Here is a 288,358-nt window from a genome sequence, read left to right on the forward strand (position 1 = left end):
TTAACGTTGGACCGCCCCAGGGACTGGTCCTTGATTTTCTACCTTTACTCACTTCTTTGGTGATCTCATTATGACCTGAAATACAAATCTATATGCAGTCATATCCAAATGTGTATTTCCAGCCCAGACTCCTTTCCTGAACTCCAGGTTTGTGTACCCAAGGCTTATTTGACATCTCTACTTGGATGTCTAATAGACATCCAGAAATCTACATTTCCCCAAAAAAGCTCCTGATCTGTCCCCCATCCATAGTCATCTCAATTGATGGCAGCTTCATCCTTACAGTTTCTCAGGCCAAACTGTGAAATCATTTTTGATTTTCCTCTTTCTCTTATGCCCCATCTGAATCCAGCAGGAAGTTCTGTTAGCTTTACCTTGGAAAGATGTTCAGAACCCAAGCCCTTACACCACCTCCACTGCTATTGCCCTAGTCTGACACCATCACCTCTGTATAGGTCACTGCAGTAAGCATCCTGACTGCTCTGCCCTTTTCCCCTGAAGTCAGTTCCTGATGGAGTAACCATCATGAGTGTTCTAAATATAAGTCAGACGATGTTGTCACTCTGAACCCTGCAATGGCTGCTTACATCCCCACAATATCCTCCAGGCCCTCTATAATCTGTCCTCTCCATCCTCCCTTTACCTCTCCAGCCTCATCGTCTCTGACTGTCCTCATCACCCCTTCTCCAGAAGCTACCATGGGCCTTGGCTCTTCCTTCAAAACACCAGGTGTGGTCTCCTTGTAAGCCTTTGCATTAATTGTTGCCTCTGTCTGGAACACTCCTCCCACATGACAGCCACATGGCTGACTTCCTCACCTCCTCTGAGTCTGTGATACCCTGACCACCTGCAACAGCTTGAATTTTCCAAATACGGCCATGACAATATCTCATCCTGAGACTCTTTTTACAATGTCACCTTTCCACTCTCCCAACTAAGATATGACGTCTGTGTTCCTTCCCCTTTGAACCTGGATGAGGCTTTGTGACTCTCTCAGCTAGCAGAGAGATTTTACGTGACTTGAGGCTCGGTCATAAAAGGCAATGCAATACCATTCCCCAGTGAAAGGACCAAGGTTTCTTATAGAAATTAGAGTGTATGGTAGGGAAAATACAAGTGATCCTGGAAACATCTTATAGCACTAGAATGTAAAGAAGTGCTAAAAAACATTAAAGAATGGGAGCATGTCAAAGGGACACAAGAGCCAAACTAAAGGACCCCCAAGGCCCAAAGCTGGAGCAATGTGGGCAATAAAATAATGTAGTATTGTAGTATTATAACCCAAAGTATAAAATAAATATATGTGAGTTCACACTGATATAAATAAATAAGTGAGGGAGGAGAGACAGACATTCCAAACAGAAGAATTCCAAATGATCCATGTAGATACTACCCCTCCAGGAGATGGAGTTTAGCCTCACTCTCCCTTTTGAGCGTGGGTTAGACTTAGTGACTTGCTTCTTAAGAATCCAATATGGGGGAAAAATAGCAACTCTACAGTGGAAAAACATGGCAAACATGACCTTAACCAGGTGATCAAAATTAATATCACTAGTGATATCACATGGATATCTTGTACCTCCACGTGGGAAAGGCACTCCCTTTGTGGTATTCTTTCCAAAAATCCATCCCCCTCAGTCTAGTTATGAGAAAAACATCGGATGAATCCAACTTGAGGGGCATTCTACAAAATAACTGACTGGTACCCCTCAAAACTGTCATAGACCCGAGGAAACTAAGGAGACATGAAAATAAATGCAAAGTGGGATCATGGATTAGATCCTGGAACAGAAAAATAAGAGGACATTAATGAAAAAACTAATGAAATCCTAATAGAGAGAGTTTAATGAATAGTTATGAGTGAATGTTAATTTCTTAATTTTGACAAATGTACCATGAGGGAAGATGGTTAACAGCAGAAACTGAACCTGGGTTAGGGATGTACAGAAACTCTGTACTCTGTGTGCAACTTTTGTGTAAGTCTAAAATTATTCTGAAATAAATTTTATTTAAAAATAAAGAGGCAGGACTTCCCTGGTGGCGCAGTGGTTAAGAATCCACCTGCCAGTGCAGGGGACAAGGGTTTGATCCCTGCTCCGGGAAGATCCCACATGCTCGGAGCAACTAAGCCTGTGCGCCACAACTACTGAGCCTGCACTCTGGAGCCTGCATGCCGCAACTACTGAGGCCATGTGCTGCAACTACTGAAGCCCGAGCGCCTAGAGCCCGTGCTCCACAACAAGAGAAGCCACCGCAATGAGAATCCCGCGCACTACATTGAAGAGTAGCCTCCTCTCGGCGCACCTAGAGAAAGCCCACGTGCAGCAACGAAGACCCAACACAGGCAAAAAATAAATAAAATAAATAAATAAAAATTAAAAAAAAATAAAAGTAAAGAGGCAATATAGCCTCACCTAGGCCTCTTTTTCCCCTTCTCTCTGTCTGTCTCCCTACCCTCACACCCCTTGCTCTTCATTCCAGAAGTCAAGCTGTGAGAACATCCAGTGTACATGGAGGCACCTGGTGCAGACGTTCCAGCCGACAGTCCTAGGGGCAGTTTCAAATGCTGGCCAACATTAAACACCAGACAGAAGTTTGAGGAAGCCACTGAGAGGATCTCAGCTCCAGCCACCACCTGACTGCACCTGTGTGAGATGCTGTGAATGAGAATGCCTAGGTGAGCTGCATCTCCCTCAGAACCATGGGAGACAATGGTCATGAGAGACTGTGACTGTTTATGCCAGTAAGTTTGGGGTGCTTTGTTATCATCATCCTCCTTCCTGGGTGAGTTATGCCCTGTTCTCTCTCCTTCTCCATGTAGCAGAAGAGGCAAGCAGACTCAGAAAATTGGGGGGGACCTGATCCCCCTTTACAGGCACACCTACATGTGCATTTCCAGAAGGAGACAGGAGATCTGACTTCTGCTTCACGCCTTAACCTCATGCAAAGGTGGTTATTACCAGGCAGCCTTGGCTTGGGAAAATAGTGAGTGGTTGAGCATCTATTAATCAAGCAGAAATATGAGTCCCATTCTGCTATTATTCTCTGTGTATACAGGGTCCTGAAGAATGAGCTCCAAGACAGTGCGTATTGAGAAGGTAGGATCCCAGCATACCTGAGTGGTTGTATAATACACAAAAAATCCTCACCCTTTACAACGTAGAGGAAAATGTCTCCCTGGTGTCTTTTTTTTTTTTTTCTTAACATCTTTATTGGAGTATAATTGCCTTACAATGTTGTGCTAGTTTCTGCTGTATAACAAAGTGAATCAGCTATATGTATACATATATCCCCTTATCCCATCCCTCTTGCGTCTCTCTCCCACCCTCCCAATCCCACCATTCCAGGTGGTTACAAAGCACCGAGTTGATCTCCCTGTGCTATGCAGCAGCTTCCCACTAGCTATTTTACATTTGGTAGTGTATATATGTCCATGCCACTCTCTCACTTCGTCCCAGCTTCACCTTCCCCCTACCCATGTCCTCAAGTCCATTCTCTATGTCTGTGTCTTTATTCCTGTCTGGCCCCTAGGTTCTTCAGAACCATTTTTTTTAGATTCCATATATATGTGTTAGCATATGGTATTTGTTTTTCTCTTTCTGGCTTACTTCACTCTGTATGACAGACTCTAGTTCCATCCACCTCACTACAAATAACTCAATTTTGTTTCTTTTTATGCCTGAGTAATATTCCAATGTATATATGTGCCACATCTTCTTTATCCATTCATCTATTGATGGACACTTACATTGCTTCCATGTCCTAGCTATTGTAAATAGAGCTGCAGTGAACATTGTGATACATGACTCTTTTTGAATTATGGTTTTCTCAGGGTATATGCCCAGTAGTGGGATTGCTGGGTCATATGGTAGTTCTATTTTTAGGTTTTTAAGGAAACTCCATACTGTTCTCCATAATGGCTGTATCAATTTACATTCCCACCAACAGTGCAAGAGGAATCCCTTTTCTCCACATCCTCTCCAGCATTTACTGTTTGTAGATTTTTTGATGATGGCCATTTTGCCCGGTGTGAGATGATACCTCATTGTGGTTTTGATTTGCACTTCTCTAATGATTAGTGATGTTGAGCATCCTTTCATGTGTTTGTTGGCCATCTGTATATATTCTTTGGAGAAATGTCTATTTACATCTTCTGCCCATTTTTGGATTGGGCTGTTTTTTTGATATTGAGCTGCATGAGCTGCTTGTCAATTTTTGAGATTAATCCTTGTCAGTTCCTTCGTTTGAAAATATTTTCTCCCTTTCTGAAGGTTGTCTTTTCGTCTTATTTATGGTTTCCTTTGCTGTGCAAAAGCTTTTAAGTTTCATTAGTTCCCATTTGTTTATTTTTGTTTTTATTTCCATTTCTCTAGGAGGTGGGTCAAAAAGGATCTTGCTGTGATTTATGTCATAGAGCGTTCTGCCTATGTTTTCCTCTAAGAGTTTTATAGTGTCTGGCCTTATGTTTAGGTCTTTAATCCATTTTGAGTTTATCTTTGTGTATGGTGTTAGGGAGTATTCTAATTTCATTCTTTTACAGGTAGCTGTCCAGTTTTCCCAGCACCACTTATTAAAGAGGCTGCCTTTTCTCCATTGTATATTCTTGCCTCCTTTATCAAAGATAAGGTGACCATATGTGCGTGGGTATACCAGTGGGCTTTCTGTCCTGTTCCATTGATCTGTATTTCTGTCTTTGTGCCAGTACCATCCTGTCTTGATTACTGTAGCTTTGTAGTATAGTCTGAAGTCAGGGAGCCTGATTCTTCCAGCTCCATTTTTCTTTCTCAAGATTGCTGTGGCTATTCGGGGTCTTTTGTGTTTCCATACAAATTGTGAATTTTTTTTCTTCTAGTTCTGTGAAAAATGCCATTGGTAGTTTGATAGGGATTGCACTGAATCTGTAGATTGCTTTGGGTAGTAGAGTGATTTTCACAATGTTGATTCTTCCAATCCAAGAACATGGTATATCTCTCCATCTGTTTGTATCATTTTTAATTTCTTTCCTCAGTGTCTTGTAGTTTTCTGCATACAGGTCTTTTGTCTCCTTAGGTAGGTTTATTCCTAGGTATTTTATTCTTTTTGTTGCAATAGTGAATGGGATTGTTTCCTTAACTTCTCTTTCTGATCTTTTGTTGTTAGTGTATAGGAATGCAATAGATTTCTGTGCATTAATTTTGTGTCCTGCTACTTTACCAAATTTGTTGACTAGCTCTAGTATTTTTCTGGTAACATCTTTAGGATTCTCTATGTATAATATCATGTCATCTGCATATAGTGATGGTTTTACTTCTTCTTTTCTGATTTGGATTCCTTTTATTTCTTTTTCTTCTGTGATAGCCGTGGCTAAAACTTCCAAAACTATGTTGAATAATAGTGGTGAGAGTGGGCAACCTTGTTTTGTTCCTGATCTTAGAGGAAATGGTTTCAGTTTTTCACTATTGAGAATGATGTTGGCTGTGGGTTTGTCATATATGGCCTTTATTATGTTGAGGTAGGTTCCCTCTATGCCCACTTTATGAAGGGGTTTTTTTCATAAATGGGTGTTGAATTTTGTCAAAAGGGTTTTCTGCATCTATTGAGATGATCATATGATTTTTATCCTTCAATTTATTAATATGGTGTATCACATCGACTGATTTGCATATACTGAAGAATCCTTGCCTTCCTAGGATAAACACCACTTGATCATGATGTATGATCCTTTTAATGTGCTGTTGGATTCTGTTTGCTAGTATTTTGTTGAGGATTTTTGCATCTATGTTCATCAGTGATATTGGCCTGTAGTTTTCTTTCTTTGTGACACCTTTGTCTGGTTTGCGTATCAGAGTGATGGTGGCCTCGTAGAATGAGTTTGGGAGTGTTCCTCCCTCTGCTATATTTTGGAAGAGTTTGAGACGGATTGGTGTTGGCTCTTCTCTAAATGTTTGAAAGAATTCGCCTGTGAAGCCATCTGGTCCTGGGCTTTTGTTTGTTGGAAGATTTGTAATCACAGTTTCAATTTCAGTGCTTGTGATTGGTCTGTTCATATTTTCTATTTCTTCCTGGTTCAGTCTCGGAAGGTTGTGCTTTTCTAAGAGTTTGTCCATTTCTTCCAGGTTGTCCATTTTATTGGCATAGAGTTGCTTATAGTAATCTCCCATGATCCTTTGTATTTCTACAGTGTCAGTTGTTACTTCTCCTTTTTCATTTCTAATTCTATTGAGTTAAGTCCTCTCCCTTTTTTTCTTCATGAGTCTGGCTAATGGTTTATCAATTTAGTTTATCTCGTCAAAGAACCAGGCTTTAGTTTTATTGATCTTTGCTATTGTTTCCTTCATTTCTTTTTCATTTATTTCTGATCTGATCTTTATAATTTCCTTCCTTCTGCTAACTTTGGGGGTTTTTTGTTCTTCTTTCTCTAATTGCTTTAGGTGTAAGGTTAGGTTGTTTATTTGAGATTTTTCTTGTTTCTTGAGGTAGGATTGTATTGCTATAAACTTCCCTCTTTGAACTGCTTTTGCTGCATCCCATAGGTTTTGGGTCGTCATGTTTTCATTGTCACTTGTTTCACGCTATTTTTTGATTTCCTCTTTGACTTATTCAGTGATCTCTTGGTTATTTAGCAGTGTATTGTTTAGCCTCCATGTGTTTGTATTTTTTACAGATTTTTTCCTGTAATTGATATCTAGTCTCATAGTGTTGTCATCAGAAAAGATACTTGATACAGTTTCAATTTTCTTAAATTTACCAAGGCTTGATTTGTGACCCAAGATATGATCTGTCCTGGAGAATGTTCCATGAGCAGTTGAGAAGAAAGTGTATTCTGTTGTTTTTGGATGGGATGTCCTATAAATATCAATTAAGTCTATCTTGTTTAATGTATCATTTAAAGCTTGTGTTTCTTTATTTATTTTCATTTTGGATGATCTGTCCATTGGAGAAAGTGGGGTGTTAAAAGTCCCCTAGTATGATTGTGTTACTGTCGATTTCCCCTTTTATGGCTGTTTAACATTTGCCTTATGTATTGAGGTGCTCCTATGTTGAGCGCATAAATATTGACAATTCTTATATCTTCTTCTTGGATTGCTCCCTTCATCATTATGTAGTGTCCTTCTTTGTCTGTTGTAATAGTCTTTATTTTACAGTCTATTTTGTCTGATATGAGAATTGCTACTCCAGCTTTCTTTTGATTTCCATTTGCATGGAATACCTTTTTCCATTCCCTCACTTTCAGTCTGTATGTGTCCCTAGGTCTGAAGTGGGTCTCTTGTAGACAGCATATATATGGGTCTTGTTTTTGTATCCATTCAGCCAGTCTTTTGGTTGGAGCATTTAATCCATTTACATTTAAGGCAGTCATCGATATGTATGTTCCTACTACCATTTTCTTAATTGTTTTGGGTTTATTATCGTAGGTCTTTTCCTTCTCTTGTGCTTCCTGCCTAGAGAAGTTCCTTTAGCATTTGTTGTAAAGCTGCTTTGGTGGTGCTGAATTCTCTTAGCTTTTGCTTGTCTGTAAACGTTTTAATTTCTTCATCGAATCTGAATGAGATCCTTGCTGGGTAGAGTAATCTTGGTTGTAGGTTTTTCCCTTTCATCCCTTTAAATATGTCCTACCACTCCCTTCTGGCTTGCAAAGTTTCTGCTGAAAGATCAGCTGTTAACCTTATACGTATGTAACCTTGTATGTTATTTTTTGCTGCTTGCTGCTTTTAATATTTTTTCTTTATATTTAATTTTCTTTATATTTAATTTCTGATAGTTTGATTAATATATGTCTTGGCATGCTTCTCCTTGGATTTATCCTGTATGGGACTCTCTGCCCTTCCTGGACTTGGTTGACTGTTTCCTTTCCCATATTAGGGAAGTTTTCAACTGTAATCTCTCCAAATATTTTCTCATTCCCTTTCTTTTTCTCTTCTTCTTCTGGTACCCCTATAATTTGAATGTTGGTGTGTTTAATGCTGTCCCAGAGGTCTGAGACTGTCCTCAATTCTTTTCATTCTTTTTTCTTTATTCTACTCTGCGGTAGTTATTTCCACTATTTTATCTTCCAGATCACTTATCTGTTCTTCTGCCTCAGTTATTCTGGTATTGATTCCTTCTAGAGAATTTTTAATTTCGTTTATTGTGTTATTCATCATTGTTTGTTTGCTCTTTAGTTCTTCTAGGTACTTGTTAAACGTTTCTTGTATATTCTGTATTTATTTCCAAGATTTTGGATCGTCTTTACTGTCATTATGCTGAATTCTTTTTCAGGTAGACTGCCTATTTCCTCTTAATTTTTTTGGTCTGGTGGGTTTTTACCTTGCTTCTTCATCTGCTGCATATTTCTGTGTCTTCTCATTTTGCTTAACTTACTGTGTATGGGGTCTCATTTTTGCAGGCTGCAGGTACGTAGTTCCTGTTGTTTTTGGTGACTGCCCCCAGTAGGTGAGGTTGGTTCACTGGCTTGTGCAGGCTTCCTGGTGGAGGCTATTGGTGCCTGTGTTCTGATGGGTGCGACTGGATCTTGTCTTTCTGGTGGGCAGGGCCGCATCCAGTGGTGTGTTTTGGGGTGTCTGTGAACTTATTATGATTTTAGGCATCGTCTCTGCTAATGGGTGAGGTTGTGTTCCTGTCTTATAATTTTTTTTATCATGGGGCATCCAGCACTGGAGCTTACTGGCCATTTGGTGGACCTGGGTCTTAGTGTTGAGAAGGAGATCTCTGGGAGAGCTCTCGCCGATTGATATTACATGGGGTTGGGAGGTTTCTGGTGGTTCAACATCCTGGACTTGGCTCTCGCGTCTCAGTGGCTCAGCCCTGACACCTCACCAGAGCACCAAGACCCTGTCAGCCACATGGTGCAGAAGAAAAGGGAGAAGAAAAAGGAAGAAAAAATAAAATAAAATAATAATAATTAAATTAAATTTTTAAAAAAAGGAAGAGAGCAACCAAACCAATAAACAAATCCACCAGTGGTAACAAGCACTGAAAACTAAACTAAGATAAACATAAAATCAGAAACAAATCAGTCACAGACACCAAACCCCAAGTCTACAGTTGCTCCCAAAATCCACTACCTCAATTTTGGGAACATTTGTTGTCTATTCAGGTATTCCACAGATGCAGAGTTCATCAAGTTGACTGCAGGGATTTAATCCCCTGCTCCTGAGGCTACACGCAGAAATTCCCCTTTCTCTTCTTTGTTCGCACAGTTCCTGGGGTTTAGCTTTGGTTTTGGCCCCACCTCTGCATGTAGGTTGCCCTCAGGTGTCTGTTCCCCGCCCAGACAGGTTAAAGCAGCAGCTGATTCAGGCTCTATTGCTCTCTCAGGCTGGGGAGAGGGAGGGTAATGTAGTCATAATTGGAATGCAGGGTGAGCCCGTGGTGGCAGAGGCCGGAACAGCCTGAAGCACACCATGAGTTCTCCGAGGGAAGTTGTCCCTGGATCACGGGACCCTGGCAGTGGCGGGCTGCACAGGCTCCCGGGAGGGGAGGTGTGGATAGTGACCTGTGCTCGCACACAGGCTTCTTGGTGGCAGCGGCAGCAGCCTTAGTGTCTCATGCTCGTCTCTGGGGTCCGAGCTATTAGCCACAGCTCGCGCCCATCTCTGGAGCTCGCTTAGGCAGTGCTCTGCCTTCTGTGGGCACACTGGGAAGGAATCCTCTCTCCTCGTGCACCCAGAAACAAAGGTCTCTTGCCTCTTAGGCAGGTCCAGACTTTTTCCCGGACTCCCTCCCGGCTAGCCGTGGTGCACTAGCCCCTTCAGGCTGTGTTCACGCAGCCAACCCCAGTCCTCTCCCTGGGATCTGACCTCTGAAGAAGCTGGAGCCTCAGCTCCCAGCCCCGACCCGCCCCGGCGGGTGAGCAGACAAGCCTCTCGGGCTGGTGAGTGCCGGTCGGCACTGATCCTCTGTGCAGGTATCTCTCCTCTTTGCCCTCTGCACCCCTGTTGCTGTGGTCTCCTCCATGGCTCCGAAGCTTCCCCACCACCCATGCCCAGTTTCTGCCCTTGAAGGGGCTTCCTAGTGTGTGGAAACTTTTCCTCCTTCCCAGCTCCCTCCCAGACGTGCAGGTCCCATCTCTATTCTTTTGTCTCTGTTTTTTCTTTTTTCTTTTGCCCTACCCAGGTACGTGGGGAGTTTCTTGCCTTTGGGGAAGTTTGAGGTCTTCTGCAAGCGCTCAGTAGGTGTTCTGTAGGAGTTGTTCCACGTGTAGATGCATTTTTGACGTATTTGTGTGGATGAAGGTGATCTGCACATCTTACTCCTCTGCCGTCTTGAAGCCCCCCTCCCCCGCCCTCCCTGGAGTCTTAGTACCAAGAATTGTTCTGTGTTTCAGAGCAACAGATCTTTTGCTTTTGCCTTTTGGTCGCTGAAACCACATAGAGTGATCTTTCATTGGCTGGTAGAAATTTCCAAGCTGAGTTAGCAGGCCACTGCTGGCAGGTAGACTAGGACTAGTGCACAATATATACCCCTGGCTTCGTCTTCATTTCCTATTGTGTAGTGTTCCACTCATCCTATGTGTTGTCTTACATGCAGCTTTATTTTCCTTCTGGAAAGAGGGTATAAATAAAATAAATATACAAATACTTAATAATGTTAAGTGCCTCTTACAGAATGAATGCCCAGTAGATGAGTTTCCTTGGTCTTTGCCTATAGTCCTGAGCTTTATTGAGCCTATTAGATGTCTACAGCCCTGTCTGTGCTTTCTACTGATGGGGTCCAATAAATGGACCTGTGAGCAGAACCTCTGTTGAGTCCCCTTTTCCCCTTTGCTGTCCATTTTAAATAAGAATTGGGCTCCAGCAGTTTCAAGGAGGCCTGACCCACTTTGACCTGGGCTACAAGTTTGGGTACACTACTACAGTAAAGACAAAGTACTAGTATCTTTTGGAATGTAACTTGGCAAGGAGTGTGAGTAGACCCATTTCAGATCATAGCACTAGTCACTTTGAGGCCTCAAAGAGGAATTTTTGTTCACTGAATTGCTGGAGTGAGATCTGTAAACTTCTGTAACTCTGAGTCTTTGGTCTCTCCTAAAACAAATATATCATCAGCTTTAACAATCCCATAAGGTAAAAAATCTACATAGTGGAAGATTCTTGTAATTGTGTCAAGTTTCTTTATGAGAAAAAGAAGAAACCTTGCGGGGGCTGTCAGAATAATATAAGACAGCTTGTGGTTTTTTGCCTTGAGTTTGCGTGGGCAGGAAATTTATTCTTTGCTTTGTACATCTTTGAGCTGCACACAGCTGTGTGAGATCTCAGCTCTTTACAAATTGCTAATAAAGAAGATAATGCCAACATTTGCACTCTGCTCAGAAGTCAACTGCTGAAGATTTAAATCTAGATTTCTGGAGAGAAAATCCTAATCTTTTGAGCCATGTCAGTATGTTTTTAAATTCATTTCTTAACACTGAAGTGAACTAAAATTAGAATTTGGAATAAGCTAGGAGCAATGAAACAATTTTCTCATCCATCTAACATGTACTTACTGAACATCTAATCTACGTAAATGCATTTAGCAATTTTTAAAAAGTGACAACATGGGTCTGATCTCCAAGTACAAGGATTCTATTAAGTTTTGGCCAAAGAGGAAGAAGGTAATTAATGTTTGTTGAGTCCTTACTGTGTGTCAGGGACTTGGCTTGGGTTTATATAACTGTTATGACAGAAATATTATGGATCCCATTTTACATATGATGATACTGAAGCTACATAACCAGTAAGTCACAAAGTGAGATTTAACCTCAGAGTAATTGATTCCAAAGCCTGCTGTATCACACTGCCTCCTATAATATAAATTTTCATCTTGATTAGAAAATTTTATTTTATTTTACTTTTTAAATGTTCTTATAAATATTTTAATTCATTTAAAGTAGATTTAGATACATTGAAAGCACAAAGAAGATAAATATATATATATATATTTCTCTGACATAACCATTTATTTTTAAGTTAATGTGGTATTGGATATGAATGTGGGAAGTAAAGTGAAATGAAGCTGTCCCAAGGTGGTGTCTGGTCACCTTGAGTTCATCGCTGCTACCATCCTCCGATCCTTCCTTCTTTCCATCCATCTCATTAATTGATCTCCTACCATATTCTATCCTGGAGTAAGCATTGGAATGAGGAGTAAAAAGAAATGGACTTCACTCCCAAAGCATTTTCAGGTGAGTGAGTGAAAAGGATACATAAAGTAAGCAACTTAAATATAATGTATTTCATGAAAAGAAGTACTAGGGACAATGGGATCTTGGAAGAAGGTGTGCACTTGGAGGAGTAAGAAAGTGATGTTTGAGGGCTTCCCTGGTGGGCCAGTGGTTAAGAATCCACCTGCCAATGCAGGGGGACACAGGTTCAAGCCCTGGTCTGAGAAGATCCCACATGCTGCGGAGCAACTAAGCCCATGCACCACAACTACTGAACCCATGTGCCACAACTACTGAAGCCCACGCACCTAGAGCCTGTGTTCTGCAACAAGAGAAGCCACCACAATGAGAAGCCCACTCACCACACCAAAGAGTAGCCCCTGCTCACAGCAACTAGAGAAAGCTAGCGTGCAGCAACGAAGACCCAATGCAGCCAAAAATAAATAAATAAAACATATAAAAAAAAAAGAAAGTGATGTTTGAGATTCACCTTGAAGGAGGAATAAGAGATGAACCGAAAACATTCTGCTTGGATAAAAAAGGGAGAGGGTTAGATTAAACTGAACTACTACATCCATAAGGACTCACATACCACTGATCCACACTGAAAGATGAGGCTAACTGCTTCCCTTTCATAATCCTAGTCTGCGTCCAGATGTCAGCTGGGAATACCACCAACTTGTCTCTTCCAGGTTCAAGGAAATCTTTACACTCTACCCTGGGAGGCTTATTCATTTCTAAATGCAGACTGGAACATATATAGGAGTTAGAAAATCCTCATCCTAGAATATGCCAAGATTCTCCCAAATTCACCACTAAATGTGGTTATGATGGGTTAAGAAAAGAACTTTGGAGCTGTGTGGTCATTCTCAAAATTCATGCTTCTCAAGTATGGTCTAAGGCTCTGGCTCAGAATCCATTTGGGGATACTCACTGAAAATGGGGTGTCCTAGCCCTACCCTATGGCTCTGAGTCAGAATCTTTGATCATGAGACCCAGGAATCCTCATATAAACAAAATCTGTGGTTGAATCTGATGCTCCAAAGCCATCCTTGGGAATTACCTGGCAGTCCAGTGGTTAGGACTCAGTGCTTTCACTGCCGGGAGCCTGGGTTTGATCCCTGGTCAGGGAACTAAGATCCCGTAAGCCATGCAGCATGGCCAAAAAAAAAAGCCATCTTTGACCTGTACAATCTTGGGTCCAGAGCTTTCCCAGAACTGGTATAAGAAGACTTTGAAACTGCTCATTACCATCATGTAAAACTGCTTGTTAATCCAAAAAAAAAAAAAAAAGAAGCAAGAAACTCATTATGTGCAAAGTATTGTACTAAGTGCTGGTGGAGGATAAACAGAATTATGTGGGAGGGCCCGTCTCTCCAGGAGCTTGTGTCAAGGAACAAACACCAAGACAGAGTTAGGAGGGCAGGAGATCTACTAACGGTAATGCCTATGAGAAGTAAGGGGATGAGGGAGCAGGACACAACAAGGTGACTCTTTAGACCATGATGCATCTCTAAGACCATCCTGGACAGCCCAGCGGAGAGCTCCAGCTCATCGACTTCCTGTAGAGGAGTCCCAAGTTAAGCAGAGGTGGCCAAGCCCTAGTACCCCTGCCACATTTAGTCACTGGCTACAGCTACCCCGAGAGAGTGTGTCCTTGCCTCAGACATTGCGCCAAACCCCAAAGTTGTTGCAGCTAGAAGCTGTCGCCTGACTCTGCTCCTTATGAAGTTCCCTCTTGAAGAGAGTTCTGAGAGGTGTGCCTCCATGGCTGCCCCCAAGCTTGGGCTCTAAATGGAGGTTTAAAGGTCTCATCCTTATCAGTGGAACATCAGGAAGAAGGGGTGTGGCACTCGTGAGGAATCAGACACACGTCCCTGGAGCCAGACAGACCTGGATTAGAATCTCAGCTGTCACTTGGTGTGTGACCTCAGGTAGGTGGCCTGACTCTCCAAGACTCTCCTCAGTGGTCAGAGTGGGTTGGTTATAAAAGGACATTGGGGCTGGCTAATGAGAGCTCACACGGTCCCCGACTGATCACGGTTTGACTCATGATTTTTCAACTTTTATGATGGTATGCAAGCGATACACATCCAGTAGAAACTGTACTTCAAATTTTGAATTTTGATCTTTCCCCAGGCTGTCCATATGTGGTACGATACAGTCTCATGATGCTGGGCAGAGTCTGTGAGCTCAGCACCCAGTCAGCCCCGGGATCACAAGCGGAAGTGATCAATACACGCACAACCATTCTTTTCCTTCCAGTACAGTATTCAATAAATTACATGAGATATGCAACACTTTATTATAAATTAGGCTTTGTGTTAGATGATTTTGCCCAACTGTAGTCTGATGTAAGTGCTCTGAGAACTTTTAAGGTAGGTTAGGCTAAGCTCTGATGTTTGGTATGTTAGGTGTATTATAAACACATTTTTGCTTACGGTATTTTGAACTTGCGATGGGTTTATTGGGATATAACCCCAACGTTAAGTCGAGAAAGATCTGTATAGACAATATTATATCTAATAATACGTGCATACACACACCCACACACTCATACATACACCACAATCTGCCTCTTCCTTTGCATGCAAGTTTTGTTTCCTGATAAAGAAGAGAAACTAGAAAACAGGAAAGGCAAGCAGGCTAGCAACGGCACAGTGTCTGTTGTTGAGCTAGTCCAGACTGGATTCGTACCCCTTTTGCGGTTGGCACAGGTTTGTGTGGTCGGGTTTATGTGGATGGCTAGATTCGTGTCATAGTATTAATATTTACAGAAATGATAGTATGTGTAGGCCACACTGGGGTTGATGAAAAAGACTGCTCAAGGTTCGATGACTGTGTTAGGGCTCTGCTCACTCAGTACCCACCAGGCTGCCCCAGGGGCCAAGGGGACCAGTATCCCCTGTAACCTCTGCGGTTAACTGCTGCGCCAGTGTACTGTTGGGAAGCTCTGCCATTAGCTCATAGATCTCATCAGGAGATTTGACGAGCTTCTGGCCACATGAAAAACTGCTAAACTCATGAGGTGACACAGAGGGAGATGAGACATTCTCCCTATCTCTTCATTCAACTCAGAGATGTTTGAGCACCGCAAGTACCAGAACATTCGGTAGCATCTGCAGCTGAGATCTTGGATGTAGATACTGTCATTTCACAGTGACATCTGTGCATGAAGAAAAAGAACAGAACAGACTGTGTGGTGACTTGAGGCTGACAGGCTGGTTTATAAGAAACCATGAGGGAGATATTGTGATTTATAAGAAATACATATTTGGTCATTCAGATGACTAAAATATATTTTTCATATATACTTGGTATTTGTCCCAGGTTCCTGGCTCACAGCTTTCAACACCCTTGGGATGGGCTTCCCTGGTGGTGCAGTGGTTGAGAGTCCGCCTGCCAATGCAGGGGACACGGGTTTGTGCCCCGGTCCAGGAAGATCCCACATGCAGCGGAGCTCCTGGGCCCATGAGCCATGGCCGCTGAGCCTGCGCGTCCGGAGCCTGTGCTCCGCAACGGGAGAGGCCACAGCAGTGAGAGGCCCGCATACAGCAAAACCCTTGGGACTTCCTGGGCAATAAGCAATGGGAGCATCTCTTGTCATAATATCTGATCTTCGTCTTCAGTTCCTGAAATCACTTCAGAATCGTAAAGGTGAAACGGATGCCTTTTTATTCATAACAAGGCCCTTTCCACTACAGCTGAGTTTATGTTAATGTGTGACTTTGGTAAGCGACAAGCATGGAGGCTGGCTGCCAAGGGAACCGAGCATGATTAGGGCATTGGAACTTTCAATTCTACCCTCCAGCCTCCAGGAGGCGCGGGGGCTGCTGATTGCATTTAATCACCAACAGCTAATGATGGAGTCAATCATGCCTATGTAACGAAGCCTCCATAACACCCAAAATGATGGGGTTCAGAGAGCGCCTCAGTGGGTGAACACGTGCAGAGTGGTGCCCTCGCAGGGGGCACGGAAGCTTGGTGCACTTTTCTCGTGCCTTGCCCTTAGGCATCTCTTCCATCTGGCTGCTCCTGAGTCGTATCCTTTGTAATAAATTGGTTATCTGGTGAGTAAATGGGTTTCCTGAGTTCTGTGAGCCACTCTACCAAATTAATCAAACTGAGGGAGGGGGTCCTGGGAACCTCTGATTTATACCCAGTCAGTCAGAAGTACAGGTAACAGGTAACCTGGGTTTGAGATTGACATCTGAAGTGGAGGGTGGTCTTGTGGGACTGAGCACTTTACCTGTGGAATCTGATGCCGTCTCTGGGTGGATAGTGTCCAAATTGAGCTGAATGGCAGGACTTCCAGCGGCTGTTCAAGAACTGCTTGCTGGGGCTTCCCTGGTGGCACAGTGGTTGAGAGTCCGCCTGCCGATGCAGGGGACGCGGGTTCGTGCCCCGGTCTGGGAGGATCCCGCATGCCGCGGAGCGGCTGGGCCCGTGAGCCATGGCCGCTGAGCCTGCGCGTCCGGAGCCTGTGCTCCGCAACGGGAGGGGCCCCAGCAGTGAGAGGCCCGCGTACCGCAAAAAAAAAAAACAAAAACAAAAACCTAAAAAAAAAAAAAAAAAGAAGAACTGCTTGTTGGTGGTATGAGGAAGCCCCTGGTGACCAGAGCCCCTTTAATGAGGCGTCCCTTGAGGGACACCCAGAAAAAATTTGTGGGATATTGGAGGAAACTATTAACCCAAGAAAGAGCTGAGTCACAAGAAAACTACTTCTCAGGGAGTTGAGAGGATTAAACAAGCTAAGTCCTGTGAAGTCTGGCACGCACTAAGCGCTAATTGGTAAATGGGTTGCATGTATTGGGGTCTTCTATTAAGTCTCTGTCTGCAGGTAACAGAAAATAACGCCAGTATACTTAAACCGACAAAGAACTGTGTGCTTGTGTCTGTGTGTGTGTGTGTCTGTGTGTGTGTGGAAGGTAGGATGTGGTGAGTGTGATGTTTATTATAATAGAGTTATCTCATGGGACCTGAAGACTGGAATCTACCTGATCCTCGGGAGGGACTGGAACCTAGAACCGCAAAACCGGTCAGAACTCGGGCAACTTCAATGAGTGAGTTTCTCTACAGACCAACTTCCTTTACTTGCCAGTCCACTCGGTGGGTGAAAATGTAACAGCACAACCCCTGAGTTCTCCTCCTCTTCAGCCCATGTGGAGAATTCCTTAATGCAGACTCCCCGGAAGGATATCTGATTGGCCTAATTTGGGTGATGTGTCCAAACATTCTTCGAATAAACTTTGGCCTGAAGTGGGGGACCCCGTAGAGGGAACACAGCCCCTTGGTGGCCCTCCTGGGATCAGGGTGAGCAGATGCTCTGTGCCTCTCTATCTCAGGTCTGATGGAGGTCTCAGTGGGCAAAAGAGAGTATACCCATCTTAGGATAACTTGAGGAAACTGTAAGAAAAGGACTGCTTACAAAGGTGAGCAGGATGTAGGGAACAGGAAGAAGGTGCTACTGAAGCCAGGCTGTTCCCACCCCTGGACCCACCCAGAGAAGGATAAAGAGTGGTTATCAGAACCCAAGGACCCAGAAGAACTGTGCAATTCCTCTGTGGGCTGCAGCAGCCCAAGGTGACCCTGAAAGGAGGGAGCCTGGGAAACATATTCCCTCGCATCACTTCCTTCCTTCACTTGGGTCACTTGCAAGTCACTCTGTGGCTGAACCAGGACGTAAGGGAGACCCTTGTGCTATAGCCTCTATAGGCCTGCCTGCCGGGGAAGAGAATGGAAGGAGAAAGGTAGAGGGTGTGTCTCGGGGGCAGAGGGATACATCTGGCACTGATACTTTTCACACTACTTAAGAAAATCACTCTTCTACCTAGTATTTAATAGCTCTCTTTAAAAACAAACCAGCAAGTTTATAGTGTCAGACCTATCATCCGGACCCTAATTTCCATAATTCTCACTTCAATCAAAATAGGCTATTAACCATTCTACTTACTCCAAACTCCCATTCCTTGCCACCCCACCTCACCCCACTTACCCACCCAAGAAAAAAATTCAAACCCCACCTGCTTCCTAAGGTCTTCCATTGAACAATCTCCCCGGTCCCCGATTTCTTTAAACTCTGGGAGACTTGGTGCTGTCCCATTTCTTACTCTGTGCTGTAACTTTTGTCCAGCTTCATGCTCACTCATCTCTGCATCCCTATAGAAACGTGCACAGACCATCGCCCACAGGAGATGCTCAGGAATGTTCGCTAAGTTGTTATCGAAGGAGGTTTGAAGAGTTTGGCAAATCTCATTTTTTCTGGGATGGCATTTCTTCTTTTAAGGTTGCTTAATGGATTCTTTAAGCTTGAAATTTGGAAATACACAGTTCAACAGGGTAGAACATTTGCGAAAGGACTTATGTCTACCTCACAGCACTGGCACGGCTCCATGGCCCTTGGGTTACTTTTTTTTTTTTTTTTTTTTTTTTTTGCAGTACATGGGCCTCTCACTGTTGTGGCCTCTCCCGTTGCAGAACACAGGCTCCGGACGCGCAGGCTCAGTGGCCATGGCTCACGGGCCCAGCTGCTCCGTGGCACGTGAGATCTTCCCGGACTGGGGCACGAACCCGTGTCCCCTGCATCGGCAGGTGGACTCTCAACCACTGTGCCACCAGGGAAGCCCCCTTGGGTTACTTTTGAAGAACTTTGATTTGTTTTGACTGTTTCTGAGAAAAGGTTGGTATTAACTAACACAGGAGTGAATCACTCTCCTATCTCTTATAAAGCAATAAGAGATGTAGTTAAAATTATTAAAACCCATGTGGACTATATCTTGACATGGTATTAACTTAACATCAATTCATACAGGATAAAATTGAAGGTGAGTCCAAAAATTACATACAATAGTCTGTTTCACACCTTTAACCTTATTCCAAGAATTCATTTGGCATCTGGAACGCCACCCAATTTTCCAAGTGGGACATTAGAATCAGAAAGTAGTTCACCCTTTCCAGTCTGATAATCTCAAGATCACCCTCAAGACTTCTGTCTTTATATTTAGAGACACTTCCCAGCATGTATAGTCACTATTCAAGGCCATGCTGTTAAAATAGGGGTCATCAGCCTATCTTCTTTTTCAACCTGCCATCTTTCCATCCTGTTACTTCTACTTTGAACTCGTTATTGTTGATCCTCTAGCCTCTTTTCTGTTCCCGCATTCAGTGGAACACCACACCACATCTCTCCTGTCTGCTTACAGACGACTGAATTTTCCTGACCCCGGGGGCTCTTTCACAAAGCCATGAGTACTGAATAAGAAAACACAAGTAAATCAAGTAGGAGTTCGTTGATGCCAGTGATAATACCTAGAAAGTTTTGTGAGAAAGATTAAATAAGGTAAGGCATGCAAAACAGCAGCCCCTAGAGGCTCATGATAAATACAAAATAAACATTGGCTCTACAGTTCTCCAAATAATGAGCAAATGGCTTCCCTTTCCAAGATTATTCATCTCTGGAGGCCAGACAAAAAGCTGGTGTGGCTGCAATAAGCACTGGGGCCACCCAACACCTCCTATCTGTACTTCTGGGCAAGACTTGCTTGGTTGGTAAATAAGCAAGTTTGGAAAAGAACAAGTTTGGGCTCAGTGGGCTCCTGTTCCTTTGCATTAGCGGTGGTAACATCTAGAAGACAACAGTGCTCACCTCCTGCATAGCCCCACAAAAGTGCTTAGGTATTTCTCTTTGACAGATTTCATCACTCTCTCAGGGTTCTAAATTCTTAAACTTTTAAGATCAAGCTTCTGCTACAGTCCTAAACTTTGCCTTTTGGGAGGTAAGCAGTGCTTTCATATCAAATGGAGAGAAGGTTTAGCTGGGGAACTACCCCTCTGGCTTTGGTAACCAGTCTTCCTGGAAAAACACCAGACTACTACAGAAAAATCCAATCCTGAGTTCCCAAACTTGTAAGACAGTTTGTTTGTTTCTTCTCTTTGAATCCTCCAGTTTCTTTCAAGTATACCACTGATTTTATCTTTCCTCTTCCCAAGCCCTAAAATCCTGCAGTGAATTGTAATAATAACAATAAATACCACCAATTACACCGTGGCCAACTCTTGGCATACGCTGTCCATTCAGTTCTCATATTAACTCTATGGTGTATGTACGAACATTATGTCTAATTTACAGGTGAGCTACTGAGGTTTCAGGGAAGTTAATTGCCCAAAGTCAAATTGCTGATAAATGGTGAAGCCAGAACTTAAACTCATTTCCGAATCCAAAGCTGATGCTTTTAATCTCTGTGCCTGACTGTACCTGGCACCTTCCCCACTCTAACGGTCCTTCTCTGCTTTTGATGATGTTTTCGGCTATATTCATTTAAGTATCATGCTTCTGTCTGTTAGTCTATGATTATATTTAATTCCGTTTAAAGCTATGCTGAGCTCTGTAACAGATACAAAGAATTTTGCCCTTAATTTTCTCAAAACTTAACTTTCTTTACCCAAGTGAGGTGAACATCCATTTGGATAATAAATTCTGGCCTTACTTCCTTCTCCACACAAAATTAGTGAACACATTAGCAAAGCACTGGGCACAAGGCATTAATCTTGCGGTTCTATTCACTGCTGACTTCCTGAAAAGACCACCAAATTAACCTATTGGTGAAGCAAAGCCAAGTTTATAGCTTACTGCAGTGAAGGAGAGCCCTGTCTTGACGTCGTCTTAGTGTGTCTCAGAGGGAGACAACAAAGATGGGTATTTATTAGGTTTAGGTGAGATTTTCAGCGTGGGGACATGCTTGTGGCTAGGCCAAGTGTGTGACACAATGGTTTAAGATCAGTGAACTCAGCAAGGTGTAGGTTTTGAAGTGACTCCTGATGAGTAAGTAACCCTTTGATAAGCAATCTGGTTTTCCCAGGTGAGCTGTCTAGTCTTCAGATAAATGAATTTTCAGGATGTCCTTGAGACAAGTATTTTGCAAGCTTTATCTTCTTGGGCACGAACTTCCCAGAATAGAAAGTTGTGTTCGTGTAGCCAGTCCTATTTCATACAGTTGCACAGCAGTTTTTCTCAGTTCTTTATGTCTCTTATCTGTAAATGGAGATGATTCTAGCACTTACCTCATAGAGTTATTATGAGGTTTAATGAGTTAATGGAGGTTAAGCACTTAGAAAAGGCACACAGAAGGTGCTATGTATGTATTTATTATCATCTTTACAAGCTAGTACATTTTAATTAATCTTGCCCTTGCCAGACGGAGGAGGACTTTCAATCTAAATGGACTTTTAAGGAGGGGTTTTTCTGATAAAGTGGGATTAATAGCAATGATAGTCATCTGACAGCTTCACATTACTTTGTTTTTCAGCCATTCTGAATAAATAAAATTTGCATATATTGTCCTGGCTTTGATCCTTCCTGAATTCGAGATGTGTATTTCCTGTCAGAAATGAAACTCAGTTTCCCAAAGTGGAACTCTCATCTTTCCCTTCTAACGTGTTCTCCCAGCACCCATCTTGGCGCTACTAGAACCACTCAAACCCAGGACTGAAGACAAAGTGAGCTCTGATTTCTTACCCCATCCTCCCATGCAGGCTCTTGTCAAAGGTCTCAGTCATTCAGCAAATATTAGGTGAACACCTTTTGTGTTCCAGGTACTATGACCAGTATGGGGAATAAAATCGTGAGCAAAACAGATATGGAACCTCCCCTCACCGAGCATACAGTCTGTGGTAGAGATGGATGTTAGATGTAAAGTTACAATTGCCACAAGTGCTGTTTGGAAGGGGTGACATAGACACAGGCATGTCATGATAACTGAGACTGTTCGCCTCCATATGCTGTAACTGGGGCCTCAGAACCAAGGTCACCTACACCAACATGACTGCTCGATTTGTTCCAGTAATTCTTGCCCAGGGAGCTGAGGCTATATCCCAGTAAATATCTTTATCGTTTGCTTTAAGGACTTTCTAAAAATCAATTTATCTGAACTTTAGCTGCTCAAACAGTCAGTTTCTCAGGATAACAGAACACTTAACTGGCAAACTCCTTGCTCATCAAACAACTGTTTACTTATCAAGATTTGCTGCAAGACCCCCAGCTCACTCTAAATTCACCAATCTGAAATGATTCAGTAAAGAAGTTTGCCTGATCTCAGTCAGATCCCCTTAAAACCGCTTGAGTCTAGACCTCAAAAACCTATAAATGTCAGCTCCTGACTTCCCCCTCTGAGACATTTCTAAGTTTTAGTTGATTGACAGGTTATGCCTTTGGTCTTTTGGAGAGTCTATACTCAGTAATCATTAAACTGATAGGTGCTATGAAATCAAAACCCAGGAACAAGAATGGATAGCAAAAGACGCGATCTGGAATGAGAGTGGAGAAGGAGAGCTCAGAAGGCTCCGGAGGAAATGATGTTAGAACAGAAACCTTAACGTCGAGGAGGAATTAACTAGATAAAGAGTGAAGGAGAGAGAGTGTTCCGGGCAAAGGCCTTGAGTTGGGAGAGAACTGTATTTTTCTAGAATGGAAAGAAGACTGTTGTGTTTGGAGCAGCAAGAATACAGAGAAAGATAGGAGGAAATGAAGCTAAGGGATGGGCAGGGCCAGCAAGGTCCTAAGAACCTTGTATGATTTGTTGGAGATTGAGCTCTTATCCCTACAAGTAAAGGTAAACTATTGAAGGGCTTAAAGCAGAAGAGTAGTAGGATCTGATTTGATACCTTAACGAGATCACTCTGGCTGTTGAGTGGATGTAGTGATTGCAGAGGAGCAAAAATTGATGGGAGATAGTGAAGAGCTGCTGTAGAACTCCAGAAAAAAAGACTAAGATTGACCTGTCACCTGTATTGTAATCCAACTCTGTCCTACACTGCCCACTCCCAGTTTGGGTTTTCACCATAGCCTCCTACCTTAGTCTAACTAAGACCATTCTAACCTAACTCTAGGACCTAACTAACTCTCTGATCTCAGTACCCCGTTTTATAAATGGGGTAATAACACATATACTTCTCACTTAATTCAGCAAATACTCTGGAGCACCTGTTATATGCCCGGCATGTGCTGAGTCCCAGAAATTTACTCATGAGCAGGACAAACATATCCTGCCCCCCAAAAACCATAGGGTCAAGTAAAACAAAGTATGTCAAAGCTCTTTTAAAACTATAACTTTAGGTATTGTATATATTTTTATTTTCTCTCTATTTGATGTTTTGACACCATTTTAAAAAAAGCCTTTCTGACTGGAGAGAGAGCGTTCCTGAGACTAGCAAACTTAAGAGATAGCCAAGGACTCATCTGGGAGCATGCCTTTGATATGCAAACTAACAAATCCAAAGCTATACCTCCTCTATCAGGCCCTACACCCCAGCAGACAATATCCCTCTGCCTTAATCATCCTAGGCCAGGTGTCAGGTGACTAGAGACACCCTTATAGTTTAGAGCCCACGGAAATTATTCAAACCAGCCAATCCTAGACTGTTTACCCTGATCTTCCTTGTCTTTCCCACAGAAACTGAAAAATGGTTCTAGCTTCAGCTTTCCCCTTTTTCTTGTCTTCTGCTTGAAGATAAAACCCAAATTCCGGTGCTTTCCCTGTAACCCTGTATGGCAAGCCGTCACTCCCCTCTCTAGACCTGTGACTACAATAAAATTTGTTTTCTTGTACCTCTCCTGAATCTCTTCTTGTGGCTGCACTTGACTGACCATCACATAAAAGAACACAGAAGAACACTTTTGATTGTAAGTAACAAAAACACAAATCACACATCATGAACAAAAAGGAAATTTATTAACTCATGTACCTGAAAAGTCTAGGAGTATCCTGGTGTTAGACATCTTTGTATCTATGAAATCAAGGAATGACATAAGGGATCCATATCTTTCTGCACCTCTTAGACTATTTCCACATCATGGACCAAATGGCCACTAGCAGCATAAGAACAATCTTGGCAGAAAGAGTACATCTTTCAGGAGTGCTCCAAGAGAAAAATTCAGTGCAGAATTCTGATTGGCCTGGCTTAGATGATTGTACCCATCCTTGTTTCAACCTAAGGCTGGTGCCAACCTGGATGTAGTATTCTGTCTGGGCCTAGATCATGTGAGCATTCCTGGAGGAAGGAACTGGGGGAGTCAGTTCTCCTGAACAATGTTTCTAAGGGTCGGTGTGAGGGAAGATTGGTTCCCCAATGGAAGGTTTTCTGGGGAAAGAACAACCGCAATAACATGCCCAAAATGAAGATGTTGCAAACAAATATTATGCTTTATAATTAGGACCCAAATGTCTGATGTCTCTGAGATAGTCTTTGTGAGTCTCAACATAAATAGAAGAGAGGAAGGAAGAAGAAATAAGAAGGAAAAGAGAAATATGGAATAATAATAGCTAGAGGATGTCACTGTGTGTATCAAGCTGATGACTTTCAGCATGAGAGAAACCTGAAGATGTTTTTAGTCTGAGGAAGATGAAGTTGAAAACACTGGAGAGAAAGGAAAAAAAAAAATCAATGGAAAAAGGTCAAGGAGGAGAAAGAGTAAAGAACATAGGAAGAGGGTTTTAGTTTTGAGGAGGGATATCTCATCTTTCAACACAGGAAAGAAAGAGGTTCTGATGGGTGTGGATGTACCATACTTAAAAATCATGCATTTTTTAAAGACAAATATTTTTTCTTAAAACATTGCTTGTATAGGAATTGTCTTAACATTGTTTCATAATTTACTGCAGCATTATTTAGTGTTATATGACATAATGGTGCTTCTTATAATCAATAGTCTCTTAGATTTGATGAAATTTGGCAGGTAATTCTATCAGTAATTGTTTGACCACCTCCATGCTCTTTGTTTTCTGAGCAGGTGAAGTAAGAGATGAGGTGAGGTCATTTGCCAATAGGGATGGGGTTGGAATTTGGATGAGGTCAGGCCAGACCCGGCTCTGAATTTACTCTTAGCTCCACCAGTTACTAGTGAAGTCCTTGGTCAAGTTTAACATCCCTAAGCGTCAGTTTTCTCATCTATAAAATAACAGTACCTAACCTATATGGTTGAAGACTAAATAAGATAAATTTATGAGGAAAGAAACCTAACATGTTGCCTGAGCCACAGAAACTGTGAGTAAAGGTTAGTTGCTGTTGTTCTTAACTTTATTTTTGGTTCAGAGAAGTGTGCATGTTTGGAAGAGCTGCCATGGCGAGCGGGCATGAAACCACACTTCTCAGATGGGACTCGATTCCACAATCTTACAGCTGAAACCAAACAACTCGTCTCGGACTTAGTGAAGCTCAGGTTCTTTCTGTCTCGGCCCAGAAGGAATTCAGCAAGAGGCGAAGTGATAGGTAAGAGGTAGATTTATTTATATCCTTTGTAAAGAGGTTGCAGGAAAATGGGGCTCAAGAAGATGGTCATGTCCCAGGTCTTGGGGGAGTTCCTGGGACAGGCCCTTGTGAGGGTCCTTGGCTTCTCACAGGAAAGAATTCAAGAGTCAGCCAAAGTAAAGTGAAAGCAGAGATACACATTCCATAGGCAGAAGGCAGGTCCATCTCAAAAGGCTCTGAGAGCAGCCCTCAGGTGTGGGGATGGTTAGTTTTTCAGGTCTGGGTAATTTCATAGGCTAATGAGTGGGAGGAGTATTCCAACTATTTTGGGGAAGGGGCGGGGACTTCCAGGAATTGGGCCACCACCAACTTTTTGGCCTTTTATGGTCAGCCTTGGAACTGCCATGGCGCCTGTGGGTGTGTCATTTAGCATATGCTAATATATTACAATGAGCATATAATGAGGCTCAAGGTCCACTGGAAGTCGAATCTTCCGCCATCTTGGATCTAGTGGGTTCTAACCGGTTTATGTCGTATCCTCAACGGCTATGTCATTCTTTTAATGGTTGTCCCCTGTCCACTTCCCTGTCTCAGGAGAGAGAACTAAGAACAAGAGGAGCAGTGCTGAGAACCCATGTGAGAGTTGAAGAAATAAATCTACAGCGCCACTGTCTGCTCAGTGCCGTGAGTACGTCCAACCGATCACGTATAGGGTGGCGATGGCTGGGGGAGGGCATCAGCATGCCAACCCTGTAGCCACTGCTGCTGGGCCTTTGCCTTTACTGTTCTCTTGCCGGCTACACCTTTTGCCCGTGGCCACGTGGCTCCTGCCCTCACTTCACTCCAACTTTTCCTCCAGTGTCGCTTCTACTGGGGTGCCTCCCTGGCCACCCTCCTGAGAGTAACACTCTACCTCGCCCTGCTTGATATCTTCATTAGCACGCAGCGGCACTGTAGGGGAGAAAAAATCCTACTTCTACCCTTCAAGGTTCTCAGCTGGGGCCCCTGTAGCAAAAGTCAGATTAAAAAGAAAAAGGCAAACGGAAGTTTTTAAACATGTATATCTCATATACATGGGATAAACTCAGGGAACAGTAACTCAGAGGTGACTTAGAATTTGGGTTTAAACACCATCTTCAGCTACAACAAAAGAAGAAAGGTGTGGGGAGGCAACTTCTGGGAAAGTGACCAGGAAAAGTATAATAAGCAAGAGTAAGTTTTGTTATGCAGAGTTAGGTCTGTGCCTTCTCTGTGGCTAAGAGGTTTCTGTGCTTTAGAGTTGTCTTCCCCCTGGTGCAGAGTGGGAGACATCCTTACAAATGGAGATTTCTTTTATAAATGCAAATTTTCCTTACAAAAGAGTAACTTCCACTCTGGTTTCAGAGCTTCACCTGTGTCTGCTATTTTTCAAAATAATCAGCTTAAAATAATCCTTATGCAAAAGAGGCATATTTTGGGGTGACATATTATGGTATCCTACAGCACTTAACATTACAGTACATTTTAATTTGTTTATGTATTTATTGCCTGTCTTTCTGGCGAGTAAGGAGGCAGTGACTTGGTTTTGTTCACTGCTCTATCTCCAATGTCTGGTACAGAACAGACACATAAATAATTGTTGAGCAAACAAATGAATAAATGAATGAATGGAGGGTGAGGGGGTGACTCAGGTAATCATCAGAAGCTGAGGTTGCAATGGAAGGAAATGAAGCTAGAAGGCAACTGATACCCACTTGCTCATTCACTCAAAACTGTTTCTTGTGCCTGTTCTGTGCCTACTCTGTTCTTGGTGCTGAAGACCAATTAGTGAGGAAGCCAGACAAAATTCTCGTTCTCTGGGGTTTATGTTCTACTGCAGGAGAGTCAAAATAAGCATGATCAATAATTAATTATGTACTGTGTTAGAAAGGGATCTGTACTATGCAAAAGTAGAGCAGGACAAGGGGAATGTAGAATACAGGCCAGAGGGTGGGACAGACTGGAAGTTGATCACAGAGACTCTTGAAGCCGCCTGGGTGAAGATTTTTCTAGGCAGAAGGTACAGCTAGTGCAAGGGACCTAAGGTAGGAATAGGTCTGGAGTGTACAAGGAATAGCCAGGAGGCTGGTGTGCCTGCAGCTGAGTAAGACAGGGGAGAAGGCCTGGGAATGAGGAGGGTACAGATGTTCTGGGCATCGTCAGCCATTGTAAGGATTTGGGATGTGATACTGAGCAAGGGGGAGCCATGTAGGATTTTAGGTAGTAGAATAACATGATCTGGATTTTGTTTTAAACAATTTAAGGGAGAATTAGCCCCACTTTATAACTAAGAAAACTGAAGTTCAGAGGGCAAGGTTATTTATTCAAAATCACAAAGCAAGTGACCGTGCTGGGATTGGAACCCAAGACACTCTACACTCATGTTCTTAGGCAACACACACAGAGTCTCCCCAAAAGACACATGCAGCACAGGGCACCTCCAGGGCCCCGAGAGCAGCGTTCCAGCTCTGTGTGGGACCTGAGAGTGGCCCGCCAGCAACAGGAGCTGTGTGCCACAGTCTCTCTTTGTGAGTTTGTCCTTCCAGCCTACAAAGAGCCGCCACCCTCACTCACCCCTCCACCTGTTGTGAGTCAGAAGAGTGTCAGCCAAATGCCATCAACCCCAGCCCCCAACTCCAGAGGAAGCTCTGTCCTTGAATTTCAGCTGCTGTCCTTTCTCAACCCTTGTGAAGGGAACTGCCCCAACCCTGACCCCAGCTCTCTGTGGCTTCATTTACATAGGCATTTATGACCCAAGGGCAGCCCATCCATTGGCTAGGCTGTGACATTACTGTGGCCCAGTAAAATTCTGTAACCCATTAGAACTAGAAAATTCTAAGAGGTCTCCCTGTTAGTAGTGGGAACAGGAGTCAATGCATAAACAGAGGACTCAGTAGGTAGAGAGAGGAAAATGGAGCAAATAGCTGAACGTAGCAGATAGGCTGAGACAGCGCTGGTCCAGGCTGATGCTGCCTGAGTTCCTGAGCTGTTTACAGAAGTAATGCATGTGAATTCCTGCGAGTAGCCCTCACTTTTCCTGAGGTAACCTGAAAACTAACCAAGCCATGTTGAAGCAAGTTCACTCTTTTTTTTCTGGCTGCGTTGGGTCTACATTGCTGTGCGTGGGCTTTCTCTAGTTGAGGCGAGCGGAGGCTACTCTTTGTTGCAGTGCACGGGCTTCTCATTGCGGTGGCTTCTGTTGCAGAGCACGGGCTCAAGGTGCACGGGCTTCAGTAGTTGCAGCAAGCAGGCGCAGTAGTTGTGGCTTGGGGGTTTTAGAGCGCAGGCTCAGTAGTTGTGGCGCACGGGCTTAGTTGCTCCGCGGCAGGCATGTGGGATCTTCCCGGACCAAGGATCGAACCTGTGTCCCCTGTATTGGCAGGCGGATTCTTAACCACTGCACCACCAGGGAAGTCCAGGTCGCTTTTGATATTTTCAAAAGATACTGCCTTCTGCTCCACATGGCACAGGGAGGTCACCACCTCCCCTGGCTATGCTATCCTTGTGGTTGTCTGCTCTGTGAGTGCCGGAGAGATAGAACCCAGCCTGGAGTCAAGGTCAAATCTCCTGACTTCCATCAATGGGGTTCTAGATGATGCCTCCCTGTTCTGATTGATGTTCAAACCATGAAAAATATTTCACCCTCCTTCCTATCAGGCATTTTCCTCTTATTTTTACTACGAGTGCTAACCTAGTCCAAACTAGAGATCCTAAAATAATCCTAGTAAGTTAAAGCCACTTTCTAATATTCAGCTCAATCCAGTAAACACTAAGTGGATATCTGTTACATGCTGGGTATTGGGAGCAACTGTGCATAAGGCAGGTAAGTTCTCAGGGAACTTCAGTCCAAAAAAAAGAAATCAACAAATTTGTAGTCTTATTTTGGGCCTGGTGGCACAGTTCTGTTGTGTATAGAGCTTTGTTTTGAGGATCATAGAAAAGCAATGGTTTCGCCTTCTTGTGAGCTTAAGAACTTGAAGCTGGTCATTTGGTGACCCAGCAAACTCATGGAACATATTGCAGGAAAAGCTGATTAAAGCTAAAGCTTGTCTCCTTGTCTCATGGACTGAATACTTCCATTAAGGTTTGAATGTCCTCCTTGTTCCTTTAAACGTGGCATCAGGCCAAGTCATTAACTTTCTGATAGCCTGTCCTTTCCCCCCAGCTATCTGTTCCAGATCTGCACTCGGTGACTCAAGTTGCATGGATGCTTTGATGGAAATTGGGAATGAACACACATGTAGAATATTAAATCTGAAAGTACTTTGCCTAAATAGTTTTCTACCCTAGATAAATGGAAAAGGAAAACTGAGAAAAATGACGATTTTCCGCCTGTTTTATATATCTGTGCAATCTTCTGTGTTTTTTCCAGTCTCATTTTTTAAATTAACATACAGTAAAATTGACCTTTTTGTATGTACTGTCCTATAAATTTTAACAAGTATATAAATTCATGTAACCATCACCAGGATCAAGATACAGAACAGTTCTATCCTGCCTGAAACGCCCTCATGTTATCCCTTTGCCATCATACTCTCTCCCCAACCCCTAATCTGTTCTCCATCACTATGACTTTGTCCTTTAGAGACTTTCATATAAATGGAATCATTGAGTAGGTAACCTTCTGAGACTGGTTACTTTCACTGAGCTTAATGCCTTTGAGATTCATCCAAGTTGTAGAATGATTCGAAGTTGGTTCATTATATTGCTGAGTAGTATTCCATTATTCAGATTTACCACTGTTTGTTTATCTGTTCACTAACTGAAGGACATTTGGGTTATTTCCAATTTTTGGTGATTATGACTAGAGCCACTATATAAACAATTATGTACAAAGCTTGTTTGTTTGTTTTTGTAAATGTATTTATTTCTCTATGATAAATACCCAAGAATAGGATTGCTGGATATGGTGACTGTGAATGAAATAAGTCAGACAGAGAAAGACAAATATCATATGATAATCGCTTATATGTGAAATCTAAAAAAATGGTACAAATGAACTTATTTACAAAACAGAAATACAGTCATAGATGTAGAAAACAAATTTATGGCTACCAGGAGGAAAAGGTGAGGGGGATAAATTTGGAGACTGGGATTGACAAGTTCACACTTCTATATATAAAATAGATAACTAATAAGGACCTACTGTATAGCACAGGAAACTCTTCTCTAGACTCTGTAATGACTTATATGGGAAAAGAATCTAAAAAAGAGTGAATATATGTATATGTATATCTGATACACTTTGCTGTACAGCAGAAACTGACACAACATTGTAAATCAGCTATATGCTAATAAAAATTTAAACAAACTTCCAAACTTTTTCCAGAGGGCTTGTACCATTCTATATCCCCACCAACAAAGTATGAGAATTACAGTTGCTCTGCATCCTTGCTACCACTTGGTATGTTGGTAATTTTTATTTTAGCCATGGTAATAGATGTGTCATTGTAGCTATAATTTGTATTTCCTTAACAGCTAATGATATCGAACATCTTTTCATGGGCTTATTTGCCATCTTTACATTCTCCTTGGTAAAGTATCTACTCAGGTCTTTTGTCCATTTTAATATTGGATTGTTTTCTTTTTAATTTTTTTTATTGAAGTATAGTTGATTTACAACATTGTGTTAGTTTCTGGTATACAGCAAAGTGATTCAGTTATACACATGTATGTATATTCTTTTTCATATTCTTTTGCATTATGGTTTATTACAGGATATTGAACATAGTTCCCTGTGCTATACAGTAGGACCTTGTTGTTTATCTATTTTATATATAGTAGTTTGTATTTGCTAATCCCAAACTCCTAATTTATCCCTCCCCCACCCCCTTTCCCCTTTGGTAACAATCAGTTTGTTTTCTACATCTGTGAGTCTCTTTCTGTTTCATAAATAAGTTCATTTGTGTCATATTTTAGATTTCACGTATAGGTGATCTCATATGGTATTTGTCTTTCTCTTTCTGACTTACTTCACTTAGTATGATAATCTCTAGGTCCATCCATGTTGCTGAAAATGGCATTATTTCATTCATTTTTATGGCTGAGTAGTATTCCGTTTTATATGTGTACTACATCTTCTTTATCCATTCATCTGTCAGTGGACATTTAGGTTGCTTCCATGTCTTGACTATTGTAAATAGTGCTGTTTGTATGTTTTGGAAATTAAGCCCTTGTCAGTCACATTGTTGGCAAATATTTTCTCCTAATACATAGGTTGTCTTTTCATTTCATTTATGGTTTCCTTTGCTGTACAAAAGTTTATAAGTTTGATTAAGACTCATTTGTTTACTTTTGCTTTTCTTTCTATTGCCTTGGGAGACTGACCTAAGTAAACGTTAATATGATTTATGTCAGAGTCGAATTTTTTTCTTATTGTTGATATTTGAGGGTTCTTTATGTATTCTGGATAAAAGTTCTTTTTTAGAAATATTATTTGCAAATATTTTTCTCCCAGTTTGTAGCTTGTCTTTTCATGCTCTTAATATCTTTTGTAGAGCAAAAATTTGATGAAGTCCAATTTATCAATTTCTTCTTTTATGTTTCATGCTTTTGGTGTTTTTTGTTTGTTTGTTTTGTTTGTTTTTGTTTTTTACTCTTTAGACTGCTGATATGGTGAATTGCATTGACTGATATTCAATGCGGAACCAGTCTTGCATTTGTAGGGTAAATTCCACTTGGCATTGTATATTATTGTTTTTACATATTGTTGGACAGACTTGAATTTCAAGAGATACCAGAGGGGAAAAAGTGATTAAATCACCATTTTGGTCATCTTCTCCAATCTGCCTGCTACTACTTACCTTAGGACCCTCAGATGCTCCATGTGTTGTGAGCAGGTTTCACAGCTGCATTCAGTGGGAGGAACAGGGTGCAATGAATGAATGTGCTCACTCTATTGTACCTAGAATCAAATCTCTTCAGTATTTTTAAAAACTCCTTCAAGAGGCAAAAGAATGGTGGACGAAGTTCCCTATTCTAAATTTCCTGCCTAACCAAACATTTAAGCCTATTAATGCTAGGAAGAGGAAAAATGTAAGTGTGAGTGGATGAGGTGGGACTATCACGTAGTCGTGTGAAACATTTGAAAGCCAAAAAAAGAAACGTAAGTCTTTTAAGCTTTACTTTTACAGGCTTATATTTTACCCACCATCTGTGGGAAAGGAAATAAGAAGCGAAAGGCAAAAATTAAAATAAGTTTTGGAATCAATAAAGGACTAAAGAAAGTTTTGCTGGGCAAGTTAGTATGGATTCAGAAAAGAAGGAAATACACTATACTTACTGAGGATTTTTTGTACCATCTCCAAGCCAGGGCTTGCCAGGAATTTCCCTTTTTCCATTTACCCTGCTTATAAGCCCACCACAAAGAGCAAGGCTTGGGTTTGCCTAAGCCTACGCTTGAGACAGAAATAAAACCCTTCTACCTCCAAATAGAGGACTGAGCTGTGAGACTCTGAAAGCTTTTCTTATTGCTTATCTTCTTTTTTATCTTTCACAGCCTTGTGGATCCATAATATTACTTTTTCCCACACAATTAGCTAGTTTTGGCTCTCATGTCCACATAGTCCATGGAGTCAGGTCACTATAAATATCAACCTCTACACAATGCGCCACTGTGTTAGCTGGTTTCAGCCTGAATATATTAATTATGGGGTGTGTGTGTGTGCGTGCGTGCGCGCGCCTGTGTATATACTTTGGGAAATTTTCAAAGTCAGAGTTCAGTCAAGGATATAAGATCCTGAATTGGGGGTCTCCTGACAAGAGAGACACGGGTTTTCTCCAAACCCTTTCCTACAAGTATCTCTATATTGTACTCCCATCCTGTAACTGGTTTGGTCAGAAATGCCATATCCTCTACTCTTCAAGGGCCAAGGTTGAGAAAAGGATTGCTGGGTATGATTTATAAGACAAAAACACATACTATTCATCCCAAATGAGATGCTAAATTTACTTTGAAAACCTGCTCTGTTTGCCCGAGATGACTCTCATGGAAAACACCCTGGAGCCTCTGCTAAAATGAGGGTTGTTATTACCCAAAGCACTGTCCCTCCTCTCTGGAGCCTGGCAGGAACCAGAATTTGGAGTTTGGGGAAGTGAATTGCTATCAGCCTAACAGAGCAACCTAACCCAGAACGACCAGATTTCAGGCTTTTTCGTGGGCCAGGGACCACGTGTTCTTTACTTTTTCTCTTGCTCAGCCAGAACCTTCCACATGGGGGGTCATCCATGAAACTATTTAACTAAGTGACATCTTGACCAGATCTGAGAATTGATTCATTCATCAACATTTAATGAGTAGCTTGCTATGGGTGAAACTTTGTTCTAGTTCCATACACTGGAATAGGAAAAAAAAACACCAAAATCCTGCTTTAAAGAGACTCTTAGTGGAAGAGGCAGAAAGAAGGTAACCAATGGTCTCAGTCAGCTCGGGCTGCCATAACAAAATACCATAGGTTGGGTGGCTTAAACAACGGAAATGTATTTCTCGTGGTTCTGGAGGCTAGAAGTCCAGGATCACAGAGCTGGCTAATTCTGTTCCTAGTGAGGGCACTTTCTGACGTGCACATGGCCACTTTCTCACTGTGTCCTTACACGGCAGAGAGAGAGCTGAATCTCTGGTGTCCCTTCTTATAAGGACACTAATCCTATTGGATCAGGGCTCCACGCTTAAGACCTCATTTAAACTCAATTCTCAATCTACATTTAGCATGCCGAAGGGAAGGGCTTCAACATACAAATTTTCAGGGGATACAACTCAGACCATATCGCCAATCACCAAACAAATAAATGTAATGGCAGGTAGTAGTGAGTGGTATAAAAAGCAAGTGGAAAAGACTAGCACAGTTTGATATCAAATGATGCTAATAGGCTTCTCTGAAGAGATGACATTAAGCAGAGGCTTCAGTGAAGAGAGGCAGTAAGCTGTTCAAAGGGGAGATGGGCCAGATTGAGGGACCAACGAGACAGAGGCTCTGGGGCAGAAGAATGCTTGGTTACAGCAGGTAGATATTTCTGGACCAAAAAGAATTGATCAGGGGAAAGAGCAGATTTTTTTTTTTTTTTTTTTTTTGCGGTACGCGGGCCTCTCACTGTTGTGGCCTCTCCCGTTGCGGAGCACAGGCTCCGGACGCGCAGGCTCAGCGGCCATGGCTCACGGGCCCAGCCGCTCCGCGGCATGTGGGATCCTCCCAGACTGGGGCACGAACCCATGTCCCCTGCATCAGCAGGGGACTGCGGACTCTCAACCACTGTGCCACCAGGGAAGCCCAGAGCAGATGTTTTGAGTGAAGCAGCCTATAGGCTTTCAGCTCAGTCCCAAGTAGGAACCACATTGACCCATCTGGTCCCCGGTGTGCCCAGAGGGTACGAAGGGGAGGGAGTCTAGATGCATTTAGAATACCAGGTCTCTCTAATAACAAGAGCTAAAGCCTCAAGAGATTTTGGCCTGTCTGCAGAGCCTTGAAATAATTCATTCAACAATTTGCAATAATTCAGAAGCTCTTGCTGCTATATGCGAGGTACTGTGTAATTACTCATGATCATGGCTTGGCATAGAAACTGGTAAAATGTCCTTGAACTTCTCTTCCTGGGAGGTAATTATTACAGTGGTAAGTGGTAAGTCAACCAGTCCTGTCACAGGCTTGGAATACCCTAGGACAGAACTGGCTGCTCTTTCTTTGTTGCTCGGTGCTTCTCTCGGACTGCTCCAGGGCTTAGTCTTTGGTTCTCTCCTCTATTTTATGTTCTCTTCCTGGTTATCTCATCTAATCTTATAAATATAATCTCTATGCCTATTAACCTGAAATTTACATTCACATTCACACATTTATTTTGGACTCTAAACTCATATATACTTTACTACCTACTTAACTTTTCTGTTAGGATGTCTGAGAGACATCCCAGACTTACTGTGCCCAACACAGAACTTGTCATGTTCCTCCTCAGTCCCGCTCTACCCACAGTCTTCCTCATCTGAGTTGATGACAACTTCACCTTTGTTCAGTCCTGAAATCTCAAAACCATGCTTGACTCCTCTCTTTTCTCAAATCTCATATCCAATCCTTCAAAAATCCTGTTGGTTCAATCTTCAAAATATATCCAAACGCTGACAATTATTTACACGTCTGCTGCTACCAGCCTGGTCCAGGTCACCATCCTTTTTCACCTGGATTATTGCAACAGCCTCCTGACTGGTCTCCCCGTTACTAGTCTTTTCTTTTTTGTCAATATTTTAAAATTGAAGTATAGTTGGTTTACAATGTTTCAGGTGTACAGCAAAGTGATTTAGTTATATATAATATATATTTTAAGATATTATACATAAAATCTTTTTCAGATTCTTTTCCATTAGGTTATTAAAAAGATATTGAATATAGTTCCCTGTGCTGTACAGTAGGTCCTTGTTGTTTATCTATTTTATATTAGTATTGTGTATCTGTTAATCCCAAATTCCTAATTTATCCCCCCACCCTTTTCCTCTTTGGTAGCCATAAGTTTGTTTTCTATGTCTGTGAGTCGATTTCTGTTTTGTAAATGAGGTCATCTGTATCATTTTTTTAAGATTCTACATATAAGTGATATCGTATGTTATTTGTCTTTCTCTATCTGACTTACTCCACTTAGTATGACAATCTCTAGGTCCATTGATGTTGTTGCAAATGGCATTATTTCATTCTTTTTATGGCTGAGTAATATTCCATTGTGTGTGTGTGTGTGTGTGTGTGTGTGTGTGTGTGTATCACATCTTCTTTATCTGTTTATCTGTTGATGGACATTTACATTGCTTCCATGTCCTGGCTATTGTAAATAGTGCTGCTGTGAACATTGGGGTGCATGTATCTTTTTGAATTAGAGTTTTTGTCTTTTCTGCATATATGCCCATATATGCAGAAATTTCTGGATCATATGGTAGCTCTATTTTTGGTTTCTAAAGGAACCTCCATACTGTTCTCCATAGCGGCTGCACCAATTTACATTCCCACCAACAGTGTAGGAGGTTTCCTCTTTCTACTACTCTTCCTCCTTTGTAGTCTATTCACCAAATAGCAACTAGATACTTTAAAAATGTAAGTCAGCTCATGCCACTCCCTTACTCAAGTTCTTGCAATGGTGTCCCATTTCATTGAAAGTAAAAACCAGAATCATACAACAGTTTAAAATTATCTTTCCTCTCATTAATTCCCTGACCTCACATCTACTCCTTTCCCCTTAGCTCATCTTATCCTAATCACACTGGTTTCTTTGGCTTGAAGTCATCAGGTCCTTTTCTGACTCATTGTGTCCTCTGCCTGGATTCTCTTTCTCCAGCTCTACACATGGGTAACATCTTTTTTACATCTTTGCTTAAGTATCACCTCCTTAGTGATGCCCACCTGAACTTCTTATTTAAAATTGCAAACTTCCCCTACAACACTCTCAATCTCTCTTACCCTGCTCGATTTTCTTGAACATCCCTTATCACCATCTGACAAATCATGCAATTTACTTATTGTTTGTTGTTAATTGGCTGTCTTCTCTCACTAGGCATCAGTTCCACAAGGATGAGAATTCTGCCTGTTTTGCTCACTCATGTAAGCTCAGAGGTCTAGACTAGTGCCCGCTACTTAGCAGGTACTCAATAAATATTTGTATTGTGATTAATTGTTTTAAATGTAGATATGTTGCCTTCCCCGAAAGTCTATAGACAATATTTAATGCAATGCCTTGCATTCTACACCTTCAATAAATGATTTTGATGGGCTGGTTAGCTGGAAGAATGCACTAATTGTGCAGCATTTTGTGAAATTGTCTAATCTAGTTTCTAGTTCATGAAAACGTTTGCAAGAATGTCATGATTATATAAAACACATTCCATTTCTCCCTTCATATTGAAGTGTAATAGACATATACAATAGGACATCTATCATAAGTGCACTGCTTGTTGTAATTTCACGAAATGAAGTTTCCCATGTAACCAATGCCCCGAGGAGGAAACACAACATTATCAGCCGCTAGATGCCCCCTTGTGCTACCTTTCCTGACTTCTGACATCATAGGTTAGTTTAAGCACATTTATTTTAAAGACTCCATCTTGGGACTCCAACAGTTTCAATAATGCTTGTATAGAACTGATCTTATAGAATTGATCTGATTTTTCCCCTGCTGACAAAGAAAATATAAAAATGAAACTTGTTTTAAAAAGCACAAACATAAGGAATGTATCAGAAGCTCACATTTCAAAATAGACTTTCTGGCAAAAATCAATTAAGCTTAGATGTTGGATGCATCTACTTTTACCTCAGGTGCGTTCAGGATGGACCATGAAATACACTATTTGTCAGAAATATATGTCAAGTGCTAAGTTATTATTCCTTTATTGCCTTCTTGGCTTGAATGTTGATGCTGTTTTGTCTGTAAGAATTTTCTCATATAAAGTAAGAAGTAAGGTTACTGAAGCTCCATTTAAATTTAAGGGTAAAGAACTTGCACATATGTGGGTGAGCTGTTATCCTCTATCCCTTCACATCCCCAATTCTATTCTCAGCCCTTCTCTTCCCTGCAGAACCACACGACTCAGACTTCCTACTGTTTCCTGCCTCTCCCTCAAACCCTACCTCTGGCCCCAGGGAATTCCCTCTGAGCAAACAATCAGAAGACAGGGGGATGCTGGCCTGATTCAGGGAGCTATCTGTCTAGGGTGGCTCTGCAAGTCACAGGGAAATCTCCCAGTAGATAGAACTTTGGGCACTACATCTGGTTGGTCACTTGACATGAAAAAAGAGATAACCTGAGTTTTCCTGAAATACACTGATTCATGGGCAATGGCTAACCAGGTTGGTCAACTTATCAGGGACTTAGCAATTTTTAAACATATTGGAAGATTGGAGCCAAGACCATCTGTAGGGAAATTACGTCATGGATCCCTAAGAATGGCTACAGTGTTCAAAGCCATTTGAGCCCCATGTAAATGCCCCCCAGAGGACATCCATTTCATGGAAGGCTAAGTAAGGAGGAGGCCAAGACGACCTATGCCTTGTTTGTCAGCAAGCCCCTTCCCCGGCCATCTCTGAGCTCGCATAAATGGCCCAAGTACCAAGTGGCTGTGGGAAGAAGTAGACACGATATATGGGAATGAAGACAGGCACGTCCTCTCACCACAGCTGAGCTGGCCTCTGCCACTGCTGAGTGTCCAGCTTTCTAAACCGGAATCTAACACTGAGCCCTTGCTTGGCATCGTTTCCTGGGAGCACCTGCCACTCAGGTCGATTCTTTTGGACCACTCCATTTTGGAAGGGGCAGTAATGTGTCTGTATGGAAATAATTGCATATCCTGGAGAGTGACTCCCCTTTCCTACCGGTGATGCTTCGGCCAGCACCACCATATGCGATCGATGGGCTGCCTGTTCACCCCCATGGTATCACACACATCATCGCCTCTGACCGAGGAGCTCATTTACAGTGAAATAACTGTGGTATTGAGAGCTGACATCAAGAAACCCATTGTTCTCACATCACCTAGAAGCACCTGGCTTGATGGAATGATGGAATGTCATATTGAAGGCTCAGGGTTTTTTTCAATTCAGTTTTTATTTTATATTATAGTTGATTTACAATGTTGTGTTAGTTTCAGGTGTACAGTTCAGTTATCCACATACATATATCCATTCATTTTCAGATTCTTTTCCCACATAGGTTATTAAAGAATATTGAGTAGAGTTCCCTGTGCTATACAGTAGGTCCTTGTTGATTATCTATTTTACATATAGTAGTGTGTGTATGTTAATCACAAACTTCTGATTTATCCCTCCCCCTACCTTTCCCTTTTGGTAGCCATAAAGTTTGTTTTCTAAGTCTGTGAGTCTGTTCCTATTTTGTAAATAAGTCCATTTGTATCTTTTTTTAGATTCATTTGTATCATTTTTTTAGATTCCCCTTATAAGTGATGTCATATGATATTTGTCTTTGTCTGACTTATTGAAGGCTCAGTTCATGGAGGCGGGGGAGACAACATCTTGTGAGGCTGGGGTGGTGTTTGTCGAGTGGTCAGGTCAGTAGTCAGTACAAGGTATTGAGTATATGGCCCTGGGAACCCAGGGGTGGAGGTGGCAGTGGCTTCTCTCAATGTTACCCTTAATAACCCACTTCAAGAAGATTATCTTCCTGTCCCTGAAACATTGTATCTAGTGAGTTTGAGGTCCTTGTGCCAAACAGGGAGGAATATTTCCACTGGACAACACTGAAACTGCCCCCTGGCCATCTCAGGCTGTGCCTGCCACTAATTAAGGGCAGAGAATTGGGTGCCTGTAATGGGCCAGTGTGATTGATTCTGCTTATCAGGGAGAAATTGGATTGTTGCTACAAAATGGGGACAACGCTATGTCTGGAGCCCATGGAATTTATTGCACTGCCTGTTCAATAGTCATGGTCAGTGGGAGACCGCAGCAACTCGATAAAGACAGAGCCATTAAGTACCTGGGTCCTGTGAGACTGAAGGTTGGCTCATCCCTTCAGGTAAGAACACCTTCACCTCCAAGGTGCTGTCGAGAGTAAGGGCGTCATGGACTGAACGGTGGAAGAAGGAAGTCAGGATTGTCACATTAGTTCCACTCAGACGCAAGGCTGGAGCCACTACATGCTGTGGTCATTGTTTCTTTGTCTCGCTTTCCTGGTTGCCTTGCACCCTGCTGGCTTTAGTTTCCAGGAAAGAGCAGGACTGAACTCTGTCACCCCTCGGCGACGCGATGTTGAGTGTTCTCGTTGTTGGGGGCCTGAGTTTCTTCAGCGAGGAAAGGACTAGAACGGAAGCTGAGTGACAACAGGATGGCCTGGCCTGGTTATTCTTAGCTCTTTTCTGGCCAGACTCTGGGGCTTGGGAGGCTGACGGCCACCACACCTGCTGCCGCCTGGTGTGCTTCCCTCGCCCTCTGATCGGGAGGCACCGGCAAGAGGCTGGAGGGCAGGCGGGGGGCCATGTCAGGGGTTCCTCCTCCCGCCTGCCCGCTCCTCCCGGCTGAGGCTCCAGGGCCTCTCTGCACAGCTCAGCTCTCCGCAGGCCAGGAGCAGCACCGCTCTCTGGGGCTGAGGGCTAATCCCTGGGTGTCTCCCCAGATCTTGCTGGTTCCGTGAACCCTGCCCACGCCTCTGTAAATAATCCCTGCGTGAAATGCTTTTCAGTTAAACCCCTTTGAGGGTGCCATCTGTTTCCTGCTAAGACTTTAATGGATAGAGCAGGGGAATAGCTGAGAAATGAGAGAGCTATACCGTTGGCTGCTGGGAGGTGAAGGGAAAGTTAGGGATGTACAGGCCAGCATATTACAGCAGGCCAGAAGACATGCCTTTTCACAGGCTGAAAAAAGAATCCCTACTGGCCAGAGTTTATAGTTGTTGTTTTTTTAAGTGTTGTCAGGTAGAAAAAGCCTGTGACGTTAACTGGGTTGTGTCTAAGGTGGAGGGGCTTCCTCGGATGCAGGATGATTCCTTCAGAGCTAAAACTGGGACAGTCCTAGACAAACTGGGGTGACTGGTTACCTTCATCTGTGACTTTTGTCAGGACCTCTGAGGCCTCCCCAGATCCCTGTGCTGGAGGGACATTCCAGGCAAAGAACTATTCTAGAACCAAGAGCCGTCTGCTCTCAGTACTGTCAATGGCAGGAAGCCTTTATGGCTCATGGCATGCTTTCTCATTAACTCTACGTGCAGTCTGAGAATTCCTCTTACTGGTATCAACTGGTATCAACCAGTATCAACTGGTTGGACTCGGAATGCCAGACAGGAACTTGTCTGCCACCTCGGAACTAGAGCTTTGACCCCAAACCCAACAGCTGAACTGGACCGAGTAGAGCCTCCAGAACCCCTTTTGCCCTTATAACCCCAGGCCTTGCCAAAGCGGCAGACAACACGGCCTTTTGCACCCGGCGCAGAACCTGACCTTGTCTCTCTCTGTGTCTCTCCATCTATTGAAAAAGCTTCAGAGCCTGACAGTATGTCGTAAGGATAGCAGTTCATACCTTTGTAGTATTAACAACATGCCTGGCGTTGTTCTAAGTGTATTTATCTATTATATTTTAGACAGTGAGGAAACAGAGTGTTAAGTGATTTACGTGACTGACCCTGGTCACATGGGCAGCATGTGGTAGGCTCAGGATTCACATCCGTTCATCAGGCTCTGAAATCTCTCAGGTGTTACACTGTGGTGCCTCTCATCTTGTTCACCTGGGTATCCCTGGCACCCGGCCCAAAGCCTGGCAGGTAGTCAGTGTTCAATCATTAAATATGTGCTTTAAATTGTTAAATGAAAATAAATCCTAACATAGAAAGTTGCCTCTTTTTTCAAGCCTCCTTTTCACTGGACGCTGCCCTGGTTTTATTAAGCTTCTAAGGAAGGGCAAGCTTTGACCTAGTGGACTAAACCAGCAACCCGGGAGAAAAAAAGAGCAGAATAGTCCAGTGTAATGTGGGTCTAAATCCAGGTGCTCTCAGTCTCCTAATCTGTAAAATGGGATTTTAAATGGTGTTTACCTCGAAGAGTTGTACTAAATGTTGTGCTAAAACTTGGCACACAGTGAAGAATAGTGTTAGCTTTGATTTATTTAATTGGTATTATTACAAATCAATCCAAATGTAGTAAATCTAAGTGCAAAGGGGAAATTTCCATTTCTGGGAACAATCCCTTTCCACTTCTGAGTTCCATCCCCTAGCGAAGGGCTCATTTTGTGGAATCTTTTTTTGTCCTCTATTGACGTTTCTTCTCTGGCGCGATTGAGTGTAAGGAGAGAAATCCTTGAGCGCCCCCTAGAGGCCAGTGGTCTCCAACTTTGAAATCTTCAGTGATGTCCTGAGACCCACGGGATGCTTTCTGAGATTTTGTTGATTCCTCCAGCTGTTTGTCACTTCTTCTGTGCTGAATGTTTTCTGTTTGTCCCTTTGGGTCTACTCTCCACCACTTTCTGCTCTGCTCTGGGCACCTGGATGCTGACCTGTAAAGACTGCCTCCATTGCTTCCCTTGCCCACTAACTTCCAGTTTATTTTAACCAGTGGAAGTCACGAGCATTGAGGTCTGGGGTATTATTTCCCCTGGCCCCTCCCAGCCAGGTTGCTAAGAGAAGACAGTACCCTTATAGCAAAGCCCACAGCTCCTGTCATGCAGACTCTGGGATATCTGGTCCCTTGGTGTTGGCTCTCCATGTCCCCCTTCAGACCTAGGGATGGAAATGGCTTTGTGCTGTTATTACCCCCATAGCACAGCATATCTCAATTGTTTCCCCTAATCCTGCCACACCATTGTAAACAGTCCCTTTATTAAGCTCTCCTCAATTCCCCTATTTGAGAGTGGCATCTGGCTCCTGACAGATTCTACTCATACTATGTCCAAATTCCTCAGGTTGAAACTCTCATCTCTCCCTCACCTCCCTGGTACCCTCCGCTCCAACAAACCAACTACTTACAGTTTCCATACTATAATATGCTGCTTAGCGCTCCAGGTTGTCAGATTATTTCATCCATCTGCAGTGCCCTTACACACTCGACATCCAAACCCTTTACAACCCACTCTCCTCCCTGGCCTTTACCCAATCCCAATCCCCTTTCCTGTTTAGAGGTGATGGCTCAACAGCCATGTCTTCTGTTCAGTCCTTCCTGATCTCCTGCGGTGTACATTTTTTTTTCCCCACCTCACCAGTATCCATGCCATTTCCATCCTACTGGGCATTTTGGTTACCTTTCCTCTAGTGTCTGTGGAAAGCACCACGGAGCTCCGTGATGGTCTAGCTGAATGGAGTTGGGAAAGTCAACGAGCCTTCAGAGATCTCTAGTTTCTCATCTCTAATAGAAAGGAATTGAAAGACTTCCCAGGGCCCCGACCAAAGCTAATGTTTTGCAGCTTTTTGTTGTTCTAAGTATTCATCAGAAAAAGTTTAGCATGTGCAGAGCTTGACAGCAGTATTTGTCAGCAGCAGCAGGAGAAAAGTCAATTAGTGACTCTGTATTGGTGATAATAAATCAACTCACATATGAATAGGTTACTTTTTCATGTCTCCAGGCACTATTTCAGGAACTCCTGATCTAACACAGGAAATAGAAACCTAGAAGGGTACACAGTAGACTGCTTTTTCGGAAGTTCAAGAGGTGATTAACTGACATCCACCAAGATTTGATAACAGCTACTTAGGGAGAAAATATATAAATGATCACATCTCATGCCAAGTCAAAAAACTGAAACAGTGATTTTTTTTTTAAAGTATGTCTTACAGTGAAGAAGCTGTAGTATATATATGGTGAGTTTAGGGGATTGCCAATTATTTGAAACATTCTGAACACCAGGAGAAGACCAGCCCATAACAGTGAATCAACATTTCTTGAGCTTTTAACAAGTGTCAGGCACTGTGCTAAGTGCTTTCATTTAAACCAAGAGTTCTCAACTTTGGCACTATTGGCATTTGGGACTGGAGAGTTATTGCAAGGGGCTGCCCTATGTATTGCAGGATGTTTAACAACATCCTTGCTGTCTACCCAGCAGATGCCAGTAGCACCCACACCCCCAGTTGTGACAACCATAAATGTCTCTCTCTAGACATTGCCAAATGTCCCCCCAAGGAAGGTGTGTGGTGGGGGGAGATTGTCCCTAGTTATGAACCACTGATTTAGATGATCCAATTGAATTGAGTAGTTCACAGAAACGCAGCAGGGTAAGGTCCCTGCAGTCTTCATGGTGCTGAGGCCATGCTGTGGTCCATGCAGACCTGGGAGGGAGCCTTCTCCTCTGGTGCCTCGTTTTCCACTTAGCTTCCAGGGTGCCCAAGCAGTGCAGCCTGTGTTAAGTGTCTCACCAGACTCAACCACAAAGCAGCTTCTCCTGCTTCTCCCTCTGCTCCCTCTCTCCATGAGACTCAGACTGAGTTCCTGGGCCTGGGGAAGCTAAGACAGAACAATGCTGTCCTCTGACCTGCCTCCCATCTCCCTTCTGTGATAAAAGAGTATTTACTCAAAACTTCGGGGGGATCAGAAAACAGAAGGATAAGTCTCCAACTGCTATTAAACACTTACTATCTGCCATGCAGCAGGAGGTAATAATACCCATATTCGCTCTGTGGTGTTAAATTCTAAAATGGATGACTCTCATTTATTTTATGGAGATAAATAGAAATTTCCAGGCTACTCTCTGAGCCTTTTTCCCCCCAGTTACTTACTCATTTTACTTGAAAACACACTGCTATTTAACTTTTCACTAGCATGAACATAGTTGACTCCTTTACTAATAAATTTTATCTTGTTTGTAATGTTTTCATTCTGTTCCGTGAGGATGACTGATATAAATTTTACATTCTGGTAAAAGATAAGTGGTTATCCCATACGAGCTAGCTGGGTTAACTGGGTCACTTGCAAGGCAAGCAGCTGAAACCACGGGGACAAAGGCTAGTGCTGAAGCAGAAAGCTGACAGCAGTTCTCAAGACAGGAACAAGAATTGATTTAGGATGTCAGTACTTCGCTCTTGTGTCAACAACCTGGAAAGCCGTGTGGCTGACAGGGTCTTGGTGCTCCAGCCAGGGGTCAGACCTGAGCCTCTGAAATGGGAGAGCTGAGTTCAGGACATTGGACCACCAGAGACATCCTGGCCCCAAGTAATATCAATCAGCGAGGGCTCTCCCAGAGATCTCCATCTCAACACTAAGACCCAGCCCCACTCAAAGAGCAGCAAGCTCCAGTGCTGGACGCCCCACGCCAAACAGCTAGCAAGACAGGAGCACAGCCCCACCCATTAGCAGAGAGGCTGCCGAAAACCATACTAAGTTCACAGACACCCCAAAACACACCACCAGACGCGGTCCTGCCCACCAGAAAGACAAGATCCAGCCTCATCCATCAGAACACAGGCACCAGTCCCCTCCACCAGGAAGCCAACAAAACCCACTGAACTAACCTTACGCACTGGGGGAAGACACCAAAAACAACGGGAACTACGAGCCTGTGAAAAGGAGACCCTAAACACAGTAAGTTAAACAAAATGAGAAGAGAGAAAAATATGCAACAGATGAAGGAGCAAGGTAAAAACCTGCCAGACCAAACAAATGAAGAGGAAATAGGCAGTCTACCTGAAAAAGAATTCAGAGTAATGATAGTAAAGATGATCCAAAATCTTGGAAATAGAATGGAGAGAATACAAGAAACATTTAATAAGGACCCAGAAGAACTAAAGAGCAAATAAACAATGATGAACAGCACAATAAATGAAATTAAAAATTCTAAAGAAGGAATCAATAGCAGAATAACTGAGGCAGAAGAATGGATAAGTTCTACCTGGAAGATAAAATAGTGGAAATAACTGCTACAGAGCAGAATAAAGAAAAAAGAAAGAAAAGAATTGAGGACAGTCTCAGAGACCTCTGGGACAATATTGAACACACCAACATTTGAATAATAGGGGTCCCAGAAGAAGAAGAGAAAAAGAAAGGGACTGAGAAAATATTTCAAGAGATTATAGTTGAAAACTTCCCTAATATGGGAAAGGAAATAATCAAGTCCAGGAAATGCACAGAGTCCCATACAGGATAAATCCAAGGAGAAACATGCCAAGACACATATTAATCAAATTATCAAAAATTAAATACAAAGAAAAAATATTAAAAGCAGCAAGGGAAAAACAACAAATAACATGCACAGGAATCACCATAAGGTTAACAGCTAATCTTTCAGCAGAAACTCTGCAAGCCAGAAGGCAGTGGCAAGACATATTTAAAGTAATATAGGGAAAAACCTACAACCAAGATTCCTCTACCCAGCAAGGATCTCATTCTGATTTGACAGAGAAATTAAAACCTTTACAAACAAGCAAAAGCCAGGAGAATTCAGCACCACCGAACCAGCTTTACAACAAATGCTAAAGGAGCTTCTCTAGGCAGGAAACACAAGAGAAGGGAAAGACCTACAAAAACAAACACAAAACAATGAAGAAAATGGTTATAGGAACATACATATCGATAATTACTTTAAATGTAAATGGATTCAATGCTCCCATCAAAAGACATAGACAGGCTGAATGGATACAAAAACAAGACCCGTATATATGCTGTCTACAAGAGACCCACTTCAGACCTAGGGACACATACAGACTGAAAGTGAGGGGATGGAAGAAGATATTCCATGCAAATGGAAATCAAAAGAAAGCTGGAGTAGCAATTCTCATATCAGACAAAATAGACTGTAAAATAAAGACTATTACAACAGACAAAGAAGGACACTACATAATGATGAAGGGAGCAATCCAAGAAGAAGATATAAGAATTGTCAATATTTATGTGCTCAACATAGGAGCACCTCAATACATAAGGCAAATGTTAAACAGCCATAAAAGGGGAAATCGACAGTAACACAATCATACTAGGGGACTTTTAACACCCCACTTTCTCCAATGGACAGATCATCCAAAATGAAAATAAAGAAACACAAGCTTTAAATGATACATTAAACAAGATGGACTTAATTGATATTTATAGGACATTCCATCCAAAAACAACAGAATACACTTTCTTCTCAAGTGCTCATGGAACATTCTCCAGGATAGATCATATGTTGGGTCACAAATCAAGCCTTGGTAAATTTAAGAAAATTGAAACCATATCAAGTATCTTTTCTGACCACAACGCTATGAGACTAGGTATCAATAACAGGAAAAAAAATCTGTAAAAAATACAAACACAAGGAGACTAACCATTACACTACTTAGTAACCAAGAGATCACTGAAGAAATAAAAGAGGAAATCAAAAAATACCTAGAAACAAATGACAATGAAAACAAGACGACCCAAAACCTATGCGATGCAGCAAGAGCAGTTCTCAGAGGGAAGTTTATAGCAATACAATCCTACCTCAAGAAACAAGAAACATCTCAAGTAAACAACCTAACCTTATACCTAAAGCAATTAGAGAAAGAACAAAAAAACTCCAAAGTTAGCAGAAGGAAAGAACTCATAAAGATCAGATCAGAAATAAATGAAAAAGAAATGAAGGAAACGATAGCAAAGATCAATAAAACTAAAAGTTGGTTCTTTCAGAAGATAAACAAAATTGATAAACCATTAGCCAGACTCATGAAGGAAAAAAGGGAGAATACTCAATGGAATTAGAAATGAAAAAGGAGAAGTAACAACTGACACTGCAGAAATACAAAGGATCGTGAGAGACTACTACAAGCAACTATATGTGAAAAAAATGGACAACCTGGAAGAAATGGACAAATTCTTAGAAAAGCACAACCTTCTGAGACTGAAACAGGAAGAAATGGAAAATATAAACAGACCAATCACAAGCACTGAAGTTAAGACTGTGATTACAAATCTTCCAATAAACAAAAGTCCAGGACCAGATGGCTTCACAGGCAAATTCTATCAAACATTTAAAGAAGAGCTAACACCTATCCTTCTCAAACTCTTCCAAAATATAGCAGAGGGAGGAACACTCCCAAACTCATTCAATGAGGCCACCATCACCCTGATACCAAAACCAAAGATGCCACAAAGAAAGAAAACTACAGGCCAATATCACTGATGAACATAGATGCAAAAATCCTCAACAAAATACTAGCAAACAGAATCCAACAAAGGATCATACACCATATCAAGTGGGGTTTATCACAGGAATGCAAGGATTCTTCAATATATGCAAATCAATGTGATAAACCATATTAACAAATTGAAGGAGAAAAAGCATACTATCATCTCAATAGATGCAGAAAAAGCTTTTGACAAAATTCAACACCCATTTATGATAAAAACCCTCCAGAAAGTAGGCATAGAGGGAACTTATCTCAACATAATAGAGGCCATATATGACAAACCCACAGCCAACATTGTTCTCAATGGTGAAAATCTGAAACCATTTCCACTAAGATCAGGAACAAGACAAGGTTGTCCACTCTCACCACTATTTTTCAACATAATTTTGGAAGTTTTAGCCACAGCACTCAGAGAAGAAAAAGAAATAAAAGGAATCCAAATCAGAAAAGTAGTAAAGCTGTCACTATTTGCAGATGACATGATACTACACATAGAGAATCCTAAAGATGCTACCAGAAAACTACTAGAGCTAATCAACGAATTTGGTAAAGCAGCAGGATACAAAATTAATGCACAGAAATCTCTTGCATTCTTATACATTAATGATAAAAATCTGAAAGAGAAATTAAGGAACACTCCCATTTACCATTGGGACAAAAAGAATAAAATACCTAGGAATAAACCTACCTAAGGAGACAAAAGACCTGTATGCAGAAAACTATAGGACACTGATGAAAGAAATTAAAGATGATACCAACAGATGGAGTGATATACCATGTTCTTGGATTGGAAGAATCAACATTGTAAAATGACTCTACTACACAAAGCAATCTACAGATTCAATGCAATCCTTATCAAACTACCACTGGCACTTTTCACAGAACTAGAACAAAAAATTTCACAATTTGTATGGAAACACAAAAGACCCCGAATAGCCACAGCAATCTTGAGAAAGAAAAACGGAGCTGGAAGAATCAGGCTCCCTGACTTCAGACTATACTACAAAGCTACAGTAATCAAGACAGGATGGTACTGGCACAAAGACAGAAATATAGATCAATGGAACAGGGCAGAAAGGCCATTGATAAACCCACGCACATATGGTCACCTTATCTTTGATAAAGGAGGCAAGAATATACAATGGAGAAAAGGCAGCCTCTTCAATAAGTGGTGCTGGGAAAACTGGACAGCTACATGTAAAAGAATGAAATTAGAACACTCCCTAACACCATACACAAAGATAAACTCAAAATGGATTCAAGACCTAAACATAAGGCCAGAGACTATAAAACTCTTAGAGGAAAACATAGGCAGAACACTCTGTTACATAAATCACAGCAAGATCCTTTTTGATCCACCTCCTAGAGAAATGGAAATAAAAACAAAAATAAATGGGACCTAATGAAACTTAAAAGCTCTTGCACAGCAAAGGAAACCATAAACAAGATGAAAAGAGAACCCTCAGTATGGGAGAAGATATTTGCAAATAAAGCAACGACAAAGGATTAATCTCCAAAATTTACAAGCAGCTCATGCAGCTCAATATCAATAAAACAAACAACCCAATCCAAAAATGGGCAGAAGACCTAAATAGACATTTCTCCAAAGAAGATATACAGATCACCAGAAAACACATGAAAGAATGCTCAACATCACTAGTCATTAGAGAAATGCAAATCAAAACTACAATGAGTTATCACCTCACACCAGTCAGAATGGCCATCAACAAGAAATCTACAAACAATAAATGCTGGAGAGGGTGTGGAGAAAAGGGGACCCTCTTGCACTGTTGGTGGGAATGTAAATTGATACAGCCACTATGGAGAACAGTATGGAGGTTCCTTAAAAAACTAAAAATAGAACTACCATACGACCCAGCAATCCCACTACTGGGCATATACCCTGAGAAAACCATAATTCAAAAAGAGTCATGTATCACAATGTTCATTGCAGCTCTATTTACAATAGCCAGGACATGGAAGCAACTTAAGTGTCCATCAACAGATGAATGGATAATGAAGATGTGGCACATATATACAATGGAATATTCCTCAGCCATAGAAAGAAACAAAATTGAGTTATTTGTAGTGAGGTGGATGGACCTAGAGTCTGTCATACAGAGTGAAGTAAGCCAGAAAGAGAAAAACAAATTCTGTAGCTAACACATATATGTGGGGGAAAAAAATGGTTCTGATGAACCTAGGTGCAGGACAGGAATAAAGACGCAGACGTGGAGAATGGACTTGAGGACATGGGGAGGGGGAAGGTGAAGCTGGGACAAAGTGAGAGAGTGGCATGGACATATATACACTACCAAATGTATAATAGATAGCTAGTGGGAAGCAGCTGCATTGCCCAGGGAGATCAGCTTGGTGCTCTGTGACCACGTAGAGGGGTGGGATAGGGAGGGTGGGAGGGAGATGCAAGAGAGAAGGCATATGGGGATATATGTATACATATAGCTGATTCACTTTGTTATACAGCAGCAACTAACACAACAATGTTAAGCAATTTTATTCCAATAAAGATGTTTTTTTTTTTAAAAAAACTTAAGTGATTACCTGTGTTTATTCATTTAAAGAAAAATGTTTATTTAATATTTTAAGTATAAAAAGCAAGGTTTTTATACTTAAGTTGTGAAACTGTCACCATTATCTAATTCCAGAATAGTTTCATCTCCCCCAAAAAGGAGCCCCTTTCTCATTAGTAGTCACTCCTCATTCTTTCCTCCCTGCAGTCCCTGGCAACCATGAATCCACTTTCTGTCTCTATGGATTTGTCTGTTCTGAGAATGTCTTGTGAACAGGATCAAATATTGTTTACTGGCTTCTTTCACTTAGCGTAATGTTTTCATGTTTCATCCATGTTGTAGCATAAATCATTCCTTTTTATTGCCAGATAATATTCCATTTTATGGATGTACCACATTTTGTTTGCCCATTAATCAGTTGATGGACATTTAGGTTGTTTCTTCCTTTGGCTATTATGAGTAATAGTGCTATGAACATCTGTGTCCAAGTTTTTGTGTGGATATATATGTTCACTTATCATTGGTACTTACCTAGGAGTGGAATTGGTTGGTAATATGGTAACTCTATGTTTAACTTTTTTGAGGAACAGTTTGGAAATTCTTCACAAAGTTAAACATCAAGTTACCATATCACCCAACAATTCTACTCCTAGGTATAAAGTGGCCAGATCATTTTACATTGCCACTACTCAGGAGTGTTTCAGTTTCTCCACATTCTCACCAACACTTGTTATTTTCCATTTTTCTCCCCTGCTTTATTGAGATATAATTGACATATAACTTTGTGTAAGTTTAAGATGTACAGTGTGATGATTTGATAAACAGCTATATTGCAAAATGTTTACCATAATAAAGTTAGTTCATACATACTTTACCTCAAATAATTACCATTTTTTTTTGTTGTTGTTGTTATTAGGGTGAGAACATCAAAGCTTTACTCTCGTATCAACTTTTAAATTTACAATACAGTGTTGTTAACTATAGTCACCATGCTGTACATTTGATCCCCAAAACTTATTCATCTTATAATTGAAAGTTTGTACCCTTTGACCAACATCTCCCTTTTTACCCTACTCCTCAGCCCCGGCAGCCACCATTCTACTTTATTTCTATGAGTTTGATGTTTTTAGATTCCACATATGAGATCATACAGTATTTGTCTTTGTGTGAATTATTTTACTTAGCATAATGCCCTCAAAGTCCATCCATGCTGTCACAAATGGCAGGATTCCCTTCTGTTATTTTTTTTTGGTTTTTTTTTTTTGTGTGTGTGTTTTTTGCAGTATGCGGACCTCTCCCTGTTGTGGCCTCTCCTGTTGTGGAGCACAGGCTCCGGACGTGCAGGCTGAGCGGCCATGGCTCACGGGCCCAGCCGCTCCGCGGCATGCGGGATCTTCCCGGACCGGGGCACGAACCCGTTCCTCTGCATTGGCAGGCAGACTCTCAACCACTGTGCCACCAGGGAAGCCCCCCCTTCTGTTTTTTAATGGCATATATTTCTTTTCCCCCATTTCTTGCCTATTGTGAATAATGCTGCAATAAATATGAGTGCAAATTTCTCTTTGAGATCCTGTTTTCATTTCCTTTGGATATATACCCAGAAGTGGGATTGCTGGATTAAATGGTAGTTCTAGTTTTAATTTTTTGAGGGACTTCCATACTGTTTTCATAGTGGTTGCACCAATGTACATTCCCACCAACAGTGCACAAAGGTTCCCTTTTCTCTATATCCTTACCAACACTTGGTATCTCTCATTCTCTTGATGATAGCCATTCTAACAGGTGATTCTCTCATTATGGTTTTGATTTGCATTTCCCTGATGATTAGTGATTTTGAGCACCTTTTCATGTACCTATTGGCCATTTATATGTCTTTTTTGGAAAAATATATATTAGTTCCTCTATTTTTTATTCAGATTGTTTTTTGCTATTGAGTTGTATGAGTTCTTTATATACTTTGGGTATTAACCCCTTATCAAAGATATGATTTGCAAGTATTTTCTCCCATTCCATAGGTTGCGTTTTTAGTTTGCTGATTGTTTCTTTTGCTGTGCAGAAGCCTTTTAGTTTGATGTAGTCTCAGTTATTAATTTTTGTGTTTATTGCTTGTGCTTTTGATGTCATATCAAAAAATCATTGCTACAACCAGTGTCTAGGAGCTTTCCCCTTATGTTTCCTTCTAGCAGTTGTATGGCTTCAGGTATTACGTTTAGGTCTTTAATCCATTTCAAGCTAATTTTTGTGAGTGGTGTAAGATAAGGGTCCAGTTTTATCCTTTTGCATGTGGTTATCTAGTTTTCTCAAAACAGTTTATTGAAGGGACTGTCCTTTTCCCATTGAGTATTCTTGGGCTCCCTTGTCAAATATTAGTCGACCATATATGTGAGAGTTTTTATGGGCTTTCGATTCTGTTTCATTGGACTTGTGTCTGTTTTTATACCATTACCATACTGTTTTGATTACTATAACTTTATATTATAGTGTGAAACAAAGAATGGTTATGCCTCAAGCTTTGTTCTTCTCAGGATTGCTTTGACTAGTTGAGGTCTTTTGTGGTTCCATGCAAATTTTAGTATTTTTATTTCAATTTCTGTGAAAAATGCCATTGCAATTTTGATAGGGATTGCATTGACTCTATAAATGGCTTTGGGTAGTATGGACAAATTAATATTAATAATAGTAATTCTTCTGATTAATGAACACAGGACATTTTTCCACTTATTTTTCTTCAATTTCTTTCATCAATGTCTTATAGTGTTTCATGTATAGCTCATCAACTTCCTTGGTGAAATTTATTCCTAAGTATTTTGTTTTCGATGCTATAGTAAACAGGATGTTCTCTTTATTTTTCAGATAGTTCATTGTTAGTGTGTAGAAATGCAGCTGATTTTTGTGTGTTGGTTTTGTATCCTGTAACTTTACTGAATTTGTTTATTAGGTGTAACAGTGTTTTTGGTAGAGTCTTTAGGATGTTCTATATACAAGATTATGTCATCATCAAACACACAATTTAACTTCTTCCTTTCCAACTTGGATGCCTTTTGTTTCTTTTTCTTGCCTAACTGCTCTGTCTAGGATTTCCAGTACTATGCTGAATTGGAGTGGTGAGAGTGGGCACCTTTGTCTTGTTCTTGATCTTGGAGGAAAAGCTTTCAACTTTTCACCACTGAGTATGAATACCTGTGAGTTTGTCATATATGGCCTTTATAATGTTGAAGTATATTTCTTCTATACTCAATTTATTAAGAGTGTTTATCATAAAAGTATGTAGAATTTTGTCAAGTACTTTTTCTGTATCTATTAAGATGATCATATGATTTTTGTCTTTCATTCCTTTAACGTAGTGTATTATATTTATTGATTTGCATATGTTGAAACATCCTTGCAACCTAGGATTATTCATCTTTTTGATTATAGCTATCCTAGTGGCTGTGAAGTAGTATCTCATTGTGGTTTTGATTTGCATTTCTCTAATAACTAATGATGTTGGGAATCTTTTAATGTGCTTTCTGGCCATTTATATATCTTCTTTGGTGAAATGTTTTTTCAAATCATTTGCCTATTTTTTAGTTGTGAGGCATACATGTTTGAAGAAAAATAAAAGTTAAATGTGATAAGGAATGAGTGGGGGCATGAATTTTAAAAAAGCTTGTGAGACCTAAGTGAAGTAAAAGAAGGGGGTCACGCAAAGATTTTAGGGAAGTAAAGGCAGAGGGATCAGCAAGGGCTATGGAGAAAATAAAACATGGTAATTGGATAGGGAATGACTGGAAAGAGGAGCCACACCAAATAGGGTAGTCTCTGAAGCCTCTTTGAGGGGTGTCGTTTAAGCAAAACCCTGCCAGCCATCTTCAATTCCATCTTCCCCTTCATCCCTCTTACACAGTCACTTGACAAGTCCTAGTGATACTTCACCTCAACTGACCTTCCAATGTATAAGCTTATGATTTGGATGGAGAGGGAAAGGGGGCATGGACTGCCTTTTCTTTCTAATGGGAAAAAGGAGGGGCTTCCCTGGTGGCGCAGTGGTTGAAAGTCCGCCTGCCGATGCAGGGGACACAGGTTCGTTCCCCGGTCCGGGAAGATCCCACATGCCACGGGGCGGCTGGGCCCGTGAGCCATGGCCGCTGAGCCTGCGCATCCAGAGCCTGTGCTCCGCAACAGGAGAGGCCACAACAGTGAGAGGCCCGTGTACCGCAAAAAAAAAAAAAAGGAGAAAATTCTTACAAGTGGTAACCTGATACAACGGTCAAAATACAAGGAATAAGCTAGGTAAATTGATAATAATTCGGGATTTTATTTGTTCTGAGACAGTAAAATCTTCGTTCTTTTTTAAAAAATTAAATATTGAACTGTAAGCCCGAAAAGAGGAGTTACCAGTGCCTCAAAGTAGGTCAGATAACCATTTGCCAACAGGTACTATTGGTTCAGGACCAAGGACAGCATTCACAGTTTTTCTGCCCCCTCCCCTTCGTTTTATTTATGTCACACTTGCACACATCCATCAATTTCTTTACATCCCTACTGCCAGTACTCCAACAATGCCAGAATTCCCCATTCCTGTAGTGCTCTCCATTCTACTGAAGTTCATCCCATGAAAGAGATGCCTTTATTTATGTACTTCCTTCCCCTTCAATACGTCTCTTTTTTTTCAATTGTGGTAAAATATACACAACATAAATTTACTATTTAGCCATTTGTAAGTATATAGCTCAGTGACATTAAGTACATTCGCATTGTTGTGCAACTCTTACCATCATCCATCTAGAACTTCATTATCTCCTCAAACTGAAACTCTGTACCCATTAAATAGTAACTCCCCATCTCCTCCTCCCCTCCACCCCTAGCAACCACCATTCTACTTCCTGTCTCCTCCCTGCATCCCACCACCACTTTTTTAAAAAATAAACTTATTTATTTATTTATTTAATTTTTGGCTCCGTTGGGGCTTTGTTGCTGCGCATGAGCTTTCTCTAGTTGCAGCGAGCGGAGGCTACTCTTCGTTGCAGTGCGTGGGCTTCTCATTGCGGCGCCTTCTCTTGTTGCACAGCACGGGCTCTAGGTGCGCGGGCTTCAGCAGTTATGGCACGTGGGCTCAGTAGTTGTGGCTCATGGGCTGTAGAGCACAGGCTCAGTAGTTGTGGTGCATGGGCTTAGCTGCTCCGTGGCATGTGGGATCTTCCTGGACCAGGGATCAAACCCGTGTCCCGGAATTGGCAGGCGGATTCTTAACCACTGCGCCACCAGGAAAGTCCCCAACACCACTCTTTATTTAGTCTGCTGATTGCCACAGAATGGTTCATTGATAGCATAAGCGTCACATCTAGGAAATATAAATGCAAATTCTTGGACCCCTGACCTACTGAACCAGAAACTCTCAAGTGGGAGCCAGCTATTTGCATTTTAACAAGTCCTTCAGGTGATCCTAATGCCCATTTCCTGCAGGAGTTTTCTGCAATGGCTTAACTATTGGCCTAGGGAAGCTGGGCTGTTGGATATAAAATAAGAGTTGGTTTGAGGTTCAGACCATGCAATGCACCTCATGCATTGAGGTTCAAAATGCATTTTAAAGAAGTCCCGTGGCATGATTTGCCCCGTGGCTCCCAAATATTGATGTACATTTTAATCACCTAGAAAGCTTGTTTAAGAACATATAGATTTCTTGCATTCACATCAGCATTTCTAAATCAAAATATCTGGGGTGGGGCCCAAGAATTGGTACTTAAGCTACCCAGGTGATTCTTATGTGTTTGTTGGCAACATGCAGGATAGACAGACACAGGTAAGTCTTGAAGTCAGAAAGTAATTCAGGGATTATGGAAATACTCTAGAAGGCAGAGGCAGAGGAGCTGGGGCCAAAGAACAGAAGGATAGGAAGATAAAATCTGTTGTGAGGATATAGTGGGTAGGATTTGGCAACTTAATGTTGATTGACAAATCACTCAGTCTTTTTTTTTTTTAAAGGTTAATGCTTTAATGATTCAGAAGGATCTGGTACTTTCATTTCTATGTATTCTCCTATACTTTGAAGTAACTGTATCCAGAAGAGAGTTACACTGCCAGGCAACAGGCTACAAAATAATTGACCCTTGAACAGTGCTGACCCCCCCAGGGGCAGTTGAAAACCCATGTATAGCTTTTGACTCCTCAAAACATTTTACTAATAGCCTACTGTTGATTGGAAGCCTTATTGATAACATACACAGTTGATGAACACCTATTTTGTATGTTATATGTGTTATATACTAAATTCTTACAATAAAGTAAACTAGAGAAAAGAAAATAATAAGGGAGAGAAAATACATTTACAGTAGTGTACTATATTTATCAATACCATAAGTTTAGGTCATCTGTTTACAAGATGAATCATCTGCCTGTATCTACATCAATATTGTCTTATATAATACAAACCACTGTATATCTTATACATATTACTAACACTAGACATCAAAAATGAAAAGATAATGTGAAAAGGAAATCCATGTTTATTTTCAGGTATAACGATTCATGCATTGATAATGAAGCAGCAGCAATATCATTGCTTTATCGTGTAGTCTAGTGCAATCAATGCAAATGCTTCATGGTAGCCTAGGCTATACACTAAATGAATGAATCAATATAAAAATTTTATGGCATACAGTCATATTCAGAGTACAGTATTGGAAACATTGTTACATTTAAAGAAACACCTGTGATTATTGGCTGATATGCAGTTTCTCTAATTACAAGAGAGAGGCATACCATATGGTAATGTAATTCTTTGAAAGCAAAGTTATAAAACAGTAAGAAGACTAATACATGATTAATTTAATATTCAATATCACTCACCTTATGCCTATGAAGGATGGACTAATCTACATAGTTTTATTCATTCATGACATACCTAAATTTCTCTTAATGTTTTGAGATTTCTAGGCTACAAAAAAGTAGCCTAGAAAGTTTTTTGCAAATTGTTGCAAATTTTAAAAAAAAATTCCAATATTTAAAAAAAATCCACGTATAAGTGGACCTGTGCAGTTCAAACCCATGTTGTTCAAGGGTCAACTATACTTTCAGTCCAAGTGCCACATAGGGAAATGAACAGTAGATGGCACTTTTGTGCTATGCCTGAATTCTCCACTTTGAAGGGAAGTAACCTCGGAATGACTCGTGCTAAAACAGAAACAACCCTTTGTAGTGTTCAAGTGGATAAATTCAATTTCTGATTTGAAGGGGATCTGGAAAAGGAGGGCTAATTAAAGAGTCAGTTTTACCCGACCTTTGTACCTGGCCTCCAATGACACCTTAGATTTTTAAATATTGTGACTCCCATCCAGATTAATAAATTTGCAATTTGAGGTGGTCCCAAATAATTACTGTAGCAAGTAGAATTACATGAACTGAAGCAGGCTTAGGGTTAGAAAAAAAATCCCGAACTTGGGCCACATTTCCAAATATCCACCTCTGAGCTTTTGCTGTTTGCAAAGGTTAGGAAGAGCAAAAAGAAATAAAATCAAATATGGAAGAGAATCATGGGAGGGGCATTTGGGAGTAATAAATGAGGACAGTGGAATGGAAATAAAGGTGTTACATTTTTTTCTTTTGTAAAACTTGTAAACTGGTAAAGCATTAGGTAGGATACAGAATTTTACATTTATCATACCCTTGCAAGCACAAAAAAGGCATCATGACTTAGTGATTAAGAGGTGGATTCTGGAAGTGCCCACTAAAATCTAAAGCTCTGCCACTTCCTTAGCTGCGTACCCTTTTATTTTGTATCTATATGAGATGATGGATGTTCACTAAACCTACTGTGATAATCATTTCATGATGTATGAAAGTCAACTCATTATGTTGTATACCTTAAACTTATACAGTGCTGTAATTCAGTTATATCTCAACAAAACTGGAAGAACATCATCTCAAACAGAAACTCCACACCCGTTAAGCAATAACTCTCCATTCTTATCCCCATCCCCTGGTAACCTCCATTCCACTATCTCTCTCTATGAATCCATGTATTTGAGGTACCTCATATAGGTGGAATCATACAATATATGTTCCTCTATGTCTGGCTTATTCACTTAGCTTAACGTTTTAAGGTTCACCCATGTTATAACATGTATCAAAATTTCTTTTTATGACTGAATAACAGTCCATTTTATGTAGGTATCACATTTTGTTTATTGATTCACGTGTTGGATACGTGAATTATTTCCACTTATTGGTTATTGTGAGTAATGCTGCTACGAATATTGGTGTACAAGTATCTGTTCCAGTCCCTGTTTTTAATACATTTGGGTATATACCTAGGAGTTAACTTTTTGAGGAACTGCCAAACTGTTTCCCCAGTGCTATATCCTTTTACATTCCCACCAGCATCCAGCATTATTTTTAAATATATTGCTCTTTTTTTTAAAAAAAAAAAAGTCAAACCTAGACTGGGAATAAGTAGCAAAGCTTAGAGTCCTGCCACAGTTTGCTGATAAATTGCTGGTATCAACAATCTGGACACATCACCTCCTAAACTAGAGCAATGTTTCCCAATGTACACAGCTGAGACTCCCATGGCAATCACCTAAGGGGCTTATTACATCTATAGGGTCCTCGATCCCACCCCCTATATGCTGATTCAGCATTTTGGGGAATGAGGTCCCCTAAATCAGCTGTCCCCAACTTTTTTGGCACCAGGGACCGGTTTTGTGGAAGACAATTTTTCCACGGGGGGTGAGTGTGTGTATGTGTGGCAGGGGAGGTGGGGGGAAGGTCCAGGCGGTAATGCGAGCGAGGGAGCGATGGGGGGGCGGCAGATGAAACTTTGCTGGCTCACCCGCCACTCACCTCCTGCTGTATGGCCAGGTTCCTAACAGGCCGCGGACCTGCAGCGGTCCGCGGCCCAGAAGTTGGGGACCCCTGCCCTAAATCATCATTATTCATGTTAAAATATGAGACTCAGAAACCTAGATTGTTGAGTTCTTAAAGGCCGGGAAAATACCTCAGTCACCTTTGTACTCCTCAGAGCCAAATATACAGGAGATATTCGACAAACATATACTTGAACTAATGTTGCAGTCTAAAGCTATTTCCTACTTGCTTGATTGCTATGTATAGTACTCATTAAAACTAAATTCTATCACTAGACAACTAGTTAATCTGTAATTTTGGTGTATAGTTTATCTTTCATTTGCATAGAATGTGTATCTTACCAGCTGTGGTCTATTATGCCATCTTATGCTGCCAAGAATCTTCTGTATATAATTTTCAGCTGAGTCCTTCAAGCTTTGAGGCAGGGTAAAAAAGGGTATGGACTTGGAACTGGAAGAGCTGTGTGTGATCGTTGATAATTAAATTAAAATAAGAATCAAGTTTATAATTTGTAAAGGTTGGTAACATTTTGTAACTCTATTAACTTCATAGTGTTGCTGAAGCTCAATGATATTCTGTGCAAGAAAGCCTACTGTAGCAAAGGCTATTGTTACTATATTGCCCAATAATTTAAACAAAACAATATGTTCCTTTCTACGTCTTCCTAAAAAGTTTAAATATGCTGCTGTATCAATTTGCTGCTCTAAAGCATATGCAAATGAGATTGGAATAGAAAACGCACAGCAGAAAAACATTAAGTGGATTCACAACATTAATTCATTCATCACGTTTATACAGTATTTACAACAAGCCAGGCATTGTGTGAAAACTTGTGATTAAATAAATTCAAGCCTGTCCTCCAGAGGTTTAGTTCCTTTGGGTATATTAATAAATAGCAAGCGGCCCCATTTCGCATCAAACTCTCTTGTGCGTCATAAGCTGTCTGGGACCAGCTTGAAATTCGCGCGGGCTGTCTCTTTAACGTGTAATAGAACTCTGATTGCATCGATCACAGGCTCATTACCCTCTCCCACGCATCGGTCTCTTTTCTATCCCGGTTACTACCCTCCTACTTGTGTCAAGTCGTGGGGAGCGCAGGTGTTAGTAAAAGTTGGCTTTGATGTGTGCCGGCACCTGACCCCGGGGCTTCCCGCTTGCCAGGTGGCGGAGGCCAGGCTCTCTACGGCGCGGGCGGAGCCTCGGGGCTCGGCTGGCCATGCCTGGAGCGCGGGGTTTGAGTGGGCCGTTGTTGTAGTGACCGCGAGGCGCTGCCGCTCCGGGCAGACTGTTCCGGGCGCCGCAAGGTCCCCCTTCTTACCTCGCCCCCTCCCTTTCCCCGATTCCCCACACGGGCAGGGGGCAGGAGCCAGGAGCCAACCGCTCCCCCCATGGCCTCCGCCCCGGTAAGGACGGGCTGGGGTGCGCCTCCCCGGAGCCGGTCCCGCCGGCTGGGGAGCCAGGTCGGGGCCGCGCCCGCACCTGGCGGGAGATGGAGGCAGACGTCCTCAGTTGGGTCCCGAGCCGCTAGCTCCTCGCCCCTCGCTTCGGGGCGCCGGTGACTCGTCCTCTGCCACTGGGACACCGGGAGCGCAGAGCCCTGGCCGAGCTCCCGGGCACTCCTCCCCGAGTCCCGGAGTTCCGACAGCCACGGCAGCTCCATGGACCCCAGAATTCTGAGGGTTTCCGTGGAGAGCCTGCGTCAGAATCACCTGGGAAGTTTTTGAAAAGTACCGAAGCCCGGATCCCGCCTCGCACCTGTGACTGCGTGCCAGCGGGCGGGGTCCCGGAACGTGCATTTAAATGGAGCTGCCCAGGTGGTCCCTCGCGTGCGCTCGGTTCTGGGAAGCGCGAGTGGAGGATTCGGCCGGCTCTGCTGGGGAAGTTGGCGCTCGGCGTCCCCCTGTAGCGGTGGCCGCGTGTGCTCGCGCGGGGCGCTCCTGCTCTGCACACCCACCTTCGATGCGGCCGTTCCCGGGCCGGCCTCCGGGGGAGGGGACAGCGTTGATGCCCGACCCCCCCAAATTCGAGGTCAGCATCTGCTTTCAAAACTTGACAACTTTCCTTCCCAGGAGGACCCCGTTCTGCAGCGCTATTTTAAGGGCCACAAAGCGGCGATCACCTCCGTGGACTTTAGTCCCGACGGCAAACAACTTGGTAAGTTTTCTTTTTTTCTTTTTGTAATGAGACGCTCAACCGGTCAGAACCCTTGCCTCCTGTCCACGCCGGGCCCCCGCGAGAACCACTGAGGACGTATGGGTGGAGGTGGTGTTGAAAGCGGCCGAGATGCATTCGGAGCCAGAGTGGGCCCGAGCTGGGGCCACCTTGGTCATCCCGGCCCACAGCCCGGCCCCGCAGGGTCGCCTGTAGGCTTGGGCCTGGCCGACGACTTTCGCGAACTAACCACCAGGAGGAGTAAGTGGGAAGGGGCGGAGTTTGTCCTCGGCCCCGGGAGGGAGGGGTGTTGGCTGGAGAGTTTGTGAAAAGTTGTGAGACCAGCAGGAGGAAGTGGGGAGAGAGGCGTTGGGGCTGTTCCGGAGGCCGAGCACGGGGTGGTCTTAAGTGACCCCCGGGGAGCCCCCGCGGCTGGAAAGGAGCCGAGCGCCTGCATGAAAGGAGGAACCTGCTGGGAAGTTCGCTTCTACCTGAGCCCGGAATTCCAGCGTCGGGTCCCGCAGCCCTTCCCCTGCGTGGTGGCTCTGGTGGCCGCGTCCGCGCCCCAGCAATGAGGATCCGGATGGCCGTGAGGTGGACGTGGGCAGGCAAAAGCTGCCTGCTGCTGGCGCTTTTAACAGTGGCCTATCTCCTGGTGGAACTCTCCGTCTCCACTCTCCATGCCTCCCCAGGAGCCGGCCTTACCAGGGAGCGGGGCCCAAGACAGCTCTCAGACTCCGGGAAGAAAGCAGTGGATTTGTCTCGACCGCTTTATGAGAAGCCCCCTGCAGATTCCCATGCACTTGGGGAGTGGGGGAAGGCCAGCACACTCCAGCTCAAGGAGGGTGAACTGAAGCAGCAAGAAGAACTCATTGAGAGATATGCCATTAATATTTACCTCAGTGACAGGATTTCCCTGCACCGCCACATAGAGGATAAAAGAATGTATGAGTGTAAATCCAAGAAATTTAACTATAGGAGACTTCCCACCACTTCTGTTATCGTTGCTTTCTATAATGAAGCCTGGTCGACTTTGCTCCGCACCATCCACAGTGTTTTAGAAACTTCTCCTGCAGTCCTTTTGAAGGAGATCATCTTAGTCGATGACTTGAGCGACAGAGTTTATTTGAAGACACAACTTGAAACTTATATCAGCAATCTCGATAGAGTCCGCTTGATTAGAACAAATAAGCGGGAGGGGCTGGTTAGGGCCCGTCTGATTGGGGCCACTTTTGCCACTGGGGATGTCCTCACTTTCCTGGATTGTCACTGTGAGTGTAATACTGGTTGGCTGGAGCCACTTTTGGAAAGGATTGCTAAAGATGAAACAGCAATTGTTTGTCCTGTTATAGACACCATTGATTGGAATACTTTTGAATTCTATATGCAGACTGGGGAGCCCATGATTGGTGGGTTTGACTGGCGTCTAACGTTCCAGTGGCATTCTGTCCCCAAACATGAAAGGGAGAGGAGGAAATCGAGAATTGACCCAATCAGATCACCCACCATGGCTGGAGGACTGTTTGCTGTCAGCAAAAAATATTTTCAGTACCTTGGAACTTATGACACTGGGATGGAAGTGTGGGGAGGTGAAAATCTGGAACTGTCTTTTAGGGTGTGGCAGTGTGGAGGTAAACTGGAGATCCACCCCTGTTCTCACGTGGGCCACGTTTTCCCCAAGCGGGCGCCATATGCTCGGCCCAATTTCCTGCAGAATACTGCTCGGGCAGCGGAAGTGTGGATGGACGGGTACAAAGAGCATTTCTACAATCGAAACCCTCCAGCAAGGAAAGAAGCTTATGGCGATATTTCTGAAAGAAAGTTACTACGAGAACGGCTGAGGTGCAAGAGCTTTGACTGGTATTTGAAAAATGTGTTTTCTAATTTACATGTTCCAGAGGATAGGCCAGGCTGGCACGGAGCTATTCGCAGTATTGGGATCTCTTCTGAATGTTTAGATTATAATTCTCCTGACAACAACCCCACAGGTGCTAACCTTTCACTGTTTGGATGCCATGGTCAAGGAGGCAATCAATTCTTTGAATATACTTCGAACAAAGAAATAAGGTTTAATTCAGTGACAGAGTTATGTGCAGAGGTTCCTGAGCAAAAAAGTCACGTGGGAATGCAAAATTGTCCCAGAGATGGGTTTCCTGTTCCAGCAAACATTATTTGGTATTTTAAAGAAGATGGAACCATTTTTCATCCCCACTCAGGACTGTGTCTTAGTGCTTACCGGACACCTGAGGGCCGACCTGATGTTCAAATGAGAACTTGTGATGCTCTAGATAAAAATCAAATCTGGAAGTTTGAGAAATAGAAGAGCATAACAGCACTTTCTCGTCCTGAGCTGACGATAGCTTGAGCAAAGTCAAAGAGCCTTCAGAGAGCCTCAGTGAAGATTAAGTTTATCAGCATTCACCCAGTGGTCATCTGCAAGAGCTCTGTAAAAGCTGTGGATCATTTTGGTAAAAACACTGAAACTGGGTACACAGAGAGCTGCTGTTTAATATTTCAAAGTGCCTTACTTATGGGTTTTATTTAAGAGCTTTGTCAATATGGTCTCTTCTTAATGAATTTGACTTGAGATACACAAAACATTTAAGTGCCAGACTTAATGTTAAAGAACGTAAAAGTCCATGCAAAACGAGGGATGATTTATTTTGATGGGTAAGTTCACTGCACATCCCATCAAAAAAAAACCAAAAAAAAAACTCAGAAATGTGCAGTTTGAGCTATTGCTATTTTTATTGTACATAGAATTTGAATTTCCTTTAGCCAGCACATTAAATTTTAGGTTTTGTTTATTTTTTTAATTCTAATTTTCCTTTACTCAAATAGAAATCAAGGAAAGTTAATCTTAAGGAGAAGGACCTGGTTTAGACATATGTGTCATTAGATGTGAATTTGAATGTAAGTTTAGAGGTCTTTTTAACATACAGACATCTCAGAAAAATATACCCATATCTGAATGAAATGAGAGATATTTACATTCCAGACTGCAAACTTGAGCTATTGGACTTAACTGACCTATATTGATACCTCACATCACTCTGATTTTGTAAGCTGTCCTCTCTGTTAACTTGTTTGTGTGTGTAGGGCATTTTCTGATTGCACTTCCTTAAGTTATGAATGTATTGGAGAGGGACTCATTCAGAATACTGTGCTTCTCTTTGTTAATGCTTAATCACTTAAAGTAAATGCTTAATCACTTAAAATTAACACAATAGAGGACAGCTGCATTTACTGAAATGTGTGAAACTGAAAGTGGGCCCACATCTACAAAGGCTGTGGAACACTCCTACAGACTTCTTGCTGATTAGGACTTTTAAGGATCAATTTTAAGAAAACAAGGGGAAAAGATAGCCTTGGCAATGGTGGATGCTGCCTTCCAGGTTGTTTTCTGCACCTAACCCTGAGCCTGGTGCTTAGGCAGCTGTCAGTAGTTGTGGGTGAATGACTGACTGAATGAATGGCTCAGCCGATGATTGTGACTTTGGTCAAGTCATTTGATTGACTTAGTTTGGGCCTCAGTTTCTCATCTGTAAAATGTGGGTGCTGGAGCAGGTCTTGAAGATCTCTCCAGCTCTGAAATGTTATGCTTGTACATTCAGTCACTGTGCAATCTTTACAACACCTTTATTTCCTCCCTGCTAACGTAGGTAATGTTGTTGTGCAACGTTCAGTCCAGTTATGAAGCTGGAAAAAAAGAAATGGTTTTAAAAATTAAGTGAGCTGAGCTCAACTGAAGTGGTTTATTTTGGATTGAATGGAGAGTTGTGGTCAGTGTTTGTATTCATTTTATTTTGACAATTGCTGAACCAATTTTTGTTTTTTATCTTTAATCTTTCAAACTCTAAAAGTTATCTTTTGGGTTAAGAATATGAATATTTTCCAAACTAAATTATGCAAGAAGTAAACATACTTAAAAAAATTATTTTTACTGGTTTTATTCTAATGTTGTATCCAGAATTCAATCATAGGCTGAATTCAGAATTAAATCTTAATTAGTTCGTTGTGTTCTAGATTTGTGAAAAATGCATGCTCCATAAAGCATCAGTCCACAGTACTCGGAAGTTGTTTTCGGTGTCTACTTGATGACTTGGAGAGTAGGAACTTTGCAAAATCTAAATTTAAGAAAAGTTTGTAGGATAACCATTTCAAAAAGTAAAATTGCTATGTATTTTGAATATTTTGTTTCTCTTTTGTTTCTTAAAATAAAAATGTGTTAATAACTTTCTGTATGTTATGCAGCAAAGAATTGTCCAGATTCCATGTGCAGTGTGCATGGCCCTGGGTACAATTTAGGAGGGTTTGTAATCTGCTCTGATGTGGTTAATTGGCAGCAGATATGCTCCTAAACCCATATGCACCCTCACCCCTTGCTCAGTCTGCCTTTTCGTCTTTAAAATCACCCTTTCTCTTTTTATTTATTTTTGTTGTTCTTCTTAGCCCCCTATCAAATGGGAAACTAAGATTGACATATTCTAAATGTACTTACTGGAATTATTTTTATTCTAGAATCTTGCTGCTCCCATCGAAAAAAAAGGGAGCATTGAAAAGTAAAGCGCTTAATTCTTTATTTACCTTTTGCCTAAATTGCAGGGTGTGACCTGTTAATCTTTTTGGAAGAAATTTTAGGCTAGTGTTTTATTTATATCAGTAATTTGGAATCAGTGGGCTGTTCATTCCTCACAGTAATGTAGGTAACGGAAGAATGAGACCCAATTTTCATATATAGGCATTTCCAATTTAATTCCTAAAATACACTGTAAAACTACAAAGTATATTTTGATTGCCTACTTCTAATTTATTGGTACCAAAGCTCTCTTTTGCAGTAGATAATTAAGAGTTGATCTTTTAATTTATATGCTTAAAAACAGTTTTATAAAAAATTTGGTAGACAAGAAGTTTCAACTTTAAATGGTCACTATGTTATTTAGTGTTCAGTTCTATGAATATGTTGAGTAAATAGTCATTTTTAGCAGCCATTTAAAAAAATGATAATCTGGTCATCTACAGGATCTCTATAACTCAGAATAACTTGTTTGTAAACGAAAATTTGTCTGTGCACCCAGTAGTAGGCTCCTGAGTATTCATTAATTGTTGGCAAATCTCACTTTTCTAGGTTGATGATAGGAGGTTATTTTTCAGTTGTGTAATTTTAGTTGGTTTAGGGTCTCAATTTTAATTAATAAAATACTTAGTTTTGACTTTTTTGTCCTTTTCTATTGATGTTTTAATAATGTTTTAAAATGAGCACAAGGAATGTTGAGGTTCAGATTAATCTCTTTTGAACGATGAATTTTTTTGTGTGTGATGAGCGGTTTCCATCCTTTTTTCCGTTTGTTAATGGTATTTGCAATATTGATTAAGACATATAAAATAAAATGTGTGCCTAATTATTTTTGCAAATGGATTCTGATGATTTTAGTCCCTGGGGTCACTCTTCCTGTGTACACATTTATTGATGGTAATAGAAGTAAGTTAGCTTGTAATTATTTTACTTATTTGACAATGCAGGCAGTAGAATATTTTAAAAAGTTGAATTTCATGTATTATCTTGCAAAATGTCATTAACCAGCAAGTATTCTGAAGTGGTGTTAACACTACTCGTGCATTAACTACTCATAAACAAACTGGAAATGATCGGAGATCTCTGGGACAAATTGGGGACACTATAGAAGGAGGCAAGTGGGTACGTGGGCACCTTAGCACAAATTTCAGAACCCTGGGCCGAAAAGAAATGTCTGTCCTGTAAACTGCATAGCTTCCCATTTCCCTCAACCTTCTCTCTGCATCACCCTGTCCCTAAGTGCAATTCCTGTCCACCAGTAGCATCTCTGTCCCTCTTTTAGTGATTCCCTCCAAACACCCTCCACCCCTGCCTCTCCCTGGCCTGAAACACTGCCTGAGCATCACCAGCCCAAGGACTCCGCTTTGTATATCAGATGTCTTATAGCCACGTTTAGGATATGTGTAGTCAAGCTAAACATATTTTCACTGATCTTTTTTTTTATGTACAGTTTAAAACGTTACTGTAAATATATGTTATGATCTTCCTAATAATGAGTAATATAATCTTGCTAGTAAGTTTCTAAGTGACTGCAACCCTATGCAGATCATTTCATCTCTCTGTGTTTCAGTTTCATGAACGTTAGAAAACACTGGAAAATCCGTAGAGACAATATTAGTGGCTGCCAGGGCCTGGGGGAGGCAGGAATACAGAATGATTGCTAATGAGGATGGGTTTTTTTGGAGGATGTGGTGATGGTGATGAGAATGTTCTGGAATTAGTGACAGTGGTTGTACAACTTTGGGCAAAACACTGAATTGTACACTTTAAAAGGGTGAATTTGTGGTATGTGAATTGTATCTCAATTAAAAAAAAGTTCAGGGGAGAAAAAGAGGCTGGAGAATTTCATGTGTCTCAGAAAAGATTGCTCTTTTCTCTGTCCCTCTGTGCATACTAGACTTTAAAACAGGCCAGCAGTATTTATTGTTGATACTTGAGTCATGCTGTAATTCAGCAGAATTAAGGAAGTTAGATAAATATGTGAATCTCCGAGCTTCGTATGAGGGTGCAGGTGGAAACCAGTTTGTATTGGAGTTTTTTCTTAAGATTTCAAAAAAACCTCAATCCTTTTGAACAGGAGGTAGAGATTATTATAAAAGGTGAAACGAGTTCCCAGAGTATATAATTGTCTGTGGCAGAACTGAAGACTAGAGAACTCCTTCTAACTTGCTAGTTAGTAGTCATATACTACTTTTCCTTTTGTGCCCAACTTGATCATTTCCCAGGCTGGCTGGGAAGGGATGTCTGCTGCAGGCCAGCAGTGTCCTCAGCTGTCTGATCATCATTCTAACCCATTTATTTACACTTATCTAATCCTCTTCATAAAAGGAATAGGAGGTACTCTATTTACTTAGTACTCTTTTTTTTTTTCTTTAAAGTTAATTCTGCTATGTGTCAGGTGCTGTCTTATGCTTGGGTGTACATACAGAGATGTACAAAACAGGTGTGCTTCTTATGATGGTAGGAAGAATTCACAGTCCAGTGATAGAGACAGATATTAACAAGTAAACATACAAATCATGTGCAGATACAACTTCAAACTGGAAAACAACCAAATGCTGTGAAGAAAAGGAACAGGTTTCTTTGAGGGATGAAAACTGGGGCAAAGTACTTAAGTTTATGGGGTCAAAGAACACTTCTCCGTGGAAGTTAGATTTAGCTCAAGACCTGAAGGAGGACCTAGCTAGGCAAAGACTAGAGACAGAATAGAATAAGCAAAAATCAAGGGTGGGAAAGAGCTTGTCCTTGATCAAGGAAATAAAAGAAGGCCAGAATGGGTAGAGCCTGTAAACAAAGGAAGAAAGAGAGCTTTAGGAGGTGAAATTGCAGGGGGAGGCCGAGGCAGCTTGAGTTGTCTTTGGAGGCTATAGTGGGTTAAACGGCGACCCCCCAAAAGATATGTCCATGTCCTAATCCCTGGAACTTGTAAATGTGACTTTATTTGAAAGAAAAGGTCTTTGCAGATGTAATCAAGGATCTTGAGCAGGGATCCTCCTGAACTATCTGGGTGGGCCCTAAAATGAGACATACAGAGGAGATAAGAGGAGGAGGCCACATGAAGTCAGAGATCGGAATGATAGAGCCACTGGCCAAGGAGCTCCTGGAGGCGCCAGAAGCTGGAAAAGGCAAGGAATGAAATCTCTAGAGCCTTTAGAGGGAGTGTGATCCTGCCAACACCTTGATTTTGGACTTCTGGCCTCCAGAACCGTGAGAGAATAAATTTCTGTTGCTTTAAGCCTCCAAGCTTTTGGTAATTTGTTATGGCAGCCACAGGAAACTAAGAGGGCATGTTTTAGGCTTTTGTTCTGAGAGTCATGGAAATTTGTTGAAGGATTTTAAATGAGGGAATGATACAATATGATTTATACCTCAAAAAGATCACTCTGGTGAACCACTGTGAGTAGAGAAATCAGTTAGGAGCTATTATATCAGCAGGAGATGATGGTGGTTCAGACTAGGATGGTGGTCTTCAAACTCGGTGATAGCCTGGGAAAGAGAAATTTGGGAGTTACTAGCATACAAATGGTATTTAAAGTCATGGGAAGAGATGAGGTCACCTGGGAAAAACATAGAACAATGAGGGCAAATGGTCCATTTCTGAGTCCTAAGGCTCTCCAACCTTTGGATCAGAAGAGGAAATGACAAAAGAATCAAAGAAGGAATAGTCGGAAAAATAGGAGGGGAACCCATTATAGTAAGGTATTATGAAAGCCAAGGTGTAGATAGAGTGGAGTAAAAATGTAGAAGAGAGAGAAGAAGATATTAAATAGTCATTAGAAAGAGTGGGGAAGCGAACTGTTATAGAATTGAGCACCACTGGGTAGTGTGGAAGATCCGTGTGCAATTAGCGATCATGAATTTATAGTATTTCCAGTCTTCCTGGGAGTGTGTCTAGCAATTCTCACTGGCACAGATATAGTCTCAGAAAAGGCAGAGCGACTGGGATTTTGCCAGGGGAATTTAAAGGAAGGAGGAAAAGTCAAAAGATTGAATATATGTGTAAGAAGGGGTTTATAATTTGGATAAGGAGAGAAGTGAGGATTATAAATCAGATAGTGAAATGAAGATAGTGATAGAGAGCCTCAGTGGAGAACATAGGTCAATGGATTGGAGTTCTGGATGACTTAGAAGCTCATCCAGAAAAGAAGCTATAAGAAAAGCATGTTATCAAAGGGTAGTGGGTTTCATTTAGCAATCAGGGAAGTGTTGGTTCTGCTGGCGACAAAATCCAGGGTTTGACCATGGAATGGGCTGCTGAGGAAGCATGGAAGAAAAGGTCTTTGGAGAGGCCTGGTTGTCCCTTTAGTCTGAAATATTCATCACCACCTCACTCTGGTTGGCTGGCTCCTTCCTGTGCTTCACGCCTCCACTTAAAATGCCACTGATTACTCCATCTGAATAAAGTATTCTATGCCCATGAAAAATTCTCATGTGACATCCTGCTTTATCGTTCATGTCTCTTAGCACAATTTAAAGTGATATGCTTGCCTGCTAATTGACTTGTTTCCCTCTTCTCTGCTTAAATTTAAGCCTATACCAGGGCTCCCTGTTTTACAAATAAAGTAGCTCAGCACAAAGAGGCACATGGACAAGTGCTGGCAAGATAATCATTGGTCTTTGCTTTGGGTGTTATCATGGCTAAAGCAGATTTTGCTGGGAGAACGGTGATAGGTGTACTGTTCACATGGCTTTGGAGAAAGATATTTTCTTCCATTAAGATCCTGTGTCTGAGATGCAATATAGATTTTAGCACTTGAAAATGCTGCCCGAGTCAAGAGCTCTCCTGCAATTTTCAGATAAGTTTGTGACCTGCCAGCATATTTGATTTTGCATTTATTGAAATGTTCATTAAAACAATGCGTCTACTGAAACCCAAAGAAGTTATGTAAATGAAATAAAGCTTCACACAAACTTAAATTAAAAAAAAAAAAATTAAGCTCCCTATTCAGAGATTTTTGCCTGTATCGTTACTCAGGACTCTCCCCACCCCGCCCACCATGCCTTACATGTGGTAGGGGTGAGATATCTGTTGAATGAACTAATAATACCAGGAGTTAGAACGGAGAGAAAGACCTGAAGTGTGAAAGAGAAAATGATTGTTGCTTGAAAGGGCTGCAGGGAACTTGATGTCCCCGAGCAGAGTCAAAGTGTAAGTAGGTTAGTAGGAGGAGGGACTTTCAGAGAGGAGGATGTGTATACAAGAGGGATCATGTAGTGGGTGTTTCTCTGGCCTGTGGTAGCTTTGGGGAAGGAGAGCAGGCATGGGTACCAGGGTCAGCTAAGGGGCTATCTGGAGCATTATGGGAGATAGTACAGGGTAATTGATGACCAGAGAGGCTGAAGGCTTAAATTCCTGCTCATGACTGGAGGAAACAGCATGAAGCATGGTGGATTTATACTCAGTAGCCTCTTGGAAGGTGGTGGGCTCTTGGGTTTCACAGGATGAGTTGGAAGGTGATCAGAGAGGAGAGGATGGGAAAAAATGACCACCTGTGAAATACCATCCCTCTTTATGCAGACAGAAACTGGAAGTTGAGTAACTTTGCTGAGGCGGTATAGCTAGTAAGCAGCAGAGCTTGGGTGAGCCTGACTTCCAGTCGGCCTCTGGAGCCACACTCTTTTCCATTAGGGCAGTTTCCCAGAGGGGCACACTTAAGTTTATACAAGTGTTAGAAGAGTTTAAGAGCATTTTCATGTGACGTGCACAATCTGAGCTGCACTTTAGAAGTTTCCATTTAAAACGATATATTTTAACATTGATGTTGTCACCTTTTCCTCTTTTTGTGTTCAAGGTTACCCTGTCATTGATTCATTCCCTATTTAATCTGTGGGACGTTTGTAGAGTAAATGACAGTATAGGACAAGTTTATATCTCCTTTTTCTTTCTGAATAGAGGCAGAATGAAATTGTGAATTTTTAAGTTATTTTCCTCACAGTGAAACTATAATTAAAGTTTGCCAGAAATTCTTTTTCTATTCTGGTTCTTGATGGCAACCTGTGTAGCAGATTTACTTAAGTTCCTCCTACTGTTATAGTTTTAAAAATTGCTCCCAAGCACTAAAGTAAGCTCGGGTACACACTGAGAGGCAGTAGCAGAGTGCAGTATTTCTCAGATGTCCACATATATCAGAATGGACTGAGAAAGTGATCAAAAGTTCAGATTCCTGGGTTTTACTCCAGAGAATGTAACTTACTAGAAATACACGTTTTTCACAAGGTCCCCAAGTAATTCCAATGGGGATAATCAGTAAATCCCCAGAGCTTCTCCAAGCACTGGGTTCTTGGTTAAATGCCCCGGCTGTGGAGTCTGATAGACCCGGTTAAACACGGAGCTCTACTCCTTTCAACGTGCGTGACTCTGGGCAAGTTACTTCACCTCACCAAGCCTCATTTCCTCATCTGTAAAAAAGGGATAATAATGGTCACCTACCTCGTTGTGAGGATTATGTAAAAGGATGTTTACCAAGTTCTTAAAAGTACTCGGCCCACAGTGACAACTCGAGAAGGGTTTGTGTTAAGATTGTCACTCCTCATCGAGATACAGAATTTGAATACGTTAAATTTCTCCACATTGTCATTACTAAAGATTATTCTTAAAGCAGTCACAACTCCTCTGAGACTCTGCTTACACCAGCAAGCTAACTACTTAGTGTCAGCTAGCAAGAAAATTATTCCCTCATTCAGACAGGAATTTTAAGTCAGTGCCATCACTTAATTATACTATTATATAGTGCTTGGATTGTACAAACAATTCTGAAAGTATTAGATAGGGTATTAAAGTTTATCTAGTTACGGTTAGAATATTATCTTTTTATTGTGCAACCATCTCCCTTCTGTCTGGGTTTATGGATGTGTATGCCTGGGGATTACATTTTATTTTTCTTTTCTTAAAAATACTTATAGTTGGGCTTCCCTGGTGGCGCAGTGGTTGAGAGTCCACCTGCCGATGCAGGGGACGCAGGTTCGTGCCCCGGTCTGGGAGGATCCCACATGCCGCGGAGCGGCTGGGCCCGTGAGCCATGGCCGCTAAGCCTGCGCGTCCGGAGCCTGTGCTCCGCAACAGGAGAGGCCACAACAGTGAGAGGCCCGCGTACCACAAAAAAAAAAAAAAAATACTTACAGTGAACTCCTTCTCTTAGATTTCCTTAGAAGATTTCCTTGTTTATATTTTCCTGAAGAAGGTGGTCCAGTGTTTCTGTTGTGAACCAAAGACCACCATGAACCTGGAAAGTACAAAATCATGGTGCCCTCAAACTAGAGAGCTGAGTTTCATTCTGGTAGTGGGTTTTAAAGCAGAACATAATGAGGGTAGGAAATATATTGAGGGACTTCTGCAATAATTGAAAAATTCAAGAATTTCTATATGGAGGTGATTGAGTTATTAGGACTCTCTTGATTATGGAATGAAAAGGCCTAAGAGGAATATATTCCAAATTTATAAAGTTGTGAAAGATACTATATTATGAACATGGACCTTTTTAGTAAATTCTAAAATATGTACTCTTTGACCCATCAATAATTCTTTTGGGCATTTATCACAGTGTTATTTTGCATATGTCAGAAATGACACATGTACATTGCAGCATCATTTGTAAACAACCTAAATAGGGTAGACTGCTTAGATAAATTAAGGTATAGCTACACCATAGAATACTATGCAGCTATTAAAAAGACTAAGGCCAACTTCTGCCTCCAGACACGATAGTAACTGGTAACCAAACTTGCCCTCCAGCTGAAAACAACTGTAAAATGAGACAATGTATGAGGCAACTGTTTTCGGGCATTGAGCAAACAGGGAATGTAAACCGGTGATCCTTGCAAGAAGGAAACACCTTCTTGCAACGAAGGTGAGCTCCTCCCTACTTGGCTTTCTCCCCGAGGGCACTCTTCCTGCTGCACAGCAGAGGTAGAGCAAAGCGGAGCAGAGGTCTTAGTTCTTCTGCCTGTGTCCGGGCTGAATGCGTGTGGCAGGGTTCCTGAGAAGCTGCTGCTGAGTGGGGTACGTGGCCTCAGATGTCTGTGGGGCCTGCTGCAGTTTTGGCTGAGGTGCAAGTTGAGAGAGTGTGAGGTCTAGCGGAGACCCCTTCCTGCCGGGCTGAAAGAGGAGTGGTGAGCCCAGTGACCATGCCGGGCTAGAGCGCTCCAGCTCTAGCTCAGACAAAGGGGAGATCTTGCCCAGCATCTCAGGCGAGACACCAGGGAGGCCAGGCCTTAGGCATCAGGACCACATCTGAAATAAAGGGCATGCCCGAAAACTAAATTTAAAACTGAAGTAGATTTGCTCTAATAAAGAATAAAACCAAGGCTGGCAAGATCAAAAGGAGTAAAACTGCACCCTGAACTCTAGTTAGTAGCACCGCTTTTTGCAGGGGTGTGGGTTAGTGATTCTGAAACCGTTTGCGTGCTCTAGACTTGAACAAAAATATATTGAGTGTAACGTGAGCCAGATTTTTTACTGTGGGGGAAGAGAGTTATAAATCTAAGAAGAGGGAGGGCTGGAATGTATTTGGTGCTGTTAGATGGAATTAGAGTTATCAATATGAACTCATGGTTTTTAATATCTTTATCTTCATTTCTACATATTGATAGATACAGCTTTCTATTTATATCTGCTTTCTTAGTTCTGCCTGCTGAGATTTCTATTTATACCTTATTTCTTAGTTCTGTTAGCTGTCACAGCAGTAGCAATGAGCAAACATAGTTTCCAGATCTTGGTTTCTAAATACCACTCTCTATTAAGAGGAATCAGAGCTTCTTGGGGAGAAAAGACCTATTCCAGGGCTGGAGCAGGGAAAGTACATCTTGGAACATCTTGTAATTCTAGAAGTAAGGAAGTATTCAAAATGATGGACACATATCAGAAGGACACAGAGGCCAGCTTTAAGGGGCTCTTACTAGCCAAATCTGGAACAATATGAGTCAAAATAAATAAGGATAGCTTTGAATTATAACCCACTGAGTAAAATAATCTGAGTTCACACTGATACGAACAAGTATCTGAATAAGTAGATAAGTGGAGAAAAAGAGAAGATTCTTCCTTAAAGTAACAAATTAACAAATTAAACATTAGTTCATTAATTAAACATTAATTAGTAAACCATAGGAAGAATAATGGGTTGGAAAATCATTGAAGGATGCTAAAATTAGTGGGTGATGGACTTCCCTGGTGGCACAGTGGTTGAAAATCCGCCCACCAATGCAGGAGACACGGGTTCAAGCCCTGGTCCGGGAAGATCCCACATGCCGCGGAGCAACTAAGCCTGTGCGCCACAACTGCTGAAGCCCACGTGCCTAGAGCCCATGCTCCGCAACACACAAGAGAAGCCACCGCAATGAGAAGCCCACATACTGCAAAGAAGAGTAGCCCCCGGTCTCCGTGACTAGAGACAGCCCTCTCACAGCAACAAAGACCTTACGCAGCCAAAAATAAATAAATTAATTAATTAAAATTAGTGGGTGACAGTTTATTGAGGAAGAGGATATTTATATAGTTTACAGTATCTCCCGAAAAAATACTAATTAATTACAAAGTGGAAAAATACTAACTTTACAAGGCAAAAACTACCTAAGCCAAGTGATCAAAGTTAATCTCACCAGTACTGGGACAGATACCAAGCGTACCCTGATACGATGCACTGATAAGGGCATAACATAATTTTTGTGGTGTTCTTGTCAAAAGTGTATATCCTGAATCTAATGGCAAGGAAACAACAGGAAAAAAACAAACTCATTAAAAAAGATCAGATTTGTGATTACCAGAGGCAGTGGTGGGGGAAGGGGGATTTGGATGGAGGTCGTCAGAAGGTACAAGCCTCCAGATGTAAGGTAAATAAGTACTAGGGGTGTATAACTATAATTGACACTGCTGTACGTTGTATATAAAAGCTGTTAAGAGAGTAAACTCTTAAGAGTTCTCATCATGAGGAAAAATATTTTTTTCCCTATTTCATTACTGGATCTCTATGAGATGGTGGATGTTCACTAAACTTACTGTGGTCATCATTTGATGTGTGTAAGTCAAATCATTATGCTGTACACCGTAAACTTATACAGTGCTGTATGTCAATTATATCTCAATAAAAATGGAAGAAAAAAATCCAGAAAAAAAAGTAATTTGACACACATATTTGCTTAAACACACGGGAGGATACTCAATGAAATGAGTATCCTCTCTCCTATGTGCTTAAACAAATATGTTAACTATGCCTCTAGGAAGGGAAACCAGGTGGCCAAGGGCTGGAAGGAAATTTGGTAAATACTCTTGTAATACTAGAATTCTGCATCATATACATTTATTACCGTTAGAAAAGATAATTTAACAACAAATGCAATAATTGGGAGGCAGTACCATCTCTTTCCAGAAAAAGGTATTCCTCGCAAAGCAAACCTCCATTTAACTGTAGTTGATTTTGGTTAAATCAATGAGAGAGCTCGGGTTGAGGAAAGAAAGTTATTGCTACTTAAGGTGACGCAATAACTGTTGGCCTTTTGGACATTATGGAGAGCAAACCATTAGTATGCTCTTTGTTGTCACCTCCAGAGACCTGACACTGGCCTAGGTGACTGTGGACTTTGTTCTTTCTTTTGTCCTAATGAGGATTTCTTGAAACAATAGATTATTGTTATAAAATATAAATACTTTTTTTTTTAATGGGTAGATTTACTAGTTAAATTTTTAACTTCCTCCCTTTGATAGTTTATCTTAAAATAGATGAGTCAGATGACGATTAGGTACAAGCTTTGACATTTTAAATGATGTGGTAATGTTTATAGAGGGTGTGGTTCACTAGAAATGTATGAAAGCAAATTCCAGGTTGACACTGTACAACATTGACACCAATAATCAAACACCTTTTATTATTGTGGTATTAGGGTTTGGTGGCGCAGGGTTAAGGAAGTAAGGAGGGAAATTCAGTGTTGGTTTTCAGAGTTTCCAATAAGAATGCATTCATGGGCTTTTTGTAGATTGTTAGTCTTTTTTTCTGTTTTCTTGAAATTTGGAAGAAAAAGTAGAGTGTACCCTGAGCCACACAGTTGTAATTGGGACATCCCTGCTTCTAGTGTTTCATAATTATTAGGGCTTGGAAATGCCACCTTGCTGTAAGGTTTTGCTGTCCTTTAAACCACGCGTTCATCCTGCCCTCTCATCACTTCTCTTTAGCGGGTCTCAGGCTGATAATAGCCAAGTGTTGCTTTAATGTAGCCATCAACTCTAAATTTATGATTTTTGAGCATCTACTCTGCTTAAGATGTCCTTTTCCTTTTCTGACAAAATATGTAAAGGCTCAAGTCCTGTGGCACCTTCTCAGTTAAGTGTCATGTTCTCATTCCTCTGGCTCTGCCCTCTGCCCCTCCCCCCCACCCAGCCCATGCCACCCCTAATCAATTGTTGCTTCACCATGATCCTATAATAACATTTTTTCTGGTCCTTGTCATATTAAACATTAATGACCCTGTAAACCTTCAGTGAGTTCATGGATCAATTGTGTATTAACTCCCTCCACTGCCTCCCTCCCATTTTCTCCTCCACCCACACCATTCCAGCTTTGATCCCACCACTTCACTGAAACAAATCTTGTTGCCAAGCCAACGTTTGATCCTCGGGCCTAGGGCTGGCTTCTTGGGCAAATGACCTGTATCGTTGCGTAGGTCTCATACTTGGTTTAATGCTCTGCTATCATGGTCTTGAAATTCTTAATGATTTCCCACAAGGGCCTCCACATTTACACTGGACCCCCCAAATTATGTAGCTGGTCGTGTTCAGGCCTGATCTTAACCAGATCTCTTCAAAGCACTTCACACAGCCCGTCAGCCTCTTGGAACACATCCTGAATTCCTGGACACCAGTCTCCTTGCCCCCACCCCCTCCATTTATGGCTCCTTCCTGTCTCTCCCTTCTCTCCAGGTTAAGTATCTGCACCCTCTTCTTTATCTAGACTCACTGCCTGAGTGATCCCATCCAGTTTCCAGTCTTTAATGTATTATCTACACTGTTGCTGCTGACAGTAACACAAATTAAAACGACAGTAATAATAGCTACATTTGAGCGTTTTCTATGTGCCACGCATGTCTTCTGAGTATTATTTCACTTAATACTTTAAATGCCTTAATTTCATTAAATCTCTCTAAGATTTACCTGGGTGCGCACGCCAAAAGCTGGGCACCTTTGTTTCTTTTCTTTCTTTCCCCTTCACATCTAATGTGTTTGCAAGCCTTGTGGACTCCCGTCTTTATGATATATCTTGGTTTTGACTGCTTCTACTATTTCCATAGCCTTCAGCCTAGTCCAAACCACCACCTTCTGGCCGGATTATTACAATAGCCTCCTGAGTGATTTCCTTCTTCCTGCTGTGCATACTCCACACAACAGCCAGAGTGAGATTTTTTGTTCGTTTCGTCTAAACATTTTATTAAAGTGTAAGATATGTACCACAATTGGACAGCTTGCAGAATTTCCACAACTGTGACATGCCCATTTTGCCAACATCCAGAGTGAGAAGCCCTCTTGTGCTCCCTTCTAGCCACTGTCCTCCCTTCCTACCACCCACATGATCTCTATGCTGACTTCTAACTCCATAGATTAGTTTTGCTGCTTCTTGAACTTCGTATAAATGAAATTTAATTACACGTTAGGTGCACGGTATGAATATACCACAGCTTTTGTATCCGTTTTACTTTGATGGACAGTTGGGTTTCTAGTTTTGGTCTTCTTAGAATAGTACTTCCACAACATTATTGTACATGTCTTCTGCTAAACATGCATAAGAATTTCTGTAGGTATATACCTAGGCGTCAAATTCTGAGTCAGATGGTAAGTGTACATTCAGCTTCAACAGATTTCAAAACAATTTTCCAAGGGTGCTTAAAACGACCACCATTATTTGAGAGCTCCACTTGTTACACATACTCACCAAGATTTGGTACTATTTATCTCTTTTATTGTAGCCATTTAATGAGAGTGTAGTGATATCTTATTGTGGTTTTAATTTGCACTTTCCTAGTGACTAAGGGATTTGAGCACCTTTTCATATGTTTATCGGCCATTTGCATAGCCTCCTTTATGAAGTGCCTGTTTAAGCCCTTTGCCTATGTATTTGCCTGTCGTATTTTACTGCCTTTCCTTATTGATTTGTAGGATTCTTTATATATTCTTTATTATATGTTGGATAAATGTATTGTAAATATCTTTTTCGTCTCTGTGGCTTGCATTTTCACTTGCTTGGCGGTATCTTTCAATGAGCAAAATTTCTTAATTTTAGTGTAGTACAAATTATCATTCTTTTCTTTTAGTAATTTTAGTAATTTAGTCATTTTCCGGTATTATCTAAGCAATCGTTGCCTACCCCAATGGCCATGAAGATATTCCCCTAAGTTCTCTCCTAAAAGCTTATTGTTTTACCGATCACATTTAGATCCGCAATCCATGCGGAATTACTTTTGTGTACAGTATAGTGTAGAAGTCAAGGTACATTTTTTTTCCTTGTGAATACCCAGTGGACCCAACGTCATTTTTGCAAAGATCATCCTTTTCTCACTGTCAGAGCGGCAGTTTTCTTAAATCACATCACAAGGTCCTCCTGCTCATAATCCTTCAGTGGCTGAGAACTAAATACACACCTCTCACCATGGCTCCTTGCTGGCATCAGCTTCTCTCTGGGCTTCCATCCCTTGTTCTCTTTTTCTCCCCTCCCCTGTGGACATGCTGGTCTCCTTGCTGTTCCTCAGGTTGACAAGTGCATGGCTGTCTCAGGCCCTCACATGTGGAGCCCTCCTGCCCAGAGTGCTCTTTCTTCACGTCTTAGCCTGGATCACTCCTCATTTCACTCAAGTCTCTGCTCGCATGTCCCTTCCTTGGAAAGGACCACTAACTACCCCATATAACATTAAGAATATGTTCAAAAGGTTTAAGCTTCCTCTTACAAGTACTAGGGATGTAATGTACAACATGATTAATATAATTCACACTGCTGTCTGTTATATGTGAAAGTTAAGAGAGTAAATCCTAAGAGTTCTCATCACAAGGAGAACAAATTTTTTTTTCTTTTTCTTTAATGAGAAATATGAAATGATGAATATTCACTAAACCTATAGTGGTAATCATTTCATGATGTATATCTCAAACCTGGAAGAAAAAAAAATAATATATAAAAGTCCTCTGAACATGTATGATATTATAGTCTAATGAAGCATCTCCTGCTCTGTTGTGATTCCCTGAGGGTGCGAGCTTGTGTCTTACTCCCTTTTGTAGCTCTTGTTTGTAGCATACCTTAGAACTCAGAGTCCCCAGTATAATGTACATGATAATTCATTGTTTTCCCTAGTTTGTCCACATTAGCCCCAGATAATTCAAACCCTGATTTATTTAATAATTTGATGAGCTGTAATGGAATGTCAACTTTTTGTACTTTTAAAAAAAGGGGGTAGTATACAGCTTATAAACTCACTTTAACTATTTTACATGGAAACATTGCATAGGCCAAGTCCAAATGAATTTTATCTATGGCTAAGGAACTTAGAAGGTTTTCAGTGACTTTATATTTCTCTTCTAACAGTAATACTAATTGTATTTCAAGTTTATAAAGTTTTTTTTTTCTAAACATTCTACAGTCTAGACTTAGTGATTCTCATTGACCTGGTTCCTCTCACTGGGGCTATTTTGGGGCTACATGAATATATAAAATTTGGTTTTAGGGCAAGAGTTAGATCTATCTTTCATTTGTTTATTTCTTCATTCCTTGTTTAAGGCATTTATTTCCACTGTTGATTTCATTTGTTTTCCTTTTCTTAAAGCCTTAAGTTAATGTCTGAAACACATGACTCTTTTATTAATTGTAGAATGTCATAACAGAACAAAAAGTGTGTTTTAAGATTACCTTATCTAGCTATAAAAGACATTACTGGTCAATTAACAAAACTGGAAAGCAGTAGATTAAAGTACTGTCACTGGTAAATTTTCTGAAATTGATTATAGTGCTATTGGTATGTAAAAGAATATCTTTATTCTTAGAAAAATACACTTAAGTATTTAGGAATAAAGGTGCCATGATGATGAATTTACTTACCCCAGAATCGCTTAGGAAGAAAAAATTGTGTGTTTGTATGTGTGCCCACACATACAATGCTTGTGTACAGAAAAAGAGTGCGCACAGGAGCAAATTATAAACCAAATGGGGCAAAATAGTAACAACAGGTGGATCTGGTAAAGGGTATATTAATGTTCTTTATACTATTTTTATGACTGTTCTATAACTGTGAAGTTATCTCTGCATAAACAGTTTAAAAAAATCATTCTCATCCAGCCCTCTCAGGAAAAGCATTCAGTCCTTACGACACAAAGATTAAGTTACTTTCGCAGTCAACCTGAGAGAGACAGAACTGACTCCTACTCCTGTGTCTCTGTTGTATTGTGCTGCCTTCTTCTAGTAAATAGTCATTGAGTTCTAACCAAATACAGGGGCCAATAATCCTGCTCTGTGGCTACATAGGACACAGCCAAGCTTGCATATTAGTGATGTGGCTTTGGGTTTCTTTTACAAATGTTTTGCCATTGCTTGGTCTGTCTCACAACCTCCAGGCCCCTCTGTTACCTGGACGTCTTGTTCTTAGATATGCTGCCCATTGTAATGAGACATGCCTACATGCCTGTTTTAACACACAGTGGTTTTGTTCTTCTATTTCTTAATAGCTACCGGTTCTTGGGATACGTTTCTCATGCTGTGGAGTTTCAAGCCGCAAGCTAGAGCTTTCAGATATGTGGGTCACAAGGACATTGTAACCAGCGTGCAGTTTTCTCCACTTGGAAACTTACTGGCATCTGCTTCACGAGACAGGACCGTTAGACTCTGGATTCCTGATAAGTAAGAGAAACGAACACCTGTTATGCTCTGGATTTAGAAGTGTGAAAGAATACTGGAGGCGGGCTGTTCCCTGTGCGATTCTTGGAATGGCCACACCCCTAGTTAGTCACAAACAAGGTGTACTGCCCTTGTCGTAAAGTCAGACTATTTCATTACCATTTTTTCCTCATCTTTAACTCATAATTGTGTCTTCTGTTTGAAAACTATTTCTAACCATGGAAATATGCTTAATATGTCCTAAGGTTTTCTTGGGGCGGGGGCGGGGGCGGTGGTTAGGAAGGGTGATGGTTATCAATCCCTTTATAAATCTGATGTAAGCTTTAGATCGTCTCCCCAGAGAGATATACATCAGCCTGTCTAATCAAGATTTTACAGTTTATTAACCTACTACCACCCATCGCGGATCCTTGAGGGGACTTTGAATCTCTATTAAAAACCCCGGGGCTAGCTATTCTTTGATGCATATCATTCATTTGGGCTCCAGAATTTTCTTGTTAAAGAGAATTTCTGACAAATGTATAAACCTCATTGCATTTGTGCACAGTCCTATCCTGTCATAGCAAACCTCTCTATAAGAGGTTTTTTAAATCCTAGCTGATAGCCCATCTATTTTAAGCAATTATTGAGCCTTAATTATTTTAAAAGTTCTTAAACTCTTAATTATAAAGAATTTCAAGCATACATGAAAATAGAATGGGTGACGTGACAACTCCCTCCCCACATAACCATCCCCCATATCCAGCAGTTATCAGTGTTCTGTCAGTCTTGTTTCATCTGTTCCCCCGTTGCCACACACCTTTTTTTTTTCTTTTCTGGAATACGTATTACTAGAACAAATCTCACACATCATATCACTTCCTTCATAAATACTTAGGATAATAAGAAACGAGTGTTTTCCTTCAGTCTGTTGTGGCAGGATTTGATTTGTGGTACGTGCCTGAAGAGGCTCAGGCACTCGCAAATGAATGAAAGTTCCAGGGGCATTTCCCTGCCAGTGGGCACTTTTTTCCTGCCACTACCCAAAGGATCTCCATACTGAGAAATCTGAACATTATCCCGAGGTAGCAAACACTGCTGAGGAGAAGTGACATATTATGATACTGCAGATGGCAATGTAGAGGGAATTGTAAGGACAAGAGGCTGATTTGGGGTCCAAAAGTGAAAGCATTTTTTAAAATCCTTCACTTTAGGAATTTAGGACTAGTGGTTTGTTATTCTCAGCACAGCCTGTCTCCCATCGCTAATTCAGGGAAATCTCAGTAAACTGCACGAGGGTAGATGAGGTGAAAGCACACTGAATCATTAACTTGTACTGGCTAATCTAAGTACAACAATTAGGCTTGTGTAGACACGTCTAGTTCCTCTTCCTAAATCAGATCACAGTGGTGCCAGGGCAATAGTGGGTCATGGCAAGGAGAAGGAAACTAACCAGTTACCTATTGCTGCATAACAGTCCTCAAAACTTAGTAGCTTAATACAATAACTATCATTTCTCACAATTTTCTGGGTTCCTGGATGACTCCTCTGCCCCATTGATGTTGGCTCTTACTCACGCAGCTTCATTAAGCTGGCAGCTGGGCTGGCAGGTCCAATGCCTCCCTCATACACCTGTGGCCTTAGTGCCGGCTATTGGCTGGGGCACCGTGGTCCTCCAGCACTATAAGGACCTCCTTACAGCATGGCAGCTGGATTCTAGGATGGTAAAAGCCAGAGCTGCTAGACTTTTTAAAGGCTGGTCCTGAAACTTGCACAGTATGTATCCCTTCTGCCACATTCTGTTGGTCAAAGTAAGTCACAGCACCAGCCGAGATTCAAAGGGAGGAGAAATGGATGGATTCCACCTCCCATGGAGAGGAGTGGCGTGTGTGCACAGGGATGAGGGGAATTGTGGGCAGCCGGATGAGCAAACACCAGAACTGGTGGCGGGAAGGCTAAGAAAGCATAGTAGGAGCGAGTTTGGAGGCAGGTCTGGCCTGGCGTTCATCACAGTCGGCAGTCAAGAGAATTTGGGCGGAAAGGGCAGGTGAACGTGTGGGAGGTGGAAAGTCCGTGTGAAGGCAATGTGAGGAACTAGAAACCAGTTAAGCACCAGCACAACAAACACTAGGCACTCTTATCTCGGTTTCCTAGATGCTTCCTGTTGAGACCGGATCTGGATCTGGCTGTTGGGCCAGCCTGTAGCCGAGAGGAGCGGCTTTTAGAAAGAATGCAAGCAGGAAAGCCTCCTGCAGTATGGAGTGCAGAAGAAAGTTCAGGGCAGACTTTGATGATACCAGCTGTCTCTTGGCTTCCTGGCCATAGCAGATGCCAAGTCTTTTCTTTGTTTTCTCTAGGCTTTATACCTAAAATCAGGCCGTACTGTACTCCTGACTTCTACTCAAAGAACTTTCCCTTGAAACCTCACTGACCTAGTAGTCCCTGAATGCTCCCTCCTATTTTGTTTTTAAATATTGATTTTAATTATTCTTGGTATGTCATATATCAGGTGATGGAGATTTATGACAAAGTCACCTCTGCCTTCTACAGGCCACTGGAAGGGAAAGCCAGGATGGATCTAAGAACCATTAAGTATTGACTCTTCCCAGCAGAATTCAGCAAAATGTACTGTACAGAATTCAGCAAAATGTACTGAATTCAGCAAAAAAAATTCTTTTTCCATGCCTGACATTGTGCTAGATGCTGGTCTTTTAGAGATGAATAATCAACTTTCCTGTCCTCAAAAAATTACTGCCTAATAGGAGAGAAACAGGACTATTTTAAAACAAAAATTACTGTATAATGTAATAAGCAAAATAGCTATAATAAAAAGGGAACAATTAAGCCTGTCTGGGTTGGTCAAGGGGGCTTTGCTGGTAGGGGAAAGTAGTCAGGCTAAGAAAGCTGTAAGTACAAAGCCAGAGGTGTGTTTGAAGCAGTGAGACTGTTGTAAGAGTACAAAGGTCAGTGCAGTGGCAGGATGTCTCGCCAGAGAGCTTGGGCGTTGTACTTTTTCTTGGAGAGCAGCCCATGACACGTTTACACTGGGATTTACATGCTTAGAATTATACATTTAGCAAGGCTGTAAGCACATTATGTAGGTGACTGGAGGGAGATGAAAGATTAGAGCAGGAAGACCAGTTAAGAGGCTTTTGCAGTAATCTAGGTGAAGGATATTGAGGGTATGTATATCTACCTTAATGCAAGCATAGCTGGGATGGAAAGAAGAGGAGGGATTCAAAAGATATTTAGGAGGTGATAGCAGTCTCACTATCACATTAAATAGGTTGCTGACCTATCGGATGTTGGGGAGGAGCTGAGTGTAACTTCCAGGCTTCTGCAAATTCTGCTGCCTGATCTTCTTCAAACACTTGTGGTGATTTTTCCCATAAGGCATCACCTGTATAAATATGATTTTCTGAATGGAAAAATTGCTAAGTCTAAATGTAGTATAAAGTGAAAGTACCTTGGGAACTTGGAAACGCTGACACAAAGTAGCATTTCCCAAATGTCACCATTTAACTCCAGCGCTGTCTACTAGCCTACCCCTAATTATGTCAGCATTTTTCCTGCTGCTTCTCCTTAAATGCCACACATTATTTTCTCCACCTTTTTTTTCCTATTCTCTTTTTCCCACCCTAGCCAAGAAAGAAAAAGTATCTGAAATTTCAAGGTGTTGAGAACTGAAGGATCAATATGTTATTACCATTTATCTTTTGTTTTGCTTATGAATGTACGATTGGGCTCAGGGCTGAGCAAGGCCTTAGGTATACCTCAGGATCTCAGTTCGCATTGCTGGTGGGTGAAAGCGGGAAAGTCAGATCACCCAGGGACATTCTGCATAGAGGCAAGTGACATAGGGAACATCTCCTCCTTCCCAAGCCAGACTGCCAGTCCACACAATTTCCACGTGAGCCCAGTTTGAAAACCCTACCTTAGAGCTCTTCATTTAATGAATCTTAGGTTTTCTAGCTTGCAGTTCATTTAAACTGTATGTTGCTCTTTCTAGAGGAACAACAGGAACTTGTTCAAAATATTATTCCGTAGCTTCCAATTAAAGCAAAGTCAGCAAATGCATTTCAGGGTGGGGACCACTAGGCTCTCACTTGTTTAGTGTCAGCTGTGACTTTAACAAAACCAGCTTGGAACAGTGTCAGTGAAGAGTACAGTACAACACAGCCTTTTCACACTTCTGTCAGTTTTTACAACAAACTATTTTATATGTTTCAAAGTCTGTATACTGATAATTAAATCAAATGTTATAAATATTAAACTGTTTGTCTCCAGGAGAGGGAAATCCTCTGAATTTAAAGCTCACACAGCTCCAGTTAGAAGTGTGGACTTTTCAGCCGATGGCCAGTTTCTTGCTACAGCTTCTGAAGACAAATCTATCAAAGTATGGAACATGTATCGCCAGCGCTTCTTATATTCTCTGTACCGACACACACACTGGGTTCGCTGTGCCAAGTAAGTGCAAAGTTTCACAGTAAGGTTTCCACATTTTTTTTTCCTGCTATAGTCCATGTTTTACCCCCCCGACTCCCAGAAAAGGAGATTGAGGGCAAATTCATTCATTCATTTGTTCATTCATTCAGCAAATATGTATTGTGTGCTTGCTATGTGCCAGGAACAATAGTAAACAAAACGGTCAGAAACCGCTGCTCTCGTGAAGCTTATATTCTGGGGAGGGGAGACAGACAATAAACAAATGGGAAACTGGATATGGTAAGTCAGATGGTGGTAAGTGCTACGGGGAGAAACAGATGGGAAGGGGGGCTGCCAGTTTAAACAGGGTGTTCAGCGACTGCTCCCAGAGAGGGTGGCCTTTGAGCAGAGGGAGGGCAGGGAGTGAGGGTTGAAGATGTTTGGGAAAGGAAAGTCCGCGTGGAGGAAGCAGGAGTGAAGGCCCTCAGGCGGGAGCTGGGTCGCTGTGTGAGGACAAGAAGACAGGGGCGGCCAAGAGTGCAGCGAAGCCGGGGAACAGCCCTGACGGGCACGCTGAGTAGATGTGCCGTTGGAGCATGTTCATCTCTCTGACTTACAGTTTAACGGGACCCCTCTGACCACTGTGTGGTGAGTAGACTGTCAGAAGTCAGAGCAGAGCCCGGAGGTGCAGGCTGTTGCAGTGGTTCTCATCCCGGTTTGGTCCAGGGTAGTGGCCGTGGAGATTTTGAGAAGTGGTTGGATTTTTAGATAATCTATACAGTTGACCCTTGAACAACACAGGTTTGGGCTGCAGGGGTCCACTCATACGTGCATTTTTTTCAGTAGTGTCGATAAATACTAGTGTACTTCACAAACCGAGGTTGGTTGAATCCACAGATGTGGAAGCGTGAATACGGAGGAACCTTGGATTCCAAGGGCAAACTAAGTCACACACGGATTTTTGACTCTGTGGAGTGTTGGTGCCCCTAACCCCCGTGTTGCTCAAGGGTCAACTGTAGTTTGAAGTTACAACCAAAAGTACTTGCTGTCGTGTTGGATGTGACGAGAAAGAGAGAAACCAAGAATGACTCCATAATCTTTGGCAACAGTCTGTTGGGACAAGTGCTATTGTGTTATTAAGGTCTGCTAATAGCCGCGGAGCCCTCTATTCCTAAGACACAGTGCTATAGTACTTAAAATACATATCTCCTTTCCCCATCGGAACTGGCCAGGGAGGGAAGGGCTGTTGTTCTAAATTCCCCATTTTACAGATGAGGAAACTAAGTTTCAGAGTTAGAGTTAGAGCTCATCTAGCTGAAAGTGACAGAAACCCATTCTTTTTCACTTCTCAAGGTGGTTTTGTTGCCTGTTTGATAACCTTGGAGTTGGAAGGAGAGACCAGAACGAGGGACTCCAATGCTGTTAGCTCTCTCTAGGCCTCTCTAACATGCCAGCTTTACTCTCTGAGAAACCCTAAGCTTTGAGAGGAAACTCTAAGCTTTGAGAGGAAAAGCTTCTCCCAGCTCCAGTTAGAAAAGTACCCAGGGGTGACTCTGGCCCAGCTAGGACCCTGTACCCATCCCTTCACCAGGCAGTGAGACACTGTGATTGTTCAAATTTATCCAGGCAGCCAACTGAGACAAGCTACCCTGGCTGGGGAGGAGGGGTCATACCAACCATGTTTTCTGGTGATGCAGAGAGAGGAGAGTTCTCACAAGAAGGGGGCTGGTACAGAGGTAATCAGTGGGGGAAGCTGTGAACCCTGTGGTCACCTGGATTTGTGCACACCATATGACATAACATGCCAGGTGTCCACAGCTAGGATGTGGTGGAGTGAGCATATGAGCCCAGCTCTCTGTCTTGCCTTACAGTCCAAACTCTTAACCCTTGTTATGCTCTCTGGGGGGCATTATTGCCCAGGAGGTGTTGATTATAATTTATGGTAATGAGTCTAAGCAGACTAAAAAAGGATAGAAGATCATACTTTTAGTCAATAGTTTTTCTTTTTTTTTTCCTTCTAAAGGGCTTAGCTACTCTTGGCTCTGGCCATCTTAGTGTTATTTTCCATATATGCCATATGTCTGTGTGGTTACAAATATATAGATTCAAATCCCAGCCCCACCACTTACTAGCTATATGACCTTTGGGGAAATTATCTGATTTCTCATGCCTCAGTTTTCTTATCTGTAAAATTAGGATGATAACAGTAACCTGCCACCTAGGTTGTCGTGGTATTTAAATGAGTAAATTTAAAAGCCCACATACTAATCAGTAGATAAATCTTAGCCATCATCCCCATCACCATCATTGGACATCTCATTCTTATTTAATTTTTACATGTATTATGTAACTTGAATTGATAATTTTTCCCCACCTAAGGAGGTGGCACGATTTGTATTTATTTATGAAATGATGTTGTAAATAAGAGGAGGCAGAGATCTATTATCTAGTGGTTGGGGCCTGGGGAGCAGAGGTATAGGTGGCAGGGCCGGGTACTAGGAAGGGTCATTTAGCTCCCACTATGTACCAACTCTGGATATGTTCAGTAAAGAGACTGATTTCTGTTACTTTCATCAGGGAGCTCAACATAAGCAAAAGCACTGAATATTGATTTAACTAATCAAGACAGAATGTGTCCTCTATATTCTGACTAATAATAAGAGCTGTTATTTATCCACTGTGATCTATGTATCTCTGTTTCCTTTCATAAAGAATTTAAAGTGGTTTATAATAACTGACATACCTATGTATACATCAGTCACTGGAGGGAATGGAGAGACAGTTCTATCTAGAACCACGTAACCTGGGTTAGTGCAGTTTTGGCATGAGGTGTAGCCTGAGTTTCCTGCAGCCCAGGTATTAATGGAATGATGGAGGCTGACATATTTCCATTTTCTAATAACAAGAAGGAATCCTATCAAATTGTTCAGATAAGAGAAAATTTTTCCTGGAGTAGATTCTAGGAAATACTTTATTCCTTGCCCTTGTATTGAATTATCTATGTATAATATAAATGTTAAAAAGGAAAAAAGGTAACACTAATGTAAGATAGAACTTATGAAAGGTTGAAAGATCACCAATGTGAAATTTTCGTCATCAAAACATTCCTTTAATAAGCATAGCCCCCGATACGATCCACACATCTGTGCTGGGTGTTAAGTATGGAGAGATGAAAGACACCATCTTAGCCTCAAGGAGCTTTTATAATTCAAGGGAAAAAATATATATATAAATAATTATAAAAGGGTGTGTCCTATGGGAAAATGATATACATGACGAGGGAGTGTGCGAGTGGAGCATTGAACTAGGCTTGTGTGAGGAAAAGTCAAAAGAGACATTGTGAGCCCCTAACTGACTGGGGCGGGGAGAGGAGAAGAGGAGGGAGTGACGAATCATCAGACGGGAAGCGGGTGGCAGACCTTCCAGAGGGAATCAGTGGGAGTGAGCACCGTGGCTGAGAGAGTGTGGTGCTCTGTCAACTGTTCAGCTATGGCCATGCTCAGGAAATAAGGTGGGGTGAGGTGTAGGAGGAGATGGGAAGGCTCAGGGTTCAGGGTCCTGGATGATGTGAAAAGACTTTGGACTTCATCCTGCAGGTGATACGGAGGCACCAGAGAGCTTGGAATCTGGAAGAAGCGTGATCTGAGCTCTTCTTTATTAATTGGTCTATTCTACTGGCATGACTTTGCGTTTAGAGGGTTGGCATGAGATAGTCCAAGATTCACGTGCCCACATATAGCACCTTGTTACCCTCGGGCATGTTTCGGTTCACGGCTCTCTGCCTCTGTGGAAAGTGAGGGTGATGAGGCTCCTCAAAGTGGACTGTTGCGAGGGTGAGAAATGTAAGTTTACAGCGTTTGGGACTGAGTGATGCCACAGGACTGCCGTGCCTCCAGCTGAGCACCGTCTGCTAGGGTGAAACTCGGGAAGTGGGGGGAGCCTTTGAAAATGTTGTTTTTCCTTAAATCAAGAGAAGAAAGCCATGGTGGAATTTTGCACTTTGCCTAACATCATTCCCCGTTTTCTGGTGGTAGTGCCCACATTTTCCCTGAGGAACCAGCCCTCCCCGACGGTCCCTCTATGTACTGTGGTGGCCCTGTCTCCAGTCCAGCAGGAGGCTCAGCTCAGGTTTGCCATACGGGACAGAGCATCTCCCTTCCTACAGGAGAGAGTGAGCCTTGTTAGAACTGTAGTCCTTTGTTTTGGGATTTCTATCTTGAGGCTTATTTAAACCTGAACTGCTGAGGGACACCGTGCACAAAATACTGACCTAAGAATGATGCTGGTTCTTTCAGAGGAGAGCGGAGCTGTGAGAGGAAGACAGAAATTGTTGTCTGATTACATGGTGTGGTTTCTAGGTACAGCCATGCCTGGAATTATTAGTGGGAGTGGGGAGGGGCCGGAGAGGGAGACAGAGACATAAGCCTTAAAGTATTTCTTTTCACTCTTTTTTTAAAAGGCACTTTCCATAGGAAGTGATAGTGAAGCAGAGTTTTGGAAAAATGGGATTGATCCTTGCATCCAGTCATGTGCACTCGTGATTCCTGTTTTATCTCCATCCCCAACACGGCCTTAGTTTTCAGCACCATTATCACTTGTGGAGACTTTTGCAATAAACTCCTAAATGTTTTCCATGACCACAGATTGGCATTTATTCCCTCCTTCCCCTACGGCCTCCAAAGAGACTTTTGTGAAATGCAAATCTGATTGTGCTCTTCCTTAGGTTAAAGCCACTCGGTGACTCCTGTCCAGGCACACTTGTCCTGCCACATCTGCTCTGCCTTCCTGTTACAAGCTCGCCTTTCTTTCCTTTTCACCATTCACCTTATTGCAGCTACACAAGGTTCCCCAAGTGTGCGATGCTCTGTTGTGTTCTGTGCCCCTTCACATGTTGCCTGCCATACCTGGAATGCCCCCAATTCCACCCTCCCTTCACCAGCCTGCTTTGCATCTCTTCCTCTAAGAAGTGTTTCCAACTCTCCCAGGGGGAGCCTCTTATGATTCCTTTATGCCACCACATTACCCTGTTAATGAGGTCTGTTTGCCAGTTTAGGCCTCACTTCCCTATTAGACTTTGAATTACAAGTATTTTATTCATTGTGTATTCTCATGCCAGGGACCATTCTAAATTCTGTAAATACCGCAGAAAGTAAATCAGACAAAATTCCTACTGTCATGGAACTCCTTCTATCAAAAGGAGACAGACAATAACCAAATATACTAGTGATATGTGCTCTGCAGAAAAGTGCTGTAGCGGGTAACAGGACAGAGAGTGACGGGGATGGGAGGTGCTCTTCTACATATGGTGGCCAGGGAAGGCAGCTCTATTAAGGTGATATTGACTGGAGTGGGAGAACTAATAAGGTGTGGGTATCGGGGGAGAGTGTTGAATTTAGAGTCAGATACAGTGTGAGAGACACTGCAGAGTGTTAGTTATAGGGTGAGGAAGGCTCAGAGGAGTTGTGTAAAAATGTGGGTCGAATGAATCCATGAAAGGTTGACCGCTAATGTGCAGGTGGCTTTGGTGGGAGTTTTCATGGGCTTCTTCAGGAAAGAGTCATTTTTGTGGATTTTTTTATACCAAATTCAGGAGTACTATACATGCATGTTATACATGAGGAATATTTAAGTGGCTTCACTACTTTTTCGTTTTGTTTTATTTTTGATCAGATTGATAATTTTTATACTCTGCACACCTGGTCTTAATGGAATGCCTTTATTTTGCTGGTACCTTGTGGATCTGAGGGATTGATTGATGGATTGATTTTTCAATCAGTTGTTCTCTTACTGTTTGGAGTGAGTGATTCCTGTGGAATTCTGCAGAGGCCTCTCTGGAGGAATGTTCTTTGGTAACAAATTTGGCTAAATTTAATGAATAAAGATTTCCTCTTTTGGCCGGCTTTCCATAGATGTGCTCGACAACATGAGTTCTTTCTCACACATTTATTACCATCTTTTTTCTTGACTCCTCTTAATGCAGATGGAGTCCAAGAGAGTTGGGAGGGCCTAACTGACCACTCAGGCCCGGCCTCTCAGTGCTTGTGCAACTTCCTGTGAGAGCTTCGCCTTGATGGGGTCCTTCTAGTCCAGGACTTTCTTCTAAATGTCTGAAGGATCAGAAGTTCTGTTTTGGCCCGAGGTGAGGAGGCTCAGGGGGGAACTAAGTCAGGCTTAATAAACGTAGGAGAGTCTGAAACAGAAGCCAAATTTACAATTTATTGACAGTGACAGCGCTAACCTTCAGAGGGGCTAGGGCATTTGCATGCCTCGGTCAGGGCCTTCTTCCACTCTGTCAACAAAGTCAGAATAAGGGCTCAGTGGGCCCTGGAACTAAGGCAAGAAAGTTTGTTGAAAAAAATCCTGATGGATAGTTTTTTCAGGTTAGGGTAGTAAGATGGGCTTATCTCCTCCACATATACATACCTGCCGAGGAAACTGCACAGTCAGTTCTGCTGGTCAGGTACTCTCTTCCCTGGGCCAGGCTGGAGACACCCTGATGGATGATTGCTCTTGCTCTTGCCTCGGGTGGTTCCTGGGCACCTCCTCTCTCTTGACATAGTATCTTTTAGGTGGTGCAGTAGAGCTGATTGGTTTCACTAGCATGTGATCCTGCAAACGTGACACAACTCCTCTGGTCCTTAGTCTGCTCCCTTATAAAATGGATACAAAGGAGTACCTTCCTCAGAGAGTCATCCTGAAAACTGAACAAGTTAATGAATGTAAATAATGTCAGCTATTAACTACCCTCACACTCCAGCCTTTTCTCCTTGCAGTTCTACTGGAGTCACCTTTAGGTTGTGTTCCAAAGTCATTTCACACATTTGCGCATAGTGTTTGGGGTTGCTGCTATGGGTAACTACTATTAACCTTTGAATGCATTTTATGTACTTAACTATAGAGGGTAACTTTATTTTTAACTGTTTGTGTCTGAAAATCTCTGCCTTTTAATTGGAGTGCTTAGTCCACTTAAATTTATGTAACTAGTCCTATGGTTAGATTTATTTTAACACTACCATCTTGCTCTTTGTTTTCTATTTGTCTTATTTGTTTATTTCTTTTTACTCCTTTTCTTTTGGATCAATCAAGTATTTCTTAGTATCCCATTTTATCTCCTCTATTGTCTTTTTATTTATTTATTTAAAATATTTATTTATTTGGCTGCCTGGGGTCTTAGTTGTGGCAGGCAGGCTCCTCAGTTGCGGCTAGTGGGCTCCTTAGTTGTGGCATGCATGTGGGCTCTAGTTCCCTCATCAGGGACCGAACCTGGGCCCCCTGCATTGGGAGCATGGAGTCTTATCCATGTGCCACCTGTGCCACCAGGGAAGTCCCTCTATTGTCTTTTTAGCTTTATTTTTGTTTAGTGGTAACTTTGGTCTTATATTTTTGTTTAGTGGTAACCTTAGCATATCATAGTCTAGAATTAATTTTATGCTGTTCTATATATAACGTTAGAACTTATAAAAGTTCTAATGTTAGAACTTAAAAAAATACATCTCCATTCACCCACCTCTTGACAGTTTTACTTCTACATATCATATATACCCATAATACATTAAGCAACCATTTTCTTCTAAAGAAACAAAACAGGCTTTTATATTTACCTTTTCCTGCACTCTTTTCCTTTGTGTAGATCCAAGTTTCCATCTAATATCATTTCTCTTCACCCTAAAAAACTTCATTTACTGTTTCTTGTATCCCAGGACTCCTGGTGATGAATTCTCTCAGCTTTTTGTTTTTCCTTTTTAAAGGATATTTTTGCTGAGATGTAGAATTTTATTTCAGTGGATAATTTTTCTCTCAGCACTTTAAAGATATCATTCCATTGTCTTCTGGTTTGTATTTTTTTTTAAATGAAAGCAACAGTCATTTTTATCGTTATTCTCCTGTATGTAATGTGTCTTTTTTTTCTCTGCTGCTCTAAGATTTTTTTTTGCTTAATCTTCTGTTTTTAGTGATTTGACCATGATGAACCTGGGTATGGTTTTGTATATTTTTCTTGTGGTTCATTGAACTGCATGGATCTGTGGATTGATCTTTTTTCATCATATTTAGAAAGTTTTTCTCTTTTCTTCATACATTATTTCTCTGCCCTAATTTTTTTCTCATCTTTTTCTGGAACTCCAAATTCACATTTGACCACTTGATATTGTCCCATCATTTATTGAGGCTTTGTTCATTTTCCCAAACTTCTCTTTGTGCTTCAGTTTGCATAGTTTCTATTGGCCTGTTTTCAAGTTCAGTGGTATTTTTTTCCCTGCACTGTCCAATCTATTGTAAGCTTATCCATTTCTCTGATGAGATTTTCCATTTGTTTGCTCATTATGCCCATCTTTTCTTTTAAATCCTTGAACATATTTATAATAACAATTTTAAAGTCCTTGTCTGTTAATTCTAACATTTATGTCATATCTTGATCAAAATTTTTTGCTTCTCTGTATTTTTTAAGTTTTTTGTTGTATGCACAAACATTGCTCAGTGTTTGAGAGTATGAGTTACTCTATCATCTTCTGAAAAGTGTTGAGTTTTGTTTTGGTAAACAATTAACTTTCTGCTGGCCTGGCCAGATGGTGTTGGATTTAGACTTTAGGCTGGATCCAGAGTGGCCTTTACTCTTGGGCTATAGTCCTAGTGGACTTTCTAGGGCCTCAGCTGGATGCCTGGAGTGTTCAGCCAAATCGGTTCAGAACTTGAACATCTCTCAGTACTGTGTAACCTCAGGAATCTTGCTTTGGCTCACAGTCTCCGTTGTTCTCTGCCAAGCCTTCTTGTCCTGTGCATTATCAGGTTTGTATTTGACCGAAGACTCAGTGAGACTCCTCGGCAGATTTTGGGGGATTTCTGCTCTTCACAGGTCCTCTCACCTACCCTGCCCACAAAATTCCAGCCCTTTAGTAGTTCTGAATTCTAATTGCTATTTCCTCTGCTCAGTGAGACTGCAGCTGTTTCCTTGGACTCTGCGTCCTTATGCCATGCCTGAAAATGCTCCTGGGTAGAAATCTGGGATGGATTTTGTGTTTATCTCATTTGTTTTCTTTCTGTCAAGTTTCATAGCCCTGTGCTGTCTCTTGTCCAGTGCCTAAAAACAATTGCTTCATGTATTTTGCTGAGTTGTATGATTGTTTATGGTAGGGAAGTAAGTCTGATCATCATTACTGCTCCTATCCGGAACGTGAAGTTTTGCCGAAGGAATTTAGTGGAAACTGCCAAGCCAGTTTCAGAGTTTGTACAGATGAGTTAAATGTGTGAAAATAGCCAAGAAAAAAATGACCAGAAAAAATTGGAAGAAATTTGTTTAACCAGCTCTCAGAACACAGTATAAAGCTATAGAAATTAAAGTGTGGTGATCATGGTACCACGTTAGGAAAATAGGTTATAGAAAGCTCAGATGCAGATCCATATATGTTTTCTGATAAAGATGGCATTTCCAATCAGTGGGGAAATGGATGAATAGTTATTTAAAATGTTAAGATAATATTAAAGAGTTACTAAGCTCTATTTACAATAGCCAGGACATGGAAGCAACCTAAGTGTCCATCGACAGATGAATGGATAAAGAAGATGTGACACACATATACAATGGAATATCACTCAGCCATAAAAAGATACGAAATTGAGTTATTTGTAGTGAGGTGGATGGACCAAGAGTCTGTCATACAGAGTGAAGTAAGTCAGAAAGAGAAAAACAAATACTGTATGCTAACACATATATATGGAATCTAAAGAAAAATGGTTCTCAAGAACTAGGGGCAGGACAGAAATAAAGATGCAGACGTAGAGAATGGACTTGAGGACACGGGGAGGAGGAAGGGGAAGCTGGGACGAAGTAAGAGAGTGGCATGGACATATGTACACTACCAGATGTAAAACAGGTAGCTAATGGGAAGCAGCCGCATAGCACAGGGAGATCACCTCGGTGCTTTGTGACCACCTAGAGGGGTGGGAGACGGAGGGTGGGAGGGATACGCAAGAGGGAGGGGATATGGGGATATAGGTGTATGTATAGCTGATTCACTTTGTTATACAGCAGAGACTAACACAACATGTAAAGCAATTATACTTCAATAAAGATGTTAAAAAAGATAATATTAAATAGTTATTTAATATATTAAAATAGTTGTTTTAGATGTAGTTAAGATAATTATGTTTCTATTTGGAAAAATTTAAAGTTGGATCTATATTGCACACCACACATTAACAAAAATTGTAGATAAATTAAACAACTAAACATTAAAAATGGTCTAAGTGATACTGCTTTTCCTTCCAATGCATGGACAGCATATTTAAATGAATGTAGAGGGTCAACAGAGCAATTATTTCTCCCTTAAGTATTTGAATTTTAAATGTGCCATGGACTTGAGTAATTAAAATTCTGTGTCTCTCTCTGGGCCTAGTACTTATTATGAGTTTGTCCCTGGAGTCCAGACCTACTCCATGTGGCACAGAGATGGTGCCCATTGGTGTAAGAAGAGATGAGTAGCTATATTTTCTGGACTAACTATCGTTTATGATCATACATCTTGATTAACAGAAATATTTCTTATTTTTAAGGTATATCATCTATTGGGAGATATATTCATGCTTTAAAAATATAAATTACTCTAGTCTTTTTAGAAATCAATTTGCAAAATATATCAGGAGTCTTTGTTGCAGTGAGTCCACAACTGTAAATCTATCCTAAATAAATACTCTTTTGTATTTAAAGGAAAAGCTTTGTATTTAAAGATACCGCTTTCAGTTTAATTTATAATGATGAGAAACTGGAAATAACCAAGTTTTCCAAATAAAGAAAACTGGTTAAAAAAATTTAGATTATTATTTAGCCACTAAAAGGTGAATATATGTAAGTAGTGACATAAAAACATGTTTATGTGTGGGGTAAGAAGGGCAAAATTCAGAACTCATGATTATAATATAAAAGATCTGTACACGAACAAAAGATAAAGTACCTACATACATAAAATATTACATGATTTTGTTTGGGTGCTGCACTGTGGACTTTTTTTACTTACTATATTTCCCAGTTTTTTTAAACAAGCAATTTGTCTTTAACGAGTAATGAAGAAAACATGTATCGTTTGAAATATCTACATATGCGGGTTGAGAAATATTTATTTTTAGTGGCAGGTGAATTTTTCTAAAAGTTCAAATTGTTATAATCCTGTATTTTAAAAAATAATGTGTGTTGTGGTATCACTTATGTTTCTTTAGGTGTCCTCAGGCAAAAAAAAGTAGTGGCTGATGAACGACTTTTCCAACTTTGTCTTTCTAGCATTAATTTTAGGGGGGAAATCTGACCTTACTTTTCAGTGTTTGGTAGTGTTACAAGTGACCTTTGATCATCTGAATTGCAAGGATTTTTCTTTATTGCAGTAAACTATATATAATATGAAATTTACCATTTAACCACTTTCAAGTATACAGTTCAATGGCATTAAGTACATTTATGTTGTGCAAATAATTGCAAAGATTTTAAACATCAGCGTTCATTGGCTGATGAAAATCCCCTTGAAAAGTTTTTTAATGCCCTACATATTTACTGAGGACCTACTCAGTACCATATACTGTGCCTGGGGATACAGCAGTGAGTGAATAAGACAGATGTTGTTTCTCTCTTCTTGGAGTTTACATTCTCTTAGGGAAGCAAACAGAATAATTGGTTGTAAGTGTGACTGTGAGCTAGCTACTCTAAGATGCATACTGGAGAGCAGACCTACTGCGGGGAGGAGTTCAGGAAAGCTTTTCCTGAGGAAGTGACCCTGAGCAGAGACTTGAAGGATGAGTAAAATCCCCTTAGGTATTTAAAACTAGATAAAGAGGGCTTCCCTGGTGGCGCAGTGGTTAAGAATCTGCCTGCCAATGCAGGGGACACGGGTTCGAGCCCTGGTCCCAGAAGATCCCACATGCCACGGAGCAACTAAGCTCATGTGCCACAACTACTGAGCCTGTGCTCTAGAGTCTGTGAACCACCACTACTGAGCCCACATGCTGCAACTACTGAAGCCCATGCACCCTAGAGCCCGCACTCCTCAACAAGAGAAACCACCACAATGAGAAGGCCACGCACTGCAACGAAGAGTAGCCCCTGCTCGCCACAACTAGAGAAAGCCCATGCGCAGCAACGAAGACCCAATGCAACCAAAAATAAGTAAATGAAATAAATTAAAAAAAAAAAAACTAGATAAAGAGTAGGGAGTGGTGTTTGAAGCAAAGGGAACAGCATGTGAGGGAACACCTGAGGCAAGAGAAAGACCCGAGAGAAGAGGGGTGTGGTGCCAAGAAGAGTAAGGTGACGGAGATGAAGAGACAGGAGGGCAGATCCTCGAGGACCCAGGAAGCAGTGGTAAGGGTGTCACTTTTTCCCAAGGGAAATGTGAAACCACCGAAAGGTTTTAATCAGAAAAAATTTATTTAAGATTTAAAGATCACTTTTATTGATTGTGGAGAATGGAATGTCAGCAGGGCCTGTTATGGTTGGAAGAGGAAGGGCCTGATAATGGATTGGAATGTGGCAGCAAGTGGAGGAGAAAGGAATCAAACTTGACTCCTAGGTTTCTGTCTTGAGAAACCATCTACTGAGAAAAGAAACGCTGGAGGAGCAGTTCGGGGAGGAAGATAATGAGTTCAGATTTGGACAAGTTCAGAGTCAGAGGTGCCTGCAGGATATCCAAGAGGAAACGCTTAGTAGGCAGTTGTACTTATGGGTGGAAATCCCGGGAGAGGAGTCTGGGCGTGTAAATGGTAAATGACCCAGCAATAATTAGCATGTTTCATGGCATACTTAAATCTTCTTATGTCTCTTTCATCTGCTTTTTGTCTCTCAGCAGTTATAGGAATGAATCTTGTTACTGCGACCAAAAGACGGTTTCTCCTCTAATGCTGACCAACACTTAAAAAGCATAACCGTTTTGCTTATTGCCTTGAACTCCACCTTCACTATGTAAACCCAAAATCCCATCAAAGCAAACTCTGAGACTGCCAATTTTTTTTTTTTTTTTTAATGTCTGTGAAAGTTTTAGGCCTGAATGCAAGCCAGAATTTCTCATTATCCAAATAGAAAATGGTGGCCAGGGTGGTTATGAGTTTCACAAGGTTACATAGCTGGGCAGTTGCAAAATTGGCTTTAGAATTCAGGACTCTGCACTGACTGGGTAGTCTTATTTTCACTGCTTTTTACTGCTTTCCCCTCCTATTGAATAGCTGCTGGCTTCAGAGTACCACTTACTAATGATTTGTTTCTTAAGGGACATGGAACAGTGCCTACTCTGGTCTCAGAGCCCTGAGGGCCAAAAATGTAGGGTTTTGGTTTTGGGTTTTTTTTTGGAGAATATTTTGCTTTCTGTATTTCCTTCATTTTTTCCTTCTCTCCCACTATTCCCTTTCTATCCTCCCTTATTTTTAATTTCTTTTCCTTTTTTTTACCCTGCCCCCCTCCCCCCCAACCAGAGGTGGAGCTGGTGAGTGTGGCTGACATTGGATGCTAAATAGATATCCTTCAGCCCCTGGAGTCCAGGTTGGTCCTCAGGGACGATATTTAGTTCCTAAATGTGGCGTATCTAACTCTCAAATTAGTCTTCTGTGTCCTCCTCCTGTTTGGAGGGCGGACGGTTGAGTCACAAGCTCTCATCTCAGAAGGCTTAGCCCTTCCTCCATGCAGTTGAGTGTCTGGCAGGGATGGGGGCTGTGTGTCCTTGTTCCTCCCCCACCAGCTTTATGAAGATATAATTGACATATAACTGTGTGTAAGCGTAAGGTGTACGATGTGGTGATTTGATACATGCACGTATATATTGTATTTTTGTAGACTATTTAGTCTAATGATAAGAAATAGCCGAATGAAAATTTTGATTTCTTATGAAAACACTTTAAAACTTCTCAGGGTTCATGGACATGTTTGGCTCGCTAATGAACGAATAACTCAGTGACTGTACTTATGGACATATAATTTTATATATAGTTTCAGGAACTCCATAGATTCAAAGTTAAAGAACTCCTGTTACATAACTTGGGCTACTCTCAAGGACATGTGAACCAGTTTTTCCAGAAGAAAGTTCAAGAATTTCCTCATTTTCTCCAAAGAGTACCAGTACATTTTAAAGGCTTGAATAGGAAGTAGTTAACTTCGCAAATGCCTTACAGACAGTTCACATCTGCTGATCCATTAGTCACTGTTGACTAATGTGACATCCATCTTCTTGACACACTTGCTGGAAGTTTTAAAAGGTGGTTAGGTGATACTGAATTAGAGTGTTAGAAATTTTTTTTATGTCTTGATAGAAATTTTATATCCTCTTAACGTTCTTCAAATTAATAACCCCATCAGATGTTGTTTGAGCCCTGACAAAAAAAGGACTATCCTTTCCTGATCAAAGTCAGGGCAAAGAGAAGCCTGTTTTATTGGCACGAACCTATTTCTGATGTATCTAATTAAAAATAAAAGGGAGGGGCTTCCCTGGTGGCGCAGTGGTTGAGAGTCCGCCTGCCGATGCAGGGGACACGGGTTTGTGCCCTGGTGCAGGAAGATCCCACATGCCGCAGAGCAGCTGGGCCCGTGAGCCATGGCTGCTGAGCCTGCGTGTCCGGAGCCTGTGCTCCGCAATGGGAGAGGCCACAACAGTGAAAGGCCCGCGTACCGGAGGGAAAAAAAAAAAAAAAAAAAAGAGAGGAGAAGATACAAACCGCCATCCTCACTTTCAACCCCTCCAAAGGCGAAAAGAGCCAACAGAGAGTTTATGCGGGGATTATACACAGTGTCCAGAGCAAGTGAGAGGACCTAAGCCTGACCCCTGCTTTGGTCGTGCAGAGGGGGGTGGTAGAAACGCCCCCCTCAGCCACCGCCTTCTTTCATCCCAGTCGGCTTCTCCACTCCCCACTTATCTGAGGTTCACATTCCCTTCATTTCTCTAGTGCTGGGGAAATTTCCCCCAGGCTATGGCCCCTCCTGCTTAGGATGAATTTCTGGCTGGTCGAGATACCTTCTTTTCCTTAATTCACAAGTTTCTTTAAAATCCTGTTTCTTCTGGTAACTAATTGGCACCTTTTTGTTACCAACTCTGTTCTTACCATTATCTAAAATTATATTATTTGTGTGCCCTCCCTCCTTCCTAGTATGAAATCCTCATGAGAGTAGGGGTCTTAGCAGGCTCCTTCACTGTGGTATTCCTATTACCTAGGCCAGTGACCAGTGCCTGGTTCTGGCGGGTGCTCAGTAAATATTCGAATGAGCCAGTGAATGACTATCTTCCCCATAAACTCCTCAAGGACACTGATCGGGTATGGCAGCAGACACAGAGATTTTTATTAAGGGATTGCCTAGTGGTTAGCCTGTCAGGCAGAGCCCAGTGATATAGCCTCCTAAGAGCATTGCCAGTGGTTTTTCTCCACTTTAGAACTTTCTGTGGTTACACAAGCCACACAGAACTTCCTGTGCTCTACTTTGGCCGGTAAAAGAAACTTTCCTTTCTGTCAGAGACGTAAACAGAGTGGCTGAGAGATCTGGCTCTGGAGCCAGACTGACTAGTTCACATCTTCCTGGCTGTGTGACTGGCAGTTACTGACCCTTTATGTGCCTTGGTTTATTCATCTGTAAATGGAGGCCGGCAATAGCAATTGTTTTGTAGGGTTATTCTGAGGATTAAATGAGTTGCTACAGGTAAAGTGTTAAGAACCATTCTAGGACACAGATGCTCAGTAAATGTTGACAGGGTAATGATGATGATGGTGGTGGTGGTGGTGGTATTTGGCCAATAATATCATAGAATGAGTATATTTGTACTTTGCTTTTAACCTAATCCTTCCATTCTATTACATTTTTTTAATCATTGCTTTCTTAAAATGTCAGAATCAACTCATCAACTAGAAATATTCTTATCATTTAGAATGCTCACATTAAATAATTTTTTAGAAGAGAGCTTATTAATAAACACAATTTGATTTCTTATATTAGTTGTTTACAATTACTATGTAAAGTTTATTTTCATGGGGATACTGAATAGATTTTTCTTCCCCAGTGTCTATACAAAATAAGTTACATCTATTTGGAGCATTTCTGTAAAACTGTCTTTCATATTTGAATCTTCCTCACATATTTTCCTAAAGGAAAAGATTAATAAAATATTATGATAAAATCAAGCTGAACTGCCCGGTGTGGAAAATATTTCCTTGCAAGGTTATTTTCTTGAATTTTTAAAAACGATTTCACGTAGAACTTAATTATTCATCTATGTTGCTTTTAAAATATGGTGAATTCATAAATTCCAGATTGAAAGCTTCTGTTAGGAAGAATTATTTGTCGGCCAACCTTAAGAATGGGAGGGGCAGGGGAGGGGACAGTGAGAAAACAAAAAGAAAAACCTTCACTTATAACCCACACCCTTAGTTAATCACTTTTATAGTAATCTGGGCAGAGAGGGAAACTACAAATAAAATTGAAACATAATCGGTCTGTGACCTAAATCTTTTTTTGGTTTTTGTTATTGCTAAAATATTAATAGCAAAATTACTGTTCATAGTTTCTTTGTTTTTTTTAATTTTTTAATTTAATTTTTTTTTTATACAGCAGGTCCTTATTAGTCATCAGTTTTATACACATCACTGTATACATGTCAATCTCAATCGCCCAATTCATCACACCACCACAACCACCCCCCCCCGCTGCTTTCCCCCCTTGGTGTTCATACGTTTGTTCTCTACGTCTGTGTCTCAATTTCTGCCCTGCAAACCGGTTCATCTGTACCGTTTTTCTAGGTTCCACATATATGCATTAATACACGATATTCGTGTTTCTCTTTCTGACTTACTTCACTCTGTATGACAGTCTCTAGATCCATCCACGTCTCAGCAAATGACCCAATTTCATTCCTTTTTATGGCTGAGTAATATTCCATTGTATATATGTACCACATCTTCTTTATCCATTCGTCTGTCGATGGGCATTCAGGTTGCTTCCATGACCTGGCTACTGTAAGTAGTGCTGCAGTGAACATTGGGGTGCGTGTGTCTTTTTGAATGATGGTTTTCTCTGGGTATATGCCCAGTAGTGGGATTGCTGGATCATATGGTAATTCTATGTTCAGTTTTTTAAGGAACCTCCATACTGTTCTCCATAGTGGTTGTATCAACTTACATTCCCACCAACAGTGCAAGAGGGTTCCCTTTTCTCCACACCCTCTCCAGGATTTGCTGATTGTAGATTCTCTGATGATGCCCATTCTAACTGGTGTGAGGTGATACCTCATTGTAGTTTTGATTTACATTTCTCTAATAAGTAGTGATGTTGAGCAGCTTTTCATGTGTTTCTTGGCCATCTGTATGTCTTCTTTGGAGAAATGTCTATTTAGGTCTTCTGCCCATTTTTGGATTGGGTTGTTTGTTGTTTTAGTATTGAGCTTCATGAGCTGTTTATATATTTTGGAGATTAATCCTTTGTCCCTTGCTTCGTTTGCAAATATTTTCTCCCATTCTGAGGGTTGTCTTTTTGTCTTGTTTATGGTTTCCTTTGCTGTGCGAAAGCTTTGAAGTTTCATTAGGTCCCATTTGTTTATTTTTGTTTTTATTTCCATTACTCTAGGAGGTGGATCACAAAAGATCTTGCTGTGATTTATGTCAAAGAGTGTTCCTCCTATGTTTTCCTCTAAGAGTTTTATAGTGTCCAGTCTTACATTTAGGTCTCTAATCCATTTTGAGTTTATTTTTGTGTATGGTATTAGGAAGTGTTCTAATTTCATTCTTTTACATGTAGCTGACCAGTTTTCCCAGCACCACTTATTGAAGAGACTGTCTTTTCTCCACTGTATATCCTTGCCTCCTTTGTCATAGATTCGTTGACCATAGGTGCGTGGGTTTATCTCTGGGCTTTCTATCTTGTTCCATTGATCTATGTTCCTGCTTTTGTGCCAGTACCATATTGTCTTGATTACTGTAGCTTTGTTGTATAGTCTGAAGTCAGGGAGTCTGATTCCTCCAGCTCCGTTTTTTTCCCTCAAAACTGCTTTTGCTATTCGGGGTCTTTTGTGTCTCCATACAAATTTTAAGATTTTTTATTCTAGTTCCCTAAAACATGCCATTGGTAATTTGATAGGGATTGCATTGAATCTGTAGATTGCTTTCACAATATTGATTCTTCCAATCCAAGAACGTGGTATATCTCTCCATCTGTTGGTATCATCTTTCATTTCTTTCATCAGTGTCTTATAGATTTCTGCATACAGGTCTTTTGTCTCCCTAGGTAGGTTTATTCCTAGGTATTTTATTCTTTTTGTTGCAGTGGTAAATGGGAGTGTTTCCTTAATTTCTCTTTCAGATTTTTCATCATTAGTGTATAGGAATGCAAGAGATTTCTGTGCATTAATTTTGTATCCTGCAACTTTACCAAAGCCATTGATTAGCTCTAGTAGTTTTCTGGTGGGATCTTTAGGATTCTCTATGTATAATATCATGTCATCTGCAAACAGTGACAGTTTGACTTCTTCTTTTCCAATTTGTATTCCTTTTATTTCTTTTTCTTCTCTGGTTGCCGTGGCTAGGACTTCCAAAACTATGTTGAATAATAGTGGTGAGAGCAGACATCCTTGTCACGTTTCTCATCTTAGAGGAAAGGCTTGCGGTTTTTCACCATTGAGAATGATGTTTGCTGTGGGTTTGTCATATATGGCCTTTATTATGTTAAGGTAGCTTCTGTCTATGCCCACTTTCTGGAGAGTTTTTATCATAAATGGGTGTTGAATTTTTTCAAAAGCTTTTTCTGCATCTATTGAGATGATCATATGGTTTTTATTCTTCAATTTGTTAATATGGTGTATCACATTGATTGAATTACATGTACTGAAGAATCCTTGCATCCCTGGGATAAATCCCACTTGATCATGGTGTGTGATCCTTTAAATGTGTTGTTGGATTCTGTTTGCTAGTATTTTGTTGAGGATTTTTGCATCTATATGCATCAATGATATTGGTCTGTAATTTTCTTTTTTTGTGGTATCTTTGTCTGGTTTTGGTATCAGGGTGATGGTGGCCTCATAGAATGAGTTTGGGAGTGTTCCTTCCTCCACAATTTGTTGGAAGAGCTTGAGAAGGATGGGTGTTAGCTCTTCTCTAAATGTTTGACAGAATTCGCCTGTGAAGCCATCTGGTCCTGGACTCTTGTTTGTTGGAAGATTTTTAATCACAGTTTGAATTTCATTACTTGTGATTGTTCTGTTCATATTTTCTATTTCTTCCTGGTTCAGTCTTGGAAAGTTATACCTTTCTAGGAATTTGTCCATTTCTTCCAGGTTGTCCCTTTTATTGGCATAGAGTTGCTTGTAGTAGTCTATTAAGGTGCTTTGTATTTCTGTGGTGTCTGTTGTAGCTTCCTCTTTTTCATTTCTAATATTATTGATGTGAGTCCTCTCCCTCTTTTTCTTGATGAGTCTGACTAATGGTTTATCAATTTTGTTTATCTTCTCAAAGAACCAGCTTTTAGTTTTATTGATCTTTGCTATTGTTTTCTTTGTTTCTATTTCATTTATTTCTGCTCTGATCTTTATGATTTCTTTCCTTCTGCTAACTTTGGGTTTTGTTTGTTCTTTCTCTAGTTCCTTTAGGTGTAACGTTAGATTGTTTATTTGAGATTTTTCTTGTTTCTTGAGGTAGGCTTGTATAGCTATAAACTTCCCTCTTAGACTGCTTTTGCTGCATCCCATAGGTTTTGGATCATCATGTTTTCATTGTCATTTGTCTCTAGGTATTTTTTGATTTTCTCTTTGATTTCTTTGGTGATCTCTTGGTTATTTAGTAACGTATTGTTTAGCCTCCATGTGTGTGTGTTTTTTACGTTTTTTCCCCTGTAATTGGTTTCTAATCTCATAGCGTTGTTGTCAGAAAAGATGCTTGATATGATTTCAATTTTCTTAAATTTACTGAGGCTTGATTTGTGACCCAAGATGTGTTCTATCCTGGAGAATGTTCTGTGCGCACTTGAGAAGAAAGTGTAATCTGCTGTTTTTGGATGGAATGTCCTATAAATATCAATTAAATCCATCTGGTCTATTGTGTCATTTAAAGCTTGTGTTTCCTTATTTATTTTCATTTTGGATGATCTGTCCATTGGTGTAAGTGAGATGTTAAAGTTCCCCACAATTATTGTGTTACTTTCGATTTCCTCTTTTATAGCTGTTAGCAGTTGCCTTATGTATTGAGGTGCTCCTATGTTGAGTGCATATATATTTATAATTATTATATCTTCTTCTTGGATTGATCCCTTGATCATTATGTAGTGTCCTTCCTTGTCTCTTGTAACATTCTTTATTTTAAAGTCTATTTTATCTGATATGAGTATTGCTACTCCAGCTTTCTTTTGATTTCCATTTGCATGGAATATCTTTTTCCATCCCCTCACTTTCAGTCTGTATGTGTCCCTAGGTCTTATGTGGGTCTCTTGTAGACAGCACATAGATGGGTCTTGTTTTTCTATCCATTCGGCAAGCCTGTGTCTTTTGGTTGGAGCATTTAATCCATTCACGTTTAAGGTAATTATCGATATGTATGTTCCTATGACCATTTTCTTAATTGTTTTTGGTTTGCTTTTGTAGGTCATTTTGTTCTCTTGTGTTTCCTACTTAGAAGTTCCTTTAGCATTTGTTGTGGAGCTGGTTTGGTGGTGTTGAATTCTCTTAGCTTTTGCTTGTGTGTAAAGCTTTTGATTTCTCCATTGAATCTGAATGAGATCCTTGCAGGGCAGAGTAACTTGGTTGTAGGTTCTTCCCTTTCATCACTTAAAGTATATCATACCACTCCTTTCTGGCTTGTAGAGTTTCTGCTGAGAAATCAGCTGTTAACCTTATGGAAGTTCCCTTCTATGGTATTTGTCATTTTTCCCTTACTGCTTTCAATAATTTTTCTTTGTCTTTAATTTTTGCCAGTTTGATTACTGTGTGTCTCAATGTGTTTCTCCTTGGGTTTATCCTGTATGGGACTCTCTGCGCTTCCTGGACTTGGGTGGCTATTTCCTTACCCATGTTAAGGAAGTTTTCGACTGTAATCTCTTCAAATATTTTCTCGGGTCCTTTCTCTCTCTCTTCTCCTTCTGGGACCCCTGTATTGCCAATGTTGTTGAGTTTAATGTTGTCTCAGAGGTCTCTTAGGCTGTCTTCATTTCTTTTCATTCTTTTTTCTTTATTCTGTGTCACAGCATTGAATTCCACCATTCTGTCTTCCAGGTCACTCATCTGTTCTTCTGCCTCAGTTATTCTGCTATTGATTCCTTGTAGTGTAGTTTTCATTTCAGTTATTGTATTGTTCGTCTCTGTTTGTTCTTTAATTCTTCTAGGTCTTTGTTAAACATTTCTTGCATCTTCTCGATCTTTGCCTCCATTCTTTTTCCGACGTCCTGGATCATCTTCACTATCATTATTCTGAATTCTTTTTCTGGAAGGTTGCCCTATCTCCGCTTCATTTAGTTGTTTTTCTGGGATTTTATCTTGTTCCTTCATCTGGTACATAGCCCTGTGCCTTTTATCTTGTCTATCTTTTTGTGAATGTGGTTTTTGTTCCACAGGCTGCACAACTGTAGTTCTTTTTGCTTCTGCTCCATAGTTTCTTAATAGTCTAAAATTTTTCATTTTCTTTTCAGCCTTCTGCTCTTCTATCTCCATTCTAAAAAGGCACTTAAGAGAGAAAAATAACCTTGGAAAGGATTTTAAAGGGAAAGAGTATAAAAGCAGTAGACAAGATGTCTGAGAATTTTCTCATTTGTTTTTTAATGGGGCATGTGGATAATAGGTGTGTCTCTGAAGGAACTTCAGTTTTGTATAAATGAGTTATCCTATTTTCAGTCTGTTGGAGCTCTCTGGCCTCCCCAATCCGGGAAGTTACAGGCTTGAGGTGTTGGTTCTTTTGTTGATGATAGCATTCAATTTTAATTCTCAACACACCAGTTCTTTTCTTACAAAAAGCCTCACTGTAGAGTTGGTAGGATGAGTAATAGATGCTCTCTTGGGTCATATGGATAACACCAGAAAATGACAGTAGAAAGAAATAGAGAATACTTTTAAAAAACAAGGTACTTGTGGCTTCCCTGGTGGCACAGTGGTTGAGAGTCCGCCTGCCGATGCAGGGGACACGGGTTCGTGCCCCGGTCCGGGAGGATCCCATGTGCCACAGAGTGGCTGGGCCCGTGAGCCATGGCTGCTGAGCCTGCGCGTCCGGACCCTGTGCTCCGCAAAGGGAGAGGCCACAACAGTGAGAGGCCCGCATGCCACAAAAAGAAAAAAAAACAAAAAAAACCCAAAAAACAAGGTACTTGGCTTGGAAGCAGTGCAGACCTCAGACAGAAACTACCTTGAAACTAAATTATTTAAATATAAAAGAATAAAAGGTTAAAATACTCTCAGTTAATCTGTATAGTATATTTTCATCTTTTTAATGGTCTATCAGTGTCATTCGTTGTGCTTATTTTTAGTTGGAAAAGGTGTTGGTAGCAGAATAGGAGTTTGCTGCGTGGTGTGCTAACACTGGCCTAGGGTATTTAATATGTACATGCATGTCATGTGTATGTCATGGTGGGGGTGGGGGTGATTGTCAGGAGCCTTCCAGAACAATTATCTTTCTTATGCTTTCCAGGTTTTCACCTGATGGAAGACTAATTGTATCATGTAGTGAGGATAAAACTATTAAAATCTGGGATACCACAAATAAGCAATGTGTTAATAACTTCTCAGATTTTGTAGGGTAAGTCCATTCTCTTTTTGCATTTATATGGGTTAGTTTGATACGGAGACATTTAATTATTACAATTCAAATAAAGAAATGAGAGTAAAGAGAAATCAAACTATTAGACCATCTTATTCTTTCCTCCTAGGTTTGCAAATTTTGTGGATTTTAACCCTAATGGTACATGCATAGCTTCAGCAGGTTCTGATCATACCGTGAAAATCTGGGATATAAGAGTGAACAAGTTACTCCAGCATTATCAAGGTAACAATTTCCATAACAAAATTCAGTTGTAAAATGGGCTCCTCTAGGAAGTTCTTAACGCTGACAGACTATCCTTCTCAGTGTGGCTTAGCCCTCTTAATGAGAAAGATGGGCTGACTTTGAACTGACTAGAGAAGAGTTAGAGTAGAAGAGCTGGAGTAGAGGCCAGCGTACAGAAGGGGGTGGAGGGACCTTAAAAATGCTGCCAGGGCTGTAAAAAAAATAATAATAATAAAGAAGAAGAAAAAAGGTTATATATAATATATAATAAAGAAGAAGAAAAAAGGTAAGATTTTCAAACTTAATTATCTGCTTTGTATAAGACTCCAGGATACGGCTTCCCTGGTGGCGCAGTGGTTGAGAGTCCGCCTGCCGATGGAGTGGACACGGGTTCGTGCCCCGGTCCTGGAAGATCCCACGTACCGCGGAGCGGCTGGGCCCGTAAGCCATGGCCGCTGAGCCTGCGCGTCCGGAGCCTGTGCTCCATAACGGGAGAGGCCACAACAGTGAGACGCCCGTGTACCGCAAAAAAAAAAAAAGAATCCAGGATAGAAATTGACTCAGAAGGAGATACCTGAGCACAGATAGGTGTTATAACTGGTAGAAAACAACATCCTACTGTGCCCATATATTGAAGTTAAAAGAGAAATGAATTGATTTCTTAGTGTATATTAGATTTATATTAAATCCACATTTCCCTTTCTTTTTTTTTTTTTTTGGTTTTTGTTTGTTTGTTTTTTGCGGTACGTGGGCCTCTCACTGTTGTGGCCTCTCCCGTTGTGGAGCACAGGCTCCGGACGCGCAGGCTCAGCAGCCATGGCTCACGGGCCCAGCCGCTCTGCGGCATGTGGGATCTTCCCGGACCGGGGCATGAACCCGTGTCCCCTGCATTGGCAGGTGGACTCTCAACCACTGCACCACCAGGGAAGCCCCACATTTCCCTTTCTTAATAACTATAATGTAGCAGACACTGTGCTAAATCCTCACAACAGCCCTAAGAGGTATTACTGTTACCTCCACTTTAAAGATAAGGAAACTGAGGCTTAAAGGGGCTAAGTTACTTGCTAAAATATTGATAGAACTGATGTGGGACTTTCTGTTTATAAAGTACATTTTTATAAAATACAGTGATGAACAAACTTTTGATCGCTGTGTTATGCTGCCTCCTATTGGAAGGAGGTTGTCCAGAAATGAATTCTCAAGCTGGCAAGACTGCCCTTCTCCACATATATCTCCATACTCTTCACCCCTTGACCCAAGCAACTAACTGGTAATTAAATTTAGTTTAAGGCTAAGATGTATACCTTATGTGAGCTGGTGGTAATCAATGGTTAATTATATTGGTAATATATCTGAAGATTTTATAGTTATGTGTTTATTAAGATCATTCTTCCATGACTTACTCTCATTTGTAAAGCTATTCTGTGTCATGAGCTATGTGGAATTTTGGTTGCTGTGGAGACATTGCCCCGAATTGATTCTTTCAGCCTGGTATTGCTAATAGGGTAAAGGGGCATCTCTAGAATTAAGAATTATTCTCTGAACTTTTTGCTTTAATTTTCTACAAATCAGTTCACAGCGGTGGAGTTAATTGTGTGTCATTCCATCCTTCGGGTAACTATCTCATCACTGCTTCTTCAGATGGTATGCTTAAGATTCTGGACCTCTTAGAAGGAAGGCTTATATATACACTTCAAGGACATACGGTATGAACAGTAAGATTTTTACTTCTTAAATAATATATCTGTAACAGTTTTGGTCCATTTTATTATATGGCTTTATTATGTTTCCAAGTGTAGCACACATTGCTGCTACCACAAAGTGTTTTGTTTTTTTTTTTTGCTTCCAAGGCTATGTTTTTTATTTTAAGATAAATATTATTTTTTATCTTTAAATAAATATTATTTATTGTAATTCATGTCAAAATCAATGTGTATCTTTCAGTGGACATTAACTTAATCCTTTACTGCTATCTTCCTCAGTATGTAGTATAGGTTTGACTGGTTAAATGGTGATGGATACATGTTTTTCTTACTTCTGATCTTTCCCCTCATGTGGAGGCTGTCCCACTAGCTTTGACCCTCTTAGCCTCCACACCCCCTCACTCTATCCTTTCACTAATCTGATTGGCGAGTTTAGAAGGAGAAATTTGACAAGTCGAGCCCAATGCCTTCTACTCTTGGGAGCCTGTACCTGTCTGTATGGTTTTCCTCTGATATTTCTTGTGGGGAGGCCTGCCCTTGTCCAGCCTTGCCTGTGACTGGGTACTCAAATCTGACTCATTCTGGGATTCAGTTCTAGAAAGCCCAGTTGCCCACAGATAAAGACACATTTTCTCTTTATAAGCCTTCATCAGTAAGAAAGATAATATTTCTTTTGTCTTATTTTTCAATTGTTTTAGGAAACCAGTGGGGAAGTGGGGTGCTATCTATTGAGCCTATTCAATCACACACACACACACAAACACACATATACACTAGTATATAATGTACTAAAGAAAAACTTTTTAAGTGTAGAAACTATCTTTCCTTTCTGGGTAAATATTCAAACTTCTCTAAATTTTTTAGAATGCATCCTCTTTTTTTTTTTAATAAGATGTACTAGGTACTCCCTTTTAACCAAGTATAAGTTATTTATATCCAGAAATAGAATGGGTTTTGTGGTCTAAGGGAGAAGTTTTTTTTTCTGCCTTCATGTATCCTGCCGGACTTCCTGCTTGCTTTATCATTTGTTCTGCAGCTGTGTTAGAGTGAAGCAGAAATAGACACTAACCAGCTCAGATATATGTGTACCCATGGATTTAGGCTGGATGAACAACAAATAAAAGTGGCCAAAGATTAAAATATCCATGGAAGAAGGACAGAGTAATAGAAAAAAGATAAATAAAATAATTTAGGAGAAAAGCACTACACATGAATATGGAATATTTCACAGTCTGGAGGTGAAGGTGTTTATGAGGCTATAATAACCTGAGTCTGTGGGATGGTCTACTTGAAAAATATAAGATGTTTTTCCTTCAAGATTTTCTTGCATAGATTAAGGACATATTAAAAACAAACAGTATACGAATATTTTTGAAATGAGGAAGATTTACTCTTATCCTGACTGAAAATTGACCTAGAGGTCATGTTGTGACTGTGCCGGGTATAGTCTTGTCCAGCTCCACAGCCATTGCTCCATTTCGTGTTCCTGTTACCTCTCACCTAGATAATTGCAGTAACTTCCTAACTGCCCTGCAACCATTTGTTCTGACTCCAACTCATCATTCTCACAATTGTGATATCAATTTTCATCAATCACAGCTCTTCTATCCATGTCCTGCTCTTAAAACTTGGAGTGGCTCAATATTGCCCACATGAAGGGAGAACTCAGTGAAGCCTGTTGTGGTCAGGAAATAAGCTTTGTTCATGCAGCCTCATTCCCATCACCTACAGAATTATCATTCAGTTTCTGCTAGTGATTTGTTGAATAAAGAATCCAAAGCCAGAAAATCTTAACAGAAATTCTTACTAACTTACCTATGCACAAGCTTTTCTTTAAAGGGGAGAAGAGTGTATTTTCTCATTTTTATTAGCATCTCTTTTTTCACTTAGTATCATTTATAGATGTTTTAATGTAATTGGGTTGATTCTTTGATTCTCTTTGCCTGCATAAGTTACTAACAGCTGGATATGTTCTCAAGACATTGCATAAATAGTCTGCACAAGTTAGGATGAAAAATTAATACTCACGGCCTTCTTGGCCATGAGAACACATTACCAAGTAAGTTTTTCTTTTATCTCCCTTTATTTCTTAGGGGCCTGTCTTCACTGTTACATTTTCAAAAGGTGGAGAGCTGTTTACATCAGGAGGTGCAGATGCACAGGTTTGTAAATCTCTCGGCTCCCTCTTTGATTTGGTTAGGGGCATGGAATCTGAGACCTCAGCTAAGATTTTTACAACCAGCTAGTTTGTATATGTTAAGATGATTATCAATGAGTTTATATTTTAATTTAGTGCCAGGAAGTCTGCTATCTCATAGCTGAAATACTTCCAGTTCTGATAGTTTTTGGAACTCAAATAGCAGTTATTTTCTTTTGCTCATCTTTACACTTAATTATAATACATAAAACTGACACTTACTGAATACCTAATATTGGTGTGGCCCTTTCACTTGAATTATTGCCTAATCTATTGTCTGTATGCCTTGTTTTTCAAATGTTGATTAAGCTCCTTGAGGATGGTAAAATTAAATTGTTTGTATAGCAAATCTGCATTTATTTGAAATGACCAAAAGTCATTCAGAGCCAGATTTATTGAATAAGGTGGACAGTAAAGCCAAAAACATGATTTTGGGCTTTGGGAAAAATAAAAGAGGATTTTAAGATAATAAGTTATTTTCTTAATATGAATTTTAAACTGGACATAAAGGCAATTTGAAATGCTAAATCTCTCCCTATCACCCTTTAAAAAAAAAAAGTGTTGAGATGTAATGTTGTCAGAATATATATCTAGCCTTCCTGACTATTTTGAGAGACAATTCTATATATTCATTTTTTTAAAAATTTACTTCTACTGCTTGTACATGCAAGTCAATAACTACCAACCTGATTAATTTGTATAGGTCTTATTGTGGAAGACTAACTTTGATGAACTGAATTGTAAAGACGTGATTAAAAGAAACCTCAAAAGATTACACTTTGATTCACCACCACATCTTCTCGATATCTACCCAAGGACACCACATCCCCGGGAGGGAAAAATTGAAACTGTTGAAGTGAGTACTTTGTGCATATTTGCCCTACCATTTGTTAAGTGTACACTTTGGGGCTGTTGGTCAACTAGATGCTTGAAATTATACTTAATTAGATGAAACCTAGTCCTGCTTTAAAACAGCAGCACTTCAAGAAACAATTATTTTCACTAATAAAATAAAACTGTAAATAAGGTAGTGTGTAATAGTACTAAAGCCTCTCATATTTGCTTCTTGAAGATTTAGAAATAAAACTTAAAAATTGTGTTAATAATAATGGAAATGAGGAATCAAATCTAAGACCTCTGATGACTGTAAAGTCTGAGCTGGCTTCATATTCTAGGCACGTTTAGGGAGCTCATGTGATGGCTGTCAAGAGAACAGGGCTGAAGGGCAAGAATTTTTAGAGCAGTTATTGAAATAGGTATCTTGAAGCCCTTTTACAATAAAAAATAAAATAAAAGGTCTTATGAACAGTAAAAAGAAGAGACTTAAGCATTAAACCTAATAGTTGAGACCATTTTACTGTTTGCCAACATATATTTTCAAGTATATAATTATCTGTTTAGCTGTAAATTTTTGTTGGCAAGTTCCCTTAGGTCCTATAGATTTAAATGTTCTACTCTCTTCAAAGAAAAAAGTTCCGTCTTTGCTGGGTACTTTGCTGGTATTAGTCTATTTCTTTCCATTTTGCATGATTCTTTTTTTTTTTTTTTTTTTTTTTGCTGGCTTGTGGGATCTTCGTTCCCCAACCAGGGATTGAACCCGGGTCCACAGCAGTGAAAGCGCCAAATCCTAACCACTGGACTGCCAGGGAATTCCCATTGCATGATTCTTCTTAAGTTGTTTTTTCTCTCAGAAAGAGCAGATATCAGGAATTACTATTATCTGTTCATCTGAATTTTTTTCCCAATCACTGGCAGAGTCTTTCTTTGCTTTTCAAGTAGATGCTTAAAAATTCTTAAGATATTATTCCTGAGTGGCAGTTCACAGCCACCTCCTGCTTGTTATTCATGCTGTAGTTCCAGACCCCCTTCTGTGGTCTCTGGCTTCCTTACCCCGTGTCAGTTCTTTAATTTTGGTTTCCTTGGTCTTAGCCTTTTCTCTTACCTCAGGTATTTCTTTTAGTCTCAGGTTTTGTGTATGGGTGTGTGCATGTGCACGCATGCATAAATTTAAGTTTTTAAAACTTCTAATTCTTTTAGACTGTTTTTAAGATTTTGTTTAATCTAGCCACATTTTGGGGATTTCTTTCCTTGTTTTTCAATGGTAGTGTTTATTTTCAGTTCTTTGCTATAATTTTTGTCCTCTCCAACTTCCGACCATCTTTCCAGACCTCCTAACTAAAGTGTTTACCATTGTGCTTTACTACATCTTCATGCCGCTTATTGTATTATCATTTTCCCCTCTTTCATTTCTTTGAAAGAAAGAATGTAATGTAATTTGTGGTTCACCACATTTTTGTTTCAGTTTCTGCAATTATGGATGCATTTGTTGATCCCCTGTGATCCCATGCATTCACATCAAATATATGTGAAATATATTTTAACTTGAGTTTTCTTTTCTTGTTTTACCTAAGCTGGTTTTATTGACTCTTGGTGTTTTTTATTCTAGTATTTCTGTAGCTTAGCTGGGCCTGATCAGCAACATTGCTGCTGCCCTCTCATACGCTTAGCCACCTACCTTTCCAGTGTGGTAGGTGACAGAGCTGCAGGCTGAGCCCAGGTCTCTTTACTCCTAATTCATTTATACTTCCATGACATCACACTGCCTCAGCACTGAGGATTCAAGCCATTTTCTCTGTGATTTACTCTGAGCCCCAGCTCACTTAAGAGTGCTAGACTTACTTTTTTTTTTTTTTTTTTATTGCGGTACGTGGGTCTCACCGCTGTGGCCTCTCCCGTTGCAGAGCACAGGCTCCGGACGCGCAGGCCCAGCGGCCACGGCTCACGGGCCCAGCCGCTCCGCAGCATGTGGGATCCTCCCGGACTGGGGCACGAACCCGTGTCCCCTGCATCGGCAGGCGGACTCTCAACCACTGCGCCACCAGGGAAGCGCTAAACTTTTTTTTTTTTTTGAGGTCAGAATTCCTGACTAAAGGAATAAAAATGTATTATTAGAAGATGTGAAATAAATGGCATCTAAATAATCTAATTTCCCCAGCTTTCTCTTTTTACAGTAACCACGAATGCTTCATTTCTGAGTTTGAAGTAACATAGCTGTCCTATGATTTGTATTTTATTGTGTTTTCTGTGAGGCTCATTTGAATCGCATATAGTCTCGGTCTTCTGGGTGAAATTATTTGGCCTTTTGCAAAAGCCATCCATTTGTCAGCCTTAAAGTCATCACTTGTTTGAAGGTGGGGAATCCTGTGGAGTCTTAGACCTTGGGTACCAGCTGACTACAGATATAAATTACTAATTCCTACACAGATAGAGAGGGTGATAGCCAGATTGCTTTTAGAATAAATGAGAGAAGAAGGCCACATGAAAGAAGGCAGGAAGCATGAAATCCTTTCCCTTGCTGTGTCAGACCCCTCCTCTGTCCTTTCTGCTCATCTAACTGGGGAGCCTTTGTAATGCTCCTGGCCTGGGCACTCTGTCTTAATTAAAACATAAGAACAACTTCTTGCTTTTTTTGGTGGGAAAGAAGCCCACTTTTAAAACAAGGTATCTTAACCCTGCCTGCATTGCTCAATGGCACATCACGAATTTGTGCTGACTTTGTCTTCTTCAGACTGTCACGAGCTGGACTGCCTAGTCCAGCCGCCCAGACAAAACCAAACTTTCCTTCTTGAAGGAGGAACTAACTTAATGTGTGTGCCTGACACTTTTCTCCCAAGCAGTTCCCTACCCTTTTGCATATTTTGATGGGAAGACGTAGAGCCGTTCTAAGGGATGGTGGTAGATCTTGGTGACAGAAAGGCATCAAAATAGCTATGCTAGGAGAGTTGCCGAATATTGTAGGAAGGGGTAATGGTTAGTTTGTTAAAAAGAATTTGTTAATAAAATAATTGTTTTGATGGCTTCTAATTTTGTAATGGCCACTTGAGATTACCTTAATCTACACATTGCATAGGAAATTCTGTACGACATTGATCAGGAAGGAAAACTTCCTTTAACTTAACCAAATATTTGTATAATGATATTTTATGGTAGTCTGGCCACGATTCATAGTTCAAAACTACAAGTGATCAATTTTAAGTCTTGGAGTCTGAGATTGGGTTTTATCTCAACCTTCTATTAAGGTTGAAACATTATGATTTATGATTAAAAAAAAGACCACTCCTCTATCAGTTTTGTAATTTAGTTCTAGCTGTGCTATATGTCTACACTGTTTTGGACCTCAAAAACTGTTCTTCAGAGATTACATAATAATAATAGCAGTAATAATACTAATATCTAACACATGCAACATTTTTCTAATAGCCTTACACAAATTGTCATTAAATCTTCCTTAAAACTCTATAAAGCAAGCACCATTTTTATCCCATGAGAAATTGAGGCACATGTGAATTAAATCTTTTTTTAATTTTTAAATTTTATTTAATTAATTATTTTTTTAATACAGCAGGTTCTTTTTCTTTTTTTTCTTCTTTTTTTTTTTTGTGGTACACGGGCCTCTCACTGTTGTGGCCTCTCCCGTTGTGGAGCACAGGCTCCAGACGTGCAGGCTCAGCGGCCATGGCTCACGGGCCCAGCCGCTCCGCGGCATGTGGAATCTTCCCGGACCAGGGCACGAACCCGTGTACCCTGCATCGGCAGGCGGACTCTCAACCACTGCGCCACCAGTGAAGCCCAGCAGGTTCTTATTAGTCATCAGTTTTATACACATCAGTGTATACATGTCAATCCCAATCTCCCAATTCATCACACCACCACCACCACCTGCATTTCGCTCCTTGGTTTCCATGTTTGTTCTCTACATCTGTGTCTCAACTTCTGCCCTGCAAACCAGTTCATCTGTACCATTCTTCTAGGTTCCACATTACATGCGTTAATATACGATATTTGTTTTTCTCTTTCTGACTTACTTCACTCTGTATGACAGTCTCTAGATACATCTATGTCTCAACAAATGACCCAATTTCATTCCTTTTTATGGCTGAGTAATATTCCATTGTATATATGTGCCACATCTTCTTTATCCATTCGGCTGTCGATGGGCATTTAGGTTGCTTCCATGACCTGGCTACTGTAAAGAGTGCTGCAATGAACATTGGGGTGCATATGTCTTTTTGAATGATGGTTTTCTCTGGGTATATGCCCAGTAGTGGGATTGCTGGATCATATGGTAATTCTATTTTTAGTTTTTTAAGGAACCTCCATACTGGTCTCCATAGTGGCTGTATCAATTTACATTGCCACCAACAGTGCAAGAGGGTTCCATTTTCTCCACACCCTCTCCAGCATTTGTTGTTTGTAGATTTTCTGATGATGCCCATTCTAACTGGTATGAGGTGATAGATACCTCATTGTAGTCTTGATTTGTGTTTCTCTAATAAGTAGTGATGTTGAGCAGCTTTTCATGTGTTTCTTGGCCATCTGTATGTCTTTGGAGAAATGACTACTTAGGTCTTCTGCCCATTTTTGGATTGGGTTGTTTGTTGTTTTAATATTGAGCTGCATGAGCTGTTTGTATATTTTGGAGATTAATCCTTTGTCTGTTGCTTCGTTTGCAAATATTTTCTCCCATTCTGAGGGTTGTCTTTTCGTCTTGTTTGTGGTTTCCTTTGCTGTGCAAAAACTTTGAAGTTTCATTGGGTCCCATTTGTTTATTTTTGTTTTTATTTCATTACTCTAGGAGGTGGATCACAAAAGATCTTGCTGTGATTTATGTTAAAGAGTGTTCTTCCTATATTTTCCTCTAAGAGTTTTATAGTGTCCAGTCTTACATTTAGGTCTCTAATCCATTTTGAGTTTATTTTTGTGTATGGTGTTAGGGAGTGTTCCAATTTCATTCTTTTACATGTAGCTGTCCAGTTTTCCCAGCACCATTTATTGAAGAGACTGTCTTTTCTCCATTGTATATCCTTGCCTCCTTTGTCGTAGATTCATTGACCATAGGTACGTGGGTTTATCTCTGGGCTTTCTATCTTGTTCCATTGATCTATGTTTCTGTTTTTGTGCCAGTACCATATTGTCTTGATTACTGTAGCTTTGTTGTATAGTCTGAAGTCAGGGAGTCTGATTCCTGCAGCTCCTTTTTTTTTCCCTCAAGACTGCTTTCGCTTTTCAGGGTCTTTTGTGTCTCCATACAAATTTTAAGATTTTTTGTTCTAGTTCCCTAAAACATGCCATTGGTAATTTGATAGGGATTGCATTGAATCTGTAGATTGCTTTGGGTAGTAGAATCATCTTCACAATATTGATCCTTTCAATCCAAGAACATGGTATATCTCTCCATCTGTTGGTATCATCTTTAATTTCTTTCATCAGTGTCTTATAGTTTTCTGCATACAGGTCTTTTGTCTCCCTAGGTAGGTTTATTCCTAGGTATTTTATTCTTTTTGTTGCAGTGGTAAATGGGAGTGTTTCCTTAATTTCTCTTTCAGATTTTTCATCATTAGTGTATAGGAATGCAAGAGATTTCTGTGCATTAATTTTGTATCCTGCAACTTTACCAAAGCCATTGATTAGCTCTAGTAGTTTTCTGGTGGGATCTTTAGGATTCTCTATGTATAGTATCATGTCATCTGCAAACAGTGACAGTTTGACTTCTTCTTTTCCAATTTGTATTCCTTTTATTTCTTTTTCTCCTCTGATTGCCATGTCTAGAATTTCCAAAACTATGTTGAATAATAGTGGTGAGAGTGGACATCCTTGTCATGTTCCTGATCTTAGAGGAAATGCTTTCAGTTTTTCACCATTGAGAATGATGTTTGCTGTGGGTTTGTCGTACATGGCCTTTACTGTGTTGAGGTAGGTTCCCTCTATGCCCACTTTTTGAGGACTTTTTATCATAAATGGATGTTGAATTTTGTCAAAAGCTTTTTCTGCATCTATTGAGATGATCATATGCTTTTTATTCTTCAATTTGTTAATATGGTGTATCACGTTGATTGATTTGCATATATTGAAGAATCCTTGCATCCCTGGGATAAATCCCACTTGATCATGGTGTATGATCCTTTTAATGTGTTGTTGGATTCTGTTTGCTAGTATTTTGTTGAGGATTTTTGCATCTATATTCATCAGTGATATTGGTCTATAATTTTCTTTTTTTGTAGTATCTTTGTCTGGTTTTGGTATCAGGGTGATGGTGGCCTCATAGAATGAATTAGGGAATGCTCCTTCCTCTGCAATTTGTTGGAAGAGTTTGAGAAGGATAGGTGTTAGCTCTTCTCTAAATGTTTGATAGAATTCACCTGTGAAGCCATCTGGTCCTGGACTTTTGTTTCTTTGAAGATTTTTCATCACAGTTTGAATTTCATTACTTGTGATTGTTCTGTTCATATTTTCTATTTCTTCCTGGTTCAGTCTTGGAAAGTTATACCTTTCTAGGAATTTGTCCATTTCTTCCAGGTTGTCCCTTTTATTGGCATAGAGTTGCTTGTAGTAGTCTCTTAGTCTCTTAGGATGCTTTGTATTTCTGTGGTGTCTGTTGTAACTTCTTCTTTTTCATTTCTAATTTTATTGATGTGAGTCCTCTCCCTCTTTTTCTTGATGAGTCTGGCTAATGGTTTATCAATTTTGTTTATCTTCTCAAAGAACCAGCTTTTAGTTTTATTGATCTTTGCTATTGTTTTCTTTGTTTCTATTTCATTTATTTCTGCTCTGATCTTTATGATTTCTTTCCTTCTGCTAACTTTGGGTTTTGTTTGTTCTTTCTCTAGTTCCTTTAGGTGTAACGTTAGATTGTTTATTTGAGATTATTCTTGTTTCTTGAGGTAGGCTTGTATAGCTATAAAGCTACTTCCCTCTTAGAACTGCTTTGCTGCATCCCATAGGTTTTGGATCATCGTGTTTTCATTGTCATTTGTCTCTAGGTATTTTTTGATTTTCTCTTTGATTTCTTTGGTGATCTCTTGGTTATTTAGTAATGTATTGTTTAGCCTCCGTGTGTGTGTGTTTTACGTTTTTTTCCCTATAATTGATTTCTAATCTCATAGCGTTGTGGTCAGAAGAGATGCTTGATACGATTTCAGTTTTCTTAAATCTACTGAGGCTTGATTTGTGACCCAAGATGTGATCTATCCTGGCGAATGTTCTGTACGCACTTGAGAAGAAAGTGTAATCTGCTGTTTTTGGATGGAATGTCCTATAAATATCAATTAAATCTATCTGGTCTATTGTGTCATTTAAAGCTTGTGTTTCCTTATTTATTTTCATTTTGGATGATCTGTCCATTGGTGTAAGTGAGGTGTTAAAGTCCCCCACAATTATTGTGTTACTGTTGATTTCCTCTTTTATAGCTGTTAGCAGTTGCCTTATGTATTGAGGTGCTCCTATGTTGAGTGCATATATATTTATAATTGTTATATCTTCTTCTTGGATTGATCCCTTGATCATTATGTAGTGTCCTTCCTTGTCTCTTATAACATTCTTTATTTTAAAGTCTATTTTATCTGATATGAGTATTGCTACTCCAGCTTTCTTTTGACTTCCATTTGCATGGAATATCTTTTTCCATCCCCTCACTTTCAGTCTGTATATGTCCCTAGGTCTTATGTGGGTCTCTTGTAGACAGCGCATAGATGGGTCTTGTTTTTCTATCCATTCGGCAAGCCTGTGTCTTTTGGTTGGAGCATTTAATCCATTCACGTTTAAGGTAATTATCGATATGTATGTTCCTATGACCATTTTCTTAATTGTTTTTGGTTTGCTTTTGTAGGTCCTTTTGTTCTCTTGTGTTTCCCCGTTAGAGAAGTTCCTTTAGCATTTGTTGTGGAGCTGGTTTGGTGGTGTTGAATTCTCTTAGCTTTTGCTTCTCTGTATAGCTTTTGATTTCTGCATCTAATATGAATGAGGTCCTTGTTGGGTAGAGTAACCTTGGTTGTAGGTTCTTCCCTTTCATCACTTTAAGTATATCATGGCACTCCCCTGTGGCTTGTAGTTTCTGCTGAGAAATCAGCTGTTAACCTTATGGAAGTTCCCTTCTATGGTATTTGTCATTTTTCCCTTACTGCTTTCAATAATTTTTCTTTGTCTTTAATTTTTGCCAGTTTGATTACTGTGTGTCTCGGAGTGTTTCTCCTGTATGGGACTCTCTGCGCTTCCTGGACTTGGGTGGCTATTTCCTTTCCCATGTTAAGGAAGTTTTCAATTATAATCTCTTCAAATATTTTCTCAGGTCCTTTCTCTCTCTCTTCTCCTTCTGTGACCCCTATAATGCGATGTTGTTGCGTTTAATGTTGTCCCAGAGGTCTCTTAGGCTGTCTTCATTTCTTTTCATTCTTTTTTCTTTATTCTGTTCCACATCAGTGAATTCCACCATTCTGTCTTCCAGGTCACTCATCTGTTCTTCTGCCTCAGTTATTCTGCTATTGATTCATTGTAGTGTAATTTTCATTTCAGTTATTGTATTGTTCATCTCTTTTTGTTTGTTCTTTAATTCTTCTAGGTCTTTGTTAAACATTTCTTGCATCTTCTCGATCTTTGCCTCCATTCTTTTCCTGAGGTCCTGGATCATCTTCACTATCATTATTCTGAATTCTTTTTCTGGAAGGTTGCCTATCTCCACTTCATTTAGTTGTTTTTCTGGGGTTTTATCTTGTTCCTTCATCTGGTACATAGCCCTCTGCCTTTTCACCTTGTCTTTCTGTGTATGTGGTTTTTTTTCCCCAGGCTGCAGGATTGTAGTTCTTCTTGCTTCTGCTGTCTGCCCTCTGGTGGATGAGGCTATCTAAGAAGCTTGTGTAAGTTTCCTGATGGGAGGGAGTGGTGGTGGGTAGAGCTGGCTGTTGCTATGGTGGGCAGAGCTCAGTAAAACTTTAATATGCTTGACTGCTGATGGGTGGGGCTGGGTTCCCTCCCAGTTGGTTGTTTGGCCTGAGGCAACACAACACTGGAGCCTACCTGGGCTCTCTGGTGGTGCTAATGACAGATTCTGGGAGGGCTCACCCTAAGCAGTACTTCCCAGAACTTCTGTTGCCAGTGTCCTTGTCCCCATGGTGAGCCACAGCCACCCCCCATCTCTTCAGGAGACCCTCCAACACTAGCAGGTAGGTCTGGTTCAGTCTCCCCTGGGGTCACTGCTCCTTCCCCTGGGTCCTGATGTGCACACTACTTTGTGTGTGTCCCCCAAGAGTGGAGTCTGTTTCCCGCAGTCCTGTTGAAGTCCTGCAGTCAAATCCCACTAGCCTTCAAAGTCTGATTCTCTAGGAATTCCTCCTCCCGTTGCCGGACCCCCAGGTTGGGAAGCCTGACATGGGGCCCAGAACCTTCACTCCAGCAGGTGGACTTCTGTGGTATAAGTGTTCGCCAATCTGTGAGTCACCCACCCAGCAGTTATGGGATTTGATGTTACTGTGATTGCACCCCTCCTACCGTCTCATTGTGGCTTCTCCTTTGTCTTTGGATATGGGGTATCTTTTTTGGTGAGTTCCAGTGTCTTTCTGTTGATGATTGTCCAGCAGCTAGTTGTGATTCTGGTGTTCTCACAAGAGGGAGTGAGAGCACGTCCTTCTACTCTGCCATCTTGGTTCCTAGTCTGTGAATTAAATCTTAAAGCTAGTAAGTAACAACATGAGAATTCCAACCCAGTCACTCTGGTTCCATTCTGTACCTTTAACTATTTTGATGCAGTGCTTCAGTAGAATAAAAAGTTAATCTCATCCTGTTAACAGATATTGGACATCGTACTAGCTTTAGAGTGTGCAACAGTGAACAAGATGGGCATATTTCTTGCCCTTCAGAATTTGTCAGAGCAGGGTTTGTGCTCATGGACTCCTCAGTGTGATGGATACACCAGAACCTCAGAGTGGGATGGTATTGGTGAGGTCGTGTATACTAACCCTCCCTCATGCATGAATCCCTTGTTTGGTGATGGAGAAATCAGCCTTTCATAAGGCAGCCAACCCCATTTCAAGGCAACTGTAGTTATTGAAGCGTTCTTTCCTTTAATAAAAATGGAGAGATAGTACTGTTAATATTCATGGAGGTTAGCTTGCAAAGAACTCAACTGTAAGTGTCACTGCCTCAGCATATTTTCTTTTCAGAGAAGACTGTAAACTTTTACTTAGTAAGAATTTCCTGCTCCATTTAATGTATATGGCAGCAACTGTGGTACAATACGGTGAACTATTGTTACATCAAAAGTTTCCCAGCTCATAGAAGCTCAAGGATTTCTCTATGAGAAATGCTAACCATTTCCATGTGATTTAGTGGTTTTTTGAGCAATTCCAGTTTCAGATGGCAAAACCAGATTGTATTTTTCATTGGTAAACAATTTCATATCTACACTAGGTGGCAGTAGATAAATGAGAATAACGTGTCTGCAAGCACTCTTTCTGGACAGCTCACCCAAGATTAAAAGGAAAGCGAGTCAGCCTCAAGTTTCTTATCTTTGCCTCAACTCTGGACTCTGGAGCTGATAGGAAGAAGGTTGTGCGTTCTGTTCTGTGGAATGGCCAGAAAGAAACATAGGTGTTGGTGGGCCAAGCAGATAGACCTACATGGTTCTAATTCCTTCTTTACTGCAGTGTGGGGATTATTGGGAGTATACACCTCTACTTCTGACACAAGTGGCTGGATAGATGTAAATGCTTATTAATATTTCCAAAACTACAGCTGTACCCATCAAACTTGATAAGTGCTGTTACAATAATTCCACTTCTCTTACCACAGTCCCTGACTGTTGCAGTGTTGTCCTCACTGTTAACCCCTACTTTATTCTTGATACTCTACATGTTCCTGTCAGATTGATCTTTCTAAAGCACATTTTAGCCTCCAGTTTTTCTGTGCCTTCCCAAATTCCTTCACCCCTCACAATTTGACCCTTGCCACCCTCTCTTGTCGCTGCCCTGTGCAGCAGTATCGTGTCAGCATTCTGCCTCTATGCTCAGGGAGGCTTGTAACCGCATCTCTGTCTCTCTCTTTTTGCTTTTGTTTTATAAACCTTTTCTAAAGGAGCCATCACAAGCTCTGTTTCCTCCACGGAAAGCCTTTCTCACTAAGTGCTCAGTCAAGTTCCTCCTTTGAGGTTCATCAGTATGCTTTTTGCTGGTAGCATTTATTTGATACCAAGTTCTGCTATCTCTCTTGCCCTTTGTTTACTTCTTTGTATTCATAATGTTTAGTAAATAAATGGTGATCATGTGGTTTCTTTCCCTTTTTGTTTTTCTGAATTCTGAAATAATCTCCCTCAGAAGTAGTCACCACTCTAATTATTCCCTTGCTTTTCTTTCAAATTTTACTATTTATGATTGAATCAGTAATGAGATATTTTTTCATTTTGGGTAGTTTTAAACTTTATATAAATGGAATCATACTGCATATATTTTACTATAGCCTCCTTCTTTATTTAGCATTAAAATCCTGAGATTCATGTGCATGGATTCTGAATTCATACATTCATATGTTGTTGCACATAGTTGTATTTCATTCATTTTCACAGCTGTATAGGATTTCAGTGAATTTACTACAGTAGTAATTCCCATGATTATACATTTATTCTACTGTTGATAAACAGGTGGGGATTTCTGATTGTGGTTTGTTTTTCTAATTAATTTACTGTTTATTGACATATAGTTGATTTACAATGTTGTGTTAGTTTCTGCAAGACTGTGGTTTGTTTCTGTTTTTGCCATTACAGTGTTGCTCTAAACAATGTCAGCATCATTGAGCTTTCTAGCTTTTGCAGTCTTGTAGGTGTTAAGCAGTATTTTGCTTTAATCGTCCCTTTTCTAATTACTACTAATGTTTCTGAAAATCTCTTCATATTCTAGATAACTGTTAGGTTTTCTATAATTTTTTCCTTAGTATTGCTCTTCTTTTCACATTGATTTGTAGGTTTTTCTTATATATTTTAGGTATTTGTCCTTTTTCAGTTTCAGATATAATATCTCCTCCTATTCCATTATCTGATTGTTAACTTTGTGGTAACCATTGTTAAACAGAAATCCTTAATTTTGGGGCAAACAGATGGATCAATTTTTTTTTAATTTATTTAGTTTTTGCCTTATGGTTTTACTTTTGCAGCTTTTAAGATATTCTTCTCTACCCTGAGTCAGAAAGATATTCTTACACATTTACTTCTACTAACTTTGTAGTTTTAACATACCATTTCGGTTTATAATTTATCTGCTGTCCATCTTTGTATGTAGTATTAGGCAGGGATCTATTTAGTGAGCCCGTTTTCTTAGGTACAAGTCATCCTTCCTCTACTGATTTGTGGCACCATTTTTCCTTTGTATTTGTTTTCCATATATACAGGGCTTTGCTTCTGAACTCTTTATCGGGTTGCTTCCTGTTTTTTAAAGACTTCTTTAATGTCTTTATATGAGTTTTTTTTCTTTAAAGGTCATATGCATTTTTGGGGTTTTTTCCTGATGTATTTAAAAATTTCTATGGCATTATAAATTATGATTTTTAAAAATTTACATTTTCTGTGTGCTGAAGTACAGACAGGTAATTGACTTTGTATATCAATTTTGGATCTAGTAAACTCTCTTAGTTTTAATGATTCAGCAGTAGATTCTTTTGGGATTTCTTTATAGATAATTATATATGAATGACAATTTTTATTTCTTCTCTTCTAATTCTTACATCATAATGCTTTTATTTCCTTTTCTTGTCTTACTGAACTGGCTAGGATTTTTTTCTGCATCTTTTGAGGTGGGTCATTTCATTTTATTTTTAAAATCCCTTAATAGGTGAATCCCATTGATTTTCTAATGTAAAAGCAACTTTTTATTCCAGGGATAAATTCAACTTGCTCACAATGATCTTTTCTTATATATTGTTAGATTTGATAGGCTAATATTTTATTTAAAATTTTTGTATCCATGCTAATATATGGATATTTTCATTTTAGAATATATTAGGAAATACCCTCTAGATTATTAGAAATGGCATCCACTTTCCTATGGTATAAAAATCTAATATTAGCTTTTTTTAATGTATATATACAGATTAATCCAAAGCTTGATGTAGTCGATTTGCAGACCTCTACTCCCCCTGTTGTGGACGTCCTTTCTTTTGATTCTACCACAGTAAGTTTTCTTTGGCATTTAAATGGTATTTAATTGTTTGGCACAATCCATTTTCCTTAAAAAGTGTGTGGGAGGGCTTCCCTGGTGGCACAGTGGTTGAGAGTCTGCCTGCCGATGCAGGGGATACGGGTTTGTGCCCCAGTCCGGGAAGATCCCACATGCCACGGAGCGGCTGGGCCTGTGAGCCATGGCCGCTGAGCCTGTGCGTCCAGAGCCTGTTGCTCTGCAACGGGAGAGGCCACAACAGTGAGACGCCCGTGTACCACAAAAAAAAAAAAAAAAAAGTGTGTGGGAGAGAACATAAAAAATGGGCTAAATAGCCTAACACCTTAGCATAGAAAAAACCTTGTACAAAAGTCATATTTACAATGTGTCTAAATAACCACAAGGGGGAGCAGTACCAATTTCTAGAAAAGCTTCAATTTGAGGACCTTGAGCTCAGTAGAAGCCATACCGTCTCATCTCCCGTTAAGGTGCCACCATGTGACATTTCACTTGCTGTGACAGAACAGATTTCCTTCTTTGGTAATTGCCTTTCAGAGGTGCTAAACTTACGTCTAGTCTCCTTAGAAGGTGTAAGAAAAGCAATCATTTCCCTTTGTTCGTCTCTCTTGAAGGATAATCCAGAAATTAAGAAGTATTTCTAACACTTGCAATTTTGTTTTTAAAAATTTCATACATATAATTTATTTACTAAGTGTATCCAAAGACTTTAAAAATTGAGAGTTTTAGCATTTCAATTTGAGTCTGCTTAATCTTTGCAAAGCAGATTATTTCTGCCATCAATTCTGCTAGTCAGGGCAAAACTATCTATAAGAACGAATGGGAGGACTTCCCTGGTGGTGCAGTGGTTAAGAATTCGCCTGCCAAAGCAAGGGACACGGGTTTGAGCCCTAGTTCGGGAAGATCCCACATGCCGTGGAGCAAGTGCTCCGCAACGGGAGAGGCCACAACCGTGAGAGGCCTGCGTACCGCAAAAAAAAAAAAAAAAAAAAATTAACTAGACATCAAATTCTTGCCACAGTGCTTAGCTTATAGTAGGTGCTCAATACTTATGTTCAATGAATTACTCAAAAGTCTCACTGTTGAAATTTACAAATTCTGGTGAGTTGGGTTTTTGCCCCACTGGTGAGAGGAGCAAAAGGTAGGTGGTTTTTGAGATGTGCTGCCTTCTTGTGAGGTAGTTGGTAGACTAAAATTGGGTGTTTCTGGCCTAGAAGATATCAGAGATCATCAAAAATCTTTGATCAGAGCTTTGAGACTCACTCTCCCTGCCATTACCCTTTGAAATTTGCAAAACCTCATGACCTGAGGAATCCATGTGTTCTCAGTAGTGTGCTATGGAGGTGGGCATAAGTGCCACCTAGCAAGCGATAGCAGGGTGTCTGTCCCTGGATGGTAATGCAGAAGTGCCAAAGTCAAGTGTCCATGTTATAGAACCCTAACTCGGGAATACAGGGTACGCGGGATTTCAAAAAGACAATTCTTTTTTTGTTTTTTTAATTGAAGTATATTTGATTTACAATGTTGTGTTAATGTCTGCTGTACAGCAAAGTAATTCAGTTATACATATATATAATTCTTTTTCATATTCTTTTCCACTATGGTTTATCTCAGGATATTGAATATAGTTCCCTGTGCTATATAGTAGGACCTTGTTGTGTATCCATTCTATATGTAATAGTTTGCATCTGCTAACCCCAAACTCTCAGTCCATTCCCCCCCTCCCCCTTGGCAACCACAAGTCTGTTCTCTACAGGGAAGACAATTTTTAATAATAAACATGTGACACGTTTGCAGTTGTGTTACAAAGCAGAATAATAAGACTGAAGAGTACAGTTATTACCCACATAAGGGATACTATTAGGCTGAATTATATGATATTGCCATTTTGTAGGCAAAAACGATCTAATACATATCAGTGATTTCCCATGGTTCAGCCCCACACATAAGCATTAAAAGGAAGACTCCACTGTTACTTTGAGTTGTGTGCTTGATGCTACATAAAAATAAAACAAACAAGACAAAAACTTGTTTGCTATAAGTTGGTTTCGAATTAGGCTCATGATGTCCCCCTTAGATTTTTTTACAATCTGGAAGATAGCTGCTTGCCTCCTGGCAAGACATAAGGACTCCTGATTTTATTTATTTTACTGACACATTTTCTGAAGACAGATATTCATGAAGCATTTAGATTTTTATAAAGAGTATCTTTAAAGAGCTTTCCTTTAAATTTTCAATGTATGTGTCTTTCTTTTAGCTCATTGATAGATAAGTGGTTAGAAAACTAAAGTGCAATCACTGTAATTGTTTGCCTTTCCATTAATCTAGTGGTAATTCTTAATCTGTCATCTCCTCTGTATCGGCTGCTTTTCTTTTGCTTCTGCACAACAAATCAAACATAAATGTAAAGGAGATTTGTTTCTATTCTGGCATGAAGCACTATTGTGGTGTGAACTTTGCATGTAATTATAATGAAAAGACACAGAGAAGTATTGGAAGAAAAAAAGAAAAAAAAGCAGTATTTACAGATGGTTTTGGTTTTTGTTATTGTGGTTGCTGTTTATTTTGGGGATTTGTTTGTTTGGTTTTTGCAGACTGGAAGAAAGTTTCTTTAGAAATTCATTTTCATCAAGATGAGATGTAAAAAGGTTACTCTTTAAAACTTAGTTTGTGAAATTTCTTAGGATAAAAGCAGGTTTTTTATGGTGTAAGAAATAGTTGGCTTCCGTTCCTGTTTTGACTTGATTTAATATTACATTCAGGATGATTTCTAGATCTAAGTGTACTGATATCTATGCTCTGATGCCTTCTTACAACAGAGAAGAAATTATGGCATACAGTGTAACAGTTGGTATCTTTGTGGCTTGCACTTGTGTCTCTAATGCCAGGCAGGAAATTTGATACAATATTTCGGGATTAAAATAAGCTGTTCCCAATCTGCATTTTTAAAGCTTTGTTGTAAAAAAAAAAGTTTCCGTAAAGGGATATACTGGCTGTCACATAGACATAGTTTAAAAATGTTGATCTCAAATTTCTGAATCTTATTCCAATTATGTTGTCTCTTGCTATTTGCTGATCTTCTAAAGATTATTTAGTTCAAGATTCCCATTGAGTCTTTTAATGTTTTCATTTATTCTATTAGAAATAGATGAAGGTTTTGTCATCAAAATTGTACAAGGCATTTAGCATTAGCACATGTGGTGTGGCTATATCCTCAGCTCCTCTCTCCCCAAAGGCAAATAAGACAGTAATTTCTCTTCTGTGTCCTTATATAAAGTGGTGTTTTTTTAAATACTAACTAAACAGAGCTTATTTAAAATACTCTAGGATTATTAAAATTGTTATTTTTAGGTAAACTATATTCCTAGGTTTTGATGTATTTTATTACTATTTGTCCAACAAATGAACATAATGAAATTGATGATCTTGCTAGTATTACTCTGATTGACTCAAAACACTGGACTCAGAGAACTCAGAGTGTCCTTGTCTTTACTCTGGCAACTGTGTAGAGTATGAATGTAGTATTTATGCCTTTCTTTAGAATTTAGGGACAGTTTTCAGGTTAAATTAATTATTTACAATAAACTGAGAATCTGAAGTTATATCATAGAAGAAAATCAAGGTCTACAGTCTTTTCTTGCTCCATCAGTCAAATATTTAAAGCCACACTGCATGGAGGCATCATATGATATACTGAAGACAGGATGTCAAGCTGGCCGCCTCACCTCAAGAAACTTACAGCCAAGCCAGAGAGAAATAACAGTGTAAGAAGTAAGTGGCAGTTTCAAGATACTAGATGCTAAGGGTATATGATTGTCAAAGGAAAGGTTGTTAACAGAAGGATTCAGAAAAGGTCATGAATGGGCTAGAGGAAACTAGAAGACTTCTCTAGCAGAAAACATTTGACCAGTTCTTGACCTGACCGAAGATGGGTAGGATTTTGATAGAGACATTCCAGGTGGGGAAAGCAAGGTATAAGTAGATGCCTTAGAAGTAATTGAAAATACAATACGTACCATGGTAATAAAAGTGCAGCCGTCTAATCTGGAGTCTCTGCGTTGCCTAACTCAGTGGATAGCAGATGTGGTAGGATGCTGGGAGCATACCTACTCACACACATTTTTAGCTCTCAGTCAGTACTTCTTGAGTAACAAAATATACCTGCCCCAGAGAAGCCTACATTGTATATTCTAGAGGAGGAGACAAGCAATTCACAGATTTAAAAAAAGTAGACCATATAGTATAGTAGACGGAAACAATGCAAAGGTGTAAATAGCACCGAAGTTAGGTAGGAAGAAGGGTGCATTTAGATAGTATGGCCAGGACAAGAGTCATGTGAAAGGTGACATTTGTGGAAGGAACTGAAGGAATGACGTGAACAAGTTAGATGACTATCTGGGAAGGTACTCCAGGCCATGGGAGCAGTGCTGGAAGGCCAGATTGGGAGTGAGGAGCCGCCACTGGAGGGTTTCCTGCAGAGAAAGGGGCATAATCTCATGAGTGTTTTAACAGGGTCACTCTGACTACTGTGTTGAGAATCAGCTGGGGGTGATGGTGGAGGGGAGCAAAGAGACCAGTTCGGAAGCTAATGAAATCATCAGACAGAAGGCAGAAGTGGTTTGATCCAGGGCCGTAACAGAGGAGGTGGTGTTAAGCGATCTGATTCTGGATGTATTTTGAAGGTGGAGCCAATGGACTGGATATCCGCTGTGGGATTCCGTCTCCTTTCCCCAGGGATAGTAAAGCGCAGCCCTGAGTAATCTCAGGGTGGCCCAGCTTATCTCCTGGCTCAGCATCATTTGGCCAGAGGGGTTGCTGAGAGAAAAAAAGATTTGTGATTTTCCTATCTTCTTTTCTGGGATTAGGAAGGTGATCAGCTGAATCAAAGCAAGGGAGGCTGTGCTGTTTCTGTGACTTTGAGAACCACAGTGGTAAAACATAGTCGTCCTTCCTAGGTGTCCTTTAGGTTTGCATTTTTCAGCGATGTTTATTGGTTTCCCTTTTGGAAAGGCTGTCGCATCAACCTATTTTTAGGAAGAAAAAAGTTATCCACTTTCATGGAGATTGTCATATGATATATGCTCTCTGAAAAATATTGATATATTGATAAAATAAAAGGACATACAAAGAGTAAACTTACAGCTGCAGAGAGGATATCTCCATGGTTGTTGTGGCAACAGTTCGTCCTGGTTACTAGACAACATTGCGTAACCAGTTCAGAGCTATTCCAGTTCCTAACTGCTTATGTAAGCAAAGATTTGGAAAGACTTACTTGAAAGAACACAGTGTATGAAACCTAAATGTTCAAAACTAAAATTTGTAACTTGAAAGTGTAAAATGGCAATATGTGATGCATCGTCCCCAGATACCTCATTTACCTTTCCAGGAAAATCAATAAAAATCATATTGTGCAAACCTCCTGCTTACACTGCTTTTCTGTATGCTAACATTCCTGCATTTACCTATAAACAGCTTCTAAATTTGGAGGTAGGTGAAATTCTTTTTTAAGTGAACTTTGCAACAGTTTATAAGGTAGCATTTGATTTGTAAATTCGGGGCATATGATTTCTGAAACTAGATATGTTTGTAACGTTGTTGCTTGCTAAGCTTTAGGAAACAGACGTGTTCATGGTATCTTTAGACATCAGTTCAGTGGCCCTCGGGACTTTTCTTCTGCTCCCACTCGAAGTGTTTGAAAGAAAATGAACACAGGCATTTGTAAAATCCGCCTATGGACTGTACACAGAGGTGCTTTCCACAGTTTATCCTCATTTTATTATCCTCATTTTTTATCCTCATATTTTTTTATCCTTATTTAGTCTTAATTTCAAATGATAGTGAATATGTCAAGTGAGATACAGTGATTCTTTTTTTTTTTTTTTTTTAATCCAGTGTCTCAAAAAGTTAAGATGCTTAGTAGGAGTAAAAGATGAATTCTTATCAGGGCTGAGAAATAATTTTAAAACATTACCCTTTGAATTTGAAAGAGATAAAGCATTTTAAAAATAAGATGTACATGATAAAACTAACAAGTAAATAAGAAGAAATACACTTCCACAAATCTCTCACCCTTTAGAATAGAAAACACATTTATGGTTTTTTCAGATACAAGTTATTTTAGAGATAGAGAAAACGTTAGAGAGGAAGAGACGATTTCCAAATTCGTTGCATCCTTGCTTTAGAAGTACATCATGACCTATATGTTATAAGAACTACCAACAGTTGTGAATGTGATAGCTGACCTTTAAAACAAAATGTGTTTTGGGGATTATAGGGAAAAAAAAAGCAACTAAAACTTTTAGTCTGTTAAAGCAATGTGGCTTTTTTTTTTTTTAAAGTTGATTTACTAAGATAGTACAATTGTAAAAAGAGAGTAATAGTGTGGGTCAGAGGGTTTATTTTTTCCTCCAAATAAAATATACTTTTTGATAAAAATCATAATAATCATAAGTCCCAAATGTTTGATTTAACTATCCTTAACGACTTAACTAATTTGAGCCTCATTCCCTTTAAGTTTCAAGGTCACCGAGAAAGAAAGCTTACATTAATGAGTGTTTCCTTTTACCAAAAATTTTATACTAAGTAAATTTTTAAGCATAGTCCTAGTTAAAAATTTATGCAGTGAAACTGGTCTTTATAACCTGTTGACAAAAGTGATTTAGGACTTAAACTTTTCTTTATGAAATGTAAAGAGAGAGAGAACTCTACAAAAGGATTTTATAAAACATGCTATTTGGGAGCCCAACAGAGTAAATACGTTTTTTAATTTCCTTTAGAAAATTAGCACATTTCTGGGAACTGGAGGTTTTGATGTTCCAGGTATTATTTCTGCCTTCCAACTTCCTGAGCTACTGTATTTCTAAACTGCTGCAGTCATCTGGACTGTCACAGGCCTGGGAATCTAAGCCACATCCCCAGTTCCCACAGTTGAAACTGAGGCGTGCAGAAAATGCCCGACAGCCTCAGCCCACACACCCAGTAACAACTGGTTCCTTCCTCTTCCTGTGGAAGAGCAACATCCTCGGAGATGAGAAGAAATGCACCCTGAGGAATGCAGGAACAGCAGTGAGCTTTTCACACAGGAAATTACTAGGGGAGCATTCTGCAAAGTGCTTGTCTCCTGGACTGTCAGCCCATAATGAGCTTCCTGCTGACCTGGAGGATGGTTTACTATGGAGCTAAATGCCGTTGGCAGGTCTGTCAGAGTTGCCTGGAAGATAGCGAGCTTCCCTTTCAGCTGTTCTGTACATTACACCCATCTGGTTTTGAGTAATTTGGTGCTGCTTATACAGTGAAGCTAGTTGGCTTTGCTCCTTTACTTAGCCACCTGACAGCTAATTGTTCGGTGGAAGTAGTCAGCAAGTCTGCTGAAATGAATTTTTCAGTCAGTTCTTTGTGCTTTATGAAGTCAGGTTATGTAAACTATATTAGGACTTCAGAGGGATTAAAACCCTCGTACTCTGAGTGAACTGGCTGCTGATGCCCAGTGCTGGTTCTTGCCGAGTTCCATCTATGTCTTTCAGTCTCCTTGCTTTTACTTTCTGAAACAGTCAGGCGTCAGTAGAAGATATACTGTGTGCACAATCGTACATCCTTGAGCACACAGAAAACTCTGCTGCTTCAAACCAGCCGATCCACCAACCCCTATAATTTAAACATTGAGACTGACTTGGAATGACTTTTACAACTGAAGAATGTTCTGGTATAATTTTTTTCCCCTAATTCCTACGTATTTTCTTTTTCCTTTACTTGAGATAATGATGGCCACTGTAAAGCCCAGTTTTTATATCATATGTTCTTTTTAAACTGCTTTCCAGATCACTACAGAATTTTGGTGGGTTTCAGCATTTATGGTGGCAAAATGCCTTTACTTTTCATGTATTTGTTTGGATTATTTTACTGAAGCACATAAGAGTTACATGTTGTTTGTTTTAAGTTGAAGGGGAGATGGAGGAAAGGAATGTCAGGCATTTCCTCTTCCTTTCAGAATGTCTTTTTAATGAACATTCCTCTTCCCTCCTATGAACAAACCATCTCAACTCAGTGAGGGGCCTCTAAGTTTCTAACAAACCAACTTCTTTCCTTTGTTCCTTCAGCCCTAGAGTTAGTTGCTTCATGCATTTACTATTTCTTCTCACCTCTGTGATCCCTTTTAGCCTTTGCAGACTTCCAAACCTTTTTAACCAGTTCCCTATATTAAATTCTCTCTGCTAAAATAACTGTTGTGGTTTCTGTTTTCCTGCTGGATCCTGAATGATCATCCTAAAGATCCTAAACCATCCTAGAGAAATAGAAGTACAGAAAAAGACTTGTATCCAAGGATGTTTATTTCAGCATTACTTATAACAACAAATGGACACAAGTCAAATATCCTTGAAGAGAGTATTAGTTAAATAAAACTATAGTACATCAAGTGATGGAATATTATATAGCCATGCCATGTTTAACAACAGCTAAATGCATGTGTATGATTCTGAATTTGATTCTGGGTCAGTAGAAGAATTGCTATAAAGAACATCACTATGCCAGTTGACAAGAATTGAGCATGGGCTTTACCTCCTTGGTACGCTTTGTAGTTACTTTTCTTTTACTGCTCTTCCCAGGTCCCCAACCTCACCCAATCAATTATTTTCATTTTTTTGTTTGTTCTTTTTTTTTTTTTTTTTTTTTTAAGAAAGAGTATTCTTTGTGGCAAGAATTGTGTGTGCCTAAGTTTTCTTTGGTGATGTTACTGCTATTCATTCTGGTGTGTGCAGATATTATTTCCTTTGTGGAATAGGTGATAGTCAGTTTCCATCAGATTTGGCTACAGTGTGAATTTTATGAAGTGAATCCTATTTTCCATTGACTTTTATTTTTAAGCAGAGCTATGTTTTCTTGGTAAATATTCTGTTTATTGGGCTGGAAATCTTATGGGCTACGCTTGAAAGCATGCCCAAATCCATAATTACAGTGTTACAGTAATAGTACACCTTGTTCCCATAGCTGAAACTTTAAAAGACATTTTGTAATTCACTCGGAAAGTTCTTCTGTTTGAAGCTACAGGTTCAGTAGAAAGAATCTGTGTCCCATTTTGTCCATTCTCTAAGCTTGATATTGTGTAAACTAAATTCATTTTAAATGACATCTAGCATCAGGCAAAGTACCAGAGTAAATGTTATTCTAAATTCAGAAACAATGCATTTTAGGGATAATAATTAATCATCTAATGAAATTTTAATTATTTGTTGATAAATAATTACTTGTTTTAAACAGAACTGGAAATGCATTATTTTAAGATAAAGTGAAGACAGTTGTGTGCTTTGGAAAATCAGTTGAAATTTTGAAGAATTTGACTAAGAAATGCACTCTCCCAGATTTGTACTTTTAGAAAATTCTGTGTACTTTCTGTAAAATTCAGTACACAGTAAAATTACTGAAAAAAATTCAAGCTGTTAACACTATTTAAAAACTTTGTTCTTTTTCAAGAAATCGTTTATATATGTTCTGTGAATTATAAATGCCATAAAACTATGGCTTTTTTACATTTTGGGCACTAATCTATCAGAGAGTCACACCCTCTTCCTCCCAACTCAGGGAAAACAGCCTCTTTCTAATATACAATTAAATGACATGAAAAATTTTAAACAAATAATATGTTTTTTAAAATATCACCATTTTTTAAATTGAGTAAACTGATACGTTTATGACACAGAATTGAGAAAAAATAAATTCTATTTAAAAATAAATTATCTCTTCCCTGAAATGTATTTGAAACTTTCTATTTAGAGAGCAATAGTTTTCCCTAAGGTATTATATGATTAATATTTTAATCAAGCATTAGGATCTTGTTATTTCTGTTACTATGTGCTATGATTATTTTTATGTATTTATTAGTCAAGCGAAATGACATTCCTGGGGTTTATCTCAAATTATGTTTTATTTGTTTATTTTTAGTTTTACTTTGGCACTTTTTCCAGGCAGTTCTCTTGGCAACAGTGGCATTGCTTCTACTTGTCATGTTTTATGCAATTAAGCTCTTCCAGTATATTCCCCATCACAACTTATTTCATGCAAATGTTCTAGCTGTTGTATCCAGCCATTAACTTATATAATTTTTCCTACAGTATTTTTAGTCAAACTTATTTTCCTAAATATAAAGGAAAAATGAATTTTATGAGAAGCTAAACAATGAAATTTTAATGGAAAAAAATCAGAATGTACTGAAAGTTTTTGTCTTTTCCTCCTGCCTCTACCCTTCCTGGTGCCAGTCCTCACACCAGGGTGGGAGATGTGGATCTGACCACATTAACTAGGATTTGCTTTTTTTCCTCTGCTGCTTATATACCTGGCACAAGAAAATCTGGAGTACTAGTAGACTGTATGTGGAGACTGTGGCCAACCAGCTTGTTAGAGTAGCAAAACGAGTACATATGGAATTAATTACTCTCCTGCCATAGCTCTGCAGACCCCAAATGAGTAAATCTTGGCAGGAATAGAAAATCTTTCAGAGTACTAACCACAGATGAGCTGTATTTCTGCAGGAGCTGAGCTCAGGGCAGTGAACCTTTGGTGTGCAGCATCACGAAGGGAAGTGACTCAGCCTAAGTTAGGGGCTGACTCAATAGACATTGTTCATTCATTTCTCAAAAATGAACATGCCAGGCACTAGATAGGAGTAGGGGGTTGAGAGGGAGGAGGATGAATGTGGGTTATAATGATAAGCAAAAGCTATCATGGAAAGTTACATAGTACAGTGACAGTATGAATTGTGGGCATTTGACTAAGTCAGGAGTATAGGTGAGGCGAAATCAGAGAAAGTTTCCCTGAAAAAGTTGTTTTAAGCTGAGATATAAAACCGTGCTATTCAAAATGTGGTCCATGGTTTGTTTGAGCATCACCTGGGAGCTTCTTAGAAATGCAGAGTCTTGGGTCCCACCCCAGACCTACTGCATCAGACTCTGCATTTTAATAAGATCCCCAGGTGATTTATGTGTTCATTAAAGTTTGAGAAGTGCTGATCTAAAGCTTCAGTAAGAGTGGATGTGAGAAGATTAGGAGTAGTGGAGTGTTCTAGGCAGAGGGAACTGTGTATGCAAAGACTGGCTTGCAGGGACCTTGGTATGCTCTAGTGACTGAGAAGAGGGCTGGAGCCCAGGGATAGGCAGGAGAATGTGGTATCAGGACAGCCAAGAGAGGAGTGTTTAAAGAAGATGGGAGTGTCGACATTGCTGAAAGCCAAGAGAAGGATTTTTATAATAATCAATTTAGCAGAAATTTTTGGTTACCTTTTGGAGAGCTTTTTCAATGGACTAATACAGGTGCGAGCCAGTATGAAGTGAGTTGAACAGTGAGTGGAGGGGGCAGGGTGAGCAAAGAGACAGCTAGAATAGATTATTCTTTCTTTTATTGAATACATTTGCTGTGCGTCTATTATATACCAAGGAATGAGAATGCACAGATGAAAGAGTCCAATAATAGTGATAAATGCCTAAGTTGCTATGGGAGTAGTACATCAGTGGAGTGGTTAAATAAGGAGTGTGTATGTGTGTGTGTGTGTGTGTGTGTGTGTACACATGAGCATGTGTGTGAGTGCTAGAAAATTTGGGTGGGGGACAGAAAACTTAATCAGAGATAACTTCCTGGAAATGGTTGAAACTTGAGCTGTTTCTTTAAGAATTTGCCTACCATTATGCAGAACACGGACAGAGTTCAGCATTTGTATAGGTGACAAGGCTTAAGAGGAGATGGTGAATTCGGGGAACCATGACAAGAGCAAATTTGAGTTTTAGGACAGTTACTCTAGAGATGTGATAAAGGAGGGGTTAGAGGGAGGTGAGGCTGGGAGGCATGAAAATTAGGAGGCAAGTGCAGTCATAATCTAGATACGGGGGGGGGGGTGCTTGATCTTGAGCAGTAACATAGGGGGAAATGAAGAAGAGGAGACTGAGCTGTGAGATCTTGAAGAGAAAGAGTTAAGTTCTGTTTACTGATTAGACATAGGAGAGGGAAGACTCTAGAATAGCTCCCAAATTTGAAGCTTCTGAGTAGATAATGGCACTGTTTACCAAGATAGGACAGAGACCGGTCTTGGGTATGGAGCATCCAGGCAGAAGTATAGATCTGGGAATCTTTAATTGATTGATCAAGCCGTGAGGTCCCACAGGGTGATCCCTGAACTGCAGCTTCATACTAAATACGGTAATGATTATGACAAATAGATGATCACCAGTAATCTCATCTCATTCATCAGGAGTGGTAATTAGAAGACTGTTTGCTTGAATAATGCTGGTTATTTGGTGAATACTGTGACTGAAATATAAAGCAGATAAAACTGGTTGCATTTAATGGCTGTAAGCAGCAGACGTGCATTAGTGGTGTCACGGCTTCCTTTTTTAAGAACTTCCTGCTTACTCCTCTGGGTGTGTGTTTAGTGTAGATAAATTTTCATGATTCTTAACCACACTTTTAATAAAGTTATAGAATATAGTTCATATTCTCTTTGACTCATGACATCTGTGAAAAATATTTTTGAACTTTATGGTAGCATTTGAACATTAATTCTCCTGGACCATTTTCCCCATGATAATTGATTTAAAAAAAAAGAAAGGAAAATCTTTCTTTATAAAGACAGTCATTTTAAAATTAATTTTTTAATTGAAGTATAGTTGATTTATAATGTGTTAGTTTCCGTTATATATATATATTTATATATATATATATATATATACTTTTTTTTCAGATTCTTTTCCCTTACAGGTTATTAAAATAATATTGAGTATAGTTCTCTGTGCTATACAGTAGGTCTTTGTTAGTTATCGGTCATTGTTGTTATCCTTTGGTTTCTGAGTTTCTTCCACCAGCAAAATTAGAAAGGAGCAAAACACCCATACCTTTCTATATACAAAACTGTAGGAAAGAAAAATATAGTATGTCTATCAAACAGTAATATTGTTATCATGGCCTCTTATTTATAATGAAGTATTTGTTACTGATTTTCTACTCATAAGCTCTTTGTCCTGAAGATTTTATGCCATAATTTTTCAACTATGTCCAGTTATATAATATTTATCAAGGGGTTAAATATTTCAGATGAGATTCATAGATTTAAATGCTTGATGTTAGATTGGCTTCCTGTATTATTATTAGGAAATCATTTTTCACGCATTAAATGATGGGACCAGAATTTTTAAAAAGATGTTGTATCTTTGTTTACTAAGTGTTTTAAAAAAGTATTATGTACATTTCTCAGGCAGCTGCCTGAAAATGGAAACTTTTTTCTTTTTTAACTATATCTGAAAATGTCTTAATATTTTGTTTTGGATTTGCTGAACAGTGATTTTCATTTTAAATGTATATTCAGCATATGCTTATCCATTTACTACTTTATTTAGTATGGCTTGTTCATTTATTTTTTGAACTTCCACCTGCCCTTAAGTAGCCTGTTAACTTATTTGAGAAACCAGACAGAAGAATTTTTTTATAATTTGAATATAATGGATAGAAAAATATCTTTAATTCAACAAATTTTATTAATTAGTTTATGTATGCCTTACACATAGGAGGCACTCACCATATTGTCAGCTATCCGAAAGAAGGTGAGCTATGGCTTCTGCCTTCTAGAAAAGTGCAATTTAGATTTTAGTGGAGTTGGGGGGAGGACACAATTTGATAATATTGATAATGATAGGTAATTGATCACAAACTATAGATTAAACTCTTTACCTGCATTCTCACAGCAACCTTATAATGTAGCCCAGGGTTATTTTCTTCATTTTACAGGTGAGGAAACTAACACTTAGAGAAGCCAAGTAATTTGTCCAAGGTCATACAGTCAGTACACAGAAGAGACAAGATTAAACCCAAGTCCGTGTGACTTGATGCCCCATTAATATAGCGCCATATTATATGATAGCATGGATAATTATACAGTATCACAAACAGCAGAAATGCAGGGAAAATTGATAATTACCTTTAAGAAACAAAATTGAATTTTTCTAGAGATCTAGAACAGGCAAATTGCATCTATTTGGGGAGGATGAGGAAAGACTTCATTATTTTGCAAATGCAAATTGAAGCAAACTTACATAAAGTGCATATACATAAAGTGTATACTGCGATCTCATAGAAAGCTTTCACTCTCTGTCTTCTGAATGATATAATGAACAATAAATAGAAGAGTGGTTCTCAATACCCAGCTGTGAATATACATACTGTTATAATCACAGTTTTATCATTAATCGTACTAGAATGTTCACATTATGCTAGATGGTGAATAGAACATAAATAAATATAATATTTGCCCTCTAAAAGATGTTTTCTGGATGTAGCTTTGTTAAATGATTGGATAAATTCCTGCCTTAAAATTGCCTCTTCATAGTATTAAAACACAGTAAAGAAGCTAGTCTTATTGAAGTGAGCAAAGCATGAGTTACTGTGTATGTGCAATTAAAAAAAAAAAATTATCTCATGGCTTTTAACACACAGCTCACTTCTCCTGAACTTGGCACTTGAAGAGTTTTGAGGAACAGAAAATAGGCCTGTAAAAAAGGTCAAAGAATGGCATTATTTACCTTAAGAGAGTCAGCAAGCCCAGGAAATAATTTTTCATAAATTTATTCTAAATAATCCTGACTCTGATAATTTTGTGTTTCATAAAAATAATGAGGATAGTTATTTGAGGACAACATTTGGCTTGTTGGTTTGGTCGGCTCTCCATGTACATTATCATGATACTAAAATGGTGGTGGTGTATTTGCTTTTGCAGCACGTATACTAAAATTGAAAAGATACAGAAAATATTAGAGTGGCTTCCACGAGAGGATAAGTTGAAATTTATTAAATGTTCCACGTGTTTTGGAATATTATGTTTGTAGTTAGGGAGGCTCAGTGTCATAAAGACGTTAGTTCTCCCTGAATAAATCTACAAATTCAAGGCAATTCCAATAAACATCCTATTAAGATTTTTCATGAAACCTAAAAAGTTGATTTTATGGCATACATGGAAGAGCAAAGGTCCCAAAATAGGACAATTTTGAAGAAATTTGAAGGTTGGGGACTCTTTAAGCTCTAAGTGTGATATTGTTAGAGAGACAAAGAGTCCACAATGGAGAGCACATAAGCAGACCCACACAAGTGCAGATGGTTGGTCTATGAAAGGCCTGATTTTGTAGACCCATGAAGATGGGTTTGTCACTAAGTCAACTGTTCAATAAATGTTGCTGGGACAGCTAGCTATATGAAAAATAAAAAATTATATTCTTACTTTTAACCACAAATGAAATCAATACCAGATGGGTTAAAGGCTTAAGTGTGAAACCCCATACTTCAGAACTTCTAAAGGAAAACAGAAGAATATATTTATGTATTCTGGGTAGGCAAGGATTGCTTAAGCAAAATATAAAATGTACAAATCATAAAAGAAAAAGTTTAATAAATTTGACTACATTTAAAACAAAAAACTTCTGTAAAAAATCCCATAAAAGTGAACACAATCCACAGAGTAGGGGATGTGGATATAAACAAAGTATTGGTATCCATAATATATAAGCAACTTTTTAAAATTTTTATTGAAGTATAGTTGAATTACAATGTTGTGTTAATTTCTGCCATATAGCAAAGTGATTCAGTTATACATATATATATATATATACACACACACACATTCTTTCCATTATGGTTTATCACAGGACATTGAATATAGTTCTCTGTGCTCTACAGTAGGACCTTGTTGCTTATCCATTCTCTATATAACAGTTTGCATCTGCTAATCTCAAGTTCCTACTCCATCCCTCCCCCACCTCCCTCTCCCCTTGGCAACCACCAGTCTATTTTCTATATCCCTGATTCTGTTTCTGTTTCATAGATAGGTTCATTTGTGTCATATTTTAGATTCCACATATATGTGATATCATATGGTATTTCTCTTTCTGACTTACTTTACTTAGTATGATAATCTCTGGTTGTATCCATGTTGCCGCACATGGCATTCTTTTTTATGGATTAGTAGTATTCCACTGTATATATGTACCACATCTTATATATCCATTCATCTGTCGAAGGACATATAGGTTGCTTCCATGTCTTGGCTGTTGTGAGTAGTGCTGTTAAGAACATAGGGATGTATGTGTCTTTTTGAATTATAGTTTTGTCTGGATATATGCCCAGGAGTGGGATTGCTGGATCATATGTAGTTCTATTTTTAGTTTTCTGAGGAACCTTCATACTGTTTTCTACAGTGGTTACACCAACTTACATTCCCAGCAACAGTGTAACAGGGTTTCCTTTTCTCCACATGCTCTCCAGCATTTGTTATTTGTAGACTTTTAAATGATGGCCATTCTAATTGGCGTGAGGTGGTACCTCATTGTTGTTTTGATTTGTATTTCTCTCTATAGAAGGAACTCTTAAATATAAATTAGAAAAAAGCAGACCAACTAAAAAGTGGACAGAGGACTTAAATAGGTAATTTGCAGAAGAATGATCAATATACACATAAAATATGCTCAAGTTACCAATAATCAAGGAAACAAACAATGAAATTACAACCATGGGATACCATTTCCTGCCCATAATTTTGTTAAAATTTAAAATGCCTGACAATCAAATATTTTTGACTTTGTAGAAAAAGGGGGATTTTCTTCTGCTCATGGAAGAGTAAGTTGATTCTACCATTTGGGAAAGTATCTGGTAAAACTATAACTGAACTATGACACGTTAGAGGAACTCACCTACCTGTGTACAGGAGACATTTATAAGAATGCTTACTGTGGAATTCAATGCTAGTTAACAGTACAAAGGACACATAAATTGTGGAATACCCAATCAATGGAATACTATTCGGCAGGGAAAATAAGTGAAGTAGACCTACCTGCAACACCATAGACAAATCCAACAATGTTGGTTAACAGAAAATACTAAAGAGATCTAATACTATTTTATGTGAAGCTCGAATACACACAAAAGCAATACTGCTGTTGAGGGATGTCTACCTATGTGATAAAAGTAAAGGGACATAGATTGGGATGATAGACACAATATTCAAGATGGTGGTATCCTTTAAGAGGGAAAGGTAGGGAGATAGGTCATAAAAGGGTATACTTTGTTTCTTAAGGTAGGGGAGAGGGTTGCTTTATTATTCTTATATCTCTTCATTGAATTTTAAAAAATTTTTACTTTATTGTAGTTGATTTACAATGTGTTAATTTCTGCCATACAGCAAAGTGATTCAGTTATACATATATATACATTCTTTTTCATGTTCTTTTCCATTATGGTTTATCACAGGGTATTGAATATAGTTGCCTTGCTATACCATAGGACCTTGTGGTTTATCCATTCTACATATAATAGTTTATATCTGCTAATCCCAAATTCCCAATCCATTCCTCCCCCACCCTTTTGGTAACCCAAAGTATGTTCTCTATGTCTGTGAGTCCGTTTCTGTTTCATAGATAGGTTCATTTGTGTCATATTTTAGATTCCACATATAAATGATACCATGTGATATTTTTCTCTTTCTGACTTACTTCACTTAGTAGTTTTATTTTCAACGAATTTTTGAAAGCAAAATTGGAACTTAAAAAATCAGTTATTATGAGATAAAAAGAGGGATTACAGATTCATTCAGAAATGTTAGTGTTGCAGTGAGGTTGCATTGCTTATTCACGCCTGTATTCATTTCACTTGATTGCTGTTCTGCATGCAAAGAAGGGGCAGCTTTCTGAAAGGTGAACAGATGGCTTTTTGGAGACATGATGTGGGTGAAACTAAACCAAATGTGGTTTTCCAAGTCAAACTTCAGTTTTCTCCAAGATGTAATCCTTACTTGAATGTAAAATATCTTTTAAAAAAGTACATCATTGTACAATATAAGTTATTACCTGCCTCAGAATTTAGATTCACACGTGCACACACCTTTTTTGAACACAGTAAGGTATCGCTATAAATAATGGTTGATTTCTGCCCTTGTCATTTCAGCAACTTGCATAAAATATTCTTGTTGATTCTATATGGAAGAGATAATAAGAATGAATCCCTTATTCTGTAGGCCTTTGGGGTATAACAGCAGGATTCACAAAAGATGTAATGACTACTTGTTTTCTCCTTGGAATTTATAGAAAGTTTTATTGGTATTCTACTTGTCTAGAATACTGGGATTAGAATTTTTAGTTTTATATTAACTCAGAAGAGAGAGTACTAATTCTAGTTCACTGACTACCTGCTGTCTCCCTCCACCTCCCCCAGATAATTCTGGTAAGTACTTTATCATTAATTAAAATTTATCTGGTGCAGTGCACAGTTCTAGACTCAGCATAAGGCATTACAAGACAAATATTCCTTTAAGGGATGCATAGTTTGTTTGCCTAATCATGTAAATAGTGAAACATGAAAGGAAATTTTTGTACAGATTTTATTTGTCCTAGCTGTATCCTACCTATTCATGGCTTCAAAATTAATAAGCTTCTCTGGAGATGACAGTAAAGATTAAAGACAAAGATAGATTTATGGCCTCGGCTGTCATTTTCAAGGGCACTGAATTAATCACTCAGATTTCCTAGTTGATAGTTGCATTGGGGCGGGGGGGGTTTTCAAGTCTTCCGACAAACATGAAACGTCCAATTTGGTTTGAAGAAGAAAAATCAAAGCCCTCAGTAAAACCTTATCCCCAAAGCCTCTTTTTCTCTCTTTGAGAAAAAGATGTATGATTTTTCCCAAGGGATAAACAGAAGGCTTTCTCCGCTCAGCGACTTTAGTCTGGGAGACACAAATTTCACATGACATTCTCTGATTTTATCCTAGAAGTATTTTTAAATCAATGAGACTGGATCAGGTGGGTATGTTCCTACAAGGATATACAATACACTGTGCAGATATAACATAGAAGAGATGTGGTTTTCTTCTTCAGGATTAACAGCCTTTTCTTCTTAAGAGTTTTAGAAATTGGGAACGAATCTTGCCTGTGTTGTGGTCCTGTGACAGCCCCACATGGGTGACTCCATAGCTCTTCATTCTGTTTTTCTGATTAATCCATCCACTTCTTGGTTAACACTGGCTTTTGATCTCAAGGAAAGAACCAAAGACAGAGCAACACTCTGAGTCACTTCTGAAAGACAGCCATCCTCTCTTGGTCAGATGAACTCAGTGACTGTCTAAATCCTTTGTGTTAACGGTAAACTCAGTGTAAAACCTCCCACGCACTGGCCACCACTTCCTCTAGTCCTTCAGTTTTGATAATTCATCAACCCCAGAAGGACCTCCAGTCCACTGAGCCTCTGCCTTTTCACTGCCCACCTTCTGTGTCTGTGTGTCTCGCCTTTATGGGGTTAGATTCTATAGTCCATCATCGTAGCCATACGCTTGCCCCTTTCTCTCTCCATTGTACTCACCCCAAAAAACGTCAGCCTGGTTAAATCTATTTTTTTCTGCCGACTCTCTACCTACACCCAAGCAACTGAATTCGACTAGACTGCCATGCTGACTGATCTCCCTTTAAATTTATTTATACAAAGCTCCAGGGGCACTCAGTACTGCCTAGCAATCCATTTACCAAGTAGTTATCTCCTCACCGTCCTGTGACATCAGTGCTCTCTTTCTGTTCGATCTTTTCCATCAGCCCACGTTTGTAATGTATTTCCCATCTTTAAAAAGGAAAACTTCATTTGACCCCTCATCCATTTCCAAGTCCTGTCTCATTGCTTTGCTCCCCTTTATAGCAAAACTCCTCAAAAGAAAGGCATATATTCAGTCTTCATTTCTTCACTTTCTACTCTTCTGAATCCACTTCAGTTAAGCTTTTGTCCCCACCATTCCACTCATGTCAAGGTCCCAGTATTCATCCGAATTAGCCTTTCTATAGGACTTGATCTTAGTGATCACTCCCTTCCCCTTGAAACTTTTTCCTTACCTACCTTCGGGTCCAGTACCCCTCCTACCTCATGGGTCGTTAGTCACCTTTCCTGCTCCTTCTCTTCCTGCCTTCTAAAGTCTTTGCAGCTGTTCTCTTGTTTGGCTTCTCCCTCTTGTTTGATCATAGAGCCATGGCTGTAAATAGTTATATGCCGAATACCCCAACTCCAAGGGAACAGAAGCTTCCGCAATTGGTACCCTTCCAGACCTTGCCTTATGTACCTCTTCACCTGGCTGTTCATTTGTATCCTTTATAAAAACTGGTAAATATATGTATATATATTCCGATAACTCCCAAATTTATATCTTCAGCCCCAACCTCTCCACAGAAATCTAGAATCATACATTTCCAATTGTATTCATGATTCTTCCCCTTGGAGGGCTCATAGGCATCTCAAACTTAACATGCCCCCAATTTAAAAATGCATCATCAGTGGAGCTAAATCATAATGTAACACGTTGCCCAGCTTTATTTTTCTTCATAACCATTGTTACTACCTGACATTACATCACATATCTATATATTTATTCACTGGAATATAACCCCATGTCAACAGGGTCTCTTTTTTTTTTTTTTTTTTTTTTTTTCTTTTGCGGTACGCGGGCCTCTCACTGTTGTGGCCTTTCCCGTTGTGGAGCACAGGCTCCGGACGCGCAGGCTCAGCGGCCATGGCTCACTCACGGGCCCAGCCGCTCCGCGGCATGTGGGATCTTCCCGGACCAGGGCACGAACCCGTGTCCCCTGCATCGGCAGGCGGACTCTCAACCACTGCGCCACCAGGGAAGCCCAACAGGGTCTCTTTTGTGTAATCATTTCTTGTGTTAGGCAGAGCAGTGGTCCGTAAAGATGTCCAAGTTCTCATCCCCAGAATCTGTGAATATGTTTCTTTACACAGCAGAGGGGCTTTGCAAATGTGATTAAGTTAAGGATCTTGAGATGGGGAGATTATCCTAGATTATGGTCCAATACAGTCACAATGGTCCTTACAGGGGAAGAGGGAGCCATAGGAATCAGAGGAGTAGAGATTGGAGTGATGCAGCCTAGAGCCATGAATGTAGGCAGCCTCAGGAGCTGGAAGAGGCCAGGACAGATTCTCCCCTAGAGCCTCCAGAAGGAACACAGCTCTGCTGACACCTTGATTTTAGCCCCATAAGATCTATTTGGACCTTCAGAACTTCAAGATAGTAAGTAAATTTGTGTTGGTTTAAGCCACTAAACTTGTGGTAATTTGTTACAGCAGTGGTAGGAAACTAATATACTCCTATATCTCTGGCACCTAGAATTTTCCTGGCACGTAGGTGCTAAGTAAAAACAATTTTGTTTGAATAAATGGTATGTCTTCATTGTTTTATATCCCATATAAAGATTATTGGAGTTTCTAATCCCTATTCTAATTGTTATTGTTGAAGATAAATGACCCATTCTTTCTTTGAAATTGCTTTTATTTTTGTCCAGGCAAAAGGTATTTTTTGTTATCCTAGTCTGTTTCAGGCAGGCATTTTATAAGAGAGTGTGTGTGTGTGTAGTGATTTAAAAAATCTCAGGGGCTTCCCTGGTGGCGCAGTGGTTGAGAGTCCACCTGCCGATGCAGGGGACGCGGGTTCGTGCCCCGGTCCGGGAAGATCCCACATGCCGCGGAGCGGCTGGGCCCATGAGCCATGGCCGCTGAGCCTGCGCGTCCGGAGCCTATGCTCCGCAGCGGGAGAGGCCACGGCAGGGAGAGGCCCGCGTACCGCAGGAAAAAAAAAAAAAAATCTCAGAATGTCAGGAATGGAACAGACTTTTAAAGGGCATTCAGTTTGCATTTCCTGATCCGATGTTTGTATACTTCTCACAGTATCCCTGATAAGTGATCATCCCTAGTCTACTTTAGAACCTTCAGTGATGGGAAACTCACTTTAGCTAGAGGGATCAAGACCACTTTGGGATAGACTTTGCTGACTTTGGTCTGTTTTGTTCTCTACTTACAGAATTAAATCAAAACTAGAAATGTTAAGTATAAGCCCAAACTGACTTATTTTAACCCATTTATTAAATATGTATCTGCAGTTCAGGTCACTGCTTATCTGTACACCTGAAGTACCTCCTTTTGCATGTTCACACTTGTCAGAAGATCCTTATGCTATTTCACCAGAAACCATCAAATATACTTTTGGGGGATAAAAATCAAGAAGTGATTTGCAGTTAAGTGATAAATGCTTCCATTGCTCCCTCATTGTGCCTTTGAGGAAGACTTTAAGATAGTAATTTTTAGTAGAGAATCGTACTGGCTTGACTTTGAGTTTATATCAATAGTTCTCTCCAAATACTGTCAAATTATTAATATTTACATTTTGAGGATGGCTCAGCAGATGCAGGACGGTCAGTTGAATTCAGTTCAACAAATGTTAAGCCCTGTATGTGTCTCATGCACTATGCTAGGCACCTGAGGAAGAAAGATGACCAAGTTATGGCTCCTACCCTCGAGAGTAATCCCCATGACCTGGTAGGGAATATTAGACATGAAAGCACAAATATAATGAGAAGTGATGAATGCTCTACTAATGGCATCAACAAAGACTTATGAGAGTGTATGGTGTTAGAGAATGTTCTAATTTCACTCCTTTACATGTGGCTGTCCAGTTTTCTCAGCACCACTTATTGAAGAGACTGTCTTTTCTTCATTGTATATTCTTGCCTCCTTTGTTGTAGGTTAATTGACCATAAGTGCGTGGGTTTATTTCTGGGCTTTCTATCCTGTTCCGTTCATCTCTATTTCTGTTTTTGTGCCAGTACCATAGTGTTTTGATGACTGTAGCTTTGTGTATAGACTGACGTCAGGGAGCATTATTCCTCCAGCTCTGTTCTTCTTTCTCAAGATTGTTTTGTCTATTCTGGGTCTTTTGTGTTGCACACAAATTTAAAAATTATTTGTTCTAGTTCTGTGAATAATGCCATTGGTAATTTGATAGGGATTGCACTGACTCTATAGATTACCTTGGGTAGTATAGTCATTTTGACAATATTGATTCTTCCAGTCCAAGAACGTGGTATATCTTTCCATCTGTCTGTGTCATCTTTGATTTCTTTCATCCGCGTCTTGTAGTTTTCAGAGTACAGGTCTTTTGCCTCCTCGAGAGTGAAGTGGTGCCAGTGATTAGTTCTGACTTGCCAGCCCAGGCAGTTGAGTGGGTAAGAAGGAAGGGTAGTAGGAGGGGGAGAGAAGAGGCGAGGAAGAAAGAGAATAAATATAATGCATGAGCTTCCGTATGTAATTGGGCGCCACAGTGTCTTGAATGTCTCACTGTTAATGATATAAATAGTAGTAGTTGAAATGTGTAGACCTTGATTGCATTGTTGAATGGTTAACTTCCCAATAAAAATTTACTTGCAGATGCCACAGTTTTCACTTTCTGTTGATGCATTAAAAGAATTCATTCTCTAATGTGACAAATGAAACTTTATGCATTAAAATCAATCATGGCATTTAAACAACCTGTTAAGAGTCGTTTGTCCCCAGAATGTGACAGGTTTTATATATAGCTCTCAGGACTATCAAAGTAGTTTGCATCAGTCAACTCTGTATTTTTTACTCTATTTTGTATGTTCAGAGGGAAAGTGGAGCCTTTTAACCTGTAGAGAGAAGGATTTCTTAGCCACACACATTCATTCTGTGCACTTGGTGAGGCTGTATTTCCCATCTTTGAGATGGCAACCATGAGTTTATCCAAGGAGAACTTAAGCGTGGTAACTGCCCTGCCATCCATTTGAAGGAATTGCTTCCCTGGAGAACTGTAAGCTCCTGAAGGAAGGTACCATATCTGATTTGTTCTTTGCTGTAGCTTTAATGCCTAAGTATAGGAGGCCTTCATTTGCTGAATCAATCAATGAATGTCATTGTTACCCTGCTGTACTTCAAGTGTCTGCAAAGAAAGTAAGAGGTAAGGGAACATGCGTGATTTCTTCCTTTTATGGACTTCCAAAGCATTTGTTCTGTTCTTACAGTCATTTGCTTGTGTTTCTTGCTTATTCACTGCCGGTATATGCCAGGCACTGCAGGGGATCCGAGCCTTGCTCTGTCTTAATTCTCTCCCCATAATAGAGACTCCTCCTTGATTGCTGGTATCACATTGTACTCACATTTAACATTGGTAAATGCTTAGTATGATGTCAGTGTTCAGTAAGCATTCACCCAAAAAATGAATATTAGCAACTCTGAAGTAGGAGAGGACCTCAGTGTACTGGGAGCAAGCAGGTACTGCAGCCTCATTTGCTAGACTTTTAATAACCCAGAATCTTAAATATATTTTTTCCCTTTTCATTTTTTTTAAAATTTTATGAATGAGAGCATTGAAACTTCCCCAAGCTGTGCATCTTGTTCTTTTCCTGTACAAACAGGAAGCAAAGGCAGGCTTGGTCGGTGGGAAAGAATCTGCTCATATCTAGGTCCAAATAGCTTAGAGACCAGAGAACAGATCTGTCAGTTGGCTAATGTGGGATGGAGATCTCGTACTTTTTTTGTCTCTCTGCCCATACCCTTTTCCCTTTTCTATTCATTTTTATGTGTCATATGATAGTATATATATATTTTTTTTTGGGGGGGGGTCCCAAACAAGAAAACTATTGTTAAGGTTATTGGGATCTTTTTCTGCCTAGACTGTCTACGGCCTTAAATCTTTCTTTGCCCATCTCCTACTGCCCTTTTTCACTAACCACCCTGACTGGAATCCCCCAGGGTTCGATGACCAATTCGTTAATTAGATTGAGGCTTTTCCCACGAAGGGCCAGAGCTGCTACTATAATTAGTTATATTTGCGACCATGTGTGTACATACTTAGGTATGTTGTGATCCGTGTAAAAAAGACTGTCCTGGTCATAGAGAGTTTGGTTTCCATCTGTGAGAACGGTGATAAACTCTGCATGTGAGTGGTTAACATATTCAAAAATATTTATGTTTCTGCTAAATCCAGGGGGTACAGTGGTCAGAAGAGTAGGCATAGCACAGTCTAGTGAGGGAGACAGACAATAGAGAAGGAAAAGACAACTCTGATCAGTTATGGAAGAATCAGGAGGCCATGGTAGCCAGTAGACAGACCACCTTCATTAGGGTGGTCAGGGACTACTTTTCTGAAGATGTGACAATTAAGCTGAAATTTGGAGATCAAAAAAGATTCAGTCATGCTAGGAGGGCAGAGAAGGCACAGCAGAAGCAGCGTTAAAAAAAAAAAAAAGTCTGTCTTTTGAGCAGGAATTATTTAAGGTGAGGATGGCTGTGCATGGCCATCCATACAATGTCCCCAGTCAGAGGTGGCTGCCTAGGACCAGGAATGCAGACTGTGATTGTGAGACAGGACTTCTTGGTGAATTCTTCAGATATTCCATACTCACTTTTACACTGCTTTCATTTCATTGTTTGCCACCAGCCAATAGCTGGGGACCCCGGTAGATAAGTGCTGTAGGTTGTTTTCTAAGTTCCCTTAGCTCACGACATGAATAAGTAGGTCATAGGTGCTTCTGGGCCCAGCTAATGAGTGGCATTAAAAATCCTTTATGTGAACTTGTTCTGTGATCTATGATTGCTAGTTTTGCTTCTGAACATTTCAAGGACAGTTTTAGATTTTCTTCATCACACAGAGTTAAGTAATTCAAAGCATTAGTAATAGGATTCTTTGGGGGGTGTGGATTTTAATGAGTGCTTTCTGCCCAAAAAAGTCATTTTCATTCAGGTATTTTAGGTTCAGACCCTAATATCGTCAGTTATATCACAAAGGTGGAAAACTGTGGGTACAGAGCATAACTGCTCAGAGACCAGGATGGTTTTGGAGATGAACATAGGCTGGTATGCAACAGAACAAAAGTAGAAAAGATAAGGTACCAAATGACTGAAGGTACCAGAACATACGCTTTAGGAGAGCAGAGTCTTGGGGCCTGCCACCCACTGCTGGGTTCTCACCATTGAGAACTGCGCCTCACACAGAGCGAGGCTCCAGAAGTATCTGTTAAGTGAACAAACAAAAAGAACCTGAGCAGATACACTCAGCTGGGTAGGAGTAATAAGATGTGTTTTCTGCATATTTTAAAATAAGTTTGAACTGGGGGTGGTGGATTTTGAGTTTGTTTTTATTATTTTCAACAGATGATGAATTAGTAAGATTATGACAGAGGGAAATTTGAAAGTTTTCATCTTCCTAAAAATGGTTGGGAAGATCATGGAGAACAGTGGCTTTGATCCCAAGGTTACAATACCCAGAGTGCTTTGGCTTCTCTTAGATCTATGATTGGTTATGTTTCATACACCTTTCCCACCTGTGTGAGCTTGGGCGAGTTATTTAGTCTCTCTGTATCTCTGTTTCCTAGTTTGAAAAATGAGAATAATAGTAGAACAGAACATACCTGATCGGGTTATTGTGAAGATTAAACCAGTTAACATGTGTAAAGCGCTTGAAACAATGCCAAGTACACAGTAAGCTCTGTACTTGCTAATTGTCACCATCATCCTCACCACCACCACCATCATCATTAGAAGTATACTTGCCATGTTTGAGGTGCCTTCTGTCTGGAACTCGCATATGCCAGTGACAACCAGGAATGAAAAACTGATTAAAATTTTTAAAAATTCTGTGATTTCTGTGATGCATATATTTGGATTCTTTGTTTTTAAAATAGCTTTAATGAGGTAATTCACATACTAGAAAACTTGCCATTTTAAAGAGTACAATTTAATGATTTTTAGAATATTCACAAAGTTGTGCAACCATCAGTGCTGTCTAATTTTAGAATATTTAATCACTCCAAAAATAATTTTAGAGTATTTTCATCACTCACATACCCATTACCGACCTCTGCCCATTCTTCCCTCCTCCCAGCCCCTGGCAACCACTAATCTCAGTCTGTCTTCCTGTATTTGTCTATTCTGACTATTTCATACATATGGAATCACATAATATGTGGCCTTTGTGTATGGCTTCTTTAACTCAGCCTACTGTTTCCAAGGTTCATCGTGTTGTAGGATGTATCAGTACTTCATTCTTTTTTTGTGGGTAACTGATATCCATTGTAAGGATAATACCACATTTTGAATTTCCATTAATTATCACAACATTCTGATGTATATAGGTTGTTTCCATTTTATTGGCTATTCTAAATAATGCTGCTGTGTATTCATGTACAAGTTTTAGGTGGATATATGTAAAGGATGTCATTTCTCTTGGGCATATACCAAGGAGTGGAATCACTGGGTCATAGTAATTCAATGTTTAATGTTTTGAGGAATTTTTCCAAACTGTTTTCCAAAGTGACTGCATCATTTTACAATCCCACCAGCAATGTATGAGGATTCGAGTTTCTCTACATCTTCAACACTTGTTATATTCTTTCTTTTTTATTTTAGTCATCCTAATGGGTATGAATTGGTATCTCATTGTGGTTTTGATTTGCATTTCCCTGATAACTAATGATACTGAGCGCCTTTTTATGTGCTTATTGGCCATTTGTGTATCATCTTCTTCAGAGAAATGTCTATTCAAATCCTTTGATCATTTTTAATTGGTTTTTTTTTGTTTTTGTTTTTGTTTTTTTGAGGTACACGGGCCTCTCACTGTTGTGGCCTCTCCCATTGCGGAGCACAGGCTCCGGACGCGCAGGCTCGGCGGCCATGGCTCACAGGCCTAGCCAGTCCGTGGCATGTGGGATCTTCCCGGACCGGGGCACGAACCCGTGTCCCCTGCATCGGCAGGTGGACTCTCAACCACTGCGCCACCAGGGAAGCCCCTGCGTTGTCTTTTTATTGTTGAGTTGTAAGAATTCTTTATATGTTCTCACACAAGTCTCTTATCAAATACATGATTTGCAAATATTTTCCCCAATTCTGTGAGATTTGTTCCCACTTTCTTGTTACCTACTTTTAAAAAATATTTGTTTGGCTGCGCCGGGTCTTAGTTGAGACATGCGAGATCTTCTTTGCTGTGTGCGGGGTCTTCATTGTGGCATGCAAACTCTTAGTTACGGCACGTGGTATATAGCCGCCTGACCAGGGATCGAACCCGGGCCCCCTGCATTGGGAGCATGGAGTCTTAGCTACTGGACCACTGGGAAGTCCCTCTTGTTGTCTTTTGAAGCACAAAAGTTTTTATGTTTTGATAAAGTCCAATTTGTTATTTATTTTGTCATTTGTTAGTTTGGTATTGTATCTAAGAAGCTTCAGTCTAATCCAAGGTGAGGAAAATTTACTCCTATGTTGTCTTCTAAGATTTGTATTGTTTTAGCTCCTGTAGTTAACTTTATGATCCATTTTGAGTTAATTCTGTACATGGTGTGAGGTAGGGGCCCAAATCCATTCTTTTGAATTTAAAAACACAGTTTTTCCAGCACAGTTTCTTGAAAAAGACTATTATTTTCCATTAAATTATCTTGGCAACCTTGTCAAATATCAATTGACCGTATATGGAAAGGTCTATCTATTCCATTGATCTATATGTCTGTCCTTATACCAGTCCTATGCTGTCTTGATTACTGTAGTTTTGTAGTGAATTTTGAAACTGGGAAATGTGAGTCTTGAACTGTGTCCTTCAATATTCTTTTGGCTATTTTGGGTTCCTTGCATTTCTATATGCCTTTTAAGACCAGCATGTCAATTTCTTTTAAACAGGCAGCTGGGATTTTGATGGGGATTGGATTGAACCTGTATATATCAATTTGGGGAATATTGCCATCTTAACAATATTAAGTCTTACGTTCCATGAACATGGGGTATGGAATGTCTTTTCATTTATTTAGGTCTTTAATTTCTTTCATTGATGGTTTATTTGTAGTTTTTGGTATATAAGCCTTGCACTGTTTTTGTTAAATTTATTCCTAAACATTTTATTCTTTTTGATGCTCATGAAGACTGAGTTGTTTTCTTAATTTTATTTTTAGATTTTTATTGCTATATGTTCGGAGGGCTTATTTGTTTTATTGTGGTAAAATATACATATTGTAAAATTGACCATTTTAACCATTTTTAAGTGTACAGTTCCCTGGCATTAAGTATTCACGATGTTATGTACCCATCACCACTATTTTGAGATCTTTGTCATCATTTCAAACAGAAACTCTGTCCTCATTAAGCAATGGGTACATAAGCTCCATGTTTCTTCTCCCCCCCAGCTCATGGTAACCTATACTCTCTCTGAATTTGCCTATTCCAGGTACCTCATATTAATGGAATCATATGGTATTTTCTTTTCTGTCTTGTTTGTTTTCACTTAGTATGTTTTCAAGGTTAATCCATGTTGTAGCATGTAGTAGAATTCTATTTATTTTTATGGTTAAATAATATTCAATTGTATGTGTACCACATTTTGTTTATACATTTATTTGTTGATTGGTACTGGGTTGTTTTTATCTTTTGACTATTGTGACTAATGCCACTATGAATATTGGTGTACAAGTATCTGTTCAAGTCCTTGCTTTCAGTTCTTGTGGATATATACTCAGGAGTGGAATTACTAGATTGTATGCTAATTCTCTGTTGTAACCTTTTGAGGAATAGCCAAACTGTTTTCCAATCAGGTGACCATTTTATATTCCCACAGCAATGCATGAGGGTTCCAATTTCTCCACCAATGCTTATTATTTTCATTTTTTCAAGTAATAGTTTTTAATTTTATATTGGGGTATAATTGATTTACAATGTTGTGTTACTTTCAGGTGTACAGCAAAGTGATTCAGCTATACATATATATATATATATATATATACACACACACACACACACATATATATATATATATATATGTATCTCCTTTTTCAGATTCTTTTCCCATATACGTTTTTACAGAATATTGAGTAGAATTCCCTGTGCTATAAGTAGGTCCTTGTTGATTATCTATTTTATATATAGTAGTGTGTAGATGTTAATCCAAAACTCCTAATTTATCCCCTCCCCCTGACCTGTCCCCTTTGGTAACCATAAGTTTGTCTTCAAAGTCTGTGAGTCTGTTTCTCTTTTGTAATTAAGTTCACTTGTATCATCCTTTTAGATTCCACATATAAGTGATACCATATATTTATCCTTCTCTGTCTGACTTACTTCACTTAGTATGATAATCTTTAGGTACATCCATGTTGCTGCAAATAGCATTATTTCATTCTTTTTTATGTCTGAGTAATATCTCATTGTATATATGTACCACATCTTCTGTACCACATCTTTACCCATTCATCTGTCGATGAACATTTAGGTTGCTTCCGTGTCCTGGCTATTGTAAATAGTGCTGCAATGAACAATGGGGTGCATGTATCTTTTTGAATTATGGTTTTCTCCAGATATATGCCCAGGAGTGGGATTGCTGGGTCATATGGCAGTTCTGTTTTTAGTTGTTTTTTTTTGTTGTTTGTTTTTTTTGCGGTAAGTGGGCCTCTCACTGTTGTGGCCTCTCCCGTTGCGGAGCACAGGCTCCAGAAGTGCAGGTTCAGTGGCCATGGCTCATGGGCCCAGCCGCTCTGCAGCATGTGGGATCTTCCTGAACCGGAGCACGAACCCGTGTCCCCTGCATTGGCAGGCGGACTCTCAACCACTGCACCACCAGGGAAGCCCTGTTTTTAGTTTTTTAAGGAACCTCTATACTGTTCAATTTTTTAGAATAGTTTCAGAAAGACAGGTATTAACTCTTCTCTAAATGTTTGATAGAATTCACCTGTGAAGCCATCTGATTCTGGACTTTTCTTTGTTGGAAGATTTTTAATCACAGTTTCAATTTCAGTACTTGTGATTGGTCTGTTTATATTTTCTATTTCTTTCTGGTTCAGTCTTAGAATATTATACCTAAGGATTTTTCCATTTTTTCTAGGTTGCCCATTTTATTGGTATAGAGTTGCTTGTAGTAGTCTCTCATGATCCTTTGTATTTCTGTGGTGTCTGTTGTAACAACTTTTTCATTTCGAATTTTACTGATTTGAGGTCTCTCCTTTTTTTTCCTTAGGAGTCTGGCTGAAGGTTTATCAATTTTATTTATCTTTTCAAAGAACCAGCTTTTAGTTTCATTGATCTTTTCTATTGTTTTCTTTGTCTCTATTTTTTTATTTCTCCTCTGATCTTTATTTCTTTCCTTGTACTAACTTTGGGTTTTGTCTGTTGTTCTTTCTCTAGTTGCTTTAGGTGTAAGGTTAGGTTTATTTGAGATTTTTCTTGTTTCCTGAGGTAAGACTGTATCACTGTAAATTTCTCTGCTTTTGCTGCATCCCACAGGTTTTGGAACATCGTGCTTTCATTTTCATTTGTCTTTAGGTATTTATTGATTTCCTCAGTGATCCATTGGTTGTTTAGTAGCATATTGTTTAGCCTCCACGTGTTTGTGTTTTTTAGTTTTTTTCCTTGTAGTTGATTTCTAATCTCATAGCGTTGTGGTCAAAAAAGATCCTTGATATGACTTCCATTTTCTTAAATATACCAAGGTTTGCTTTGTGGCCCAGCATGTAATCTATCCTGGAGAATGTTCCATGTGCACTTGAGAAGAATGTCTATTCTGCTGCTTTTGAATGGAAGGCACTATAAATATCAATTAAGTCTATCTGGTCTAACATGTCATTTAAGGCCTGTGTTTCCCTATTGATCTTCTGTCTGGATCTGTCCATTGATGTAAGTGGGGTGTTAAAGACCCCCCCACCCAATTATTGTGTTACTGTCAGTTTCTCTTTTTATGGCTGTTAGTGTTTGCCTTATATATTGAGATGCTCCTATGTTGGGTGTATATATATTTCAATTGTTATACCTTCTGCTCAGATTGATCCCTTGATCATCATGTACTGCCCTTGTCTCTTGTAACAGTCTTTATTTCAAAGTCTGTTTCTTCTGATATGAGTATTGCTACTCCAGCTTTCTTTTGATTTCCATTTGCGTGGAATACCTTTTTCCATTTCCTCACTTTCAGTCTGTATGTGTCCCTAGATCTGAAGTGGGTCTCTTGTAGACAGCATATATATGGGTCTCGTTTTTGTATCTGTTCAGCCAGTCTATGTCTTTTGGTTTGAACCTTAAATTCGTTTATGTATAAGGTAATTATATGTATGTTTTTATTGCCATTTTGTTAATTGTTTTGGATTTGGTTTTCTAGGTCTTTTTTCTTCCCTTCCTCTTCTCTTCTTGTGATTTGATGACTAACTTTAGTATTGTGTTGGGATTGCTTTTTCTTTTGTGTGGTGTATCTACTGTAGATTTTCAGTTTGCAGTTACCGTGAGGTTTTGATATAGGGGTGTGTGTGTGTGTGTGTGTGTGTGTGTATATATGTATATATCACACACAAGATTGTTTCAAGTTGCTGGTCTCTTAATTTCAAATGCATTTCCAATATATCCTGCATTTGTACTCTCCTCGTGATTGCTGGTTTTGATATCATATTTGTATGTGGATGACTTCTTACCTTTACGTTTGCCTTTATCAGTGAGCTTTCCCATTCGTAATTTTCTCATTTCTAGTTGTGGCCTTTTCTTTTCTGCCTAGAGAAGTTCCTTTAGCATGTGTCATAAAGCTGGTTTGGTGGTGCTGAATTCTCTTAGCTTTTGCTTGTCTGTAAAGCTTTTGATTTCTTCCTCAAATCTGAACCAGAGCCTTGCTGGGTAGAGTATTCTTGGTTGTAGGTTTTTCCCTTTCATCACTTTAAATATATCATGCCACTCCCTTCTGGCCTGCAGAGTTTCTGCTGAAAAGTCAGCTGATAACCTTATGGGGATTCCCTTGTATGTTACATGTTGCTTTTCCCTTGTTGCTTTTAGTATTTTCTCCTTGCCTTGAATTTTTGTCAATTTGATTAATGTGTGTCTTGCTGTGTTCTTCCTTGGGTTTATCCTGTACGGAACTCTCTGTGCTTCCTGGACTTGGGTGACTGTTTCCTTTCCCCTGTTACATAAGTTTTTGGCTATTACCTCTTCAAATATTTTCTCAGGCCCTTTCTCTCTCTCTTCTCCTTCTGGGACCCCTATAATGTGAAGGTTGGTGTGTTTAATGTTGTTCCAGACGTCTCTGAGAGTGTCCTTATTCCTATTCATTCTTTTTTCTTTAATATGTTCCATGACAGTGATCTCCAGCAATATCTTCCAGCTCACTTGTTCTTCTGCATTTATTCTGTTAATTGATTCCTTCTAGAGTATTTTTCATTTCAGTTATTGTATTGTTCACCTCTTTGATTTTTAAATCTTCTATAGCTCTTCTTTAAACATTTCTTGTGCCTTCATTCTTTTTGTGAGATCTTGGATCGTCTTTACTATCATTACTCTTTTTTTTCAGGAAGATTGTCTATCTCCACTTCACTTAGTTGTTCTTCTGGGGTTTTACCTTGTTCCTTTGTCTGAAACATATTTCCCTGCCATTTCGTTTTATCTAACTCCTGTGTTTGCAGTCTCCGTTTCTGAGACTGCAGGTTTGTAGTTCCTCTACCTTCTGGTGTCTGCACCCTGGTGGGTGAGGTTGGTCCAGGGGGCTGTGCAGGTTTCCTGGTGGGAGGGACTGGTGCCTGCCCACTGATGGGTGGAACTGCATCTTTTCCCACTGGTGGGCAAGGCCATGTCAAGGGGTGTGTTTAGAGATGGCTGTGGGCTCAGGATGACTTTAGGCAGCCTGTCTGCTGATGGGTGGTGGTGTGTTCCCACCCTGTTGGTTGTTTGGCCTGTGGCATCCTAGCACTGGAGCCTGCAGGTTGTTGGGTGGGGCCAGGTCTCAGTGCCAAAATGGTGACCTCCAGTAGAGCTCACGCAGATGAATATTCCCCGGGGCCTCCACCACTGTCATCCTTGTCCCCACAGTGAGCCAAAGTCAACCCCCGCCTCCCCAGGAGACCCTCCAAGACCCGCAGGTAGGTCTGGCCCAGGCTCCTGTGGAGTCACTGCTTTGCCCTGTATCTCAGTGCACATGAAACCTTGTGTGGGCCCTCCAGGAGTGGAGTCTCTGTTTCCCCCAGTCCTGTGGAGCTCCTGCACTCTAGCCCTGCTGGACTTCAAAGCCAAATGCTCTGGGGGCTCCTCTTCCTCCTGATGCCAGTCCCCCTGGCTGGGGCTCAGAATTCTCACTCCTGTGGGAAAACCTCTGTGATATAATTATTTTCCAGTTTGTGGGTCACCCACCTGGTGGTTATGGGATTTGATTATACTGTGAATGCACCCCTCCTACTGTCTTGTGTGGCTTCTTCTTTGTCTTTGGATGTAGAGTATCTTTTTGGTAGGTTCTCATCTTTTTTCGATTGTTGTTCAGCAGTTAGCTGTGATTTTGGTGTTTTCATGAGGGGAGGTAAGCTGAAGTCCTTCTACTCTGCCATCTTGTCTCCTCCCCATAGAAATCAAATAATACTCACCTTAATGGATGTGACTTTTTAAAAATCAAGAATTAGCATGTAACCACCTTTTTAATGGTAGAACACCTGATCTTTCAGACAGATACATACAATTTTATTGAAAAACAAAATCAAGGAGAATCGTGAATTTTGTCCATCCTTTTTTAGCCTTTTTTTCCTTCTTATAATTGTAATTTCCATAATTTGCTGTAGTTGAAGATGAACAATTAAATGAAACCTGGGCTTTTAAAAGAGGAATGTTGAAAACGTTAATATATATCATTTTAAAGTTTGGAAAATATAACTCTTCCTATCTTTTCTATGGTGTCAAAGACAACGGAGACCACTGTTCATACTCTACCAGACAAGGGTGAAGAGATCTGCGGATATTTCTTGAACCCTTCTTTAATGTCATCAGAATGTTCACCTACAACCTTGAAAAAGAAAACAGAAGAAATGAGTGACCTCCCTTCTGAGAATCAGCGAAGCATACCACTCGCTGTGACCGACGCCTTAGAGCATATCATGGAACAGCTCAATGTTTTGACACAGGTGGGTTGGCGCACTTTTCACTTGGTTGTAAGAAGTTTTTCTTTCTTAGCAAGGCAAGCTCAAAGGTGGTAGTTAATATAGCAGTGCCTGCTGTGCTGAGCCGCTCTAAACCTTATGGAGGCAAAGTCAGAGCCCATGCACACATATACACGTATGCATGTGTGCACACACACACACTGTACTCTAGCATCTGAGGCCCACAAGCGAATAGAGGAGACCATGTACTTCATGCTACAAATGTATTATTTGATTTTGGACAGTAATGTTTTGCCGTAAGAATTTTTGATGCCATGTATTCAGATTTGGACATTATCAAAGAAATATTTAGGGCAATAAGAAAAATGTATTGGGATTAATCATTTCGGTTAGAATGAAATTTTGGCATTGCTTTAGTTTTTCACTCTGAAGAAGTTCTCTCTGTCCAATGTTTAACTTCCCTCATTCCAAAGCTCCTTACATGATGCTCTGTTCTTCTGGAGGTGAGGTTTCCACATTCCCCTTTTAGAATATTACGCAGTCCTTTGATGCCAATATACTTTTGCAAGAAGGGATACCATGGATCTTAATATATCGAAGGTCTTCCAACTCTTGGTCAGGAAATACAGATGTCATTTAATGGAAGCAGTGTATTAAGATGGATACATCAGAGGTTGCCCTTCCAGTTCTGCTCAGTGTTTCCTTTGAAGAATTCTTATTGTTCCTCTTTGCCCTGGATCCTCATTCTGTTTATCAGACACTGTCCTAAATTATACAGAAAGAGGCTATAATGTGAACTAGAGAAGATGTCAGTTACTTTTGCAGAATAAATATTTCAAGTTGAAATTGCTCATGCATAGAAATCATCTAATTCTTATTCTCAACACTGGCTGTACATTCTAATCGCCAGGGCAGTTAGTTAAGAATCATCCAGACGTCCAGATCTCATCTCCAGAGAATTCAAGGCCCTGGCATCGGACTTTTAAGGTTCCATTTTGGGTTAAGAGCCAGTAATTAAAAATTTTACCCTTTAGATCAGGGCCTTGGAGTTAAGGGATGTGGATGGGGGTCATGACAAATTGTGAGAACGAGCCTTGTGAGACCTTGGAGTCGTAAGATCTGTTCAATGAAAATAATAGGAAAATCATCAATTTTTGCTTTGCAGTATTGTGCTAGAGGTGACTGTGTTTATCGGACTTTCCTTTCCTTTAAAAGGCAGTTTTTCTCTCAGCTTCATGCCAGCTTTAGTTTTGGTTGGCCTGTTTCCCAGGGCCCTGGCTTCCTCACCTGCACTGTCACATTGGGTGGCAAGTCCTCTTTAGGCTCTTTCCATCTTCTACTCTGTCAGCTTCGTGACTCATTTTGCCTTCTTTTTTCCTGATTTAAGGTTAAAATGGATCCCTTTAAACTTTATTGAAAGTCTGTAATTTTTTACTTTTAATTTTTAAGGACTGACTTTCCTTCAAATATGAAAAGTTAAAAGCAGGCACAGCACACTTGCAAAATGGGAACAATGTGAATCTGTGGGCAAATAACAAGTAAAATAAACACATTCAGATTCACTTTAATTACAGATGACTGAACATCTCCTAACCCAGTGGCAGTGCTTATAATTCAGTACAGATTGTAGTATCACTTTCTCATTATAACTTTTAAGATGGTTGGTAGGTGAGGAGTTAACCAGGGTTAAAGGTGTTGATGATACACATATCAAAAGCTTTTGCATCTTACATTGTGATAAGTATCAGGCAAAATGCTTGGCACATAGTAGGCACTCAAGAAATAGTAGAAAGTATTATCAGCATTGCCGTTAATTTCAATGAATCATCTATAGTATGGAATATGAGAGCAAAAAGTATTAGTTTTTTTTTTTTAAAACTGATTGCCTTCAGAGGCTGGTAGGGAATCAGTTGTAACCAAGCATTTATTATGCTGCTTTTCCTATATGAACTGTACTACCAGGTAACCAAATAATATATGAGAGAAGTGTCTTGTATAAATTATCCCAACTAATACATTTTTTAAATGATGGAATTAGAATATCACTGGCAATCTCTAAGAATCGATAGATCTAGACATTAAGTAGCTACTGACAACACAGAAAAAGAAGCAAATGTTATTATTGTGCCCTCCAAAGAAAGAATAGTCTTACCAAGGGATCTAACCTGAGTCTTACCAAGCCTTTGAATCCAGCTTCCAATTTAAATAAAATACAGAGGGTAGAAGAACAGATTAAACTGTACCCAGAGTACGCAGTCCCTAAAATCCAGACTGGTAGAGGCGCTGCAGGTCAAATGGCCTGAACCTGTCCAAAGACAAATTATAAAGAAAATAAATGGAGAGAGTAGGGATCTGTAGATTAAAAGACTTTAAATGACATCAAATCTTGAAAATGGGTAAGATATAGTTATAGTGTCTAGGGATGTACACTTGAAAGATAAAACCATAAAGACCTGCAGAAGAGTGATTATTATAATGGTCAGCATAGGGGCTGTTATGGGGGAAGGTGCACGCGAGGCACTCGGGGGTGGCTGGCAGAGTTCTAGTTCTTGACCTGGGTGTTGGTCATAAGGGTGCTTTTCTCGTGAGAGTTCATTAAGTGCCACATGTTTTTTGTGCAACTTCCTGAATCTATTTTATCGTATAGTTTTATTTAAAAGATAAAAGACTGAAGATGAAGTAGTCTATCACAATTAGATTTAAAAGTAGTCGCACGCGTGTGTGTAGTTATATACTCACGAGCTGAAGGAGTTAGAATAAGATTCACGAAGTCCTGTGTGGCAGGCACCAGCTTAAGCATTTTACGTGCCGTATTTCATTTAGTCAGTCTTCATAACAACCCTAGGAGTTGCTGTCATCTTCTGGGTGCAGAAAGGGGTAGCAGTCACTATATTTTCAAAGTAAGCTAGGTATCCAGCCGTCTAGGGTAATATAGGTATGGTCCATCATGGATTGATTGTGACAGAAGGACCAGTGATGCCATTTAAGTAGCAGTGGGGTTATGTGGCATTCCATCCCCACCTCCCACATTCCATGTCACCTGTGACACTACCTAACATGCCTCCTGTGGCCTGTTCTCTGGCAGCGATGCTTTAGAAGATCAGACTTCAGAATTGCCTACAGAGGCTTGATCATTTACTCCATTTTCCTCAAATGGTTCCTTTTTTTTCTTTTCCTCAAACTGCCTGACAGTGCTTTGCCTTGTGTTAGGGCACAGAAGTGGGGCAAGTTCTAGGGTTCATTTCTGAGCCAACCTCCTGGCAGAAGGGTGGCATTCCAGTTCTGAAAAAGATCAATGCTGAGATTATCATCATCATCCTCACCACCAGGTCACCAGGCATTGATTATTTTGTCCCCCTTTTTTGCAGACTGTTTCAATCCTGGAGCAGCGACTGACTTTGACAGAGGATAAGCTGAAAGACTGCCTTGAAAATCAGCAAAGGCTTTTCAATGCTATCCAACAGAAAAGTTGAATAGAAAGATATGAGCAGAGGCACGAGAAATGAACACATGTACACGTACTCAGGAAGGTAGTACAAGATGCTTTATGCAACACAACCATGTGCTAATTATCATGGCATTTCTTAAAAGGGTGAACAAAAGGCAGAAAAGGCATAATTAAGGACTAATTTAAACACACAAATCAATGCCGAGGACTAATTCAAATCATTACCATTTATGATTGCAGTAATAAAGTGATACACGTTCAAGTGGCTCTGTATTTTCCCCCATATTATTTTAAATGTCAGTTTTCATTAATAGTCCAAATCCTGCCAGTAGTCAAATCTCTGTATTTCACTGTTATTCCAAATTGACCATGTTCAGGCAATTCCTTAAACACCTGGTGTACTTCTTTAGTGTAAACAGTACCCTTGGGGTGAAATAATTCACTTACCTCTAAAACAGCATTTTGTATGCAGAGAATGAATTAATGATCTGATTTGTATTTCTTTCTGTTAAAAAAAAAATTCTTTACCTATGCCTTGAAAAGATGATCTCATACAACTCCCAAACCGCAGAATTTCCACAGCAAGAATACACTTATTTTAATTAGCAACAGCACATACAGGACATACGGCAGGAGGTTTCGATTTAATTTATGGTATACATTGTTTATTCTTTGACCAACCTAAAAGAAGAGTTAGAAATATGTAAAGTGTACAAATCTGCTTCCGTAGATGAATGCACTGAATGATTTGGGTTGTATCCAAACCTGTGATCTCAGTTTACGAAGATTAAGTTAGTGCAGAATCCTCAAAACCCAGAACGATGCAACAGCAATATTTAAAAATATTCACACATGTATGTTCACATTCTTCAGAAATGTTTAGGGTGATTTTTTAGCTGAATAAAGAACATTTGCATCATCTTCCTATTTTCCTTTTAATGAATTGTGATTTGAAACAAAATGAAAATGAGCCAGGCATTCTAAAAGATCTTGGTTTTAAATTAAGAATTTTATCTTAAACAAAATAAGAGATTAAATTGAAAAAAACTGAATTTAGTTTGCATTTCTGTTAACCTATATCTAGAACAGAAGGTAGGAGAAGGCAGTCCACATTTATGATGCCTGTAGGCATATCATGGGGAAAATACTGTCTATGCTTTGGAAAAGAAAAAAGTCCTATTTATCTAGGAGTCTATATTTAGAAATTTCTCAAAGCAATTTTGATTGTATTTATGAGGTGATTTTGTTTTATCATCTCGTGTGTTTTAAGTGACTTTTTAGATAATACTAAGTGTGAACTTCTAGACAGATTCAAGAGTTTATAAGACTAAGTGGCACTGTATTTTTATAACCTCATTGAGAAGACTAAGAAATGAAATGTCATACCAATTTTTATCTACTTTTTTAATGCTTCAAACAATAAAGACATTTTACCTTTAAAAAAGTTGTTTCTTTTTAAATGATTAAAATCTAGAAATGCTAAACTTCTTATCTAGCTCACTGAACTTTAACCTTCATAACAATCTCCTGGAGAAGTTGTCAAAACAGTTCCGGCCCTTTGCCCCGGGTTTATGATTCACTAGGTCTGGTCTGGTGAGGCCCAATAATCTGCATCTCTAACAAGCTCACGGGAGATTTAATGCTGTTGGCCTCAGGCCCACACTTTAGAAACCACTGACCAGCTATAGCCACTTCCTGCAACATGGTATTGCCACACCTTTTACAGTCATAGAACTTTATAAGTGATATAAAAACAGTGATGATGTAAGTTTAAAAGCCTTGACACTTTTTCAGGAGGGTTATTTTATAAGCCCCCCAACACCTCTTTTATGCTTTTGAGGCTTCTTTTCGTCAGATGCCAGCCTCTCATCTGTCCTAGCTGCATGTTCACTGCATGATCAACATGTCCACTTGGACAACATGGCAGGCAGCCTCTGAATATGTCCACAGCCAAACTCTGCTGCGCCTCACCCCCACCCACAGCCAGCTCCTCCCCTCGTCTTCCCATCTCCATAAATGGCAACTCTCCTTCAAGGCGCTCAGGCTGAAGACCTCAGAGTTATCCTTAAATCCTTGGTCTCACTCTCCACTCCCATTCCTTCAGCAAATCTCATGAGAACATATGAAACACCTGATCATTTCTCACACCTCCATCAGCCACCAAAACCCAGGCCACCATCATCTCTTACCTGGATGTCTGCAGTGCCTCTTAACTGTCTCCCACTGTCACCCTTGCACAGCAGGCCACAGTGGTTCTTGAAAAGCCTGACTTCATACCATACGACCCAGCAATCCCACTACTGGGCATATACCCTGAGAAAACCGTAATTCAAAAAGAGTCACATACCACAATTTTCACTGCAGCTCTATTTACAATAGCCAGGACATGGAAGCAACCTAAGTGTCCATCGACAGATGAATGGATAGAGAAGATGTGGCACATACATACAATGGAATATTACTCAGCCATAAAAAGAAACGAAATTGAGTTATTTGTAGTGAGGTGGGTGGACCTAAAGTCTGTCATACAGAGTGAAGTAAGTCAGAAAGAGAAAAACAAATACCATATGCTAACACATATATACGGAATCTAAAAAAAAAAAAAAAATGGTTCTGAAGAACCTAGAGGCAGGACAGTAATAAAGACACAGATGTAGAGAATGGACTTGAGGACATGGGGAGGGGGAAGGGTAAGCTGTGACAAAGTGAGAGAGTGGCATGGACATATATACACTATCAAACGTAAAATAGCTAGTGGGAAGCAGCCGCATAGCACAGGGAGATCAGCTCGGTGCTTTGTGACCACCTAGAGGGGTGGGATAGGGAGGGTGGGAGGGAGGGAGACGCAAGAGGGAGGAGATACGGGGATATGTGTATATGTATAGCTGACTCACCTTGTTATAAAGCAGAAACTAACACACCATTGTAAAGCAATTATACTCTAATAAAGGTGTTAAAAAAAAAAAGAAAAGCCCGAGTTCAAACATGTGGCTCTTCAGCTCCAAACCCTTCAGGACTTCCCATCTTAGAGTAAAAGCCCAAGACTTGACAGTAGTGATGTGCTCCTAACCTCTTTACCTTAGACCTCCCCTCCCCCTTGGGGGTCACCCTTACTCACTGCCCTCTGGCAGCAGTGGCCTCTCTGCTTCCCTTCGTAGAAGCAAAATGGTTCCCACCTAAGGGCATCTGTACTTGAGGGCATTTGTACTTGCCATTTCCTCTGCCTGGAGCTCTGTCCCCAGGTATCCCTCGTAACATTCCAGCCCTGCTCACATTCTGCCTCTTCAGAGGTGCTCTTCCCCAGCCTATATGGAATAGTAACCCTCCATTCACTCCCTCTGGTATATAGCTCTGGTACAACACAGGTTGCAACAGTTACAGTCCTGCCTCTTCCACTGTGAACCGACCTTCTCAAAAACCAAGCACTGTCACCTTTATATTCCCCATCTACCACAGTACCTCGTTCATAGGCTGAGCTCAACAGATAGGTGTCCAAAAAAAATGCTCAACCTAAAAGTTGAGCATTATGTTTTATCCAGTGGGCTTACTGAGCACTTAAGCCCAAGATACAGCTTCTCAGATAGCTCTGAGGGATTATTTACAAAGAGGTTAAGACAGGAGCCAGGATATAAAGGAGTTTTGCAAACAAAACAATACAAACAAAACAAACAAGAACAGGTAGTCAGAACATCAAAAGATTACTGCTAGAGAAAAACCAGACATCTCAAGTTAATGAATTTTAGCACTTTTCCATGTATGGGAAGATGCAAGAGTCGGGACTTATTGAAATTATTCCTTTGATATGCACCTCAACTATCTAGGGCCAGTATCCTGTTTTTCTCCATCCTGAATTCCCCTCAGGGTGCACAGTTGGTGGCTGCAGTGGCTGCAGCATCCTTTGTTTACTGAAATGCTGGTAACATTCTATGTCCACAACGTTTCCTCTTGGTCATAAATTCAACCACCGTTTGGGAGGCATTTAATGACCAATTTTGTCCCACAGTGCTAGGAAGGCTCATTCCTAGATCAGGCGAAGATTGTGTGATAGGCTATTCAATCCGCTCATTTTTTGGATTAGGGCTATTGATCTTCTAAAATTCTCTGGATCAGCTGTCTTACTAGACTATTATGATCCAGGTAATGTTTTCCTTTATTGCTTCTTCCCGTATCTAGAGTTGCATGCACTATTACAATTATTCTATGTAGAGTTATATATGATCAACTACCTCAAGACTTTTAGCCATCATTAATTTTGTCAGAGGCCTGGTTATACATTGGGTAGTGCAAGAGATAACAATCCTATAAAATAGACAGAATAAGTAATATAGCTAGTAACATTAATAAGGTCATAGTACAGCAGAGAGAGACACAAGGTATAAATAATTTGAAAACAACAAGAGAGCAAATTAAAACAATGATTAACATAACTAGTTATAATCTGGTTGCAATAAGCCATCAAGTCCACAGGGGAGCCACCTGGAGAAGCCAAATTCTGGAAGAATCAGGTAGAGAGAAAAAGCTAAATGTTTCACAATCATTTACAAAAGTATACTTTATCAACTTGTTGCAGGTCACAGCATAAGAGGAAAGATTTTCTGGAAAAGATTAAAAGGCAGTATATTTCAGCAGAGAGTCATAAAACTGTCTTATGTATCAGTTCATTCAGTCCCATGTAACTAATTCCTGTTGATCTGGATGAAGTCATCAGGTTTTTTCATTAGAGTTTTAAACTTTCCTACCCAGTTCAGTTGTATGATATAAAAGTTATCAGAAACCTTAATTTATCAAAAAGTCCTTTTTATGAATCTTCCTGAAGATCCTCATATTTTATACAATCAGAGTAAAACAATGATTGTTTTTAAATGACAAAGATTTAAAATGGTATTGCTAAAGATCTAATTACAATGCAATTGACAAGAAACTTGGGATATTTTTGTGACATACAACATTTTGAGATAATAAATAGAATTATGACTGATAACATAACAGGACATATCAGATTTTTAGGAATTTCATATAAATTTTGGAATATCTATATTAATGACATTTACCCATACAATATAACCTAAGGTTTGTCTCCAATCATTTAACAATGCTTCAAGTAATTTAACACACCAAATAAGCTTAATTAGTTTAACATTTCTCTAAGGTGCCTCAGGGCTCCTCTGAGGCATCCCTGAGTTGGCTGGAGGTCAAAAGAACTTCAATTAAATTTGATATTTGAGAAGTCTGTCAAAAATATCAAAAAGGTTTCAAGACACTTGGTCAAATAGGATCATAGGTCACTGTGAAACAATACTTATTTTTTTTTTTTAACAATACTTACTTAACGTAAGTGACAAAATATTTCAAAAGCAAATACAAATCACTTAAAGGTAAAGGAACACAAAAGCAGTATTCCAAGAAAAATTTGTTCTCTTAACAAAGAGAGGAACCAAATCCAGTCCTGCACCAGCCCACTTAACAAAATCCATTTACCTCATTAAATTTAATCTCAGCCTAACCATGCACAAAACGACTTTTCAGGGCTCCCTTTCCATAAACCTTTCATGACTTTCTGAATCCATATGCGTTTGTCCCGTATTTTTCCATCAAGAACAAGCTCTAGAACAAAAATCACTCTTCTCACTTAACAAAAGGTATTTCCATGCCTCATACCTTCTTTTACTGAAGACACACATCCTATTTTCCTTGCATACTGAAATGTTTCCCTCACTTTTAGTAGCTTTAACTACGTATTACCACTTTAACCCTTAAAAACCTTAATCTCTAGCAAAAACTGACAAGCAGCAAGTAATTGTGAACTCTGTCATACCAGCATTTCCTGATTGGAAAAATCCATAACCTCCAGAAACATACATCTTCTCATAGCATAATTTCCTTCCTCTTTCCCTCTTATAAGGATACAAAGGTAGGTAATTTTAGACCTGCTTAGCATTTAATGTTCCAGTATTTTATCTTATTTGAAATGACTTTGATATTCAATAATTTCCCATCATTTAACTTAGCAAAACTCAAGTTACCAGAAATCTGGAGAAACTATTTTAGACAGACATACCCCAAATATAATTCCTAAGGAGTTCACCTGAAAACTCCTCATTTACTTTTGTTTTACAAGTTATGAAAATATACCAAGTTAACTTTTTCTTCTTGCTGACAAACTCTCCAACAGAAATAACATGACCTTACTGACCTTCAGTTAACCTAGGTACAATAAAAGACCTAGGTACAATAAAAGACCTATATTGATAAACCAACAAGCCTAAGCTAGCTTTAATACCAGATATTAACTTAATATTGGATATTTCTTAGATCATGTGACCCTCAAATTCATTCTGACCAGTTTCTTTTATATTTAGAAATATTTTATTTGTAAGTGCTTACTTTCAAGTCAAACAAAGCTCTTCTATAAATTTAATTTTGATATTTTCTGGAGGTAGAGATATGTTATATGTATAATATACACAGACATAAAAAGACATAATTAGAAATCTCATAGCTTCACTTTAACACTTAGTTATGAATCAGGTGTTACAATATAAACTTAGATATAAACTTACAATATAAAATAAGTTTATAAACAATATAAACTTAGTTTATAAATAATAGTTGAAATAAGTTAAATTTATTTGCTCAGATGACTAGGGCTTTACTCTTTGTGGAAAAGACGTAAGATTTTTATTTGTCCTTGATAAACACTTAAGGAGGATATGATTTAGATTCTAGGTGAGGGAGCCTTTCCAGTTGTTCCAGTTTTAAAAGGCCACTTTTTCCCTTTTCTCTCCTTGGCTTCAGGTTCTTTCTGATTGAACTGATAAGGCTCAGTCTCAGGTCATTGTGGGTTATATCTAAACTTCTGATTTGTAGAGATTTGCAAGACAAAGATAGCTGCTTTTAATTCTCCAAAGAACTGGTCTGCCTCCTAAATGATATTAAAAGATTGATTTGCCCAACTATATTTCCTTTCATTTGCTTTTTTCATATAAGTGAGAAGATTTCCAACTAAACTGAAATTCAAGAGTTCTATGTTCTAGAATTTTAGTTTGATTTATCAAGCCTTCAAAAGCTTGCACAAAGCATTCAACTAAGTCCCGCTTTCTGAGTGCACAGGCTAGACCCAGAACAAAGTTTCTGTTGTGGTTTTTTTCTTTTATTAGCCCCTGAATATTACCTTGCAGATTTTACTTTATATTGTACAGTCTCAGGTAACCCCATTGGTTTCCTTAGTATGTTTAATTAATGTTTCCTGAGAGACAGATTCATATGCCCTGTCTTATAGTACCAAGCAGGGGAAGCATTCCCCAGTGAGATATACTGTTTATCCCACAATAAAATTAGGCAAAAGAGATGTAACCATCTTCAATAAAGCATATTTAAATATACCAATTTTTATAAACTTTCATCTCAATTATATCAACTCTTACACGTTTAGCTTTTAGTTTCAATTAGGACACAATAAAAAAGCCTTGCTGTTACAAGGAGTCCTAGAAGCTTTCCTTTCTTTTTATTCCTGACCATTTATCTGTTTTTGTATAAAAGGCTCTGGGGTCCCCAGTGAGGGGTTGAGCCAAGGGACTCAGGCCCGTTCATCAATATTTTAACTTGATTTTAACGAGGACTAACTGTTGCTGCAAGTAATTGTTCATCAAATATCTCAGAGTAATTTTCTTCCAACATTTTTAAGTATATGTATAAGCTGGGAGAAATACAGCAAACTCGTTTGGAGTTGCTTTAACGTTGGGAACCAAAAAGAGGGTCTCTTTGGGTCATCCAACCTTAGGTATTGTTGTATCAAATCTTTGTTTTAATACCACTGATGTCCATTTAATTTATCCCAATTCTTAATAACCATCTAAAGACTTCTTTATCCATTTGGGACAAGTACTTTTAAAATTTCCACCTCGTTGGGAGGAAGTCTCTAGACTTTCCTTCAGTTTTTTCTTATTCTCTGTTAATCAACCTGTTAATAATCCTACTGTTTTTATTAGCATTTGTGAGACTCATTGAGGGGAAGTGGAGACGACAAATAAGGCTTCCCAAACCGTTTTTCTGTTTGTTTTAAATTAAGGGAGTTCTTAGGTTAACCACTAAATATTTTTTCCACCTTCTAATTTGTTTTTCTATAGTTACCAATGAAACAGCTGTTAATAATGAGAACTCTCTAAAAATTTACCAATTTAGAAGTTTCTCTAATGTAAAGGATTCATCATTCAGCCATTAATGAGATCTCTTAATATCTACTCAAATCAATAAGATGCAAGAGGCATTCCCAGAAGAGACTGGGAAGGATGCTACCTATACAAGATTCAGAAAGTTTACTCCCAAGAAATGCTTCAAATAATTCTGAAAGCTCAGGGGGAAAAAAAAAGCCATGGCACAAGGATCCAGGATTCAAGAGGGATTTTACCTGCCACTCCAGATGTAGCAAAAAACAGTGAGCTCTGGGCTCAACAGGAGTTGGTTTCCTTATTTTAACAGCAAAACAAAACATGTTCGAGACAAAATGGTGGAGTAGAAGGACTTGAGCTCACCTCATCTCATGAAAATACCAATATCACAACTAACTTCTGAACAACCATCAATAAAAAAGAATGGAACCAACCAAAAAAGGTATTCTATATTCAAAGACAAGAAATCACAACAAGATGGTAGGAGGGGCACTTTCACAATATAATCAAATCCAATAACCAGCGAGTGGATAACCCACAAACTGGAAAAAAATTATATCAGAGGTTTTCCCACAGGAGTGAGAATTCTGAGCCCCATGTCAGGCTCCCCAGTCTGAGGGTATGGCATCAGGAGGAGGAGTCCCCAGAGCATTTGGCTTTGAAGGCCAGCAGGGCTAGAGTGCAGGAGCTCCACAGGACTGGGGGAAACAGAGACTCCACTCCTGGAGGGTCCACACAAGGTTTCATGTGCACTGGGATGCAGGGCAAAGCAGTGACTCCACAGTAGCCTGGGCCAGACCTACCTGTGGGTCTTGGGAGGGACTCCTGGGGAGGCGGGGGTTGACTGTGGCTCACTGTGGGGACAAGGACGACGGTGGTGGAGGCCCAGGGGAATATTCATCAGCGTGAGCTCTCCTGGAGATCGCCATTTTGGCACTGAGACCTGGCCCCACCCAACAACCTGCAGGCTCCAGTGCTGGGATGCCTCAAACCAAACAACCAACAGGATGGGAACACACCACCACCCATCAGCAGACAGGCTGCCTAAAGTCATCCTGAGCCCACAGCCACCTCTAAACACACCCCTTGACATGGCCTTGCCCGAGGGAAAAGACCCAGCTTCACCCACCAGTGGGCAGGCACCAGTCCCTCCCACCAGGAAACCTGAACAAACCCCTGGATCAACCTCACCCACCAGGGTATGGACACCAGAAGCTAGAGTAACTACAAACCTGCAGCCTCAGAAACGGAGACTGCAAACACAGGAAGTTAGATAAAATGAAATGGCAGGGCAATATGTTCCAGACAAAGGAACAAGATAAAACCCCAGAAGAATGACTAAGTGAAGTTGAGATAGACAATCTGCCTGAAAAAGAATTAAGAGTAATGATAGTAAAGACGATCCAAGATCTCAGAAAAAGAATGGAGGCACAGACTGAGAAGATAAAAGAAATGTTTTAAAAAGAGCTAGAAGATTTGAAAATCAAACAAACAGAGGTGAACAATACAATAACTGAAATGAAAAATACTCTAGAAGGAATCAATTAGCAGAATAAATGAGGCAGAAGAACAAATGAGCTGGAAGACAGATTGGTGGAGGTCGCTGTCACAGAACATATTTAAAAAAAAGAATGAATAGAAATAAGAACACTCTCAGAGACCTCTGGAACAACATTAAACACACCAACATTCACATTATAGGGGTTCCAGAAGGAGAAGAGAGAGAGAAAGGGCCTGAGAAAATATTTGAAGAGATAATAGCCAAAAACTTACCTAACATGGGAAAGGAAACAGTCACCCAAGTCCAGGAAGCACAGAGAGTCCCATACAGGATAAACCCAAGGAGGAACACAACAAGACACATTAATCAAATTGACACAAATTAAAGCAAGGAGAAAATGCTAAAAGCAACAAGGGAAAAGCAACATGTAACATACAAGGGAATCCCCATAAGGTTACCAGCTGATTTTTCAGCAGAAACTCTGCAGGCCAGAAGGGAGTGGCATGATATATTTAAAGTGATGAAAGGGAAAAACCTATAACCAAGAATACTCTACCCAGCAAGGCTCTCGTTCAGATTCGAGGGAGAAATCAAAAGCTTTACAGACAAGTAAAAGCTAAGAGAATTCAGCACCACCAAACCAGCTTTATGACACATGCTAAAGGAACTTCTCTAGGCAGAAAAGGCCACAACTAGAAATGAGAAAATTACGAATGGGAAAGCTCACTGATAAAGGCAAACGTAAAGGTAAGAAGTCATCCACATACAAATATGATATCAAAACCAGCAATCACGAGGAGAGTACAAATGCAGGATATATTGTAAATGCATTTGAAATCAAGAGACCAGCAACTTGAAACAATCTTGTGAGATATATATATATATATATATATATATATATATGGCTATATCAAAACCTCATGGTAACAGCAAACTGAAAATCTACAATAGATACACACACACACAAAAGAAAAAGCAATCCCAACACAACACTAAAGTTAGTCATCAAATCACAAGAGAAGAGAACAAAAGAGGAAGGGAAGAAAAAAGACCTAGAAAAACAAATCCAAAACAATTAACAAAATGGCAATAAGAACATACATATAGATAATTACCTTAAACATAAACGAATTTAATGTTCAAACCAAAAGACACAGACTGGCTGAACAGATACAAAAACAAGACCCGTATATATGCTGTCTACAAGAGACCCACTTCATATCTAGGGACATATACAGACTGAAAGTGAGGAAATGGAAAAGGGTATTCCATGCAATTGGAAATCAAAAGAAAGCTGGAGTAGCAATACTCATCTCAGAAGAAATAGACTTTGAAATAAAGACTGTTACACATGACAAAGGACACTACGTGCTGATCAAGGGATCAATCCAAGAAGAAGGTATAACAATTGAAATATATATGCACCCAACATAGGAGCATCTCAATATATAAGGCAAACACTAACAGCCATAAAAGGAGACACTGACAGTAACACAATAATGGGGGGGGGGGGTCTTTAACACCCCACTTACATCAATGGACAGATCATCCAGACAGAAAATAAGGAAACACAGGTCTTAAATGACACATTAGACCAGATGAAGTTAGTTGATATCTATAGTATATTCCATGCAAAAGCATTAGAATAGACATTCTTCTCAAGTGCATATGGAACATTCTCCAGGACAGATCACATGCTGGGCCACAAAGCAAAAATCAGTATATGTTAAGAAAATCGAAATCTTATCAAGCATCTTTTTCAACCACAACACTATAAGATTAGAAATTAACTACAAGGAAAAAAACTGTAAGTAACACAAACACTTGGAGCCTAAACAATATGTTACCTAACAACCAATGGATCAATGAAAAAATCAGAGGAAATAAAAAATTACCTAGAAACAAATGAAAACGAAAACTTGATGATCCAAAACCTGTTGGATGCAACAAAAGCAGTTCTAAGATGGAAGTTTACAAGATACAATCTTACCTCAGGAAACAAGAAAAATCTCAAATTAACAACCTAACCTTACACCTAAAGCAACTAGAGAAAGAACAACAAACAAAACCCAAAGTTAGTACAAAAAAAGAAATCATAAAGATCAGGGCAGAAATAAACGCAAAAGAGATGAAGAAAACAATGGAAAAGATCAATGAAACTAAAAGCTGGTTCTTTGAAAAGATAAACAAAATTGATAAACCTTTAGGCAGACTCATAAAGAAAGAAAAGTAGAGGGCTCAAATCAATAAAATTAGAAATGAAAAAGAAGCTAGAACTAACACCACAGAAATACAAAGGATCATAAGAAACTACTACAAACAATTATATACTAATAAAATGGACAACCTAGAGGAAATGGACAAATTCTTATAAAGTTACAATATTCCAAGACTGAACCAAGAATAAATAGAAAATATGAACAGACTGATCACAAGTACTGAAGTTGAAACTATGATTAAAAAACTTCCAACAAACAGAAGTCCAGAACCAGATGGCTTCACTGGTGAATTCTATCAAACATTAAGACAAGAGTTAACACCTATCCTTCTGAAATTATTCCAAAAAATTGCAGAGGTAGGAACACTCCCAAACTCATTCTATGAGGCCACCATCACCCTGATACCACAACCAGACAGAGATATCACAAAAAAAGAAAGTTACAGGCCAATTATCACTGATGAACATAAATGCAAAAGTCCTCAATAAAATACTAGCAAACCAAATTTAACAATACATTAAAAGGATCATACACCATGATCAAGTGGGATTTATCCTATGGATGGAAGTATTTTTCATTATCCACAAATCAATCAGTATCATACACCACATTAACAAGTTTAAGAATAATAACCATACGATCCTCCCAATAGATGCAGAAAAAGCTTTTGACAAAATTCAACACCCATTTATGATAAAAAACAATCCAGAAAGTGGGCATAGAGGGAACCTACCTCAACATAATAAAGGCCATATATGACAAACCCACAGCTAACATCATCCTCAATGGTGAAAAGCTGAAAGCATTTACTCTAAGATTAGGAACAAGACAAGGATGTCCACTCTGGCCACTTTTATTCAACATAGTCTCGGAAGACCTAGCCATGGCAATCAGAGAAGAAAAAGAAATAAAAGGAATCCAAATTGGAAAAGAACAAGTAAAACTGTTACTGTTTTCAGATGACATGATACTACACATAGAAAATCCTAAAGATGCTACCTGAAAATTTCTAGAGTTCATCAATGAATTTGGTAAAGTTGCAGGATACAAAATTAATACACAGAAATCTCTTGCATTCCTATACACTAACAACAAACGATCAGAAAGAGAAATTAAGGAAACAATCCCATTTACCATCACACTGAAAAGACTAAAATTCCTAGGAGTAAACCTACCTAAGGAAGGAAAAGACCTGTACTCTGAAAACTATAAGACACTGATGAAAGAAATCGAAGATGACACAAACAGATGTAAAGATATACCATGTCCTTGGGTTGGAAGAAGCAATATTGTCAAAATGATTATACTACCTAAGGCAATCTACAGATTCAATACAATCCCTATGAAACTACCAATGGCATTTCTCATAGAACTAGAACAAAAAATTTTTAAATTTGTATGGAAACACAAAAGATCCCAAACAGCCAAAGCAATCTCAAGAAAGAAAAACAGAGCTGTAGGAATCAGGCTCCCTGAACTTCAGAGTATACTACAAAGCTACAGTCATCAAAACAGCATGGTACTGGCACAAAAACAGAAATATAGATCAATGGAATAGAATAGAAAGCCCAGACATAAACCCATGCACCTATGGTCAATTAATCTACGACAAAGGAGGCAAGAATATACAATGGAGAAAAGACAGTCTCTTCCACAATTGGTGCTGGAAAAACTGAACAGCTACATGTAAAAGAATGAAATTAGAACATTCTCTAACACCATACACAAAAATAAACTCAAAATGGATTAGAGGCCTAAATGTAAGACCGGATACTATAAAACTCTTAGAGGAAAACATTGGCAGAACACTCTTTGACACAAATCGCAGCAATATCTTTTTGGATCCACCTCCTAGAGTAATGAAAATAAAAACAAAAATAAACAAATAGGACCTAATTAAACTTAAAAGCTTTAGCACAGCAAAGGAAACCATAAATGAAATGAAAAGACAACCCACAGAATGGAAGAAAATATTTGCAAAGGCTGCGACCAACAAGGGATTAATCTCCAAAATACACAAACAGCCCATGAATCTCAATATCAAAAAAACAAACAACCCAATTGAAAAAATGGGCAGAAGTTCTAAATAGATATTTCTCCAAAGAAGACCTACAGATGACAAAAAAAGCACACGAAAAGATGCTAAACATTGCTAATTATTAGAGAAATGCAAATAAAAACTACGATGAGCTAGGGAATGTGATCAAGATAAAGGAGTTGTAGGAAGTGAAGCTCACCTTCTCCCACAAATACATCAAAAATACATCTACATGTGGAATGTTTCTCACAGAATATCTACAGAACACTGGCAGAAGACCTCAGACTGCTGAAAGGGCAAGAAAATCTCCACGTAACTGGGTAAGACAAAAGAAAAAGGAAAAAAAATAGTAAGAAAGGTATTGGGATGAGAACTACACTACTGGGAGGGAGCTGTGAAAGAGGAAAGGTTCCCGCACCCTGGGAAGCCCCCTCACTGGCAAGGAGATCAGCCAAGACAGAAGGGGAGCTTCAGAGCCTCAGAGGAGAATGCAGCAGCTGGTTTGTGGCAGCCAGAGTGAAGGCAGGACTGTACAGATGGTCAGGGCCGCCGCCCTGCATTCCCCAGCCTGAGAAACATGATCACCAGTGTGGGCTGGGTGCTGGAACTCAGGCTTTGGAGATCAGACCCAGGGAGAAGACTGGGGTTGGCTGTGCAGAAACAGACTCGGGGGCAGGGTGTGCTAGAATCTGGCATGACAGCCACTGAGGGTTTACGCAGAGGAAGCCTGGGCCACCTTAGAGGCCAGATGCCATTGTTTGGGATTTGCACGAGGGGAGGGTCAGGGCCCACCACTGCAGCCTTTTTCCCTGTGCGCATGCTCACAGAGGGCAGGACACCACCTGCAAGGGCCTCAGGGGTGGTCGCAAGCCACTGCTGCCTCCCTCCCAGACTCCAGGAGTGGTTGTGAGCTGCCTCTGCTCCAACTGCATGCTCTGGGGGTGCACCTGAGCTGCCACAGCCGCTGAGAATCCCAGTACCAGTCATCAGCTGATGCATCTGCACACCTGCTATTAAGGGAATAACAAACAGCACACTCTGGGGAAAGCCCATTGCTAGTGGGCAACAGACATCCATACTAAAAAAAACCCTCACACCAAATGTATTAAACCCACACAAGCTACACAGGGACGCCCCCACCTATAAATAGCCCTCCAAGACCGCAGGAGATAACTGTTTCTCCTCAACTCACAGAATAAGAGAAATATAAGTATAATGAAGAAGCAGAATTCCACTAAAGGAAAAAACAATGAAACAGACCTCTTCAGTCTAATAGACTCCAAGTTCAAAAAGGAGATAACGAGAACACTGAAGGAATTATAAAAGCTATCGACAGAAATGCAGAGTACTGTAAAAAGGAACTAGAAACTATAAAGAGGGACCAAGAAAAATTAGAAAACTCATTTGCAGAGACGGAATCTGAGCTAAAGGCAATGAATAGCAGAATGAATAATGCAGAAAAACGAATAAGTGACCTGGAAGATAGAATAATGGAAATCACCAAATCAGGGCAGAAGACAGAGAGCCAAATGAAAAAAAAAATGAAAACAATATAAGGGACTTATGGGATAATATAAAGCATGTCAATCTGTGCATATTAGGAATTCCACAAAGGGAAGAAATAGAAAAGTGGGTCAAAAATGTATTTGAAGACATTATAGTTGAAAACTTCCCAAACCTAAAGAAGGAAATATATACAGATACAGGAAGCACAGAGGGTCCCAAACAAGATAAACCCAAGAGACCTACACCAATACATATTATAATAAAAATGGCAAAAGTTAAAGAGAGGATTATAAAGGCAGCAAGAGAAAAAGAGTTAATTACAAGGGAACCCCCATAAGGCCATCAGCTGATTTCTCTACAGAAACATTGCAGGCCAGAAGGGAGTGGCAATATATATTCAAGTCCTGAAAGAAAAAAATCTGAACCTAGGATATTCTACCCAGTAAGATTATCATTTAGAATAGAAGGAGAGATAAAGAATTTCTCAGACAAGAAAAAACTAAAATACAGCAATACTAAACCTATCCTAAAGGAAATATTGAAAGGTCTTCCCTAAATAAAAAAGAAGTAAGGGGCTTCCCTGGTGGCGCAGTGGTTGAGAGTCCGCCTGCCGATGCAGTGGACACGGGTTCGTGCCCCGGTCCAGGAAGATCCCACATGCTGCGGAGCAGCTGCGCCCGTGAGCTATGGCCGCTGAGCCTGCGCGTCCGGAGCCTGTTGCCCCGCAACAGGAGAGGCCACAACAGTGAGAGGCCCGAGTACCGCAAAAAAAAAAAAAAAAAAAAAGTAAGAATCTATAGGAAAATCACAATTGGAAAGTAAATTACTTAATAAGCCATTACACAGATTTAAAAAAAAATAAAAGATTTCTGTGAAAGTGATGATAACCACAATGACCACCAACAAAAAGATGAACAGGAAGATGTAAAAGAGGACATCAAAACATAAAATGTGGGGGAGGAGAGTAAGTAAATGTAGATTGTTTTCCTAGAATGTGTTTGAGTCTATATGACTACCAGTCTAAGGCAAGTAGATAAAGGAAGGGGGTAACATATTTGAAAAACAGGGTAAACACAAATCAAAAACATAGATTCATAAAAACCAAAAATAAGAGAACATAAGTTTAATACAAAAGAAAATCATCAAACCACAAAAGGAAAAACAAAAAGATAAAGAAAGGGACAAAGAAGAAATGTAAAATCAACAGGAAAACATGGTTTAAAATGGCAATAAATACATATCTATCAATCATTACATTAAATGTCAATAGATGAAATGCTCCAATCAAAAGACAGAGTGGCGGACTGGATGAAAAAGCAAGAGCCTACAGTATGCTGCCTACAAGAGACCCACTTTAGGGCAAAGGACACACATAGATTGAAAGTGAGGGGATGGAAAAAGATATTTCATGCAAACGTAAATGACAAGAGAGCGGGGGGGTCACAATTGTCATATGAGACAAAATAGACTTAAAGACAAAGGCCATAAAGAAAGATAAAGAAGGACGTTATATTATGACAAAAAGATCAATACAAGAAGATTTTAAACTTGTCAGCATACATGCACCTAACATAGGAGCACCCAAATACATAAAACAAATACTAACAGATATAAAGGGAGAAATTGACAGGAATACAATAAAGTAGGAGACTTTAACACCCCACTCACAACAATGGACAGATCTAGACAGAAAATCAATAAGGCAACAGAGATCCTAAATGATACAATAGAACAGTTAGACTTAATTGATATTTTCAGGATATTATATCCAAAGAAACAGAATACACATTCTTTTCAAGTGCACATGGAACATTCCCTGGGACTGACCACATATTAGGGCACAAAACAAGCCTCAACAAATTTAAGAGTACAGAAATTATCTCAAGCATCTTTTCTGACCACAACATCATGAAACTAGATATTAACCACAGAAAAAAGAAATAAGACAGTAGATGCAGAGAAAGCTTTCGACAAAATTCAACACCCATTTATGATAAAAACCCTGCAGAAAGTAGGCATAGAGGGAACTTACCTCAACATAATAAAGGCCGTATATGACACACCCACAGCCAACATCGTTCTCAATGGTGAAAAACTGAAACCATTTCCACTAAGATCAGGAACAAGACACAGTTGCCTACTCTCACCACTCTTATTCAACATAGTTTTGGAAGTTTTAGCCACAGCAATCAGAGAAGAAAAGGAAATAAAAGGAATAAAAATCGGAAAAGAAGAAGTAAAGCTGTCACTGTTTGCAGATGACATGATACTATACATAGAGAATCCTAAAGATGCTACCAGAAAACTACTAGAGCTAATCAATGAATTTGGTAAAGTAGCAGGATACAAAATTAATGCACAGAAATCTCTGGCATTCCTATACACTAATGATGAAAAATCTGAAAGTGAAATCAAGAAAACACTCCCATTTACCACTGCAACAAAAAGAATAAGATATCTAGTAATAAACCTACCTAAGGAGACAAAAGACCTGTATGAAGAAAATTATAAGACACTGATGAAAGAAATTAAAGATGATACAAATAGATGGAGAGATATACCATGTTCTTGGATTGGAAGAATCAACATTGTGAAAATGACTCTACTACCCAAAGCAATCTACAGATTCAATGCAATCCCTATCAAACTACCAATGGCATTTTTCACAGAACTAGAACAAAAAATTTCACAATTTGTATGGAAACACAAAAGACCCTGAATAGCCAAAGCAATCTTGAGAATGAAAAACAGAGGTGGAGGAATCAGGCTCCCTGACTTCAGACTATACTACAAAGCTACAGTAATCAAGACAGTATGGTACTGGCACAAAAACAGAAAGATAGAGATCAATGGAACAGGATAGAAAGCCCAGAGATAAACCCACGCACATATGGTCACCTTATCTTTGATAAAGGAGGCAGAATGTACAGTGGAGAGAGGACAGCCTCTTCAATAAGTGGTGCTGGGAAAACTGGACAGGGACATGTAAAAGTATGAGATTAGATCATTCCCTAACACCATACACAAAAGTAAGCTCAAAATGGATTGAAGACCTAAATGTAAGGCCAGAAACTATCAGGCTTTTGGAGGAATACATAGGCAGAGCACTCTATGACATAAATCACAGCAAGGTCCTTTTTGACCCACCTCCTAGAGAAATGGAAATAGGAACAAAGGTGAAAGGATGGAACCTAATGAAGCTTCGGAGCTTTTGCACAGCAAAGGAAACCATGGATGGGACCAGGGGACAACCCTCAGAATGGGAGAAAATATTTGCAAATGAAGCAACTGACAAAGGATTAATCTCCAAAATTTATAAGCAGCTCTTGCAGCTCAATAACAAAAAAACAAACAACCCAATCCACGAATGGGCAGAAGACCTGAATAGACATTTCTCCAAAGAGGATATACACACTGCCAACAAATACATGAAAGAATGCTCAACATCATTAATCACTAGAGAAATGCAAATCAAAACTACAATGAGATATCATCTCACACCGGTCAGAATGGCCATCATCAAAAAATCTGGAAACAATAAATGCTATAGAGGGTGTGGAGAAGGGGGAACACTCTTGCACTGCTGGTGGGAATGTGAATTGGTACAGCCACTATGGAGAACAGTATGGAGGTTCCTTGGAAAACTACAAATAGAGCTACCATATGACCCAGCAATCCCACTACTGGGCATATACCCTAGGAAAGCCATGATTCAAAAAGAGTCATGTACCAAAATGTTCATTGCAGCTCTATTTACAGTGGCCCGGAGATGGAAACAACCTAAGTGTCCATCATCAGATGAATGGATAGAGAAGATGTGGCATATATATACAATGGAATATTACTCAGCCATAAAAAGAAACGAAATTGAGCTATTTGTAATGAGGTGGATGGACCTAGAGTCTGTTATACAGAGTGAAGTAAGTCAGAAAGAGAAAGACAAATACCGTATGCTAACACATATATATGGAATTTAAGGAAAAAAAAGTCATGAAGAACGTAGGGGTAAGACAGGAATAAAGACACAGACCTACTAGAGAATGGACTTGAGGATATGGGGAGGGGGAAGGGTAAGCTGTGACAAAGTGAGAGACTGGCATGGACATATATACACTACCAAATGTAAGGTAGATAGCTAGTGGGAAGCAGAGAACAGGGCGATCAGCTCGGTGCTTTGTGACCGCCTGGAGGGGTGGGATAGGGAGGGTGGGAGGGAGGGAGATGCAACAGGGAAGAGATTTGGGAACATATGTATATGTATAACTGATTCACTTTGTTATAAAGCAGAAACTAACACACCGTTGTAAAGCAATTATACTCTAATAAAGATTTAAAATAAATAAATAAGAAAAAAATGGTTACATGGAGACTAACTCATGCTACTAACACGCTACTAAAAAAACCAATGGGTCAACAATGAAATCAAAGAGGAAATTAAAATATACCTTGAGACGTATGACAGTGAAAACACAACCATATAAAATCTATGGGATGAAGCAAAAGCAATTCTTAGAGCGAAGTTCATAGCAATAAAGGCCTGCCTTAAAAAACAAGAAAATCTGGGCTTCCCTGGTGGTGCAGTGGTTGAGAGTCTGCCTGCCAATGCAGGGGACATGGGTTCGTGCCCCGGTCTGGGACTATCCCACATGCCGTGGAGCGGCTGGGCCCGTGAGTCATGGCCACTAAGCCTGCGTGTCTGGAGCCTGTGCTCCACAACGGGAGAGGCCACAACAGTGAGAGGCCCGCGTACCGCAAAAAAAAAAAAAAGAAAATCTCAAATAAACAACCTAACCTACCACTTAAAAGAATTTGAAAAAGAACAAACAAAACCTAAAGTCAGAGGGAAGTTCATAGCAATATAAGCCTTCCTCAAAAACAAGAAAAATATCAAATAAATAACCTAACCTACCACTTAAAAGAATTTGAAAAACAAGAACAAACAAAACCTAAAGTCAGCAGAAGGAAGGAAATAATAAAGATCGGTGAGAAAATAAATAAAAGAGATTAAAAAAATAGAAAAAAAATCAATAAAACCAAGAGCTGGTTCTTTGAAAGAATAAACAAGATCAACAAACCTCTGGCCAGGCTCACCAAGAAGAAAAAGAGAAAGAACCCAAATGAATAAAATAAGAAATGAAAAAGGAGACATAAAAACTGATACAGCAGAAATACAAAAAGGCATAAGGGAATATTATGAATAATTATATGCCAACAAATTCGACAACCTAGAAGAAATGGAAAAGTTTCTAGAAACATACAGTACACCATACTTGAATCAAGAAGAAATAGATAATTTGAACAGACCGATCACTAGAAGTGAAATAGAATCTGTAATTTAAAAACTCCCTACAAACAAAAGTCCAGGGCCAGATGGACTTATTCCACCAAACATACGAAGGAGAACTTATACCAATCCTTCTCAGACTTTTCCAAAAAATTGAGGAGAAGGGAACACTCGCAAAGACATTCTATGAAACCACCCTGATAGCAAAACCAAAGACACCACCAAAAAAGAAAATTACAGGCCAATATCTTTGATGAATATAGATGCAAAAATTCTCAACAAAATATTATCAAATGGAACCCAACAACACATAAAAAAATCATACATCACAACTAAGTGGGATTCATCCCAAGTTTACAAGAATGGTTCAACATATGCAAATCAATCAATGTGACACATCACACAAATAAAAGACAAAAACCACATGATCATCTCAATAGATGCAGAAAAAGCATTTGATAAAATTCAACATCCATTCATGATAAAAACTTTTTTTTTTTTTTTTTTTTTGCGGTACACGGGCCTCTCACTGTCGTGGCCTCTCCCGTTGTGGAGCACAGGCTCCAGACGCGCAGGCTCAGCGGCCATGGCTGACAGGCCCAGCCGCTCTGCGGCATGTGGGATCCTCCCGGACCGGGGCACGAACCCATGTCTGCTGCACCGGCAGGCGGATTCCCAACCACCGCGCCACCAGAGAAGCCCCATGATAAAAACTCTTACCAAAGTTGGCAGAGAGGAAACATATCTCAATGTAATAAAAGCTATTTATGACAAACTGACAGCCAATATAATACTCAGTGGTGAAAAGCTGAAAGCTTTCCTGCTAAAATCTGGAACAAGGATGCCTACCCTCACCACATCTATTCAAAAGAGTATTGGAAGTCCTGGCCACAGCAATCAGACAAGAAAAAGAAATAAAAGTTATCCAAATTGGAAGGGAAGAGGTAAAATTGTCATTATATGCTGATGACATGATAATATATATAGAAAACCCTAATGACTCTACACAAAACCTGCTAGAACTGATCAACAAATTCAGCAAGGTAGCAGGATACAAGATTAACATACGGAAATTGGTTGCATTTCTTTATACTAATAATGAAATATTAGAACAAGAATGTAAAGAAACCAATATCTTTAAAGTCACACCCCCAAAGACAAAATGCTTAAAAATAAACTTGACCAAGGAGGTGAAAGACTTATATGCTGAGAACTATAAAACATTAATAAAGGAAACTGAAGGTGATTCAAAGAAATGGAAAAATATTCCATGCTCTTAGATTGGAAGAACTAATATTGTTAAAATGGCCATACTACCTAAAGCAATCTACAGTTTAATGTGATCCCTGTCAATTATCCATGACATTTTTCACAGAACTAGAACAAGTAATCCTAAAATTTACATGGAACCATAAAAGACCCAGAATTGCCAAAGAAATCCTGAAGAAAAAGAACAATGCAGAAAGCATAACCCTCCCAGACTTCAGACAATACTACAAAGCTACACTAATCAAAACAGTGTGGTATTGGCACAAAAACAGACATATGGACCAATGGAACAGAATAGAGAGTCCACAAATAAACCCATACACCTACAGTCAATTAATCTTCGACAAAGGAGGCAAGAATATACAATGGGAAAAAGACAGTCTCTTCAGCAAGTGGTGTTGGGAAAGTCGGACAGCCGCATGTAAATCAATGAACTTAGAACACTCCTTACACAAAAATAAACTCAAAATGGCTTAAAGACTTAAATATAAGACATGATACCATAAAACTCCTAGAAGAGATCACAGGCAAAACATTCTCTGATATAAACTGTACCAATGTTTTCTTAGATCAGTCTCCCAAGGCAATAGAAATGAAAATAAAAATAAACAAATGGGACCTAATCAAACTTATAAGCTTTCGTACAGCAAAGAGAACCAAAAACAAAATGAAAAGACAATCTACAGAATGGGAGAAAATATTTGCAAACAATGCGACCTACAAGGGCTTAATTTCCAAAATATACAAATGGCTCATACAACTCAACAACAACAACAACAAATGAACAACCCAATCAAGAAATGACCTAAATAGACATTTCTCCAAAGAAGATATACAGATGGCCACTAGGCACATGAAAAGATGCTCAACATTCCTAATTATTAGAGAAATGCATTTCAAAACTACAATGAGGTACCACTGCACACCGGTTAGAAAGGCCATCATTAAAAAGCCTACAAATAACAAATGCTGGAGAAGGTGTGGAAAAAAGGGAACCCTCTAACACTGTTGGTGGGAATGTAAGTTTGTGCAACAGCTATGGAAAACAGTATAGAGTTTCCTCATAAAACTAGAGTTGCCATATGACCCAGCAATCCCAGTTCTGGGCATATATCCAGACAAACCTATAATTCAGAAAGTTATATGGACTCTATTGTTCACAGCAGCAATATTCACAATAGTCAAGACATGGAAACAACATAAATGTACACTGAGAGATGAATGGATAAAGAAGATGTAGTACAGGTATACAATGGAATACTAGTCAGCCATAAAAAAAAGAATGAAATAATGCCATTTGCAGCAACACAGATGGACCTGGAGATTATCATACTAACTGAAGTCAGACAGAGAAAGACAAATACCATATGATATCACTTATATGTAGAATCTAAAATATGACACAAATGAACCCATCTATGAAACAGAAACGGACTCACAGACATAGAGAATAGACTTGTGGTTGCCAAGTGGGAGGTCAGCGGGGAGGTATGGAGTGGGAGGTTGGAGTTAGCAGATGCAAACTATTGTATATAGGGTGGATAAACAACAAGGTTCTACTATATAGCATGGGGAACTATATTCAATATCCTGTGATAAACCATAATGGAAAAGAATATAAAAAAAGAATACATATCTGAATCACATTGCCGTACAACAGAAATTAACACAACTTTGTAAATCAACTCTACCTCAATAAAATACTCCAGGTTCAATACTCCAGGTTCCTGGAGACAACCTATGAGATGTGTGGACACCTGACTTTACCAGGATGTTTTCCTTCTCAAAGACTACACTCCACCTCCCCGAATTTGACAAAATTACCATTTAATCTGAGCTACCCTGTGATGGCTCCAGAAGCTTGTGCTTCAGCTTGGCAAGTCTCATCTCTGACTCTGTACACATCTGTCCCTCCAGAATTTGATGAATCTGTTGGCCCTTAGACCTCAGTTCTCTAATGCGTCCAAGAAAAGCTGATCTTTTTCATTTTGTTCATTTTCTTCTTCTAGGGACCTGAGTGATGACTTATAAACTTTATAAGTGTAACTAATATGAAAAGTCCTAGAAATTTGATATGTATCTTCCAAAAATAAATGTACTTCCCTCAGATTTAACAATGTTAAGATATAGCTTCCCTCTAACATACTTGGGAATTACACCTGTAAACCAGTGTGCATCTATCATGGTATCCATCCAGGAGATCCAGAGTTAAATTCAGTAACATTTTAACAACAAGGACCTATGCTGATCCTCACTATGCCGGTAGCATTTGTTGAATGGCGCCACCCAACACCATACTCACACGATAATCCTGATTTTTCTGCCCTCAAATATTATGACTGTCCTTTCAAATCATTATCTTGAACTATCCTTTCAGTAACTTCCTCAGATTACATAATACATGGGAGGGAGGTCTGTACATAATGTAGCCAGTCTGTTCTAGAACTTACATGAGTTAAAAGGTGGTCCAAATTAATAGTTTAAATAGATGAGACTACATAAGGTGAAATATAACAAACCTCTGATGAGGAGAAAAGGCAGTACATTTGGCATGTGTTATAATAGTATGAGGCAGGTACTCCTTAATTAATGACATAAACAATGTGTTGAACTATTTGACAGGTCGTAGTAGCATTTATAGATGTAGAGATGGTGAAGATGGTCTTGAGAGACAAAGGAAAAGATGTTCAAAACAAAACAATGTTACAAGCCAACATTCTAAGTGCAAGGTTGCTAGGCAATGGGGTATACACGTGTGCTAAGTCAGCTGCTTTAACTTCCACAAATTGCTACAGCAGGAAATTTAAATCATTTAATGGTATTTCTGGAAAGTTGAAAATTCCCACTTGTGGAGTTTTAAGGAGACTGGCAAAGAGTGAAGCCTTTTATTATTTGTATAGTTCAGAGAAAACTGGTTTTACACAAGAGGGCAGCATGAACAGATGAGCTCTAACAACGCTGTCTCATCTTCCCAGGGCAAGTCTATGGGAGCAGTGCAGACCAGAGACGTTCTCAAAGGTCTTGAATTCAGAGGCTGTAGACGTGAAGAAGAAAGCACACAGCCCCATCATCAGAACAAACCTGAAAAGTAATTCCTGCAATTTGGACACTAAAAAACCTCAGGCCATACAGGATCTCCTAGTGAATGGCATTAAGACTCATAAGTGCGCTATGCATTGAATCAATTCTTGCACAAAAAGAATGTGGAAAGAGCAGAGAAATCCACCCGTCTGTTTTGGAAGTTCAAAGAAGTTTACTCTGTCTACAGGTCCAGTTTTGCAAAAAGTAGGTCCGACAACCAGATAATATCTTTTCCTGGCATATTTGTATACCTTTGTGTTTATTTCTTGTCCAGTAATTTACCTCCAGGAAATCATTTCATTTACCCTTGGCCAATAATCAATCCTAAAGAAAATTTACCCTCAGGAATAGACAATGATGAAAAATTTCCCAGTCAGATGAGTATAATTCCCCAAAGTACCCACACAATGGTCTCTGCCTTGAGGATACATCATAGTTTGGAATCTTTTTTTCTTTTTTTTTGGAGTAATTTTATTTATTTATTCATTCATCCATTTACTTATTTTGTATTGAAGTACAGTTGATTTACAATGTTGTTTCTGGTCAAAGTGATTCAGTTTTATATATATATATATATATATATATGTATACATACACACACACATACTCACACACACACACACACATACATATATATTCTTTTTCAGATTCTTTTCCCTTATAGGTTATTATAAGATACTGGGTAGAGTTCCCTGTGCTATATAGTAGGTCCTTGTTGTTTGTCTATTTTATATATAGTGGTTTGTATCTGTTAATCCCAAACTCCTAATTTATCCCTCCCCCACCCCCTTTCCCTTCTGATAACTATAAATTTGTTTGCTATGTCTGTGTGTCTCTTTCTCTTTTATAAATAAGTTCATTTGTATTATTCTTTAGATTCCACATAAGTGATATATTTGTCTTTCTCTTTCTGACTTCACTTAAGATGATAAACTCTAGGTCTATTCATGTTGCTGCAAATGGCAATATTTCATCCTTTTTATGGCTGAGTAATATTCCATTGTATATATATATACCACATCTGTTTTATCTATTCATCTGTCAGTGGACATTTAGGTTGCTTCCCTGTCTTGGTTTGAATTCTGACCTTTCTGAAAGTTTTAGCTGAATGGGTTTAGCTGTATTTTCACTAGCTAAAACTGGAGTCTTACTTTCTTTACTCCATGAAGGACCAACAATGATTATTTAATCTGATTGCCTTCTTTTTACCTATTTCTCTTTGCTTTCGAGCTTAGATGACTTTAACGTGCTATATTTTATCCCTGTGATCGCCTGTTGTCAAACACATGAAATAAAAAATAAGCAAAATCCAGAGCATCTCATACCCCTCACCTCCGTCATTTCTGCAAGGCCATGGTGGAGATATACTCTCATTGTTCCAACCTGCAGACTCTATCTACCATTGCTCTTTTTGGGTCCCGTGATTATGTTTCTTCCTGGTCCTATACCTGACAGACACCCTCACCTAGAATAAATGTGTTACCTTGAAACTCATTTAGTAAGGCTTGATTATGTTCTAGAGATCTACCTGGTCTTCTCCTTTCAAACGTGAATGGATTCATCAAAACATCTATTCTGAGTCTCTCAGTCATCAATTTTCTCTCCAATTTTTTTTTCTACTTCTGATGTATTACATTCAGGCTCTTCTTTGATGTAGTAATCACCTGAATATATTAATTATTTCAGAGTGCTTTATTGAGAAATAATTTACATGTCATAGACTGCAGATTTTCACTGTAAAAATCAATCAGTATTATCATGTGTGTACAATGTAGCCCATAACCCATCAAGATATAGAATACACCATCACCCAGAAAGGTCCCTCATTCCCCTCCCCAGGCAATCATTGATCAGATTTCTATAGTTCTGTCTAATCTCCATCTTCATAAAACTGGAGTCCACAGTATCTATTCCTTTTTCTCATTCTTCATAATTTATTTTAGAATTTTCATATTGCTCTGCATATCAGTCATTCTTTTACTTTTTATCCTTGTGTCTCGGAAACCTGATAAGATGCTAAGCCATAGGAAGAGAATCTGATTAAGATGCAAGACAAATACTTGCACCTGTAATCCATGAAGCCCTAATACTACACAGAACCCATTATGATTAGAGGACCATAGCACCAGGATACCCACATAAAGTCAGGGTCTATTTTTAGGTAGACAGAATTCCCAATTATTCACTAGAAATGAACAAAATGCTTAGCATGTAGGAGATCATCATTTTCTTAACGAAAATCCACCAATGTGGTGGGCTAAGTGAGCAGCTTCAGTTGCCAAAAACTCAAAGGTTGGTATAGGACTTCTGGAAGGATGGAATGAAGAACTCAGAAAATTCTCTCCTCCAACAAAAAAACTATGAAACTCACAAAACTATGAAATTATCAAAGACAACTATTTTAGAGTTCTGGAAATTAATTAAAGGAGTACAACAAATATGAAAAATATTTACTCAAGAAAAAGTACTGAATGTTGGTAAAAAAAAAGCATAGCGTCTGCGCTGTCTGACTTGGGGCTGCTTACTGTCCTGCCCCATCCCTGAAGACCAGCAGCCTTGTCGCTGATGGAGTGGGCTGACTTATTTGCAGCTGTGCATAAAAGTCCCATATCAGGGATGTTTTCAAAATCAATAGTAATTGATTGATGGCAAATGATGGGGGAAAAAAGAGCATCATGGCAACCCAAAATGATCATACTGCTGGACCAGGCAAGAGATTAGGCAAAAATTTAAGGGAAATGGGAAAGATGAAATAGTCCTACACAACTCTGGAAACCTTTGGTGTATTCCTGGGGATTTGGAAGGCTGTGCATATGCAGGGCTGCAGTAGGGCCAGGAAAGACAGAAGAGGGCATTGGTTACCCATTTGCTCAGGGCTGACTGTAAACTGCATGCACTTTGAATGCATATTGCAACCCACACGCAGATCTCCTAGGGCAAGATGTTTGTGCCTTGTTGACTTGAGTTGTTTAAAGAAAACTGAACAATTTGTGGTTGACTACTAAGCTATGCTGACTCAGGGCTGACCCTTAGGAAACCAGCCTTAAAAATGAAAACAAGAATTAAAAAATAAAAACCAAAAACTGAGAAGAGGCTTTAGTGGCTGCACCTGCAGGGAACAGAGACTCTGTAAATTTATTACAGTAAGTCACTAAATGAAAAACAAAGTTTTCTGAGCCCCTCATTCAAAAAAATAATAATAATAAAGCAAAAAATAGAAACAACAGCTGCAGGGAGTAATCAAAATTCAAATCTCTTACACTATAATGATCTACAACATCCAATTTTTCAACCAAAAAATCTATTAGATAGAAAAACAAAGAGGGAAGGATAGCCTATAAATATAAAGAAAATAATGGAAAGGGCCAGATATTGGCCTTAGTGAAAAAATACTTAAAATCAGCTATTATACATATGTTCAAATAAGAAAAAAAAAAATAAATTAGAGTATAATGACAATAAAACACCACAAAAAAAGGCTTTTGATAAAGAGAGAAAACTTCCTTTAAAAAAAGAAAGAAGTTGAAACTCTGGAATTAAAAGTTATAAAATAAAAGAAAAATTTACTAGCATGACTAGGCTATAGATTTGACCTGAAGGAAGAATAAATCAGTGAATCTGAAGCTAGGTCAGTAGTTATTATTCTTGCTGAGGAACAGTAAGAATAAAGAATAAGGAAAATTAACAGAGTCTCAGAGACCTACAGAATTCCACTATTACTAAGACATATAATGGGAGTTGTAGGAGGCAAAGAGAGAGAAAAAAGCACAAATTTAATTTGAAATTGTATTGGCTGAACATGTCCCAAATTCAATGGGAAAACAAACAACAAAAAACTAACTTATACACCCAAAAAGCTCAAGAAAGTCCAAGCAGAACAAATATAAAGACATTCACATCTAGATACATCATAGGAAGATTATCAAAAGCCAAAGATAAAGGGACAATCTTTAAAACTGGGAAGAGAAAAATGATCCACCAAGTAAAGGAACCTCAAAATGATTAACAGCTTACTTTTGATCAGATGTGAAGGGGTTTAGAAAACAGTGGGATGACATATTCAAAGTGCTGGAAGAGAGAAGAAAGACCCAACAAAAACCCTATATCCAACAAAACTATTCTTCCAACAAGGAGGCCAAATAAATGCCTTCACAGGTAAAGACTTAGAGAACTGATTACTAGCATACTTGCCTCAGAAGATAGACTAAAAGAAGTTTGTAGCTGAGAAGAAGTAATAGCAGATGGTAACTTGAATGCTCATTAAGAATTAAAGACACACAGACTACTCATAAAGGTTTCTACATAGGTAAACATAAGAATATAAGTATATATTATACAGACGTATATGCAGGACGAAATTAGTGTTATAGGTTGAAATATGTCCCCCCACCCCCAGCAATTTCCTGTGTTGAAGCCCTAAGGCCCAGTACATCAGAATGTGACCATATTTGGAGATGGGGCCTTTAAAGAGGTAATTAGGTACAATGAGGCCATCGGAGGGGTCTTACTCCAATCTGAGTGGTGTCCTCATAAGAAGAGAAAATTTGGATACACAAAGAGACACCAGGGATTCATGAGGACAGAGGAAAGGCCATGTGAGGACTCAGAGAGAAGGTTAAGTCAAGGAGAGAGGCTTGGAAGAAACCAGCCCTGCCAACACCTGGATCTTGGACCTACAGCCTCCAGGAATGTGAGAAAATACATGTCTGTTGTTTAAGTTGCCCAGTCTGTGGTACTTTGTTATGGCAGCCCTCACAATCTCATACAATTTTCTATAATCATCTCAATAGATAAAGAAAAAACACTCGACAGAATTTAATATATTAATTATAAAAATTATCAGGAAACTAGGAATTTAAAAAAATGTTATGAACTTTATGAAGGCATAAAATAAAAACATACATGTAACATTTAAACTTAATGGTGAAAGATTAAGTCCATTGATCAAGAACAAAATAAAAGGGCTTCCCTGGTGGCGCAGTGGTTGAGAATCTGCCTGCTAATGCAGAGGACACGGGTTCGAGTCCTGGTCTGGGAGGATCCCACATGCTGCAAAGCAACTAGGCCCGTGAGCCACAACTACTGAGCCTGCACGTCTGGAGCCTGTGCTCTGCAATAAGAGAGGCCGCAATAGTGAGAGGCCCATGCACCGCGATGAAGAGTGGCCCCCGCTTGCCACAACTAGAGAAAGCCCTCGCACAGAAACGAAGACCCAACACAGACAAAATAAATTAATTAATTAACTCCTACCCCCCAACATTAAAAAAAAAAGAACAAAATAAAAGATATCTGTAACTTTAACCTCTAGATAACATTTTACTGGACCTGCTAGCAGTACCAAAATGGAGAAAAAAGGGGGGAAAAAAAAAGAAACGCAGGTTCGAAAGAAATACAAAACTTTCCGTGGTCACACACACACGATAGTTTATAAAGAATATACCAAATTACCTACAAAATAAACAACAGGAACAAGACAAGTAAGTTTAGTAAGGTTCCAGGGAACAAGTTAAAGAAACAAAACTAATTTTTACATATGTTATAAAACATTTGGAATTGAATTTTTTTTTTTTTTTTTTTTTTTTTTTTGCGGTACGCGGGCCTCTCACTGTTGTGGCCTCTCCCGTTGCAGAGCACAGGCTCCGGATGCGCAGGCTCAGCGGCCATGGCTCACGGGCCCAGCCGCTCCGCAGCATGTGGGATCCTCCCGGACCGGGGCACGAACCTGTGTCCCCTGCATCGGCAGGCGGACTCTCAACCACCGCGCCACCAGGGAAGTCCTGGAATTGAATTTTAAAACAAAATGAAATGCTTAAAAGCAGTGGGGAACATGAAATATTTAGGATACAGTTAGTAAAATCTGTAATATGTGTATGCCAAAAATAGAAATTATTCCTAAAGTTAATGAAAAAATGAATGAAGTGAATTATCAAGATTCAGGAGAAAATCTAGATGATCTTAGGTTTCTGGTAAATTTTCAGATATTACACCAAAAGCCCAATTTATGAAAGAAAAAAGATACACTGAACTTCATTAAAAATTAACTTCTGCTCTGCAAGAGGCACTGTTAAGACAATGGAAAAATAAGACACAAACTAAAGAAAATATTTTCAAAGTGCTTATCTAGTAAAGGAATCCAATCTAAAATATACATCAAACAAGTGAAGCCCAACAATATAAAACCAAAAACCCAATTGAAAATATCCAAAGAAGATATACTCAGGCTCAATAAGCTACAAAAGGATCTTCAACAACATAGGTCATTAGGGAACTGCAAATTAAAACAAGGAGAGACCACTGCACACCTATTAGAATGGCTAAAATACAGACACTGACAACACCAACGCTGGTAAGGATATGAAGCAACAGGAACTCACTGATAGGAACACAGAATGGTGCAGCCACTTTGCAAGACAGTTTGACAGTTTCTTACAATAATAAACATACAATTACCATGCAGTCCAACAATCAATTATCCTTGGTATTTACCTAAATAAACTGAAAACGTATGTAAACACAATAACCCACACATGAATGATTATAGCATCTTTATTCATAATTGCAAAAACTTGGAAGCCAACAAGGTGTCCTTCAGTAGATGAACTGATTAGTAAACTGTGGTCCACCCAGACAATGGAATATTATTCAGTGTTAAAAAGAAATGAGCTATCAAGTCATAAAAAGATATGGAGGAAACTTAAATGCATATCACTAAGTGAAAGATGCCCATCTGAAAAGGCTACACACCGTATGATTCTAACTCTGACATTCTAGAAAAAGCAGAGAGGGTAAAAAAACAAAAAAAAACCCCAGGGGTTTCCAGGGGCTTAGGTGGAGGGAGGAAGGTGGAGCACAGGGAATTTTTAGGGACAGTAAAGCTATTCTCTTTGGTGCTTTAATGTTGGCTAAATGATGTTAAGCATTTTTCAACACCCCAAACACTGTACAACACAAAGTGTGAATCCTAATGTAAACTGAGGATTTTCAAGGGTGGATCAATGTGGGTTCATCAATTGTATCAAACACACACCACTAATGCAAGATGCTGATAAACTGTCAGGAGGAGAGGGGTGTACAGGGACTCTACGTGCTGCTCGACTCTTCTGTAAACCTAGAACTCCTCTAAAAATAGTCATTTATGTGTCAAAACATAATAGGACAACTCCTGAACGACAGGATTACATTCAAAAATCTCGAAAACAGTATGCTGCACGAAGTAAGCCAGAAACAAAAGAGAACACGATATATGATCCATTCATATGAAATGAGAGAAACATAAATCTGACTGAGAGTGATAAAATTAGATCCGGGTTTGTTTGCCTGCTGCTGGGCGGGTGGGAGTGGTGACTGCAATGAGAAACAGGGAAATATTGGGAGATACAGAAACTCTCTGTCACTTCATTCTGTGCTGCTTACATAAAAGTGTATTTGTGTCAGATTTTTACTTAACCTAATATTAAGAATTAAGACGAGGCAGTCAAAATGCATTTATAATCTATTAAATATTTCAAATGCTGTGAACTTAGATATCCAATGTGGCGGCTATGGCCAGAGTTCAATTAGGTAATATTTCATGTTTTCCAAATTAATTTAAAGGTAACTTTTCAGTGAGGATGATTAATTTTATATTTTCTGATCTAGGTCTCGTCTTTCCTCCAAATTCAGTATAACGACTTTAAGCGTAAAATGTATAAAACTAAGTATATTGGCAAGAAATTCTGTTTATGGTGATAGGAAAATGGCTTGCATGGACTCATCGTTCTGCCAATAACAATTAATCAAAGTTTTAAGAAAATACATATTTCTGAAGGTGGGGAACCAAACAGAAGAATGTGAGGTGTCAACATCCTTATGTAAAGAGAGAGAAAAGTGGATGAGATGGGCATATATATATCTGACCGTCACCTGAAGGCACTCCCTGTGTGACCGCACAAGTAACCTTTGGGAAATCAGACGCTGACCTTCAACAGAGTTGTGACCGTGTAAATCAAGGGTGCCCATCTGCAATGAAGGGGGACACAGAAGGCTGAGCTCAAAAGTCAAGAAAAATTCCCTTAAAATCCTGGCCTGACTAATTGCATCAATTCAGTGTGAGACTCAAAGGATCCTAACAGAAAAATCCCTGGAAAGCTAAAATTGCTGAGCAGAGATTTCATGAGTTTCCCTGGGCTGAAGAAACAGACTGGAGATCTGATCAGCTGACTGAAATAAAATATCATTCACAATAGTATTGAAAGACAAATTACTTCAGGATGAGGGTGACAAAGATGTGATACCTGTACCTTAAAAATACGAATATATTTTCTTCTCTTTTGTCTATTCCAGATATTATGTTCCAGAAATTATAGTTTATATATATCACAATTAATCATATTGATACCAATTATAAATATTAAATTAGTATTAAATATATCATGAATACATATTATTTATCTATTACTGTTAGCTACATATATTATATATAATGATATAACTTCTGTATTATAATGCCTGTAATAAAAGAAGAAAAAGTGGAAGATTTGTACTATATCAAGATTTTTCCTGTATCTACTGATATCAAAGTGTGATTCCACCATATGAGGTATTTAAAGTGTCAAAATCATAAACTCAGAAAGTAAAATGTTGGTTGCCAGGGATTGGAGGAAGAGGAGATGGGCAGTTTTACAGCAGGAAAAGCGTTCAGGAGACGGATGCTTGGTGATGGCTGTCAACATTATGAATATACGGTACCTTCTATGTTATATGTATTTCACCACAATAAAAAAAATGGGGGGGAAAAAGAAAAATAAGGGAAAATGTGATAGTAGCCAAAGAAGAGAGACAGATTAAAGGGAGAAAACAGTCTAGAAATTGACTTGCATATATGAAGACTTTTTGTAAACAAAAGTGATGAAGGAATTCAGTGGGAAAGGAAAATATTTTCAATGAGTGTTGGTGAAATACTTCAATTCCCGTATGGATAAAAATGAATTTCAACCCCCCACCTCCAATGATGCATACAAATCAATTCAAAATGATTTAAAATGTAAGCACTAACCATAAAAGGAAAATGATTAAATTATGCTGCTGCGAAATTAAATATTCTTCTCAGAAAGAGCTAAACAAGTGAATGATAAGCACGTTAAAATGCCCTCAGCATCATTAGGATTAGGGAAATACAATATAAAACCAAAATTAGACATCATTAGTGCACAGTAAAATAGCTAAAATCTGAAGGAAACTGCCACACCAAACGTTGGTGAAGATGTGTTTAAAATGGTACAAACACTTTGGAAAACCGTCAGCCTGTGTCTTAAAAGTTAAATATATACAACTTCAATAAACCAGCGATTTCCCTGGACATGTATGTAACCCGGAAAGAGAAGAATGCATGTCTTTAAGAAGCATTACACAAGAATACTGATAGCAGATTTATTCATAATAGCTGCAAACTAGAAATATGCCAGGTAACTATGTATAGGTGAGTAAACAACAACAACAAAAACCACACAGTGAGACTCAATAATAAAAAGGAAAAGAACTACTGATAAACAGCAATACAAAAAAGTCTAAAATTATGAAGAATGAAACAAAGGAGTAGATACTGTGCATTCCAGTTTTATGAAGGTGTAGAGTAGGCAAAACTATAGGAATTTGATCAATGATTTCTTCTCAGGAAGGGAGTGAGGGAACTTTTTGGGTGATGGTGTATTATATATCTGAAGGGTTGTGTGCTACATTGTACACACATGGTAATACTGATTGATTTTTACAGTGAAAATCTGCATTCTATGACATGTAATTTATTTCTCAATAAAGCTTCCTGATATAAAAGAGACATAGTCAAGTGATTACTACACCAAAGAAGAACCTGAATGTAATATATCAGAAGGAGAAAAAAAAGAACTTGGGGGAAAAACTGACAACTGAGAGATTTACAGTAGGGGTTTTCATGAATCCATTCAAGTTTGAAAAAAGAAGACCAGTAAGATCTCTAGGATATAATCAAGCCTTATTAAATAAGTCTCAAGGTAACACGTTTATTCTAGATGAGGGTGCCTGTAAGGCATGGTACCAGGAAGAAACCTGCTCAACAGGACCCAAAAAGAGAACGGTAGATGGAGTCTGTATTTGGGAACAATGAGAGTATATCTCCACATTGGTTTTGCACAAATGATGGAGGTGAGGGGGGATGGGATGCTCTGGACTTTATTTTTTATTTCATGTATTTAACAACACAAGATCACAGAGGTAAAATATAGCACAGTATGTTAAAGTCATCTAAACTAGAAAGCAAAGAGAAATAGATAAAAAGAAGGCAATCAGATTAAATAATCATTGTTGGTTTTTTATAGAGTAAAAGTGAGACTCCAGTTATAGAGTGAAAATAAGGCTAAACTTATTCAGCTAAAACTTTCAGAAAGGTCAGAATTCAAGCCAAGACATGGAAGCAACCTAAATGTTCATTGACATCTGAATGGACAAAGAAGATGTGGGTGTGTGTGTGTGTGTGTGTGTGTGTGTGTGTAATGGAATACTACTCAGCCATGAAAAAGAATGAAATAATGCCATTTGCAGCAACATGGATGGACCTAGAGATTATCATACTAAGTGAAGTAAGTCAAAGACATATATGATATTACTGATATGTGGAATCTAAAAAACAATACAAATGAATTATTTTTAAAACAGAGAGAGACTCACAGACATAAAACACAAAATTACAGTTACCAGAGGGAAAAGGGGTGGGAGAGGGATAAATTAGGAGTTTGGGATTAACTGATACACAATACTACATACAAAATAGACATACAACAAGGTCCTACTGTATAGCACAGGGAACTATACTCAGTTTCTTGTAATAACCTATAAGGGAAAAGAATCTGAAAAAGAATATGTATATAGAGATATATATGTATAACTGAATCACTTTGCTGTACACCAGAAACAACATTCTAAGTCAACTATATCTCAATATAAAATTAATTAATTAAATTACTCCCCCTTCAAAAAAAAGATTCCAAACTATGATGCATCATCAAAGCAGAGGCCACTGTGTGGATACTTTGGGGAATTATATTCATCTGACTGGGAAATTTTTCATCAAACAACCATCGCTGTCTCTCCCCGAGGGTGAGTTTTCTTTAGGCTCAATTCTTGGTCAAGGGTAAATAAAATGATTTCCTGGAGGTAAATTACTGGGCAAGAAACTATTTAATGAACACAAAGCTATACAAATATGCCAGGAAAAGATATTATCTGACTTTTGGAACAACCCTCTGCAAAACTGGACCTGTAGACAGAGTAGAGGAAACTTTTCTTTGAACTCCCAAGGTATTGGTGGGTTTCTCTGCTCTTTCCACATTCTTTTTGTGCAAGAATTGATTCAATGCACAGCGCCCTTATGAGTCTTAATGCCATTCACTAGGAGATCCCGTATGGCCTGAGGTTTTTTAGTGTCCAAATTGCCAGAATTACTTTTCAGATTTGTTCTGATGATGGGGATGTGTGCTTTCTCCTTCACGTCTACAACCTCTGACTTCAAGACCTTTGAGAACATCTCTGGTCTGCATTGCTCCCAGATTTCCCCTGGATTTTGATGATAGCACTTCCTATTTCCACCTTCCATCCTGCACTTGGAGATGAGACAGCAGTGTTAGAGCTCATCTGTTCATGCTGCCCCCTTGTGTAAAACCAGTTTTCTCTGAACTGTACAAATAATAAAAGGCTTCACTCTTTGCCACTCTCTTTAAAACTCCACAAGTGGGAATTTTCTACTTTCCAGAAATACCATTAAATGATTTAAATTTCCTGCTCTAGCAATTTGTGGAAGTTAAAGCAGCTGACCTAGCACACATGTGTACCCCATTGCCTAGCAATCTTGCACTTAGAATGTCGGCTTGTAACACTGTTTTGTTTTGAACATCTTTTCCTTGTCTCTCAAGACCGTCTTCATCATCTCTACATCTATAAATGGCACTACGGCCTGTCAAATAGTTCAACACATTGTTTATGTCATTAAGGAGTACCTGCCTCATACTATTATAACACTTGCCAAATGTACTGTCTTTTCTCCTCAGACATTTGTTCTTATATTTCACTTCAAGTAGCCCCATCTATTTTAACTATTAATTTGGACCACCTTTAAACGCATGTGGAAATTCTAGAGCAAACTGGCTACATTATGTACAGACCTCCCTCCCATGTGTTATGTAGTCTGAGAAAGCTGCTGAAAGGATAGTTCAAGATAATGATTTGAAAGGACAGTCATAATATTTGAGGGCAGAAAAATCAGGAGTATCGTGTGAGTATGGTGTTGGGTGGCGCCATTCAACAAATGCTACCGGCATAGTGAGGATCAGCATAGGTCCTTGTTGTTAAAATGTTACTGAATTTAACTCTGGATCTCCTGGATGGATACCATGATAGATGCACACTGTTTTAGAGGTGTAATTCCCAAGTATGTTAGAGGGAAGCTATATCTTAACATTGTTAAATCTGAGGGAAGTACATTTATTTTGGAAGACACATCAAACAAACTACTAGGACTTCTCATATCGGCTGCACATGTAAAGTTTATAAGTCATCACTCAGGTCCCTAGAAGAAGAAAATGAACAAAATGAAAAAGATCAGCTTTTCTTGGCCGCATTAGAGAACTGAGGTCTAAGGGCCAACAGATTCATCCAATTCTGGAGGGACAGATGTGTACAGAGTCAGAGATGAGACTTGCCAAGCTGAAGCACAAGCGTCTGGAGCCATCACAGGGTAGCTCAGATTAAATGGTAATTTCGTCAAATTCTTGGAGGTGGAGTGTGGACTCTGAGAAGGAAAACATCCTGGTAACTAAAGTCAGGTGTCCACACATCTTCATAGGCTGTGTCTCCAGGTGCCCTACCAGGTTTTCACAGTGAAAACCGAGAAACTTCTCACTGTGGCTGTGTCAAGAGTGAGGAAGAGAAACTATCATGAAATATGGCCACTGCATTTTCCATGATAAAAGCTTACACTCCAGGAAAAAAGTATTTTGCCAGTCTTAACCCAGCTGAAGGAAAGCCATCTTCATATTCCACACTTCATATTTGACTGGAGAAACACTTGTGAAAGTCTCAGTCCAAAGACACAAAGCCACATGAATACTGATTTGGTTATAATATTATAAAATGCATTCCCTTCCCCATACCTCAGCATCACACCAATAGAGTCGGATATAAAAACTGTAGATCCCACAGAAGGAATTTCAAGATGCAGTTTCTCTTTGAGGAGGAGTAATTAAGGAAGCTCACAGTCAAGAGACCTGAGTGGAATGTGAAACCCACAAATATTAATTATAGCACAACTACCAGCCAGATTGTCATAAACCCTCACACAAAGGTCTTGTTGATTTTACTTCCTATTACCTGATACAAAATATGGGACTTTCAACAACAACAACAAAATTACAAAGCACGCTGGAAGGCAAAACCAAGAGTCATGATAAGGACAATGTTAATAATAATACAATCTGTGTTAAGAAATACTACAAATACTTCTATGCTCACAGATCTGGTAACTTAGATGAACTGGACCAATTTCATGAAAGACACAAACTACCAAAACTTTTACAAGATGAAATATAAAATCTGAATGGGCCTATCACTAGTAAAGAAATCAAATTAATAATTAATAAATTTTCAGAATAAAAGAAAGCAGCATGCCTCCATAGGTTCACTGGCAAATTCTACTAACAATTTAATGAATAAAAATGCCAAAGATCTGTAAGCTTTTCCATAAAAGAGAAGCAGAGGAATCACTTCCTAACTCATTCTATACGTCTGGGTTTACTCTAATACAAAAATTAGATAAAGAAATTATAAGAAAAAACCCTAAGATCAATATTTCTTATAACTGTATATGCGAATACCCTCAGCCTAATACTTACAAAAATTATATATGGGTGTATGTATACATCTGTATAGATAGATAGATTTAGACATCATGAACAAAGGGGATGTATTACAGGTATGTAAGAGTGGTAAAATCCAAAATTCAAAGTAACCCCTCACTCAGCAGGCTGCAGAAGAAAATTATATAATCCTAGCACTGATGCAGAAAATAGCACCTGGGGCTTCCCTGGTGGCGCAGTGGTTGAGAGTCCGCCTGCCGATGCAGGGGACACGGGTTCGTGCCCCGGTCCGGGAGGATCCCACATGCCGCGGAGCGGCTGGGCCCGTGAGCCATGGCCGCTGAGCCTGCGCGTCCGAAGCCTGTGCTCCGCAACGGGAGAGGCCACAACAGTGAGAGGCCCACGTACCGCAAAAAAAAAAACAAGAGAAAAAAAAAGAGAAAATAGCACCTGGAAAAAAGTAAAAATTCATGAAAAATATCACAGTAAACTATTAATAGAGGGAGAAATTTTCAGCTTGATAGTAAATATCTATAAAAAGGCTAAATATAACATCATATTTAATCCTGAGAAAGTGCATGATTTTAGCCTAAGATCAGGAACAAGACAAGGACGTCCTATTCAACACGCTAGAAACCTACCTAGAACAATAAAACAAAGGAGGTGAAATGTTTAGAATTTGAAAAGAAAAATAAAACTGTCTTTATGTGCAGGTGACATAATTGTTCATGTAAAAAAAATCCCAGAAAGTTGATAAAATAGTTCTATAATAAATGACAATAGTCAGGTTGCAGGATGTAAAATCAATATGCCAAAAATAAACAGCTTACCTAGATGCCAGCGATGAACAATGTGAATTTGAAATAGAGAAAAATTACATTATCACCAAATCAAGTTAAATATTTAGCCATAAATATTTATAAGACCTACATCTGGAAAACTAGAAATCTCTGATTTAAGAAGTTATACATAAATGCAGAGTAGTCTGTGTTCATGGACCCACAGACATTATCTGAATCATTATTAGTTGAGATGATAAATTTACTGTAGATGGAGATGCCTTGGGGCAAACTCCACGTGTGTGGAGTTAGGATCGTAAGACAAGATCTCTGGAAAATGCACTAAGCAGGACAGATTGAGTGCCTGGGTGAGGATGATGAAAAGTATCACCTGGTGATTATCAGTCAGCTCAGGACAGTGAGAGTAAGCAAGGAATGCTGGATCATCATCTGACAGACATTCATCTCCTCTTTCTTACAGGGGGCAACTGCACACATAAAAAGCTAAAAGCGTATGTTGAAGAAAACAGTCTAAGATTCCACCACCACCACCACCCCCGCCCCGCCAAAGCAAAGGAAACTAGAAGGAAGCAAGCGGAATGAACATCTTGAAGTTTGGGGTAGTAAGAAGGCAAGGGATGGGTTTCACAAGCAGGTGAAAACGCAATTGCGATGTTCTGTTCTTTACCTGTGTCCTCCGAAAAGGTCAGAGAGGAGAGAATGACACAAAGACTACCATGACTCTCAAGAGAAGGATCTGTCAATACTGCGGAATCTTACATACATTAAGTGTATTGTCTGGATTGTGATGAGAACAAAATGCAATATTTTCTAATAAAGTATAATAGAAAAGAATATAAAAAAGAATATATATGTACAACTGAAGCACTTTGCTGTACGGCAGAAATTAACACAACACTGTAAATCAACTACACGTCAATTAAAAAATAAATTTTTAAAAATGTGATTTCTTGAGATGGAATTCAGTCCTGTTGAAGATGCTGTGAAGACTATTGAAATTACAACAAAGGATTTAGAGTATTGCATATACTATACTTCAAAAAAGAAATAAAATAAAAATTTTAAAAAAGAACGAAAAGCAATGACCTACACTGTCCAGAAGAATGCTTTGTGAAGAGTTGCACACCGTGTACTCACATTTACTTAAGCAGTATCCTAAGTGGTCCCTACGTTGTTTGCAATTCTGTTACAAATTTTTTAAAATGCAGAAAATACCATCATATACTATAATGGAAACATATACACATAAGGCTCTTGATGCTTAAAGAAGCGCCTGAACAGAAACCGTCTCTACTGTGTAGCTTTCATAACTGATTCTAAGACTTTTGGGAGTGAGATGAGGAGGGAGGAAAAAGGGGGAGAGAGAGATGAGACTGAAATGCACAGATGCTGAGAACATGTTAAACAGGGGAAAGCCAAAGTGGAATAAACCCACTCAAGTGATACATGTTCTATCTTTTCACTCTCACAGAGGCAGGCAAACTTGACCTCATCATTATTCACTCAACACATGATTTCCTGGTAAAATACACAGTCAGCCAGAATGCGAAAAGCAAGACCACCCACGTGCTGGATGCCTTTGGTATGTTTACCAGGCCAACCCCTGGAGAGTAAAGGGTCGTGTTGTCAGGGACACCAAGACAAAACGAATGTGCATGTTCATGGTTTATGGTGAAGGGAACACACAGGGGGACCCGGCCTCTCTGCATTCTGGGTCAGGACCCTAGTAGGGGATCTATAGGGGAAGGCAACCATGGTCGAAGAGAAGACTTCTTAGTAATGATGTGCATTTGTTCTAAACGTGCCTATAAGAATCCAGGATGTCTCCATCTCATACTCAGATAAATTATTCTTCCATTGCATGCGTCTCTGTGACACACGTGGGTGGTGTCACCTAACTGAATTCTGGAGTGGGAAATTTGAACCCAACAGAACACGTTACCATTCATGAATGCATCTAGCTCATTCCAAAACCTGTCATTTTACAACAAGAATTAAAACAGTGTCTCCAACCTGGATTCATAACTCAAAGTACCCAATTTTGGAGAATGCAGCCTAGAGGGAATTTCAAGTTGTTGAATTAACATCTCCCATTCTGAAGGGGCTCTGCTTCCAGACGGTTGCAGTAAAGAAATCTAAGGGTCCTTGCTGTGGTCACCAAGAAGCTCAGTCTCCAATATCCAATCCTTAACAAGCCAATCAGATATAGAGGGTTCTGGACACGTGAGACCAGTACAAACAAGACCAAAAAGCAGAGACCGGCCTCTCCTGCAGGCACGGAGGACCTCAGCAGCTGAGACCTTTCCTATTGTTTCCAAAACCCCGCCAGCGGGGCCTCCAACCACAACCTGCTCAGAACTGCGGAACAATTTAGAGCCAGGTGCGTTTCCATAACCAGGTTACTCACCCAAAGGCGGCTTCATACCCAAACCGCTTCTCCACGCAAAACCAAACCAAGCTCAGGTGGTCGGCGGCGCCTGGAGGAATCCGGGGCTGGTGCTGGAACCAAGGGACCCGACGCCACTGGTGCTCACACACAGGCTCTCAGTGCCCCCGGGGGCCACGACCCTCGGGCAAAGGTTCCTCTGGACTCCCTCCCGCTGGCTTCCGAATTGGTCACCAAACCAAGTTCGTTTTGCCGGACGCACGGCAAGCCCAGATGCAGACGGTGGAAGCGAGGAGAGCGTTTCTTCACTAGGCAGTCTAGGCGAGGAGCCGGGAGGACAGGCCTCAAGTCTGCCTCCGAGAAAGCCCGGGCTGGAGACTGACGGATTAGGGTGACGCTGCGGGGCGGGCTAAAGCGTGGGCAGCGTAGGCAGGGCGGGGCAGGTGATTGGGAAAACGTGCGGGTATGGTCCTCCTGCGCAGGCGTAACTAGGCTCTAGGCCCGCCCACGTTCACAAGGTTCCGGCGGACACCTGCGCAGGCCCAGTGGAGGGGCCTGTGGTCCTATCCAGTCTCACGCTCAGCCCCAACTAGACACAGCTGAGACTCCCCTCCACCTCACTCAACTGGAAAGAGACTGAGGTTAACAGTGTATGTCAATATAATGGAAAAGAAAGACAGCTCTCACGGTAGTCAGCTGCCACAGGGCCTCACATGCTAGTGGACAGACAGCCCGAGGTTACCCCCTCAACTTTCAGGCCTCAGATACCAGTGGAGGTACCTTCACAACTTTCCATTCCCCGCCCTTATTTCCTGACATCGTGGTGCTCATGGGAGTTTCCCCGGCCTCCTGTGGCCAAAGCCTGCAAGCCCTGTACTTGCCCAGCCCGGAGACTAAAGAAAGAGCCCAGAGACAGCCACAGAGACATCCATGGGTTATTGGACAGGGGATCTTACTCACGAAAGCAAAAGGTCCTGGAGCAACATTCCCACTCTGTGTGGCCGCAGGCAGGCAGGACATGGCGGCAATCTTCGTTACCGAGGGGAAGAGGCTACCATTTACAGGGGGAATTATCATCGGATTGGCTTATCAGTTACCAGGGGAACCGGCAGCTGAGCCACATCCCTCACAGACCCTCTGGTTAATGACCATCATGAGGGTAGATATTTCCCTTTAATAAACTAGCAAGTGGAGCTGTGCTGGCCTAAGGATTAGGGCAAGCACTAGCTGGGGCAGGGGAAAGGACATTCACGTGCGTGGGATGTAGGTGAGGCAGGACTGATGGAAGAGGGGATGTACAAAGAACAAGAAAACAGCCATCTTGACTGGCCTGAACATACAAGAGGATTGGAAGATAAACCGTCTGTTTGTGGGTAGAAATATTTGGCTGTTGAGAAAAAAAATCCAAATATTTGGAGGTTACTGACAAATAATTATGCTCAACTCATGAGCAATTTTAATGATAAAAATAGATGGGTCTATAGTAGATATTTAAGTGGAATTATATCAATACACTATATGCTTCATTTTCCTTGATGGCTGATACAACATTCTGCCTTAGCAAGTCACAAGATCTTAGACCTCATGAACCAGAGGATTTATGAATGTACATTGAATCTAGGAACACGGTGTAATTTCCAGGTTGTCCTCCATAAGCTCTAACTGTGACTCAGCCTGATAACACAATGGTAGCCTGGGCTTACTAGGAAAATAGGTCAATGGCTTGCCAAGAGGCAGAGGTTAATGGGGGTGGAGAGGGTGTGTATAACAACTTTTTTGTTTGCAAAGTCCATCAGTTGCATTTTCTTTTGGGTCAAATCTCAAGCATGTTTCTATTAAAAATAAAGACTCTGATTTGAGATTCTTCTCATAATAAGGTAGATTTCACAACAAAAGCAGTAGGAGAAGTAACTCAGTCACCTTAAACTTCTAAATTTACAAAATACATGAATAGAAATAATTGACAGAAATAAAATACAGAATGTAATTAGAAATATCAACAGTTCAGAAGTAGAATTTAGTTCATCCACATGACACAAAGTGATACAAAATTAATAAGGCAGATTTAACATCTGTGCAAAAAACTACGTGGAAATATAAGCAAGTTTGCTTTTTTGCCCAAGTGTATTTTAGACAAAAATTTACCATGTTCTGCACTACATAATAAAGTCACAACTCTACATTCCATATATTGAGAGTAAATCTTAAAATTAGACATAACAAAATAAAATAATCACACAGAAAATATGAAAAGGAAAACTTAAACTCCACCAAATAATATTTGGACCAGAGAAGAAACCCCAAAATGTCATGAAGAGTATTTTTAAATACAAATAGAAATGCAATATGTCAAATTAGATGGTATACAGCCAAAACAATAAAAGTATGAACCAAGGATATCCCTAAGAATGTAAAGAGCAGTCATAATAAGTGAAAGGAAAATACAACAAAGTTATATAAGGAAATGTGAAAAATAGCTGGCTCTTCAAAAATTTTAATCATTAACCAAAAGGATAAAAAAAAAAGCTTGTTTTACTTCTAAAGTAATTAATAAAAACACAGTTAACTTAAAATTTGGCCATTCAGGGCCTCCCTGGTGGCGCAGTGGTTGAGAGTCCTCCTGCCTATGTAGGGGACGCGGGTTCGTACCCCGGTCCGGGAAGATCCCACATGCCGCGGAGCGGCTGGGCCCGTGAGCCATGGCCGCTGAGCCTGCGCGTCCAGAGCCTGTGCTCCGCAACGGGAGAGGCCACAACAATGAGAGGCCCATGTATGGAAAAAAAAAAAAAAAATTTGGCCATTCAGGTTACCATCGAACATTTTTAAAGTAAATGTCAGCCATAAATCAGAATGTGAATATTTGAGAAATCTAATAGAAAAGTGATTTATGTTGCTGTTTATTTCAAGAATTTTTAGTGACTCTCGAATAGCAGCTAAGTATGTACTTTTTATCCAGCTTTGTGTTGACAGAAGATGGATATGTCAGGCTGGCATTAGTGTAGCTGCTTTGACACAAATCCTTTTCTTTTACCGTCATATGCTAATCCTTCTGCAGACTCCCAGTTTGGAAGAAGTGTGACTAGGAACGGTTTGTAGAGTAGCACATTGGTCTTCTGTGAACAGGAAACTCTCCACTTGCATCTCATTCTTTGAACAGAAGCTTCTAAGATCTATCATTAAGAAAATTAATCATCTGTCTTGTTCTTCTACCTGTTGCTTTCAGTGACTCAAAACCAGGACGTGGCAGGATGAGGATGGCACCTATCCGTTTTTAAATATTTATTTCAGAATGATTTCATGTTAGCAAAACAATACATGTAAGAAGTTTTAAAAAGAAAAAGGAAAAAAGATTGTCATGTATCACATTCAGATGAGACAACTCTCCACCTCACTCAAAACCCACCGTTTGTCCAAGATATTCGTGGCGCCAGGAGAACAGAGGATGAGAAGCCTCAGTGGGGCAAGGGCTTGTGATGCTCTCTGCTGGATATACAGGGGGACCCTTCCAAGACTGGGGCAAAGAACTTCTTGTTGAGTTGACTTCAGGATAATTTTGCATCTCATAATTCTAATGAAACACTATCGCTACCTTAGGTTGTTTCCTCTGCTTAATCCCCAAAGGAAATCCCTTTGCTTTTCAGAGATAAAAAGTTAGTAGAACAAAGAGAAAGTCAGGGGAAGCACAGGGGCCTTTCGCTATAGAATTTCACTGAAGCATTTCCAAGCCCGGAGGATAGAACCCAAGGGCTATACTGTTTATTCCTGCACCTGGATTGAATATCAAGGTCTGTGAGAAGATGAATCATTTAAAAACCTGATGTTCTTGTAGCGAGCTGTTGCTTTTTTAGAACTCTAATTAACAACTGTGTCGAAGGTAAAAAATCACGTAAAAAGTTCAAAGTTGTTAGATCCTCTTTCTGCACTGCTCTTAAGAGAGTGATAGAGTTGCTGGGTGCAAAGGCCTGCAGTGACTGGTGACGTTGATCATTCTTTCTCTGAAAAGGAGAGATTAAAGGTGCAACATCAGGGTGAGAAGAGAGCAAACTGCTTGAGGTGGCAGTTCTTAACTCAAGGGAACACCTAAGACTTACATCATTTCCTTTTTCATTTTGTCCTTAAACTGAATGATTGAGGCAAAAGACACAGGACTTGATTTTGAACCATAAAAATCATGATCATGAAAAACACATATGAAAGGAGTCATCCTAGCAGGGTCCTGACTTAGTTGTTTCCAAGAGAGCACACAAGAGAGCACATCAAAGCTCAGTTCATACCCAAGGGTGTTTCAGAATCAGCAATGGGAAGTAGTTATATTGTCAATGTAAAAAACTAGAGATGATGAAATCCTAGATTATATTTATTCACCATTAATATAAGCATTTGAAGTTTTAGACGGATTGTAATAATCCAGTTGCTGTGGAGCCAAAATATCTTATAAGCAGCTCTTCTTATCCCCCATCTGTACATCTTTTTAACTAGTGTTAAACTAGTTAGTATTACTATCAACACTAACTAGTTAGTATCAACTAGTGTTGATCAAGTTGGCTGCTGCTTTAGCCAGAGTTGCCGACAGGCAATCAACAGACATGTTTTGTTTGGCCTCTAGAGTATTTTGTTTTTCAAACTAGGTGCCCATGTTTAAGAAGCGACCAATTTCACATGAAAATCCAGATTTCTGGCTTCCATTGAAAAATAGGAAGAACTGGTAATGTGATATAGTGCATATTACATATTATATTTTATATTATTACATGTCATGCATCACTTTCTCATGGTGGTAACCTCCAGTTCACTTGTCTGTTTGTCCTTGTGGTCCTGACCTGCTGGGTTGAATCAGTATCTGAACAGCATGGTTTATGTGTCTCAAAGATACAGTTCTCATGATCGTGAAGACTCAGAAATGGTAGAACTAAGGAAATGCCTTTCTCTATTTTGAGGAAATGGAAATACACTGATGGATTAGTGCCTGGACCCGGGCCACACTCATGGTCTCTTCACACCAGAGCCAGCCCTCTTTCCACTGTTCTACGCTGCCTCCTTTGGTTTCTATTTTATTTCAAAATAACTATATTTCAAAAACTATAGAGATTTAAAATAATGTTAAGTGAAAAAAAAAACTCACACTGTACAATATGATTAGAACAGTGTTAAAATAGTACATTGAGAAAAGACTTTGGGTAGTGGCATTGGGGGATTTTTTTTCTCACTTTCTCAATAATTATGCATTAACTTTTATAATAAAATAAAACTCTATTTTTACACATTCTAAACGCACTGAAGCAGACGCTTTGCCTGGTCATGACCATCCCACCTCCCTTTGCCAGAAACGCACTTCCTTGCTTCCCTGTAGCTCAGATTGGCCTCGTGTCTCCACCCTGACTAATGAGACAGGAGGGGAAGTCTGCCGGTGGCTCCACATTTCAGAACTTTCAGTCTTGAACACAGTTATGTGAAAATGCCAAGCAGAATTCTGGAGGCAGAATTACAGATTCTAACCTTGAGTGGAAAACAAAAGCAAAAGCATAGACCTTTTCATGCACCCAGTTTCAGGTACCTGCATTCAATGGTATCCTAAGGTTTATGAAATTATTAGGTTTTCTATTACTTGCAGCCAAAAAATGAATATACATAAGAACATTTACATTTTCTTTCAGATACTTATTTTCCAAATACTAGCTAAGTAAGTTGAACTAAGAGCCAATACTTTTGATTATCTTACCCAATGGAGAGGAGTGGTCAGGAGATCAACAGAAGATTCCTCATCATGTTCCCCTCAAGAGCATTTTAGTTCATTTTTCACAAGTTTGGTTCTAACAATCCTTGGGAGCCATGGGACTGATTAGGTAGGAAAATCTTTACTACGATCATTCAAAATAATGTATATTGATTTGATTTCATAAAAGCCTTCTGCTTCTGCCGGAGGTACAGAGCACACGCTTAGGACGGGCTGCCATTTGATGTGCTTCGTTTGTGAGGCTGGTTATTGGGGCTGAGGAGGTGGGACCAAGAACTTTAGAGAGAGGATGGGGGAGGGCGGAGAAGCTGCAGCAACTGGAAGCCATTTCAGAAGGAGGGTTTAAGTGTTTGCAGATGGTTAGCCTGGAGAAGACTTGGAAAACGTGAGAACGCTTAGGTAAATTCTTATGGGTTTAAGGATTAGACATCCATTTGATTTGTTTCAGGTAATGCAAGAAGAGTAGGCCTTAAGGGGTTATTTGTATCCCAAAGGGACCCTAAAAAAATTTAAACCCAATTCGTCACTAGGGTTGGTTTAAAAGAGTAGCAAGTGCTTGATGGTGAGGAGAAGGCTTAAGTTTCTCAGCTCTTGTCACTGTTTTGAATTGAGGCATTGAAGTTCTCACATTAAAAATGTGTCTGAATGGAATATTACTCAGCCATAAAAAAGAAAGAAATAATGCCATTTGCAGCAACATGGATGGACCCAGAGATTATCATACTAAGCGAAGTAAGTCAGACAAAGACAAATATCATATGATGTCACTTATATGTGGAATCTAAAATAAGAATCAAATCAACTTATTTAAAAAACAGAAACAGACTCACAGACATAGAGAACAGACTTATGGTTACCAAAGGGGAAAGCGGGGAAGAGGGATAAATTAGGAGTTTGGGATTATCAGATACAAACTACTATATATAAAATAAACTACAGGGGAACTATATTCAATATCTTGTAATAAACCATAATGGAAAAGAACGTGAAAAGCTATATGCATATAGATGCATAACTGAATCACTGTGCTAAACCAGGAACTAACACAGCACTGTAAATTAACTATACTTCAATAAAAAAGTGTGTATGGGGCTTCCCTGGTGGCGCAGTGGTTGAGAGTCTGCCTGCTGATGCAGGGGACGTGGGTTCGTGCCCCTGTCTGGGAAGATCCCACATGCCGCGGAGCGGCTGGGCCCGTGAGCCATGGCCGCTGAGCCTGCGCGTCCGGAGCCTGTGCTCCGCAACGGGAGAGGCCACAACAGTGAGAGGCCCGCGTACCGCAAAAAAAAAAAAAAAAGTGTGTGTGTGTGTGATAACACACCTCATCACATAGTAATTTATCAAATGAATTAGGCAGTAACCTAAAAACAAGGGACAGATAATTTCAGGAATGGCAACTGGAGGGTAGCTGTAGGAGTAACTTGTTACATTAACGTTCAGTAATTTTTTGGGTCTTTTCCTCTGGGGCAGTTGTTTGGGGAAGGAAAAGAAGCAGGGAAGGAATGGAAGCAAGGAGAGCGAACATCTAATTGGACACCTGCTCTGGGACAGGCCTGGGCACTTTCTGAGGCTTCCTACAGTAAGCAGCTGAGGCCATCTCTCATCTACCTCGGCGATGAATGAGTGATGGCCCATCTTCAAAGCCAGCTGTAGTCCTCTGAAATCACTGTACTTGTGGCATTAACATGAACTATTTCACAGGAAAGGAGGGGAAATGCGACCTGTGTTGATTTCTGTTCTTTCTTTGCATTAGATCAAACTAAAGCTTCAGCGTTAACCTAGCATGGGAGTCTCCTTGGCTACAGCCTGGCTGACCCACGCAAAGGTACAAATATTTGAATTCACTGATGCCGTTTGGGAGTTACTGCAAGTGTAATAATGACATGTTGTTCAGTTCTTAGCACTTTGTGAGGACCTGTCTCGAGATGGATTTTACTTCAAAATTATGAGGCAAAAGGTTGAGACTAAGGTTTAAAGAAAATAACCTTTGGAATTCAGCCTCCAGTGGGGGCACTGGCAAGCAAACTGTGTTCAGTATTCTTTTCAGAAGTGTCCTGAATGGAGCCGGGCTCCTAGAGACCAGGGCTTGCCAGGTGGGGCTAAAGAAAAAGAAAAATCCATTCACGGGAAAGCGTGCAAATAGCAGAAGAGAAGAAAAACCTGGAAAAGGCAACTCAATTCACTGGCATGCTTGTCCTTTCCTCAGCCACTGGGTCAGCCTCGCCCCTGTCCTCTACTCTCAGGGGGCCCCTTCCTCACCCCAGGACAGGCTAACCGGGTATAGAACTGCCCGAGGAGCTGGTGTTTGTCTGGGGACACTTGGGTGGGGAGAGTTTTACCTGAGCCAACTGCAAGACCCCAGTTCTCTGCTCACTTAAATTCCACATTGTGGAGGACGTTCTGGTACCCCGGGCCCCAACATCCATCCCACCCCCTCACCATCGCGTAGCCAGCATGGACGGATGGATGAGCCCTGGCTGGTCCATGCGAACAGGCCAATCCCATTTCCCTGGATCTGGTGATTGGTTCAAGGGTCGTCTGAGAAGGATGGGCACAATACGTTCTTTGCCTGTCTGCGAAGGCAGAAGTATTAGACCCAGTTGCTGCTTCCAGCATCTTGAAATCTCTTGTGGGAAGTCACTCTGCACATAAGCTGACACAGGCAAGAAGGCAGATGCGTGAGGATAACAACAAATGGCCTGAGCCAGGCCCTGAGTGAGCCGTGCCTGAGGCTGGCTACCTTCACGCCTTTCCCATCAGCATCCTACCTTCACGCCTTTCCCATCAGCATCCTTTCCCATCAGCGCCTTTCCCATCAGCATCCTAAACCAGCATCACGCCTTTCCCATCAGCATCCACACAGCCTTAGAGACTAAGCACCTGGAGAAACACAAGTGTCACTGGCTGCTATGTGATAGGTGTTAAGTGGGGGGGGGGGGGGAGGTGTTCCGTGGCCAAAAACGTTTGCAAAATATTGAATTACACAAAATGCAGCCACTTGTAAGCCATTTATAAACAAATGCATTTTATAAATGTCCAGGAAGGAACTATTATATTAAGCAGATTCAACTCAGAACCAAATGGATTATTTGTTTCTGTTTTCATTTGTTTTCTGAGAACACATTAGCATTTCGAGAAACACAGTTTGGGAAGCTTTGCTGAGTCATTGTCAGGTATTTACACTCTAGGAAGTAGCAAAAGAGAGAAGACAGTAGGTACTGGACTTGGAATGTAAGAGAGAGAAGCCAGGACAAGAAGCAGAACTGCTGCTTCCTTCCCAGACCCACCCAAGAGCTCCCGGAACTGAGGGGACTTGCTTAGAGGGTGACGTGCCATGCTGGCTGTGTACCATCGTCACCTCTGGGCTTTCTAGGACCAACCCCCCGCCTCCTACCCATATTCTAATTCAGCAGGCCTGCAGGGTCCCAGAAAAATTATATACATGTACATATGTAAGATAGATATAAATAGATAGATAGATGTCTATCTATATCTTATATAAGAACAGATATGGGTACAGATATTTGTTTTATGGCAATATTGAACCTTTGGGCCTCTCACTGTTGTGGCCTCTCCTGTTGCAGAGCACAGGCTCCAGACGCGCAGGCTCAGCGGCCATGGCTCACGGGCCCAGCCACTCCGCGGCATGTGGGATCTTCCCGGACCAGGGCACGAACCTGTGTCCCCTGCATCGGCAGACAAACTCTCAACCACTGCGCCACCAGGGAAGCCCGAACCTTCTCACTTTAAGAGAAATGGTAAGTAACCTAATGTCTCTTGCTTTAAGATACTCTTTAATGTTTCTTTCTCTTTCTCTTTTTTTTTACTTTTTATTTTGAAATAATTTTAGACACAGAAAAGTTGAAAGAATAATAAAAAGAACTGCCATATACCTTTTACCCAAAGTCCTTAATTCCTAACATTTTGATACTTTTGCTTTATTATTATCTATCTATGTATCTATCTTTATCTATCTGTCTAGCTAGCTAGCTAGCTATTTTCCTGAAATAATTGAAAATTGCAGACGTGATGCCCCAGTTTCACTGGAAGTGTCAATGTGAACTTCCTAAAAGACAAGGACATTCTCCCACATAATAACCACAATTCAGCCATCAAGGGCAGGAAGTTGACAGTTATACAGTACTACCATGTAATCCATTCACACCATTCACATTTCACTTATTATTCTAATACATACTGCATCCCACTTTTTTTTCTAATACATACTGCATCCCAATTTTTTTTCTTCTATTTCTGGTTGCAGTCCAGGATAATGTGTCACCTTCACTTTGGATGTCTCTTTCATCTTCTTCAATCTGAAATAATTCTTCAATCTGTCCTTGTCTTTTATGACCTCTATATTTTTGAAGATTTCACACCAGTTGTTTTGTAGAATCTCCCTCAATTTGGGTTTCTATTATGTTTCCTTATGATCAGTACTATTTGCATTTTGCCAGGAATAGCATGGAAGTGAGGCTGTGTTTCTCTTAGTGTCTCACACCAAGGGACATATAGTGTCAATCCATCCCATTATTGGCGATGCTTATTTTGATTTCTGGTCATTTTCAGGCAGGTGTATTTAAAATAATAAACCTGAGGTCAAATGCTACCATTGCAACTATGAGTGTTGCCTTCGTTCCAGTCCTGCACAAGAAGATAAGAAAAGAATACAGAATGAAAGGAAAAGCACAAGAAAGTATATTTACTAAGGACAACCAGATTTTCTTAGTTTAATCATTTCCTTGATTATGAATGAGAAGAAAAACCTGGTTTTTCTCTTTCTCTTGTCTAACAGAAAAGTGTGTGTTATGGTTGGCACGTTCAGGAAGTATCAAGTTTGCTGTTAAACAGATTATAAAACATGTTTATGCAATAGCAAACCATGAGATTATTCTAGGTCATGTTTCTATTGCTTACTCAGTCATCTATTTGCATGAATCAATTTTAACCTCCAAAGTTATCCAGTGTAATCCAAACATTAATAGTGCATAAGTTGCAAATGGTTCAGAGAAATGCCAATTTGGGGCTGGAAATTCCAATTGTGGAGCAGCTGTTTCAAATGTAAGTGGCGCATTGCGGAAACAAGGCAGATGGACTTCTAAAGGACATCCAGAGTCCCCTGGGGGTCGGGGCTGCACCAGAATCCCTAGATAGCAGGGGCTTGGAGCAGCAATCTGGTTAAAAGAGGGATGGCTAAGGGTTGTCTTCAAGGTACAGGCAGCACAATTTTTAAAACTTAGATTACGTACAACAGATTAATGAAAGTATTATTCTCTAAATAGGCTTCTATACCCACCTCATATACTACTGAGACAATGTCCCTTATACATATCAAGTAATATGATTATTTTTATTTGTAACAAATGGCTTAAACCAATCTGGCCAACGGATGATCATGAGGCTCTTCCTGAGAAATTTCAGCAGTTTCTTGTAACAGGCTAGTGGGCATTACTTGATCCAAACCAGCTAGTGTGTCACAATTCAAGCAAGTCTTGGGCAAAATGGCTGGACATATGTACACATATTAGCAAGCAGGCAGGTGTGACTCATAGCTTTGGACACCTCTCTCTCTGTTGCTGTGGATATCAACCAGCATCTTACAGACGTGGTCTGAAGGAGACTTGCTGACATACAGCAGGATTATACAGGCGACATTTGAGTCAGATCAAGCAAGAGGGTCCTGAATGATGTGGAGGGACCCAAGGCAAAGAGGCCCAGGACCTCCTGAGAGTCACCAAAAAATCGAAAGGTGCCACACAGCACAGATACATTGAGCAAGTTCTTGTGTTGTTGCTTTCTCATGACAAGTTTCTCATTCTGCTTATTATGGAAAAATAAGAAAATATAGTCGACAAAAAGTGTCGGCAATCCATGATCCAATTTGGCATGGATTACCAATTTCACACATGTAGATACATATAGATAGATATCTACAAATAAACATATAAGTTTTACAAACATGGGAACTTTGTTTTTCTTCTCAATGTATAGTCAATAGCTTTCAATATCAATGCCTATGTTTGAAAGTCAGCACTGCTTAATAAGCTGGTTAACTATAACAGATCTGCTACTGCGAGGCTCTTAGATTGTTTCTAACTTCTTGCTCTTACAAATAATCCTGCCAGAGAACATCCTGGCAAAGTTTTTTAATTATTTCCTTAAGAAAATTCTTGGAAGTGATGTTGCCAAGTGAAAGTTCATGCATAGTTAAGTTTTCTTTCTTTCTTTATTTCCTTGTCCTTAAGTATTATGTGTTCATCTTCTTAACACTTGCTTCCTATTTCAGGGAGAAAATAGATGTCACCAGAAGATCATTTCCACTATCCCCAGCACCACTTCTACCATCTTCCAGCCTCTGTTGCCATGAGCTCTGCCTTCCCTCCTCTTCCCTTTGGGCACTGGATGCCAGCCCCCCTGCCTATCCATGGACACTGTTCCAGCAAGTCTCTTTTCTCTTTCCATCACCATCAATGTTTCCTCTCTTTCCTGTGGATCATTCTCAACAGCATAAAACAACTCTTATTTTTCCCATCTCTGAAATAAACAGAACCCTTCTCTTGGCCCCATTTCCACTTCTAACTGTAGCTCTATTTCTCTTCTCCCCTTTGCAACAAACTCCTCAAAGAGTTGTCTTCATTCACTGGTTCCAATTCCTCCCATTCTTTCTTTAACCCACTTCAATAAGGCCTTCATGTGCACACTCCACCAAAACTATTCTTGTCCAGGTCACCCATGACCTCCAAGTTGCTGTAGCCAATGGAGAACTTTTCGTCTCATCTTACCTAACCAATCCACAGCAGTTGACACTGATCATGAATCCCTCTTCCTTGAATGAGTTTTTTTTCATGAGCCTGCAGAGCACCGTGAGCTCCTGGTTGTCCTTCTCCTTCACTGGATCCTTCTCAGCATCCCTTTCTGGCTCCTCCTCATCTCCATGCACTTAACTCTAGAGGGTTCCAGAGTGTGGACACTTCTTTTCTGTTTACAGGCAGTCTTTTGGTGATCTCATTCAGTCTCTGGGAGTTAACAAACTCCCAGATGTAACTCTCCAGCCTAGGCTCCTTCTCTCACCTGCGTTCCACCCCCAACTCCAGATCCAACTGCTCCTTGACGTTGCAAATATAATACATCCGAGACTGAAACCCTGGCCTTCCCCCTTCCCAACTGCTCCTCCTACAGATGTCCCTATCTCAGTCAACAGCAGCTCTAACTAGGGCCATAAACCTTGGAATCTTCCTTGATCTCTCTTGGTCCCTCACACTATCCATCCAAACCTTCAGCAAATCTTGTTGGTCACACTTTCAGAATATATCTAGTACCACACCATTTGTCACCACCATTCTGGTCTGAACTACCGGAACATCTTGCCTGGACTGTTGAAATAGCCTCATGACTGATCTTCTTGCTTCCACCTTGCTCCCCTAGAAACACACAGAGGGGTACCATTGAAGAACGTGCCAGGTCATATAACATTTCTGCTCAAAATCAGACAACGGCTTTCCATCTCACTCAGGGTATAAGCAAAGCTCTTGTAAAGACCTTAGAGTCTCATATAATCCGTCTCATTGCCTTTCTAAACTCAGATCCTGTTACCTTCCCTCCTCTTGCTTGCTCCGTCCTCCGCTTCAGGGCCTTTGCAAATGTTGTTCTGCATGGAAAGCTTTTCTGTGTAGACACCTGAAAGGCTTACTGCCTCACCTCCTCTCCGTTTTTGCCTAAATATCACCTTTCTCTGAGCCTTTCTTGACGCTTATTTAAAAATCACAGTCCTCCCACCCCATTACTCCTGATATGCTTCTCCACTTCATTTTTCTCCACATCACTACATACTTTATTTATTTCCTTTGTGCCTAGATCCCCCCATTAGAATCGAAGCACCATGAGATGTCCTGCACCTGGAAACCCCCCAACAAGTGACAGGTGCTCGACACATGTCTGTTGAGTGAATAAATCTTTCAAAAAAATTAGAAAAGTAAAAGGAGAGAGTTAGAAAAAAATCACCCATATATAAAAAGGACATTTTATTCAGCCGTGAGAAAGAAAGCAATCCTGCCATTTACGATAACGTGGATGAAACTTGAGGACATTAATCTAAGCGAAATAAGCCAAAGAAAAACAAATACTGTATGATCTCACTTAAAAGTAGAAACTAAAAAAGATGATGAAAAAAAGAGTAGAATGGTAGTTACCAGGGGCTGGGGGTGGTAGATATGGAGAGAGGTTGGTTAAAGTGCAAATTTCCAGTGATCAGTTCTTAGGATCTCATGTACAGCATGGTGATTATAGCTGATAACGCTGTACTATATACTTGAAAGTTGCGAAGACAGTAGATCTTAAATGTTCTCACCCCAAAAAAGAAATGGTAATTATATAATGAGATGGAGGTGTTAGCTAAAGTTATGATGGTAATCATTCTGTGATATATAATTATCGAATCAACACACTGTACACCTTAAACTTACACAATGTTATGTCAGTCAATTATATCTTAGTAAAGCTGAAAAAAAAATCACCCATAATCACACTCTCCAGAGAACCATTGTCTACACGCAATTAAACTCACAGTCTTTTTCATGGATTCATATGTATTTTTGGTGGGGTCACTCTGTACATAGTTTTAACACCTGCTTTAAAATTTTTGACATGCGCATAATTTAGACTTTGAACACATACCCCTACATAGCCTTTCAGAAATACCAAGTTATACACTGCTGGGAGTTTATGATGGTCCATTTCTGCATCTTCTCCCCTGAAACTTGCTCTTATCGGATTTGTCTTGTATATAAGCCAACCAACATAATAATTGTGCCTCTGATCTTGAAATCTTTCTTAGCCGACTTTACTTTCAGCGGCTTCCCAGATTCCTGTCACCTTCATCACTTCTCACTATGCACACACACCTCCTTCTTCCCTAATAATTTCAGGGATTCCAGAGAATGAAAAGTGCACACTCTCGATGGAGAAAATTTCCAGAATTTCAGAATCTAGCTTATTAAAAGTCAGAAAGCCTGATAGTTTGAATTAGGATGGCCAAATGTGGACTCGTGATGTTTTGACGACTCTCGTAAACTATTGCTGCCCTGTACAGTCAACAGTGTGTGCCATTGACACCGACTACAATGAAAAGTCACCCCCTGGGAGTTCTGCAATGTGGCAGCCCCCCAAAAGGTCTGACTAGATTACACTCAATTCAGTTTTAAGGAATCACTTCTGAGATGCTTTCTTTCTCTGGCTCTGCCCTTCCCCCTCACGATCTATTGAGCATTTGTCTAAGAAAAGCACACTTTCTATGGTGATAGTCAAAATTTTTAAATTATCTTTTTGACCCTTTCTCTGGTGGACAAGGAAAGGGATGCAAGCCATTTGGTCCAGTAAAATAACCAGACGTGTCTGCCAAATGAGTGTGCTAACAGGTCTCTCCAGCGGGGAGCTTGGGAGGAAAGCAAACAGCTGAGCTTTGAAACCCATTACATCTCTGGTGGGTCAATCAGCCTCTGGCCTCTTCGGACCCTGATGCCTTGCCTGCTTCATCTATTTACTCTGTCCCTCAACCCCTAACTCAAGCCCCACGTTGCATGTGATGGGTCTTATGTGTGTGAATCTATTCTTTTCTCATTGCTGTAGGAACTTTTCAAACACTTTCTAGACCTAAGAATCCCTTTCTACCAAACCAGCAATCCAACAAACACTTATCCAAAATGTTAGCAAACAAAATAGATCAAGGCAGAGCTGCTCTGGCCGAAAAGGTTCTACTTCTCCCCTGATGGGGCTCTTTTGAACCTCTAGGCCTCTTGGAAGCAGAATCTGAAAACCTGGCACCTCTGCTGGAACTCACGCACAAAGGATCCTCTTTCGTCCCATCCCCATGCAGCCTCCATTAGATTCCCCCGGACATCAGAGTGAGGCCCTTGCTTAAGGTGCAAAATTTTAGAGGGGAGCACCGAAAAAACTCAGTAATCAAGATAAAGAGTATTTTAATATGATATTTTAAACAATCAAAATTAATGCAAAGAATCCACAATGAACAAAATATTAACGTTAAAGTTAAAGACATGATGAGCAATGGTGCCCTGCTGAGCCACGCTGAAGCCCGAAACAAAAGGAAAAATGAGTCATACTGAACCCCATCCTGATAATACTCTTCATCTTGATTACTAAGTCTCTGGTGTCCCTTTAAATCCTGAGCCCAAAGTGAGTGCCTCACTCGCCTCACCTGCCTCTCCTGGTACCCTTGACATCCATCACTCCACGTTGTCCTATAACTGGCTATTTCTCTTGTCTCTCATCCCTTCTTAGACTATACCCTCCCTGAGTATATAAGGACCATGTCATACTAGTCAGTATCTCCAATACATTAAGCTCATAGAAGGCATTTAATAAACATTTTTTGAATAAATGAATTGGACTATAACTAGGGGCTATGGGTTTTTCCATCTGGCTCAACCTCTAACAAGCCCTGTGATTGTGGGCAAATGATAACTTCTCTGGTTTCAGCTTACTCATCTGTAAAATGCAAGACCTGGTCATCTCAACTGTCTTTCTGTATCTGTCTATAGAAATCATCCATCTGTAGAAGCCCAGGTCTCCCCAAACTTTCCCTGCCTCTTAGTTGACGGTATCAATAAGGCAGCTGCAAGCGTGCTGGTATTTTGCGATAGAGTACAGCACTGTATTCAGTAAAGCTATGGAGTTATCTGTAAAATGTCCTCTTGGCCAGACAATTGCTTTAAACTTACATGCTGCTGGGACTGTATTTTTAAACCATGTAGAGGGTAATTTCTCCAGTAATGCCATCCTTGCTGGGAAATATAGGCATTGTCCTTTAATTAGACCAACATACTTGAAGAAATACCTTCCTCCTTCAGTTCCATTCCTGTCAGTCTGTTGTCTTTAAATCTGGGGAAAGCCACAGAAGTATTTAAAAGCATTTTATGCTTTCCCATCATCCTTTGTATGTGATTGAGAGAGAAGAAAAGAAAGATAAGAATGAAGCAGTTCATTGCAAGTATAGAAATATGTATCCACGGAGCACTTACTGTCCATCTACTACGTACAGTCTTCTGTGGGAAGCACCTCAGACAAGGTTCTTGTCCTCAGCGAGTTTTCAGACCCTTCCAGGAGAGAAAACATGAACACAGAAGCACCCCGAGTTAGTTAGATGATTAACTACCATGAAGGTAAGAACACAGGAGTCAGAATAGTAGGAGAAAAGGAGGACGCAAATCACCTTTATCTGTCTAGTGTGTGAGGACTTAGAAATTTTATCTTGTGCAATCTTTACAACTGTCTTTTTTTTCCTTTTTTTAAAATTAGCTTTTCTTGGTGTATAATTGATTTACAATGTTATGTTAGTTTCTGCTGTGCAGCAAAGTGAATCCATTATACATATACATATATCCACTCTTTTCTAGATCCTTTTCCCATATAGGTCATTACAGAGTATTGAGTAGAGTTCCCTGTGCTATACAGTAGGTTCTTATTAGCATAACTCTCTTTTTGAGTTAAGTCTTACTATCTCTAATACACTAATAAGGACACTAGGCTTAGAGCAAAAGCCAAGCAGGAAGCATAATTTGCTTTCCGAAAGTGTTCACGTACAAGTTCTTCTAATTGTTTGAAATGCATTACTTGACCTGGATCTGTGAGGTTTAACCAGATGAGGAATATTGCTTACCTCTTCCCCTCAGTGATGCAGGCCTTGGGTTTAGAAGCGGCTTTTATTTAACCATCTCATCCATGGAGTGTTTGCTTATTAGGATATCACCAAGGTTTGGAAACTCTCATTGGGGAATTTAAAACAGGCCCTTAGTTTCATTTTCACACTAAATATGATTTAGGCCTTGTTACTGGGCCATCAGACACAGAGGTTCCCATATGTTATTTGGTAGCTCCAAAAGCTCTGGGTTCAGTGGCCAAAATTCCCCACCTGGCTCCATACTCCAGGATTTTTCTTTCTTCTTTCCAGGGGCAAGCTAGATGCTGGCCGTTTCCATGAAGGAGGGCTGGTGGGGGGCGGGGGGAGTTGCCTCCCCTCTGTCATTCTAAAGCCCAGACCTTGAAACAACAGCTTTGAGACAGCAAAGCCTGTAAAACTTGTGTGTTGCTTTTTTCTTTTCTTTCTTTCTTTCCCTTGCTTCCTTCCTTCCCTTTTTCCTCCCTCCTTCTCTTCCCCTCCCTCCCTCTCTCCCTCCCTCTCTCCCTTCCTCTCTTTCTCTCTTTCTTTCCTTCTTTCTTCCTTCCTCCCTTCCTCCCTTTCTTCTTTCTTTCTTTCTGTCTTTCTTTCTTTCTTTCTCTCCAGTTTATCCTGTTGTTGTTCTACCTCTCCTTCCTTCTCTACCTCTGGCCCCAGGCAATGAGAGAAGGGGTTGAGATTTAACCATCCATGACAGATGGCAATTTGCCAGCCTTGGAAGGTGGTGGTCTGTTTACCTAGGAGCCAAATGTGAGGCCAGAAATGCACACATCCCAGGCCTCAACCTCAGTCTGAAAGATTCAGCCTTCTTGTTGGGAAGCAGAGGGACTCAACTAAGCTCTCAAAGATTCATAACGTACTGGCCTGTGTGCCCACAAAGTATTTCTACCTTTAAATAAAATTAGATGTATCAAGGGATGAAAGTGACTCACCCAGCATTTGCAATCTTTGAGGTAGCAATCCTACCAATAAAAAGGGGCCTTTTGGGCTTCCCTGGTGGCGCAGTGGTTGAGAGTCCGCCTGCCAATGCAGCGGACACGGGTTCGTGCCCCCGTCCGGGAAGATCCCACATGCCGCGGAGCGGCTGCGCCCGTGAGCCATGGCCGCTGGGCCTGCACGTCCGGAGCCTCTGCTCCGCAACGGGAGAGGCCACAGCAGTGAGAGGCCCGCGTACCACAAAAAAAAAAAAAAAAAAAAAAAAAAGAGGGGGCCTTTTAATAATTTAATTTAAAAAATGACTAGTTTCTGTTTTTGTAGGACCATTAGAACTTCTATTCCACACTTGCTCAGTGATACTTTTTAATTATCCAATGAAATCTTAATAGAAATATTGGTGCAGAGCTTTTTATAAAATGTAACGCATCATCACAAAGGCAAAGAATATGAAATAGCTAAACGATGGTATTAGATGGGGACTGGGGAGTTTGGTAAGTGGTTTGGATGTTTCCTCCATATAGGCAGCACATACTTGCTTTGAGTCAAAGACATGCATGTTTTCCTGGGTCTCGGCTTGCAGGTGAGAGCATCATGGTCTTTCCATAGCCACACAGTCTTGCTAGCGCTGGTGGAGAGTGCCCAGGAGGTGGCCAGGGAGTCAGCAGTGTTTCCCAGGATGGTGGAACGTACTCTTTACTATAACAGACCCAAGGGGGAAAAAGGCAAAATAATTTGAAAATATGGTCCCTAGAAGACCTTATAATTTAATCGTAGGAAAAGAACCTAAATTCAGAGAACTTCTCAACAGCAAATGGAAGATTACCAATATATCCGAGCATGGCATGGCACTCAAGGCCTGTCCTATCTGTTCCTGGCTTCCACCAACTACCGCACATCCCGTCTGTGCCGTCCCCACCTTCCTTTACCTGCTCGACTTGTACTCATCCCAGAAGATTCAACTCTGGCATCAGCTTTTCCAGGAAACCTCTGACACCCCGGAAGATGAGTGCGTGTGTGCTTCCACATGCCTATCTCAACTATCACTCTGATCACATTTTATTAGACAATTTTTCCTAATGGACTGTGACCTCCATGAGGGCAGTGACTAGGATTCACTCATCAGTATAGCTCCAGGACCAAACCCAGTGCAAATACATACACAGCAATAGAGAGCAAATCAATCCATACATAACTGCTTAGGGTTTGCAATGATGCGGAAGGACTACATGTAACCAGGGAGAGCTTCTCAGAGGAGCGCTGAGTAACGTTTGAAGGAAGCGGAACTAATTGGATTGGTAGGAAGAAGACCGGGCATATCATTTATGGGAAATGTCAGTAGCTGCACTGTGTGGCTCTCAGAAAGCATTGTACGGGGGATTCATGAGAACGGGATTAATAAAAGAGGAAAGAGCATAGTTGGAGGACTGTGGAAAGCACTTTGTATTCTGGATTTGATGGGCAGACCATATCATTCTTTCCACTACTGTAGTCGAGAGGGTGAGCCAATGCCAGCAGTGCCCTGATCAAATGCTCACCAGAGAATCTCTCTTTGGCTTATTTAAATCCCACTGGGCTTTCAGTTTAATGCAGCACTTCCTTCATTTCCTATCTGAAATCCTTGTGCATATTTCAGTGGTAGTTGTGGATTATTTCTACGTACTACTGTAAACCTATCCCCATAAATATCCAAGCTAATTCAAGTTTCTTCTTTTTTTTTTAAGGCTGCAAGTTCTTTATCTTCAAGCAACTTTAATCTCACATTTAGCATGATTTGAGCATCATTTCTCATGTGTTTTCAATTGAATGAAAAGTCTTACTTGAGTCCTGCAATCACAGCAGCACCATCAGGAAGAGATGAGCAGGGCTGTTAACCAGAACATGTTGTACCTTTTTAAACATTAACCATTGTTCAGGTCTGTAGCCCTGGATGCTGAAGGCAATGACAGGAATCTGGAATCACACGCAAACAAATCCTACCTATGGAAGACTTTAGAGCTCCCTTATCTGCCTTAATCCATAGAAGTATTATACTATATATATATATATATATATATATATAACACATTTTTTAGAGAAGTATAAGTACAACTAAATTAACCTCTTATCTGAAGATAGCTCTATCTGATCCATGTCATGTTGAGAGAGACCAAAGTCATGCCATCTGACAGCATTTGAACTAGGATGACATCATGCCATTAGAACATCTCTATGAAAGAAGTTTCTGTTCTGTGAGGAACTTTGTTTTAGCAAATAGAAAGAACTTGATAATCTTTGCTATTTGCTGGCATAGCTTAGGTGTATGTGGGTTATCACTGATTTTATGTATTTTTCTATAAATGTGAATCATGGGAAGCAGCATTTCTATCGGAGATGGTAGGGCTGCAATCATCATCATCGTTGTCATTTGGTACTGAGCGCTTACTAGGCCAGGTACAAATGACTTTCATACATTAGATCTTGGAACTTCGCACTTACTTTTATTATGGTACTTCTCAAGGTGAACTAAAATACGTTATATAAGCATCTGTCTCCACTAAATTCTGCTTCCACTGGACCCTCCTGAGTACAGGGCCTGTACCTTACTCATTTTGGTATCCCAGCACGCTGCACAGATGGGGCGCTCAATGAATGTTACAGAAGTAGAAATAACTTGAAGTAACAAAATCATACCTTTTTTAGAATCTTAAAGAAATATTACGGCCACGCTACTTTGATACAATATTTTTTCTAATAACAAAATCTGGAAACAAACTATATCCCAACTGTATGGGAATAGTTAAACATAAGCAAGGCCTAGTATAACAGACACACTTGATACACTTAGCATAACGGAGACACGTTGACCGTGAAACACATTAACTGTGAAAGCACTGCTATCAGAAATATAAACGGCCTGTGTGTTGGGAAAGCTTTCCTTCTTAGTCTCCTATTAGGCTTTCAGATCAGAAACTTCTCCAGCCTTTCTAAACTTCAGATTGTCTCTGTATTAAGGGTTCTCTTCTTGTTCACCCTGCCTGGCCACCTGCCTTTTATTTTAATTAATTAATTAGTTAGATTTTTTGCATCCTTTTCCCTACCACCCTAAGCCTTCTCAGGTACTTTGTTATTTATTTGCTCCCACAATTCTATCAAAGATATACTGGCATCTTTCGCAGCAAGGTGTCCTGTTAGCGGACGGTTCCTATCTTGCTTTAAACAATCCTTTTTAGTGGCCACTTTGCATAGCTCCTGGGTTCAATTAACCTTCATTGTCCAGCAAGAGAGCTGCTCAGATGATTTCTGGCGGGATAAAATTAGACCCTTCCACTGAATAACAACAAAATAATAATAAATAAATGTATGCTCTCAATTTGCTTGGTTCTGCACAAATCAGAAGAGATTAATTGCACACCTCAGGATTAATGATCAATGAATCAGCAGAATTCCTGATCCTATTAGAAATGCTAATCTCGTGAGAACAGGGAGAACCATTTGTGAAAGGGCTGAGCTGCTCAGACTGTGTCTGTCCCCAGGGTCCTGGCTCTGTGAGAAAGGAAGGAAAAGGGGAGGGGAAAGAATATTTGTTCAGTGCCTACTCTATTCCAGACTTTGGGCAAGGGGCATTCACACACCCAATGTAGTTAATCCCCAAGCCAATCCTTCAAAGCAGGATTACAGTCAGCCTTGGTCCTGATGGAAAACCTAAAAATCAGCGCTATTAAGTAGCTTGACCTGGACCACACAGCCAGGAAGTGGCAAACCTAGAAGTGAGGACTTGAACTCAGGGTTTTATGAGTCCAAAGTCTGCCATGTTGTCATTATAGCAGTTGCCGGGTTTGGTTAGATAGCCTGTAACAATGTTCAGGTTATTAAAGACCAAAAGGCAAGGTACAGGTCACCTCTGCAAGGCTGATTCGTCCTGCTCTCATGGACCCCAGGACTCCCTCCCACACTGTGTCACATATACCTGAAATGAGAAGTCATGTTATCCCAGATGGACTCCGGGAAGTCAAGACCTTAGGCATCAGGTTTATGGCCACAGCCCTAATACTGACTAGCTGACCCTGTGTCATTTGAACAGGGCCTGGCCCCATGAATAGAAAGGGCTTGAGGACCCCTGGAGCCAATCTCTATCCCTAACCAGCTGTATCTTTTCATGGAAATTCCACCATTAAAAAATCATTCCTGAGGACTTGATTTTCGTCTCCAAAATATCCTATCGAAATATACATAGACCTTTAAAAAGGTAACACCTAAAACTCCTTTATTACACAGCATTCTGGTAGGATATAGTTGGGCAAGGCCCGTAGGTCAGGTACCTGAGTGATGAAGCAAGTAGATGAGTTCTAGAACAATTTCCCCTTTACTATATCATCCCTTACGTTGGGTTCACTCCTGTCTTTATGTTTCAGTTTTCCTCTTGGGAAATTACCAGTGATAATGAGACACTGGGGACAGGAATTTAAACCAACCAGAAGAGGAAACATGCGTGGACTTAAATGTTTGGTTTTGCAGAACCACAAGCCAAACTAACTTTAACATATATGTTTTTAGTAAACATTTAATTTTAGAATAGTTTTAGATTTATAAAAAGGTTGTGAAGATAGTACAGAGAGCTCCCATATATCTCACACCCAGTTTCCCCTATTGTTAACAGCTTACATCAACACGGAATATTTGTCACAATTAAGGAATGAAAAATAACATGATATCGTTGACTAAAGATGGTACTTTATTCAGATTTCCCTAGTTTTTACCTAATGTCCTTTTCTGTTCCCATCCAGTTGTCACATCTCTTCTGGCTCCTCTAAACTTTCTCAGACTTTCCTTGTTTGTGATGACCTTGACAGTTTGAGGAGTATGGATCAAGTTATGTGTAGAATGTGTTTCAATTTGGCTTTATCTGATGTTTTTCTCATGGTTAGACAGGGGTGATGGGTTTTGGGGAGGACAACGTCAGTGGTAAAGTGCCCTTCTCATCACACCATATCAAGATTATGTTTATCAAATGTTAAATCACTGTTGATTTAACATTTATTTTTATTTATTTTTTTGCAGTACGCAGGCCTCTCACTGTTGTGGCCTCTCCCGTTGCGGAGCACAGGCTCCGGATGTGCAGGCTCAGCGGGCACGGCTCACGGGCCCAGCTGCTCCGTGGCATGTGGGATCCTCCCGGACCGGGGCACAAATCCGTGTCCCCTGCATTGGCAGGCGGACTCTAAACCACTGCGCCACCAGGGAAGCCCTAACATTTATTTTTAAAGAAAACAAATCATGTGGCAAGTTAGTCTGAACCAGAGCCAGGCCTGTCCATTTTCTAAAAGGACAGAACTGGCACAAAATCAGATTGTCAAAGTCTCTGGGAACAAAGTAACGTTTCATTCAGTCCAAGTCCCGGGTTGTAACATTTTATGCAAGTTCCATTTGCAGAAAACATTTGGAGTTCCTGAGGGAAAAAAATGGCTGTCTTAAATATAGAATGTAGTTAAGATGCCATGTATGAAGAAGTTCACAGAACTGCCAGTGAGCGAGCACTGTCATCACAGAACACCAGCTGTGGAACGCTGCCTGTTGGACCCACAGGCCCCAAGTCCCTGGAAGACAATATTAGCAATGAACCAGATTTTCACATTTCCTGCCTCCCCTGAATTCATAACGTTTCCAAACTGCCGGGCTGCTCCTAGGAGTCTGTACCATTACCTTGTAGGGAAAGTGCTGGCAGAACCACCTTTCACATGTGTTGCATAAGAACATCATCTTCATTTCAATGATTTAACTCTGATTAAATTTAGCCGTCAGCCTTTAAAGTTCTCTGAGCAGCTTTCAAACTCAGTAAGAGAAGAGGCATGCTAGCAGGTTCTCTGCAATCCCTTCCCTCCTACCTTCCTGCAAGCTCCTTTCCAAGCAGCTGGGCAAGGCTGGGGTCATGCGGAGAGCAGTCGTTCGTCAGGCTGGGAGGTGCCTGGTTGGAACGGCTTCTCCCACTCTGCGACCTGGCCCTGCCTGGGGAAGGTGGCGGGAGCTCCCAGCACTGCCTGCCACTTTTTCATCTTTCTAGTTTCGATTGCTTCTTTCAGTGTCTTACTTCTCAGGTCAATCAATACAGCCTGTAGCTTTGTTTTGGTTTGGTTTTGTTGTTGTTTGTTATTTCATTAAAACAATTTTTTAATTTGAAACTTTTTTCCACATTTTTTTTCAATTGAATGAAAGATTCTTGAAATTCTATAGTGCTTTACAATTTTCGGAAGTTTCACACACATGATTTCATATAATCCCACCATTTTTATTACTGTTATTTTTTTTGGCTCTTTCAATTTTTCCTTTCTTGCCAGACTGTCTTGTATTTTTCCTCTTCCTGTTTGGGCCCTCCTGTCCCCAGCCCTCGTGCTTTCACTGGACACCCAAGGCTGTTTCCCCTGATGAGTGTCTTTTCCTGTGCTTTCCACTGCCTTCCTGCCATTAGGGTGAGGGCAGGAGGAGGGGACAGGAATGTGGATGCCATTGCATCCAGCCCTCTTCCCTGGTGAGGGCGGAAGCGGGCCCATCCTGGAGGGGTGCGGGGCACACACAGTTCCACAGGCCTCCTCCCACACCCCTTTTAACTTGTTCTCTTAACAATCTCAAGGGTCTCATTGCTGCAAATTGCATTTTGGGGTTTTCATCTCATGCTTTCTGTGTGCTCACCATGCAGAAAACTAAGCAGAACTACAGAACAACCTAAAAATTGGTCCTAGGAATCCTGGAAGTGGGTTATGGCCATTACAGACAGCACAGCCTTCCACTTATCGGGGTCGTAAAAGGATATATAAGAAGGAGTTTTGTAATCAAGTCCATATGCTCCAGGCTTGATTACCAGGGCAGATCTTCGATGTTACACAATCCCCAACTGCTTTGATCTTTGCTGTCCTGGTCAGTATAGCCAGCTGGATAAATAACATTAGTCCAAGCATAGCTTCCTGGACAAATGGTAAAAATTGATAATGTTCTACATTTTCTAGAGGCACAGGTGCTTCAGATCAGTGGGGCTAAACTTGTGGAAACAACTAATGCTAAGCCTTTTTATAAGACAAAAAAGCTTTTGTGTTTACAGGTTCAGATTCGGGAGGTAAAATGAATTTTCTGGGAGAGAAAAATGTTCCCTTTAGAGCTAATGGATTGTTAACATTCAGTGTGGTTTATTGAGCTCTTAAAAAGAAGAAAAAAACAACCAAAACAACAAAGTAATAAAAACATGTACCATCACCATCAGCTTATTACAATAGTTAACTTTCCGCTTATGAGTTTTTCAATAATGACTCACCTGAAAGCTTGAGATAAATATATTATTATGAAACAGATTATCATTCTCCAGGTTTGCTCTTATCAGAACAGATCCAGATGGAAGTGGAGACTCCTACCGGAATATGGCTGGTTTCCAAAGGTTTAGAAGTGTTTCTTACGACTGAATAGATAGTCTCATAATTGGGTTTGTGAGTATAAGTTTGTCAAGATTCCACTTTATGTGGCATAGATAGTCTCAGCTCAAACTCTCAAAAGATATTCCTCTGTAAATTTATAGGCAAATACCAAAAGACTCATTCTAGCTTTTCTCCAGTTGGGAGACGCAATGTAGAAGCAAGTCTCATTCTGTTGGTGTGTGACTTTAAGCAGATCCTTTATCGTCCAGGGCCTCTGCTCCCTCGTGCCTAGACTAAGGTCTAGCCCTAATAATCTGTGCCCCTATTTAAAACAGCGATTAGGAAAGAGGGTTCCGCAGTCAAACAACTGTGGTTTTAAGTGCTGGCTTCATCCCTAAGTAGTTACATATTGTTGGGCAAGACAGTTAACCGTTTGGAGCCTCAATTTCCTCATCTGTAAAATGGCTGTAGTAATAGCACCTACCTGAAAAGGTTGGGGTAAAGATTAAGTGAGATAATTACATGAAACACTCAGCATAGGGCCTGACCTATTACAGGTGTTGGAGAAATGTTAACTTTCATTCATAGAGGCCATATTATTATAATAAATGGTTGATTTGTATGTGGTTTTCACCCTTTTCACTAAATTGATCCACTTTTTTTCTTTCTTCTTTTAAATTGAAGTATAGTTGATTTACAAATTGTACTAGTTTCAGGTATACAGTAAAGTGATTCATATATATATATATATATATTATTTTTTCAGATTCTTTTCCCTTATAGGTTATTACAAAATATTGAATATAGTTGCTATGCAGTAGGTCCTTGTTGGTGGTTATCTATTTTATATGTAGTACTGTGTATATGTTAATCCCAAACTCCTATAAATTGATCAAATTTTATGGGGATGGATCAGGTAAATAGGTCATGGAAGACCGAGACTCTTACTTTATACATTCAGAGGTGCTGTTATTAATATTACGTCAGTATTCCTGCTTCTAGTGTTTTTGATGCAAAACAATAATTAGGTGTGTGGGGTCCTCTTTGGATGGTTTCCAGTGACCATGTCTACAAGGAAGGCAAATGCCCCATCGGAAATGTGGTTCTTTTCCTGAATGATTTCTGAGCCAGGAAGAATAAGGTTTAAAAATAATAATTTTTGACAAATGATAGTAGCAGATTATAGAGGTATGGACTTTCTAGGAGTGTGTGCGTGTCAGGGGAATGTTCTGTGTCCTAATCAAAATATTGTGGCTAATCCCAGTCAAACCTACAGCAACAGGGCACTTTGTGGTAGATGACAAAGCTATAGGTGATGAGATAGGTGGAAGGGGAGGAATGAGGACTGTGGTGCTGACCAGGAAAGGGAAGGCCTGGTTGGTCCACTTAAGCTAGCTGGGCAATGATTTCCTGTTTTGATTATCCTTGTCTGAAGTTTTTGGTGAACTAATTGCTACTTTATGCAAACAGCCATTTCTAGCTGGGAGGTGAGGACGTTCGAATCCCCTTCTCCTACTGGTTAGACCCAAGGACTACCTATGAGTCAAGCAGATCTGAAATCATCATGTTTGCTTCTGTCTCCCTCCATTGGAATAGAAGCTCCTTGAAGGCAAACACCTTGCCTGCCTAGTTTACCAGTGCCTGGTACAGGATATATAGAGAATATATTCTGTACATATATGGAATAGATCCTCGACAGATGCTTGTTGAATGAAAGCATACTCAGACGTTCTTTCTCATTAGGCTGCTGGAGTGGCGTCTGCAGCAAACACAAACAAGGGGAGGAGGAGGACGGAGGGGGAGAGGGAGAAGAAAGAGAAGAAGAAGAAGAGGAAGGAGAAGAAGAGGAAGGAGAAGGAGAAGAAGGACAAGAGGGGAAGGAGAGGAGGGAGGAGAGGAGGGAGGAAGAGAGGGAGGAGAGGGGGAAGGAGAGGAGGGAGGAGAGGAGGGAGGGGAGGAGGGAGGGGAGGAGCAAGGGGAGGAGCGAGGGGAGGAGGGAGGGGAGGAGGGGGAGGAAGAGGAAGAGGAGGAGAGGAAGGGGAGGAGGAGAAGTTTCAGCAGGTTGAAGAGGGCTCTGGTCAAGGTTTCAGGAAACTCATCTTCTCTGTACCCCTTTCCCTGGCTCCCTCTTGCTCCCTAAACTCCATGGGGAGAAGGCTGGTCATTGCTGATTTAGGATACTTTTCAAACCAAAGCTGAAAATAACTTCAAAAGAATGTGACATCTTAGGGATACCAAATGCTATACCAGGAGATACTGCTTATAGGAAAGTAAAATACAGCCTGTCTCTTTTTCAGTTGCTGTCGTGCAGAAACAGTGGTTCCGGCTGACTTTAAAATTGCTGCCTAAATGAAGGAATGAGGATCTTCTGGGAAATGTAGGCTCCTAATGGAGGGTTGTGGTTTGAAAAGGTTCCCACGCAGTGATTTTTCAAATGCCTATTGACCTCACTGAAGTGGCTGCTTTTCCATCATAATCTGTTATATAATTACTGTGCAACTCTGGCTCTGCCTCTTACAAAACTGATTGAAACTTACCCACCTAGACAAGCATCACTGACCTTTTCCTAGAATCTGTGGGGCTTATTAGAATTGCACTGACAGAACTAGAGAATCTGGTGATTTCAACCAAATTACCTCCAGGAAAATTAGTTCAAGGGCTCCTTTTCCTTCCCAGGCTTGCGAGGGATGACGTAAAGCCAATGTTTGGGATTCGAATGGCTTGAGAAAACTTGAGTTTGGTGCCTTTGTAAATGTTTGACCCCAAGCGACTCTCCCCACCTCCCAGATTTTGACCTTCTGCATTGCATATTGAAGTCTGTGGCATCTGAGAAGCTATTTTAGTCTGGATTCTGTGATGGAAATAACAGAGGCAGAGTCTGGGTATCTTAAGCAAACAAACGAACTTATTGGAAGGATACAGAGGAGCTCACAGAGCAGAAGGAGAAGCTGAGAATCCACTCTATAAAATTACAAGAGAAGCTCTAGGAATTCAGGTTATAGGAATAACATAATTCCCTTTGGCCATTGCTACCAGAGTAAGTGACTTAGAACCAGTCTCAGTTTTTGTGTCACTTCTCTCAGCACCAAAATTCCAGGTCAAGAGCATCTGGTAGACCTAATTTTGGTTATGTATGTGACCTCCCTTTGGCCAGGAGAGGGGAAGGCACCATGATGGGAAACCATTTCTCCTACGGGGGAAAAGAGGTTCTCTGAAGAAATATCAAGGCTCTCTCTCCTCAAGCTATTGTGGCACGTGGCTGCCCTATGGCAGGGGAAGAATGTGCAGTTCTAAAGGGAGAGGCGTGGTGTGGGTTATACTGCTTTTAACTCACCATCCTCCAGTTCTAGCTCATATCTTCCGTCTCCTCCAAACCCCCTGTTAGCACACCAGCCATCCCCCCACACCAGGACAGCATATACTCCTTCCCTCAGGAACAGTCTGGGATGTGTGAGCAGCTTAGAATTTTGGAGAAGGAGAAAAATGGGTAAAAGGAATGAGACTGGAGAGAGGAGGAGTGGGTTTCATGCCCTCCTTCTGAGCTGTTGATTTCAGTTCTCCCCAGGTCAACCCATTTTTTATTTAATTTGAGAGAAACTCAATATATTTCTACGGCAGTACCATCGAATCTGCTATCTGTGATTTTTTTTAGGTGTGAAGAGAAAGATACAGGTGTGAAGAGAAAACAAAGATGTTTTTAAATTCTTTTTGCTAAAACTGACCTCTCTAAAAATTTTTTATTTTGTCAATCAATTAATTATTACATGTGTAATTAATTGAAAGTATTCTTTTATTGATGAGATAGACAATAACAAAACATTGAGGGTGCCGAAGAAGTGGGGAAGCTATTGGGCAGATCCAGCCATCCTCACCCCTGGCCACCCCAAGGTAGCTTGCTCATTTGACTCTCCAGTCCTTGAGGTATTCTGCTCTAGGGTTTCCATGTAAGTGACCTCTTAGGTGATACAACAAAAAAACCTATAATGCACCCAGGATTTCATCCCAGTGCATCCTGCAGTGGAGCAAAACAACACACACTGGAGAAGAAATCTCTTCCAATGTTATGCCTGTGCAGGTTTTCGTTTGGGGAATATCTAATTCTGTTGTTGTTTCAGAAAATATAAGGACTTGGGTCTCTCTTAAACCTATTTGTTACATCTTTTTAAACTTTGGTATGTTTTATATAGTTCAGCAAAAAGTTAATCATTGACTTTGATTCATGTTAGAGCAAATCAGTATGTTCATTCTGCTTTTCTCTCTTTTTTCCTTTCAGTTCAAATTACCACCTCTAGCACTACAAGCTTCCCCCATGCCTCTATCGCTGCAAGTCACCAACCCAGAATGGAGCTGATGTGTACCAGACACCTGTCATGTGACAAGCATTATGACAAGCATCATTTACACTTGTAGTATCTTCATACGTGTAACCCAAGGTCCAGAGAGGTTAAAAAAAGTATCCAGGGTCACAAAGGGTCCAGGGTCAAAAAGTATCCAGGGTCATTGGTAAGTTCATATTGGAGCCTACATCTGTCTGGTTTCAAAGCACATTTCGTCCACTGTGTTATGTCAAATAAGGTAGTTAGCTATCAGCTCATCAAGAACTACTACATATTCCAGGAAGAAATGCATGTTATGAGTTCCTAAGACCAAAATGATGCTAGAAGAGACAGATGAACGGAAGCAGAAAGAATCTTGTATCTGATATATAGTCTCTTGGTTCTCTTTCTTCCCTTCTGGGAGCACCCGGAGGGTGAGTGAGTGGACTGAGTATGAGTTCAGTGTTGAGCAGCTTAGGTCAGGGAAAAGGATCACTGAAGGCTGGAGGACCATAAAGTCATTGTGGAATCTTACAGACTAGACAAACAATGCTTTCATTTACATGGACATTGATTCATTTTCATACAATGAATATTTATTGTATGTATCTATGAGTGTCTATGAGAGGGCAGGAATACAAAGATGAATAAGACATGGCTCTTCCTTCAAGGACTTCAGTGTGTATTGAGGAGGGGAGATAAGTTAACAAGCTGTCAGAGTGGAATAATATATATTTTCACTGTCCTTAGATGCCCCTTCTATGAACAACATATCATGGGCACAAGCTGATTTTTGACCGCTCGTTATTCACTCCAATTTGAATTTCTTTTGAAGGATTACATCTCTCCCACTGGAAAACCTGGTGAGACTATTAAATCTAGGTGCCCTCAACCCTCTACTCACCAACAAACAGCTACCTAACCCAAGCTGGAACACTGTGTACTTCTTAGAATCAAAGTCTTGAAACGAGGATAGAAAGATAGAAAAAAAATCCCCAGAAAAGACAGAAGATCATTCATTCTGGGACAGGGCACTGACAACCCTGTTGAATGGTTCCTAGACCTATCCCATCCACTCCCTGACAATTTCTATCAATTTAGGCATCTTCTGGTCCCCCTAGAGAGCTGACAGAAATCTTCCTAATAAAGTCCAATTGTTAAACAAAAGATAAGATCCCCTTAGTGAGATATGGGTTGTCTGGGGCAAGACTGAAAGCAGGGACACCAGTTAGGAGACTATTGTAGCAATCCAGGTGAGAGATGGTGAGAGACTGAACTCAAGTGACTGGAGAGCGAAAGAAGGCAAGATGGATTCCAGAATCAAAAGAGATAGAGCTAGTTGGACTTGGTGACTACCGGACGCAGAAAGCCAGGAATATGAAGAGTCAGGTGAAGAGTTTTTCAGTGCAATCCCGTAGGGCAGCTCCCCTCACCTCTTTCCTGAGGGTATGTTCTGACACGGCCATGGTTCTGGTAGCATTTTCTTACTTGCAAAGGCTGCCTTCTTCCCCCTCCACCCTCCTAGCCCTGGGAATGAACACATCACTTTCTCCCCAAAAGTCATCTCCATTATTTAGGAAACTTGGCAGGGACACCAAATTCCTCCTTTCGCCTTGTCTCCTAAGCCCCCCGGGGTACATGTATGGTAGATTCTTGGAAATAGTCCTGGACAGCACGTTGTACTCCAATGACACCAAGCGCACTCTGATGATGACTGGGTGTCACAGGGATATTTACTACATTTGTGTTCCCATTTACATCCTCACCTACGTGACCACAGCCCATACAGTTCACATAACCTCAACCCTCCTTCTCTGTAGGGATTCCCAGGGTGTCCTGTGCTATCAGCTCTGCTGCAGAGGAAAGGTGTTCAAGCAGTTGTGGTCATGTGGAAAGAATCCAGCAGTGCTGGGTGTGCAGAGGTGGAATTAGTGGACTGTGCTCTGTCCCCTCAAAAGGATCACATAGGGCACAAGCAAACAGCAACCTCTGTGAGTCAGCGCCCACTCTGCCCGCCTGTCCTTCGCACGAATCTTTTGAACCAATAGATACAGGAACACCCATAACTACAACCTCTTATCTGCAGGAAAATAAGCCAGTTAGGAAAGTTGTGCAAGACACTGAACAAACATCTACAGGAACCAAGGGCTCTACCCTCCCTGGAAAGCCCTTCAACCCTGGATTTTGGGGACTCACTTTTGAGATGGAAAAGATGAATTGACAAGGGCTCTAGTTGGTTCTTTCTCTAGTTTCTCTTTTTGGAAGATTGAGCATCTTGGAACGTAAGTATCTTTAAAAAAAATTTTTTAGCGAGCATATTAGTGGCTCTTGGAATATCACATTATTTACTGGCTGCTCTTATGAAAAATAAAAGCAAGATATTGGTGTGTTCTAGTGGCTTTTGGAACCTCAGCATTTTCAAAACCATGCTATTGAATAACTCCCCTCTTTAAGGCTGTCCAAGTAAACAATGTGCTACAGACACTCAGACTGTGAAGGAAATCTTGACGGATGATAGAAGAGAAAGAAACAAAAATATCTCACTTACAATTGATGCTCCCATGCAATTTTTGCTGGGTGATTAGATTATTATATTTGTTACAGTTTGATCACCTGTATTTCATTTCAAATAAATTTTCTTCAGTTTCTTTGCCAACAAAGCACACTTGATAGAAATGCCTCAAAATCAAATTTATACTGCTTCACTCGTTTTATGCATTTCAGATTTAAGGAAACAACAATTAGGATATTTTCAATGAAGAAAAGAACTCCATTAAGCTGCCACAAATGTCAAAAGTTCCTGGCTATGCTAACACTTATGTAATTGTTCTGGAAACCCCACGCACCGGAATAGACCTACAACACAAGGCATGACTCACCGCATATTTCTATGCACATACCCTCTCGAAAATGCACTCCAGTTGTTTGTGGGTTTTCTTTCCCCCAAAGGGGGAAAAAAAGACAAACTATGGTACATCAAATCCAAAAGTTCTTTCTGTAAGTTTTTGGAAAGTACTGCCTCACATGAGAGCATTAGAAGATGCTGTGGTTCTCATTAATAAAGCAGCCAGACGGGCTAGCATTAAAACAGGTTGAAACTTTGAAATCCTTCCTGGAAGAAAAAAAATCACATAGACAACGGATGGGTTCTCAAGTTTCCAAATGGTCCTTATTTCTTCTCGTGACTTTATTCCCAAGTTTGTTTTTTTAAAAGTTGTTGCTGCTAGCATATGACTAGTGTCCTAATCTGAGCAATGTTAAGGAAAATGACACACGCCATCAAAGGCCAATCAGGACAGACAGGCCTGGGCCTAAAACATCAAGGCTCATATATTCTGAGAGCTTTTATTGGACACCTTCTCTAAGTCCAAATGCTTGTGGGGAATTTACAAAAGCATATTGCATAACCTGTATCCCCCAAAGCTTATGTTTGGTGCTACCTTCAATATCCAGGTAGTGCATTTTTCATTAGCAATAGTCAGAACGGCGTTTAGGAATTCAATCAGTGGTGCGCCAAACCAGGTTTGTTTATGCGAGGATTCTAGGGGCGGTTCTCCCAGGTGGTTGAAACAGGTTCTAGATGGGAATTCCTGTTTAGGCAGTGATGGGGCGCTTCAGCCACATGGTTGTCAGCAGAGATTTTCAACAAGAGGTCATCAGTCTGTGTTCTATCTGAGAGGGCAAAGGGGAGGAATCTGGCAGGCAATAGCCATCCGTGGACCAAGCAGCCACAGCTGGAAATGGAGCAGGGCCTCAGAACAGGAGCCCGAGCCCAGCTGATTAGATATTGATTAGCTGAGCTACTTACATTCCCTCTAAGAGCAGGCTTGGGCTCAACCCCTGGGGTAGGGCTGAGCTGCAGGTGGGCCTCCGTGGCCTCAGCCCAGGGTTGAGCCTGAATTCGGGGAAAGACGCCAGGCAATGGCCAAGCACACCCACATCCAAGTCCTCATGGCTCCCAGCCCTGTTTGGTTTTTTTTGTTTGTTTGTTTGTTTCCACAACTTCATCCCTTTTTGCAAGCTGTTTTGTTTATTTCCTTTTTTTTTTTCCTTTTTTTTTGGCTGTGTTGGGTCTTCGTTGCTGCCCGCGGGCTCTCTCTAGTTGCGGCGAGCGGGGGGCCACTCCCCACTGCGGTGTGTGGGCTTTTCACTGTGGCGGCCTCTCCCATTGCAGAACACGGGCTCCAGGCATGTGGGCCTCAGCAGTTGTGGCTTGTGGTCTCTAGAGCACAGGCTCAGTAGCTGTGGCACACGGGCCCAGCTGCTCCGCGGCACGTGGGATCCTCCCGGACCAGGGCTCGAACCCGTGTCACCCGCATTGGCAGGAGGACTCTCAACCACTGCACCACCAGGGAAGCCCTGCAAGCTGTTTTTGTTACCTGAATTTCCCAAGCCCAAACTCCTCGGGCTGCTCATCCTTCAGGATCCAGTTCAAAAAGCATCTCCTCTGGGCTTCCCTGGTGGCGCTGTGGTTGAGAATCTGCCTGCTAAGGCAGGGGACACGGGTTCGAGCCCTGGTCTGGGAGGATCCCACATGCCGCGGAGCAACTGGGCCCGTGAGCCACAACTACTGAGCCTGCGCATCTGGAGCCTGTGCTCCACAACAAGAGAGGCCGCGACGGTGAGGGGCCCGCGCACCGCGATGAAGAGTGGCTCCCGCTTGCCACAACTAGAGAAAGCCCTCGCACAGAAACGAAGACCAGACACAGCAAAAGTAAATAAATTAATAAACTCCTACCCCCAACATCTTCTTGAAAAAAAAAAAAAAAAAGCATCTCCTCTGTGAAGCCCTTCCTGACTCCTGACACTTAGTACACCTTGTCTCGTCCTGTTTTTCTTTACACGTCTCTCTCCCTGACCAGCCTTCGAACTTCTTGCCAAATGAGCTTTGGCATCTCCTGAGCCTAGCATAGCATCAGCATAACGTAAGATCTGAACACATATTTGATGATACATAAATGAATGAGTCACTGAATGATTCAGTTCACTAAATGGAATGAGCAGGTGTTTATTAAATGAAAATTGATCAATCAAGAAACAAGTTAATGAATAAAGCAATTGTTAACAACTCCATATATTGACAAGGGACACAAAGTGATAACAGTAGCTAACATTTATGTACTGCTGACTGTCCTGGGCTCCTGTACTTAGTCCATCACATAGATTATCTTATTTTATCTTCACAACAACTCAAGATGTAAGTGCTGTTATGACACCCATTTTATGGACGAGAAAAATGGAAGCATCATGCTAGAGTCTTTACAAAGTCAGTCTGATCTGGGAACTGTTTATTTTACTCAGCAAAGGGATCACTCACTTCTCAGGCCTTTCACTTGCCACAGGGGATGTAGCGACTGTTGGGGGTGGAAGGAGAAGATGTCATCAGGCTCTCCTTGTCTCTCTACCTCCCTCTTTCTCCCCTCCCCGTGTCTTGCGTTAACAAGAAGAGTGTGTCCCATGCAATTCTATTGCTGGGTCCCTCCTGATGGGCGAGGCTGTACTGGAATAGGCTACATTTGGTCCCTTTGAGTTCTTGACCTTGCTATCATCAAGGTGTAGGCGTGACAGAAGATGATGTGAAATGAGAAGACATTTCCCTAATCATCTGATATCTGTGTATCTACCTTCTTCTGAGGACCCCAGGAAGTACTTTACCTATATCATTCTCCTCGGTCCTCACTCCAACCCTTTGAGGGAGGTGTCCTTATCCCCCAACACACAGGTGAGGCACCTGAGAGTCCCAGAGGTCTAGCAACTTGCCTAATGTCCCAGAAGCTGGTCGCAGAGCCAGGATTTGAACCAAGGCCCATCTGCCTCCAAGTGATGCAATTTAATAACTATCTACAAAGCCCCTCCTTTTGGACGTGCTCAACAATATGCAGTATGTTGTCACTAAAACCCTTTGGTGTCGGGGATACGGTCGTAGTCACCTTCTCTGGTGATTGGTCAGGGTCTCCTTTAACGTGTGACTGTGGTGGCAGCTTATTGGTCTGCTTATTAGAAAAAGTCACAAAGGTGCCATTCATCAGTGTAAAGTTAGCGACAGAAGCCGTGTATGACGGTGGGTAAGATGAACAGCATCTTCAGTTGGGAAATCCGGAATCCTTCCCGACTTCCGCTGTTGTCTCCTCTTCTGCTCTTTAGCAACTCACATGCTCATAGTTTACATGCAGCCATTTTTGTTGACCTGTTCATGATGGATGGTGAGAGCCTGTTATGAAACGAGGCACCAGCAGGAGAGAGCCCAGAGCCCACACCCACACTGTTTGCTTTGTGAAATTCCAGACTGTTTAATCTGCTCTACCTCATCCTAAGAACTCCAGGTTCCACTTTTCTTAATGACTTTCCCCTCCTTAAATACCTACACAGTTATTTTTAAGGAAGGAAAAAAAGAATAGATGAATCATTTGCAGGAAACGGAGGGGAGAGATGTGTGGTTGGAACGGCAGATGGGCGAGCGTGTGGGCATGTAGCTGTCTCTGTTGTTCCTTCCACCACACTCTGGAAATGAGTCCTTTGGAAGTAAGTGTACATTCATTTTAGGGTAAGAGCTGTGCCCGCTTTCAGGTACTAACATGTAATTCCACATCCGCTCAGATTCCTCTGAGACGTAGAAACTCCAGGGAAAAGTGGGAAACTCAGGCTAGGCTCAGATTGGACTGTTTATCCTCTCTTTGAAGTTTTGACATTAAACCTTCTAAAGATAAGGTGATAAACTCCTTTCAATTAGTGGCAACAGAGTTTCTCCTGCTGTCTTCTTTCTCCTGCAGGATATGAAGTCAGTACATGAATATTCTTTCTGTGCCACAGTGCAAGCTCCCTAACCTCATAAGGGATTGGCAACTGCCTAGAGGGAAGCTGGAGGAGAGAGCTTGAAGCAGGAAGCAGGAAACACAAATTGTTCTTGGTGGGGCTTTTGATGGCGGGGGGCGCGTGGAAAGGACATAAAGACAGTACGATGTTGGGGACAAGTGCCCATGTATTGGTCCCCAAAGTGAGCTTCTTGCTGTTTGTATGCAGATGACAACAACTATGGTCTTTTCACTTGGATAACTAAAAATAAGTTTCTAGAGTCCCGAAAATCCAAGAGAACATACATTTTTGAAAAGCTGACTTTTTTTCAGAAGGCTTCATGTAGGCCCTCCTGTTACTTCTATGTAAATTTCCAAATGTTATCTGGATGGCATACTAGGATAAGTAATTGTGGTTATTTTATTTTTAGATTATGAAACTCATTCCATCAACAGACTCTCTTCCACTGATTTTTTTTCCCCCACTTCCATCACCACCATCTGCCCTCCCTCCCCTAGACCCACAGCACAGGACCCTGTTGTGAGCACACGAATGAATGTGCAGAGAGGTAAAAGCTTGTGATTTTTAGTGCAATAGAGTTTTGCTAAAATATGTGTCTAGAAGTTGACATCTGTTTCTTAACACAAATATACCACTTGGAACCAAAGAATTGTGGTTAAGAGCATTTTTTAATTAATGAACACTCTTTCAGGATCCACTTTAATAATAAAAGTCATCTGATGAAGAATGAGTAAACTCAGTCCAGAAATCAATCTGAATAATCATAAAAAATATTTCAGCCATCATAAATCTTGTTAATAATAGAATTTCCACCCTCATTATGATGTGATGACGCGTTTATCTGAAAGTCATTCATACTAACCTTCACAAAAGCACTAATTCTTGGATCCTAAAAGCTTCAAAATGATTCTTCATAATTTATAAACATGACCATACTGGACTCATTTTTGTGCCTCTCGGGATGCCCCAGATTCACATGACCCCCAGCCTCTGCCTCGTCCTGAATGGAGAGCCTCCTGGGGGCGGGGTTCTGGTGGAACCACATCTCATCTGCCGTAACAGGAGCCTCAGTGGTTCCTGGCCCAGGTCTGACCAGACAAGACTCATGTACCTTATGGATGGCTGCTGCCCTCCCATGTCTTCCAGGCAGCTTGCTAAGATGTGGAATCTGGCTTCCCTAATGGCTCCCTGAAGTGGCTGAAAAACAACCCAGATGTTGCAGGGGACTTAAACTTTGAATCAAGGGACTAGAGGCCAAGAAGATAAACCCTTCTTCCTTCCTCCACCCCCACCCCTACCTGACGGATTGCTTCAAGGTAACTTGCAGGATGAGCAACTGGCCCGTAATTCCTTGTGACTTTATGGCCAGTTCCTTAACACGCATGCCTGGTATCTGCATTCCTTTCTCTCCTGCCTCATCTCTCTTTCTCTCTCGCTTTTGCAGCCCTGGGATTGCCGAATCCAACATAGCCTTAGCAAGTAATCTTTGCTGCAGGTTTTATTCTCTAGGAAATTTAGTTAAGACAATGATAAAAAAAAAAAATCACACATTATATCTTCAATCTGGCCTCCTGCCAACAGTCTATTGTCTTCTTAATAAGAAGAATGAACGGAGATCTAAAGTTTGTGTTAAGGTTAACTAGTACTGCTCCAGTGAAGTGTTTCTGGGTTGAGAATATGGTCTCTAAATCGCATCTAACTTTCCTGTAAGTGGGTTTCCTCTCACCACTAGTATGATTGGATACTAGCAATTCTTTTCTCAGATTGGTTGCTTCTGCCCAGGCTGGTTGGTGATAAACCAGAAAACCAGAACAACAGATAGCAGCTTCTCCTACATACAGCCTGGTATTTACAAACCTACTTCCTGATCTCCATCGTATCACCTTTGATGCTATCCTCTGTCTTCTTTGTGTCTTTACATTCTATTTCACTCTCAGCAAATTCCTGATATGTAGGTGTGATAAAGCCGGTTCAAAGTAATGCTCAAAATCCTTTTGATTCATTATATTCAGTTTAGGGTAAAATATGTATCTTTTAATCAACAGCTAGAGAATATCTGCCACCAAGAGCAATGTGATATTTGGAGATTGTAAACAAGACACTTTAAACCATACCCAGACTGAGAACGAGAAAAGGACTTTTTCACTTCTCTATTTAATGGACTAGATAGGATCTTATTATTGAGGGGGGGTGGGGTGGGGGGGTGGGGGGGGTGGTGAGGATAAAGGCGCTTAGATATTTGGTACTATCAAAGGCAGAGACTGTGAATGCTGGAAGACAATATTAAGGCTGTTATTTTAATGAATTAAAATTCCTCAGAAGGTTTGCATAGATAATAATGTCTGAGGCTGAGTTTAAGACACCCTTCTGGGATTAAAACCAAACAAACAAAAACCAGAGCTGTTGGACCCTGAGCAAGCCTGAGGACTGGAAACAGTTTTCATTATAAGATGACATTTAGAATGAGTTGAAAAGGAAAAGTCAAGCACCAGTGAGTTATGTATCAAAGTGTGCTCAGGGATTAAGTGCCTCCACATTTTTTTTTTTCTATTTGAAACTAATGATTGAGTTATGGTATTTAAATTCAATGGCTACCATCAACTTAATATTATGGTTGAAAAATAAGGTATACAAATAAAATAGGATTTTAATTTACTTATTTACCAATCAAAACAATGGGACAGAATATGAGTAGATAGTTCATAGGAAAGGAAATTCAAACAGGCTTTAAACATATGCAAAGATGCTTGACCTGACTCTTAATAAGAGAAATGGAAGTTAAAGTCACCATGAGATATCAAGATTCATCTATCAGATTGGCAAAAGGTTTGAGAGCACACTGTGTCAGCTAAGGTATGAAAAAAATACATGAGTGGCAGTAATGCAAACTAGTACAATCTCTGAAAGGGGTGTTTGGGTGATATGAAGCAAAATTATAAACTTGCATACTCTGACCAAGCAATTCCACATTTAAGAATTTATCCCACAAACATATACGAAGTAGATAAATGTATAAAAGCATATTCACTGCAGTTATTGCTTGCAGTAGCAGAAAAGATGAAGAACCACCATGCCCATGGATAGGAAGATTGCATAAATAAACTATGCTATCTATGCTCATGTAACAGAATACTATGTAGCCATTAAAGAGAATGAAGAAGCTCTTATGTTTTCTTTCTTTTTTTTTTTTAATTGGGGTATAGTTGCTTTACAATGTTGTGTTACTTTCTGCTGTACAATGAAGTGAATCAGCTATAGGTATACATATATCCCCTCCCTCATGGACCTCCCTCCCCTCCCCTGCATCCCACCCATCTCCTTCACCACAGAGTCCCCAGCTGAGCTCCCTGCACTATACTGCAGGTTCCCACTAGCTATCTGTTTTACACATGGTACTGTATATATGTCAATCCCAATCTCCCAATTCATCCCATTCCCCTTTGCCCCCAGCTCCGGGTCCACACGTCCATTCTCTACATCTGCATCTCTATTCCTGCCCTGCAGATAGGTTCATCTGTACCATTTTTCTAGGTTCCACATATATGTGTTAATATATTTGTTTTTCTCTTTCCGACTTACTTTACTCTGTATGACAGACACTAGGTCCATCCATGTTTCTGCAAAAGGACCCAATTTCGTTCCTTTTTATGGCTAATATTCCACTGTATATCTCTACCACATCTTCTTTATCCATTCCTCTTTTGGTGGACATTTAGGTTGCTTCCATGACCTGGCTATTGTGAATAGAGCTGTAATGAATATTGGGGTGCATGTGTCTTTTTGAATTATGTTTTTCTCAGGGTATATGCCCAGTAGTGGGATTGCTGGGTCATATGGTAGTTCTATTTGTAGCTTTTTAAGGAACCTCCATACTGTTCTCCATAGTAGCTGTATCAATTTACAAAGCCCATCTCCAAAATGTGCTCAGTGAAAAACCAAATTGCACTCCTGTATGTTTAGTCTGCAACTGTTGTGTAACATTGGTAATAATGTCAGTAATAGTAAATGTATACATTTGTATATGCATAGACTCTCTCTTTGGGAGGATGTACCAGACCAGTTAATAATAGTTGCCTCTAGGGAAAGGAACTAGGTATCTAGGAGAGACTTACTTTTACTCTCTACCACTTCTTTCCTTTTCCATGCACAAGTATCACCTATCCAAATATAACTCAATAATGTTTTATTTTTATTATTATTTTTTTTTTGCGGTACGCGGGCCTCTCACTGTTGTGGCCTCTCCCGTTGCGGAGCACAGGCTCCGGACGCGCAGGCTCACCGGCCATGGCTCATGGGCCCAGCCGCTCTGCGGCATGTGGGATCTTCCCGGACCGGGGCACAAACCCGTGTCCCCTGCATCGGCAGGCGGACTCTCAACCACTGCACCACCAGGGAAGCCCAATAATGTTTTATTTTTTAAGAGAAGAAAAAATTGTACAATATATGTAGACATTTGAAAAGGAGCTTTCATCTAATTCATGAGAAAACTGTATTCTGTAGTTTCAAGTCAACTGGAAGCAGCATACGCATTATTTTTTTCATTAATTAAAAAAAAAAAAAGACTTTTCTAGGGCAATTTTCGGTTTAGGGCAAAATTGAGCAGGGTACAACCTCCCCCATTACCAACATCCCCCACCAGAGTGGAACATTTGTTATAAGTGAGGAACCTATGCTGAGACATCATTGTCACCCAAAGTCCACAATTTACATAAGGGCTCACTCTTGGTGTGGGACATACTATGAATTTTAACAAATATATACTGACACGTATCCACCATTATAATATTGTTTCACCACCCTAAATATCCTCTGTACTCCACCAATTCATCCCTCTCTCCCTCCAACGCTCAACAGTCACTGATCTTTTTCCTGTCTCTATAGTTTTGTCTTTCCAAGAGTGTCATATAGTTGGAATCATACAGTGTGTAGCCTTTTCAGATTTGCTTCTTTCACTTAGCAATATGCTTTTCAGCTCCTTCCATGTCTTTTCATGGCTTGATAACTCATTTCTTTTTAGTGCTGAATAATACTCCACTGTCTGGATGTACCACAGTTTATTTATCCCATTCACCTTCTGAAGGACATCTTGTTGCTTCCAAGTTTTAGCAGTTATGAATAAAGCTGCTATAAACATCTGCATGCAGGTTTTTTTTTGTGGACATGCTTTCAACTTCTTTGTGTAAATACCAAGGAGTATGATTGCTGGATCCTATGATAAGAGTATGTTTAGTTTTGTAAGAAGTTGCCAAACTGTCTTCCAAAGTGGCTGTACCATTTTGCATTCCCACAAGCAAAGAATAAGAGCTCCTGTTTCTCCACAACCTTGCCCGCCTCTGGTGGTGTCAGTGTTTCAGATTTTGGCCATTCTGATAGGTGTGCAGTGGTATCTCATTATTGTTTTAATTTGCATTTCCCTGATTACTTGCCATCTGTATATCTTTGGTGAAGTGTCCATTAAGGTTTTTGGCCCTTTTAAAAATCAGATTGTTCATTTCCTTACTGTTGAGTTTTAAGAGGTTTTTTTTTCCATATGTTGGGTAACAATTTTTGTCTGATGTGTCTTTTGCAAACATTTTCTCCCAGTCTGTGTCTTGCACATTTTTTTGAAAAGAAGTGAATAAGTCACCTTTAAAGATCTAACCAGAAATTAGAACTATCAAATGGTCACATTACTTTATTAGTAAATGGATAAATCTTTATTAATTCCCTTTGTAACCAATTCTTTGTTGTCAGCACAGCCATGTTTCTAGCTGTTTTCCTTGAGCTCTTTGAAGTAAAAGAATCTAACGTGTAATGGACAAGTAAATGCAAATGCAGATTGGGATGTTGTGATATTTAAACTGCCCTTAGAATAAGAACGAATTTGTGTAAGGATTAAAAAGGGTTATTCTTCTGTAATTTGTAATCTCCCAATTACTTTGTGATGAATTTTGCCAGTAAGTTTTCCAAGAAATGCATGTTAAGAGAGAACAAATGAATCAGAATAATTTACTGTACCAGAGCAAATATTTCCATTTGAGAGAACTAATCACTTATTCCTTAAGTAACTCCTTAGAAAGTACTGTATATTATCTTCTCCTTATGTGTTCCTGACATGTACCCTTATTATATCACTCTAGAATCATTTAGTTTTCATATATAAAACAAAGAACCATGGAGTTCCTCATTGTAAGTCTAAATCGTCCCATCCTGGGTTGGCAGGACTCTGTCCGTCACCTAACACCACCATCCTTTTTGATCTTGAACTTTGATACTGTTCTACCTGCACACTGAATGCTACTTCGGCAACATTCTCTCTTAGGTCATGGTCCCACCTGTTAGCTTCTTGAGGCGAGTGTCCCCATGTGATTTATCTTTTTATTCCTCAGAAGATCTTTCCCCAGCTCAGCAGATATATTGAGCATGGATTTTTTTAAAGGTAGAAGACAGTCATTTTGACAAAATGGAAAGCATTTTCAGTTTGTACTGCATTCTGTGACAGATACCGGTGATACCCTTCCAAAAAGAGGAGAGAATTCTGCTATGGTTCTGGGCGGTGAAATGGCGATCTAGTTGTCAGAGAGGCCACGGCAGCAGGTGGAAAAGGCACGGCCAGGTGTCCCTTGCTACCAGGCCAGGGTCTAGGACCCCCAAAACAAAAACACTTGAAAGCATTATGCCCAACTCTTCACTTAAATGACCGTGTTTAACTCCTTTACAGACAGGGGACAACCCCCACCCCTATTTCAGCAACAGGAGTAACAGGAGGAACATCCCTTACACTTTTGTTTCTAATGAAAAGAAAAACAATGGGGAGACAAGCTTTTTTTTTTTTTTTTTTTACAAAATTTCACTTTACGGAACAGTGTTTTTAACCACACATGTTGCGATGGCATTTACGTCCTGAAGGCCGCGGGTGATTGTATTAGAAATGCCACTTCCGGGCTTCCCTGGTGGCGCAGTGGTAGAGAGTCTGCCTGCCGATGCAGGGGACACAGGTGCGTGCCCCGGTCCGGGAAGATCCCACATGCCGCGGAGCGGCTGGGCCCGTGAGCCATGGCCGGTGAGCCTGCGCGTCCGGAGCCTGTGCTCCGCAACGGGAGAGGCCACAACGGTGAGAGGCCCGCGTACCACAAAAAAAAAAAAAAAAAAAAAAAAAGAAATGCCACTTCCTGGGTAGTTGAGCAATTGGAGCTTCTGCAGGAACTTAACTGTTTCTGATGCTTTTACTCAACTTTCAACTTATCTGCAGGTCTGAAATTTTCATAATAAAAAGTTAGAGGCGAAAGGCAGTTTGTCTCCTGGAGAGAAATGTCACCAATGGCATTTAGAATAACATTTCCCCCTCTTTCCTGGCTTACAAGCATCTCTCAGCACCTTCCTGTGTGAGGTAAGTTAAGGATTTTGTCATCTTCTATTAATAGGGAGGGATTCTGAGTCACAGAAAGGCTAAGTGATTTTTCTAGCCCCAGAAATAAGAGGAATAAAATGAAGCAAGATGATTAGTACATTATTTTAGGAATAGGACTATTATGGTGGAGAGCATCATTTTCTTGAACAACTGCAATTGCTTCCTAACTGGTTTTCCTGCCCCCAATTTCTCTCTCCCCTCCAGTCTACTCACTCGCTTTGTTACCAGAACCATATTCGGAAATCATGCCACACCCCTGTATAAAAATCTGTGATGACTTCTCACTGCCTAAAGAAAAATTCCAAACTCCTTAGCAGGACGTCCAAAGCCCAGGTCCATCTGGCTTTAAACTACCTTTCCTCTTTCTTTGCCACTCTGTGCCATTTATAACTGCTCAACTGCTCTCTGGTTCTCATGCACGTCCGTCCATGCCTCCAAACCTTCGCTCACGCCATCTGGCTCTCTTACCCAGAAGACCTTTCTTCTTCTATCCTTCTGGGACCATGGAGAGGGGGGAATCTGCTTACCCACGGGGATCTGACTCGAATATTGTCTTCTCTGGGACACTTACCAACACCCAGGGTCAATGGACCCATTTCCTCCTCTTGTTCCCATTGTACATTTTTTCTATTGCAATTACTATATTTAGTTTGTTACATTCTAGGAACCTGGGCATGTGTCTAACCTCCCCAATCAGACTTCTTTTTTGTGACAGCAGGGTCTGACTCTTACTGATTTCCATATGCTCCAGCAATCACTTCAGATCTAGACACACAACAGTGTTCGACGCAAGCCTTGATGCTGTTGTCAAGAGAAACCCTCTTTTAGGCAAAACCACAGGCAGATCTGGGTACCGTTTCAGCCCCCTGAAAGAAATCAGAGCTCGTGCCAGTTCAAGAGTTGAGTTGACAAGGACAAGCAGATTAGTTATGCCTGAGGTTGCATTTTTCTGTAACGAAGTTCTGATATTTGCGGATAAAGTGTACTATTTGATTCATCTTTCCAGGTAACCTACAAGAAAATTTCTATACTTTGTGGACCAGAGCTGGTGGGTGAGGAACCTGGCTGTCCAGGCTATTAGGAACTTCTCAAAGTGTGGTCCATCTGTAAGAGCCACTATTGGCTGCTGGACTAAAAGGCAATTACCTGGGTCCCTCTCTAGACCTCAATCAGGGTCCCTGAGTGGGAGTCTGGAGTGTGGGCCACAGGCAAGTACCTCCAGCTGTTTCTAAACATTTATTTTGAGACCCACTGGTCTGGCTGGAAACCTCTCCCTAGGCAAGAGGAATGAGTGTTGTGAATCCTTCTAAGGCAGAGGTTCTCAGCCCAGGTTGCGTATTGGAATTCCCTGGGGAACTTTTGAAACATATCGATGTCTCGGACCCAGATATCATTTAAATCAGCCTTACTGGAGCTGGGATTTGAGAATCCATATTTTTCAAATGCTTTGCTTCTGAGCCAAGGTGGATGTTGGATAAATGTCAGATTCTTTGGATAAAAATCAGAGGCTTCTAGTGGTTAGAGACCCCAGATTTAGGTCACACTCTTCACTGCACCCCACCTCACTCTCACTATAAAAGTAAATCTCATACCAAATTTAACTAGATACACACACACAAAAATGTTTCAGCAAGTACGTACAGTCATCCAAACTGAGTCCTTCTCTCCACCTCAGTATTTTGATGAACAGCACCTTGCATAGAGGCCCATGCTGAAGGAAAGGCAGCAACATTCCAAAATAAAACCCAGCAGGGGGTGTAGTCTCACAGGGCAGGGGGCAGGGTCCTAGGTGAAGTGGAGGGTCACAGGTTCCAGTGCTGGAGGCTGCATGGTTACCTACGCAGGTGGTCTGGCTGCCCTCTTATATCTTGGTCATACAAGATCCATGGGTCCTGTCACACCTCCCCTAACAAGACACATCGCAAGCGCCACCAATTTCAGCAACAGATATAACTTTTTAACACCTTTTATGCAAATTAAAAAAAACCCTCACAGGTCACTGAGTCTAAGGTATTGGTTCATATTAGAGGATGTCACAGCTAATTCTCCATCTTTAAAGCATTAGAGTACTACAGTAGCTATACTGAATTACTTAAAGTAAATTACCATACAGACACTATAACAAAAGGGCAGAGAAATCCCCATTATAAAGGCTTTTTCCCTGGGAAACTGGTTAGGCGAGAGGGATGGATTGGGGGAGGGGGCGGGGCATGACCTGGCAAGGCTTTAGACTTTTGGTAAAGAATCTAAAACTTCTGATGGCTCCAGAAAAACCTGAAATTTGTCAGACATTTAATAAAAATAACCTTGGAATCATGCATGTGCAAAAAATTACTATAGAAACTGAGCTGAGCAGGTGGCCCGTTTACTTAAGGCTAGGTATGCTTCTACCATGTGGCCTTTAGCAGCACACTCTTGCTAGGCAAGACGTCAGGGGAAGGAAGGAACTTTCCAGAGGAGATTTCTTAGTTGCAGGAGGCCTTAAAAGCTTGAGTGTATCAATGCGTGCTCCCATCAGCGACAACAAACCCAGATCACTGAGGATGGTTACATCGCTTGGGCCAGTAGACTTCCAATTCACCTCCTGCAGACTGTGCAAGCTATTGCACAGTGCAAGGAAGGGCTGTGAGCCAGCAGTGATGGAGGGGGAAAGTGCCTGCTGCTTCAGCAAGTCAGTCCTAGACTGCTGGGAAGTCCCTCCAAGACAACCAATGTCCCCAAGGTCCCCAATCTATCCACATCTCTCAGCACACTGAGATCTGGGCTGCTTATATCAGCAACTAAGAGGGGTGGTAAAGCAATTGACTCTGTTCTTTAGCATTTTTCTTTCAGAATTTTGCACTGATTTTTTTTTCTATTCCTAAGAACAAAACTGGCACTGTAGTGTTTTTCATTATATAATCCCTTTTCAGCAAGGTCAGTAAACATTTATCAAGATCTGTGTGTGTGTGTGTGCGCGCGGGGTGTGTGTGTTAATAATAAAAACAGGTAACTGCCAATGAATTAGTATTGTTTCAGGACTGTTCCTACCCCTTTACAAATGTAACTCATTTATCACAACAGTCCTGTGATATACTATCCCCACTTTACAGATAAGGAAACTGAGGTATATGGCGATTATGCGATTTCCTTCAGAGTTACACTCTAGAAAGGTTTAGAATCCAGATTGGTCTGACTCTAGAACTCCCAGGCTTGACCAGCAAGATAAAACTGAACAAATAATGTAGATGCTGCTATTTAATAATAGGTTGCATGAAGTCACTCTTATCAGGTAGGGAGCAGCGGGTACTAAAGAGGTTTTGAAGGGACTGAGATATTTAGATTCCAGTGTAATTACCTGATATTTGAGCCCAGCCCTCCCCACTATAAAATTGTGGTAATAGTATACCTGCTATGCAGAATTATCACCGTAATTAGACTGAACACGCGCAAAGCTTGGTGTTGAATAAATTGTAGCTTTCTGTTGTTATTTTCATGGTATACCCAAATATAGCTTTTGTAATTAACCCACCAAATGTCGTAAAGCAGTACTGCTTAGACTGGGGTTTGGAAGCTCCTGGGGTTCCACAAATATATTCCTGAGGAATCTGTGAGTTCTTAAGTTTGATAAACGGAGTGAAAGCATTCCTTGCATTGTGGACACACAGTCATTTCTACTGATTGCTGAGGCAAAAATAGGCTGGCAGGAAATAATTCCTACTTAGAAAAATAATTAGTTCTCTTACACAACAGCTACCTGTGCTGCTCACACCTGCATAAATAAAGGAACACAAGATGAGGAGAAATGTCACCCGAGGAAACATGGCCCATACAAGGAGGCACAGCGCAAATCAACTGCACGTAGATGCAGCATGGCCAATGCCCAGGATGCTGCACACATGAGGCCCCATGACACGACCAGGGTAGGTTCCTGAAAGTTGAATACATAGAGTCCCTCACCTTCCCTGAAGGAAATGTTAGCCTAATTTCCCACCAAGGATCCTCACTGGGGCTTTGGAAATAGTACAATGGGAAGCAAGGTGCTGTCATTCCTTTTCCAAAACAAAAAGCAAACCAGAAAAGTCTAACAGTAAGTGAACTTGGCTATACTGCAGAGGCAGAGGTGCCAACCTCCTGATGATTTCTTACACATACATTTACACATGCCTTTACTTTCCTACTTTGTGAAAATAAAAGAGAAGAGGGAAGAATGAAGGAATGTTTTCCCATGGGAAGGAAAAGGATTCAAAAGCATCTGAAAGAAGAAATCAACACTGCTAGCTGTAAGTGAATTTCCTTACTAGAGACTAACTTCCAAAGAATATTCTTGATAGAGTCTCTATGGGATCCTGAATGTACACTAATAGGTATTCCATCAGGGGAGGGGAAACAGAAACCCAAGAAAGCTGATGAAGACCTAATTTTTAAAAAACTTCGATTGGGGTCAAGGTCTGAATTTCACAGTAGTTCATATTTTTCTTCAGGTTGTATAATTCCGGCAAGGTGTGAAAGTGCCACCTCTTTTACAGGAAAGCTCTGACCACTCCCTCCATGTGACTGTGGGTGTGACTCTGGAACTGCTGCTGTCTAGCTGCCTGTTAGTCCCCGTGTAAGCTTACCTGCCTTTCCTTCCACGGCTGCATTGTTTGGGGACATTGTTACCATTGTTACCCGCCTTCAATAAGCTCCCTGCAGCTGACCCTGGGGCAAGCTGCATGAAGCTGCAACACCAGAAGCAGTTTGATGGCAAACAAGGATCTGCAGTCATGTTATTTTAATTTGCAGCTCACATTTGAAGCTCCCTGTGGTTTTTCCCATGCACAGCGCATGACTGTATATTACCTTGGTTTCCTATTGTCAGTCCTTTGGGCCTCTTGGGTTCCACGGTGCCTACCGGTCTGACATAAGTTGCTGTCTTTTCAAGGCACCTGTCAAGAAAGCACAACAGAGTTTTGTGAACCCCATATGCCGTTTATTTAAAGTCAGACTATTTCGAACATATTTCTCAAATGCAGTTGAATTGTGTTCTGAGGTTTAGCTGTCCTGAAACTCACCGACTGTCACTTTTTTTTTTCAATTTTTATTGGAATATAGTTGATTTACAATGTTGTGTTAGGTTCAGGTGTACAGCAAAGTGAATCAGTTATACATATACATATATATACTCTTTTTTTTAGATTATTTTCCCAAATAGGTCATTACAGAGTATTGAGTAGAGTTCCCTGCGCTATACAGTAGGTCCTTATTAGTTGCCTATTTTATATATAGAAGTGTGTGTGTGTCAATCCCAATCTCCCAATTTATTCCTCCCGCACTTACCCCCTGGTAACCATAAGTTTGTTTTCTACATCTGTTACTCTACTTCTGTTTTGTAAATAAGTTCATTGGTACGCTTTTTTTAAGATTCCACATATAAGTGATATCATATGATATTTGTCTTTCTCTGTCTGACTTCACTCCACTGTCACTTAGAGGGCCTCCCTGGGACCTCTAAAAAACCTGAATCCTGGATATGCCACAGAGTCCATTTTAGGGACTTCCCTGGTGGCACAGTGGTTAAGAATCCACCTGTCATTGCAGGGGACACGGGTTCGATCCCTGGTACATGCCACACGCCGTGGAGCAACTAAGCCTGTGTGCCACAACTACTGAGCCTTCACTCTAGAGCCGGCGAGCCACAACTACTGAGCCCACGCACCACAACTACTGAAGCCTGTGCACCTAGAGCCCGTGCTCCGCAACAAGAGAAACCACCGCAATGAGAAGCCCGTGCACCGCAATGAAGAGAAGCCCCCGCTCGCTGCAACTAGAGAAAGCCCGCGTGCAGCAAGTAAGACCCAACACAGCCAAAAATAAAAAAACAAATAAAAAAACAAAGACTCCATTTTTAAGTCAGATCTTCCAAAACACACTCTCCCTATTAGTGAAAATCTGTTTAACTATTTCACATGATGTGTTAATTAATGTCATTATATTCATAGAGATTACTCCAAGATTAAAGGTCATACTAACCCTTTCAGGTCTCATCAATCGCAAGTGTTCTCAAATGCAGGAAAATTCCTGCAAAGCTGGAATGCTTCTCCAATAACCAAGCAAACATTTATAACTGAAAGATTTTCTTTTAAGGAACTTTCCAGGGGGAAACACCAGGAAGAATTCAAGCACGAGTGCTCATTGCACGCACACACTATCACTCAGAGAGACAGTAGGATCTATGAAATTGTTTCTGTGCACTTATGAAAATGGATCAGAGATGACCTGCTGTACTCTCCAACCTTTAAACATAGCTCTCTACATGTGACTGATACCCTAGGCAGGGAACTGAGGCCTCTGGAAGTAAGGAAGCCTGTGGCTCTTATGGTCACTAGAGCTCTCCTGAGAAAGCTTTTCCTGGGGGCCCCGGCAACAGGGCCAGGATGATGAGATTCAAAGCAGGATTACCAGCAACAGTGAGTCAGTTTTATGCAGAAATGAAGCAATGAGTTTAAAAACCGTTGAATACCTACTTTGTGCCCTTTGTGTGTCATCTTGGCTGTCTCTATCCTCGCAGTCCTTTGAGGCAGGTGTAACTATTCCCCATTTTACATACTGCTGAATTCCTTTCCTTGCTTTATTTTCCTCCACAGCACTTTTCCTTTCTAATATACTGTATAATTATTTATTTTGTTCATTGTCTCTTGTTACTAGAATATAAGCTCCAGGAGGGCAGGGTTCTTGTCTGTTTTATTCACTGCTGCTTTCCTGGTAGCTAGAGTAAATGAGTGAGTGAGTGAATGAGCGAATGAATGAATGAATGGAGGCCCGGAGAGGTTAAGTGACTTTCCCCTATCTAAATACTAGTTAGAGACAGAGCTAAGATTTGAACTCAGGCCCATGTGCTACACTGAGACACATCAGTAATGGTAGATGCGAGGATTACCATCTAAGACATACTCTAAGAAAGAAAACTGTATGGGCATTTATTGAATGGTTGACTAATGAAAAGGTGCACACAGTCAAAGAAAACCGCCAGATGTAAAAGGAGCAGGAAGGAAAGGAGCCTAACTTTTGATCCTTGACATCTGTGGGGAAGGAGCAACATAATTTGTGAAGCCCGGAAATGCCTGGTGGTCAAAATTCAAAGTGCAGACCTTGAATCCTTCAACTTTCAGCAGCAACAGCAGAGCGCGGCGGGCGCGGTCTCCACAACACCCTGTAATATGGGTATGTGGTAGTCCTGGAGGCTCTGTGAAGAGTCAGGCTTCAAATCCTGACCCCATCGTTGGCTCCTGTGTGACCTCAGGCAAATTCCTTAATCTCTGTAAATGAGGATAATTTGCATGGGTTTTCTGAAGACTGACGGAAATATGCATGTAAACACAGAAATCAAGACCATGCCCACCAGGCGGTAAATACCCACTACATATGACTTCTATTATATCAGCTTAGTGTACAGAGTGTTTAAGAGGGGACCAGTAGGGAGAAGTTAGAAGGGTAGCTGGGTATATTCGGTATTTAACTGCGGTAAAGGATTTTGATCGTGGTCTGTAACAGCACCTGCTTTGCTTGACAGCTAAATTGGCATGGATTTAACTGCTTAGTGCAGTTCTTCAGAGGATTTCTTCTTAGACTAGGGAATTTCAGGCGGGCTGTTAGGCATCAAAGGGCGTCTCTGGGATTGAAAGGACGGGGGCCATTCTGCAGGTTCAGAATTCAGAAAGATAAAAATAATATTAACAGTTAATGACACACCAACAACGTCTTAGGGCATCTCACTTTACCCATTCAGTCATCACAGCGATTCTGTCATTTTCCGTATGCCAGCGTGGAAGACTACGGCTTAAAAGAGTTAGACGATGTAATCAAGGTCGCACATTTAGGAAGGGGTGAGGGCACAATTCAAACCCAGGCCGCCCCACTCCAGAGGCCCTTTCTTTATACCGCACGTTTTAGGACCAAGAGGTCTGAATGCCATTTTATACAGTGTCCTGAGAAGGACTGAGGGTTCAGAAGCACGGGTAAAGCTAAATGTTTCAGGTTTGAGAAGTGTTGCAACCATCCTTCCAAACTAATGCCCAGGCTCAGGTATCAGCACTTTAAAAATAGCTAAGTGGAAAACAATTTCCCTTCTTGCATTTTCTGTTGGAGGTCTTGGGCTGAAAGATTATGCACTTCTCAGTTCCGCTGCAAGGCATCCTGCTTCTCCCCTCCTCGCCTCCAGGTTCCAGTAACAGAAAGGTCTCGGGGTAGGGACATCTGTAACAGGTGGAGGCGGATCGGAGGCGTCAACTCCAGCGCAGGCCTCCTCCAGCTGGAACTGGATAATATCCAGTGAAATATGGGAGCTCTGTTCCAAGGGATGCCCAAAAAAGGCGCGGGGATAGGAGCGCTGCAACTCCCACCTTCACCGAACACGCTCCTCCAGGGGCGGCCTGACTGTAGCAAAGCTCCAAAATTGGCAACCTGGGCCTCGCAGCCGCCTTTTTTTAGCCTATATTCCCCAAACCAGAGAAGAGGCGGGTGACTAAAAATGCAAATTGGAGCGGGGGTGTCAGCAGGCCGGCCCGTGGGTGTGGGGCGTCTGGCTTGGGGAGACCCCGCGACCTCAGGTGCCCTCGGCGATATCAGCGGTGGACGCAGAGCGCCGCGAGGGCGCTCGGAAAAGCCGCTCCCCGCCGAGCGGCTGCCTCCGCTTCCGCCTCCCCGGCGGCGGCGGCGGCGGCGGCGGCTGCGGCGGCTGCGGCGGCGGGACAATGCGCGCCCTCTTTTCCGCCGTGGGTTAGGGAGGGGCAGCCGGATTAGGGCCAGCGCCTTCCGGCCGCAGGCCCCCATCCTCCACCTCCCCTGCGCGCCGCGCCGGCCGCACACAGGTGGCTTTCCGCTCGGGAGCTGCAGCCCCGGTACTTTTATATAACAACAGAGTTCTGCGCGCCTGGAATGCGTCTACCCGCCGCCGCCCGCCACGCCTCTATCCGGACCCCGCCGCCCGCCCCGCTCCGCCGTACCCCGGCCGAGCGCAGCTCGCTGGCCTAGCGAGCACCTTCCCAATTACCTGCTGGCTCTGCAGCGCGGCAGACACTTTCCCCAGGACTCCCAGCTCTCCTCGGGAGCAGGGGCTCCCGGCAGGCACTTCTCCTCGCCCCACACCCACCCCAGGCCTCTCCGGAGCTCGAAGTCCCGCATCGGCCCTGCACCGGTCCTCGGTGTCGCCGGACGCCCCGCGCCCGCTGAACGAGGAGGCGGAGGCGGCGGGTGCTAACGAGGAGCGCGACGCGTAGGAGCGGGCGGTGCTCCGCGAGGGCCCGGCGACTCGCAGGGGAGGGGGTGCCCGGGCAGGGAAGGGGGTGACCCTGTGCGGGAAGTCGGGGGCGGGAAGGAGTCTCCCTTTTGACATGCCTCGGTCTACAGTAACCAATCGCCGAGCCCTCCAGAGCCCCCGCAGCCTGCAGGCCTTGCGGGAGGACTTCCCCAGGCTTTGCGGATGGTGGGGACAGACAGCCGGGCTCCGCGTGCCCTTGGTGCACCTCGCCCAGGCGGCCCTTCCAGGCGGGCTCCTGTGTCGGAAGCTGAGCTAGGTTGCTCAGAAATGATTAACGAGCGCTACCCGCCCCCACCCCACCCAGGGCGCAGTGGGCGGGGGCGGGGGATTTGGATCCCCGTAACAATGGTTCATAACACCCCACGCCCCCGGAGAGGAATAAAAGCATCGGACTGCCCAACGGATTTGTTCCTGCAGTCTCCACTGTTTAAAAAAATTAATTAATTAAAACGCTCTTTTTAAAGAAAAAGCTTGCTTTCTATTCTCTGGACAACCAAGCATTTGTTTGTTTGCTTGCTTAAAAATGTTTCAACAAAATCCTGGTTTGTTCAAAAGATGTTGGATTAGCATTTAACACCTCATCGGTCACTAAAGCCCGGGCAGTTCACCAGCCCCAACACAGCCTCGGCTAAAAGAACATCAGAGTAAACAGAGCTGGGCTTTTTAAGCTGGCAAACAAATGCCACACACTGCCTAAGGGGGGTGGGGGGTGGGGTTAACGTGAACTCCAGTCCAAATGAGTTTAAAGGGAATAAAAGGGAAAAAGTCAGCACAAGTTTCCCTAAAGCTAGCTTGCGCGCCCAGGCGTCGCGAACAAGGGCTTTTGTGCCTGCTAATTGCACCATTTGTGCGCAAAAGTTCCGAAGCGAAGTGTGAACTCTCAACAGAAGGAAACATGAGACAACTGAAGTGCCCTGGTTTGTGTGCCCTGCTCCTCCTCCACCACCGCCTCCTCTTCTTTCTCCTTCCTCCCGCCGAGCCCGCTGTTGCAGCTTGTTTGCACTGGGGCTTATCCGGAGCGGAAATTCCTTTCCGTTTTTGTGAATGACAAACTCATTAACAATTCATCAACACAACCTGTTCCAGCCGGCCCGTCCCCACGGCAACAGCCCCTTCCGCAGCGCGCTCATTGGCTGGCCTGGAGAATGTATCCATTGAGACGCTCGCTGTTTGTATCCATTGAGGAGCTGCCTCGCTCGGGGGGTGTGCGAGGCTTGAGTCTAAGGGAGAGTGAGCAAATCGAGGCTTGAATAGTCCTAGGAGAAAGACGCCCGGGTGGATTTGAGGTGCAGTCTTGGAGGGAGGGATTAGGAGCCGCTGGGGTTTTTTTTTCTCCCCTCTGAGTAGCACGGAGTCCGAATTAATTGGATTTCATTCACCGGGGAGGAACAAAACTCTCCGGGCAGCTTCATTCAGAGAGATTCATTGACACTAAGAGCGAGCGGCTGCAGCTGGGTGCAGAGGGAACCGCCGGCTTCACTTCTGTCTCGCCTGCCCCAACCGCTAACCGGGTTTGGGAAGGGCGAGGTGGAATTCAACCCCGCTCTGAGAGCGGCGGCTTCGCGCGGCGTGCTCGGCCTATGCCTGCCCCGAGGGGCGTCTGGTAGGTACCCCGCCCTCTTCGGCAGCTCGACCCCCATGATAGATACGCTCAGACCCGTGCCCTTCGCGTCGGAAATGGCGATCAGCAAGACCGTGGCGTGGCTCAACGAGCAGCTGGAGCTGGGCAACGAGCGGCTGCTGCTGATGGACTGCCGGCCCCAGGAGCTGTACGAGTCGTCGCACATCGAGTCAGCCATCAACGTGGCCATCCCGGGGATCATGCTGCGGCGCCTGCAGAAGGGCAACCTGCCGGTACGCGCGCTCTTCACGCGCGGCGAGGACCGGGATCGCTTCACCCGGCGCTGCGGCACCGATACCGTGGTGCTCTACGACGAGAGTAGCAGCGACTGGAACGAGAATACGGGCGGCGAGTCGGTGCTCGGGCTGCTGCTCAAGAAGCTCAAGGACGAGGGCTGCCGGGCGTTCTACCTGGAAGGTACGAGCCGGGGGAGCTCCACGCGGGGGCAGGACGGGGGACACCGGGCTGCGAGCTGCAGGCGGGACGCGCGTGCTGGAAGCGCCCCTGCAGCGCTCGGCTGGCGCTTCTGAGCCGCGCTGCTGCGCCAGGGGCAGTCTGCCGGCTCCTGGCTGCGAACCTCTCTAGAGTCCCGCACCTGCGAGCCGGGCCCGCGCGGAATCGACCGGCTTCCGGCCGCAGGCACTAGCCGGTTCTTTCTAACTAGGTCTCCTTCCTATCCGGGATATTCCCCACCATTCCCTGCTTTCTATCGTTCGATTTTGAGTTCAGATTTTGCAGGACGGCAGAGGTCGTTGGGGTGCAGATTGACCCCTTCTAGCCCTTCAAGATATTCGGAAAAGTTGCCATTTTGTGCATTTCCGGATTCGGAAGAATAAAGGTTCCCAGGGGAGGCGGGCCCGTTCGTTCTGTTCCCAAGGGTGCACACTTCAGTGTCTTTCTCTTGTATCTGGCTGTGTGTGCAGGGCGGCTGGAAGGGTTCTGTGGTGTGTTTCTGCGTGAGGCTGCGGCTCTCAAAGCTGTTAAAACTACTACGGGATCTCGGGTTACATGATTGCTTTTCTCGTCCTGGCAGGTGGTTTCAGTAAGTTCCAAGCCGAGTTCGCTCTGCACTGCGAGACCAATCTAGACGGCTCGTGTAGCAGCAGCTCGCCACCGTTGCCAGTGCTGGGGCTCGGGGGCCTGCGGATCAGCTCCGACTCCTCCTCGGACATTGAGTCTGACCTTGACCGAGACCCCAGTAGTGCAACGGACTCGGATGGCAGCCCGCTGTCCAACAGCCAGCCTTCTTTCCCCGTGGAGATCTTGCCCTTCCTCTATTTGGGTTGTGCCAAGGACTCCACCAACCTGGACGTGTTGGAGGAGTTCGGCATCAAGTACATCTTGAACGTCACCCCCAATTTGCCGAATCTCTTTGAGAACGCGGGAGAGTTCAAATACAAGCAGATCCCCATCTCGGATCACTGGAGCCAAAACCTGTCCCAGTTTTTTCCTGAGGCCATTTCTTTCATAGGTGAGACTAATTAACAGTCCTCGCTCAGACTTTTAAATGCAAAATTCCTAACCTTTCCTAGAGTTCAAGCCGTTCATCTTTCTTGCTGCTTCTAATTTGTGGGGCTGCCGGTCTCTGATGTTCCAAGGGCGTTCTTAATTCTGGTGTATCTTCTTGCTAAGAAAAAGTGCCTTTTGACAAGGCTGCAGACCTCAGGTGTATTTGAAATGCTGTCTGCTGCTTGGCTCTGAACTCAGTCATTTGAAAGGGAGACCATTCGTAAGTAGACAACAGAATTTTCCCACAATCTTTGGACTAGAGGAGGGCCAGATAATAGTACTCAAGGTAGACGGGAATTCTAGCATGACTTTGTAATTTTAAAAGACCTGGGAGTTGTTTGAGAATACGAAGTTAGGCGTTGGAAAGCCCTGTGAATGCTAGATGTTGTAATCCAGCTGAATGTTACTGTGATACCGGTTCACAGTGAGACAGTGAGGGTAACCTGAGCCCAGCAGGAAGGACTGTGGGCTGAAAGCCTGGAGAAGCGAATCTCCAGGCATTGTAATGCATTTCCTATTACAAAGGAACTCATTTTCAGGCCATGTCGACATCCTGTTCCTCCTAATGGGCTGTCCCCTGTGACTTCCCTCTCTCTTTTAAAATGCCTGAATATCTCCATTGTTAGCTGCACAACAGTTGGAGAATAATTTAATAGACCCTTGCAGTCTGCTTGTCTGTATAAAAGGCATTCACGACCATATTGCAGGGTTTCTGGTATTCACATGCTGGGGCAAAGAATGCACACATTAAGGAGTTTTTTGTTGGCGGGAACTTAATACAAAAGCTCCCTTTTCAGAAAATATCTGAAATATGTAATTGTGCCCAGTGTACATGTTTTATCACAGTGATACATTTTCTGCTGCCTGCAGGGCTCAACTGCTGCACACAATTATTTTTAATCTTTTTTATGATTATCATTATTATTCAGTTTTTAGACTGGTCGTTCACAAAGGGTGGTTTTCAGTCTGCTGACATTTTGCCTTTCTTTTTTGTGTGTTTACAGATGAAGCCCGGGGCAAAAACTGTGGTGTCTTGGTGCATTGCTTGGCTGGTATCAGCCGCTCAGTCACTGTGACTGTGGCTTATCTCATGCAGAAGCTCAACCTGTCAATGAACGATGCTTATGACATTGTGAAGATGAAGAAATCCAACATCTCCCCCAACTTCAACTTCATGGGCCAGCTGCTGGACTTCGAGAGGACGCTGGGACTCAGCAGCCCCTGTGACAACCGGGTCCCAGCACAGCAGCTCTATTTCACTACGCCCTCCAACCAGAATGTCTACCAGGTGGACTCCCTGCAATCCACGTGAAAGGCCCCACACTGGGATGTGTCCGTTCTTCAGCAGTTTCTCTTAGCAGCATCAGCTGGGCTGCTTTCTTTGTATGTGGCCCAGGTGTCAACATGACACCAGCTGTCTGTATTAGACAAGGTTACCACGTGTGGAATTGGTTATTCCAAAGGGAGAGATTTGCTCCATTCTCGTTGGAAGAACAGGACCTGCTGTATAGATACAGGCAGTAGGTTTGCTCCACACCCGAGTGTACAGCCTACCCCTGCAGGGACTGGGATTCGAGAACTTCCAGGTATATAGGGTAGGACCAAATGGTAGGGTAGGAGCATGTGTTCTTTAGGGCCTTGTATGACTGTTTCCTTTTGCATCTGGAACTGACTCTATATTGTCTTCAGTGAAGACTGACTCAATTTTGCATATAGAGGAGCCAAAGAGAGGTTTCAGCTCTGTATTTGTAGTATCAGTTTGCAAAAAAAAAAAAAAAGAAAATAAATAAATAATCAATCAAATGAATCTGATACTCCATTTGATTATTGTAAATATTTGATCTTAAATCATTTGACAGTGTTTGTTTGAACTGTGTTTGTTTTTCCTTTGATGGGTTTAAAAGAAATCGTCCAAAGGGAGAAAGAGCAGTATGCCACTTCTTAAAACGATTGAAACTTTTGCTCTTTTCTAATCCAAAGGATATATTTGCAGCATGCTCGACTTTACCAATTCTGAATGACGTTTTCATGGACACTTATGATCACAGAGACCTTGTTATGGTGCAGTCTCCAGTGTCTTTCATATATCTTCCTTGTGACCTTTTTTTTTTCTCTTAATGTAGTTTGACTCTGCCTTACTTTTGTAAATATTTTGGCTTGTATTGTCTCAAAGGGGATATCTTGGAAAGACACCAAAATCATGGGCTCACTTTTTTTTTTAAACTTCAGCTGTGCTAAACAGTATATTACCTCTGTACAAAATTCTTCAGGGAGTGTCACCTCAAATGCAATACTTTGGGTTGGTCTCTTTGCTTTTTAAAAACAATTTGTGCGTAACTGGAAGCGTGTGTGTGAGCGTGGGTACCCATTCAACAGGCGACATGCATATGATTGTGAAGGAGGGAGACAAGTGGCTCCATTATGTTCATGGTGTAAAGTTCTGAGCTGAAATTTATTATAAGAATGTAAAACCTTAAATTATTAATAAATAACTATTTTGGCTATTGAATGTGTATTTTTAAAAAATCTCTCCTTAATTGTACTTACATGTGAAGTAACACATTTTAGGACTTTTTCAGTTGGGGATTGATATTGGCTTGTAAAGTACATGTAGGAATAATGGGGCAAAGTTCTCATCTTTTAAGCTATTTCCAAGAATTTTTCAGGTGCATCTTTTGCTTCAAATAAAAGTGACAAGGGATTGACTATATCATTCCTATGGATAATACTTTATACGAAGGGAAGAGAGTGATTACATCATTCCAATGGACAATACTTCCTAATAAGTTCTGGCTTACTTAAGAAAATTGTAATGCTCTTGAAGAAAAATGAAGTCTCAGAGCCCAGCTTGCTGAACTATAAGATTTGGTTATTCATGAATAGTCTTAAAGGGGGGGCACCAGAATAACAAGGAGACAGTTGCAATGTTCACCTCTCTTTCCTTCTGCCTCAGGGTCTTCTGCTCAATAATACTTAGACATGCCAGGGAGAAAGTAGAGATGATTCTTTTTCTGGTCTGTAACTGTCTGGCAATTCTACCTGCAAATTCTAGCGTTGGAATAACAAATGAGTCTGGGATGATGTCTCCCCTTTCCTTTCTTGCGTACAGGGCAGGGCATAGCTAAGCTTTCTCCCTGAGTCTAGATGTAGCCACGATTTCACGTTGGCACTTGAAATGAAGCCTTGCCACTCCTAATGTGCTTTGTACTTTGATTTAGAACGTGGGCCAGAAACTCCTGTTGGAACTTTATGTTGAGGTTATTTTGAACAGTTACTTTAAGGTAAAGGCTTAATATCCTGTCGTTTTCCTTGGGACATACCTCTCCTCGTCCTGAGTGTCAAAATACACAAATCAAAATAAAGGGCAGGTGTATGAAATCAAAAGGATTAGAACAATACATTTCCAGCCCTTTTTGAATGAGCTTGATCCCTTGGTCTGCAGTGGGGAGAAAGATGGGCTTTTTACCCACACGGTGCCTGTGAGATGCCAGTTGAATTATTTGGTAGGAGGCAAGTAGCCCTGATTTTACGGCAATCATGTCAAGCCGCCCAGTGTGACTTTTAGCATCTAAGCATGCAAAAAGGCAGAAACAGTGCAAAAAAACACCAAGTCAGTCTCTCCCATTTGGGTGCCCCAAGTCAGCCAGAGCTCCGAAAGGAGAAGTGGGTTGCAGTTCAACTTGGCTCGTGTTAATCCAGTTCTGAACGGTTTCCGCTCCTGGCATTCCCTAAACTGCCTCTTCAAAGTAGGGATTTGCAAGCAGCGTTAGCAATTTCCTGTCCAGCTGCAGCTCGAGTAGCTGCGTGCTTCTCCACACACCTCCCCCCCACCACCACTTTTCTCTGATTTCTCTTTCTTTCTTTTTTCTTTAATATAGGTGGTGGATAATTTTAGTGCATTTCCTTTTTGTGGATTATCGTCTCCTTTCCTTCTAGAACCTGCATACACTGAGTTCCTACAGCTCTGCTCAAGCCGACAGCTGGCCTCCCCAGCACTTCCTCTCATTTCACTGTGGGTTTGTTGTTTGTCAGTCCACTTCTGAAATTAATAATGTTTTCTGGCCAAGTGCCACAAGCCATTACCACAAAGGGGAAGTAACACATATGAATAGCAGGAAGCCATGCAGGGTCACAGTGTGAGCTGAACCTGTGGCAGGAGCATAATTGAACCTGGCCCATTCAGCAAGTGTCTGACAGCGATTTGTGGGGAGAGGGAGCTCCCTGCATTTAAGCAGCTCAAGCTGTGAAAAAAAAAAGTTTCCAATAAATTGGTAGCAAATGGTCTTTGTCATCAGTGTGAATAAAAGAGAGGCAGCAAGAAGAGTTTAGGGCCCCCATAAAGTTAGCAAGGTTTGGGATTTCTCCCCCCTCTCCTGGCATACTGTTTCATAAGGCTGGTAAACAGGGGCGCCTGCTTCCCTCCATCGCCACAAAGGGACTCCTGTTAAATGGGTGTTTTTACGGTTCACACAGGCCAGAAGATTCAAACAGCTCTTCTCTTCCCTTATTTTTCTTCTCTGGAAGGTGGAAGGTTGTAACTGACAGCCTGGGCCCCTCTCTCACCCCACACCTCCCTTTCTCCTGGCCATCCCTCAGTTCCTTTGGTTCCTTTGTGCTCACAGGAGCCCTTGAAGGCGATCATTTTGCATCTTGGAGTTGGGCTCACTTCCTGAATGAAGCCCTGCACGGTTACTAGGGCAACCTTTGCCAACAGCTGCAGCTCCCTGGCCTCCCTCCTCACCTGCTGTCTCCATTAGCGGTTTTCTCAGGTCTCTGAGCAAGCGGTACCTTTCCTGGCCTTCTGCAGGGGGCTGGTGGGGGGGGGGGGCTTTCCCGGACGTTATCTGCAGGTTTCGTGGGGCTGCAGGAGACTTAGAAGATGTACTGCTTAATGGTCAGAACTGGTCTTAGGTTTAAAATCAGACGGAGAAAGGCTTATCTGGGGATAGAAATACCAGCACAGCCTTTAAAGGAGTGAAAATGGAGACTTGCTTGAACCAACAATTAGAAGACCTGAACTCTGACTCTCCCTAATGAATCAGAAGCCCTGGGCAGGTCACCCAACCTCACCAAGTCTCTTTTTTTCTAGTCTATAAAATGAGAGAGTTTTTAACCTCTCATTCTAGGATTCTTTTATCATTCCAGTGTTCTGGTACACAAACTAGATGGTAAAACGAGGTGCAGATGAGGGGAAACAAATAACATTTACTGAGGGTATTAGATACTGTACTTCGTTTACAATATTATCTCATTTAATCCTCAGAGCAGCTCCGAGATGGGTCCTATTACCATCCTTATTTTTCAGCGAGGAAACTGAGGCAGAGAGAGGCCAATAGAGCCTGAAGTCACCTCGTGGGAATTGGTAGAACTTTGAGGCTTTAGCTCTTCTTGTAAACTGCTTGTCATCAGTATTTGCTCGTCTTTATAAAGTCCTGTGATGCTGGCTAGGAAGTGGTGACCCCGTTTTACAGCCGAGGAAGTGGAGGAAGCAGAGTTAAGTGACCTGCCAAATCAAACCCGAATTCGACAGCCAAATCAAGAGAGGGTCAGAGGACCCCAGCTGATATGTCATCAGAGAGATGTCAGGTCTGCCTAGAAGCTTCCATCCTCCCTCTCCACGGAGAAGTTACTCTATCTTGGACCCATGAGCACATAAATTACAAAACTGATGTCCCTAACGATCTCTAGAGCGGCTAGCAGCTGGCCAGCTGGCCCTGAACCTTGCCCATACTCCCCTTTCAGGATTACACAAGTGAATTGGCCCCAGAGATAGTCACTTCCTCACTGTGATCCTCTTGGAGGAAAGCTGGCCTGGCGAGGGGGGAAGAGAGGAGAGAGAGAGAGAGAGGGAGAGAGGGAGAAGGAGGGAGAGGAAGAGGGAGGGAGAGGGAGAGAGAGAGAACCATGGAAGGCTGCAGAATAAGAGGGGCATATTAGAAAATAGTGGAGGAGCAGAACACAACAAAGGCAAATCACGTGAAAGCTGGTCGTAAGTAAAGATTCTTGAAAAGTCATCTTGAAAAATCAGGCTTCAGACTTTAAACTGCTTCAAAAGGATTATTTTGGGTGTAAATTTATATGCAGTTCCTCACACTGTAACAGTCATTTTCCAAAAGATTCTGCAGACTTTCCAATACGCGTACTCCTCTTGTGTTTCTACCACAGTGGGCCCTGAATTAGTCTGGTTTTGGTGACGGAATCTTTAAACTTCTTTAAAGTCCAATATTGATTTCCTAAGAGTATTTAAGGGCACAGAACAAAGTTCAAACAATTCACAAATATTTATCCAGGCCTTGATCTGTGTTACACAGATTCAATGAAACAAGGTTAAAATAAAAGGCAGCCAAAGACTTAACAGGCCCTCAAAGGCTGACGAAGGCAAAGTCATGTTTCAAAGTGTCACCTCTTAATCTTTCTGCTGGTGCCTCAAGTCAAAGCGGAAGCCCCAAAGAACTATTAGGCAAGTCCTTGTATGTCCTTACCTGCTGCAACGATCAAAATAACATTTTAGACCCTATATTTAATTTTTTTTAGGGGAAAGGATGATTAGTCCACATGTCTGCAATTTGGCCCACCTACTTCCCTATTTTGTCATGGAAAAATACCTTTAGAGACTGTGTGCAGCCTTTAAATGATGAGAAGTTTTGGACCACCATACCTCCAAAAACGAACTCTCAGACACACAAATGAAACAAGAAGAAATATATATTATTTGATAACGACATCCTGAAAAGCACCAAGCTAAAAAAAAATTGCTTCTTCTAAGCTAGAAGTCTTCTTTTACTGCATTTGGAGACAAACTAGGTATTTATTACATTAAGCATTTTTCATCAAGTCTAGTTTAATTCCCATTGCAAATGCTAACAGGAGAAGGAAGAAAGTGGGGAAGGTACAGAAGGGGTTCTTTGGGAGCACATAACTCTAAGGACAATCATGGCAGGAATGTCCCTTTATCTTAAGTTCTGGTTATTATTGCTATATAACAAACTACCCCCAAACTTAGAGGCTCAAACAACAACAATCATTTATTTTGTTCCTACGTCTGCATTTGGGCAGATCTCAGCAGGAAGGCTGGTCTCTGCTCAATGCTGTCTTAGCTGGGGTAGCTCGACTGCAGGCCAGAAGCTCCAGTTCCAAGATGGCTCCCTCATGTGGCTGGCAAGCTGGTGCTGGCTGTCAGCTGGGGGCTCAGCCGACGGCTTGTGTCAGGGACTTTGATTCTTCTTCATGTGGTCTAAATTTCCTCACAGTATGATGTTCCATGGGTGAAACCCCAAGTGAGAGAGTCAGGTAACTGTGTTGAGTTTCAGGACGTAGGCTCTTAAGTCACACAAGGGTCTACCACGGTTCAAGGTGAGGAGATGAAGGAGGGGCAAGATTCTGAGAGCACGTGCGATGGAAAATATGGCTGCAACCATTTTTGGAAAACAGAACCTTTCACTTCTTACATGGAAACTGCTTGAATGTGGGACTCTAAGAAGTAATAACGAGCCCCCAAATTAATCTCATGGTCCTATCTTGAAGACGTTATAGCTGTCAACAATGCTGCAATTATTCTTTTAATCTAACTCATCTTTCGTCTGTCTCTAATGTTCCCAACATAGTAATACCATTGAAACAATCACAAAGATTGACCCATGAAATAAAATATGAAATAGTTTTACGAAAGAATATTAATGTTTTCATTTGGGCAGAGAAAATGTTATATTTGTGATGGATTCAACCAAGTTATTGAGTATAGTGATAGTTCATTATTTTCATGCAAAATAGTATTCTATTGTATTTCATGGTATTCCATTGTAGTAGACCACCTTACACAGACGGTTGGGTTTTATCCAGATTTAACTATTATGAACAGTATTGCTAAGAAGACTCTTGTGCATGTACACTGATACCCCTGTGCACCTGATACCCCTGAGGATACACAGGGGAATGGAATAGGTATAGATTGTGTAGATCCCCAACTTATATAATGAAAAATTGTTTTCAAAGTGGTTGTACCAATTTAAACACCACCAATGGTATTTGAGTTTTTATAGTTTCGCATTTTTGTCAACACTTGATATTGTCAGACTTTTTTAGTTTTTGCTTATCTGGAAGGTGTGAAATTGTTATTTATTATGATTTTAATTTTCAGTATTCTGAATCCTTATGAGGTTGAGCCTTTGTTTGGTATTGATTGGCAAAGGATATTTTATTTTGCAAAGTTCCTGTTCAAGCCTCTTGCTGAGTTTTTCATGAGTTACCTCTAGTTTTTGTATTGATATAACAAATACTTTGATATCCTAAATACTAGTCCTTTATTGATTATACACATTGAAAATATCAGTGCAGTGCTTTTCAAACTTTATCCCTCTGGTCCTTCTCAGGGAAGGGTACATTTGGGGGCAGGTTGTATATTATATAACTCTAAAAGGTGTCTATCAGAAAGACAATGACAAAACTGGCAGTGCCAACTTGCATAACCTTACGTGGAGTCTTAGGGAATCAAGGGACTTATGGCTAAAAATGTTTGAAACCCACTGAATCTATTTAACAAACATGGAAACAGAGTCAGAGAGACTGAGATGAAAGAATATCTACTTTTGATTATCTGGACTTAAGTGGGGCTGGTCTAGAAGTGTGTTGGGGTATCCTAAATCTTGCACCAAGTTTTGAAGAGTGGTGTTTTTTTCACAGACATGTAAAAAGGATGCTACAGTTGTAGGTGATGAATTATGCCTAGATTTGGAAGTAGTAAAAGACAAATTCTTTGTAAGGCACGGCAAAAGTATTTTTCAAGATGTAAAACAGATAGCAAAAATCAGGATACCCAGGGATATGGGGGGTGAAATTTAAAGATAATTTGCAGAGAGTAGAAAAAAACAGTGGCTTTTGATTTGCCTAGCCTCCCTTCCCAGTTACATCTTGAATTGGAAAAACTCCTGTTCTTTCCTCCTGTGTGTCTGTTTCTTGTGTCTCCTTTACTACTCACACACTTCCCTTCTCACACTCTGATCACCAAATGTGTAGAGGATTTTCCCCACACCAAGCAATTCTCTGTGACACCAGCTGGGTGTCCTATAGTTAAACTCAATTCTAACACTCTCTATTTAAAGATAGTGGCAGATTCCACAGCTTCAGGGCTGAATCCCTCAAGACTGTTCATACCCCACTTCGGATGCTAACAGCAAGTAGATGGTCCCAGATTACCTACAACTTCAGTCCAACATGGCCACAAATCAGAGCATCCCATGACCTTCTTCTCAGGTTCAATTCAACATGTAGTTATGTTTACCAGTTTCTTAAAGGATATGACAAAGTATACGGATGTATGCCTGGTGAAGAGATACATAGGGCAAGGTCTAGGGTCTCCAATGCAGAAGCTTCTGTCTCTGTGGAGTTGGGGGTGTGTCACTTTTCCAGTAAGTATGTGCTCACCAAACGGGAAGCTCTCGAAACTCATACTCTTGGAATTTTTATGGAGGCTTCATCGTGTAGGCGTGATCAATCATTAACTCCATTTTCAGTCCTTTTCCCTTCTCAAGATAATGGGAGGCAGGGCTGAAAATTCCAAGCATCTATTCATGGCTTGTTCTTTCCTGTGACCGGCCCTCATCCAAAAGCCCACCCAGAATCCTCTTATTAGAACAAAAGATAGTCTTATCACCCAGGAAATCACAAGGGTCTCAAGAGCCCTCTGTCAGGAATTGGGGACAGAGACCAATATATATATTTCTTATCGTAAATCACAATATCACACATCTGGTTACAGAATCTTACTGTAATGTATCAGGGAGAATTAGGTTCAGAGGCCTATATTAGAGAACAAAAACTAAAAATTATCAAAACTCATGAGGATTTATTCTCGTCTGTAAAAGTCAGGAGGTGTAAAATCCTGACCTGGTAGGGCCACTTCACAGGCCCATTTGAGACTCAGGCTTCTTCTAGCTTTGATCCCCACAGTCACAAGAAGGCGGTTCCATGCTGGTCATCACATTCACATTCCAGTCAGTAGGAAGGAGGATGGAAAAAAGGGAAAAGAGTGCCCCTCTTGCAGAGTCTGTTCCCTCAGAGAAGCTTCCAGGAAAACATGTACCAGACTTGTACTCTATGTACTCAATACCCAGAATTAGCCACATGGCCATAGCTAGAGAGACTGGGGAATATAGACTTTTAGCTGGGCATGTGCTTCCCCTAACATATAATTGAGGTTCTGTTACTTGGGAAAAAGGGGAGACTGAATATTAGTTACCCACTTCATTCCTGGCGAAAGCCCTACCCCAACTCTAGGGGCAGGTACACGACCCAGGGCAGGGCAAGAAGAGTACATCATTTTCCCATCTCAGTGATTGGTTCAGGGATAAGACATGATTCAAGTTCAGCCAATCCTATCACACTCTGGATTTTCCCATGGAAAGGATTTTCTCTTAGGGTTGCTAAGCCTAGACCTACCAAGTTAGAATGACTGGATGTGAGGCCTGGGAATCTGTTTTATAATAAAAGGTCCATAGATGATTCTTTTGATTGGCCACTTTGGGAACCAGATATGCCATATGTATTAAGCCAGTAGTTAATTTAATCTAGAATCTCCACTCTCAGGGTCTTCAAAGAACAGTGTGAATGGGAGCTTGCTAGATGTCTTTCATAACATGGACATCAGAAGATGGGGCATATAATTTAGCTCTAACTGTACCATAAGCTTTTATGAGCTCCCTACTTTAGACTCTCTTAGAGTTATGATTTTTTTCTAGCTTATTACCTGTCCTATAGAATAGCATTTGAAAATATAAATTGTCCTAGAAATACTTTAATTTCACCAGGACTTCTAGGTCTGCTGTGCTGGGACTGTGTTCACTCTATAACTCTATCAGAACCCTCTGATCTAAAAAAAAAAAAAAATGAAAAAAAATTTTATAGATTCTGACCCACCAACTCTCATATTTTGTCTTTTCAGGCTGACGTGTTTTAAAGTCTCTCTGATTTCTTTACAAACCCTAATATTGACTAATTTTAAGTGACCTTCTTTGGATACATTCCAGTTTCATTCTGATATTTTTGAGGTTTAATGACTGGAACTCAACCCAGTATTTCTGGAGCAGATGAATTCTGGTGTCTCCGTGTGTATATGTGTGTGCGTGTGTGTGAGCACTCACGAGATGTGCTTTCTATTTTGTTTTTAACATCCTTCCTGATGATGCTTGCTTTTGTGACCGCCACAATACTTTGGACCGCCTTCCTCAGAGAATGGGCTACAATGATGCCATCATCCTTTTCCTGGATCACGTCTGCACTTGGAGGCCTTGGTCTCCGGAGAACAAGGTGGGTTCTCTTTTCCTGCGGGCATTACGTTCAACTGCCTGTACTGAGCGTCAGTGTTCTCTGCCCACTCACACAGCTCTGTGAGATCTTCCCAGTGTTTATTCTTGTCAGGTTGGTATTTCAATTGCCAGAAAATCTTGGCATCGTTTATAAAGTTGAGATTTCACTTTATTGATGTCTACGTTGCTTTTGGAAAATGATAAATGGTCCACCTACAGATTCATGAAACACACAGTTTTTAATATATCCTCAAACAGAAGAGTGATTATCCCTTTAATGTGCCCCTATAATATCCATCAGCAATCCACGAATAATAATAGAATCTGATTAAAGATAGTGAGACTCCTGTGAAAATATAGCTTTATGATCATTTCAAAAAATTCATGCTCCCCACCCAACCTCAGTTCCAATGAAATTTCTACTCCCAAATCCTTCTCATAAGGACATTTTGGAATTGCCACTGATTTTTATTCAAAGTTTCATATTTTTAAGGTTCTCCTAAGTCTTGACAAAAGCAATCAAGAGTTTAAAAGGTTAAAAAGAAAGATGCTGGCTGAGTGGACCATAGAATATCTCAGTTTGGATATGGTTCTGACCTGTGGAATGAAGATTACAAATGCCATCAATGGGTTCAGTCTTCCTGATCTGTCACTTATTATCCATATGACCTTGAACAAGTTACTTAGTCTCTCTGAGCCTTGGGGTTTCCTCATCTGAACAATGGGAATAATAGTAACACTTAGCTGATGGAGTTGTGAGGATTGAATGAGAAATTGATGTAAAACACTTAGTACAAATAAATTATGATTGTAAGGCTCTGGGGAGTAGAATTATGGTATATAATTATTCATTCATTCATTTATTCATTTAATAAAAGACAAACTGTTGTGTTCAAGGAATGTTCTGGAGGCTATAAAAAGATAAATTAGATACAAATCTTGACATTTTAGCCTTGAAATGAAACTAATAATGAACATAAATCATTGTGGGGTATAGAGTGACAAATAGCATCAAGTTAAGAACATGGATTCTGGATTTAAACTCCCGCAGGTTCAAAGCTTAACTTCATAACTAGTTACATGTATAACCTTAGACCAGTTCCTGAACCTCATTAAATTTTTCCTCTTTTCATCTGTGAAAAATGGAGATAATAAGAGTATTTACCTCGTGGTGTTGTTATCAGGATCAAATGAGAAAATGTACGTGAAGTGTTCAGCACTTTGGCTGGCACATAGAAACTAATGTCACCTATTTCCATAAAAGAGATCCAGAAGCAGTACTCTGGCAACTGAGAGGAATAGGGGAATGTGTTTTTCTGTGTGGGGAAGGGAAGGCTTATGGAAGACTTCCTACAATAGGCTGCTGAATCACAAAGCCAATTGATAAATTTACTGGAGAGTACATATTGAGCTATTACCATGAGGCTGGTCCAGCTATCCTTTGAGGTAGGTTTTATAGGGATATGAAATTCCCATCTTCCAGATGAGAAAACAGGTATTCAGAGAGTTTAAATTAAGTCATTTGTTGGTCTTTGTTCACAGATCTGCCCGACTCCAAAGCCTGGGTTTTTAACATCTGCTTTGTCCTCCTCCACAGTGATGCGGACATTGCCCATCTCACTGGTCTCTCCCTTCCAGCATGAGGATGAGGGCACTGGGAGAGCTGAATCCCTCATTGCAAGACTGCTGACCAGCAAGTGAATCAGAGTCCAGGGAGTTTGTGGCATACTTCATCCAGGTCATATTAGGGTCAAGACAAACATTCCTGCTCTGTGGTAAGACAAATGAAATGAAATGAAACGAAACGAAACGAAACCAAACCAAACCAAACCAAACCCGCACCTTTTTAGTCACTGGAATGTTGAAGTCCATTGGATGGTGCTGAGTAAGCCTGACAAATTTCTGTCCTCTGGCTCTCTTTTCCTTGTCTTTTTTCAGGAACTCCAACACCCTCCATACATCAGTCAAGCTATAAGCTATAGCTAATTCAAACACAAATTAGTTATATTACTTACAGATTAGATTCCTTGTTCTACCCTAATCCCTTGATGAGAGACAGGAAAAGGTCTAGTTTCATCTGAAGCATATTGATGGATCATTTTCTGATAGTAAAAGCAGAATCTATATTTTTTGAGCCCTTCCTTTGTGCCAGGTTGTGTCCTATATGCAGACTATCTCCTCTAATCTTTGGTACTCTCTTCGTGAGGCAGAGATTACTCTCTCATGGTGGGTAAGTACAAGGGCTCTAGAGCTGGAAGCCTTGGTTCAAATCTTGACTCTATCACTTACTAGCTGTCTGACTTTAAGCAATTTGGTTAATCTCTCTATGCCTCAGTTTTCTAACCTGGAAAATGAAAATACTATAGGGACATAGTGGGAAACACATTAATTAATACACTTAGTGTTAGGATGGTGTCTTGCTCATTTTAAGTAACAAATACATGTTAGTTCTGTTGGGGAGGAAAAACTTTTCCTCTAACCTCTAAGGTTCTATAATTGGAGGCTGTGGATTAAACTGACAAAAGACAGCTTGGCAAGAGAAAAGACAAACTTTTATTCACGTATGTTTGCAGGAGTTCACAGAAAAATATGACTAAGGAAGTGGTTAGAATTTAGGGCTTATATACCATCTTAATAGTGGAAGTGGAGGGGGAGAAGGGCACTTATGGGAAAACAAATGACTCTTAGGAAAGATAAATGGTCCCTTAGGAGAATAAATGGGAGATACGGTAGTTTTGTGACAATGTCTGTTAGAGTGAATTCTTATCCTACTGCTGACTTCTCCCCAGTGATAGAAGTCAATCTTCCCTGGTTGTGAAACTCCCGGGAAGGGTGTTTACGACAGCTGAATTCTTTTGGAAGGCTCCGCTTTTAGGCAGATAAAGGGTGTCTAGGAAACAAACTCTTCACAGTGGTATATTCTGGACCCCTTCAACTCTTATCATGTCCATTTTGCAGATGGACAAGTGGAGGCTTAGAGGGATTGATTTACCTAGATCACCAAAGCAGTAAAGGGTGGAGCTGGGAGTTGAAACTGACGTGACCTAAGAGCCTTTGATTTTTCCACCGTGAGAGATCAGAGATGGAGAAACTTCTTGTGTCAAAATTCTTAGAGAATATAAATTCTTTGGAATGAATTTAACTTACCTGGGCCTCAACTTCATCATTTTTGCAAAATGAGGGGTTGAACAATATGACCTTGCAAGGCCTTTCTACCTCAAAATTATTATTGATTTTAGGTGTTTTAGCATAATCCATCATTGAAGAAGAAATTATGGTCATGTTTCTAAGAATGCAGCAGAGGAGGCACTTCGATGTGTGTATGCAAGTATGTGTGTTCATGTACACTCCTCCATGTGTGTACACCTGAGTACCTGGTCAGTTGTGGAACCAAGCAAGACCCTGTGGGTTTCCTGGGCACAGAAGCCTTTCTGTCCCCGCTTTCTTGACTCCAGCCTCCATGACCTTCCCTGAGTTCCAAAGGGCAAATTCGAACAGTTGCTCAAACGGGAAGGGAGGGGATGCAAAGACAAGGGAGGGGAAGCCAGGAAATAATAGTGCAGGCTTGGGGCAGGGTCCTGGTTCCACTTCAAGGGATACACATAACAAATTCTTTAAGCTCTTTAAGATGTTAGCATTCTTCATACCAGAGAAAGACCACCTGAGGCTACATTAAAGGAACCAGAGAGCTCATCAAGAAGATTACTTGAGACCAGATTAGAGGAGTGCAGGCCCTGCACATGCCCTAATCTTATCAGCAACCCCACCCTTGACCTGTTGCTATAAAACTCCTCATCAAATCCTCCCGAGTTGGGACACATAGTTTTTGAGGGCAGGAGCCCACTGTGTCCCCCTTTGCCTGGCAAAGCAATAAAGCTATTCTTTTCTACTTCACCTAAAACTCTGTCTCCTAGATTTGATTCAGCACTGGTACACAGAGGCTGAGCTTTTCAGTTGCTCTCAAAAGAATGATTGTCTTTGGAAGGAAAAGGGAAGATCTTAAGATGGAGATAGTTCAGTTGTTTATTTCTATCACACAAGCTGCTGACCTCGGATTCTGCACGTCCTCAGGGAGTGCCTCTCTAAGGCCTTTTCCAAAAGGTGATTGGCAAGCGAAGTCCTTCTAAAAGAGATAAGTAGCTTCTTAAAGTAAACTCAGAACAAATGGAGTACAAATTCTGTTTACTAAGTATTTCCTGGTTTATGGACGCTAACGTGCAGCCTTGCATGGCATGGTCTTTGAGGAATGGAAGAAAGGAGAGGGAGAGGTTGAATTCTGTTCCTGTATCATTTGGGAAAGGTATTTGGAAGCTGCCCCAGATGGAAGGTTACATCATTTCAGAGTAGTAACTCAAATCTATAGAAATAGATGCTACCGTGTAGATGTGTTTATGTTAGAGACCACTGAGACATGTGAGAAGCTTTTGTTTGCAGTTAAAAAAAATTTTTTTGGCCGCACCTCGATGCATGCAGGATCCTAGTTCCCGGACCAGGGAACGAACCTACGCCCCCTCCAGGGGAAGCACAGAGTCTTAAACACTGGACCGTCACGGAAGTCCCTTGTATGAGAGGCTTTTGAAAGCTTATGATAAAATTTGTTAAATTCTTTGTAATTTATTAAATCTGTAGAATTCCTTGCACTACACAATTTTTTCTGAGCAGTTTACTTCCTTTTTGCTAAATACACTTTGCATTTTGTGTGGTTGTATTTCAGAATCGCAAGGTTTTGCTGCTGCTGGTTATTCTAACCAAAGGCTTTTTCTTCCCCACTCCGAGGACAAACAGGAAGGCTGGATGCTTGAGCCAGTTGAGTCAAACAGTTTCCAATTCTTTTTTTTTTCCTCTTTCTCTCTATTTTTTAAAAAAATCTCTTCTTTCTGGGACTTCCCTGGTGGCGCAGTGGTTAAGAATCTGCCCAATGCAGGGGACATGGGTTCAAGCCCTGGTCTGGGAAGATCCCACAGGCCGCGGAGCAATTAAGCCCATGCACCACAACTCCTGAGCCTGCGCTCTAGAGCCCATGAGCCACAACTACTGAGCCCATGTGCTGCAACTACTGAAGCCTGTGCGCCTAGAGAAGCCCCCACTGGCTGCAACCAGAGAAAGCCCACGTGTAGCAACAAAGACCCAACACAGCCAAAAATAAATAAATTTATTAAGAAAAAAATATCTCTTCTTTCTTAATATTTCCTTTTCTGATGTTGGGCCTTAGTGACGTTAATTTAGCAGCATGATTCTTATATTGAGTCTGACTTTTCAAGATGATTTGTTCAGCCTCAGGATAGGGCCAGTTTAAAGTCTGATTGTCTGATACAGTGAGGCTTATAATTATACTAAGAAACAGGCTAATACAGGAAGAGAAGTCGAAGGATTACTAGTTGAGACCCAAAGTTGTAAGATAGTGAAAGAAAGGAATTTTGGCTTTTTTATCCCACGTGAGATGAAAAAAAACCCAAACCAAACCAACCAAGCAAAACATGAAAAAAACCCCAAACCAAACCAACTAAGCAAAACATAAGAACTGGCTTCTAAAGACAAGGGTGACTTTAGGAAAGAAAAGGAGAAAATCCATTGATTTAAGCACCTGTCAAGAACTTTGTTCCTCTTACCAAAATAAATCACAGGTGTACCTAAAATAAAATAATAAAATCCTGAAAAATGCTATCATCAGTTCAGATTAAGGAATAGGTTTCAAAACATAAAAAAAAAAAATCTCTTTCCTAAAACCACACTTCTCCGCTACAAGTTGATTTACTCACACAATTTTTTATTTAGTTATTTATTTTTGCTGCTCCTTATTTTAAATTTATTATGAAATATGTAACTGGGAAAAAGAGAAGAAAAAAATTCTTCCCTAGTTTTCTTACATGTATTCCTTTTTTATTTTTAACATCTTTATTGGAGTATAATTGCTTTACAATGGTGTGTTAGTTTCTGCTTTATAACAAAGTGAATCAGCTATACATATACATATATCCCCATCTCTCCTCCCTCTTGTGTCTCCCTCCCTCCCACCCTCCCTATCCCACCCCTCTAGGTGGTCACAAAGTACCGAGCTGATCTCCCTGTGCTATGAGGCTGCTTCCCACTAGCTATCTATTTTACATTTGGTAGTGTATATATATGTACTCACTCTTTAAGTGAAGTCAAAAAAGTGGCCTAACTCTAGTTTCTCTTGTAAGATGGGACTTGAGGCTGTCTGTGCTTCTTCCTCTGTCTTTCTGTGACCTTCTGATGACCTAGGAGTTCCACCTACTTTGCTTAAGTCCTCTCTATGCCTCAAATCTGCACATCAGTGGGATGTAGTTTTCCTTTTGTTTTAATGGCTCCTCAGAACCTTACTCATTTGGCAATCCTTCCCACTTCCTTTCTTGTTTCTCCAGCCTTTAAGGGCAGTAACCCTCCTCCCCTCCCCAGCAGGCAGGCTCTCAGGGATTGATGGTGATTCACTGATTTACAGTTTTCCTTGTTTTGTTTGGCTGGTTTGGTTGCTTTGTTTTGTTTTCTTCTCAAGTGGTGTTAAAAGCCAAACTGTGTTTTTCTTACACTTTGGATCTCGGCTAGTAATCCTTTCACTTCTCTTCCTATATTAGCCTTTGTTTTTTAGTATAACCATAGGGAAAAATTATAAACCAGTCAAAAGCTTGACAAAACATACTTTGGGTGTTAAAAGTCTGCATAAGGGATTTTTGTATTTTTACATAAACAGGATTATAGTCACATATTTTTTCCACAACCAGTTTTTCCAACTTCAACAGTTTATAAAGAACTTCTTTCATTTTCCCTAAGTATAGCTTTATTTCATCTTTAAAAAAAAAAAGATGTTTTTTATCATATTGTATTCAATGGTATGAATGTAGAATAATTTATATGATTGACATGTTATTGAGGAACATGAGCTTGTTTACAATTTCTCACTATGATCAGCAATACTATAATGAAAATCGTTGGTTTATGCTGGCTTAATTATTTCCTTTGGATAAATTCCTGGAAGTGGAATGACTGGGTAATGACCTCACACATTTTATATCTGATTCATATTGCCTGCTTGCCCTCTTTCAGACAGGCACACTTATCTCATTGGGCATTGTTACTCTTTTTATTCTGTCTCAGTCAGTAGGGTAGCACCCATTTTAGAAGCTGGGCTTCTCTCCACCACAATTAGAGGATCACGCAATGCCAGATTAAACGTGTTGATGGCAAAAATATTGAAGATACGAAAAGTAGGGAGAAGAGGAGGGTGTGATGAATTTTCTACCTCCAACTCTGGCTTCTCCTTGATCTCATGAGATGGAAGTAGAAGAAACAATGCAAAGGAGAAAAATCAAATTTTGTTAGAGATATGTGGGATGTGTAAATCCGGTCTAGGGTATTTTAACCTGTTCTATTCAACCCATTTCTCTTAAGAAAACGAGAGCCCCCAGTGTTGTGCCCTAAATGTGGAAGAAACATTGCAGAAGACAGTATCCCAGTACAGGAATGCACAGGGTAGGGTGGAGATGGGGTGGGTAATTTATTGAGGGCCAGCCCTCTATATTCCAGGTGCGTTACAGATATTGTCTCATTCTATCCCGCACAACAACCCTGTGAGCTGGGTGGTGGTGTTATCACCATTATACCGTATTTACAGAGGAGGGACCATAAGCTCTCAGAGGGCAAGCCCACGCTATCAGAAGTATAGAATCTGGATGAGGTGGTGGTGTTGGTGTTGATGGGGTATCTGCATGAAGGGGCAGCTTTCTCATCTGACACACATGCCTCAAGGAATGGGGGCGTGGGTGTTGGGCAGGGAGGAGCAGGGAGGAGGAGGGTGGGACAAATGGCTGTCCCTGGGGGACAAATGCCTTTGTGAGCCTTGGGGAATACGCTAGCTGTATCTCTATGTTCGTAGATCAAGACTCAGAATTGTCCTAAAATGCCCTTTGCTTTTGGTGACAGTAGGGCCTATGTTTGTTTCCAGAAATTTCAGTAGCCATCACAATGAGGCTATGTTCATATGTAATCGGGTTTGACAGGAATTAATTTTTAATAAGAGGTTCCATTCAGACAAACAACTGCCCTTCAGGGCCGTGTCAGGGTCAGTTGATCAGGGCTGGGTACTGGCACAGTGTGCTCTTGGCTGTGGCCTGAGGAGTGTGTGTGTGTGTGTGTGTGTGTGTGTGTGTGTGTGTGTGTGTGTGTGTGTAGAGAGGGAGTGGATGTTGGGATGATGGGGGTACTAACTGGTCTTAGATCTTAAATCAGGACCAGGCATTGGTCTTACCAGAAGGTGGAGGAGGCAGCTGGCCATTTAGAATTTCCAGGAAGAATAAGTATGGTGCCCCGCAGGAAACTCCTTCTTGTTCTTCATACTAAGGGCTCTTTCAACAAATTTAAGGTCTGACAGAGGCTTAGGGTATGCCATTCACTGTGGTCTTGCTCAGTGCCACTTACTCTGTGTTGTTATTTAATCTTAACAACAACTCTACCTGGTACAATGTGATCAGTCCCATTTTAGAGATGAGGAAAACTAAGTCTCAGAGAGGTTAAATAATTAAGACTACAGTCAACTAGAAAGTTGGGAGGTGGGCTTTCCTGGTGGTGCAGTGGTTAAGAATCTACCTGCCAATGCAGGGGACACGGGTTTGAGCCCTGGTCCGGGAAGATCCCACATGCCACGCAGCAACTAAGCCCGAGCACCACAACTACTGAGCCTGCGCTCTAGAGCCCGTGAACCACAACTACTGAGCCCGTGTGCCTAGAGCCCGTGCTCCACAACAAGAGAAGCCACTGCAATGAGAAGCCCGCACACCATCACCAAGAGTAGCCCCAGCTCGCCGCAGCCAGAGAAAGCCTGCGCGCAGCAACGAAGACCCAAGGCAGCCAAAATAATAATAATAATAATTAATTAAAAAAGGAAAAGAAAAAGAAAGTTGGGAGGTGGACTCTATAATCTCTCTGCTAAATCATTTTGTGTCCTCCTTGTGAAGGCAAATCTCTATCCTCATCATTTCTCTGAGGACCAGTTACTGGAGTACTGGAAGCATTACTGTTCAAACTCTTATCGTATTTACTCTTTATTTAATCTTTCTCATTGAAGTTACATTTACCAACCATGTTTATTTATGATCTGCTACCAATTTTTCCCCATGTCAAACTCTGCCTCACTCACATCCCTTTGCCTATTACTAACACTAATAAGGTGATGTTCATACCAATTGTTGAAGATCTGGGGCTTCTGTGTCTTCTCTCTGAGAGGCTGCTTCCATTTTACTGAGGAAATGCACACTTTTAGGGTTTTTTTTTTTTTTTTGGTCCTGTGAAAAGGCAGAATCTAGAGGCTCTTCCTTCTCAATGTGGGCGGCCCTGCCATTTCCAGCACTGCAGACTTATCCTCCAGCCGCCCCCAAAAGCTTTATCAGGAGATGTGGTTATTTCTCTATGAAATTACACAGGTTGGTTTAAAAATAGGCTGCAGGGTTTCCCCCGTCTGGGAACGCTGTCAGGCTGCCCACTTTTGACAGTCACTTCTACCTCCCTTCTTTGGTACAAGTTGGAGCATTTTTATTTGTATTAAAAAAAATGTTCTGCTTAAGTTATCTGGAGCCCCCAAATTACCAAAAAGGTTCATTTGAAACATCTAAGGGCACCTTAAAAAATGCTTCAGTTTCCTGATTAAGAATCACGCACAATTTGATTTTCTACACCTTACCATCTTTGCAGGGGCATTGTTAGCATGAAAATGAATTTTAAAAATACATTCTAGCGGAGGCGAGCGTCCTGACATGAAGAGTTCTGCTCTGTGTGGATGGAGACTCAGTTGGGAGCACAAAGTAACTTTGTGCTGGGAATAGATCAGCTTGCATCGTGAGTGCAGCAAAGGGCAATAAAAAGTTAAACAAATAACGATAAGAAAAAATAAAAACAAAGCAAATAAAAATAAGGTCTGGAAGTAAAAACAAATTAATTAAAAAAAAAAACAACTCACCCCACATAGAAATGCTGGGAAAGAGAACAGGCTTACAACTTGGGTAAATATTCTCTAGTCAAATCTTTTCCAAAATGATAGGATTGGTTGAAACATCTTGTCCTTTGTGTGCGGGAATGTAAAAATCTCCATTTTTTTCTGTAACCTTTTGCCTCTCCGTTCCTCTCTTCTTATCTGTACTGTCTGTTCCTCCCTTATATGGCTGTTCTCGGAAGTCCAGGAATTTGAGTGTTATGTGAAAGGCTAATTCTAATTGGGCTCAGTGACATTCCTGTCAGATGGGAGATGTATGGGGGTCGTCCTGTGAAAGATCAACACGGCCGGGCCGCGGCATCTGCTGTTCTGCATTGCCTCTTTCATTCCAGTCTCTCTAAATACCGGGCTTAGCTAAATGGCCCAACAGCCCGTTATCCCCTCCTCCATACCCCTCCTCTCAGCCCACTGTTTCCTTAATTAGCAGGGCAAGTGTGATTCCCTAGCATTTCTTTAACACTGCAACTTTGCAAAATGATGTTTATTATCTCATTGATTACATGCAAAAACCTGTGAGATAAAGAGGGCAGGAATTCTTACATCATGTTTGTTTCCTAGCTAAGAGACTTGAGGCTTTGTAGGTTCTGGTTACAGCGTATGATTGCACAGCTCATTAACGGCAGAGTCCATTTCCCCTCTTCCAGGCCCAGGCTCCTTGGCGCCTTCGTTGGGCGGTTTTCCCTAAACAGAATACTTCCTGACTTTGGACATCAGGCACCATTTGTGGGTCCAAGTTAGAGATTATTTTGTAATATGAAAACCCATCCAGCTTTATGCCTCATATTAAAGAAGCTTTTCTTATCTCAATCTAAATGACTTCATACTTTAGGAAGTGTATTAGCTTCATTCATTCAACAAATATTGACACTGTCTTAGTTTGAGTACATAGCAGTGAAAAACAATCAAACAAATTCTCTACCCTCGTGGTGCTTACATTTCAGTGGAGGAGACCAAGCATTTAAATAAAGAAATAAATACGTATATGATAGGCCTGGTGGTAAGAAGTGTCAATGAAGTATTGTGCATTTATATGAGATGGTAAGGCATGGTTTCTCTGGTACAGTGACATTTGATGAGGTACATGAAGATTTGAGGAAGAGGGAGCTCCAGATATCTGGGTGGGGAGGAAGCATTCTAGGGAGGGTGATGGCATGTGCAAAGGCCCTGGGGTGGGAGAATGCAAATAGGATAGCTGATGGGAGCTGAGAGGGGAGGTGAGTGGTAGGAAATGAGGCCAGGGAGATGGGCAGGGGAAGTAGCAATTGGGATAGAGCCATAGTAAGAATTTTGGCTTTAACTCTAAATGAGATGGGACACCACTGGAGGTGTTTGAGGATGGAATTCTGGTGTCAAAAAGGGCATTTCGACAAATGTCTGCATCCTGCTGGGCTATGGCCCAACTCTGACCTCTTGCAGCCCAGCTTCTGCTCCACTCATTTTCTTTTTGTTATTCATCAGAGATGACTACACAACTTGCATGGCCTGGTCCAAAAAGAAAACATGAGGATGTCTGTTCAAATAGTAGGAAAAAAGATACAGTTAAAGGTACTTAAATATACAGCTTTTCTCTTTCTTCTGCAGCCTCTCTCTCAAATTGTCATAGTGGTTTAAATTTGCCATTTAATGTAATTCTAAGTAAAGAGACATTAGCATTTAAAATTATTAGCATTAATTTTACTGTTCATCTTTATATTGCACAATGCCAGTATAAATGCCAGTTTTAAATGCAAACGTAAGAGCATTTTTTTGTATGTGCAATTACTGAAATTATACATTTCATGTTTTGTAGTCGATACGTGCATGTGTATTTTGTTTCTGCCAGAACAGAGGAAAGGCTGCACAAGACTAACTCAGTGGTTTTTACTTCTTGATACGCGACATCTACCAACACTCTACCTTTTGCTTACTGATAGGTAAAAAAAGGACTAAAAAGGCAAAGGAACTAATGGTTGCCTTTTTTCCCCCCTTTTGCTATGTCATCGTTTTCAGGGTAAATGGCTGGCTAACACAGGGAAGTACTAGGGGTAACCAAAGATATGACCGGTTTCCTTGGTTGTTGGGGTTTTTTAGAACGCCTTGGCCTTCTTTCTGCATCTGGAGTAAATTCTGGACAGATTGGAAGCCTGGCCCCTGGGGGTGGTAGCACCCTCACTTATGCAGCCCTAGATGTAACACGCTTACCTTGTACTTGCTTTCAGTCTCTCTGAACTCCCAAACGTGGCAGGGGCCCATGAATTCTGTGCTCGTGGGGCATCGCAAATGCTTGTGTGTGAATGGGGTGGCAGGGAATGATGGACAGGCCTAGTGTGTGTCCTTCCTCACCCCAAGGTCCTACTGGACCTCATTTAAAGAGTTCAAAGACAACATTATTAAGAATTTTAGGATGGTGACATCAGAACATTAAACCAAGAACATGGCCCATGAAGCCCGGCTGCATGTTCATGAAGCTGGCCCTGGTTTTCACCCCAATCTTTCTAGAACTAGCCTGGTCTTAGTGTAGGAGCTATTATAGGGCTGCCCGAGTACCTTCCCCATGCCTTGGTGACCATTGGCACTGCCCGTGAGGAGGGCTCTTAACCGATCCTGGTTGTGAAGATGGTGCTTCTTTGGAATGGAGAGAGTTATGCAGGAAAGCACAAAGACATTTGAGAAAAATGAACAAAGGAGAGGCAAGTTAACATGAGTAAAAGAGAGAAAGCAGGTGGGGAAGAGGAAGAAAAAATGACTGGTGGCAAGGGCAGCTTCCAGGGAGGCTCTCTGACAGGTTTTTTTTGTTTTTTTTTTTTGCGTTACGCGGGCCTCTCACTGTTGTGGCCTCTCCCGTTGCGGAGCACGGGCTCCGGACGCGCAGGCTCAGCGGCCATGGCTCACGGGCCCAGCCGCTCCGCGGCATGTGGGATCCTCCCGGACTGGGGCATGAACCCGTGTCCCCTGCATCGGCAGGCGGACTCTCAACCACTGCGCCAGCAGGGAAGCCCTCTGACAGTCTTTTGTGTGGAAGAGTGAGGGACACTGGGTGCAGAGAAGGGG

General features: G+C 40.7%; 3 protein-coding genes and 1 long non-coding RNA gene across 8 annotated transcripts; 3 read left to right on the top strand and 1 right to left on the bottom strand.

Annotated features, from left to right (window-relative positions):
- The first annotated feature begins 25,991 nt into the window (after nt 1–25,991).
- POC1B (POC1 centriolar protein B) lies at nt 25,992–166,754 on the top strand. Of its 5 annotated transcripts, none has more exons than XM_030856417.3 (12): nt 60,548–60,686; nt 61,353–61,437; nt 81,696–81,867; nt 86,131–86,310; nt 108,865–108,972; nt 109,103–109,218; nt 110,860–110,924; nt 113,015–113,083; nt 113,822–113,974; nt 127,023–127,103; nt 161,611–161,829; nt 165,174–166,754. In XM_030856417.3, exons 1-12 carry the CDS (start codon nt 60,672–60,674, stop codon nt 165,276–165,278), a joined length of 1,368 nt encoding a protein of 455 aa, XP_030712277.1. In that variant the 5' UTR covers nt 60,548–60,671; the 3' UTR covers nt 165,279–166,754. The 5 variants fall into 5 exon arrangements, with proteins under 5 accessions (XP_060161608.1, XP_030712277.1, XP_030712276.1 ...); XM_030856416.3 differs by having other exon boundaries at nt 110,791–110,924; nt 165,174–166,753; XM_060305625.2 differs by lacking the exons at nt 60,548–60,686; nt 61,353–61,437 and adding an exon at nt 25,992–26,051 and having other exon boundaries at nt 110,791–110,924; nt 165,174–166,752.
- GALNT4 (polypeptide N-acetylgalactosaminyltransferase 4) lies at nt 61,787–66,818 on the top strand. The gene has a single exon (XM_030856415.2). The coding sequence runs from the start codon at nt 62,006–62,008 to the stop codon at nt 63,752–63,754; it is 1,749 nt and encodes a 582-aa protein (XP_030712275.1). The 5' UTR covers nt 61,787–62,005; the 3' UTR covers nt 63,755–66,818.
- Nucleotides 161,031–163,940, bottom strand: LOC132597902 (uncharacterized). The gene is made up of 3 exons (XR_009565342.1): nt 163,093–163,940; nt 162,287–162,570; nt 161,031–161,711 (listed from the first exon to the last, which is right to left on the bottom strand). It is a non-coding gene; the product is annotated as an uncharacterized lncRNA (long non-coding RNA).
- Nucleotides 166,755–261,975: 95,221 nt separating the features above from the next.
- Nucleotides 261,976–266,532, top strand: DUSP6 (dual specificity phosphatase 6). Its single transcript, XM_030856422.3, has 3 exons — nt 261,976–262,936; nt 263,553–263,990; nt 265,033–266,532. The coding sequence occupies exons 1-3, from the start codon at nt 262,537–262,539 to the stop codon at nt 265,338–265,340; spliced, it is 1,146 nt and encodes a 381-aa protein (XP_030712282.1). The 5' UTR covers nt 261,976–262,536; the 3' UTR covers nt 265,341–266,532.
- The last annotated feature ends 21,826 nt before the right edge of the window (nt 266,533–288,358 follow it).

This window comes from Globicephala melas, chromosome 10, assembly GCF_963455315.2.
Source record: "Globicephala melas chromosome 10, mGloMel1.2, whole genome shotgun sequence".
Lineage (NCBI taxonomy): Eukaryota > Metazoa > Chordata > Mammalia > Artiodactyla > Delphinidae > Globicephala > Globicephala melas.

Bases quoted from the DNA above. Each gene is read 5' to 3' on its own strand.
- DUSP6 (XM_030856422.3), top strand. From the start codon at position 262,537: ATGATAGATACGCTCAGACCCGTGCCCTTCGCGTCGGAAATGGCGATC. The intron at 262,937-263,552 runs GTACGAGCCGGG...TCGTCCTGGCAG, and splicing joins CCGGGCGTTCTACCTGGAAG to GTGGTTTCAGTAAGTTCCAA. The intron at 263,991-265,032 runs GTGAGACTAATT...GTGTGTTTACAG, and splicing joins TGAGGCCATTTCTTTCATAG to ATGAAGCCCGGGGCAAAAAC.
- POC1B (XM_030856416.3), top strand. The intron at 109,219-110,790 runs GTAACAATTTCC...TCTACAAATCAG, and splicing joins GTTACTCCAGCATTATCAAG to TTCACAGCGGTGGAGTTAAT. The intron at 127,104-161,610 runs GTAAGTTTTCTT...ATGGTGTCAAAG, and splicing joins TTTCTTTTGATTCTACCACA to ACAACGGAGACCACTGTTCA.
- GALNT4 (XM_030856415.2), top strand. From the start codon at position 62,006: ATGAGGATCCGGATGGCCGTGAGGTGGACGTGGGCAGGCAAAAGCTGC.